This window comes from Pongo pygmaeus, chromosome 10 (assembly GCF_028885625.2).
Source record: "Pongo pygmaeus isolate AG05252 chromosome 10, NHGRI_mPonPyg2-v2.0_pri, whole genome shotgun sequence".
Lineage (NCBI taxonomy): Eukaryota > Metazoa > Chordata > Mammalia > Primates > Hominidae > Pongo > Pongo pygmaeus.
This window is the reverse complement of record NC_072383.2, coordinates 98,960,170-99,179,963: the sequence shown is the minus strand read 5'-3', so window position 1 is coordinate 99,179,963 and position 219,794 is coordinate 98,960,170. Positions and strand designations below refer to the sequence as shown.

Here is a 219,794-nt window from a genome sequence, read left to right as displayed (position 1 = left end):
TGGGGAAAGGACAGTCTCTTCAATAAATGGTGCTGGGAAAACTGGATATCCATATGCGAGAGAATGAAACTAGACTCCTATCTCTCACCATATACAAAAATCAAACCAAAATGGATTAAAGACTTAAATCTAAGACCGCAAACTATGAAACTACTACAAGAAAACATTGTAGAAATTCTCCAGGATGCTGGACTAGGCAAAAATTTCTTGAATAATACCCCACAAGCACAGGCAACTGTATTAGGCCATTCTTGCATTTCTATGAAGAAATACCTGAGACAGGGTAGTTTATAAAAAAAAGAGGCTTAATTGGCTCATGATTCTGCAGGCTGTACAGGAAGCATAGGACCGGCATCTGCTTCTAGGGAGGCCTCAGGAAGTTTTCAACCATGGCAGAAAGCAAAGTGGGAACAGGCACTTCACATGGAGAAAACGAGCAAGAAAGAGGGGGGTGGATGGGGAGGTTCCACACACTTGTAAATGACCAGATCTGGCAAGAACTCGCTATCACCAAGGACAGCACCAAACCATGAGGAATCTGCCTCCATGATCCAAACATCTCCCACCAGACCTCAGCTCCAGCACTGGGGATTACAATTCAGCATGAGATTTGGGTGGTGTTTTAGTTTGTTCTCACATTGCTATAAAGAACTACCTGAGACTAGGTAATTTATTTACAAAAGAGGTTTAATTGATTCATAATTCCACAGGCTATACAGGAAGCACGGCTGGGAAGGAGGCCTCAAGAAACTTACAATTATGGCAGAAGGCGAAGTGGAAGCAGGTAAGTCTTACATGGCCAGCAGGAGGCAGAGAGAGAAGGTGGGGTGCTACACACTTTCATACATCCAGATCTCATGAGAACTCTATCTTGAGAACAGCATGGGGGAAGTCTGCCCAAATGATTCAATCACCTCCCACCAAGCCCCTCCTCCAACACTGTCAATTACAATTTGACGTGAAATTTGGATGGGAACACAGAGACAAACCACATCAGGTGGGGACAAATTTCCAAACTATATCAGTAACCAAAAAAAAAAAAAAAATGGACAAACGAGATCAAATCAAGTTAAAAAGTTTCTGCACTAAAAAGTTTCTGCACAGCAAAGGAAACAACCAACAAAGTGAAGAGACAACCCAAAGAATGTGAGAAAATATTTTCAAAGTACCTATCTGACAAGAGATTCATAACTAGATTGTGTAAGGAGCTCAAATAATTCTATAGGAAAAAAATCTAAGAATCTGATTAAAAGTGGGCAAAAGACCTGAATAGACACATCTCAAAAGAAGGCATACAAATGGCAAATGGGTGTGTGAAAAGGTGATCAACATAATTGATCATCAGAGAAATGCAAATCAAAACTACAATGAGGTATTATCTTATCCCAGTTAAAATGGCTTTTATCCAAAAGACAGGTAATAACAAATGCTGGTGAGAATGTGAAGAAGAGGGAACCCTCATACACTGTTGGTGGGAATGTAAATTAGTACAACCACTATGGAGAACAGTTTGGAGTTTCCTTAAAACACTAAAAATTGAGCTACCATATGATCCAACAATCCCACTGCTGGGTATATACCAAAAGAAAGCAAATTAGTACATCAAAGAGATATCTGCACTTCTATGTCTATTGCAGCACTATTTACAATAGCCAAGATTTGGAAGCAATCTAAGTGTCCATCAGCAGATGAATAGATAAAGAAAATGTGGGTCATATACCCAATGGAGTAATATTCAGCCATAAAAAAGAATGAGATCCAGTCATTTGCAACAACATGGATGGAACTGACGATCATTATGTTAAATGAAATAAGCTAGGCACAGAAAACAAAGTTCACATGTTCTCACTTATTTGTGGGAGCTAAAAATCAAAACAATTGTACTCATGGAGATAGAGAGTAGAAGGATGGTTACCAGATGCTGGGAAAGGTAGTAGGAAGGTGAGGGGTGGGGGAAGTGGTAACGGTTAATGGGTACAAAAACTAGAAAGAATGAATAAGGCCTAGTACTTGCTAGCAAAACAGGGGGACTATAGTGAATAATAATTTAATCATACACTTAAAAATAGAGTATAAATGGATCATTTGTAACACAAGATAAATGCTTGAAGGGATGGACACCAGTTTTCCATCATGTGATTATTTGAATATATACACTTACTATGTACCCACAAAAATTAGAAATAAAAAAATTTTAATAATTAATTCTACATTTTAAATAAGAGTGTAACTGGATTGTTTGTAACACAAATGATAAATGCTTGACATGATGAATACCCCATTTACCCTGATATGATTATTACACATCGTGTGCCTATATCAAAATATCTCATGTAACCCATAAACATATACACCTATTATGTGCCCACAAACATTTTTATAAAAAGAAAGTACCCATCGATCTGTTTAGAGAAATGGCACAAATGTGGCAAAATGCTGACAATTGGTGAATTTAATGTTTACTACTTATTTTCATGTGATTTAGAAAATATTTATCTGTATAGAGTAAGAGTGCAAGTGTGCCAGAGTGCTAATTGGTGAATTTAGATAAAGGATATGTGTGTGCTCAACTTTTTTGTAGTTTAAAGTATTTCAAAATAAATTGTTAGCAAGTTAAAAAATCCTGCCTGCTACAGAATCCATACCCTCACAGTCTAAGTTTACAAAAGGAAAGGGGATCCTCTTTAAATGCAGAAGTACTTCTCATCTAAGGCAGTGGTTAAATGCTTGAGCTTTCGAGTCGAATCCAGGCTGGAGATCTATGCAAGTTACTCATACTCTCTAAGCTTCCATTTCCTCAACTATAAAATGACGTTAATAATAGTACCTACCTCAAAGGATTGTCATATGGATTAGTGAGATTATCCACACCAGGTGTGTAACCTGATTTCCAGCATATAGTCACCACTCACACATACTGGCTCTGATTTTCAGAGTGTGATGTTTTGGCACAGCCTTGCATTTGCATGGGGGAAATAGAGGACAGCAGTGCTTCTCAAACTTGGGTTACATACAAATCACCTGGAATTCATCTTGCTAAAATGCAGATTCTGATTCCACAGGTCTGGGGTGGGGCCCAAGACTCTGCATTTCCAACATGTTCCCAGATGATGTCTGATCCATGGACACTCTTTCAGTGGCCAGGAATTAGAGGAGCTTTCTTGTTCCATTGCTGTTCTCTAATTTATCCTTAAGCACATTATATGCCTTCTCTGCTAAAAATGACTCTCTCCTATCTACATATTGATTTTTTGGATTCACTCATTTCATATATTTTTACTAATAAAATTCATTTTGGTAGTTTCTCATTAACACTTAAATATTTTTCCATGAAATGCCTTAGACCCAGATTAGAAATATTAGTTTTGGCTGGGCGCGGTGGCTCACACCTGTAATCCCAGCACTTTGGGAGGCTGAGGTGGGTGGATCACAAGGTCAGGAGATCGAGACCATCCTGGCTAACACGGTGAAACTCCATCTCTACTAAAAATACAAAAAAATTAGCCGGGCGTGGTGGCAGGCTTCTGTGGTCCCAGCTACTTGGGAGGCTGAGGCAGGAGAACGGTGTGAACCTGGGAAGTGGAGTTTGCAGTGAGTCGAGATTGCACCACTGCACTCCAGCCTGGGTGACAGAGCAAGACTCCGTTTCAAAAAAAGAAGAAAGAAATATTAGTTTCAACACTACCCATTTATCCATTTACCTATTTTCCAAAGTTTTCTCTCAACAATACAGAATTTAAAAAATAATAATAATGATAAATGATAAGAAGATCATGTTGAGAGAATATGGAAGAAAAGATGTCACATCCACATTTCCAAGTGTAAGTTGGCAATGGGGGCAGGATGACAAAATAAGGGCATAGTTTGAAGTCAAATGCTTAAAATTTCCAAAAGATAGGGACAATTTCAGCAGATCTTAATATTCAGGTGGTGATGGGGGGTGGGGGTGTCACAGAGTCCATTTAGAATCCAATAGGCCCACTATCCAGAAAACTGAACACAGTGACATGATCCACTCAAGCTAGGAGTTTATGAACCCTTAGAAGCTTGTCCATGAACTAAGAGGTGAATATTACACTTTCATCCCCCAATACTTCCAAGTAAGACATCTACAGCTCTGCCCTTGGAGAAGAACTGTGCTACTACAAGGAAAAAACAAAAGAATCTCCACAGAATGTGTGTTTTGCAAACAAATTCAAAGAAAAGTGAGCTGGATCAAAAACACTAGGACCTTGGAACTGATTCTCTTAGGTAACAGAGACATGTAAAGGAGAACAGAAAGCAAGGTAAAAATGTCCTGCTTACATAATGCAGACAGACAGGATTAGGCCTCAGGTGAGACCAAATTCTGGGCTGGGGCTGATGGTCCTGTATTGCTAACATGGAGAACCTTGACTCTTATCCTCTCACAGGGTCCTCCAGATTGAGAATCTGTATTCAACAAATCTGAAGAGCTTCTTTAGCTCAAGAATGCTTGTAGTCAACAAGATGACTTATTGAGAGAAACTGAACCTAATATGTCAGGAGAACTATTTATAGTTCTGGCACATACCCACCATCCGCACTATGCAATGGATGCACAGTGGGTTCCATTAAGAGTTTCTACCCTTCTTCCTAAGGATGTGGTAAGAGAGCTTTCTCAAGGCAGGTTTTGTCCATATCCTCATCTGTGCCTCCCACATTGCCCTCGTTACCACAGACCCCTTATTAAAGGACTTAATTGTTCCTCCAGCACTTGCTCAAATTACAGTTCTCATTGAATTGGGTCTTTATCCATTGATTCCTATAGGAAGCACTGAGTTCCTTCAACGTGCCTGTAAAGTGTTGACCGTGGATTTGTGACAACAGCACTTTCTCTTTATGCTCCAGCCCTAATTCTCTTGGCAGAATGGTATTTCCTCAGCTCCAGTGATGGCATTCTCTGCGTTTTGTCAGCAGGAGGAGCATTTTATACTCTTTTTGGCCAGAAGAGTTATTTGCTGCTTGTGGTCTCTCCAAAAATGGATCGCCCATTAAAAAGGAACAGGAAAGTGATGACACTTCCTATGTAGCTGCATTAAGTTTCCTCAGAAGCCATTGGTCAAGCTGTTACTCTTTAATCACTTCATGACCAACATCATGTGGGTGCACTAGGTGTTCTGCTTGCTCTGACATGGCGTCATCCTAAGTGGAGCCAAATCCATAAAATCTGGGTGATAGGAAAGACAGTCCAAGACATCCTGCAGCTTGCCTGGAATGTCTCTTAGGCTCAGCCAAGTATATTTCACAGGTGTCCTGGAGCTAGCTCATATAATCTCACAAGAAGAGATTGCTAAATGTTCAGGAGTTTTGCAAGCCTATTGCTGAATTGTTGGTAGCTTGAAATCAGACTGGTGGAAATATTTACATTGAGGAAATTGGCAAACACTAAAATTCAGAGCTTTTCCTCCAAACACCTGCCAGCTAAATATTCACCAGCACACTATTATTAGTAATGGGAACTTAGTGCACTATAGCGTGGTGATTACACACATGATTTTACAGGTTGATTTGAACTAAAGTCCTAGCTGTATGCTTATTATATTACTCAACTTTAGTTTCCAAAAGTAAAAGTGATATTTAAAAAAATAAACTTTACCAGTCATATTAAATTAGAGAAAAAATTCCTATTACTGGATAACTGATTTCCCATTCCTCATGTTTCCATTTGCAGAACTTCCATTATGGTAGAACTCAGGGATTTTCTGTGATTCCCAAAGAAGAAGGAGTGCCTTACATGACTGATGAATTTAGAAGAGCTCAGCATGGGCGACTGCCATCCCGGCATATGGCATCACACCTCATGGCAAGATAGTTGCTTTAGCATCCCTGTCATGTATACAGGACAACCAGCAGGAAGGAGGAAGGCACAAAGAAGTGCATGCCACTTTTCTTTAAGTACACTTCCCAAACATTACACATGACACTTGTGTTTCTATCCCACTGGCCAGAACTTAAGCATATGGCCACTCAAACTGAAAGGGAAGCTGGAAATATTTTTATTCCAGCGAGCCACATGCCCAACTAAAAACCAGGATTTCTTTTAATATCAAAGAAATGCGTTGAATAATGGAAAATTGGGAAAATTAATAATCTCTGCCACATCATGTAAACATTAGACACAGAGCTTTGCTCATAGTAAGCTTTCAGTGAATATCACCCATAGTTATTTTCTTATCAAAAGCATCCAAGTTATTCTGTACCTATGTGCCTATAATTATATGGAATGTTCAAAGCCAAAATCTTCCTTTGGCTAAAGATTTTTGTTACTATTTTCTAGAGACTGGTGTTTAAAATTCAAACACCCCTTAGAAGGGCCAGTACACTGAAAGAGAGAAGTGTTTAATGTATTAGCATTTCATATGGTTTTGCTATGTCACCACCCAAATCTCATCTTGAATTATAGTTCCCATAATCCCCATGTGTCATGGGAGGGGCCTGGTGAGAGGTGATTGAATCATGGGGTGGTTATCCCTTTGCTGTTCTTGTGATAGTGAGTGAGTTCTCATGAGATCTGATCATTTTATAAAGGGTTTTCTCCCTTTTTGTGGCACTTCTTTTTCCTGCCGCCATGTAAGAAGGACATATTTGCTTCCCCTTCCACCAGGATTGTAAGTTTCCTGAGGCCTCCCCAGACATGCAGAACTGTGAATCAATGAAACCTCTTTCCTTTATAAATTACCCAGTCTCAGGCAATTCTTGATATCAGCATGGGAACAGACTAATACAGTAAACTGATAGTGCAGAGAGTGTGGTGCTGCTATGAGGATACCTGAAAATGTGGAAGCAACTTTGGAACTGGGTAACAGACAGAGGTTGGAACAGTATGGAGGGCTCAGAAGAAGACAGAAGAAATGTGAAAAAGTTTGGAACTTCCTAGAGACTTGGAGGGCTCAGAAGACAGAAAGATGTGGGAAAGTTTGGAACTTCCTAGAGACTTGTTGAATGGCTTTGATCAAATTGCTGATAGTGATATGGACAACGAAGTCCAGGCTGAGGTGGTCTCAGATGGAGATGAGGAACTTGTAGGGAACTGGAATAAAGGTTATTCTTGCTTTAGCAAAGAGACTGGCAGCGTTTTGCTCCTGCCCTAGAGATCTGTGGAACTTTGAACTTGAGATAATTTAGGGTATCTTGTGGAAGAAATTTCTAAGTGGAAAAGTGTTGAAGAGGAAGCAGAGCATAAAGGTTTGGGAAATTCGCAGCCTGACAATGCAATAAAAAAGAAACCCATTTTCTGGGAAGAAATTCAAGCCTGCTGCAGAAATTTGCATAAGTAACAAGGAGCAAAATGTTAGTCACCAAGACAATGGGGGAAATGTCTCCAGGGCAGGTCAGAGAACTTTGCAGCAGCCCCTCCCATCACAGGCCAGGAGGCCTAGGAGGGAAAAATGGGTTTTGTGGGCCAGCCCCAGGGCCCCCCCTGATCTACGCAGCCTCGGGACATGGTGCCCTGCATCTAAGCTGCTTCGGATTCAGCCATAGCTAAAAGGGGCCAAGGTACAGCTCAGGGTGTAAACCCCAAATCCCTGGCAGCTCCCACGTGGTGTTGAGCCTGCAGGTAGACAGAAGTCAAGAATTGAGGTTTGAGAACCTCCGCCCAGATTTCAGAGGATGTATGGAAATGCCTGGATGTCCAGGCAGAAGTGTGCCACAGGGGTGGAGCCCTCATGGAGAACCTCTGCTAGGGCAGTGAGGAAGGGAAATGTGGGGTTTGAGCCCAAACACAGAGTCCTCACTGGGACACTGCCTAATGGAGCTGTGAGAAGAGAGCCACCATCCTCCAGACCCCACAATGGTAGACTCACAGACAGTTTGTACTTGGAAAAGTCACAGACACTCAATGTCAGCCTGTGAAAGCAACCAGGAGGAGAGCTGTGCCCTGCAAAGCCATAGGGGTGGAGATGCCCAAGGCCGTGGGAGCCCACCTCTTGCATCAGCTTGACCTGGATGTGAGACATGGAGCCAAAGGGGATCATTTTGGAACTTTAAGGTTTAATGACTGCCCTATTGGATTTCAGACTTGCAAAACTTTGTTTTGGCCAATTTATCCCATTTGGAATGGGTGTATTTACCCAATGTCTGTACCCCCATTATATCTAGAAAGTAACTAAACTTGCTTTTGATGTTACAGGTTCATAGACAGAAGGGACTCAAAGGCAAAGTCTCAGCTGAGGCAGAGGATTGGGACTTTTGGATTAATGCTGAAATGAGTTAAGACTTTGGGGAACTGGTTGAAAGGCATGATCGTATTTTGAAATTTGAGGACATGAGAGTTGGGAGGGGCTGGGGTGGAATGATACAGTTTGGCTATGTCCCCACCCAAATCTCATCTTGAATGGTAGTTTCCATAATCCCCACATATCGTGGGAGGAACCCAGTGGGAGATAATTGAATCATGGGGGTGGTTACACCCATGCTGTTCTCGTGATAGTGAATGAGTCCTCATGTGATCTGATGGTTTTATAAGGGGCTTTTCCCCCTTTGCTTGCCACTTCTTTCTCTTGCCACCATGTGAAGAAGGATGTGTTTGCTTCCCCTTCCACCATGGTTGTAAGTTTCCTGAGGCCTCCTCAACGATGCTGAACTGTGAGTCAATTAAACCTCTTTCCTTTATAAATTACTCAGTCTCAGGCAGTTCTTTATAGCAATGTGAGAACAAACTAATTACCCTTGTGTGTAAAAGTCTCCATAGGAAGCAGGGAAGGAATTTAGGCATTTTAATCAAGTGGGAGATTAGAGTTGTGGACTTGGGGTAGACATTGTCCAAAGCATGCATTCATAGAGGGTGAAGGGGAGGGATGAGAGTACCTGGGAGGGCAAAGACCACAGAGGCTGGATATTGAAAGGGGCAAATACATGCTAATTACAAACTCCTTCTAATTTCTTAGTTTGCATAAAGCTGGCCCTGAACTTTTAAATCTGGACCTTTGCTTTCTATTCTATAAAATGAGGTTTTCCCTTATTTTCTTCTCCTTTTATTTAGCTAAGACATGATTTAAAAGCCTTTCTTGACTTAGCCTCCACCATCCTAGACTGTATCTTTTATTGAAGGGAGGGCTTGCCATGTGCTACCTGTGTGAACTTGAGCAAATGGTAAAACTCTCTGTGTCTCTTTTCCTGGATAAAAATGGAGGTAACAATAGTATCTAGCTCATAAAGCTGTTGTGAGGATTAAATGAGTGAATACATGCAAAGCACTTGAAACAGAGCCTGGCACTAGTAAGTGCACATGGATTTTGTTGTTATTAGGATTAATTCTGGCCCATATCACATAGTACCATACTTTTCTAAAGGTAGAGATTTTTATGTCTTATAAACAGAATGGTGTCAAAATGATAGGTGTAATCATCCTAATATTTTCTCCTAGGAGGTTATGAAGGTTAATCCCGTAAATTCCATCATCATCAATATGACATAAATGCATTAAGTATGGCTTGGAAAGTTCCTGGGATTATCTAAGTTCATTTCAGGTACTATATGTCCTTATGTAGAGAAAGGAATGACTCATCCTTTTGCTAATTCAACAAGCACTTTGCTAGGTACTAAAGAGATATTGAAGCACAGGACATGTTCCTTCCTTGAGAACCTCACAATTTTGTGGGAGAGAGGACATCCAGTATAGTGAAAATAGTGCTGATTATTGTTTATAACATCTATCTCTCTATATCTATCTCTATCTATCATCTATCTATCTATCTCACAGTGAGGAAGGGTATATTTAACAGAATGCGCCCTATTGCAAATGATTGAAATCCAACTTAGACTCGTTTAAAGGAAATAGAGAATTTATTGGCTCATTCACTGATTCAAAAAGAAATAAGCTGTCTCCAGGTAAACTTTTCAAGAATTTCAAAGCTGGATCCACATCTTTAGAAACCTGCCTCTCTTTCTCTCTCCCTCTTTGCTCTGCCTTCTTCTGTGTTGGTTTATTCTCAGATAGGTTCTCTGCATGTGGACCAAAGGTGACCACTAGATTGGTCTGCTGGTCTACCAACCTCATCTGAAACGGGGAGCTCCTTTCTCAACAGCTGTAGTAAATGTCCTGGAGCTGCTCTTCATTGGTCTAGATGAGTCTTGTGTCCATCCCTGAGCCACACACTGGGACTCTGAACTCGGACTTTAAAATCAAGCACCCACTTTGTGAAGCTGGAGGCAGGATCAGTCTCACCCAAAACTTATGAACTAAAAGTGGGATAAGTGATTTCATCAATGAAAAGTAGGGCACTATTACCAAAAGAAGGGTAATTAGACACTGGAAAGGCAAAAACAAAAAAAGTCCACAACTGTAGATCAGCTCATCAGTCCTAGGGGATGAAGTGGGGAATGGGGTTTCAAGGAAGACCCCATGGAGGAGTTGATATTTGGAATAAGTTTTAAAGGGCATTTGGAATTCAGCTGACAGATCAGAGAATTCAAGCAAAGGGAAGAACATGAATAAAGACCACAAGCTGTAAGAACATGTGGCTTATTTAGAGAAATGTGTAGGGTTAGGATATGATTTGTGGAGAAAACAGGCAACAAGACAGGGAAGATGAGCAAGTATGAAGCCAGCATGAACCGAGTATGAAGGCCTTTTTGTGCCCAGATGAAGATAATGAGGGCATACATCTTCAAACCTGATGGAGATTTTTGCATGTTATTTCATTCATATTTCAATAAAAGAAATTAACACAAAAAAGTTGAAGACATGAATTGTGATTTATTTATCCTTGCATATTCATTGCCTAGCACAAGGGCCTGATAAATGTTTATGGATCTGAAGCTGAAATGTAAGTTTGTGTAAATGTATGTAAATTTGTGTTGAACATACCCACGTGGCATAGTGCCTGGTACATTTTAAGTGCTCGAGAAATGTTAGCTATTATATCTTAGTGGTCATTAAGTCAATTTTTAATGCATATTTATCTTTTATTATGTCTCAAACTTCGGCTAATTCATGTTACTTAATCTCAGAAAATTAGAGCAAGACTTTGTAATGTATTTAATTCAAAAACATTGTTTTGCAACTTGTACCCAAATCAGCAGACCCAAAAAAAAAAAAAGCTCAATACTACTGCCTGATGACTTGCAAAATAAAATATATAAATTAAACTGTATTTTGAAACTCTAAGAGAAAAATGGCTCACAAAAATCACACAGGAAGTGGATCTTTAAGCTTGGTGAGGATTATTTTTCATTTGAGTAAGACTGAGGTCAGTTCATTCTTCCATGAGTTTCTCAGTTAATTAATTTTATGCTCTTGCTGGCCTACTCTTTTCACTCTCCTAGAACCCCTAGGACTATATGAAATAATAGATAATCATGCTAACCACTCCTCTTGGATTATTATTCTATATTATTTTATATAAATATTGTTATTACCATAAGCACATGGTTATGAAACTAAACTTTAACTTACAGAAAACATGGAGCCAGGAAATGGCATATAGACACTGGAATGCCATTCCTAGTGGGAATCCCTATCTGCCTGTGGCTTGAAACCTCATGTCCAAAGCCTTAATATAATAGAAAAAAGAGGGGAAAAACCACATATTGTTTATTCAACAAATGTTTATCAAGCACCTCCTGTGTGTCAGGAATGATTCTAGAAACTGCAGTTACAGAATCTCTGCCTGGAGATAAGGCAGAGAAGCAAGTAGGAAATGGAGGGACTGGGCCATCAGGAAAGGGATCTCTTGGGAAGGTGAAAGGGAGTTGAAGAAAGACCAGAAGGAGATAAGCGAGCAGTTTTGCTGACATCAGAGGGGAGACTACTCCAGAAATGGGAACAGCAAGTGCAAATGTTCTGAGGCCCTTATGTACCTGGTGGGATAGGGGATGACAAGGAAACCAGTGAGTCTGGAGCAGAATGGACAAAAGGGAGGGCAGTAGGGGATTAAGTCAGAAGGTGGCAGACTGCATGGTCCCTGAAGGCAGCTGGGAAGATCCATCATTCTTTTTCTTTGCAGAATGCCCTGTCTCCTCTGTGTGCTGCTGTTTTCTCTTTCCCTTGCCTTTTCCTTACTCAGCAGACATTTTTCTTTCTCTTTCTCAGTACCATTTATTACTTTTAACTGCCCAGAATCCCATCTCTTATAGAAGCAGCAAGGTGATTTGGTTTTGGGAAAAGTATCTCCTCTGGTGTTTGTGTCCATCTAAGTTTTCCTCATTCCTGCATTGCAGCTCAGCCAATCAGATTATCTCTGTCCCTGGAATGAGACTCACCAGGATGGAGAAGGATTGAAGCTGAATCAACCTGACTATAGAACCCTGAAAAGATTGCGTGTTTGTTTCTGGTCTGCAAAGCTGCTGTGGTTTCTGTTCTTTCTGGGACTTGCCTGTCCAACTTTTCTCTCAATTTCATAATCTGACAAAGGCCTTCCAGTAAATTCATTTTTAACTTAACAGAGAGCCCCTAACATTGTAAATCCACCCTGGCCCCTCTTCCTGTCATGACCTATATGCTGTCCCCATTAATGCTAGTCCATAGACTTATGGGAACATGTCCTTGCACAACTATAATAAATTTTTCATTATAAACTTAACTTTCAGTCTGAAGAAATTGCTAGAGTTATGTATTGGGTTGTCAGGATAGTTTTTGTTTTAAATTTTTAAGCAAAGTAACTATTTTTTTCTATGATTTGACACATTAGGAAAAAGTTGGTCACTACTACAAGAGACAGAATAAAGAAAAAAATAAATTACTAAAGAGAAGGAAAGAATTAGAAAGTCATGATGAAGTACACAGGTTCTGGAATCAGGCAGTTTGCATCTGTAGCTCAGCTCTGCCACCTGGTAGCTATACAGTCTTAGGCAAAGACTTATCTTAGTGTGGTCAGCATCTAGAAGCAGGTGCTGACATGAGGATTCTACTGCAATAGAAGGTTCATTATCAAGAACCTTGTTATGTGGACCACTGAAGCATAATCCTACTAGGAACTTCCAGAAGCCAGTGTGGACAATGGATCTCAGTACTCTCTCACCCAAGTAGCAAGGGAGCTGGGGTATTTATACACCAACTCCCATTAGTCATTAGCTAAAGTCTGCTGAGGTATGTGCCAGGGTGGGAAGTGGGCATTAATTTCCCAGAACTTCTAGCCTGCTCTGGTGGCCAGGGAAGGCCTTTAGGCAGAGAGACACAGATCCTGGCAGCAGGAAGTCAGCCAGTGTCCCATTGAAATAGGGAGGCCTTGAGGGACTTGGGAGAGGCACTGACAGTATCCACTATGCTACTTAGCTCTGAAAGCATCAGTTTCCCCATTTTGTAAAATGGGAATAATAATAGCACCACACAGGGTAGTTATGAAGATTAAATGAGACACATGTACTGTATAGCACAGAGTTCAGTAAATATGAGCATTATGAAAGACACAAAAAGAGAAGCACGTAGAAAGCCCTGGAGGGGTGAGCAGGGAGAAGTGGGAGGTGGTAAGCTGGAAAAAAAAAGTAACTTTTTTTTTGAGACAGGGTCTCACTCTGTCCCCTAGGCTGGACTGCAGTGGTGCAATCACAGCTCACAGCAGCCTCAACCTCCTGGACTCAAGTGATCCTCTCACCTCAGCCTCCGAGTAGCTGGGACTACAGGTGCACCACCATGCCCAGCTAATTTTGTTTTTTTGTTGTTGTTGTTGTCTTTTTTTACGTTTTTTAAGAGACAGGGTCTTGCTATGTTGTCCTGGCTGGCCTTGAACTCCGGGCCTCAAGTGACCCTCCTGCCTCCGCCTTCCAAAGTTCTGGGATTACAGACATGAGTCACCACACCCAGCCAGAAAAAAAGATAACTTTTATGAGTTAAAAATACAAAACAGGCCTCAAGAAAGGAGAAATGCCCTTCATCACATTCCAGCAGCAAACAGTCTGTCTATAAACAACTTAAGCAAAGGAATTTTTTTTTTTTTTTTTTTGAGACAGAGTCTCTGTCTGTCACCCAGGCTGGAGTGCAGTGGCGCAATCTCTGCTTGCTGCAAGCTCCACCCCCTGGTTTCACACCATTCTCCTGCCTCAGCCTCCCGAGTAGCTGGGACTACAGATGCCCGCCACCACGCCCAGCTAAGCAACTATTTTTTTACTATGGAGTCAGGAAGAAGGTTTGAGCAGCAAAATTCTCCATGCCCTGAAGGTTGGTAAATACAGTGGGAGGAAAGGGGAGAGAGGAGAAAGGACTGCTTTTCTGAGCTGTTTGTTGCTCTTCCTCGCTGTCTCTACTAATGAGGAGGATAATCAGCTCTTTCAATACAGCAGCCTCACAGGCTTCTGACGTTTCTAAAGATGAGGGAAGGGAATTTGGGTCATAAGGCATTCGTTCTATTTTAAATAAAAGAAATGAAATGAAAGCTCTTTTATTAATTTTAAATTAATTTATTTTGTTAATTTACTTTTGATGGGCCTGAGCTCTGCTTTCTTTTGTTTCCAACAAGCTCTGCAGCTCATACCTCCTTAGATGGTCTTACACCTGCTCCCTCCTTAGTTCAGATCCTCCTCGCTCCTGGCATAGACACTTCATTCAACATTTATCCACTTCACTAATATTTATTGCAGACCTCTATTGTGCCAGCTGCTGTTCTTGGCACTGAGGGTCATCCCCAACAAAGTCCCTGCTCTGATGGAGTTTACACCCAAGAACGTTGTGGGTGTGGGTGGGAGAGAGGGCTGGATGGGGAGAGGAGAAGAAAGATGATAGACAATTCACTATGCGTGACTCAGGAGGTGTCAAGCGCTAGAGAGCAAACCGGGGGCGATCAGCAGTGTGAAGGTGGGTCTCACCTTTGGGAAAGAAGGTTCTCTGATACGGAGACATTTGAGACCTGCAGGAAGTGAGGGAGGCAATCGTGCAGGTACCTGGAGAAGAGTATTACAGGCAGAGGGAAACGGCAAGCACAAAAGCCCGGGGCAGGAAAGCGTCTGGTGTATTTGAAGCTCAAGAGGAAAGCCTGCGCAGCTGGAGCAGAGAGAGCAAGCGGGAGCCTGGAGGCAGCTGAAGATGACCGCGGAGAGGCCGAGGTGAACGTCTGGGGCAGAGAGGGAAGGGCAGAGGGCAGACCAGGAGCAACTTGTAAAGATGTGGCGCTTTTACTGCGCATGAGATAGGAAGTCAGGAGCACGATAACCAGCAGAAGAGTGACGTGATCTGACTTTTACACTTAGTAGGATCCCCCTAGCTGTTTTGAGAACAGACTGACAGGAAGCAAAGGTGGAAGCAGGATGCCCAGGTAGGGATGCTCTTACTGTAATTCAGGTGAGTGATGACGTGGTTTGCACCAGGGTGGAAACGGTGGAGGTGGTAGGAACCAGATGTGTTCTGGATCTATTTTGAACATACATCCAACAGAATTTGCTGATGAATTGTCTCTGGGGTGTATGAGAATTGACAGGAATCAAGAATGACTTAATGTGGCCGGGCGCGGTGGCTCACGCCTGTAATCCCAGCACTTTGGGAGGCCGAGGTGGGCGGATCACGAGGTCAGGAGATCGAGACCATCCTGGCTAACACGGTGAAACTCCGTCTCTACTAAAAATACAAAAAAATTAGCCGAGTGTGGTGGCTGGTGCCTGTAGTCCCAGTTACTTGGGGAGGCTGATGCAGGAGAATGGCATGAACCCGGGAGGCAGAGCTTGCAGTGAGCTGAGATCTCACCACTGCACTCCAGCCTGGGCGACAGAGGAAGACTCCATCTCAAAAAAAAAAAAAAAAAAAAAAAAAAAAAGACTTAATGTATTCAATAAAATGATGTGTACCACATGCCAGGCACTGTCCCAGACACAGTGAATGAAACAAACAAAAATCCTGCCCTCACGAACTTTCCCTCTAGTGGGGAAAACGGAACACACAGAAATAACAAATTTAAAGTAGGCTGGATGGTGGTAAGTGCTAAGAAAAAAACCAAAGCAGGGATAAGGTTAGGAAACATCCCAGGTAGGGGTTGTGATTATAAAGAGGATTTCAAACAAGCCCTCACCAAGGAGGTAGGATTGAAGTAAAGACCTGAAGGAGGTGAAGGGGTGAACCACGTAGCTATCCTGGGGAACAGCATTTCCAGCAGAGAGAACAGCATGTGCTAAGGTCCTGAGGTTTTAAACACATTGACTTTGAGATATCAATTAGACATCATAATGGAGCTGTCACATGGGTAATTGTTGACATACAGTCTGGAGTTCAGGGGAGATCACTGAGACGATCTCCAAAGTAGTCCTCTTGGCATTGGGCCCACCCTACTCCAGGTAGTTGTGAGCAACTATCAAAGTTTCCCTGGGACTGATGGGTTTGCCAGGATACAGAACTTTCAGGGCTAAAACCAAGACAGTCCTGGGTAAGCCAGAGAGTTGGTCACCCTAATTGCAGGTAGTCCTCCATCCTGCTGCCAGAAAGGTGCTTCTCAAATGTAATCCTAAAAAACAATGGCTCCTGAAAATCTTTCAGTGGTTCCTTCTAGCATGCAGGATAAAAGTCAACATACTGAAGAGCTCAGTGCAAATATCCCTTCCTATTCTGGCTCCAGCATCTCTCCCGCCCCTTCCTCACTGCACCATCCCTTTCCCCCTGCCCCTGCCAGCCAGCAAACCTTTCTCAACAACAATCCAGCTCTCTGGCATTCGCGCTTCCTGAATGCATGGTGTATTAGTTTGTTCCCTGCTAATAAAGACATACCTGAGACTGGGTAATTTATAAAGGAAAGAAGTTTAGTTGACTCACAGTTCCACAGGGCTGGGGAGGCCTCAGGAAACTTACAATCTTGGTGGAAGAGGAAGCAAACAAGTCCTTCTTCACATGGCAGCTACAAGGAGAAGTGCCAAGCAAAAGTGGGGAAAGCCCTTTATGAAATCATCAGATCTCGTGAGAACTCACTCACCATCATGAAAACAGCATGAGGGTAAGCACCTCCATGATTCCATTGCCTCCCACTGGGTCCCTCCCATAACGTGGGGATTGTGGGAACTACAATTCAAGATGAGATTTGGGTGGGGACACAGCCAACCCATATCACATGGGGATGTTTTAAACCACCTCAACCCCGGTCTTCTCATAGCCTAATTTCTTTGTCCACCCTTCCCCTGGCCTTCCACTTCTGTGTGTAGTAAAAATTCTTCTCTTGCTTAAATCTCATTTTGAACACACCTCCTGGAAGCCTTCTAGCTCCACGACCAGGGTACTCTCTCTGTCCTGCTGAGGGCTGAATCCCAGCTTGGTGGGTCCAGAAGCTTGTACAATTTGGGGGCAACTTTAAGAAAAAATAATAAGTTACAAATTTAGGTATAAAATGAGTACTTATTTAGAAGGGACACATGTAAATGAGGAGTCCTGAGGCGGAAGAATGACAGTAAATTGGCCTCTGATCCTACCTTTTCCATTCCATGCAGTAATTGTAGTTTCTGGAGATTAAAAGACATGAGGTGACCCACTTGTGTGAAATGACCAGGTAGGCCTCCTGGCCAGAGTAAGTGCTTAATAAATATTTGTTTCTCCTCTTTTCCCACCGTGGGGTTCTGCCTGCCTTTCATCAGTCACATCCTCCTAAGGCTGGGCAACAAGCCAGGAAATGATGCTGTTTTCTATGAATACAAGAACTGATTTAGCTCAGCTGTCTTACATTTCAGAATCAAGATCCATGTTTTAGCTGAAATATTTTCCCTGCCACGGATGAGTTAAGATGACTTAATTGATCCTTTGACCCTCATATTTTGTCAGCAGGTCAGAATGTACGTCTCTAATGTGCCATTGTGTGTTTGAACTGAGTCCAGGGTCTGTAAATAAGGATGAGAGAGTGCTGTTTCTGCTATTTAAGCAAATCAATGTTACTGTTTTAAAGGGACCAACTTCCTTCCTTGTAAATATAAGTATATAATAAATTAATAATTTATATTCCCTGAAATAGTTATTATAGGCATTCTGCTGTCTGAGAAAAACAAGTTGTCTAAGAATTGGATGCTTGTGGGTAACACCACCAACCATCAATCATAGCGACTCTGTCTGTTGCTTTCAGTCATTTGTCTAATGCCCACAACAACCTTGGGAGGTGGTAGAGTGTCTCCATTTTAAATGTGAAGAAACACAGAAGATATCAAATAACTTATGCAAGGTTACAGAGCCAGTAACTTCTAGAGGCAGTATTTTTTTTTTTTTTTTTTTGAGATGGAGTCTCACTCTGTCACCCAGGCTGGAGTGCAGTGGCACGATCTTGGCTCACTGCCACCTCCACCTCCTGGGTTCAAGCAATTCTCCTGCCTCAGCCTCCCAAGTAGCTGGGATTACAGGTAGCTGGGATACCACCACGCCCAGCTAATTTTTTTATTTTTATTTTTAGTAGAGATGGGGTTTCACTACATTGGCCAGGCTGGTCTCGAACTCCTGACCTCAAATGATCCACCTGCCTCGGCCTCCCAAAGTGCTGGAATTACAGACATGAGCCACCACGCCCAACCTAGAGACAGCATTCTAACTCGTCTCTTGTGGGCATGCCATCACTCTCTCTGTAGGGGAAACATTACAGTCTGCAGTGTCGGCTTTTACCAAGGACAGCAACCCCTTGAACTTCCTTCTAGATGAACCATTCTGCTTCTTTGTATTGCCTGGATAAAGCCCAATTCTCTGTGCCACTTCAGAAGCCAACATTCCCAACCAGTCCCTGGTCTCACAGGCTGATGCATGTGTTTGAACCAATAAAGATCTTCAGATGATGCCCCGTGCCCTCAGCTTTTGAGTTTACCTAGCTCACCTTGGTGTTTGTTAAATGTTGTTCAAGTGGCTGTAACATTCAGTCACTGCTTTTTTTTGGATAGAAATCGCCTGCTGATGATGATGGATGACGGTTAAAGCTACACGGACTTACTTACATGCCAAGGATGTGCTAAGAGCTTTACAAATTTTTGTTTAATTCTTGCAACAACGCTATGAGCTAAATATTAATGTCCTCATTTTTATTTAACTGAAATACCTAAGGACTAAAAAGTTACAGGAAGAAAACTAGTTTTAGATCACCTAGGTAACTACTAACCAGAAGAGCTAGGATACACACCAGGATCTAGCCAATCCACAGTACAATGCCTGCCCTTAGCCACTGTGCTATTTCTAGTGGGAGAAGGGTCAGTATTATTCATTAACTAGCATAAACTCTAGCCAGATTTAGGAGATACATTTATTTCTAGGCAAAGAGTATTTATCTATCTATCTATCTATCTATCTATCTATCTACCTATTCATTCATTGACACAGACTGTTCCTTTTTCCTGGAATGTTATACTGCTCTCTCTTTATTTATGGAGCTAACCTCCTTATCATCCATCAAGTCTCATTTTTAAGTTTCACCTCCTAGCCTGACCTAGTGTCTTATCTCTGCACCCTCATGGTACACTGCCTATCCTAGCCAGGGGTGGCTCTATGTTTTGTGGGCCTGACGCATGAAGTACAGTCATTGAGAATGACTTAAAGGGTAAGCAAAGGTAGAAACTCGGGGTAACTAGAACTTAACGTGCATTTCCTCTTCAGGTTTTGGTTTTTCTGAAATGCTCGATGAAGCATCATCACAGCCCTATATTGTTTTGTGCTTAATCCAAGTATTTGGGTTTTATTTCTCTAGGATATGATACCATCTCACCTTGGTAGATAGATCAAAGTTCAAACAATTTAAAACTCTAATTGCTGTAATTCAGATTTGAGTTGCTGAGCTTTATATTCAGCATCCCCAAAAGTTGTATCCCCAATAGAAAAGTGGGAGCAAACAGTGCTGACCCAACCTGAGGCTCTAATTGCCAGCACCTGCCATTATAGTTTCAGTGGTCAGCTTAATTTGCAATGTGTAATTATTCGAGCTATTTTTGCTTATACGGACTTTGTTAAAATCAGGTCATGACAAATATTGTACTGTATTAACCCATACTGAAACTTAGAGATGCTTTTTTCTTGCACACAATAACAGGAACTCGACAAGATGTTATTCGCCACATTTTACCTGTAAGAGAACTGAAGCTGAGAGGTATGATCTCCTAAGGCCATGCAAGCTAGTGAAAAGCAGAGCGAATCAGGTTATGATTACAAAGCAAGTGTCTTTTGTAGTGTGCCACCCCATAATCAAATCAGAAAGAAAACTGAAACTTATGGCTTCAGCAATCACATTAGAGATTTACATTTCTGTGTACAAATTAGTCTTACTAGAGTAGAATACATTTAACATGGACAATAAGTATAATCAATATTTCTGCATGTGGTATTTCCAAAAAGCCTGCATTGGAGCTACCTGGGTATTAATGCCTCCCATTTACTTCACCTTGTTGCCAATCTTGGAATTGACCTGATATTGATACAAGTGAGCAGATGAATACCTTGAAACCTTTTGTGAATTTAGGTGTGGTCATTCCTCTTGTTAATATTTCAGCTCAAACCAGAATCTTTGCTTACAAATCCCAAGACATTTCTAAAGCTAACTCTAGATTCTTGGTCCTCAGGGGGATTTAAGTATAGCTAAGAGTTGACCTTCAGAAGTCCCTTTATGATTCCTGGATGCTGGTCGAGGGCACCATGGCATTAAACCAGGCTTCCTCCAAATTCTCCTTCTCCGTCAATTAAGCGAAACAGCCCTGTGTCATTTCTCATTTCCCCTCTTCTGTGGTACAAGCCGTTTATCATCTGAATAAGTGGACTTGAAATTACAGATGGCACCTATATCCCCTTTCTCCCTCTAGCCCAGGGCACACTTCTTGGGAATAAAACAGCGACAATGGGCTTACACTGACAGTAGAAAGACATATTTCCTTTACATCTCTCCCATCATCCCCTCATTGCTACATGGTCATGAGTCCATCTTAACATTTCTCCCAATTATTTCTGGAAAATCGGGGTTGGGGAGCTCATGGGCTCACCAGTTCAAGCTCCTATACTATCATCCGATAGCCGCCATGGAGGTCTTTGGGGAGGTCTCAGGCTCACCAAGCTACACCAGCACAGTACTCCCGCTGGTGTCCACCAGAGGGCACTGGCTCCCATGGAGGCTATGGGTCCCACCAGAGCTGCACCCAGGGCCCTCCCTGTGGCCCACCACGGCGGCCACCTCCCTACTGCACCCTCTAGAGTCCCACCCTGCAGCTGCTCTGTTAGGAGGAGGAAAGGTTCTTTCTGTGCCTTTTAGCCCCCGCCCCACACCGAGTGTAGCCCAAAGGAAAGCTGACTTGTGTTCAGATACTCACAGATGTGAGATGTGTGAGAGCAGCTGTTAGTTTTTACTCGTAGCGCCTCCTCTAGGCTTCGGATGGGAGTGCCTGGGAGCTGGGCTGCACTACACGCAAACCACTCCTCCTGCCTGGACATTGTTGTTGAACTGAATTGTGTGCCTTGATATCTGTCCTTAGGATGAACTCTTCCAGGAGAATCTAATAGCTCCTTAAGCAAAGAGACTCCTGCTAGGCCCACCCACCAGTCCCTGCCCTGTGCAAGTGAATCCTAGCAGGGGAAGAGATTACTCTGCAACTAAGACCTTTGGAATTGCAGTACAGTGAAATCACCTGCTTCCAGCCCTCAACTCCAAAACATCTAGGATGACTGACCTCCACAAAGCAAGCCCAGCACTTTCTCCCGACTTGAGGCAGATTTTTCAGGCATGAGAGGTCACAGCTGCACCCTCACTCCCATTCCAACCCCACCAAGGAGCTGGTAGAAAGTCCAGGCCAGCTGAAAACCCAGCCGTGGGATAGCCTGCTCCAGCCAGCAACTGTGTGTCACCTCCACTGATCTCCTGGGCCTGAGCAAGTCAGGATATATGTCAGCTCCCACCTGGGGTGGCTACTTCTTAATGTTGCTGAGGTCCTTAGAGCAGGAGCCAAGAAAAATGCAGCAATTGTGAGACTCTGTAATTCTGGAATCTCTGTTAAATGCTTGAGTTGTGAAGGTGCAAACATAAACCTCATTATCTCTTTTCTGGGAATTTTGCTTTTCCAAAAGAGTATTTGCCACTAGCCCCTTTGACAGCAGCAAACATAAGAATATTGTGGGTTCTAACAGAACAAATTTCCTTCTGGAAATCGTTGCAGAAAGAGGACAAAGGAGGCCACAATGAGTGCAAGTGGGAAGCAAAAAATCAACATACCAACCCGTGTTGTTCCCTGCCACCTCCTCCCCCTGCTTGCATTTCAGCTTGGGTTGGGAATGCCTGCTGCCAAAAGTGCCAGTGCAGTTAAATTCTGTTTAGCCTCACCAGTGGCTTCTCTCTCATCTGGAGAAATAATAACTAGTCAAATGCTGAAGACCCTCCAGGCATATTAATGCTCTGTTCATGTTGTTTATAGGACAAATGGAATGACTATAACCAAGATGTTGACAGTGAGTGATGATTACTATCTTACAAAGCACTATTCTCAGTAAAGTCTGGTTTTCATCTGGGGAGACTGAGGGAAAATTCAAGGGTGCAAAGCAAATGGCAGAAGCCTGGCAGATTTTTGTACCTGTTTCTAACATTCATGGATTCCCTAGTATACTCCAGGCACTGTGAAGTGGTTGCTTAGTTATCTCCTTAATCTACACAACAGGTACCTCTGAAGTGAGTACTGTGATCCTTACCTATAGCCAAAGAACCCTGGTAACTTATCTAGGCTTCCACAATGGCAAAGAAAAATATCCCTAAGGGATTCTGACCAAGTCCTTAAATCATTAGCACCATTGGTCAAGACTCAGTTGCAAGAGACAGAAACCCAGCTCAATGTATGCACCATCTAACTAACTTCAGGCATGGCTAGATCCATGGATCTAACCATGTCACATGCACTAACTCCATCTCTCCTCATTGATCTTTTTATCTCAGTTTGCCACAGCTTCATTCTGTGTGTGTCGTAAACTTTATTCTCTTCTGCAGCAGAGCTTCCCCCTATACAATCGGGAAGCTGAACACAAATAGTTCCAGCCAACATTATCATTTATCTCATGATCCCAGAGGAAGAGAGAGCCTTTCTTTTTCAGAATCCATGTGTAATCTCTCAGGGGAGATGCTGGCTCCATTCAGGTCACATTGCATCTATCCTTAAACCAGTCACCACAGTGGGGAGTTGAGTCCCATGACTGACAGCCCACCGAGATCACATGAAGAGCGAAGCGGTGTCGCTGTGAAAGGAAGGTTACTGGACAAAACCCAGATGCCTATCAGAAGCAATTTAATACAACTAATTGGGACTTAACTTAGATGGAGTCCCTTATGAACTTGGGTCTGCCAGTTTTCATGGTATTAATTTCTTTTTGTTTTATAATCTCTCATATGTGGGATATACTTGTTAAAATGGGATCAGAAGAACAAACCAGGAAACCCCAACCAGGTTTGTGTGTGTGTTAGAATTAAATTTAAAGCGAGCAGCTAGCAGTTTTCTTTCTAGAATAAAACTGGCCTGGCCACTCCAAAAATGGTCATTTCATAAAAGGCAAAAAAAAAAAAAAGGCTGAGGAACCACACCAGATTAAGGAGACTCAAGAATCATGACAACTAAATACAGTCTGTGAACTATTTTATTAGATCCGGGATTTAAAACTGTATATTAAAATGGCATTATTGTGACACTGTTTCAATCTTAGTATCTCTAGGTTAGATAATGATATTTCATTAATGTCACATGTCCTGAGTGAGACTGTGGTTATGTGGAAGAATGTCCTTATTCTTAAGGGGCACATGCTGCAGTATTGACAGATGAAGAGTCGATTACGCAACTAATTCTCAGATGGCTCAGAAAAAGATATATACACACAGATATAAGGAGAGAAAAAATAGAAACTATAGCAAAATATTAAGAATTGATGAATCCAGGTGAAAGGTAGATGGGTGTTCATTATAATACTGTACTATTCTTGTAACACTTCTCTAGATTTCAAACTTTTCCAAATACGACATTGATGAGAAAAGAAAAAATTAAGGTACAGCCTCATAACAATCTAAAATTTAACTCCGCAACCCATAACACAGAAAGTAAAGTTCAAAAAATTCAATCCTGTAAATGCGAGGTCATTTAGTGCCAGGCTAATTACATGACTGAGGATTTAACAGCCAGGGCTGCAGTAGCCCAAACTGTCCAGGTCCGGGGCTGTTGGCGCCACCTGGTGGCAGTTATCCGCTGAAGGCTGGGGATTTGTTCTGGGTCCTATTGGTAGTGATGCCAGGAATCTGCAGGTGGTAGCACCCCTTTCCTCAGTCAGATCCAGGAGCTTGCCCAGGATTATTCCGACAACAAGGAGACCCACCCTCTTGTTTCCTGCTTTCCAAGCAGGGTTGCAGGTCGTGGGCAGGGGTCGAGGTGAAACACTCTGGGTCTAATCCACGTGGGAAGCACTGGCATCCAGCGCCTGCTGCGACAGCAGGCGGCAGGCTCTGCCACTCTGCCTGCAACAAAGTCTCTGGCTATGGAAACCTAATGACCACTAGTTCAATGAGGAAGTACTTGGAAGAGTTTGATGCAGTTGCCGGTATCAAATCATGGCTGAGAGGAGAACATCACTTAGTCAGTGCAGCAAGGTCAGAAGAAAGATCACACTACTAATTTCTAAAAGTCAACAACATTTGAGAGACTATTAAAATTATTTGATACATTATTTGCACTCCAACTTACATCATTTAAAGCAGTTTTATTACAGAATAAAAGGGAATGTATTTTAAATTTTTATTTATACTTTTTTACAAATTTTTTGTTGTTGTTGTTTTGTTTTCTGTTTGAGATGGAGTCTCACTCTGTCGCTCTGTTGCCCAGGCTGGAGTGCAGCAGCATGATCTCGACTAACTGCAACCTCCGCCTCCTGGGTTCAAGTGATTCTCCTGCTTCAGCCTCCTGAGTAGCGAGTAGCTGGGACTACAGGTGCACATCACCACACCTGGCTAATTTTTGTATTTTTTTCTAGTAGAGATGGGGTTTCGCCATGTTGGCCAGGCTGGTCTCAAACTCCTGACCTCAGGTGATCTGCCTGCCCTCAGCCTCCCAAAGTGGTGGCCATAGATTAATTTTAATTTCAATACATCACACCCGACCCATAGATTAATTTCAATTACCATATTGTTTTAAAATATTTTATTATCACCTGTGCATGAAGGTATGTTTTGTTTTTGTTTTTGTTTGAGATGAAGTCTTGCTCTGTTGCCCAGCCTGGAGTGCAATGGCAGGATCTCACTGCAACCTCCGCCTCCCAGGGCCAAAGGATTCTCGTGCCTCAGCCTCCTGAGTAGCTGGGACTACAGGCATGCATCACCATGCTCGGATAATTTTTTGTATTTTTAGTAGAGACTGGGTTTCATCATGTTGGCCAGGCTGGTCTAAAACTCCTGACCTCAAGTGATCTGCCGGCCCCGGCCTCCCAAAGTGCTGGTATTACAGGCATGAGCCACCAAGCCCAGCCAAGTATGTTTTGAATACCAACCTGTACACACACCACTATATATACTTACATACATATATACACATATATACATACGTGTATAAACACCAAAAGTTATTCTAGCCTGTTTTCTGAATGGAAAATTGGTCATACGGTACCACTTTTAGGTGTCCTTTCCCTACTGTTTTATTCTTTTTTAAAATCTGGTTAATCCAGATAGTGTTTATGGTATGATTTATTTAATAGTACCATTTTGCTTATGGTATGTCTTACGACTTATATCTTGCCTATTTTAAGAAAAGATTTGAGGTGTTTTATGATACTCAATCGTATATAAAACAAGGCAATAGGGCCGGGCATGGTGGCTCGCGCCTGTAATCCAGCACTTTGGGAGGCCGAAGTGGGTGGATCATGAGGTCAAGAGTTCGAGACCAAACTGTACAATATGGTGAAGCCCTGTCTCTACTAAAAACACAAAAATTAGCCGGGTGTGGTGGTGCTTGCGTTTAGTCCCAGCTACTCCGGAGGCTGAGGCAGAAGAATCGCTTGAACCTGGGAGGCAGAGGTTAATCGCCTGAACCCAGGAGGTGTAGGTTGCAGTGAGCCGAGATCTTGCCACTGCACTCCAGCCTGGGTGAGACTCTGTCTCAAAAAAATAAAAAATAAATAAATAAATAAATAAATAAAACAAGGCAATGAAAAAAAATTAAGATGAAAAACCATAAAAAAGGGATGAACATGAGCTAAGCCAAATAGTCACAATTTGAGCTTTAAATTTCAGGGGGAAACAAAAAAGAAACAAAATGAGCTCTTGCTTCTAGATCCTCACCTCCAAAGGACAGCCAGAGTTTATTCTGGCTAGAAGGACACCCAGGAGAGCAGGACAATTGGAGCCAAGGAGTCTCTCAGTAGCAGCATCCGGTGACACCAGAACCAGAGAGTGGCTTCATGAAGACTAAGAGACCAAGAGGCCAAAACTCCATAGGCCATGAATGGCTCTCAGAATGGGTTGGCCAAGCCCAGGGCCAAAGGCAGGAACTGGACCACTAAGGGCACAAGCAAGAAGCAGCAGCAGGAGTCAGGAAAGAGCATTCCTGAGTGACAGCTGTGGGCAGCAGCTGGAACTGCAGGGCAGGCCTTGAGGTGGGAAGGAAAGCAGGGCTTCAAGGATCAGGGATACAGAGGACACTGAGATAACTCTTTGCATCATTAAAGAAACCTGTGTTTATTTTTCATCAAAGGGCATCGTAACATGGCAACGAAGAATTTTGCAAATGATATGGAAACATTCTTCTCATGAATGCTTCTCGTTGACAAAAGATAGGACACAGTAAAAAAAAATAAAAATTTAAATTAAAAGGCTGAATACGAGCTAAATGCATTTTGTGCAAATCAGTAGCATTTCTACATACCACTGAGAAGCAATTAGGAAATATAATGAGAAGGAGATTTCAGCTGCAGCAGCAAGAAAAAGATAAAGTAGCGAAGTACCTGGGAGTAATTTTTTACAAGAAATGTGCGTGACCTCTATAAAGAAAACCCAAAACTTTACTGAGAGAGTTAAAATTGAGTTCCATTAATCAATCCTTTGATTAACGGGAGGGCATGCCAGACTGGAAAACTTAAGAAATGTCTTAAGATGTCAGTTCTTCACAAACTTACTTATGTATTAATGGCTCCCAAATGAAATTCCAATGGGGGGAAAAAGAAAAGGAAAATGTTTTAAAGTTTACATGAACAAAGATGAATAGCAATTAACTTTAAAAAGTCAGTATATGTGTTCTTGGTAGGGTGGACAAGCGATGGTGAAGAGTCCCACATTGTAGAAAATTCCAAAGCAATAACTGAAATAGTCTTCCGAGAAAGATCACAGTAGGGTCTATAAGAGATATAGACTGGATTATATATAATAATTTCATGTCTATTTTTTCAAAAAGGCACCACGAAATAATGTGGAAGAGAAGAATAATTCAATCAATGGTGTTAGAATACTTGGTTAGACATTTGGCAGAAAAGTCATTATTTGGGTCTTTATGTCACACATTCATCCCAATGCATTTCAAATGGATGAAGACTTCATATTTAAAAATCAAACCCTAAAAGAACAAGAGAAAATAAAATAAATTTTGTCAAATTTCTAGGGGCAGTGTAACTTTTCAAACTTGGGAGTAACTGAAGAAGTCGTAAGAGTTAAGAGATTTCACTGCACACAATTTAAAACACCTTCATATAAAAATACATAACCAAACAAAAGATAGGCAGGCATGGTGGCTCACGCCTGTAATCCTAGCACTTTCGGAGGCCGAGGTGGGAGCGTCGCTTGAGCTCAGGAGTTCAAGACTAGCCTGGACAACATGGAGAAACCCCGTCTCTACAAAAAATACAAAAGTCAGCGGGGCATGATGCCCTGTACTCCCAGTTAGTTAGTCAGGAGGCTGAGGTAGGAGGATCACATAAGCCCAGGATGTTGAGGCTGCAATGAGCTATGATGGCACTGCAGTCCAGCCTAGGTGACAGAGTGAGACTCTGTCTCAAAATAAACAAACAAAACACACACACACACACACACACACGATAGACTGGGAAATATATACTCAACAAGGACAAAGGCAAGGGTTAATATATTTTACCTTTGTGTAATAACGAGTATGCCGATTAGCAAAAGGACCACTAAGACGGGTAGGAATAAAAACGAGCAAAGGACATGAATAGAACTTGTCAGCCACAGTAGTCATCGTCAAGGAAATGAGAATAAAAAGAACAACAAAATAGCATGTTTTATTTTTTAGTTAAATATGTATATTTTACTACACAGAGACTACCCAGAGTTGAAGAAGGGGAGAGGTACTAGGAAAGACAGGTTCTTAACTCTACCGGTGGCATTGGAAATCAAGAAAAGACATTCAAGGCCAGGCATGGAGGCTCACTCTTATAATCCCAGCACTTTGGGAGGCCGAGGCAGGCAGATCACTTGGGGCCAGGAGTTCGAGACCCACCTGGCCAACATGGTGAAATCCTGTCTCTACTAAAAAAAAAAAAAAAAAAAAATACAAAAATTAGCTGGGCAGCTGGGCGCAGTGGCTCACACCTATAATCCCAGCACTTTGGGAGGCTGAGGCAGGCGGATCACCTGAGGTCAGGAGTTCAAGACCAGCCTGGCCAACATGGTGGAAAATACAAAAATACTAAAAATACAAAAATTAGCCAGATGCGGTGGTGCGTGCCTGTAATCCTAGCTACTCGGGAGGCTGAGGCAGGAGAATCGCTTGAACCTGGGAGGCGGAGGTTGCAGTGAGCCAAGATCTCACGACTGCACTCCAGCCTGGGCGACAAAACGAGACTCCATCTCAAAATAATAATAATAATAATAAGCTGGGCATGGTGGCACATGCCTATAATCCCAGCTACTCTGGAGGCTGAGGCACTGAGTTTGCAGTGAGCCAAGATCACACCATTACACTCCAGCCTGGGCAAGAGTGAGACCCTGTCTCAAAAAAAAAAAAAGAAAGAGAGAGAGAGAGACCGAGAGAGAAAGAGCGAGTGAGAGACAGAGAAAAGGAAAAGAAGAAAAAGAAAGAAAGAACGAAAGAGAAAGAGAGATAAGAAAGAAAGAAGGAAAGAAAGAAAGAAAGAGAGAAAAGACGTTTAATAGCAGTTAGTGATATTTACCGAGGACTATAAAAACATTCTTTAACATTGACCAGTAATCCTAATAAAATTAAGGTATTTCTGACAAATAGAAATATTTTTAGATTAGTTGCACTAAAGGATTCTTTTGTTTACAGCCAAAAGGACATGCTTTAAAGTTGACCTGCAAACTTCTAACATCCCTATTGCTGAAAGTATTTTTCCCTCCAGGACACCATCTTTCTTCTGCCTATGAATGCATTTGTGGATGATTATAAGCCTGATGATAAATTAGACTAACTGGTAAATCTCAGGGTGGCTTAGAGTTCTTTCTTCTCTTAATAATGTGACCAGTCTTTCATCTAATAAGTATTTTTTGAGCACAATCTGTATGCATACCACTGGAAGAGGTACATAGGTTTATAAGATACAACTCCTGCCTCCAGGAAGCTTAGACCCTGGTAGAAGAGTTTATATGTCATGCTGAGGAGCATCCAAGCAAAAATCCAAAGTAGAAAACAAAAGTCACTCTTCAAAGTACCAGATGCATTGTGACATTTCTATTTTGAAATAGGTACTGTATGTACATCACACCATCTTCCATGCAAGTTTCTAGAATGAGATACATTGCTAGTCTCAAGTTACTTCATTAGTAGATGAAAAAAGTGACAGAAACTCAGTAGAGATTCTTTGCAAATAAGCATCCCCAAGGTGAACATCCTTGTCAGAGGCTCAGACACTGTGAGCAAGGGATAAACCATTAACCACACACATCGACAGTTCTAGGGGAGAAGCGGGAGAGCTAGAAAGATCCAGAAAGATAGCAAGCTGCTTCTCTACCTCTGGGATTCATTACGTGGTAGCTATTCTGACCTGAACAAGAGTGAGTCTGGCATGCTAACATTTGAACCAACCATCCCCAAGATCTAGGATCTGCAGATACACCTTCCTGGGCTCTCTAGCCCTGGTCCAAAGTGAAGGGTCTGACTGCAAAATCATCTTTATTCTCAGTTGAGAAATTTGTTAAACTTTTTTCTTCCATGAGGAACCACATTCTGTTTTCACATGTTTGTTTGTGTAGGTTTTTATGTATAAAGTCTGGCATAAAGTAAGCACACACAAAAAAAGTTGGATAAAGTTAATCCAGGCAGCTGCATCTTAAGATGCTTTTTTTTTTCTTTTGAAACGGAGTCTCGCTCTGTTGCCCAGGTTGGAGTGCAGTGGCATGATCTCGGCCTACTGCAAGCTACGCCTCCTGGGCTCACGCCATTCTTCCGCCTCAGCCTCCTGAGTAGCTGGGACTACAGGTGCCCGGCTAATTTTGTTTTTGTATTTTTAGTAGAGACAGGGTTTCACCGTGTTAGCCAGGATGGTCTCAATCTCTCCCGACCTCGTGATCCGCCCGCCTCGGCCTCCCAAAGTGCTGGGATTACAGGTGTGAGCCACCGTGCCCGGTCAAGATGCTTTTTTAAGGAAAGAAGCTCATGTCTAAGATTATTCCATAGAAACTGGTTTTTCCCCAAAACTTATGCTTCATCTTAGCTTTCATTTATGATGCTATTTCTTTTTTTTTTCTTTTCCTTTTTTTTTTTTTCTTTGAGACAGTCTTGCTCTGTCACCCAGGCTGGTGCAGTGGCGCGATCTCGGCTTATTGCAACCACTGCCTCCTGGGTTCAAGCAATTCTCCTGCCTCAGCCTCCCAAGTAGCTGGATTACAGGTGTGTGCCACCACGCCCAGCTAATTTTTTTGTATTTTTAGTAGAGATGGGTTTCACCATGTTGATCAGGCTGGTTGCGAACTCCTGACCTCGTGATTCGCCACCTCGGCCTCCCAAAGTGCTGAGATTACAGGCGTGAGACACCGCATCCAGCCTTATGATGCTGTTTCTTACAACTACTGCATACTTGGTTTATGTTGATTTTATTTTTCTCCTAGAGACCTAAGCAGTGAATAGAGGTTAATTTGTTATCTAGTCCATTGATTTTTCTCCTAAGAGAATGGGTTTCTTTTTCGGCATTTTCATCTATTAATTGCTACTTATACCATAAGTGGCTTCTCGAAGCTAACTTATGGTAATGTCTGTGGACCCAGAAAATCTGAGAAAGGTCTCAGGTTAATTTAGAAAGTTTATTTTGCCAAGGTTGAGGACGTGCACCCACCACATGGCCTCCAGAAGTCCTGGCGACATGTGCCTAAGGTGTTTGGGGCACAGCTTGGTTTTATACATTTTAGGGAGACCTGAGATATCAATCAGTATATGTAAGAAATACATTGGTTCGGTCTGGAAAAGTGGGAAAACTGAAAGCAAAGGCAGGAAACGTGGAGGAAGCTAGGAGGGGACTTCCATGTCACAGATAGGTGAGAGACAAACCGTTGCATTCTTTTGAGTTTCTAATTAGCCTTTCCAAAGGAGGCAATCAGATGTGCATTTATCTCAGTGAGCACAGGGAAAACTTTCAATAGAATGGGAGGCAGGCGCCCTAAGCCGTTCCCAGCTTGAATTCTCTCTTTAGCTTAGTGATTTGGAGGGCCCAATATATTTTCCTTTCCCATGTCTAACATATTTTCTGAGTCATGTAACATTTCCTGTGGTTATTGTCGTATCTGGCCATGATTGTTTGAACTCATACTTCATTCTTATTTCTAAACTCTCTAGAGTATTGCAGATATGTAGGAGGTCTCCAAGGGAACCCCCAATGAATAGGACCCTTCTCTGTCCAGGTTCTGAGCAAGCTGGGAAATAAACTAATGACTAAAGATAGAAACCAAAATAACAACATTATTCATTACAGAAGCTAGGTAGAAGGGCAAAGTTTAGGGCACTAACCAAATGAGCCTGCTGACAAGATTAGGAGATTTAAGCACCAAATTCCAGGCAGAAATGAGTCAGAAAAGCTGTCCTATCCCCTTACCTTTTAGAATTGAAGAGCAGAGTAGAATTTCTCTCTGGTCAGACAGTCTCCTTCCATAAGAGAAAAAAGTGTGAAATTCTTCCCAAGTTTACCAATCAAAGAAGTTACTACCTCCCTGGGGTGGGCTGAGAAAAGGGAAAGGGGCCAGGAATTAAACTGACTGAGTGTTCTTCATAGGAAAGAGACATCAAGAGATGGGAAGAAGGGTTCCCCATGAATAAGATGCACATCAAGAAGCAATAACAAGAAAGGGAAAGAGAAAGGAACTGGAAATCAAAATATTTGTCACTCGTCCTGATTCTGCCATATTTTCTGGCTATGAGGACTTGAGCAAATAATATCTCCCTGAGCCTCAGTTTTCTCATCCGTAAAATGGAGATAATAATATATCTTCTTGACCATCGAGAATAATAATACAAGATAATAATTTTTGTATTATTAATTCATTAATTCTTGTATTAATAATAATACAAGGCTGTATTATTTCACTACAGGGTGACATGAAATAATATGGCCTAAAAAACTGTTGAACATGAGGACATGATATTAGCAAATGGAAACTTACACAAATCCTCAATGAAAACCATAAGATAACGAGTTTGATTCTTTAGTGGATGGTTTCTTCCTCTCAGCTTCCAAACAGAGCATAGCTATTTTTAGTCTTGCTTCCTAAAATGTTCCTATTTTTTTTTCAGCCGCCTTCAGTGGAGTTCTCATTATAGCTGTAAGGTGACCAGAGATTCCCCAAGGACTTCCTGGACATTTCCGTCTTAGGCCCTACATTTTGCTCCCTGGATTGTGTATTCTGCTTGCCCACAGCCACGGTACAGATGAAAGCTCTGAACTGGTTTGTCTAAGGAAGGAGATGCCTAGCTCCTTGGAGGCTTGTTTCAGCCGACCCTTAACAATAGCTTGATTCTTCCTAATTGATAGGGAGGAGCTCGGAGGCAAACCTGTTCCTCCTGTGAGGTCCCTGTCTCCATGAGTAGCAGCAGCAGCCACCTCTCAGTTGCTAAGCTAGAAATCTGGGCTTCATCACTGGCTCCTCCAGCACCCTCCACATCCCACATAGTTATTTATTGAAACTTTCTATGAGTTAGGTGATTGTAAAAATGCTATACAGATCTTGTTTTTCTTAATCATTAATACAACCCCATGAAGTAGGTCCCATTTTTATTTCCAGTTTACAGTTGAGGAAGCAAATGCCCAGAGAGGTTAAGTAACTTGCCCAAGTCCGACAGCTGTGGTTTTATTGGCATTCGAACTTCCACATTCTATCATTGTCAAGTACTGTATATTTTATCTCCCAACTGTTCTGAAGTCTTCTCCCAACTCTTCAATCCTACAATCTTTGTTGACTTGCATCCCTCATCATCTCTCCTCCAAACTGTTGCAGCATCTAACTGAAATGCCCCTCTCTCTTTTCTTGGACTCTGCCTACCCTCTTCAAACACATTTTCCCTGCTTCTGCTCACCCCACATCTTCCACACATCCTGAGTATTTTCAATTCCCGGAATACAATACAATTTCAACTCCCGGAATACAATACAAGTGTCAAGTGTCCATGTCTTTGAATGTGGTTTTCCACTTTCCCTAAACTTTCCATTTAGCAAACTCCTACTCAATCTTCAGGACCCAGTTCAAGCGTCTTCTACTATACAAAGACTTCCCAGCCATCACAAGCACGGTTGATCAGTCCCTTCTTTGTGTCTTAAAAGTGTTTGTGTGTGTCTTAAAAGTGTTTGTGTGTTTGAATATCTGTTTACCTGTTTGTGTTCAAAACTCACACAATCTCCATGATGACAAAGAGAATAACTATTGCATTTATTAGATGCCTACAATGTGCCAGGAAGTCTGCTAGGCAATTTATAGTCTTCATTTCTGCTCTTTACAACCACCTTGCATGGAATATCCTAATACTTCCATTTTACAGATGAAAAAACTAGGGCCTGCTGGTCTTTGTATAACTATACTTAGTACAGTTCCATGGAGAGGCATTGAATAAATGTTTGTTGAATTTAAAAAAAACAAGTGAGTGATTTCATAATTCACAATTAATTATCTTCAGAGAAACAATGCATTTAAATACGTCTCATCCAACCAAAGAAACTCAAGTTTAGATAAAAATGTCCTAGAGCTATAATCTATATGTGAATTTTTTTCATTGTGTCCTATTTTTTATCCAAACATATTTGATATATTTTTTCTGCTTTATTTTTTTCTTTCAGACTTTTACTTTTTTTAATCAAATAAGCTAATTTCCAGTCACAGTGAAGAAGTAAGAGGACATGGAACTTTTTTTCCAACCCAGATACATCAAAATAATAGCTTATATACTTTTTGCATTTAAAAATCTATAGTCATGATTTTAAAAAGAGTCCTCCGAGTAATAAAAGAGGACTGAGGCCACAAGCTTACCAATTCATGAGTTAATCCAAATCCGTGAAAGGGATCCAACAAACCCAACAAATAGGACATTTTATAGCCAAAGAAATAGAAATACAGCAATCCCCAAAGGACTTTGAACTATGTTTAAAATCTTGAAAGAGATAAAAAAGAGAATATCCAACAATGGTGGTTATAATGGAGAACAATGAGTTATAAAAAAGTACCAATACAAAAAATCCTGGAAAGTCTGAATGCAGTTGACTGGATTCAGTTAAAGAAAGCATTAATGATTGAAAGTCAGGGCATCACCCAAAACAGCCGGAGACATAAAGTGGCAGAAAATATGAAAGTGAAGTTTAGAGACATGAAAGACAGATTGTTATAATCTGACCTGAGTCTTCAGGGTAAAAAGGTACATCAAGTGCCATGCAGGACAACTTTTTAAAAAATTTCCATTCTAAGCACCTTGTAGAAGCACAATAACCAGAACATTAAGAAGAATGAGAAAATCCTTAAAAGCCACCAGAGAGAAACTACAGTGAGTGACAATCAGAATGATGGAAAATTTCTAATCAGTAAAAGTGGATGCCAGAACAAATAGAGTGATATCGATGCCTCAGGAAAGCAATATTCAATCTAGAATTCTATATCCAACTGAGACAACATTTAGCTTACTTGAATTTTGTATCATGTGATGAGATTTCCTATTCACAAAGGTAAGCATAATTTTTTTAAAGTGAGGATGAAATGGACATATTCATGCAAAGACTTACTTAGTTTATTATCCAAAGATCTTCTCCCACAGAATTACTAAAGGAGGATAAATAAATCCTTGAAAAAGGGGACGGATACAATTACTGACTAAAAAATAGAAATAATTATGGGCTGCAAAAAATAGGAATAATTATTTTTTCTTATTTAAAGACAAGAGGGACCTGACATTCTAGATAATAATAATATGAAAAGATGGTGGTGGGTGGGGTTGAAAGAGAAGACAAGCATGCTAAGTTCCTTGTTTCATTTAAGAGTTGCATTTTGTATGTGTATTAACATTTTTAATGTAACCTCGAAATGATAGAAATGGAAAGTTTGCAAACTGTTGAAAAGAAAAAGGAGAAAGAAGAAAACAGAAGGCAAGAAAAAAGAAGCAAAAGACAAAATAGAAACAGAGTAATTGGCAGATAGTTCAAATACATCAGTAATCACAATAAATGTAGATGGGTTAAATTCACATAATAAAAAAGACTTATAGATGGGGTTAAACAAGCAAAATAGATAGTTGTATATGACACACCCAAGTGGAATCATTCCATTTCCTCTGAGCTGAATGTGCTTGTGCATGTGTGTGTGTTGTGGGGGAGGAGGGGCACTAATCTGGTTCACATGCTCCTTTGTAAAAGATTATGGTGATGCTTAAAAGTTTTGTGGACTCAGTAGCACAATTTTAACCTTTGCATTTGTTCTTTTACAAGTTGTAATTCAATTAATTTTTTTTCATTGAAAGTTCTTCATCTGAAAAGTGCAGAATGTTGAATATGAAGCAGATCATGGTGACTATTCAAGAGGATGATATCTATGAGAGTGACTGACAGACAGTCCCAAAATATCAGCTGGTTTATACACTGCATGAGTAATAGGTCAGCATTACCAGTTTATTCTAGATGCAGCCAATAAAATCCCAAGGAAGGAAAATTTCACATATCATTAATTATTCATTTGACAATTTTAGTCAGGAGATCTTCATTCTTTCCTGGGGCCTGTATAAATCAATTGTAACAAACTGTGCAATTATCATTCTTGCAACTGATTGCTTGTGGCAGATTTAAATTCCATTTTGCAAGAGAGCCAAAAAAACTCTTCTTTGCTTCCTAAGCTCAAAAGCCAGAAAGCAGCTGAAAGATGGTCACTGCTTTGTTCTTGAATGGAGCTAATTACAGAGTTGTCTGCTGCAGGATGGGCACTCTGCAGTCAGTGTGTAAATAGGGACAATTAGAGCTCATTTTAAGCAGACATGGCTTCCAAAAAAAGAGACAGAGCTTCAGACTTTAATTAGTCTCATAGGAATCGTTACATTAAACAGAACCTGACCATTTTTTTTCACAATTCAGTTCAACGAACACGACAATTCTCTGTCATAAAAATGTTCTAATTTTAATATTTCTACAGATGGTTGGGTAAGAATGTGAAGCTCATTCCTCCTGTCTTTCCTCACTAGATTTATTTTAATCCTATATCACAGTTTAAAATAATTTGCATGGTATTGAAATATGTATGCAATATATTTTGTTCCTATACCTTAGAATTACTGTTTTTAATTTTTTTAAATTTTACCAATCAACCATATTAAGCTCAGCATATTTCCCAAGCATCACACTCAATGTTTTAGAAGTATTTTCTTACTTGGTCCTCATATCTGCCTTATAAAGAGTGCTATCCTCATGTTATAGTTGAGGACATTGAGGTGTGGTTAGTTTCCCAAGGTCGCAGAGTTAGTGAGTGGTAAAATCATGACGTAAAGTATTTTCAGGGCCCTGGCTCTGAAGCACTCCCCTTCCTGCCAGCAGAATGTGAAGGTAGTGTCAAGCAGACCCTGCCCTCAGGGAACTTGGCTAAGAGAGACAAGGGACATTTACAAGTAGTTCAGGAAACTACTGTATTAATGTTGGCTCTGAGTGCCTAGTAGCTGTGTGTGTGTCTGTGTGTGTGTGTGTGTCTGTGTCTGTGTGTGTGTGTGTGTGTGTGTGTGTGTATTTCCAGAAGAAGCTCTGCAATCATTGTACAGGTGAAAGGACTGGGAGGGGATGGTGGTGAGAGTGGAGGGAGAAATACTCAAAGAAACATCTCAGATGAGGTGGCTCTTGCTCTTGGCAGTTTTTAGGTTATGGTCAAAGATGAAATGATCGCCCTTTCTCCATAACCTGTTAAGTTCATGGATAAATAACTGCTTTGAGATACCCTTTTTTTTTCTAATTTATTTTTACTGTATTGGATCTGTGTTCCCAATCGGAATGCATTGAATTGTCTCACTCACATACTCATAAGCCAGCTTAAGAAATAGAACACCACAAATTCAGCTGAATTATACCCAGTATAACCTTGTCCAGTCCCATTTCCTTCACTTCCTCAAGAAGTAACCACCATTCTAGGCTTAGTGTTTATCTTTTTCAGGTACGGTGACCAACTGTCCTGGTTTGTCTGGGACTGAGGAGTTTCCCGAGATACAGGACTTTCTGAGCTAAAACAGGGAAAGTCCTAGGCAACCCGGGATGGTTAGTCACCCTATCAGGCATATTTTTTACTTTTATTACATATATATCAAGCCACAAATAACACATCGTATTATTTTCTATGTTTACACTTTGCAGAAATAGGATCTTGCTGAATTATCATTCTACAACTTGTTTTTTTCATTCAATATATTTATGAGATTGAGTTATGTGAATAATTATAGCTCAAGTTTATTTATTTTCAATTCCAGAAGATTCCATTGTTTGGATACAATCATAATTTACTTATCCCTTTTGCTATTGATGGGACATTTCGGTTGTTTTCTAGCTGTTCATTTTAAACAGTGCTGTAATTAGCATGATTGTACATGTCTCCATGTGCACACATCTGAGAGTTTCTCTATGTAGGACTGAAATTGCTGGATTGTCTTGTACACACATCTTCACCTTTACTAAATAACTGAGAAAGCACTCCAAAATTAGAAAGCGTCTAATTTTCCTTCCCACTAGCCATGTTTGAGGGTTGCTGTTGCTACCCATCTTCAGCAAGTTTTGGTATTATCAGACTTTTAAAATGTTGAAATCTAAAGGACATAAAATTCTTGTTTTCTTTTTAACAAAAATGTACTGGTTATATTGTTCCCTACGGATTTTTAATGTGTGTGAAAATGTAAACATTCACCAGAATTTGATTCTGTAAGACAATGATTTTGTTCTCACTGTGAACTTTTCAAGGATGAACTCCAAATCTAATTATTTTTTGAATACCCGGAAGCTATCACAATGCTTGTCACATAGCATTCAGTCAGTACATGCTTGTTGATTCAATGCATGATCAGATTCATTAAGTGTTTTATTCTTGATAGTGTTTTTTTTGTTAAATTTTTATAGAGGACTTCATAGTCATTCATTCATTCATTCAACAAATGTTTGTCAAATACCTACTATCTTCCAAGCACTATTCTTAGTGTGTGAATATAGCAGAGGACAAAATAGACAAAAATTCTTTGCCTGGAGAAGCTTATTATAGTCTAGTGTTATGCACTTAGCTCCAAACTACAGTAGATGAGGATACAGTGGATCAGGTAGGCGTGAAGTGGTCAGAAGGCTGCATGAAGGCGATGAGGCTTAAACTAGTCTTGGAAGTTGGTGCACTTAGGATACCTAGCAAGAAGATAGCAAGGGCACTGAGATGGAAGAGGATAGAATGCTTGTTTAACAGTGAGAAGAGGAGTGTTCAGATGAGTAGGGGATTTTAAAACTCAATGAAGATCTTTCAAAGGAAGTTCAAAAATTCACATTTGTGGTGTAAGAAACACTCAAAATTGGCCAAGTGCAGTGGCTCATACCTGTAATTCCAGCACTTTGAGAGGCTGAGGAGGGTGGATCACGAGGACAGGAGATCAAGACCATCCTAGCCAACATGGTGAAACCCTGTCTCTACTAAAAATACAAAAATTAGCTGGGTGTGGTGTCGGGCGCCTGTAGTCCCAGCTACTCAAGAGGCTGAGGCAGGAGAATCGCTTGAACCAGAGATGGGGAGGTTGCAGTGAGCCGAGATTGTGCCATTGCACTCCAGCCTGGATGACAGAGTGAGACTCCATCTCGGAAAAAAAAAAAAAAACCACTCAAAATTTTGGAGTGAAGATGCTACATGGCAAAAGATATGTTCAAAGAAGATAGACCTGGTTGTGGCCTGCATAATGTGTTTAGTATGAAAAGTCTGGAGTCTGGAGGTCAAATAGAGGCTGCTGCAAACAGACAGAAGTGTGAGAGCCTCCTAGACTCCTCCTTCATACACACACCCCCACCCACCCCCACCCACCCCCACCCACCCCCACCCAGAGAATGGCCAAGTTACATTGATCGTAGTTCCTGGAGTCTCAGTGCTGGTAGCTGGTTTCTTAAAGGGCACACCCATTCATGTCATTCCTCTGTTTCACATTCATCAGCCACCTCCATATGCCTCCCACTAAACCCAAACTCCATCACGTGGCCCACAAGGCTCCCCATGACTTGGCTTTGACCACTGTTCCCACACCCTCAAAGCACCACATTCCAAACTGTGAATGCTGTTTCCCATTTCCATATCTCAGCATCCTGTCATTCCTTCAACTTAAAATGCATTTCTTCAAATGTCCAGAAGCTCCTTCTCTTCTTTCAAGGTCCAGCTATTGCATTCACTTCTTGGAAAAGCCTTGCCTGGGCACTCAGAGAGATCACCGCTCATTCCCAAAGCACACTTTCATGCACTCATCACATTGTGTTTGCAGCTGTGCTGACTATAAGTCTATCTTCCCTGATAAAGAATGAGGTTTTTCACAGCACAATCTGCACCAAACCACAGGTGTAGATGCCACTTCCATTAGAGTGTAAGCTCCATGAGGGGTCAACCCATCTTTATTTTGTTCACCATTAGGCATAGCTGAACACATATAGGCAATTAATAAATCTTTGTTGAATTTATGGAAGATAGCAGGTGCTAAATAAATGTTCAATGAATAAATAAATAAATAAATGGGTTAGATAAGTTTTAGGTTATGGGGGAGGTTGGACTAAATTTTTCAACTACCTAGGGATACATGTATGTGAACTCGCTGCTTGTTGATTCAAAATGATGAAGTTAGCCATCTGCAGATGTCCAGTTTATATAATATATAGTGTTCCTTTTTGATATGCCTACTGTATGATTCCAAATCAGGCATTTAGTTAAAGCATCTGTATTGTAGAAGATGTGAATGATATACTTATGATTAAGTGGCAAGTATTATCAGTTTGTGATTTTAAAAATAGAAGCATCAAGGAGCTTAATAACTAATCAGTCTTACCCCAAGAAACATGCAAAAATCTCCCAGTTTACTGCCCTCACCCAGAGACATTTTCTGTCTTTGTGGTCACTTCTTTTTTTGTGCACATTCCATCAATATTATTTGCAAATCAGGCCATTTAACTTCAGACAAAGCCAGCCAGAGCATATAACCTTGAGATTTAAAACCACACATACAGTACAAAGTGAACAACCTTTCAACATACTTTCTGTATGCCTCAGATTTCTTTTCAGACAAAAGGTCATGACATGGGGCGCCACCTGCACTTCAAAAGACAAGGGAAATATTAGAAAAGCCCAACAAATGGTTCATGTTGCCATCCTCTAAAACTCCAGCACAGTCCCCAGCTAATAGTAGGTTTTCACTTGAAGGAATAAAGGAATGTTCATTCCTAATTCCTGTTATCAGTATCCAGGATGGCAACCATACAAAAATTAGGAAACAAATCAACTCTTTATGGTATTGTAATTTTTGCTCTTTAGAATTATTTCATTTTGTATCTTGATTTTATTTGAGGTGAGTCCAAGTATTTTTTTTCCTGTTTCTGACATTGTTACAGCTATAACTTACCTTAACTTTTCCTTTTCTTTTGGTAACTTTCCTTTTGCATCCTGAATGAAAACCAAACTCCAGCCCAGTCCTCTAGGCTTTATGCAACATGTACTCCTATTTGCCACTCTTCTTCTGTAAGCACCTTAACACTGCAGCCCAAAGAAATTCTCTGCTACTTCCATACACCTTCCAGAGTTTCCCAGCTGGCCTTGGCTCACTCAGATGCCTCAGACTGAAATGCACTTTTATGCCTCCTTGCTGCGTGGAGGGGCAGGATTCAAAGCCCCAGCTATGGGTTCAAGGCCAGGCTCCACCACTCACTGTTGTGGGACTTTGAGAAAGGTATTTATGCTGGTGGTTGCTCATTTGCCCTCATACCCACTCCTTTCGTTCCCCTGATCTGCTGTGCTCTGAGCTGCGCAGCTGCATGTCCCAGACTGCAGGGTCAGCCAGTGGAAGGCACCAGTGGGCCGCTGGAGGAGAGGAAAAGGGGAAAGTGACAGCGTGTTCCTTCTGCTCTCATTATTGTAGCATCCTTGGCTCCAGCTGCCCCAGACAGGCCTGTTGTGGTTTCAGCTTCCTCAAATGGAAAGATAGGGAGAGAATCCTGAGGATCTGGGGTAAGTCCACATCCAGCTATGCCTCAAGCAGTAGGATGTACTCTCTGCAAGGCTCATTGATGTGAGCCAATGCATTATCTTTTTAAACGTAAGCCATTTGTCTTGGGTTTTCCTATCATTTGCAACAAATGAATCTTTATTAATTTAACTCCTCAAGTAAATAAATTTTCACACATCGAGGAGGTAAGAGTATTCTTAAATCATTAAAATACAGGATAGAAAGTGCTACTTGCTATAGGAGAGATGTGGAATTTCAGAAGAGGGAGGGTGACTTCCATCATGACCTGTAGGGGACAGAGCCAAGGCATCTGGCCTTCATTCAGGTTGGAATGGGAAACCAAGGAAGTTTTTGAGCAGTGGAGTGTCAAGATTCAACTTGAGCTATGTAAGGTCAGTTGGGTGGGGTCTGCAGAGCTATTCCACTGCACAATTCCAGGGGGCGCCATTCCCCTAGAATACATTGTGAATGGTGCTTCCTAGAGTTGTACAGTGTGCAGCCTTGAACCATTTAGAAAAGTTGAAAGTATGGTCAGAGGGCTATTAGGAAGCTATTGTCTTCCAGGAGAGAGGTGAGGCCATGAACATGGTCAGTAACAGAGAAGGGGATGGATTTGAGACACATTCTAAAATAGTTTGAGTTTCAGTGTTGGGAGAGGAGAGGAGTTAACAGAAATAGGAGAGCCAGGAGGAAATGTAGATTTGGTAGAGATGGAAATTCCTTTTTAGATAGATTTGAAGACTGATGGCTGTTGACAATGGAATTGGGGCTCAGGGAAATAGAGCTGAAAATAAAGATCTGGAAATTATTCACACACAAATGGTACTGGAAACCACAGTTTGGAAGAAATGCCAAGAGAGGATATCTATTAGGAGAGAAGAGGGCCAAGAGATAGTTCTTAGGAAACAGATACGTGGAAAGGGCAGAGGAAGAAGAAAAGTCAGAAAACAGGAGTGAGGGATCACAGAATCATGAGAAGAATTGGAACATCTATGGCGGGAGGAGCAAGAAAGGAGTTTCAAAGAGAAGGGGTTGACTGTTCCCATTCCCCCTTCTCCCTGCCATGGTAATCAATTGCCAAAGCATTTGTCAAGACAAAGTTTCCATCAGCCTGGGTCTCTGAGCAACTACGATGAGCAGAGCCCCAGGTGGCCCTGATGGACATCTAGCATGAGCCAGACATAACCTTTATTGCCCAAGGAACAAAGATGGTTTATTGTTTCTGCAACAAAGCCTAGCCCAGCCTGACCAATACATGGCAGTAACTTGGGCGTGAGGGAGCAGGGAGAAAAAGAAGAAAGAAAGCAATTGAAGACTTCAGCATGTTTTTAGGACTGAGGAAAAGCTGGGAAAAGAGAGAAATTGAAGATGTGAGAGCGGGTATAATTTGTTGGTCTTGCTCTGGGAGAGGCGAAGTGCTGTGTGTATCCCTGTGTACACGGGCATGCCACAAACCAGGCACCCTGGGGACATGGCCAACACACCTGAATCATTCGTGACCAGCATCACCAGCATATTTTTCTGCCCAGTGGCATCACTTCTAGAGAAAGCTAAATAGCTCATTATCAAGTATTTGTTTGAGATGACTTGTTAGAGTCAGACCTTCCTCAAAAAGCAGAGGAATGGAAAAAGTTTCTCAATGTCTCAGTTTCCTCATCCATAAAATGGGGATTATAACAATAGAATCTTATAGAATGGTAAACATTAAATCAGTTACTATATGCAAAGCACTCAGCACGGTGTCTGGCACAAAGTAGGTTCTAATTAAGTGCAATCTCAGAATCCCTTCAGGGTTTAGAAAGAAGCTCTAAATATGGTGGTAAAATCTGCGAATGGCTTCTTTTTGCAATTATTTAAACAAGGAAGAATTGCAAGGAAAAGCAAAGTCCTGCTGTACTAGGAAGCAAATGGGCATGGTAAGCAGTGAATATATTTAACATCTCTACCAGCTGCAAAGCTTGGGGGTTAAATAAAAATCATCTTTAACTTATGCAGTTGTGCCCTTTAATCTAACAGAAATTTCTTAGGAGGGAAAAACAGAGTCAAGACAGGTAAAAGCCATTTCAAGGAGTCATTGGAAGTCATGCTGAGACAGAATTTCATGGATAGGAATAATTGCGTCTCATAAAATAAACCATGAGCACCTCAGACCATGTCTAAAAAATACTAAAACCACCAACAGAAGAAGTTAACCAATCCATTGTTTTATTTACATGATTCCCAAGCACTGGTTTGACTGCTAGTATTAAGGAACTGATTACATTGTTGTAGCTTGTTTTGACAATGTAGTGTAAGGGTTGAGATAGCACCTCTTGAAATTGAGAAGTGAACTTCTAGAACATTTTCTCTCTCATTCAGAAAAGGGCTTTGGAAAGTCCCATTGTGAGTCCATTTAGGGAGGCGATTCTCAAGAATCCAGGAAAAAAACACAATTTTGCTGATTAGGACATTATAGATGCTCATCCTCAGAAAAATTCATATATGTAAACATTTCTGGCCACCAAAATACAGGTTTGAACTTGTGAGGGTCCAGGGAACACATCTCCATCACAGTGGTCTCAATGACCTAAAAGGTCAATGCTGGAAATTGATGGTTCCTTAATACAAATGACCTCCCTAGGTAGCTCAGACAAAATTCAACTAAATTCTAGACTTGTTTTCCAAGAGCACTGCACAAATCAATCATGCCCAGATTTTTAGGGAAAACTGCCAGGCTGCAGCTTCTGCTAAGACAAGTAAGCCAAGCTATTCTCACCCTCGTGCTAAGGTAGCCATGCTCTGGACCATATGACCCATTCACACACTAATTGGTCAAAGTCTGTGATCTAAAGGTAGCCAGTTCATTGGTTGACTGGTGACCTAGGCAGTGGCTAGAGCAAAATGCTCTCCCCAAAAGACACAATGGTGATTAAGACAATCAGATTCTCTCTTAAGACCTTAGACTGGCAAATGGTATTGGTAGGGTTTTTTTTGTTTTGTTTTGTTTTTGTGTGAAAATACAAGAAAACACAGAAAGCAGAGCAGAAACTTTGACATTGGCAAGAGTATATTCATGGCAGAGCACCAGAGCAAAGAGTTGGGAACTCAGGCTACAGGAAGGGAGATGAGATCAAGGGAGGAGACCACCCCTCATATTGTCTTATGCCCAATTTCTGCCTCCAAAGAAAGAAGTAAAAACTAAAAGGCAGAAATGAAATCCACAAGCAGACAGCCTGGCGCCACACCCTGGGCCTGGTAGTTAAAGATCGACCCCTGACCTAATTGGTTATTTGCATAAGAAAAGCACTGTGAAGATCCCTGTCCTGTTCTGTTCCGTTCTAATTACTGGTGCATGCAGCCCCCAGTCACGTACCTCCTGCTTGCTCAATCGATCACGACCCTCTCATGTGGACCCCCTTAGAGTTGTGAGCCCTTAAAAGGGACAGGAATTGCTCACTCAGAGAGCTCAGTTGTTGGAGACGTGAGTCTTGCTGAAGCTCCCAGCTGAATAAAGCCCTTCCTTCTTTAACTTGGTGTCTGAGGGGTTTTGTCTATGGCTTGTCCTGCTACATTTCTTGGTTTCCTGACCGGGAAGTGAAGCAATTAATGGATGGTTGAGGCAGCCGTTAGGCGGCTTAGGCCTGCCCTGTGGAGCATCCCTGCAGGGGACTCCAGCCAGCTTGAGCAACACAGATCCTGAGAGCACTCCCTGGTAGGCAATTGCCCTGGTGGAATGCCTCCCCAGAGCAGTGCATGGCAGGCCCCCATGGAGGATCAATGCAGTGGCTGAACTCTGGGAAGGAACTGGCACTTGGAGACCGGACATCTGAAACTTGGTAAGACTAGTCTTTGGAACTTGCCTACTCCATTTGAGTGGAAGTGTGGCCTGACCACCCACTGCATGCCCATACTGGCACTTTGGTTTTTTTTTTTTTTTGACTTGACTTGGATTGCTTGATACTTTGGTTTTGGTTTTGACCTGGCTTGGATTTCTTGACACTCTGATTTTTGTTCTGATTCTGGTTTGGTGTAAACTGAAAAAGTGTGTGTGTGCCCTTTTTACCCGTTCTTTGTTTTGTGGTGTGCGTGCGGTGTGAGCGTGGTGTTTTGTCTCGAGGAAACATGGGTCAGGCACAAAATAAGCCCACCCCCCTAGGAACTATGTTGAAAATTTTCAAAAAGGGATTTAAGGGAGACTATGGAGTTACTATGACACCAGGAAAACTTAAAACTTTGTGCTAGATAGACTGGCCAGCATTAAAGGTGGGTTGGCCATCAGAAGGAAGCCTGGACAGGTCCCTTGTCTCAAAGGTATGGCACAGGGTAACCTGTAAGCCAGGGCACCCAGATCAGTTCCTGTATATAGATTCTTGGTTACGGCTAGTTTTGGACCGCTCCTCTGCCCCAACAGTGGTTAAGAGGACAGGCAGCAGCAGTACTAGTAGCAAAGGGACAGTTAGTTAAGGAAGGTTCTCTCTCCACCCACCAAGGGAAGTTGGCACCAAAAGTCCTGTCAGACCCAACACCAGAAGAATCGTGGCAGGAATTGGTACCAGCAGTACCTCACTCCTTATCAAGAGGAAAGGCTCCCCACTCCTGAGCCCACAGCACCTACACCTCTACCAGATAGCCACACTCCTAGACCACCCAGAGTAGACAAAAGAGGAAGTGAAGCCGCGGGAGAAACTCCTCCCTTGGCAGCTCGCTTATGGCCCAAGACTGGAATACAAGTGCCCCTGAGAGAGCAGCAATGTACTGGGGTAGATGAGGATGGACAGATGGAAAGGCGTGCCTTTGTGTATCAACTTTTCGCCTCTGCTGACCTCCTCAATTGGAAAAATAAACTCCATCTTACACTGAAAAGCCTCAAGCTTTAATTGACTTGCTCCAAATTATTATACAGACTCATAATCCTACTTGGGCTGATTGCCACCAGCTGCTCATGTACCTCTTTAATACAGATGAAAGGCGAAGGGTGCTCTGGGTGGCAACTAAGTGGCTAGAGGAGCACATCCCAGCCGATTACCAAAACCCCCAAGAATATATAAGAATTCAGCTGCCAGGAACAGACCCCCAATGGGACTCGAACGAGGGACCAGACATGGAGAGGCTAAGACGGCACCGTGAGGCATTAATAGAAGGCCTAAAGAAAGGGGCTCAAAAGGCTACAAATGTAAATAAGGTTTCTGAGGTCATCCAAGGAAAAGAGGAGAGTCCAGCGCAATTCTATGAAAGACTGTGTGAGGCTTACCACATGTACACTCCTTTTGATCCAGATAGCCCTGAAAATCAGTGCATGATTAACATGGACTTAGTTAGTCAAAGCGCGGAAGATATCAGGAGAAAATTGCAGAAACAGGCTGGGTTTGCGGGCATGAATACCTCACAGTTACTGGAAATAGCCAGTCAAGTGTTTGTGAATAGAGATGCAACAAGCCACAGAGAAAGCCATAAGGAATGCCAATGCCAGGCTAGGTGAAATGCTGACTTACCGGCCGCGGCCATTAGGGGAATTCCTCTGAAAGGACAGGGAAAGGGGGGTTCCGGGAAGAATACCCAGTCTAATTGTCCATGCTTGCAACATAACCAATGCGCCTATTGTAAGGAAATAGGACATTGGAAAGATAAGTGTCCCCAACTGAAGGAAAAGCAAGGTGATTTGGAACAAAAGACCTCAGATAAAGATGAGGGAGCTTTGTTCAATCTGGCTGAAGGGCTACTGGACTGAAAGGAACCGGGCTCAAGCACCCCCAAGGAGCCCATGGTCAGGATTACAACTGGGGGTAAGGACATTAAGTTTTTGGTCAATACTGGTGCTGAACATTCAGTAGTGACCACCCTGGTTGCCCCCTTATCCAAGAAAACCATTGATATAATCAGAGCAACAGGAGTTTCCACTAAGCAGGCTTTCTGTCTACCACAGACCTGCTCGGTGCCGGGATATGAAATAGTTCAACAGTTCTTGTACACGCCTGACTGTCCCTTGCCCCTGCTGGGAAGAGACTTGCTTAGCAAGCTAAGAGCCACCATCTCCTTTACAAAACAGGGCTCTTTACAGCTAAAGTTACTGGGAACAGGAGTTATCATGGCCCTTACGGTCCCCTGGGAAGAAGAGACTTTTTCTAACTGAGCCAGGACAAGAGATAAAACCAGCTGTAGCTAAGCGATGGCCTCGAGTATGGGCATCCTCTGGGACTGACAGTCAACCAAGCCCCCGTACTCATAGAAGTTAAGCCTGGGGCCCAACCAATTAGACAAAAGCAGTATCCAGTTCCCAGGGAAGCTCTCGAAGGAATCCAGGTTCATCTCAGGCTCTTGAAAGCCTATGGAATTATAGTTCCTTGCCAGTCTCCATGGAACACCCCTCCTGCCTGTCCCTAAGCCAGGGACCAAGGACTACTGACCAGTACAGGACTTGCACTTGGTCAACCAAGCTGCAGTGACTCGGCACCCAATAGTTCCTAACCCTTACACATTGTTAGGGCTGCTGCCGGCTGAGGACAGCTGGTTTACCTGTCTGGACTTAAAAGATGCCTTCTTTAGCATCAGAATAGCTCCTGAGAGCCAGAAGCTGTATGCCTTTCAGTGGGAAGATCCGGAGTCAGGTATCACTACTCAGTACACTTGGACCCGACTTCCCCAAGGGTTCAAGAACTCTCCTACTATCTTCAGGGAGGCTCTGGCTGGAGACCTGCAAAAGTTTCCTGCTAAAGACCTAGGCTGCATCTAGCTCCTGTATGTGGACGACCTTCTGCTGGAACACTCCATGGCAGTCGGGTGCGCAAAAGGGATGGATGCCCTGCTTCGGCACCTGGTGGACAAGAAGAAAGCTCAGATCTGCAGACAGCAGGTATGCTACCTGGGATTCACTATTCGGAAAGGGGAGCACAGCCTGGGGTCAGAAAGAATGCAGGTCATCTGCAGCCTACCAGCACCTAAAACCAGAAGGCAAGTAAGGGAATTCCTAGGAGCTGTGAGGTTTTGCAGATTATGGATTCCAAACTTTGCAGTGCTAGCCAAACCTTTGTACGGGGTTACAAAGGGGGCTGACTGGGCGCCCTGTGAATGGGGGCCTCTACAACAGCAAGCCTTTTGTAAGTTAAAGGAAAAATTTATGTCAGCCCCAGCCCTAGGACTACCAGATTTGACAAAGCCCTTTACATTCTATGTGTCAGAAAAAGAAAAAATGGCAGTTGGAGTTTTAACTCAGACTGTGGGGTACTGGCCAAGGCCAGTGGCCTATCTCTCAAAACAAATAGATAGGGTTTCCAAAGGCTGGCCACCATGTCTAAGGGCCCTGGCAGCAACAGCCCTGTTAGCACAAGAAGCAGATAAACTAACCCTTGGGCAAAACCTGAATATAAAGGCCCCCCATGCTGTGGTAACTTTGGTGAATACTAAAGGACATCATTGGCTAACAAATGCAAGATTAACCAAGTACCAAAGCTTGCTATGTGAAAATCCCCGCATAACCATTGAAGTCTGTAACACCCTAAATCCCACCACCCTGCTTCCAATATCAGAGAGCCCGGTTGAGCATAACTGTGTAGAGGTGTTGGACTCAGTTTATTCTAGCAGACCTGACCTTCAGGACCAGCCATAGGCATCAGTAGACTAGGATTTATATGTGGACAGGAGCAGCTTCATCAACCCACAAGGAGAAAGATGTGCAGGATATGCGGTGGTAACTTTGGATGCTGTCATTGAAGCCAAACCATTGCCACAGGGCAATTCAGCCCAGAAGCCTGAGCTCATTGCTTTAACTTGGGTGCTAGAACTCAGTGAAGGCAGGACTGTAAACATCTACACTGACTCTCAATATGCCTTTCTAACCCTCCAAGTTCATGGAGCATTATATAAGGAAAAAGTCCTGTTAAACTCTGGGGGAAAGGACATAAAATATCAACAAGAAACTCTACAATTACTAGAGGCAATGTGGAAACCTCAGAAGGTGGCAGTCATGCACTGCAGGGGACACCAGTGAGCCTCCACCTCAGTGGCCTTAGGAAACTCTCGAGCTAATTCAGAAGCTCCAAAGGCAGCATCTACCCGTTATCGGGCATCAGTAGCAGCCCCCTTACTCCCTCAAACACCTGAACTGGTACCTACCTATTCTAGGGAAGAAAAAGACTTCTTCCACGCAGAAGGGGGCAAGTAATAAAAGGAGGATGGATCAGACTGCCAGATGGGAAAGTAGCTGTGCCGCAGTTGCTGGGAGCCACAATCGTATTGGCCACGCACAAAACCACTCAAGTAGGTCAAGAGTCACCTAAAAAATTATTAGGCCCGTACTTCTACATCTCACACTTGCCAGCCCTTGCCAAAGCAGTAGCATAATGGTGCGTTACTTGCTGACAGCACAATGCGAAGCAAGGCCCCGCTGTTCTGCCTGGCATACAAGCTTACAGAGTGGCTTCTTTTGAGGATCTTCAGGTAAATTTCACAGAAATGCCGAAATGTGGAGATAACAAGTATTTGCTGGTTCTTGTGTCTACTTACTCTGGGTAGGTGGAGGCTTATCCAACACGAACTGAAAAGGCCTATGAGGTAATCTGTGTGCTTCTCTGAGATCTTATTCCTAGGTTTGGACTGCCCTTACGAATTGGCTCAGATAATGGGCTGGCATTTGTGGCTGACTTGGTACAGAAGACAGCAAAGGCATTAGGAATCACTTGGAAGCTACATGCCACCTACTGACTGACCTCAGAGTTCCGGAAAAGTGGAGTGAATGAATCGGACTATCAAAAATAGTTTAGGGAAAGTATGTTAGGAAACAGGATTAAAGTGGATGGGGGGGGGGGTGGAGCCAAGATGGCCGAATAGGAACAGCTCCAGTCTACAGCTCCCAGCGTGAGTGACGCAGAAGACGGGTGATTTCTGCATTTCCAACTGAGGTACCAGGTTCATCTCACTGGGGAGTGTTGGACAGTGGGTGCAGGACAGTGGGTGTAGTGCACCAAGCATGAGTCAAAGCAGGGCGAGGCATTGCCTCGCCTGGGAAGCGCAAGGGGTCAGGGAATACCCTTTCCTAGTCAAAGAAAGGGGTGACAGAGGGCACCTTGAAAATCTGGTCACTCCCCCCCAATACTGCACTTTTCCAACGGTCTTAGTAAATGGCACACCCAGGAGATTATATCCCATGCCTGGCTTGGAGGGTCCTATGCCCATGGAGCCTTGCTCATTGCTAGCACAGCAGTCTGAGATCAAACTGCAAGGCGGCAGCGAGGCTGGGGGAGGGGCGCCCACCATTGCCAAAGCTTGAGTAGGTAAACAAAGCATGGGGGAAGCTCGAACTGGGTGGAGCCCACCGTAGCTCAAGGAGGCCTGCCTGCCTCTGTAGACTCCACCTCTGGGGGCAGGGCATAGCCAAACAAAAGGCAGCAGAAACCTCTGTGGACTTAAATGTCCCTGTCTGACAGTTTTGAAGAGAGTAGTGGTTCTCCCAGCACACAGCTTGAGATCTGAGAACGAGCAGACTGCCTCCTCAAGTGGGTCCCTGACTCCCGAGTAGCCTAACTGGGAGGCACCCCCCAGTAGGGGCAGACTGACACCTCACACGGCCAGATACTCCTCTGAGACAAAACTTCCAGAGGAACAATCAGGCAGCAACATTTGCTGTTCACCAATATACACTGTTCTGCAGCCTCTGCTGCTGATACCCAGGCAAACAGGGTCTGGAGTGGACCTCCAGCAAACTCCAACAGACCTGCAGCTGAGGGTTCTGACTGTTAGAAGGAAAACTAACAAACAGAAAGGACATCCACACCAAAACCCCATCTGCACATCACCCTCATCAAAGACCAAAGGTAGATAAAACCACAAAGATGGGGGAAAAACGGAGCAGAAACACTGGAAACTCTAAAAAGCAGAGCACCTCTCCTCCTCCAAAGGAACGCAGCTCCTCACCAGCAACGGAACAAAGCTGGATAGAGAACGACTCTGATGAGTTGAGAGAAGGCTTCAGATGATCAAACTACTCCGAGCTAAAGGAGGAAGTTCGAACCCATGGCAAAGAAGTTAAAAACCTTGAAAAAAATTAGATGAATGGCTAACTAGAATAACCAATGTAGAGAAGTCCTTAAAGGACCTGATGGAGCTGAAAACTACAGCACGAGAACTACATGAAGTATGCACAAGCCTCAGTAGCCGATTCAATCAACCAGAAGAAAGGGTATCAGTGATGGAAGATCAAATGAATGAAATGAAGCGAGAAGAGAAGTTTAGAGAAAAAAGAATATAAAGAAACAAACAAAGCCTCCAAGAAATATGGGACTATGTGAAAAGACCAAATCTATGTCTGATTGGTGTACCTGAAAGTGACGGGGAGAAAGGAACCAAGTTGGAAAACACTCTGCAGGATATTATCCAGGAGAACTTCCCCAATCTAGCAAGGCAGGCCAACATTCAAATTCAGGAAATACAGAGAATGCCACAAAGATACTCCTTGAGAAGAGCAACTCCAAGACACATAACTGTCAGATTCACCAAAGTTGAAACGAAGGAAAAAATGTTAAGGGCAGCCAGAGAGAAAGATCGGGTTATCCACAAAGGGAAGCCCGTCAGACTAACAGCTGATCTCTCGGCAGAAACTCTACAAGCCAGAAGAGAGTAGGGGCCAATATTCAAATTCTTAAAGAATTTTCAACCCAGAATTTCATATCCAGCCAAACTAAGCTTCATAAGTGAAGGAGAAATAAAATCCTTTACAGACAAGCAAATGCTGAGAGAGTTTATCACCACCAGGCTTGCCCTACAAGAGCTCTTGAAGGAAGCACTAAACATGGAAAGGAACAACTGGTACCAGCCACTGCAAAAACATGCCAAATTGTAAAGACCATCGAGGCTAGGAAGAAACTGCATCAACTAACGAGCAAAATAACCAGCTAACATCATAATGACAGGATCAAATTCACACATAACAATATTAACCTTAAATGTAAATGGGCTAAATGCTCCAATTAAAAGACACAGACTGGCAAATTGGATAAAGACTCAAGACCCATCAGTGTGCTGTATTCAGGAAACCCATCTCACGTGCAGAGACACACATAGGCTCAAAATAAAGGGATGGAGGAAGATCTACCAAGCAAATGGAAAACAAAAAAAGGCAGGGGTTGCAATCCTAGTCTCTGATAAAACAGACTTTAAACCGACAAAGATCAAAAGAGACAAAGAAGGCCGTTACATAATGGTAAAGGGATCAATTCAACAAGAAGAGCTAACTATCCTAAATATATATGCACCCAATACAGGAGCACCCAGATTCATAAAGCAAGTCCTTAGAGACCTACAAAGAGACTTAGACTCCCACACAATAATAATGGGAGACTTTAACACCCCACTGTCAACATTAGACAGATCAATGAGACAGAAAGTTAACAAGGATATCCAGGAATTGAACTCAGCTCTGCACCAAGCAGACCTAATAGACATCTACAGAACTCTCCACCCCAAATCAACAGAATATACATTCTTTTCAGCACCACACCACACCTATTCCAAAAGTGACCACATAGTTGGAAGTAAAGCACTCCTCAGCAAATGTAAAAGAACAGAAATTGTAACAAACTGTCTCTCAGACCACAGTGCAATCAAACTAGAACTCAGGATTAAGAAACTCACTAAAAACTGCTCAACTACATGGAAACTGAACAACCTGCTCCTGAATGACTACTGGGTAACTAACGAAATGAAGGCAGAAATAAAGATGTTCTTTGAAACCAATGAGAACAAAGACACAACATACCAGAATCTCTGGGACACATTCAAAGCAGTGTGTAGAGGGAAACTTATAGCACTAAATGCCCACAAGAGAAAGCAGGAAAGATCTAAAATTGACACCCTAACATCACAATTAAAAGAACTAGAGAAGCAAGAGCAAACACATACAAAAGCTAGCAGAAGGCAAGAAATAACTAAGATCAGAGCAGAACTGAAGGAAATAGAGACAGAAAAAAACCCTTCAAAAAAATCAATGAATCCAGGAGCTGGTTTTTTGAAAAGATCAACAAAATTGATAGAACGCTAGCAAGACTAATAAAGAAGAAAAGAGAGAAGAATCAAATAGATGCAATAAAAAATGATAAAGGGGACATCACCACTGATCCCACAGAAATACAAACTACCATCAGAGAATACTATAAACACCTCTATGCAAATAAACTAGAAAATCTAGAAGAAGTGGATAAATTCCTCGACACATACACCCTCCCAAGACTAAACCAGGAAGAAGTTGAATCTCTGAATAGACCAATAACAGGCTCTGAAATTGAGGCAATAATTAATAGCTTGCCAACCAAAAAAAGTCCAGGACCAGATGGATTCACAGCCGAATTCTACCAGAGGTACAAGGAGGAGATGGTACTATTCCTTCTGAAACTATTCCAATCAATAGAAAAAGAGGGAATCCTCCCTAACTCATTTTATGAGGCCAGCATCATCCTGATACCAAAGCCTGGCAGAGACACAACAAAAAAAGAGAATTTTAGACCAATATCCCTGATGAACATCAATGCAAAAATCCTCAATAAAATACTGGCAAGCCGAATCCAGCAGCACATCAAAAAGCTTATCCACCATGATCGAGTGGGCTTCATCCCTGGGATGCAAGGTGGGTTCAACATACGCAAATCAGCATATAAACAGAACCAACGACAAAAACCACATGATTATCTCAATAGATGCAGAAAAGGCCTTTGACAAAATTCAACAACTCTTCATGCTAAAAACTCTCAATAAATTAGGTATTGACGGGACGTAGCTCAAAATAATAAGAGCTATCTATGACAAACCCACAGCCAATATCATACTGAATGGGCAAAAACTGGAAGCATTCCCTTTGAAAACTGGCACAAGACAGGGATGCCGTCTCTTACCACTCCTATTCAACATAGTGTTGGAAGTTCTGGCCAGGGTAATCAGGCAGGAGAAGGAAATAAAGTGTACTCAATTAGGAAAAGAGGAAGTCAATTGTCCCTGTTTGCAGATGACATGATTGTATATCTAGAAAACTCCACTGTCTCAGCCCAGAATCTCCTTAAGCTGATAGGCAACTTCAGCAAAGTCTCAGGATACAAAATCAATGTGCAAAAATCACAAGCATTCTTATACACCAATAACAGACAAACAGAGAGCCAAATCATGAGTGAACTCCCATTCACAATTGCTTCAAAGAGAATAAAATACCTAGGAATCCAACTTAAAAGGGACGTGAAGAACGTCTTCAAGGAGAACTACAAACCACTTTTCAACGAAATGAAAGAGGATATAAACAAATGGAAGAACATTCCATGCTCATGGGTAGGAAGAATCAGTATCGTGAAAATGTCCATACTGCCCAAGGTAATTTATAGATTCAATGCCATCCCCATCAAGTTACCAATGACTTTCTTCACAGAATTGGAAAAAACTACTTTAAAGTTCATATGGAACCAAAAAAGAGCTCGCATTGCCAAGTCAATCCTAAGCCAAAAGAACAAAGCTGGAGGCATCACACTACCTGACTTCAAACTATACTACAAGGCTACAGTAACCAAAACAGCATGGTACTGGTACCAAAACAGAGATATAGATCAATGGAACAGAACAGAGCCCTCAGAAATAATGCCACATATCTACAACTATCTGATCTTCGACAAACCTGAGAAAAACAAGCAATGGGGAAAGAATTCCCTGTTTAATAAATGGTGGTGGGAAAACTGCCTAGCCATATGTAGAAAGCTGAAACTAGATCCCTTCCTTACACCTTATACAAAAATTAATTCAAGATGGATTAAAGACTTAAATGTTAGACTTAAAACCATAAAAACCCTAGAAGAAAACCTAGGCAATACCATTCAGGACATAGGCATGGGCAAGGACTTCATGTCTAAAACACCAAAAGCAATGGCAACAAAAGCCAAAATTGACAAATGGGATCTAATTAAACTAAAGAGCTTCTGCACAGCAAAAGAAACTGCCATCAGAGTGAACGGGCAGCCTACAGAATGGGAGAAAATTTTTGCAACCTACCCATCTGACAAAGGGCTAATATCCAGAATCTACAATGAACTCAAACAAATTTACAAGAAAAAAACAAACAACCCCATCATAAAGTGGGCAAAGGATATGAACAGACACTTCTCAAAACAAGACATTTATGCAGTCAAAAGACACATGAAAAAATGCTCACCATCACTGGCCATCAGAGAAATGCAAATCAAAACCACAATGAGATACCATCTCACACCAGTTAGAATGGCAATCATTAAAAAGTCAGGAAACAACAGGTGCTGGAGAGGATGTGGAGAAATAGGAAAACTTTTATAGTGTTGGTGGGACTGTAAACTAGTTCAACCATTGTGGAAGTCAGTGTGGCGATTCCTCAGGGATCTAGAACTAGAAATACCATTTGACCCAGCCATCCCATTACTGGGTATACACCCAAAGGATTATAAATCATGCTGGTATAAAGACACATGCACACGTATGTTTATTGCAGCACTATTCACAATAGCAAAGACTTGGAACCAACCCAAATGTCCAACAATGATAGACTGGATTAAGAAAATGTGGCACATATACACCATGGAATACTATACATCCATAAAAAATGATGAGTTCATGTCCTTTGTAGGGACATGGATGAAGCTGGAAACCATCATTCTCAGCAAACTATCGCAAGGACAAAAAACCAAACACCACATGTTCTCACTCATAGGTGGGAATTGAACAATGAGAACACATGGACACAGGAAGGGGGAACATCGGACACAGGAAGGGGAACGTCACACACTGGGGCCTGTTGTGGGGTGGGGGGAGGGAGGAGGGATAGCATTAGGAGATATACCTAATGCTAAATGATGAGTTAATGGGTGCAGCACACCAATATGGCACATGTATACATATGTAACAAACCTGCACGTTGTGCACATGTACCTTAAAACTTAAAGTATAATAATAAAAGTGGATAGAGGCCCTTCCTATGGTATTGTTTAAAATTAGATGCACTCCTTATAAGAAAACAGGATACTCCCCTTATGAAATACCATATCATAGGCCTCCTCCCATACTACGGGGGCTTCCAGGCACTCCCTGAGAGTTAGGTGAAATTGAATTACAGTGACAGCTACAGGTTTTAGGAAAAATTACACAAACAGTCTCAACTTGGGTAAATGAGAGGTGTCCCATCAGCTTATTTTCCCCAGTTCACCCTTTGTCTCCAGGTGATCACATGTGGATCAAGGACCAGCCACGGTGGAAAGGACCTCAGATCGTCATCCTGACCACCCTCACGGCTGTAAAGGTAGAAGGAATCCCAGCCTGGATCCACCACAGCTGTGTGAATCCTGCAGCCGCTGAAACCTGGGAGGCAAAACCAAGCCCGGACAACTCCTGCAAAGTGACTCTGAGGAGGACAACAAGCCCTGCTCCAGTCACACCCAGAAGCTGACTGGTCTACACACAGCCGAAGCATGAGGAGGATCATCGTGGGACTCATTTTCCTTATAATTTGGACTTGTATAGTAAAAACTTCCACTGATTTTCCCCGCATGGAGGACTGCTCTCAGTGTATACATCAGGTTACCAAGGTAGGGCAACAAGTTAAAACAATCTTTCTGTTCTATAGTTACTATGAATGCCTAGGAACTTTATAGGGAACATGTTTATATAATGACACTCAGTACGAGGTATGTAGCCCAGGAAACGACCAGCCAGATGTGTGTTATGACCCCTCTGTGCCTCCTATGTCCACAGTTTTTGAAATAAGATTAAGGACTGAAGACCAGTGGGGACTCATAAATGAGTCCAGAACAGAAGAAAAAGGGGTGCCCAAACGCATAATCTTGAAATTTGATGCCTGTGCTGTCATTAATAGCAATAAGTTAGGAAGGGATGTGGCTCTTTTAGTTAGGATAAAGGCTATATGACCGAAAATAAGTACATTTGTCATAAATTAAGACTGTGGAAATGAATGTGGATATTGGTCTTGTGTCATTTAGGCCACTTAAATAAAAAATGAAAAGGATCCAGTCCACCTTCAGAAAGGAAAAAATGGCCCCTCCTGTACTAAGGGACCTTAGAGCTAGTAATAACCAATCCCCTTGATCCTCGCTGGAAAAAAGGGGAGCGTCTGACCTTAGGAATCGATGGGGCCGTACTGTTAGTTCAAGGAGAAGTTTACAAACGCTCTCCTGAGCCAGTGTTTCAAAATTTATACGATGAACTAAATGTGCCAGTACCAGAAATTAGAGGAAAAACAAGAAATTTGTTTTTGCAATTAGCCAAGCATGTAGCCCAGTCTCTCAATGTCACTTCATGTTATGTATGTGGAGGAACTGTAATAGGAGATCAATGGCCATGGTAAGCCTGAGAATTAGTACCTACAAACCCAGTTCCTGATGAATTCCTGGCTCAAAAGAATCACCCTGATCATTTCTGGGTCCTAAAATCCTCAATTATTGGAAAATATTACATAGCTAGAGAAGGAAAAGAATTCACTCACCCTGTAGGACGACTTAGTTGTCTAGGACAGAAACTGTATAATAGTACCACAAAAACACTCACTTAGTGGAGTTCAAATCACACAGAGAGAAATCCATTTAGTAAATTCCCAAAGTTGAAAACTGTGTGGATCCACCCAGAGTCCCACCGGGACTGGACAGCCCCCACTGGATTGTACTGGATATGTGGGCATAGAGCTTATGCCAAAGTACCTGACCAGTGGGCAGGTAGTTGTGTTATTGGCACTATTAAACCATCTTTCTTCCTACTGTCCATAAAGACAGGCGAACTCCTGAGCTTCCCTGTCTATGCTTCCAGTGAAAAAAGAAGCATAGCTATAGGAAATTGGAAAGATGATGAATGGCCCCCTGAGAGAATCATACAATATTATGGGCCTGCTACTTGGACACAAGACGGCTCGTGGGGATACCGGACCCTCATTTACGTGATCGACCAAATCATATGGTTAGAAGCTGTCTTAGAAATAATCATTAATTAAACCGGCAGAGCCTTGACTATTCTGGCCCGGCAAGAAACTCAGATAAGAAATGCTGTCTATCAAAGTAGATTGGCTCTTGACTACTTGCTAGCAGTTGAAGGAGGGGTCTGTGGAAATTTAACCTTACTAATTGCTGTCTACACATAGATGATCAAGGGCAAGTAGTTGAAGACATAGTTAGAGATATGACAAAACTGACACATGTGCCCATGAAGTGTGGCATGGATTTGATCCTGGGGCCATGTTTGGAAAATGGTTCCCAGCGCTAGGAGGATTTAAAACCCTTATAATAGGAGTTATAATAGTAATAGGAACCTGCTTACTGCTCCCTTGTTTGCTACCTGTACTTCTTCAAATGATAAAAAGTTTCATCGCTACCTTAGTTCACCAAAATGATTCAGCACAAGTGTACTATATGAATCACTATCCATCTGTCTTGGAAGAAGACATGGGTAGCGAGAATGAAAGTGAGAACTCCCACTATTGAGTGAGATTCTCAAAGGTGGGGAATAAGGGAGGAGACCACCCCTCATATTGTCTTATGCCCAGTTTCTGCCTCCAAAGAAGTAAAAACCAAAAGGCAGAAATGAAATCCACAAGCAGACAGACTGGTGCCACACCCTGGGCCTGGTAGTTAAAGATCAACCCCTGCCCTGTTCTGTTCCGTTCTAATTACCAGTGCATGCAGCCCCCAGTCACGTACCCCATGCTTGCTCAATCGATCACGACCCTCTCAGGCAGACCCCCTTAGAGTTGTGAGCCCTTAAAAGGGACAGGAATTGCTCACTCAGGGAGCTCAGTTGTTGGAGACGTGAGTCTTGCCGAAGCTCCCGGTCAAATAAAGCACTTCCTTCTTTAACTCGGTGTCTGAGGGGTTTTGTCTGCAGCTTGTCCTGCTACAAGATTACCTGTCTCTAGAGTTTCCTACACTTCTGAATGATTCTAATTCCATCTTCTGTGAGACTCAGTGTACATATATTTCTGGGTTGCTACCAGATTCTTGTTATCCTTTTGGTTGCATGTACTCATAAACCAACACGATTCAAGAAAGCTAAAGTGAATCTGTTCTTGCAACCATAAGAGCTGAAGTAAACACACCAGATCTTTCCAGAATGTCTTTGGGTCTCTTGGGCTACAGTCCAGCCAGGAGGATGCAAAGGTCTGGAAGGTGTTCTGTGATTCATAGCAATGTATTTTACAGAACAAGTTTCCTCTGTCATCTGCTGGAGCAGCGGGACAAGACACAAATGTCGAATCATGGGGAGCACCTGCTCAAAGCTGTGCTCCTCTTACGTAATTGAAACGGCTGTAGGGAGACCAGCCCATCACACAGGAAGCTGGTTTGAGATTTCATCTCTGTTATCATGGTTTACTTATTAAGACTGAGGTAGAGCTTAGTGGAGGGAGCAGGGTGGAATTGATCCCTAGTGTCACAGGAAATATTTTAAAGTTAGAAAAGCATCCTTGTATTACAGATGTGAGTTAATTTTTAAACTAATGGCTTACCCAGAGAAAGCTCAGATTTCGTGTTTTCATTCACTTGTTTAGGACTTGATTCTCACTATTGTATTTTCTGAGTAACAACTCTTAGCAGTAAATGACTCTTGTTCTTGAGGCTGGGACACAAATATCAGTTTTTTTTTTCTTTTTTAATTTTTACGGGCTCCCAATCTGAAGCAATATGGGAAAACTCATGGAGGTATTTTATCCCGTGAGTAAAATATATCACAAAGAAACAAGTGAGTGGGCTACAGTCAAAAAGAACATCACATTAAAAAAAAAAAAAAAAAAAAGACAACCCTGGAATGAAGACTGTAATCGCTTTAAGAGCAATAATTAGGCTTATTGTGATATCCCTAGCACCTAACTTAGTGTCTGAGTAGACACTTGATATCAGAGTAGGTGCTCAGTGAGCTTGTTTGCTAAATGAGCAAATGAATGATGTCTCACTGCATTGTGGCCAAGTAGACTGCTTTAGAACCAATCATAAATAGATAATAAAAGGAATGTACTGTGCTAGACTCAGTACATTGAGGACCCGTTGAAGGGGCTAGCACCTGGGATGATTACCATCACGCCCTGAGACGACTATCTCAATTATTTTGACCTCATTCTGCTGCTGATTGATTTTAAAGAAATAAAACTAACAGACTGAGTTTCCTCCTCTGTTCCCTGTGAGGATTAACTTGGGTGGCAGCAGGACACTTGCTAGTCTATGTCAGTGTTATGCTCTGAGTAGCCTCTCACAACCCTGAAAATAAATATTTTAAAATAAAAAAAAAATAGACAATAAATTCGGACGTTTCCAGCATCTTTCTTCTGTAAAAATACTACAATCTCTAGATGTTAATGCAACAAAACAAATCCGTAACTTTAAGGCCTCTCATAACTGCCCTCTTTTCCCCGCCCTCCTCTCTTCCCTAAAACAGGTTATGTCTGCAGGCTTCTTCAAACTCCACCATGCCATTTTCTCAGGAAAAATCCCTGCACTGTAGGTGAGTCAACAAAATCAAGCTAGAGGTTCTCTTTACACATATTGATGGCTTATTTCTATCAGTAAAAGGGTATTTCCTTCCCTCCTTCCTTTCTTCCACAAACATCTGGGCACTGTGCTAAATACAGGGGGTGCAACTGTGAACAAGTGAGAGTTCCCACTCTAGGTTTGGTGAGAGATTTAGATAAGTAAATGGGAAATTACAGTGTTAGATGCAATGCAATGATCAAAAAAATGTAAGGTTGGAGGGTCTGGAGGCTTCTGAGTAAATGATATTTAAGCTGAGACATGAAGGGTAACTGTGTGCCAGGTGAAGAGTTGGGATGGGGGAAAATAACGGGTAAAGTCAAAGGAACAATGCCTGGCACCTATCTGCTGGTATCTCCTCTTAGGATTCCAAACTATTCTCCCTTAACTTCCCCATTGAGCCTCACAGATTTCAAAGGCTATAATTCTCAGCAGGATTGATTTTTTTTTTCCCTTACCTGTATGGAGTCCTGGGGCTTCATGCACTCACACTTTAAAAGATGCTTTTTCTGTGCTTAGGGTAAACAGAAACTACTGCAAATTGCTGTTTGAAGACACTTGCTTCATTTAATTTCAGTGCTTGAGATTAAAATAAAAATTTTACATGTCACATTCCACTCCCCTTCCAAAACACACCACAGGTTAGCCTATTCTTCAACCATTAATTATTGGATTCTGGCATGTCTAGCATGGTGCAATGAATTATTAAAGAGATCTACATAATACAACTTTGTATCACATCTTCAAGGCTATGTGAGAGAAATTTACATTTTTTTTTCTTTTGGGAGAAGCATATGAAACCTGCTCACTCAGTGGACAATCACTTATTTTTAAATTTTTTTTTTTAAAGGAGGTTCTAGGGTTACTTACAGTAACTTTGATCAATGTCTATTTCTATTGCACTATCAGAAAATTTAATTGCCAATACTGCATAAGCATTTTGTGCTAGATTTAACTTTTTTCTCATTCATTTATCCACCAAATATTTACAGAGCACCTTTATTGTATTGTCCTGGGACTGAATGCAATAATTCATTGTTCCAAGAACAAAGCTTTGTACACAGTGATTTATAAATATTAAACTAGAAAATATAAGAATATGCTAATCTCTAAATCTTCAAGTTCACAATATCTAATAAAGTGTAATTCAAAAACAAAGATTTTTCTAAGAAATAAAGAAAAAGCAAGAGGTGATACTCCAGATGTTTTTTTAAAGATGCTACATAAGTCCTATTTCTGGTTATTAACATGTAGAACAACTCAACATTTTGTGGAAAAGTATAAAAAGCTTTAAAAAATCATCCTTTAAATAAAATCCAGTTAATCTAACCCAGTAGGTATTTTTATATTGACTAACAACTTTCTTGAGTCTTAGTTTCCTCATTTGTAAAAAGGGAGTTCATTCACTTATTAACAAATAGTTACTGAACGCCTACCAAGTGCCAGGGACTGGTTTGGGCTTTGGGAGCAGTGGTAAACAAAACAGATGGAATTCTTACCTTCCTGGTGCCTACATTCTAATGATAATACCCATCTCATGGAATTGTTGGAAAGATTGCCTGTTATGTAATTACAAGTATTTTGTGACTTGCAAAGTGCTATATAAACCCAAGGTTCTTGAATATGATTGTCTTATTCCTCTATCTCCCAGAATAGAAATCAGTAGGTATTAATAAATGATGGTTTGAGTAGATACTAGAGTTTTAACACTGCCACATTTCACTACTAGAAGTCCTCAACAGTCATACACAACTCTAATTCATTCTATTTGTTCATTCCAATATAATTTGTGAAATAATTTACCTAATTTAAGAAAATATTAAATAAATGTATCACATGAAACCCTAAAAGACTATGCACAAGAGGTTAATTATAATAGATAACATTTATTGAGCCCATATACTATGTAACAAGTACTGTGCTATTCCTGGCTGAATGCAGAAGGAATATTACATAATAGTGTTTTATCACTGCAGTCTTTCAAAACAAACCACTTCATCACCACATGTACTAATTTTAAGATAAGTCATTGTCTACCATGTTTTTAATGACTGTTATTTTATGGCTATACCAATATTAATATTCTATAATTAACATCCTTATAACTAAATCTTTGCGTGTATTATTTCCTCAAGTCTTACTGTGTTTTTCTACAAGAACAAAACAGTGTTAAGAAAACAGCTTAAAATTTAATAAAATGTGTGCCTTTATATTTTCAGACTTACTGGCACATTTTAAATATTTTCCCAGGCCGGGCGCAGTGGCTCACACCTATAATCCTAACACTTTGGGAGGCCGAGGTGGGTGGATTGCTTGAGCTCAGGAGTTCAAGACCAGCCTGGGCAACATGGTGAAACCTCGTCTCTACTAAAATACAAAAAATTAGCCGGGCGTGATGGCACACGCCTGTAATCCTAGCTACTAGGGAGGCTAACACAGGAGAATCACTTGAACCTGGGAGGCAGAGGTTGCAGTGAGCTGAGATCGTGTCATTGCACTCCAGCCTGGGCGACAGAGCGAGACTCCATCTCAAAAAATAAATAATAAATAAATAAATAAATAAATAAATGAGTACTTTCCCAATGTTACCCAAAATTTCATAAAATGAATTTTAGGTTATAAAATTTTACATTCACAAAGGGTTAGGAAAATACAATTAAAATTTTGTCCACGTTTTTGTTTCCTTTTTTGGAAACGTCACAGGATATATATATGGAATTAACTGCTTTTTATAATTGCTCTGTCATGAATATAGGAAAAAGATGAGTATGCAAGAATATACTCACTGTATCAAAGTGTGAAATTAAAACAGGATTACAGGAATTGAAAATTGGAAATTCCTGCTATCAGTCATCTTTGGTGAACACAATGCTTGTATGACCTATAGAATCCTACCTTGATAACCAACAAATTATCTCTACTATCTCAAAGATTATTAAATGTGAGTCTGGTCTTTCTGGAAAAACATCCAGCATATACAGCAACTTGAGGAACAAATACTGTTGATTAATGACAAGGCCTTATAATCTCCTGGGTGCAGTGAAATAAATTCCACAAATATAAAGAAGGCATTTTAAATAGCATTCTTCTCAAATTATGAATGCTTCCTATATGCAATTTCCAACATGAATTAAGTGATCAGACTGTATTCAGGATACACCAAAAAAGCAAACTGAGACCTTGGTATATATGTTTAAATTTTAATCCTCAAGAAAACAAACATAAGTTAAAATTGGATACAAATACTGCTGGCATAAGAAAAGAATATACAAATTTGGATTCAAATGGGGTCATTATGTGAACCTGGATGTAAGAATACATCCTAACAACCTGTTGTTGAAGTCTTTTAATAAAGTAACAGATTTTAAATCAGATAGATATAAAAAGACTGAAGAAAAACAGTTAACTTTTCCTTAAATTCTCTTATCCATAAAGAATGGCAAACTCCATATGGACAGTAAAGTTAGAGGTCATCTAATTTACCAAGGCATTTTGAAGACATAAAATTTAATACCTACTTTAAGCCCAAACAAGGTAAAAATAATCGGCATTTCATTGTGCTCCGAAGTTTAATTTTACGTATCAGTCATGTTAACAAGTTATAGCAAATAAAATAGAAGCATTTTCCATTTTTTTGAAAGTACACATCATTACTTCTCCCAGGTACTTCAGTAATTTAAGCTTAATGCTCGTTTCATTAAACATTAAACACAAAAAAGAATTTACAAAATCTTGCACTGTCATTAAGAAGAGATGGAAAGTTCTCCCGACTTCAACAATGTAAAAGCTGTTTTTAAATTGTGAAAATGAGTAGAAACACTAGCTCTTTAGGAGAATTTCAAAATACATCTGAAGAAACTAATTGTCTTTCAGATATTGTTTATTCAAACAAAACTTTTCGCTGGACGTGATGGCTCATGCCTGTAATCCCAGCGCTTTGGGAGGCAGAGGCAGGTGGATCACCTGACGTCAGGAGTTTGAGATCAGCCTGGCCAACATGGTGAAACCCCCCATCTCTACTGAAAATACAAAAAAATTAGCTGGGCCTGGTGGTGGATGCCTGTAATCCCAACCACTCAGGAGGCTGAGGCAGGAGAATCACTTGAACCCAGGAGGCAAAGGTTGCAGTGAGCCGAGATTGTGCCACTGCACTCCAGTCTGGGCAACAAGAGTGAAACTCCGTCTCAAAAAAGAAAACAACAACATTAAAAAAACACTTTTATTTTGGAAGGGTAAGCTATATATACATAAAAATTCATTCAACATGAATGTAATTGAAGAAATTCCCTACTGCTGAAAAATAGTAATGTATAAACTGACTTCCAATTATTCAAATAAACCTTTTTTTTTCCTTTTTTTGAGACGGGGTCTCACTCTGTTGCCCAGGCTGAAGTGCAGTGGCGCCAATCTTGGCTCGCTGCAACCTCCGCCTCCCGGGTTCAAGCAATCCTCCTGCCTCAGCCTCCTGAGTAGCTGAGATTATACACATGTGCCATGATGCCCGGCTAATTTTGTATTTTTAGTAGAGAAGAGGTTTCACCATGTTGGTCAGGCTGATTTCAAACTCCTGACTTCGTGATCCGCCCAACTTGGCTTCCCAAAATGCTGCGATTGCCTGGCCTCAAATAAACAATTCTTTGGCTAATTCTGGAATTTGTGTCAGATGCCTGTGGGATACTTTTATTCCTGATCACACTGAACACAAAACTTAGTGTTTATATACTAAAAACAACATAAATTACATATTGTAAAATCTACTAGGATTTATAGGTTGATTACAATTCCATTTACTTTTTGCTTTAAGTCCTAAAAGTTACTGATAAAGAAGTGTTACTTGGTTTTATAAGGGAATACTTGATGATAGAATTCTTCCTGTCTGAAAAGATGCACTAAATATTTCTGATCACTAAGAAGTAAAGCTTCTATCACCTCTTGAACATTGACTTCACTTTCCAAAGATGTATATATCATCTCTCTCAATGCCCAAGTCAATAGTCGAGTTAAACCAAGTATTTGGTGACTGTCTCTTTAAAGAAGAGAAGCATCAATTCTTCCAAAAACTAGCCTGCACACATCTTTGATTTTATCTGTACTCTTCAGGCAAAAGATCACTTATCTTCATAGAAAGTTTTCTTGCTTTGTAATCTATAGAACACTAGTCGCCAGCTTAAAATGCTTATTCTATGATTGTACATTTGTGTAAACTATTATTTTTTTCTTCAGAAAACACATTTTAGTTTACAACAGAGAAACACAAACCTGAATACTGAATAACCTACGATAATTGGCAATACTGTGAAGTTACTAAAAACACTCTTAAAACTTCTCAAAGTTCATTAATAATTTTTAAATAGTCACCATCCCTTAAAAATAAATTATTTACAAGTATCACCTTAGGTTGATGGCGTTTATGCAGTCATTACATGATCGGGATATGCTTCTTGAGAGAGTGTGCCTACAGTGCAGAAAACCTTGAACATATCCTGTCTACTTGCCATTGGAAAACTGAAGGCAGCATAACTTTATTAAAGAAAAGTAACCTAATTGGAAGAAATTAATTAAAATTGGTATTGTGCTATCTAGAGAAAAATAATTTCATGATAGAATTTTTACATAGCATAACTCTAAAATTATTTTAATATCATCTTAATTTTAAAGTTGTTAAAACATAATTCTGATGTTTCACATTATTTTAATGTAAAATGTCACATCTGCACTCACAGGAAATTATAAAAAATTATTTTTAATATGCTAAAAGCTACTAAATCAGTTTCCCCTGTCACATTGCACAACATGTGAAACATAAGGTGTCTAAGTTTTTATACATAATATAAAAAATTGTTTACAATATTTGTTTATATTTCAGTAAGTTAATTTGTTGGATTTTTTTTTAACCAAAAATATTGGTGACAAAATATTACCAATGTAAATATAAGCCATGTGAAACAATCAGTTCCTTCCGATTTGGAAAGCTTCAAAAAAAATAAATAATAAGAATTCTACCTAACACAGAGTAATGCCAAGCTAGTCAGCAGCAGCCATGACTTAGTATTGTTGGATCAGGCAATCCTGATCAGAAAATTAAATTAGGTGCCTTCTGTAGGACAAGTGCCAAACCATTGCTTTTTTTTTTTTTTTTAACCAAAATGCAATTAACTAATAGTAAGAGCACCACCGTTGATATTAGCAGGTATATGAACTCCATATTTAATACATATTCAAAAATAGAGCAACTATTGTTAAAATTCTTGTAGTGTTAAATAACTTTTACATTTCCTGCAAAAGGCAGATGGTTAACAAAGATGCTATAGACTGAAAATCATACACATGTCTATTATTAATAAAAACCTTGCAGTGATTTTACAACTGTTTGCTTCAGAAGGGCTCCTTCTGGTGAATTCAGATATGTGAATTCTGATGAACCCTTTCCTCATCCCAGCCTCCATCCTCACTATCCTTAGTGTCTGCACCTATTTAGACAGACACAAATAGGAGAAACTTTTAAGACGGGAAGCTAACAAATTCATTCTTCCTTTTCTCTTTTTTTATGACTATGTATTTATTTTCTAGGTTTCTTACTTCCAGTCATGACAAAATAATGGTCATCGTCTTCCTTTTTCTTTGCAGTAGGTTTTTTATCTCCACTATCTGCATCCTTAAGAGATGAAGCTGGTTTCCTGGTTGAAGCTGGGGTTTTGCCACTTTTGGTAGGCCCTTTAGTTGAATGCTGGCTCTTAGCGACAGTCTGTGCTGACTGCGGTGCAGTTTGTGTTTTGGTAGAAGACTGGGGAAGGCTCACGATGGACAGTGGGGTACGGCCAGGAGACTTCGAGGAGCTGGGTCCTGTCTTCTGAAATGTACTTTTATTCTGAGGCTGCTTTTTGGTAACTGAAACTATATTCTTATCTTTTGATTTCTGTGTAGCTTTTACAGGAGAAACTGAGGACACAGAAACTGGCTGATTTAAATTCAAGGCCGATTTAAGTTTCTGTGCTGGGACTGGCCTTGCTTGTGGGGCTCCATCGGATGGTTGAGACTGTGTTCCTAGACCCGTGGGTAAGGTTTTGGAACTGGGTTTTGTCATTTTTGCAGAGGACTGGAAAGAAGGTTTAGGTCTTACAGGTGTATTTGCTTTTGGTAGCTTGGGACACTTTGAGGATGAATTTGAATGTGCAGCTAAGTGAGATACTGCATTATCTCTGGAAGAAATATGATTATGTTTCAAATACTTAGGTTGAGTTTTTCCAGAACACTTATTTGGCAAAAGTGTAGACTCAGGCACATCTGCTGAATTCTGGGCTGGAATAACCTTGGCCTTAGGGGTATTGGGGGATGAAATACATTTTCTTGGTGACTCAGATATACAAGGTGCAGTTCTTGGTAAAGCTGGTGAAGAAGTGTTTTTACCTACTGGATTTAATGAAGCAAGTGAAGATGATGCATTGTTTGAAGGAGCCTGCGGTTTCTTTGTTATGCCTTTTGAAGACTTGAGCTTGGGATGAGAAGATGCTGCGGGAGAATTTGGCAATTTAGAACGGACTGACATAGAGCCCAGATTACCTCCTTTCAGTGAAGATGCTGGCACCAATGCACCTGGTGGACGTCCCTGTTTTTCTTTGCTTTTTGGAATACTAACTGGCACGCTGGGTTTTGAATTTTGTTTCTGAAACATGGTAACTGCTGACAAAGGATTCATTTCAGGAGGCTGAGGTGTTCTGGCAGGCGAATCAGGTACACTTTCATTAGAAACTCCTTTTTGAAATGCTAAAATTTTTTGTTCTAGTGTGGCAAACTGTAATATTCGACAGGGGTCATATTTAAGCAAAAATCCTTGAAGAGTATCCCAGCCTCCACCAACGCGAACCATGACATGTTTTCCATGAAGCATCTGCCCCCAAAGGAAAATAAAAAGTAAAGCTGTAATACTGTGAGGTTTATAGTTACAATTCATTAGCAGTTACAATATGTGATGTCTGTGATCTATAAAATTCAGAGCATTTGCCAACAGCCTCACTACAAATTGACAGTTTCTCTCTTGTATTATTAATATAATAAATTTAACTCACACTGAATTATGCAACTAATGATACAAAACCTTCCAATTTGTAAGGAAGGTATTCACAGGTAACTTGCATCTTAAAAATAAGACATCCTGGCTCTGCCAATATATCTCAAGTTGGGTTTTAGGGCCCTGTCCATTCAGTAAGCAAATCTGCACAACTGTATGAGATTACCCACAAATTTTAACTCTAAGTCCTATGATCTGTGCACTACCACATCATACTGCTTTAAAACAGAAAGCTAATTAAAAGAAAATGCATGCAAATGTTTCTCTATGAGCTAGGTGGGGCTGAGGAGGTAATAATATGTGAAATAGAAGAAAATATGGATGGTGAAATTATATTTTTAAATACTTTTATATTATTTTCCTAAATTGGAAATAAGACAGCTTCTGTATGAGAAGTGGAAAGAATGATGAACAGGTGAAATTTCAATCTCCTTACCAGCAAAAGGAACAATTAATCAACTGTAGATGGGACAAAGGAAGGAAATGAACATCTATATCAGCATACTGGTATACATACTGATTCTGTGTCAATGAGAAAAATATCTTCTGTTTAATGCCCAAGGCTTGTATTATTATAAACTCTACATTTCTTTCTTTCTTTTTTTTTTTACTATGGATACTCAATCTTATTAGATGTTTTGGTTTTTCTTCTTATGATGGAAAATTATTCCTTTTTCTAAGAAAATTTGAGAAATATGTTCCTTGAGGTGTACAAGGATTTTTCCCCATTATACTCACTGTCTAAATAATCTTAGCTATCCTGAAGTTAGTTGTTTGCTGTGTGATGAGTGTTTACCTAAACTCATTATATACTCATGAAAGAAATTACTCCATTTTCCCTGTACAGTGAAATCCTTCCAATTAATAGCATCTTTTACAACGTTTTTAAAAGTAAAAGGAGAGCAAAAGGTTAGTAAAGCAATAAATCCAATTTCAAAACAGTATTTATGTGTAAATAAAGTGCAAATAATGGACTTACTCTTATAAAGAGTATTTTATCCCCTAGTCGGTACCGTCCTTCAGATAAATACTCAATAGAAAATCGATGAGAACAACTACAAGGAGGGTCCTCAGCAATATGTTTAACCTAAGATGACGAACAAATAAAATTTAGTGCTTGTCACAAAAAGCATTTTGTTTAAAGTGTAATATTATTTGACAGCTAAGGAAAACCAAACTCAAAGATAAAAATTCTAGGTTAAATGATTTAATCGCTTCTCCTGTGCTTATTAACAAATATTGAGATTAGACATTGCTAGTCTAACATAAAAAAGCCACAATCTTCCCAAAATGACTTTGTGGTAAAATTCTTATTTTCCCCAATTTTACCAGAGGTTAAACTTGCCTGAGATCATACAGCTAGTAAGTAGCAGAGCCAGGTTTCAGATCCCAACAGCCTAGCTGGTGTCTCTCTGTCTGTCTCTCTCTCAGTGCCTCTCTCTCTCTCTCTCTCTCCTCCACCCTCCCTCCCCACCACCCTTCATCTTCGAACATATAACACAGTGAGGTCAATTAACACATTTGTTGAGTTTTAGGAAACATATGAGTTCGTTATTAAGCTTGAATTTATTTTAAGCCCTGAGTTAATAATACATGTCAAATCAGAGACAGGCCAGTCAGTAAAGGCTAAGTAGGAATTTTCACTTGTCCCTTAACAGTGTACTAAACTAACATTGTGGGGGAAATAGCTAGATTTGCTCAAATTTATTATTAAAATTGGCAGGAACATATTCACATCTATTCTCTCAAGATTGGATAAAATTCTTAAAATTTTCAATTCAAGATGCATTTCTCTAAAAATGCTCTGTTTCAATAGCCTGCCAAGGAAATAGGAGTTTGCATTGGGGAACCCTACTTCAACCAGTCAAGAAGCTTATAGAATTTTCTATTATTATAAATATTTTTTAATGGTAGAACTGCAGTAAATATAAAAACAAATTTAAGAATTCTGTATTCAAAACATGGAAATGGAAATATATTAAGTAAAGATGTTTGTTGAAATACCTATGATTGAAAAAAGTCACACATCAGCCACTGTGGAAAATATTTGGCTTTTCCTCAAATTACATTTTTGAAAAAGGAAGGTCATGAATGTTTTTCTCAATTACTGCCACACAAAATTTATCAAAACAAATTCATATAACTAAACTTAGGCATGATATTAAAGAGAGTCTCTTTAGATAGGCCTAATTTAGTTGAGCACCAATAGAAATTTATATGATTGTCTTAAATATCTACCTAAATCAAATGAACATTTGTGGATTCACTAGGGCCTGATAAGAAAGGTCCAGAATTTATTTTCCTATATCATTTATTTAACAAAATAATGTGCGTATAAACAAATAGAACTGATTTTCATAAGTCACCCAATCAAGTTTATCTTGTTCACATGCACACGTGCACATGTGCATCTACGTTGATACAAACACACACACCATGCGCATAAAATGGTGAAAAATAAACTGAACTCTGGGAAAGGGCTTACAGTTATTAGAACCATGTTGATACATTAGTTAACCAAAATAATCTGAAAGGAGATATATCTTTTAGTCATCACTTTCTATCTGTAAAAATTTCCTAAGTATATAGAATTGCTGTTGTATATTTTGTAACAGGACCCTAAATCATGAATCAGATAATAATTGTTCCTTATTTTCCAAGATATCTGTAGATCACATATTCACAGGTAGACACTGAATGTATTCATATAGCACACATATATTTAGAGAAATGTTTCTTTTTAGTTTTCATAACAAGAACGCAGACATAAGAAGTCGTATCTTTTCCTTATTTAAGATACCTGAATCTCACTTATATTGAGCAGTACAAATCAGCACAAACCCACAATCAGAACAAGGCATGAGCCTAAATGAAATACTAGCTGTAGGTAAGAAATGATTTCTTTTGATTTTATTACATAATTTACATTACAATACTGAAGGAAATAGCTAAGGAAATAAAAATAATCTACCAAGGTACTATATTACTATTATTTTCATTCTCATTTCTATACAGTTTGTCTATATATACATATTTTACACAAAATAAACATTTTTCTTGTTGCTACATTATTCTTCATAATGATCACAATGATTATCCTGTTAAGATTATGAATCCTAATTTGCCAAACCATTGCCCTATTTGAGGGTATTTACTTTTTCACCATTCTAAGTCCTAATGCAATAAACACTTTCATTTATGCCACTTTTTCCCTCTTCAACTACAATAAAAATGAAAAAGTAATATTTTTGTAGCTCTTAATATTTGTCCATTTCTTTTTCAAAAGTTTACATCATTTTCCATTGCCAATAGTAAACCCTAAGTACAGTTTACTAGAATTTAAAAGCACCAGGTTTAATAATTTCAAAAAATCTTGCTAGTGGGGCAAATGGTATTTCATAGCTGTTTTAATCTGATTTCCTTGATTATCAGCAAGTTTCGACACTGCACTTTCTTCTTGTGTGAACACAGACCTTGCCCATTTACTTACTGCAAGTTTTTCTTATCAAATTGTGTAAGGTCTTTGTATAATAGGGAAATGAACACACTGTATTTTCCACTTGATAAAAATATTTTTCCAATGTTTCCTTTTTATTTATCATTCTTTAAGGTTATATGAGATTTAAATTTTATTTTCTACCTACTGCATTCTTTCTGCTTCCCATATTGATATTAACAATCATTATATATATATATACACACACACACACACACACACACACACACACACACACACACATGAATAGCACAATGTAGGTAGATATTTTGGCCAGATAAAAGAGTTATTCATTCTGACATTTTCTTAATCTGTCTTGCAAGGTTATCTGATAGTTTTACTATAGACTTTTATTACATTAAAGAAAACAATCAAAGCAATACTTTTAAAATGTTTATTAGTAATGATTTATTCATTATTTCTTAATTTTGTATATTTAACCCTTTTATAAAATGCTACAGTCCAAACAACAGTCTAAGCAGAAAATGTTCATGCTCAGTTCACCTTCATTGTTCACATTGTAGTTACTGCAGAAGACCCACAACCCAAGGAAGAGCAATTCTATTAACTTCTACCTAATGAACAGATAGAGTTAAGAAGACTGTCCAGTTGTAACCTATCATCTAACAAGTTTGGATATATTCTGGAGGAGAGAATGCTCAAAAAAAAAAAAAACAAAACCCATCTATCTTCCCTCACAACTTTTCCTCCTCCTGTATTCTGCAAGTATCAATATACCACCTACTTAGAGAAACCTTGGAAATCACCCTAGATTCTCTCTCTCACACAAACACTCACTAATTCCTGTCAATTCTCCTAACAATTCCTCCTAAATATGTCTTATATTTGTTCCTGTTGCTCCATCCCCATTACTGCTGCTCAAGTTCAAGCTCTCATCTTATGCCTGGATTATTACCACAAAACCAATATAACCTCTGCAAGACCATGAGAATATTCCTTATAATTTGCAAATCAGATTACAATACTACCAGACTGAAAAAAGAATCAATGAATTCTTGTGGCCTATAGTGCTCTTCATGATGAGTTCCAATCTATTTGCCCCACCACTCCTGAACTACACATTTATTCCTCATCATACACAAGCAATAACAAATCACCTTTAAAATATAATGCCCTGAATTCATCAGAGAATGGAGAATAGTACTGGTTTATATTCTGAATAAGAAACACTTGCTTTTAAAAATGGCATCACCTGTAGCAAACTAGAAGTACTTAAAACCATGAGACTTCAAGGTATCACGGTCAAAAGAAAGTGTGGCAACTACTTACAGCTTCATGTAGCTCTTCATGCCGACAGCACGATTTTGGAATGCTGATGGAATCTTCAGGCCCAGAAGTATTAAGCAAAGTCTCTTCTAACTCAATTTCTTTCTCAAGTTTTACTAACACTGGTGGCTCAACCCCGTATCTGAAAACCAACCAGGAGATCTGATCATTCAAGCAAAGTTGACCCAGGTACTTGCCTGCATAATCAAGATAGATTTTCTTTCTGAAGTAAAGTCTATATGATCCTCTTCTACCAATTGTTTCACTGGGATATTTGAAAATGCTTTTTAATGTCTCATAGATTGTAAAATATCTATATTACAGTCCTCACATCATAGCACATATTTGGGTTGCAGGATGCTCCCAATATTCTACCTGGGATCCTGAAAGGTGGCTTTCAAATCAGCTGCTGAGTAAAGACAGAACTGAAGTAGGTATGGGGGACACCACTCCTTGCCTTCTGCCAGATCCTCTCTGTGTTCAGAGGACTTGCTTTGACTTGAACTGCCTTAGACTACATGCTCTTACCCTATCCTTAATCTAAAAAATTTAAGTAACCACTCCCATAGTTTAACAGTAAAAGAAGACAAGCTATATTGAGAACTCCGATGTTTACATATGCTCATGCAAACAGAACGAAGTTGATAAAGAAACAAAAAGATAAAATAGGAAAATAGTTCATTTAAAGTATTTCTTTATTTATAGAAAATAGTGTTCTAAACTAAAATTCAGTAGATTTAAAATGTTTATAACACTGAAATTCTGAAATATTGTGGAATACATACCTTGACACAATTCGACCAATTTCAAGAAGACAAAGATACACCTGTCTTGGATCTTTGTGCAAAACTGTGGAAAATAAAACCACTTATTTTATACAGCGAAATTAAGTATGGAAACATTTCTGGCATGGAAGAAGACAGTTAAATAAACAATAATGAGGACAGCAGGTTTACTTGTTTAGAAAAAAATGAAGAAAAGACACTTTTACTTTTTCTACTTATTATCTTCGACAAATTAGTTTAAAAAAAAAACAGCTAACAAGAACAGAATGAAAAATTACCATGGACCTTTATTTTTTTTATTTGCACAGCATTTGAAGTCTAAAAAATTGAGGGCTTAGTAACATTGCTTATGTTTCAGATCTTTCAACAAGAGATACCATTAAAAGATATACAGTACCTCAATTTTATTTTAAGCTATCTTTAGCATTGAATTATGTGTTAATACCTTTCTCAAACTCTTACGAAGAGGAGAAAGTACTTTCTAACCCATTCTAGGATGACAGTGTTACCCTGATACCAAAGGTAGCCAAATGAAGACATCATAAGAAAACTAAAACCCAATATGTCTTATGAATATAGATACAAAAATCCTCAATGAAACACTGGCAAACCAAATCTGGCAGCATATAAAAGGATTATATACCATGCAAGTGACATTTATGCCAGAAATAGTTCAATATAAGAAAATCAACCCAATGCAATATACTATTAGCAGAATAAAGGAAAGAAACCCAATTATCTCAAGAGACAAGGAAGTATTTCACAAAATCCAACCATTACATGATTAAAAAAAAAAAAGACAGAACAAACTAGGAAAAAAAAGAAAGTTTCTCAATCTGATAAAAGGGCATCTAGGAAAAACCCACAGCTATTATCATTCTTAAAGGTAAAAGACTGTAAGTCTCCCTCTCAAGACCAGGAAAACACAAGGATGTCCACTCTTATTATTTCTATTCAGCATTGTATTGGAGGATGTAGCCATGGCATTTATGCAAGAAAAATAAATAAATCATATCTAGACTAGAAAGGAAGAAGGAAAACTACCTCTATTAACAGATAACATAGGCCAGACATGGTGGCTCACACCTATAATCCTAGCACTTTGGGAGACTGAGGCGGGAAGATCACTTGAGGCTAGGAGTTTGAGACCAGCCTGGGCAACAAAGTGAGACCCTGTTTCTACAGTTTTTTTTTTTTTTTAAAAATTAGCTAGGCATGGTGGTGCACACTTGTAATCCCAGATACTCAAGAGGCTGAGGCAGGATGAACTGAATCCATGAGTTCAAGACTACAGTGAGCTATTATCGTGCCACTATACTCCAGTCCTGGGTGACAGAGTGAGACCCTGTCTCAAAAAACAAAGCAACAAAAACAAAACAAAAAACAGGTAACAAAATCCTATGTATAGAAGAAAACCCTGAAGAATCTACAAAATAACTGTTAGAGCTAATAAGCAAGTTCAGCAAAGTTGTGGGAGATAACATCAATACACAAAAATTAGTTGCATACACTAGAAATGAACAGTCTGAAAATGAAACGAAAATAATTCCACTTACAATGGCTTCGAAAAGAACAAAGTACTTAGAAGTAAACCTAACCACAGAATTGTAATACTTGTACACTGAAAACTACAAAACACTGTTGAATGAAATTTTAAAAGATTATAAATAAAGACATCTCATGTTCATGGATTGGAAGACAACTTGTTAAGATAGCAACATTCCCCCAATTGACCTACAGATTCAGTATAATCCTTATCAAAATTACAACAGCCCTTTTTTTTTCTCCCAGAAATGGAAAAGCTGATGATCAAATTAATATGGGATTCCAAAGGACACAGAAAGGCCTAACCAATCTAGAAAAAGAACAAAATTGGAGACCCACACCTCCCAATTTCAAAACTTACTATAAGCTACAGTAATTGAGACAGTGTATCACTGGCATAGGGATAGATGTACAGACCAATGGAATGGAAATGAGTGTCCAGAAATAAACCCATACATTTATGTACAATTAATTTCAACAAGATGCTAAGACAATTCAATAAGGAGAGAACAGGCTTTTCAACAAATGGTGTTGGCACAACTGGACATCCACATGCAAATGAATGAATTTGAACCCCTACCTCCCACCATATACAAAAATTAACTTAAAATAGATCAATGACCTAAAAGTAAGAGGCACAAACGGTAACATTTATAGAAAAAAATATAGGTTAAAAATATGTATGACTGTAATTAGGCAATGGATTTTTAGATGACCAAAAGTATGGACAAGCAAAAAAAAAAATAGATAAATTAAACGTCACCAAAATTTAAAACTTTCGTATATCAAAGGACACTATCAAGAAAGTAAAAAAATAACCCAAAGGCTAGGAGAAAATATTTGCAAATCCTATCTAATATGGCCCTAGTATCTAGAATATATAAAGAATTCTTGCAAGTTGACAAAAAGGGTAAATTACTCAATTTTTAAAATAGGCAAAGGATTTGAATAGATAGTCTCCAAAGAAGTTATACAAGTGGTTAACAAGTACATAAAAAGATGTTCAATATCCTTAGGGAAACACGAATCAAAACCACAACAAAATACTACTTCACACCCACTAGGATGGTTATAAAAAAAACAAAAACAGGCAAATAACAAGTATTGACAAAGATGTGGAGAAATTGGAACACTTGGGCACTGCTGGTGGAAATGTAAAATGGTGCAGCCACTTTGAAAACAGCTCCTTAAAAAAGATAAAACAGAATTATTACCATATGACCTAGAAATTCCACTCTTAGGTATATATCTGAGAGAATTAAGAAATATGTTTACTTCAAAATTTGTACACAAATGTTCAGAGCAACATTATTCATAATAGCCAAAGAGTGGAAACAATCCAAATGCCCACTAGCTGATGAATCGCTTAAAAAAATATGGCATGGCATATCTATACGATGGAATATTAGTCTACCATAAAAAGGAATTAAGTACTGTTATATGCTACAACATAAATGAACCACTGTGCTAAGTAAAAGAAACAGACACAAAAGGCCACATACTGTATGATTCCATTTATATGAAACATCCAGAATATGCAAATCCATAGAGACAGAGAACAGAGTTTGCCTTGGCATGGGGTAAGAGAATAACTGGGACTAATTGTTAATAGGTACAGATTTTCCAGAAATGTTCTGAAATCAGATAGTAGTAATGATTGTACAACATAGTGAATATACTAAAAACCACTGAAATGTACATTTTAAAATTATGAATTTTAGATTATATACAGCATATCTCAATTTTTATGCCACTACAAAAGAAACCTAATACACTTAAAAATGGTTACATGGTTAAGATAGTAATTTTTTTTTTTATGAGTCTCACTCTTTCACCCAGTCTGGAGTGTAGTGGCGTGATCTTGGCTCACTGCAACCTCTGCCTCCCAGGTTCAAGTAATTCTCCTGCCTCAGCCTCCTGAGTACCTGGGACTACAGGCGTGCACCACCATGCCCAGCTAATTTTTGTATTTTTGTAGAGATGGGGTTTCGCCATGTTGCCCAGGCTGGTCTCAAACTCCTGACCTCAGGTGATCCACCCGCCTCAGCCTCCCAAAGTGCTGGGATTACAGGTGTGAGCCAATGCGCCCAGCCTAAGATAGTAAATTTTACATGCATTTTAATATAATTTTTAAAATAAAAATAAATGTAAAAAATGCAATATAAAGGTAAACAGAGATCCTTAAACCAATTTTTAAAAAGGCCTGATCATAGAACACATGCTAAATGAAATGATATAGTAGTTGTGGATCATCTACCTTTCTGTTCCAGTCCTTAAAGTTAGAAACTCTAGGAAACTTCTGAATCCTAACCTAATCATGTGCAATATGTACATGAATTGCATGTGCCCTGATTCCCTCAATAGAAATAGTAATTGTTGGCCGGGCGTGGTGGCTCACCCCTGTAATTCCAGCACTTTGGGAGGCTGAGGCTGGCAGATCATGAGGTCAGGAGATTAAGACCACCCTGGCTAACACGGTGAAACCCAGCCTCTACTAAAAATACAAAAAATTAGCCGGGCGTGGTGGCAGGCGCCTGTAGTCCCAGCTACTCTGGAGGCTGAGGTAGGAGAATGGTGGGAACCCAGGAGGTGGAGCTTGCAGTGAGCTGAGATCGCGCTACTGTACTCCAGCCTGGGCGACACAGAGAAACTCCATCTCAAAAAAAAAAAAAAAAAAAAAAGAAATCGTAATTGTTCTTTGATTTATGAATAGCATGTATTATACACCCCAAGCACAAAGTATACTCTTTCAAAGCAATAAAAAGCCTACATTTGAGTTTAAAATTCATACCAACAGAGGAATTTATCCTAAAATTTTTACTAAATTTGTTTTTCTAAATACTTTCTAAGTTCCTTAAAATAGTATATTTGTTTCATAAAATGGCTTTGAGTTGCTAGCAAAGTGTGAAAAATTAAGACACTCATCTTTGAGACCTCTGGAGAGTAAAAATATTAGCTTATCGGTTCAATGCCTCAAAATGAATTACTGGTATTGGCAGTGCTTTACTTAGTCCTATACTGACCTTCAGGAGAGTGAGAAGATGCCTTCTACTGAAAATGAGAAATATACAACAATCTTATGTCCTTTCAGAAATAATAAACTAGAAACTAGAGAATTCAAAGCATTTCCACTTTGTTTTGATCTCTAGAAAGTAGATGTGCCATTACATCAACTACACTGTCAATAATGATCAGCCCATCTGGATCTAAAGCAAGGTGCAAGCAGGGATAAAATGGCATCCCATGCTTGCTCTACACTGGATAGGGGTGCCCAGATGCAGAGCAAACAGGAGGCCGCTTACCCTGTGTGAGGGCAATAAGGGTGTGTACTGTCAGTAGAGAATTTTAAAATAATAATACAACCAACAAAAAGTCAGTTTGCTTTTTACTATCACCACAAACCAGCAATCCTAAACTATGTCAGTGATAAAACTTCTACCAGGGCAGACAACTACCACAGCCCTGCCCTTGGTACACTGCTGCACTTATCACATTATGAATTCAGTGTGTGCGGGGTGGGTGTGGGTGTGTATGTACACATATATAAATGCTTTCAAATATAGTATAAAACTTAAATAGCTACCGCTTTAGTCACTGCACAGATGCTTCTGTTGACTTCAAGGAAATGAGAAAATACGTCAATAATTCTTCAACAGAGCATGACTTCTCAAAATGAATTGTCAAAAATATTAATCCATTAGATAACCAAGTTGGCAGCTGTTGTTTGTAAGGTAAAGCTAAACACCATGATAATACATTATTAGGCCTTCTGTCATTGCCGTAATTATCCGGTTAAAGGGAAGTTACTACTTTTTAGGCTTGGTAGAGTAATTCTTAATGAAAATATTAATTACTAAAGCATTAGTCCAGAACCTTCCTGTAGCAACTCATTTAGGAATTTAGAATTTTAGGACATTCTAGACACATAAAATCTTTAAGTGAAAAGGTTAATATATTTGATTTAGTATCTGATTCTCCAATAGTTCTACATATATTCAAAGTATACATTTTTCTAGGAAAATGAGATGAGGCATTTGAGTCCTTATATGGAAAGAAAAATTAGAGGTGAAGGATATTAAAACATCCTAGTAAGCATTGAAAACAAGAATGACAACAACATCACTTACCTAAACCTTCCGATTCAAAGAGGTAAGTTTCATCAACCCCAATGTCCCTACACCAGTGAAGGAAGTTTGCGGTATTGTCCCGAGCAAAGAATGAACCTGATGCAGCATCTTTCTTACAGGGCACTTTTCTCATTGGAAAATTCTGGAAAAGACAAAAGAATAATTTCAAAAATGTATCAAGGATATTTTCATTAAACATTCATTTTGATATTACTAAATAAATGTTCAATCCATCACCTGTAACCAAAAAGTACACAATTTTAGAGAAAAAAGATAGTTTTGAAAACTATTTTATTTTACTTTAAAGCAGAGGTCCCCAACTCCTGGGCCATAGACTGGTACCGGTCTGTGGCCTGTTAGCAATCAGGCCGCACAGCAGGAGGTGAGTAGTGGGTAAGCAAGCATTACCACCTGAGCTCTGCCTGTCAGATCAGCTATGGTATTAGATTCTCACAGGAGCTCGAACCCTATTGTGAACTGCGCATGCAAGAGATCTAGGTTGCGTGCTCCTTATGAGAATCTAATGGCTGATGATCTGAGGTGGAGCAGTTTCATCCCAAAACCACCCCCGCCCAAATCTGTGGAAAATCTGTCTTCCATGAAACTGGTACCTGGTGCCAAAAAGATTGGGGACTGTTGCTTTAAACTATATTCCAGAAAATAATTCCTAGAAAAACGATTTGGTCAAAATTAGCAGTAAGGTCAAACATCTCTCACCTCTTTCTTTTTAAAATGACACAAGAATCTTAATTAAAATAAAAACTGACAGCCTAATAATTGCAAAGCACATCTCAACGGTATGTCTCTCTACACATAGTTCAATATAAACCTCAAATTCTTGCTATGTTAAAAGTTAAGAGATGAGTATGATGACTCACTTGTAATCCCAGTACTTTGGGAGGCTGAAGCAGAAAGATTGCTTGAGGCTAGGAGTTCAAGACCAGCCTGGGAAACATAGCGTCATCTCATCTCTACAAAATTTTTTTTTAATATTAGCCAGACGTGGTTGCACATAGCTAAAGTCCCAGCTGCTCAGGAGGCTGAGGTGAGAGGATCACTTGAGCCCAGCAGTTCCAGGATGCAGTAAGCTATGATCGTGCCACTGTACTCCAGCCTGGGCAACAGAGCAAGACTCTTTCTCACAAAAAAAAAAAAAAAAAAAAGAAGAATCACAGACACCCATTTTTGCTTACTTCCTTCCATGCAGATTCATAAAGATGGTTCTGAGTTTCTTGAGGAGACTATCAAATAAGGAAGTAGTTGTTCCTTTTTAATTAAAGTTCTTTGAAAACTGATGATCTAAGTTTCACAGAATCTTAATTTTTTTTTACTATCTGCTCCAAGAGTATTTAGATAATTCTGCTGAGACTGAAAGATTTTTTTGTTTTGGTTTGGTTTAAATTTTTACTTGAATAAGCAATTCATGAATATGATCTTTGTTAATGCAGTAGGTACAGTAGGATATTAAGTCTTTCTCTCACCTACCCCCAGTTCCTCTCTCTCCCTAGAGTTAACCACTATTACCAGTTCCTTGTATATCCTTCCTGTTACTATTTATTTCCAAAACTAAAATAACCTTAGGAGTTTTTTTTCCTGATTGAATACAGAATAGACAATCATTGCAAAAAAAAAAAAAAAAAAAACCAATAGCAAAATACAAAGTATCAACTGAAATCCACAACTATACACATATTTGTATCTACAAAATGTCACATAAACCACTCTTCAATTTGATTTGTGTGTGTATGTGTGCATATACATGAAATGATACGTTGTAGACATCATCTGGGGTTCAAAATAACATATTTAAAAAATTGTTTCTAATGAATGTATAATATTCCAATGTGTCTGGTTACCATAATTAATTTTTAACAATTTCTCTATTGATGAACATTTAGGTTGTTCCTAATTTTTGTACTATCACTTTCATAAACTTCTGATTATTTTCTCAGAATAAACTTCTACAAGTAGAACTATGTATCAAAAGATGTGCTTTAGGGGGCAGAGCGAGATAGCCCCATACAAACCTACACCATTTGTCTTACACATAGGAACATCAAATTTTAACAACTAGCTACACACAAAAAGCACCATTAGAAGAATCAAAAATCAAATGAGAATCTGGTTTTAATTTCGTTATCACTGAGAGAGACATTGAAGAGGGCAGGAAAGACAGTCTTAAATTGCCCACCCCTTCCTCCATCTTCCGGCAGCAACCACATGGCTCAGAGTATCTGTGTATTTGGGAGGGGGAGAGCACAGTGATTTTGAGGCTTTACATTGAACTCACTGCTGTTCTGGTTCAGCAGAAGGTAGAACCAGGCTTTAGTAGCTGATGTCTGCCCATAGAGAATGCATTTGGACCAACCCCAGCTAGAGGGGACTCACCCATTATAGTAATCAGAGCTTGAGTTCAGACAATCCTTGCTACCACAAACTGGAGTGCTCTGGGGACCTAAGTGAACTTGAGGGGCAGTCTAGGCCACAAGAATTCCAAGTCCTAGGCAAGCCCAGTGCTGAGCTGGACTCAGAGCCAGTGGACCAGAGGGGAGGAGCATATGACCTACTTAGACATCAACCAGGGTGGCTAAGCGTGTGCTTGTACCACCCCTCCCCCATCCGCTGGCAGCAGCCACAAGGTGCAGAGAAAGCTGTGCACTTGGGAGACAGAGAGCGCAGCAACTGGAAGACTTTACACTGAACTCAGTGCTGCCTTGTCACAGTAGTGACCTGGCAGGATTCATCACCTGCTGAGTAAAGAACCCCTGGGCCCTGAATAACCAGCAGTGATACCCAGGTAATATGCCATGGGTGTTGGGCTCTGAGACATGCTAGCTTCAGGTGGGACTGAATATATTCCCAGTGTTGGTGGCTACAATGAAAGACTCCTCCTGTTTGAGAAAGGCAGGGGGAAAAGTAAAGCAGACTCTGTCTTGTGCCTTAGGGATCAACTCAGCCACAGTGGGGTAGAGCACCAAGCAAGCTCTGAGAGGTCCCCAGCTTCAGGCCAAGGCTCTTGGTCAGCATTTCTGGAACTGGCCTGGGCCAGAGGGGAGGCCACTGCCCTGAAGGGTGAATCCCAGGCCTGGCAGCACTCACCACAAGCTGACTAAAGAGCCCTTGGGTTCTATTAGCAGTGGCCTGGCAGAAACCCACATGGGCCAGTGGTGATAGCAGCCACAGGGAGAGGCTCCTCTGCCCAGAAAAAAGAGGAAGAAAGAGTGGGAAGGATTTTGGCTTGTGGTCTGAGTGCTGGCTTCACTGCAGTAAAACAGAACATCAGGTAAATTTCTAAGGTTTAAGACTTCAGGCCGGGCGCAGTGGCTCAAGCCTGTAATCCCAGCACTTTGGGAGGCCAAGGTGGGCGGATCACGAGGTCAGGAGATTGAGACCACGGTGAAACCCCATCTCTACTAAAAATACAAAAAAATTAGCCAGGCGCGGTGGCAGGCGCCTGTAGTCCCAGCTACTAGGGAGGCTGAGGCAGGAGAATGGCATGAACCCGGGAGGCGGAGCTTGCAGTGAGCTGAGATTGCACCACTGCACTCCAGCCTGGGCGACAGAGCGAGACTCCATCTCAAAAAAAAAAAACTTCAATCTCACTCCCAGACAGCATCTCTGGACCCAACAGGGCCTGGGGGAACATGACTCTGAAGGGAGGGACACAAACCTGGCTAGATGTGCCACCTGCTGATAATAGAGCCCTAGGGCCTTGAGTGAACTTAGGTGGTAGGCAAGTGGTGGTTACAGCAGGTCTTGGGCGAGACCCAGTGCTGTGCTGGCCTCAGGTGTGAAACAGTGCAGTCTCAGTGGTGGTGGCCACAGGGATACTTGTGTCCCCCCATCCCCAGATCCAGGAGGCCCAGCACAAAGGGAGATACCCCATTTGTTTGGGATAAAGTAAGGAAAAAAAACCCACACGCACACACAAGAATCTCTACCTGGTAATCCAGAGAATTCTTCCAGACCTTATCCAAGATCACTAAGGTGGTACCTCTATAAGTCTGAAAGAACCATGGCATTATTGGGTTTGGGGCCCAAGTCCCTTTGAATACCTGAAAAGCCTTCCCAAGAACAATGGACACAACAAGTCCAGACTGCAAAGACTACAATAAATGCCTAACTCTTCAATGCCTAGACACTGGAACATTTATACAAGCATCAAGACCATCCAGGAAAACATGACCTCACCAAATAAATAAGGTACCAGGGACCAATCCTGAAGAAACAGAGATATGCAACCTTTCAGACAGAGAATTTAAAATAGCTGTGTTTTGGAAACTCAAATAAATTCAAGATAACACAGAGAAAGAATACTATCAGACAAATTTAACAAAGAGACTGAAATTATTTAAAAGAATCAAGTAGAAATTCTAGAGTTGAGAAATGCAATTGACATACTGAAGAATGCATCAGGGTCTCTTAATAGCAGAACTGATCAAGCAGAAGAAAGAATTACTGAGCTTCAAGGAAGGACTACTTGAAAATACAGAGTAGACAAAAGAAAAGATAAAAAACAACGAAGCATACCTAAAGGATCTAGAAAATAGCCTCAAAAGGGTAAACCTAAGAGTTTGGCCTTAAAGAGAAGGCAGAGAGAGAGAGAGATGGGGATAGAAAGTTTATTCAAAGGGGTATTATCACACAACTTCCCAAACCTAGAGAAAGATACCAATATTCAAGTACAAGAAGGTTATAAAACACTAGCAGATTTAACCCAAAGAACACTACCTCAAGACATTTAATAAACTCCCAAAGGTCAAGGATAAAGAAAGGATCCTAAAAGCAGCAAGAGAAAAGAAACAAATAATATACAATGGAGCTCCACTATGTCTGGCAGCAAATTTTTCAGTGGAAACCTTACAGGCCAGGAGAGAGTGACACGGCATTTAAAGTGCTGAAAGAAAAAAACTTTTACCCTAGAATAGCACATCCAGTGAAAATATCCTTTAAGCATGAAGGAGAAATAAAGACTTTCCCAGACAACAAAAACAAGGATTTCATCCACACCAGACCATCCTACAAGAAATGCTAAAGTGAGTTCTTCAGTCTGAAAGAAAAGGATGTTAATGAGCAATAAGAATACTCTGGTTTCTCTTCAGATCGTATACATCTTTTGCCTTTTAATGAGCAATAAGAAATCATCTGAAGGTACAAAATTCACTGGTAATTGTACACAGGAAAACACAAAATACTATAACACTGTAATTACGGTATGTGAAATATTATATTAAAGTAGAAAGACTAAGCAATGAACCAATCAAAATTAGTAACTACAACTTTTCAAGACATAGACAGTATAGTAAGACATAAAGAAAAACAACAAAAATTAAAAAGCAAGGGGATGAAGTTAGAGTTTTTATTAGTTTTCTTTTTGCTATTAATAGTTCATTTGCTTATGCAATCAGTTTAAAATAATGGGTTATATTATTTGCAAGCCTCATGGTAACCTCAAATCAAAAAACATACAACAGACACACAAAAAATAAAAAGTAAGAAATTAAAGCATACCACCAGAGAAAATCACCTTCACTAAAAGAAAGACAGCAAGGAAGGAAAGAAGGAGCCAACCAAAAAACAACCAGAAAACAACAAAACGGCAGGAATAAGTCCTTATTTATCAATTATAACACTGAATGTAAATAGACTAAATTCTCCAATCAAAAAACACAGAGTAGCTGAATGGATGAAAAAGCAAGACCCCAATTATCTGTTGCCTCCAAGAAACACTCTTCACCTATAAAGACACATATAGACTGAAAATATAGGGATGGAAAAAGATATTCGATGCCAATGGGAAACCGAAAAAGAACAGTAGTAGCTATATTTATATCAGACAAAATGAATTCTAAGACAAAACCCATAAGAAGAGACAAAGAAGGTCATTGTATAATGATAAAGAGGTCAATTCAGCAAGAAGATATAAAAATTGTAAATATATATGCACCCAATGCTAGAGTGCTCAGATAAATAAAGCAAATATTATTACAGCTAAAGAGAGAGACTCCAATACAGTAACAGCTGGAGACTTTAACACCCCACTTTCAGCATTGGTCAGATCTTCCAGACAGAAAATCAAAAAAGACACATCAGACTTAATCTTCACTATAGAACAAATGGACCTAATAAATATTTACAGAACATCTCATTCAGCAGCTGCTTTATTCTCCTCAGCAGATGGACCATTCTCAAGCATAGATCATATGTTAGGTAACAAAACAAGTTCTAAAACATTTTAAAAAATCCTGAAATAACATAAAGCATTTTCTCTGACCATAATGGAATAAAACTAGAAATCCATAACAAGAGTAATTTCAGAAACAATATAAACATATGGAAATTAAACAATATGCTTCTGAATGACCGACCAGTGGGTCAATGAGGAAATTAAGAAGAAAATTGAAAAATTTTCTTGAAAAAAATAATAATGAAAACACAAATACCAAAATCTATGGGATACAGTGAAAGCAGTATTAAGAGGGAAATTTATAGCTGTAAGTGTCCACATCAAAAAAGAAGAAAAACTTAAAATAAATAACCTAACAATGCATCTTAAAGAACTAAAAAAGCAAGTACAAATCAACTCGAAATTAGTACAAGAAAAGAAATAATGAAAATCAGAAGAAATAAATAAAATTGAAATGACAAAAATACCAAAAGATAAACAAAACTTGAAGTTGGTTTTTTGAAAGGATAAATAAAATTGACAGACCTTAAGTCAGACTAAGAAAAAAAGAGAGAAGACCCAAATAAAATCAGAGATGAAAAAGGAGACATTACAACTGATACCACAGAAATTTAAAGGATCATACTGAGCAACTGTATGACAACAAAACCTGAACAGACCAATAACAAGTAACAAGATCAAAGCCGTAATAAAAAGCCTCCCAGTAAAGAAAAGCCTGGGACCCAAGGGCTTCACTGCTGAATTCTACCAAACATTTAAAGAAGAACTAATAGCAATCCTACTCAAACTATTCTGAAAAACAGAAGAGGAGGGATTACTTCCAAACTCATTCTATGAGGCCAGTATTATACCAAAACCAGACAAAGACATATCAAAAAATGAAGACAACGGACCAATATCTCTGATGAATGTTGATGCAAAAATCCTCAACAAAATACTAGCAAACTGAATTCACCAATACATTTAAAAGATTATTCATCATGACCAATTGGGATTTATCCCAGGGATGCAAAGATGTTTCAACATATGCAAATCAATCAGTGTGATACATCTTATCAACAGAATGAAGTATAAAAACCGTATATATCATTTCAACTAATGTTGAAAAAGCATTTGATAAAATTTAAATCCCTTTGTGATAAAAACCCTAAAGAAACTGGGTATAGAAGGAATACACCTCAGAATAATAAAAGCCATATGATGACAGACCTACAGCTAGTATCATACCAAATGGGGAAAAAATGAAAGCCTTTCCTCTAAGGTCTGGACCACAACAAGGATGCCCACTTTCATCACTGTTATTCAACACAGTTCTGGAAGTCCTAGCTAGAGTAATTAGACAAGAGAAAGAAAGATTTGGCATCCAAACTGGAAAGGAGGATGTCAAATATTCTTGTTTGCAGATGATACAATCTTATAGTTAGAAAAACCTAAAGACCCCCCCCACACAAAAAAACCTATTAGAGCTGATAAACAAATTCAGTAAAGTTTCAGCACACAAAATCAACATACAAAAATCTGTAGCATTTTTGTGCCAACAATCTGAGAAGGAAATAAAAAGTAATCCCATTTACAACAGTCACAAATAAAATTAAATACCTAGGAATTAACTTAAGCTAAGAAGTGAAATATCTCTACAATAAACAAAACACTAATGAAAAATTGAAGAGGACACCAATAAATGGAAAAATATTCCATGTGCATAGATTGGAAGAATCAATATTGTTAAAACGGCCATACTACTCAAAGCAATCTACAGATTCAGTGCAATCCTTATCAAAATACCAATGACGTTCTTCATAGAAATGGAAAAAAGATCCTAAAATTTATACAGAATCACAAAAGACCGAGAATAGTCAAAGCTATCCTGAGCAAAAAGAACAAAATTAGAGGAATCACATTACCTGACTTCAACCAAAACAGTATGGTACTTGCATAAAAAGAGACACAGACCAATGGAACAGAAAAGAAAACCCAGAAATAAATCCAGATAACTACAGTGAACTCACTTATAACAAAGGTGCTAAGAACATAGATTGGAGAAAGGACAGGCTCTTCAATAAAATCTGCTGGGAAAACTGGGTATTCACATGCAGAAGAATGAAACTTGACCCCTATCTCTCACCATATATAAAAATGAAATAAAAATGGATTAAAGACTTAAATCTAAGACCTCATACTATGCAACTGCTACAAGAAAATATTGGGAAAACTCTCCAGGATATTGGTCTGGGCAAAAACTTTGTGAGTAATACCCCACAAGCAGAAGCAACCAAATCAAAAATAAATAGGATCATATCAAGTTAAAAAGCTTGTGCACAGTAAAGGAAACAACACCTTGAAGAGCAACCCAAAGAATGGGAGAAAATATTTGCAAACAATCCATCTGGCAAGGGATTAATAAGTAGAATATATAAGGAGCTCAAACAACTCTGTAGGATAAAATCTAATAATCCAATTTAAAAACGGGCAAAAGATTTGAATAGACATTTCTCAAAAGACACACAAATGGCAAACAGGTATATGAAAAGGTGCTCAACATCACTGATCATCAGAGAAATGCAAATCAAAACTACAATGAGATATCTCATCCCAATTAAAATGGCTTTTATCCAAAAGACAAGCAATAACAAATGCTGGCAAAGATGTGGAGAAAAGGGAACCCTCATACACTGCTGGTGGTAATATAAATTATTACAGCCACTATGGAGAACAGTTTGGAGGTTCCTCAAAAAACTAAAAATAGAGCTACCATATGATCCAACCACTGGGTATATACCCAACAGAAAGGAAATCAGTATATTAAAGAGACTATCTGCACTCCCATGTTTCCTGAAGCACTGTTCTCAATAACCAAGATTTGGAATCAACCTAAAAGTCCATCAACAGATGACTAGGTAAAGCACATACATACAATGGAGTACCACTGAGCTATTAAAAAGACTGAGATCCTGTCATTTGCAACAACATGGATGGAACTGGAGGTCTTTATGTTAAGTGAAATACATCAGGCATGGAAAGACAATCACCACATGTTCTCAATTACTTGTGGGTGCTAAAAATCAAAACAACTGAACTCATGGAGATAGTAGAAGGACCATTAGCAGAGGCTGGGAAGGGTTGTGGGAGGTGGGGGGAAGTGGAGATGGTTAAGGGTGCAAAAAACTATAGTTAGAAAGAATTAATAAGACCTAGTATTTGATAGCACAACAGGGTGACTACAGTCAATAATAATTTAATTGTACATTTAAAAATAACAAAGTGTACAATTGGATGGCTTGTAACACAAAGAATAAATGCTTGAGGGAATGGATATCCTATTTTCCATGATGTGATTATTACTTACTGCATGCCTGTATCAAAGTATCTCATGTACCCCATAAATATATACACCTACTATGTACCCACAAAATATTTTTATAAGATATACTTTATTTTCAGTGATATATATATATATATATACACACACATATCATCCACTATCCCCCAGAATGATGATACTCCTTTATATTTCCACCAACTGTGTGTAAATTTCCAGACTCCAAACTCTTGAGAATACCTACATTTGATGAAAAGACAGGAAACCTTATCTACTTCGAATCATGACCTCAGGGTTAATGCATGAAAACTGTCTAAAAAATGTATTATTTATCCAATAAATATTTATAAAATTTACCACCAATGCAATATATGGAGAATATAGAAAGAAGAAAATAATAATAATAGCAGCTGCTACTTGTGTGCCAGGAACCATCACAAGCTCTTTTCCCATTTAACCCTCACAACAATTCTACAAGGAAGTTATGTTAATGTTCTCAAGAAGAGCTGGATCTACTATGCATCAAGCACTATGTTAGACACCATCTATACAGTCACTCATTTAATTTGATTGAACTCTCACAAATAAATCCTAAGGTAACTGTTAATCTCGTTTTATGAAAGAGAACATTTTTCCAGATCTTGAAAAGGGTTAAGTAAATTATTCAACATCTCATAGCCAGTTGGCATGGAAGTTTACAACCTTCTAGAGGTAAGAAATGTACATAAATTAATATGTACCAAGACATAAAATCAATACTGTCAAACATTTACTTACCCCTGATTCTTCAGAGTTGCATGTTTTCACCATGTTTTGAAGAACATCAATCAGTTGACATAATAGTACTCCATTATCAAGTTCTTCCAATAATTTTTCTGCCTTAACTTTAATACCTAAAAACATATTTCAAAGTTAAGATTCTTCTAGAAACATAAACTCAAACAATATGGTTAAAATTAATTAAATAGAATCAGATTACAGCAAAACACTAGAAAAATATCAGATCAGACTCTAAATACTTACTCTTAGAAGGTACAGTTAAAATAGTAAATAATGGCCAGTTAACGATACTGAAACAAAAATATCTGTAATATAGAAGTACAGAAAAAATAAAGAAAACTGACATAGATTTTATTTCATTTAAAATGAAATAAATTCACTGCATATTAATATTCCTTGCACAAGAAAAACAGTCTCTATAAATAAGATGGACTTGGTTGCAATTTTAAAATTAAAGACAATACCATAACAAATACCCAGGGAATACTAACTTTTTACTTCTAGAACGTCTTCTTTAAAAACATTATTATTACATAATAAACTCTAAACATTATCCATCAAACTGATAATAGGCAACTACAGTGGGTAATTGGTATTTAATTATCTTGGAAGGGCTATATCTTTTAAGATATTCTTTTTCATGAAAACTTTAGAATTCTACATAAAATTATTTAAAGTAAAATTTTTCTGGGGAGAAAGTTTAAAGCATTCATCATATTCTCTAATAGAGTAAAAAATATGATGCCAGACATTCTCCAACCTGACATTTCTTCCTAGGTTTCATATGGCTCTATCCTTCAATGCCTCAGAAATTGTAATCATTTAACCTACAGTATATGTTTCACTCAAAGTTCATGGCTTATACAAGACTAAGGTGGGTCGAGGCGGGAGAAAATCAGCAAAAAAAAAAAATTAGACCAATACATTTTAAAGATAATTTTAATATTAACAGTGAAAATGTTCATTATTCAAAGCTTACTGACCTCTTCGGTTAAATCGCAAATTTCCTACTATTCAAGACCCAAGGTTCAGGGTGAATCAGACTATTTCCCCAGCTGAAATATAACCTTGGTGAGAGCAAGGGCACTGAATATTTCATTCACTAGAGTACCCCCAGCATCTGTAACAATCACTCCTTGACAAAAGAGTAAGGCTCTCAATAAATGCATATTGAGTAAGATAATACAATTTTGGGTATTGTTTCAAGCCTCACCTAATAAACCAGATAACCAGATTGACAGATCTTCTTGCATGGGCAACAAAGTGGCTTCATGCCTCACAGCTATCCACTCATCATACTGACAAACATTAGCCAATCCTGGTCCGTGTCTGGGAGTCAGAGGACTCCGAGGACTTAGAGGCAGATCTTCTCCAAACCATACCTAAAGAAAAAAAAAAATCAGTCAACTGAATGAATAAAACCTTTGCTAAAAGTCATCATAATCCACATCAATATTTAAATGATGAAGCATAAATCATACATAATAGACACATATAAAAAGCTGCTGTAGCTCACAGCAAATATATAAATTAGAAGCAAAGTATTAGTCCTATTCTGCTGCCCAGGCTAGAGTGCAGTGATGCGATTATGGTTCACTGCAGCCTCGACTCCCAGGCTCAAGCAATCCTCCCACCTCAGCCTCCCGAGTAGCTGAGAGCACAGGCACATGCCACCACACCCAGCTACGTTTTTAATTTTATGTATTGCAGAGATGTGGTCACCCTATGTTGCCCAGGTTGGTTTTGAACTCCTGGGCTCAAACGATCCTTCTGCCTCAGACTCCCAAAGTGCTGGGATTATAGGCATGAGCCACTGTGCCCAGCCAAGACGTTTTCAATATTCAGTACTGTGGTCAATGTAAGAAAACCCCTAATTAATGAATGGATTCTACTATTGAGCCAAGAGGGTACAATTCAACAAATAATATTTTCCCTTCACTTGTTAGCTGAGTAAGTTTAACAAGTTACTTGACCAGAGTCTTAACATCTTAGCTGTAAGATGGGTTAGTGATTCCTGCCTTATAAAATACACCTTTGTAGCATCTGGCATTGGGCCTAGCAGATAGCAGAGACTCAATAAACATTTGAATGAATGAATAAATGAATGAATGAAGCATAAATGGCATTTTGTAAACTTCAAATCATTAATAACAGTGTTATCTTTAAAAAAAATTCTAAGTCCTTTAGTTTAAAACAAGTGGGTGGCAAACTATAGTCCATGGGGCAAATCTTGTCTCACCTATTTTGTAAGCCCAGAAGCTAAGAATAGTTTGTACATTTTAAAATGGTTGTTATATAAGTAACTGCATAGTATCTCAATTTTGCCTACTGGTCCACAAAGCATGAAATACTACCTGGCCAACTGACAGTTTAGAATAAAAACTGACACTCTAAATTTTATAATTTTATAGATGTTATAATGGACACTTCCAAAATTTTGAAATATGATTATTCTTTAATGTAAGATTATTTATAGAAAAGGCTGTGTCAATTCTTCAGATTGTAAAAGAAGTAATCATGTCATTATGAAGTCACTTTGTAAAACAGATATAAATATCTCTTGTCTTTCTCCTTACTGAACAACTTAGAAAGGAATATTAGAGCCTAAGTGAAATGCATAGGAGATTCCAAGACTGGGGTGGCTTGGAATGGAGAGTCACAGCATGAGTGAGGTGAGTGGGCATCCGGGTATGGGGACAGCCCTGTGCAAGATGTCAGACCCTGAGTAGGATAAAGAGGGCATCTAACAGGTGCAAAGGGGGAATGTCCCAACATAGAGTGTCAGAGTCCAAGTGAGCTGAGCATCCACCCAGGGTGTGGGTGGCAGCAACAATGAGAGAATGGTAACACACGAGAGGATTTATCAAATGGGAGCCAATCTTCTCACTGAAGACAGGTACAAATATGGAATGAGAGGAGCAAGAATGAATCCTTTGATGTTGAATTCAAATATCTCTTATCTGAAAGTAAAGAAACTCTCAAAGAATGCCAAAAGGACACATAAGCCAGCATGAAGGGACTTCTACTGGCTGAACTGAGGGCAATTTGAGCATTGAGATAAATGATAGAAATGGATTATACCACACTGAAAAAAATAGGAAACTATGAGTTAACACAGATATAAATGAATACACTGAAATTTTGACAAGAATGGGATTTTTACATAGTTTCAAAGTACCTGCATACAAAATACTACAAAGGGAAAAGGAGTAATTTTACGGTTCAGAAACCTGACAGACAGCATCGGAACCAAATAATGGAGGTGAACTCTATCAATAATGGAACAAATCAAAATCGTATGCCACCTGATAGGATGCAATGCAAAAAATTCCTGCCCAAAATGCATAACCTGAGTTTAGTCATGAAAAAACATCAAGCAAATCCCAATTGAGGGACATTCTACAAAATAAGTGGTCTGGAATATTCAAAAGTATCAAGGTAATTAACCTACAAAATGGGAGAAAATTTTTGCAACCTACTCATCTGACAAAGGGCTAATATCCAGAATCTACAATGAACTCAAACGAATTTACAAGAAAAAAACAAACAACCCCATTAAAAAATGGGCAAAGGACATGAACAGACACTTCTCAAAAGAAGACATTTATACAGCCAAAAAATACATGAAAAAATGCTCACCATCACTGGCCATCAGAGAAATGCAAATCAAAACCACAATGAGATACCATCTCACACCAGTTAGAATGGCGATCATTAAAAAGTCAGGATAACAACAGGTGCTGGAGAGGATGTGGAGAAATAGGAATACTTTTATAGTGTTGGTGGGACTGTAAACTAGTTCAACCCTTGTGGAAGTCAGTGTGGCGATTCCTCAGGGATCTAGAACTAGAAATACCATTTGACCCAGCCATCCCATTACTGGGTATATACCCAAAGGACTGTAAATCATGCTGCTATAAAGACACATGCACACATATGTTTATTGCGGCACTATTCACAATAGCGAAGACTTGGAACCAACCCAAATGTCCAACAATGACAGACTGGATTAAGAAAATGTGGCACATATACACCATGGAATACTATGCAGCCATAGAAAATGATGAGTTCATGTCCTTTGTAGGGACATGGATGAAATTGGAAATCATCATTCTCAGTAAACTATCGCAAGGACAAAAAACCAAACACCGCACGTTCTCACTCATAGATGGGAATTGAACAATGAGAACACATGGACACAGGAAGGGGAACATCACACTCTGGGGACTGTTGTGGGGTGGGGGGAGGAGGAAGGGATAGCATTAGGAGATATACCTAATGCTAAATGATGAGTTAATGGGTGCAGCACACCAGCACGGCACATGTACACATATGTAACTAACCTGCACACTGTGCACATGTACCCTAAAACTTAAAGTATAATAAAAAAAAATAAAAAAAAAAAGACAAGCAAAGACTGAGATACTGTTCCAGCCTAATGAAGACTAAAGAGACATGAAAACTAAATGCAACACATAATTCTGAGCTGGTCATTATTGAGACAACTGGCAACACTTGAAAGTGGCCTGCATATTAAATGGTAGTACTGCAGCAGCATTAATATCCTGATTCTGATTATTTCATTGTGGTTGTGTAGGAAGATGTCCTTGTTTTTGAGAAATACACACTAAAATATTCAGAGGTAATAGTGCATTAGAGTCGCCACTTCCTCTCAAACGGCTCAGGCAAACAAATTTCTCTGTACTACACTTAACCACTCTGTAGTCTGTGATGGCTTTAAAATTTTTTTTTAAAAAACCAAATTTTTAAAAAAGAACTGTAAGTAAAAGGAATACCAAGTGAATCTAGTCCTTTCTTGATTTTTAAATATAGACCATTTTCCCCTTAAAATATACTAAGCTTATTGAGGTTAATTTGAGGCAACTCTTACTATACCAGATCAAAAGCTATAGCAATACCATAGGTAATGCAACAAACTGGTGGTGGGGAGTGGGGGAAACTACTTCCAATCTCCCATGATGAGAAATAAACAAGTTTTTTTTGTTTTTAACCCCAAGGCAAACAAAGAAAATGAATAAACTCAAGAGGCATGCAGGGGTAGGGAAATCTATTAAAAAATAAAAAAATAAAAGTAAATTTAAAAACCTTGTCAAAGACAAAAAAGAAACGTGAGTTATTTAAGGGACATTTACTTCAGGAATTAAGGTAGGGATTGGGAAATGAATTCCTAAATATTTGAGGATCCTATGAATAGGAAAATGATGTTATTTATTTCCCTGAATTCTCTTAAAATTATCTCCAAGGAAGTACAGTAACGCTTTACTAATTCTTCCCTTTATAAGCATATCTTATTTCTATTATAATCCTGGGACTCAGTGTAATGCTTACCACATAGTATTCAAACATATTTGTTCAATAATTGAGGAACAGATACTAGTAAATGACTCTTTGTACCATCAAAATCAAAATGTATCTTACAATCAATTGTATTTGACAGTCAATGGAATATGTTATTTGTCCATTAACCAACTGGTTGAGCTGAAAAAAAGCAGAGCAGATGTAAATGTTTGTCAAGGAAAAAAGGGCATAAATTAAGAGGGTGGTTTTTTTTTTAACTGTGTATGAAAATGGAGATGCTAACATTTTTTAAAAAGTCATTTTTACTTCTTGTCACATTAGAGAGAAGAGTACATGTTGGATTTTCCTATTATTGCAAGCAGACGACTTTAGTAATAACCTGGGCTAGTCAGTAGAAATTAGTATTAAAAGTTAGATATTAACAAAAACTGCATGTATGAAGATTGTTCTCAAACATGCTGAAAGCTGTCATATTGTCATTAAGAGATATTTAATTCATGGGTACTCTACAGATTAACTTAGGTACTTGCACTTGCTTACGTTCAGGCAAAATTTTATGCCTATGTACAAATGGGCCTTTTCACAGAGAGTGACTTCATAGCCTTTGTCAGATTTTCAAATGGGACTATGACCCCAGAAAGGTTAAGAACTATTGTCCATTGGCTTTTATACTATATGTTTATTTATTCATCAGAATGAAGGACACAGATGAATGGCAAGAAATATCTTATTAAAGTATTAAATTAGTAAGACATCAATTAATAACAGCTATTCACTGGATGTCTCCTCTCTGCAAGGCACTTAATAACCAAGTAACTGTCTAATATAATTGGCAGAGAAAGAGGTGGAAATCCTGGGAAGTCCTCACATTCAGCAGCAAAAACCTCCATGAGACATGTGAAGGGAGGATAGTCTTGGAAAAAAAAAATCAATAAAGACAGATCTTGGAATCTGGATCAGAGAAGATTTTATAAAATCATTAGACAAACTGTGAAAGAATCTACCATGTTAAGAAAATATAAATGGCCATTAGTGTAGAAATAAAAAAAATGGGCAATGTGGCAACAATAGAAAACACTCTATAAGGAATCAAGAAAATATAATTGATAAGAAACTATGACATTCCTGAGACTGGATAAAAAGGGGATGAATAGAAGTAATCAGGTCAAAAATGATTTTGAGTAATAACAGAGTTCTGAGCATATGCAAGTGGATGTGAGAGGACCCAAAGGGGAAGAATAAGACCTTCTGGGAGACAGTCATGGACTCCCCAGTCCCAAAAGGAAAAGTATGATGGAACTGCATTAGTAGAGTAGGAGATTATAGCTGCAGAGTATAGGAAGGTGGACAACAGGGTCACATGCAGGGCTGTTCTTAACCATTTGATAAATTCTCTTCTCTAGGCTGTCATCCACTGTTATATTGATAAGGGAAAGGAAAGGAAAGAAGAGAAGGAGGAGGAGGGGAAGGAAAGACTAACTGACTTTTACGACGCAGGTACTATCTCTAGGTTTATATCTGGAAAATTGTATCATACCAAGGATACAACCAAACTTCTGACGTGCTTACAGGCAATATATATTCTAGCAGTCCATTTGCACATGTTATCTCATTGATTCCTCACAACTACCCTGCAAGTTAATCACTATTATCCTCACCATAGAGGTAAGGAAGCAGAGACTCAGAAGTAAGATAACTTGCCAGAATCTCGGAATCAAAGGGGCAGAACTAGGATCAGAACTGAAATCTAATTGATGCAAGTTTTTACTTCCCAAGGCAAATTTTATTATCAGTTGCTTGCTTCTTTCCAGGCAGACCTTCAATGTGACTTTTATTTTTAAGTTAATATTCCATCATGTTCTATTTATACAAAAGAAAGAAAACTTAAAAAATAAGAATAATATAGCAAACACCAACTCTGGAAATCATTCAGATATAAGGCTATTCTGATTGTCTCATTACACCCAGCTTGCATAATGGCCAGTCATATACAGGCATTTATAGAGCACATGAACAACTATCTGAAATTTAAAAACATATATTTGTTTTCACTGAAAGCTCTTTTAACTGTAAATACATACTAAATTGTAATGAGGGGAAAACCACAAAATATTCCACCTCTTTTCCCACAGTGGTATAAATAAGACAGACCTACCAACCCTAAGGTATTTTTACACTTGATCTTAGCCAAAAGGCCGAGAAGAGATAACCCTAAGGTATTTTTGAATTTTACAAATACTCAGTATAAACAAAAGCTTAGAATTGAAAGTTTTTGAGAACTAGAAAGTCAAAATATAGTATTTGTTCTTAAAATGTGATGCTTAAAAAAACTAGCACAATAAGAACACTTTGTGATAATTTTATCTTTGCTAATTATTACAGTTCAGTTATATTAATCTCATAATTTAAATATTGTTTCCAAGAAAAAAACTTACTTGAATTGCAGGCTGCATAGTCACCTATATTGAAATGAAATTTCTTTTCTGAAAAAAGAACAAAATATTAACATACAGTTAACAGTGACAGATTTGCTACTCCCCCAAACCCCCAAATTACAAGATTTAGGAATGTGTTTACTCAACTGCAAACGCAAAACTTTTTCTTCTAGTTAGAATAGTCTAAGAGAATTCGTATCACTCCTTGCTTTTTACTTCATAAAGGACTACTCATTTGAAAAAGGAAAACCTGAAACAGACTTTAATATAATATGTATTTTCTGGCATTAGCATCAAAGTAATTCTTGAACCATCTGGACAGTTTTGAAAAAAAATCAACAACAAAACTTAGCTCATATAAAAGTCTCCCAGAATTTTATTTTCCCCTGTGAATATAACTTAAATATAAATACTACAACAATTGATATTGAAAGTCAAGTATCTTTTATCTGATTGTCATCAAAGTCCTAACAGGTCATATGGACTTTGCATAAATTCACAAACTCGACTATAAGCTTATTCTGCTAATAAAGATAAACATCAATTTTAACTGTGAATCAAAATGCTCAATGTCTCCCCATAATAATTTTCCAAAGACAAAAAAGAAACAGCAATTTTAGCTCCAAAGTAGTATTCTTGAAATCTACATGGAAAAAAATACTTTAATTCATTGAATTAGGTAAATGCAATTCTTTCCTTTCCTGTATTTTCAAAGGGATAAAAGTGAAGAGTTTAAAAACATTCAACAGTATAGACTATAAAAACCTAGGATTTTTTATTGCTCATAGCAGCATAATAAGCTATTTTTATTATAAACCACGTTTAAAATATTTTAAGAGAAAATATATAATAATTACAAAGCTATAATGCTATTACTTTCCAAGAAAAAGTTATTTTTTCCTCTAAGTTATATCAGACATACCTCATGCATAGTGTCAACTATACATACCACTTTCCTTTCAGGAACATTTCTTCTAGTACCAAAGTTGAACCTGAGCTAAACCATACTGAAAAGCCTAATATTATAACACATTTTCTTTGCAGGAAGGCAAAAGACAACAGAATGTCCTTTTTGATGTCATTTTCCCTTCTCTCCACCACAGCAAAAGGCCAAAGTACAAGTGAGCATTCCTAATGAGCTTGTTATGCTTCCCACGAGCTAATTCAGTGGGGAATACATTTTCCTTTAGCATAAATAATCCTTTGTCCGCAACAAAGATCCACTTCTCGGAAGTAAAAAGCTTCCAAGACCATTTTTTAAAAATGCAGCAAAGAAGCTGCTCCTATTAAAATGGAGTTCCACATAATCAGACAAGAGCTTTAACAGTTGGAGCTGCCAGCCCAAAACAAAAGAAAGCCTAAATTATAAGGCGTGTGCCAATCAAGAACAGTGACACATTCACAAAGAAGCTATCACAAGAATGTTTAGTCGTTGCACTTTTTATGGAAAATTCAACAAAATTAGTTTTATGAAAGAAATAAAAGAATTTATGTACAATATTTGGTCACTTGAACTTTAGCAAGAGTCTTCACATACATTTTTAAAATCATTCTTCTTGTATAACAGAAAAAACTACTTTTAAGATGACAAAAATATAACCATCTGGATTAACTTTAAAAAAGAAATTCTTTAATAAAATGGTACGCAGATAAGTTATTATGTATCTTCATACGTGAAAAGCTGTAATATACATGAACATGTGCTTTTTATTGATGAGATTTTATCAGTCAATCATCAATTAAGTAATGAGTACTCACTACATAACAGATACTAAGAGCCAGTCTTTGGTATTTTCTAGTCATTCACTATCATCCTTCCAAGATATTTTTGTGTCTCAGGCATTTATTCCCTAGAGTAGCTTTTTAGCCCCAGTCCTCGAAATGTATCACAATCACAATTCTTGCTTCTCCTTCATTTTATTACCTATTTTCCTCTTTTCTATCATTCCCTAAAAATCTCTATTTGTTTTCACAAAAATCAGTTACACTGAACCAGTAACATTTCATTTTGCATCTTAATTAGCAACATATTGTCCTTATTTTTTGTTTTTGTCTTTCTGTCTTTTTGAAGAAGTCTATTTCAATTCTTTGCCAACCTGAGGAAGTCTCTTCCCTTAGATTTGGCGAGGGTGAGGGAAGACCTCTCATGTAACCAAGTCTAAACTACACTCTAAACCTGTTGGGAATCTTTCACAAGACACTCTTATGCACAGATCATACAAAGTTAGGAATACTATACTTAACTTTTAAAATCTGAGGAAAATGTTGGAAACACAGAATGTGCTCATCCACCTGAAATTTGACCAGAATTTGAGCCCAACCCACTCACCTTTAAAAATTTTTAAAAAGTCATGAGGTACTCAAGATTATTTGCATTAAGGCTCTTCATTCTAATTTGACTTCAGATCATAATGGGATTAAAAACACCAACTACTGAACCGATCCTTCGTCCCAAAGATACAGGCTCTGAAACTTACACATTTTCAATCCTTTCTCATGTTATATGGTATGATGGGGAGAATTCAAAATGTCATGGCTCCATCTGTTACAAATCTGAGGTCAACCAGCAAGAGTAGCAAACAAAAAAAAGCAAAGAAATAAGGTAAGTTTCTTCAGGAAAAAGAATAACATTAATTGCCATTGTGCCACCCATCCATTCAGCACTCAGCCACCAGATTATCGCCAAGATACACAAGCTGCAAGGATAGGATCAAGTTGAGATCGCGGTTACTACTGAGGAAGAGAGAGGAAAATGACCCTGGGGAGGAATGCACAAGGGCCTTTCAACTGTACCAGTAAGATTTTATTTCAAGATAAGTGGTAATAACAAAGGTGTTATTATACTAGTCTGTATGCCTTTCTGTATGTCAAAATATTTCATCCTTTTTTAATGCTTCATGTAGAAAAATAGTTGAAGAAAACATCCTTTCTGATTTACTCAGAAAAAAAAAGTTTCTTAGTTTTAAAATTTTGAGTTAAATGTTTCCTAACTGCCTAATAAAGAAAATAGAAATACTTTATCTATACCAATCATATTTCATGTATTTCTTAATGTGTACTAAAATAACTCACCATAAAGACAGCAATGGGGTAGTAGAAGGTATTGAACACATCTGATTTGAATTCCAGCTCCAGAAAATACTGGCTATATGACTTCGGAGTAGTTAACTTCTCTGAGCCTCAGTGTTCTGATCTGTAAAATGAGATATGACCATTTCCTTCTTATGGCTGCTGTAAAAATTGAATGAGACGATACCTATAAAATACCAGATACACAGTTAGCATTTAACAAATGAATTATGAATATGGTGATGAGACATAATTGTAGTTCATTTGATATAATTTATCTAATTAAAAAGAGATAAGAAAACAAAGCTAGTAATACTCAGATATCATCAGGCATAATTTGGAAAGCTGCTTTTACTAACACAAAAATAAATATAGTTATAAATGAGAGTAAAAGCTTTAAAATACCCACATCATAATTGGCAGGACACTCAGATAAAAATTTGTGATTGACAACTCACTTTGCTAGAATAAATATTTAGGAATTTATTTAACACAGACCCTTCTTTCCCTTCAACCTCTCTCCTCAATGCCCTCTCTAAAAGTTATATTTATTTCTGGGGCTATTTAACTGTTTGCGCTGTAATCTTTTTTCATGTGGTATACATTTATTTATTTATTCACCTCCTTTATTGAACTAGACGCCACAGGCAAGAGACACAGTGATGAACATAAAAGACATGTTTCTGCCCTTATGGAGCTAATATACCAGTTGAGAAAACTGAAAATAGCAAATACCTAAATGAATACATAATTTTATTTTTTACTTTTATTTTTTATTTTTCTATAAGTTATTGGGGTACAGGTGGTATTTGGTTACATGAGTAAGTTCTTTAGTGGTGATTTGTGAGATTTTGGTGCATCCATCACCCGAGCAGTATACACTGCACCATATTTGTAGTCTTCTATCCCTCGCCCCCCTCCCACTCTTCCCCCCAAGTCCCCAAAGACCATTGCATCATTATTATGCATTTGTGTCCTCATAGCATAGCTCCCACCTATCAGTGAGAACACACAATGTCTGGTTTTCCATTCCTGAGTTACTTCACTTAGAATAATAGTCTTCAATCTCATCCAGGTCACTGCAAATGCTGTTAATTCATTCTTCTTTATGGCTGCATAATATCCCATCATATATATATATATATATATATAGATATAGATATAGATAGATAGATAGATAGATACAAAATCTATATGGGGGGGAGGGCACACACAGTTTCTGTACTCATTTATTCATGGGTATTTGGGTTGTTTCCATGATTTTGCAATTGTGAATCTTGCTGCTATAAACATGCATGTGCAAGTATCTTTTTCGAATGACTTCTTTTCCTCTGGGTAGATATCCAGCAGTGGGATTGCTGGATCAAAAGGTAGTTCTACTTTTAGTTCTTTAAGGAATCTCCACACTGTTTTCCACAGCATCTGTACTAGTTTACATTTCCACCAGCAATGTAGAAGTGTTCCTTGTTCACTGCATCCATGCCAACATCTATTGTTTTTTGATTTTTTGATTATGGCTATTCTTGCAGGAGTGAGGTGGTATCACATTGTGGTTTTCATTTGCATTTCCCTGATCATTAGTGATGTTGAGCATTTTTCTTATCTTTATTGGCCATTTGTATATCTTCTTTTGAGAACTGTCTATTCATGTCCTTAGCCCAGTTTTTGGTGAGATTGTTTGGGGTTTTCTTACTGATTTGAGTTTGTTGTAGATTCTGGATATTAGTCCTTTTTCAGATGTATAGCTTATGGAAATTTTCTCCCACTCTGTGGGTTGTCTGTTTACTCTGCTGACTGTTCCTTTTGCCATACAAACTAAAAGCACCTTAGTTTAATTAGGTTACAGCTATTTATCTTTGTTTTATTGCATTTGGTTTTGGGTTCTTGGTCATTAAATCCTTGCTTAGCCCATGTCTAGAAGAGTTTTTCCAATGTCATCTTCTAGAATTTTTATAGTTTCAGGTCTTAGGTTTAAATCCTTAATCCATCTTGAGTTCATTTTTGTGTAAGGTGAGAGATGAGGATCCTACATGTGGCTAGCCAATTATCCCAGCACCATTTGTTGAAAAGGGTGTCCTTTCCCCCACTTTATGTTTTTGTTTGTTTTGTCAAAGATCATTTGGCTGTAAGTATTTGGGTTTATTTCTGGGTTCTCTATTCTGTTCCATTTCCTATGTGCCTATTTTTGTAGCTGTACCACGTTGTTTTGGTGACTATGGCCTTATAGTATAGTTTGAAATCAGGTAGTGTGAAGCCTCCAGATTTGTTCTTTTTTGCTTAGTCTTGCTTTGGCTATGTGGGCTCTTTTTTGGTTCCATATGAATTTTAGAATTGTTTTTTCTAATTCTGTGAAGAATGATGGTGGTATTTCGATGGGGATCATGTTGAATTCGTAGATTGCTTTTGGCAGTATGGTTATTTTCACAATATTGATTCTACCCATCCATGAGCATGGGATGTATTTCCATTTGTTCATGTTGTCTATGATTTGTTTCAGCAGTGTTTTGTAGTTTTCCTTGTAGAGGTCTTTGACTCCTTGGTTAGGTATATTCATTTTTTTTTTTTGCAGCTATTATAAAAGGGGTTGAGTTCTTGATTTGATTCTCTGTTTGGTTGCTGTTGGTGTATAGAAGAGCTACTGATTTGTGTACATTAAGATTGTATCCAGAAACCTTGCTGAATTCTTTTATTGTTGCTGGAAGTCAGGGACCCCAAACGGAGGGACCAGCTGGAGCCACAGCAGATGAATATAAATTGTGAAGATTTCATATTAATATGGACATTTATCAGTTCCCAAATAATACTTTTATAATTCCTTATGCCTGTCTTTACTTAATCTTTTAATCCTGTTATCTTCATAAGCTGAGGATGTACATCACCTCAGGACCACTGTGATAATTGTGTTAACTGTACAAATTGATTATAAAACGTGTTTTTGAACAATATGAAATCAGTGCACCTTGAAAAAGAACAGAATAACAGCGATTTTATGGAACAAGGGAAGACAACCATAAGGTCTGACTGCTCACGGGGTCAGGCAAAAAGAGCCATATTTTTCTTCTTGCAGAGAGCCTATAAATGGATGTGCAAGTAGGAAAGATATGTGCCAGTAGGAAAGATATTGCTAAGTTCTTTTTCTAGCAAGGAATATTAATATTAATACCCTGGGAAAGGAATACGTTCCTGGGGGGAGGTCTATAAATGGCTGCTCTGGGAATGTCTGTCTTACGCGGTTGAGATAAGGACTGAGATATGCCCTGGTCTCCTGCAGAACCCTCATGCTTACCAGGGTGGGAAAAAACTCCGCCCTGGTAAATTTGTGGTCAGACTGGCTCTCTGCTCTCAAACCCTGTTTTCTGTTAAGACGTTTATCAAGACAATACCTGCACTGCTGAACAAAGACCCTTAGTAGTAGTTCTGCTTTTCCCCTTTGTCCTGTTCCCTCAGAAGCATGTGATCTTTGTTAGACCCTTATTAGTAGTTCTGCTTTTTGCCCTTTGAAGCATGTGATCTTTGTACCTACTCCTTGTTCTTACACTCCCTCCCCTTTTGAAACCCTTAATAAAAACTTGCTGGTGTGAAACTCAGGCAGGCATCACAGTCCTACTGATATGTGATGTCACCCCTGGCGGCCCAACTGTAAAATTCTTCTCTTTGTACCGTCTCTCTTTATTTCTCAGCCGGCTGACACTTATGGAAAATAGAACCTACGTTGAAATATCGGGGGTGGGTTCCCCCAATATTTTATCTAAGAGCTTTCTGGAGGAGTCCTTAGAGTTTTCAAGGTAAACAATCATATCGTCAGCAATCAGTAACAGTTTGACTTCCTTTTTATCGATTTGGATGCCCTTTATTTTTTATTTTTTTTGAGACAGAGTCTCACTTTGTCACCCAAGCTGGAGTGCAGTAGCACAATCTCAGCTCACTGCAAGCTCCGCCTCCCAGGTTCACACCATTCTCCTGCCTCAGTCTCCTGAGTAGCTGAGACTAGACTACAGGCGCCCGCCACCACACCTGGCTAATTTTTTGTATTTTTAGTAGAGACGGGGTTTCACCATGTTAGCCAGGATGGTCTCGATCTCCTGACCCTGTGATCCACCCGCCTCAGCCTCCCAAAGTGCTGGGATTACAGGCGTGAGCCACCGCGCCCGGCCTGGATGCCCTTTATTTCTTTCTCTTGTCTCACTGCTCTGGCTAGGACTTCCAGTACTAGGTTGAAGAGGAGTGGTCAGAGTGGGCATCCTTGTCTTATTCCAGTTCCCAGAGGGAATGCTTTCAACTTTTCCCCATTCAGCATTACGTTGGATGTGGGTTTGTCCATAGATGGCTTTTATTATATTCAGGTATGCCCCTTGTATGCCGATTTTGCTGAGAGTTTTAATCAGAAAGGGATGCCTTTCAGATTGTGTCTGATGCTTTTTCTCCATCTACTGAAATGATCATGTGATTTTTGCTTTTAATTCTGTTTATGTGCTGTATCACATTTACTGACTTGCATATGTTAAACCATCCCTGCATCCCTGGTATGAAACCCACTTAATCATGGTAGTTTATCTTTTTGATATGTTGTTGGATTCAGTTAGCTAGTATTTTGTCAGTTACAAAGATTTCAGCGTCTATGTTCATCAAGGATATTGGTCTGTAGTTTTCTTTTTTGGTTATGTCCTTTCCTGGATTTGGTATTAGGGTGATGCTGGCTTCATAAAATGAGTTGGGGAGGGTTCCTTCTTTCTCTATCTTGTGGAATTGTGTCAAAAGGATTGGTACCAATTCTTCTTTGAATGTCTGGTAGAGTTCTGCTGTGAATCTATCTGGTCCTGGACTTCTTTTTTGTTGGTAATTTCTTAATTACCATTTCAATCTCACTGTTTGTTACTGGTCTGTTCAGGGTATCTAATTCTTCCTGTTTTAAGCTAGGAGGGTTGTATTTTTCCAGTAATGTATCCATCTCTTCTAGGTTTTCTAGTTTATGTGCATAGAGGTGTTCATAGTAGCCTTGAATGATCTTTTATATTTCAGTGTTGTCAGTTGTAATATCTCCTGTTTTGTTTCTTAGTGAGGTTATTTGGATTTTTTCTCTTCTTTTCTTCATTAGTCTTGCCAATGGTCTATCAGTTTTATTTATCTTTTCAAAGAACCAGCTTTTTGTTTCATTTATCTTTTGTATTTTTTTGTTTCAATTTCATTTAGTTCTGCTACAATCTTGGTTATTTCCTTCTGCTGGGTTTGGGTTTGGTTTGTTCTTGTTTCTCTTTTTCCTTGAGGTGTGACCTTAGAGTATTAGTTTGTGCTCTTTCAGTCTTTTTCATATACACGTTTAGGGCAATGAACTTTCCTCTTAGCACCACCTTTGCTGTATCCTAGAGGTTTTGATAGGTTGTGTCACTACTGTCGTTCAGTTCAAATGACATTTAAATTTTCATCTTGATTTCGTTTTTGACCCAATACTCATTCAGGAGCAGGCTATTGAGTTTCCATGTGTTTGCATAGTTTTGAAGGTTCCTTTTGGAGTTGATTTCTAGTTTTATTCCACTGTGGTCTGAGAGAGTGCTTGATATAATTTCAATTTTCTTAAATTTATTGAGGCTCGTTTTATGCTCTATTACATGGTCTATCTTGGAGAAAGTTCCATGCGCTGTCGAACAGAATGTGTATTCTGTCTGCTGTTGTTGGATGAAATGTTCTGTATATATCTGTTAAGTCCATTTGTCCCAAGGTATAGTTTAAATCCATTGTTTCTTGGTTGATTTTCTGTCTTGATGACCTGTCTAGTGCTGTCAGTGGTTTATTGAAGTCCCCCACCAGATATTATCCTAAATGCAATGGAAGCCCCTAATGAATTTTAACTAAGAGAGCAGTGACATGATCTAATTGACAGTTTTAAAGGAAATCCGAGGAAGAGAGAGAAATAGTGGAGTGAAACAGTGACGTGTTTAACAGAGAAAAGGGGGGAAAAGTGGATGAAGATGTAGGAAAAAGAACTAGGGAAACAGTGAGAGAAGGAGAAACAAGTAGGGGTACAAAAGGTGAGAGCCAAAGAAACACTGTATAAGAAATGAGATGGGAGAGTAGTGTGGAAGAGGGAAGAGTCCACTGCAGTAGTTCAGTGACAAACAATGGTGACTGAGTTAGAATCTAACGGTCTCCACTGGAAAGGAGATGGATCTGACATATATATCCATTAAGAACAAATGGATTTGGCAACTGTCAGAGATGATGGGGTAAAGGAGAGGAACGTAAGAGCAGAGTGTCAAGAACTACTGTTTCAGGCTTAGGGAATCTGAACAGAGACAGAGGCAGCATTTACTGAGATGAGGGTGATGAACAAACTGAAGCTGGACACACAGCATACATGGGTCAAGAGTGCTGTGTTGGCTGGGCGTGGTGGCTCACACCTGTAATCTCAGCACTTTGGGAGGCCAAGGTGGGTGGATCATGAGGTCAGGAGTTCAAGACCAGCCTAGCCAACATGGTGAAACCCCATCTCTACTAAAAATACAAAAATTAGCCAGGTGTGGTGGTGGGCACCTGTAATCCCAGCTACTTGGGAGGCTGAGGCAGGAGAATTGCTTGAACCCAGGAGGCACAGGTTGCAGTGAGCCAAGATTGCTACACTGCACTCCAACCTGGGTGACAGAGCAAGACTCAAGACTCCATCTTGGGGTAAAAAAAAAAAAAGAGTGCTGTGTTTTGGTTTGTTTCAGGAAGCCTTTAAAAACATTCAAGTAGGACCAGGCGCGGTGGCTCATGCCTGTAATCCCAGCACTTTGGGAGGCCAAGGCGGGCAGATCATGAGTTCAGGAGATCGAGACCATCCTGGCTAACACTGTGAAACCCCGTCTCTACTAAAAATACCAAAAAAAAAAAAAAAAAAAAAAGCCAGGTGTGGTGGTGGGTGCCTGTAGTCCCAGCTACTTGGGAGGCTCAGGCAGGAGAATGGGTGAACCTGGGAGGCGGAGCTTGCAGTGAGCCAAGATTGTGCCACTGCACTCCAGCCTAGGCGACAGAGCGAGATTCCGTCTCAAAAAAAAAAAAAAAAAAACCATTCAAGTAGGGCCCGGGCACAGTGGCTTAGGCCTGTAATCCCAGCACTTTGGGAGGCCAAGGCAGGCGGTTCACGAAGTCAAGAAAACAAGACCATCCTGGCCAACATGATGAAATCCTGTCTCTACTAAAAATACAAAATTTAGCTGGGCATGGCAGCAGCACCCATAGTCCCAGCTACTCGGGAGGCTGAGGCAGAAGAATTGCTTGAACCTGGGAGGCGGAGGTTGCAGTGAACCTAGATTGTACCACTGCACTCCAGCCTGAGTGACAGAACGAGACTTCGTCTCAAAAAAAAAAGACATTCAAGTAGGAATGTCAGGTAGGCAGTTGGAAATATGAATCTAGAACTAAGAAAAAAATTCAGGAGGAGATAAAAATTGTCAGCAAATACTTGGGAATTAAAGCTATTGGAAAGAATGAAATCATCTGAGGGAAATGGAAAAGGAAGTGACAAGGGTCTAAGAACAAGGTCTGTGAAAATCCAACATTTATACTTCGAAGGAGTCAGCAAACGTGTCAGAGAAGAAACAGTTGGAGAGTTGCTTCATGATCTTAACTAATCTAGGCTTGTAACTTTTTTGATTCATCTCTTTCTAGTAGCCCTTCCTGATTGGCCTGAATTAATTCTGATTATATCTTTAGCCCTTGAATTCACATTTCTCCCTATTACTTGCCTGTATGGTGCCTTTTACTATTTTGAGCTATTCCTGTACACTGCTTAGCCAAGCATAAGTTTTCCTGGATTACTATTGGAAATAGAGTTGATAGAAGTATTCAAGCCTGGAGTTTAGGAAACAGTTTTTGTAGGAGAAATGTGAAAACCCCTAGGAAAAACTGATTGTCTCCCTTCTCCACAATGTTTCTGCTATCAATGAAATGTGACAGTAAAGTTTAGAAGCAGCCACATAGTGAATGGCGTCTGCCGGCGGACCTTTTTTGATATCATTTATTATTTCTTATTATTATTTACGTGACCTGAATTGATACATAATTTTGCCTCTCACCCAACATGTTCCAGGTAAAATATGTAGAGTGATTACGGTCAAGGTGCTAGCAGGTCAAGTGAGCTGCCTGATATACCAGAGGAATTACTAGGAAAAAAAATGACGGCCGGGCACGGTGGCTCATGCCTGTAATCCCAGCACTTTGAGAGGCCAAGGCAGATGGATTATGAGATCAGGAGATCAAGACCATCCTGGCTAACACGGTGAAGCCCCGTCTCTACTAAAAATACAAAAAAAATTAGTCGGCATGGTGGCACACACCTGTAGTCCCAGCTACTAGTGAGGCTGAGACAGGAGAATCGCTTGAACCCAGGAGGCGGAGGTTGCAGTGAGCCGAGGTCGCACCACTGCACCCCAGCCTGGGTGATAGAGCGAGACTCTGTTTCAAAAGAAAGAAAGAAAGAAAAAAATGACTAAGGTTGCTGTGTAGGTAGAGCTTCCAAGTTAATAGGACAACAGCTCTGCCAAGGGGCAAAGATTCTGATAAATGAGCTACTCAGGAATTCATATGACTGCCCCAGCGGACATAAACATTTTTACATCTTAAATAAATTCCATGTGTGGTAGACAGAATGATGGCTCTCAAAGTTGTCTACATCCTAATCCTCAGAACCTGTGAATATGTGACCTTACAAAGCAAATGGGACCTTTCAGATTAATTAAGGATCTTGAGGTGGGAGATTTTCCTAGTGGACCCAATGCAGTCCCAGGAGTTCCTATAAGAGGGATGCAGAGCTGCTCTGCCTATGGAGTAGCCATTCTTTATTCCTTTACTTTCTTAATAAATTTTCTTTTGCTTTACTCTATGGACTTGTCCCAAATTCTTTCTTGCATGAGATCCAAGAACCCTCTCTTGCGGGTAAAGAAAAACAAGAGGGATGCAGAAAGGTCAGAGTCACCGAAGGTGATGTGAGGACAGCTGCAAAGAGACAGGAGGAGAAGTCATGATGGAAGAGCATCAAAGAGAGATCTGAGGTGCTACGCTGCAGGCTGTGAAGACGGAAGAGGGAGCCAAGGAATATGCAGGTGTCAGCGGAAACTGCGAAAGGAAAAGAACTCTCCCTTGGAGGCTCCAAACACAGCACAACCCTGTCAGCACCTTTTAGCACTCAAAGACCCTGAGTTCTGATTGCTAAACCGTAAGATAATGAATTCGTGTCGTCTTAAACCACTAAATTTGTGGTAATTTGTTACAGCCGTTAACTAGAAGCTAATACACCTCTGGGTTTTTTCGTCATTCTGGTCTTTATTTTTGAACATGTAGCATGTTTTAACAAATCAGTTTGTCATGGGCAACCTTTTGAAACATCAAAAGAAATATATTTTTCATATATTCCTCATCACTGTAAATTAACTTTCAAATCAATATAAGTAGCGGGGTAGAACAATGTGTTTCCAAATACTGACCAGTGCAACAGACAGTTACAATTAAGGTATCTGTCAGGCCTCTGAGCCCAAGCTAAGCCATCATATATCCCCTGTGACCTGCACATATACATCCAGAAGGCCTGAAGCAACTGAAGAACCACAAAATAAGTGAAAATAGCCAGTTCCTGCCTTAACTGATGACATTCCACCACTGTGATTTGCTCCTGCCCCACTCTAATTGATCAACTGACCTTGTGACATTCCTTCTCCTGGACAATGAGTCTCAGAAGTTGCCCACCAAGCACCTTGTAACCCCAGCCCCCGCCCCGCAAGGGAAAAACCACCTTTGACTGTAATTTTCCACTACCTACCCAAATCCTATAAAACTGCCCCACCCTTATCTCCCTTTGCTGACTCCTTTTTCAAACTCAGTCCGCCTGCACCCAGGTGATTGAAAAGCTTTCTTGCTCACACAAAGCCTGTTTGGTGGTCTCTTCACATGGGCACGCATGACAGTATCTAGGAAAGTTGAAAATTAAGATTTATGTAAAACAAATTTACTTCCACTTGTTTCTTTTAAAAAAAAGAGAAATATTTTAATTTGCAAGTTATATATTTTACATGCAAAGGCAACTAACTTTAAATCTCATTTCCATCTCAAATAAATGACAATTTAAGAATTACATGACAATTTTTAAAAATTAAGCAAAAAAATAAGGAAAAAATGGTGGTGCGCCTTTAAAACCTGTTAAGCAAAATAATGTTATAGTTTCTCACTTTACTGTGAATATTGGCAGTGGTTATTTCATGTTTATATGTGAGTTCCTACACATAAAAATCTCAGCAAGAATGAATGGTTTAGATCAGTCAATTTTTCTCCAACAAAAGAACTCCCTAACTTCTAGATATTAAAAATCGGACTTTTGCTTCTGCATTTTAGTGCAAACAAAACACAAATATATTTCTTTTTATATCAGTACAACCAGTTAACAGACATGTTACTTTTTAGAAAGTAGTAAGTTTTGTGAATTTTGTCATTTTTTTAAATCCTGTACAGAATCACAATACTGACGGAATCTATCTAGTGCACCCACAAGTGCCTCCTTGTTTTGATTTCACAGTCCTTTTCTCACAAAAACCTTAAAAGTTAAAAGAATAATACACACCATTTGGATAATATGGGGTTAAAAAACCCATGGCTCTAGGCAACAACAATTACGGTTAATAACATCCACCCACAAAGACTGTGTTCTTAAAACTTTCAGACTTGGTTTGCTATAAATAAAACATTCTGAAATAAAGCCTTTTGCACACTGACAATACTTATCAGACATCAGCGAGGCCACAGCAAAGGAGAGTGACTTACATTAAAAGCACAGGGTAGTAGCTGGTTTTGGGATGGCACACCTCGTACATCCTGCTCACGAAGGCTTTTACAGAAAACTTAATTATGGAGGGTTTCTCTGCACTATCAACAGTGATATCAGTCCCTAATATTTAAAAAGCAAAAAATATCTTTATCAACACAACTGAAGATGAAGGCTCTACCTAGGAGAATGCATAGAACAGGATCAAAGAAGTACTAGTAGTGTGTCAGTGATTTTTTTCCTGGCATTAACTGGCATGAGCATTTTTGGCATGTAGGCTATATATCTTATAACAACTATGACTATGATGAAATAAGCCATTTGAATGATAAAGAGTGAATGCGTTTCTGGTCCTTAACGGCAGGAAGCATCTAGTTCAACATTCCACATATAGCAGGTGCTCAAAATGTGCTGGTAACTGATGGACTATCTTACTCAAGGAACCTGTTAATTGTATGTTAACACCTACTGAGTGAACCTAATAAATGTTTAAAGGTATGACTTAGATTTCTAAAAAATGTATATAAACATGACTTAAAATAGTTAATATAGTTTTTGTACTTCCCTAAAGAAAACTTGTAAACATCTAGTGAGTGTCTAACTAATGGTATAACATTAAAAACTGGCCAAAAAAATGCCCAGAAAACGTTTGGCCCTTCAACACCCAAAGCTCTCAAAATATAATGTTAAAACATCTCTGCTACAGGGATTTCAGTAATCTGAAAAATTTCATACCTGAATGGTTTAAATGTTCTCTTCCAAATTTTAAATAAGTGCAAGGTTTCTACACTGAGGAATTGCCTAAGTTTTTATCTTTCCTCAAAATAAAACATTGAATGATATAGAAGTAGCATAACTTACTAAATTAACTTATAAAAAACTAATAAAAAACACAGGCTCCCAAAAAGCAAGGTTATTTTCCATAGTCTTAATACAACTATTACAAATGTTTAAAATCTTACAATGTAGGCTTTTTTCTACCTGGTTTTAGATATCTTAATATTCTCACCCCCTCTTTTACTGTGAGAACATTTATGAGTCCAGGCACCCCTTGGCCCAGTGGCATCTATTCCAGTATCAATGATAGAATCTGGAGTCATCCATCTCCAGAAAATGAGGACGAGGAAATTGAAAACACCCAACAAAGCAAAGATGTAGCCTGTTACTGGTCCAAAGTGAGAAACAAGTCTGTCCAGTTGTTTGTCCATTGACAACACAGATTCCACTGATACTTGGTCATACACTTTTTCAGTTCTCTCCACAACATTCCTTCAGGTGTAGAAAGTCTTTACTATGTTATGGATATTTTCTGGAGCCAGCAATGCCCCTGACTTCAGTTGGAAAATAGCTTTTTCCAATCCCTCACACAAAGATTTTACTGAAGTTTCTCATAAAATAATAAGATTTTCTGGAAGCACCTCAGGAATCCCACCAACTCTGGTACTTACAACCTGTAAACTACAGCTGGCTGCTTCCACAATCGCCACGCAGAATGCTTCAGTAAGGGAGGTATTAAGAAAAATATGTCCTTGAACTAAGACATTTCTAACATTCTTGTGTTCTAAAGCTCCCAAAAGATGCACCCTGTCGTGCAACTGGTATCTTTCCGGAACTTCTTGCAAAATGATTCTCTTTGGTCCCTCTCCTCCAATTATGAAATTTAAATCTGAATATTTCTGACAAGAGTTTGGGTATAATACCACTAAGCAAATTGGTTCCCTTTCTGTAAACAAGTCTGCTGACAACAATAGTTACACTATCATGCCTTCTAAATGGGTCTGGAGCGAAGTCAGTAGGATCTACAGCATTAGGAATGACAGACACTATTTCAGTAGTCAGTGCTGCTCGTACTACGGTATTTTCCTTACTAGTATAAGAAACACAAATGATATGGCTTGTGTCACAAAGAGACACAGTTAGAAGTTTGTTTGTAAGCACCGAGTGGACCTTAGCAAATCCAGAAAGGGAATGGTCTGTTAAGACTGTTTGAAGCCCCATTGTCTTGGCATGGAAGAGAACATCATGGGCCATGGCAGAAAATGAACTATGTGAATGGATTATTGTGATTCTCTCCTGAACAAATATGTACTTGAGCAATGGCAGACTGTGAAAGAGGGTCATGGCCATAGACTGGTTATACATGACTTTCAGAGGCAAGTAATAGACTTTGAGGTCATTAGTGAGGTAACGGATGCCTTTTCGATTTCCGTAAGCATGAATGACAATTATAACCTTATGCCGTCTTCCAATCAGGCACTGAGGGAGCTGGTAAATGTGGCTTTCCACACCTCCCATATTTGGGTAGAAAAAGTCAGATGCCATACATATATTATGGGTACGGGTTCTACGTGTGTAAAGACTTCCAGGGCTAACCTGAGAGAGTGTAGCTGAGGGAGGCTGGCCATGCCCACCTTCTCCTTTATACGCCATGCTGAGATGGTTTAGGCATCAGTTCTTAGAGCAACCCACTTAAGAGATGTGTCCTCTATTACCAGCGAGTTCCATGGCCACCTGTGTCTGGACCTCCCACGGCTGCCGCCAATACACATCTTACGTGAAGAAAGGAAGATTTGCCAAGACACTTGACCTAGAGAAAGTAATATGTATCCAAAATATGATATACAATTAGAAGATGCAGCAAACCTAATCTGTTGAAATAATGAAGAAAAGAGCAACAGCTATATAAAGCAAGCAAAAGAAGAAAAAAACTGATAGGTTAAACCTACTGCAAGTGCTATGTATTTACTGTCATCCTCCTCCTCATCAAATGGTCCTGCCTTTGTACATCTATCATTCATCCATCCATTCATTAATTTATATGTTTACAGAGGCTACCTGTGTTTACCATCTCAGGGAACACCATTAAAATTCACTAAGTTACCAGGACATTCTTAATTCCTTCCTCTCTCACACCTCCACCTGCCCCATCTTTCCTCAGCCAGAACAGTGACCATATCTTGTTGCTTCTACCTCTAAATTTTCTCAATATCTACAGCCACTCCTCTAGTTCAAGCCACCATCATCTTTCTCCAGGTTTACTGAAACAGTCACCTTTTCTCCAGCCTTGCAACCCTGTTCTTCATGAACCACAGCCAGAACGAATTTTCACAACTCTGATCCAAGGACATTTTACTACTACCCTGCTTAAAACCCTTAATGGTTGCCCAGTGTTTTCAGGATGAAGCCCAAACTCCTTAACCAAGATAACAAAGGTTTGTAGGATCCCCACCAGCCCTGTCTCTTGACTCTTACACTTCAGCCTTAGTGAATTTGTTAAAGATCCTTCTGAGCGCCATGCTTTCACCTCTAGGTCTTCGCACTTGCTGATCCATCTACGCACTTGCTGATCCATCTATGCTCTTCTTACACCTCTTTTCCAGACTCACCCTTACCTGTCTAGATTCTATTCCTCCAAAGTCTTCCCTGAATCATCTCCCCAATTTAGGGATATAGCAATATTATATGCTTCTATTTTGCTGCACTCTATACTTTTAAAAATAAGATCCTTAAGGTGGTTAACAGTCTTCATTTTTTCTATGTCACTATAGAAATCAGAGTTAAAATTAGTATTAGAATTACTCCTAAATGCAACAGATGCTTCTATTGCAGATAAAGAGTTTTAAGAGAAAAATAAAATGTTCACAGTTTAATAAAACATTACATGTTATTTGAAAAATATAGAGACTTTGTTGAGAATCTTTTTTTATTTGAAATTTTCCTTTTGAAATGTTTGGCAGAGATCCAACCTGAATAACTTAATTTTATATTAGATATAATTTTTAGTTTGTCAAAAATTTTGTGGCATACAATTTTTTTAATGAACTTAAGATCAGTTTGCCTTTACACATGATAGATTAGAAGAATGTACGGGAACATACATAAACACTAACGTAAAAAAATAAGAACAATATCTAACTATCCATTAACAGTGAACTGCTCAAATAACTAATGGGACATTCATACAGTAGACTCATTTAACCACTTCAAAGAATAACATAGAGCTATATGCACTAATATGAAAAGATGTCTATTTTGTTATGTGAACAAAAGCAACCTGTAGAACAGTATATGTAATGTTACTGGGATCACAGTGCTTTTCTAAATTCTGTGTGTGTGTAACAAAGACATGCTGAACATAAAACATTTTTTTCAACAGCTAACTATCTACATAAAGTGAGCCCTTCACCATAGCTAATATTATACTTAGAGAAACGTTTATGTTGTATGACAGTAGGCAGAAGTCTCTATGAGTCACCACTTCAGCAATATCCAGCACATGACTGATGGTCATAATACTATAAATTCTAGGATGCTTACAGAGGCAAAGATGACATTACATTTAGTAAGCTGCTATATTTTATTACATTCTAGTTCTTTGGAAATTTGTAACACGCTTATGAAATACATGGTGGCTTTCTGTTAACCAAAACACCCTACCTGCTCTGTAACAATGTAATCAAATGAAAACATTTTATGAGTTTTTAGGAGAAACACTAAAGAAATACAGTTATAATTATGGTCTGTATCTCATAAACATTACTTCTGAAGCATTTCTCTATGACAACTAAACTCTAATTAAAAATTAAGAAACTCAGTGTGAGACAAATTGGCCAACAGACTCAAGTTTCCTATTCTCTCAGATTCTATGTCCATTGCATGACTCATTAGATCTGTAAAGGTATATCTAATATCATTCTATGTCCATTGCATGACTCATTAGATATGCAGTGGTATATCTAATATCAATGTATGAAAAGCAATAATAAGAAGTAAAATACACACACGTTGCTGTGAGAAAGTAAAACATAAGAATACATATTAAGTTTAATCTCTTACTTTCCTCATCATCAACAGCAAGCTCTTTAGTAATCTATCCAAATAACTGAACCTTTCCTATTATCTCCAAACTTAAATTGATAGGAAAAAAAAAGGAAGAGTAGCTTAGTAAAAACATAGTGAATAAACGAAAATTAAATGAGAAAACATAAATGAGGAGATACTACTTTTGAAATAACCAATTCTCCAAACATCGTTTCTATTTATCAAAATATAAATTAGGAACATCATTTCTGAAGTGGCCATTCTCCAAACATCAAAACTCCAAAATATCACTGGTTTTTAACTAATAGCATGCATTTTGTTGACACCATTCTTTTATCACACATTTTGATTTACCAGCACAAGTTATTTCTCATTATTTTAAAATTCATAATGTATTCAAAATAAACCCATACCCACAGCAGAAATTAATCTGGGTCACACTGACAATCCACTGCAGGAAAGTTACTTAATGTTAGAAATATAAAGGTGTGTAACACAGAAAAAAGCCTGCACTGAATTCCAGGTGAACCCTAGTAAGTGATTTCCCTTCTTTGAGCTTCAGTTTTGTCCCCTATAAAATAGAGATAACGGCCGGGCGCGGTGACTCATGCCTGTAATCCCAGAGCTTTGGGAGGCCGAGTCGGGCGGAACACGACGTCGAGATCAAGACCATCCTGGCCAACATGGTGAAACCCCGTGTCTACCAAAATACAAAAATTAGCTGGGCGTAGTGGCACACGCCTGGAGTCCAACTACTCGGAAGGCTGAGGCAGGAGAATCGCTTGAACCCGGGAGGCAGAGGTTGCAGTGAGCCGAGATCGCGCCACTGCACTCCAGCCTGGGCAACAGAGCGAGACTCTGTCTCAAAAAAAAAAAATAGAGATAACATGAACTACATTTTAGGATTACTAAGAAGTTTAACAATAATATAAGTAAAGAACACAATACCTGATATATAATGATGTGTTTGATAAATAGTAATCCACGTGTTTATGATGTGTCAGATACTGTTTTAAATGCTTTACATGTACAATTTAGTCAATAAACAATAATTATCCCTATCTCTGGTACTGCCTTCACCTTCTACCTCTCCCCATCCTTTGGGGACGGCTCAAAACTTTTTGTCCAAGTTAAACAGCAAAGAAATAATAATAGCTATGTATCAGGCACTGTGCTAAATTAGTTACGTGGAATTTCATTTAATCTTTACAACAATCCTCTCATTAATAAAGTAGGAACTATTATTAACCTTCTTTCACAGACTAGGAAATTTAGGCTTAGAAGGATTAAATAATGTGTCTAAAGTCAGATATCCAATAAAGTCTGATTTCAGAGCCCCCATGCTTAGCAACTCTGTCACGCTAAAAAAAAAAAAAAGAAAAAAAAATGACTACTTCTAATTCAATGTCAGATAGCAAACACCTACTGTTCAGTGACAGTTGGTTTCTAATGAGATTTTCAAACAGATGAGTCAGACAACAGGTATCAGGATCTACACCAGATCACTAGTTTCCACTTCTCTCATTTGAAACAATTCCAATCTGTTCCCAAAGGGAATCTGAGGTAGTGAGAATTTCAATTTCTAATCATTTAAGTGCCAAGACAGGTGATCAGATAGCAACTCACAAAGCGGTTTTGTTGTTCTTGTTGTTTTTGTTTGTTTGTTTTTTGCTCTCCACACAAGCGAAGTAAATAAAACCCAGGCTCTGACCTAAAATCATCTCTTTGTAACGACTGGGGATCAGCTATTCCACCATGCCATGCTACAAAGCACTCTAAATTTACAACATTCGATCCCTCTGTGTGAAAAGATTAGGAGAGGAACCAGGGGTGACTGCATAGAGGAGCACGCCCTCCAAAACTTTCCTCTGACTTCCAAGGCACTCTACAAGCCTTCCCTTTCTTTCGCCAGCCTCTCCCCGGGCAGTCCTCCAAACTGAGGGTTGTGGGCGGAAGGCATCGCGCAGGGTCTCCAGCTCTATTCCCCAGTTATGCACATGTGGGCGTTCTAGATCCTGCATGGACTGGGAGAAACAACAGGGAAGAGCCTATAAACCTTGCTAGAGGGCAAGAATTACTGTCTTTCTCTTTGCAGGGCCAGAGACTTCATCAACTCTTTCCGTGAATTATGAACAGAAAAAAACGGACCCTCTAAGTGCTAGGCGCCTAGGGATGAAGGGGCCCCTGGAGACCCCACAGTAGCTTCGGGCTCTGATACCGCTCTGGATTTAAAGCAGGGCGAGTAGCGGCTGGATCCCTCCTCCCCAGCTGAGCTCGCCCACACCAGCAGCCCCAATCGCCCCGCACACCTGTCGCCCCTCTCTCCGCACTTGGGTGGACAGGTGAAGGCAGGCGCAACGTCACCTTGACGGCCCCAGGAGCCAATCAGAGCACGCGACTGCCGCAGCCAGGCAAACGCAGAGCGTTCCTGCTCCCGCAGCCGGGGGACCCAACAAACCTCCGCTTCGGAGCCTCAGAACGCTGGGGCCTCCCGGAGCTCTCAGGCTGAGGCGCGGAGGCCCCGAGACAGCGAGTAAAAGTTCGCCAGGAAAAGAGAAGGCAAACAGGGAAGTACTCACCAGGCGCAGGAGGGTCACTTCTCCCAGCGGGGCGACAACTCGGCTCAATCTGTGCGGGGCCAACACGCCCCTGACCAACCGCCGCCGCCGCCGCCGCCTGGGCCTCAGAGTCAGTAGCCGCTCGCCGCCGCCTGTTTCGAAGGGACCAATCATAAGGCGGGGGCGTGGTCTGAGGCCCCGCCCCCGGGCTGCCGGGAAGCACGCGACCCGTGAGCGCTAGCCTGTCAGCGGGTCTAGCGCTGCGCCTCCGGGCGTCTCGGAGCTTCGGTGGCCAAGTCCCTCTGTTCACTGAAAGGCGAAGTGGTTCAGTCAGAGCAGGTCCTCCGATCTGGCCTCTCAGCGACAGCCAGTTCGAAAGCCACAGCCCGTCCTGTTGCTCCCACAGGCCTGAGAGGTGAATGAACCTCGCCTGTAATAATTGCTTCTGAGCGTCCTGGAATGTTGCGGTGCAGCTGAAGGCGCTTCCCTGAGTTTTATCCTGGTCTGTTAAGAGCCGCTCCCAACCCCACATCCACTCGGGAGCTGGCTGACCTGAGGGCGCCACGGTTTCCAGAGACAGCCTGGAACCCAGCTGGTCCTCAGCAGAAATCTTTCATAGAGGCCCCTCTTCTCAGGTGTGGAGGGATGAGGAGGAATCCTGTAGTCCCAAGTCACAAAAGGAGGATGTTGACTCTTCAGCAAACACCGGAGCCTGAAAAAAAAAAATGATGAACTTCAACGTAAGGGATGCTTACTGGCTCCCAGGGTTGAAATAAAGCCGAGACTAGAGATCAATGTAACAATCCCAAATCGGTTATATCCGTAAATGTGGCTTGTTTCATAGCATAAATAAATAAGTAAATAAATAAATAAATAAATAAGTTTTTTTAAAAAATCACTGGCTTTGTCCCCGAGGCCTGTGTTGCAGCCCCCAAGCCCTTCTTTTTTTTTTTTTTTGAGACAGGGTCTTGCCCTGTCACCCGGCTGGAGTGCGGTGGCACGATCTCGGCTCACTGCAGCCTTGATCTCACGGACTCAAGCGATCCTCCCACCTCAGCCTCCAGAGTAGCCAGGATTACAGGCACGTGCCACCACACCGTGCTAATTTTTGTGTTTTTTATAGAAATGGGTTTTTGCCATGTTGCCCAGGCTGGTCTTGAACTCCTGGGCTCCAGCGATCCTCCCACCTCGGCCTCCCAAAGTGCTGGGATTACAGGCATGAACCACCTCACCCGGCCCTATTCACTCTTGTAACCTTCCTCAAATCATGTCTCCTGTCTGGGCCTCAGGTCCCCATCTGTGAAGGGTGGGCACTGAACTGGAATGACATCTCTCTCTAGCATTTATTCCTTCCTTTACTCAACAGAAACAATGAGATGTACTGTTGCTTGCTAAAGAAACTGAAATGAAAACAGCCTTAGGCTTCAGAGTGCTCAGCAGCGTGGTAAAGGCCAAATGGAAGTCTGTGGAGGTCCGTGAAAGAAGGAACCCCTCAGAGTCTTGGAGGGTGATGGTAGAGGTTTGAAAGGAACTGAATTTTTAAAGATGAATTAAGACTCTGCCGGGAGGGATAACTGGGAATAAGAATTAATTTCCAGGCAGAGAGAGCAACAAAGAAAAGGTTCCAGAGATGTGAGAGTACATGAAATGTCTCTGAGAATACTCATTTTGAATGACTGAAGTCTGCAGACTGGGAGACAGATCAGATGGGAGAAGTAGGCACAGATGAAAGGCCTGGTAGATGCTGAGGAATTTAATTTCTTTCCCACAGGCAATTGGGATGATTATAAGGAAGGGCTGGTAGGAACAGATTTGTGTTTTAGGGGAAAAACAATATTTTCAAAGATGTTTGAAGATGGTAGTAACACAAATGGCAATCCCTTAAATTAAAAGATGACGGTTACCTAAATTTTCTCAGAAGGGATGGTGAGGAAGAGGTATCTCGTGATACCTAAGAAGCTGACTCATCTGGACTTAGTTATTATGTGATTGATGATGGTACCAATCTAAAGAATACAAGGAAAACAGACTGTGGGGGAAAATAATGCATTTTGGTTTGGAGTGTGTTCAGTTTGAAGTGTGAGAGGAGTGTGCAAGTGGAGATGTTCAGAAGATAAAGTTAGACCTGAAGCTGTTTAAATTGGTCTGTGTAGGAGATATAGATTTGAGAAGTAAATTCAACAAATATTATTTTACACATCTTCTGTGTCAGGCTCCATTCTAAGCACAAGGAATCCCACTGTCATGGAGCTTACATTCTGGGGTAGGTGGGTGAGTGAAGATGGTAACTAGGAGTTGATATTTAAGTGGTAAATGAACCTGAAACCAGATAGTGGTTGCCGCTTTTGAAATTGACTCAATAGTCCCAACCACAGAAATTGACCCTTCTGGTCTTAAAACCTAAAACTTACATTTGTTTTATCCGAGTTCCTTCCTTAGGAAAGGATCCCTAGACCTCTCAAAAAGTATCAAAGAACTGAAACTCACCAGATCATCTCAGCCAGACAATGAAAGCCTGGCCCTTCATTCATCCTGATTGCTTCCTTGCCCCTCTCTAGTTCCTTTTTTCTTACACATTGCTACATTTCTTCCCTGCTGTATAACCCCCTAATTTTAGTGGTCAGGAAGATGGATTTGAGACTGATCTCTCATCTTTTCAGCTGCAGCACCTGATTAAAACCTTCTTCCTTGGCAGTACTTGTCATATCAGTCATTGGCTTTCTGTGCTGCAAGCAGCAGGACCTAGACCAAACCCCTGGTGTTTCAGTAACACTTTTAATATTAAAATCAATCCCACAACACTTTGCTGCTCACATCACCACAATAGATAGATATTCACAGGACCTATTTTTCAAATCTATGTTTCATAGTGTTTCTGTTTAAAACTAAAGGGCAGTTTGTATACCACCTCATTTGGCCAAATTTTGAGTTGAATTAAAGTATTACATTGGAGTTCTTGAACCCTAACATCAAAATATGTGCACTGCTCTACAGAAACTTAAGAAAAAAATGTGTTATACAGATCTTCTTTAATGAGTCATTAGCTGTCAACTTTTTATTTTTATTATGTGCGTACTATGTATCTAAACATTTGAATACCATTTATTAAAACTTGAAACTATCCTATATGAGATATGTACACAAAAATTCTCTGCCTCATACACACACACATAAACACACACTACTTAATATTTCTAAACCCTTTACTAAATCTTGTCAGCAGTGCAGTTTTATGATAACTTGCTTTTTGTTCTATTTTATTTGTCTTTGTAACTTCTATACCTTATAAAGATATAAGGACAGTGTAGTGGCAAGTGAATCCTGAGTCAGGAAATCTGTGCAAAACACTTTTCTCTAAGGCCACATCCTTCACTGGTTAAATGTGGGGATTAGATGAGGAGTTTGCCTCTAAATTATTATTATTATTATTATTATTATTTTTTTTTTTTTTTTTTATTTATTTTGAGACAGTCTCACTCTGTCGCCCAGGCTGGAGTGCAGTGGCAGCGATCTTGGCTCACTGCAACCTCCGCCTCCTGGGTTCACGCCATTTTCCTGCCTCAGCCTCCAGAGTAGCTGGGACTACAGGTGCCCCGCCATCATGCCAGGCTAATTTTTTTTTTTTTTTTTAATAGAGGCAGGGTTTCACCATGTTGGCCAGGATGGTCTGGATCTCCTGATGTAGTGATCCACCCACCTCGGCTTCCCAAAGTGTTGGGATTACAGGCGTGAGCCACCGCGCCCGGCCTTGCCTCTAAATTATTTTAATTCTTGTTGCTTTTCTCCTCTGTAGTGTGTGTGTGTGTGTGTGTGTGTGTGTGTGTGTGTGTGTATCTCCTAGTGTGTGTGTGTGTGTGTGTGTGTGTATCTCCTTACTTTTACATTAATTCCCAGCTGGTACCCAACTATCTAAGCACACTTACCATTTACCTATCTTGATTTTAAAACTATAATTAGTAATTGAGGGTTTCATCTAATAAGCTGCAATCTACTTTCAAGTGTAGGCTTTCTAATAGGTGGTAAGGTTAATAGCCATGTTTTAGAGGTTGTATCTTTACACGAAATTGGCATAATTGTAGAATGCAAAACAAGACTCACCAGTTTGACTTTCCAGTTGTGGAGATGTGCTGCACTTTTAAAGAAAGCACCATGTTTGGAAATCTAAATTTTAAAAGGTTTTACATTAGGAATAATCATTTATCTGCCATAAAGGTGTACAGAATACAGAAGGGTCTGTGATAATCAAATAACCATTGGGTATTGAACTATGATTTGGCCTTTTCACAGCCATGCAAAGAATGCTTCTATTGTTTAAAATACACTGTAATTTAAAAACATTGAAGACTTTTTAAAATTTTGATTAGTTTATTAGTTGTTTTGTTCTGCATTTTGTTGTTTTAGAAATGTTTTTATTTCTGACTTGTTGAATGTCAATGTATGGATTGTGCCTTGTGTAAAGAACTGGATGAAATATTTGGGCAATAGAGGTATTGATTCATTCACAATTAATTAAACTATCTGTTCAGCAGATAATCTGTTGAGAGCCAACTATTCTAAAAATAATACTAAGGTCTGTCTTAGAAGAATGATACTGATTTGTGTTAACAAATAATATGTATAAATAATTCAATGATATGAAATTTTATAACAAGTTATGGTTAATACTAAAATGGTGTGTTAAATTTATATAGTGGATTGAATAATGCCCACCCAAAATTCATGTTCGTCCAGAACCCTCAGAATGTGACCTTATTTGGAAATAGAGTCTTTGCAGGTATAATTAAGGTAAGGATTGAAATGAGATCATATTGGAGTAGAGTGGACCCCAAATCCAATGGGAGTGTTTTTACAAGAGACAGAAAAGGGACAGAGAGAGAGAGAAAGTCCATGTGAAGACAGAGACAGAGCTTAGGGCTTTGCTGCCACAAGTCAAGCAATGCTAGGAGCCATCAGAAGCCAGAAGAAGCAAGGAAAGATTCTCTCCTAGAGCCTTTGGAGGGAGTTTGGTCTGCTGACACCTTGATTTTGGACTTCTAGCCTCCAGAAATGTGAAATAATATAAATCTCTATTGTTTTCAGCTGCCAAATTTGTAGTAATTTGTTAGAGTACCCCTAAGAAACTAATACAGTCTATATCTGGAGAGAGATGTAAAAATCTAACAGCCTAGCAAGAATGATTACATTGAGCTATACTCCCTACTCCCCCAGTTCATCTATAAGACGTCTTCACAAATATTAGCATTGTAGCCACGACAGGCTCTTACAGAGCACAGTTTATTTCTAAATGGCTTGCTGTTCAAGTATGATCAAGTTTCTATCACATTTAGTTATATTTGATAGCAAAAAAAAAATCCTCAAACTCACTTAAGAATAAAAAGGCAGGTATTGGCTCATGTAATTAAAATCTCAGGAAAGAACTCTCTAACTTTAGGCACAGCTTGATCTAAGATTTCAGATAATGTCACCAAACTCCAGTCTCTATTGGCTCTGATTTTCATGTTGACTTTATTCTCAGGTTCCTCCTGGTTATATGATGGTTTCCAGAAGTTCTAGTTCTTCATCCTCTTAGGTTTGAGTCTAACCAAAAAAAAAGTGAGTCATTCTATATAGTTCTCAAGTCAGAAAACACAAACCACTATAGGTGCATCAAAAAGCAGGAACTTAACACAGACTTGGTTTTGCAAGAGTTGAGAAGGTAAACAGGAGCAGGTAAGACAACTCAGAGATTAGCAACAGTAGGAAGCCACTACAATTCTAGGGCTTAGGGTTCAAAAGAGGAGTTTAGAAACCAGGGCCATCAGCACTGGGGCGGGGAGGGGGGAGTTTCCCAGTGGGACTGGGAGCCATGTAGGAGATGCAGTCTTTACCAGAGATGCAATCTGAGGCAGAAAGAGTGAGGGAGAAATATCCTCGCTTTTCCCTTCTTCTCATCCTCCAGTCTCCCATCAATACCTTCCATTGATTGAACCTGGCCAAAGCCAGTTAACAGAGAAACCTATAAAATGCAGCCTGTCAGGGGTTAGCCCTCCCTCCTTAGATGAACAGAGAAGGGAAGGAAGGGAACAGATCTGAACACAAATAGGATATATTAGCTAGACTGTTGCTGTGATAATGCTGTATCACAAACAACTCCTAACTTTCAGTGGCTTACAGTAATAAACATTGATTTTTCTTGTTTGTCGATCTGCATGTTAGCTCATGGTGGAGAGGAGGGATGCTGCTTCAAGCTTAAGTTGGGTTTAGGTGTGCTCCTTCTGTCTCTCATTCTGAGACTTGCAACTATCCAGGGCATTCCCTTCTCGTGGCAGATAGCAGAAGTACAAGAGCAGCAGCAGAAACATGTGATGTCTCTTAAGGCCATAGCTTGGAACTGACACTCTCACTTCCACCCACGTGCCATTGCCGAAAGCAAGCCACAAGGACAAGCTCAACATCAGTGGGTGGGGAAGTATGTTCTGCCTACTCCTGTGAGAGGCACTGCAAATTCACGAGTCAAATAACCTGGCCATATAATTCTACTACAGGGAGAGAGTGAAGAATTTGGAACAATTAATACACACACACACACACACACACACACACAGAGGCATGTAACTGACACTGCCTTCCTCCTAAAAATTCTTCCAGCAGTATATCTAATTTTCTTTAAATAAGTCACCTGCCCAATTCTAAACCAATGACTGTGAGCTAAGATATGTGATATTCTGATTAGCTGTGCCTGAATCACACTTCCAACTCTGGAGCTGGGGGTGGAATCAACTCCACTTAAAACATATGGACTAAGAGATGGGAAGAGGGTGGTTCCCCTGAGGAAATCAGCGTACTCTTACAGAAGTAAAGGCAGTGGATTCTGAGTGTCCAAAACATAAATCAGCTAACACCCAAATGTGATATGTGATAGTGTACTGAATTTATTATTTCATGTAAGGAACAAAGAATAAATTGTAATCTTGTAAAAATCTGGGGAAAAGTAAAATTCTGCTGCTATAGGATCAATGAGTGAAATCAGTTTCTCACTCTGAACAACAAAGAAAGAAAACAAAATTTCAAAAACAGTTGCTCATATCCAGTATTTGGATTCACTAATAAAATGACTGTCCACAATGTTGTTATGAACTAGAAAACCACCACCATGAGAATTATGTTGAAGCTAGATGCTAGATCAGGTCAAGAGAGAGTACAGCGTAGGAGTCATATTTTCTTGGGATATGCTATGGTCTGAATATTTGTGTCCCCCCAAAATTCGTATGTTGAAATCCTAACCCCTAAATTGATAGTATTAGGAGGGAGGGCCTTTGAGAGGTGATTAGGCCATGAAGGTGAAGCCTCGTGACTGGGATTAGTGCTCTTATAAAAGAGACCCAAGAGAGCTAGCTAATGCCTTCCACCATGTCAGGGCACATCTAGAAGATGCCATCTAGGAACCAGGAAGTCCTCACCAGACATTGAATCTTCCAGTGCCTTCATCTTGGACTTCCCAGAACTGTAAGGAATCAATTCCTGTTGTCTATAAGCTACCCAGTTGATGGTATTTACAGCAGCCTGAATGAACTAAGACAGGATGGGAGAGAGCAGGGTTTCTAAACCTCAGCACTGTTAACATTTCGGGCCAGATAATTGCTGAGGGAGGCCATCCTGTGCATTGTAGGAAGCTTAGCATCATCACTAGCTCCTACCCACTAGAGGCCAGCAGCACCTCTACCTCCAAGTTATGAAAACCAAAAGTGTCTCCAGACATTGCCAAATGTCCCCCTGAGACACAAAATCACCCCTACTTGAGACCTGAGGTGGAAGGGAAAAGGGAGAAAACAAGAAAACCCCTTTCTTTTCCCCCGTCTCTATACTTTCTTTCTCATTTGGTGTAAGAGAAGGTAGACCTCTGGGGAATGCATTTTATTTGGAAGCCTAGAATATAGGTAGGGCAGGAGACAAAACCGGTAGGATCATATAGTGGGGCGGGGGGGAGGTCTCAATAGCCAACTGCTCTCCCAAGGAGCTCTGGGTCTCTGCTGAAGTCAATGGGAAATCAAGTAGCACAGGGAACATGTAACCAGATTTTCATTTTAGAAAAAAAACTCACTCTGCTAGTGTGGAAAATGACCCATAAAAGTGCATATCAGAGCAAGGGAAATACTTCTCTTTCATAGCACTTATAATTTGTATTTTATTTTCACCCAGAGATGCTCCTATTACCCCTATCACTCAGGAATTCCCAAGGCTTTTAGAAGCTGTGTCAGAAACCAGGAACGAAAACACAATATGTATTTCTTATAGTATCACAATTAATTTTCCATGTGATGAGCATTATTGTTTGCTATTACAAGGTCTTAACCACTTGAATAAATCCAGACCTAGAGGATTAAGCTTCTTGCTCTGTCTCCAGTGCCCCACCAGTTCCAGGCTCATTTCTCACTGCTGTCTGCGCAGATGGCATGAGATCCGGAGACACCAAACTGAAATTTACTCCTTTCTTCAATGTCCTTTCCTCACCAACCCTCTTCCTGGTGGGCCTGCTACTTCCCACTTACTTTTCATTAATAAGCTAAATCCCCGTATGCAATAAGTGCTGATCTCTGCATTTTACAATGGTGAAACTGAAATTTAGAAAGAGACTGTGCATCCTCCCTCCCTCCCCAGATTACGTATGGTCTTTTAACATCTGTACAACTCACCACCTTCCTCCTTTTGCTCCTGCCACCCCTTTCACCTTGAACCCCTTCCCTCCTACCTGGACCCACTGAATTCGGGGCTATCCCTTGAAGCCCAGCAGAGGTACCATTTCCTCTATGAAACTTTCCCAAGTTCCAGGGTAAACCTACAGCAAGTTCCGCTGCAGCCTTTATAACTCCCTCCAGGCAGTTACTGGGTTTTTTCTTTTTCTTTTTTTGAAGACAGGGTGTCGCTCTGTTGCCCAGGCTGGAGCGCAGTGGTGCAATCATGACTCAATGCAGCCTCCAACTCTGAGGCTCAAGCAATCCTCTTGCTTCAGCCTCCCAAGTTGCGGGGACCACCACAGGTGCAAGCCACAGCCCCTGGCTGATTTTATTGTTTTTTATTTTTTGTGGAGACAGGGTTTCCCCTATGTTGCCCAGGCTGGTCTCAAACTCCTGGGCTTAAGCTATCCTCCAGCCTCAGACTCCCAAAGTGCTGGGATTACAGGTGTGAATTGGGCTCAGCTCTGTTACTGGATCTTAATCATTTTTGTATCCTCCATGGAGTTTAGCAAATGAATCTTGTACTTACTGGGAACTCAAGACATTTTTGTTGTATCAGAATCCAACTGATGCTAGCCTCAACACAGTTTTCCATTGACTGGTTATTTTGAGAATTCCAGGGTTGTGCTAGTATTTTGATACAAAAAAACTGCTTGCTAATCATGTTCCACTTTGGCTAATTTTAGGAGAAAGGGAGATATACGCCCATTACTTATAGAAGGTGTTTTATTGTATTCACCAAAGGATAATAGGGAGAAGAATGCAACAGTGTAACAATGAAGGAAGGAAATGAACTAAATTCCTGCTTTAGGGGAAGTATACAGCAGCTGTGCTCCCAGCTGTAGGGATGTTTTCAAAAGCAAAACAAAACAGAAAGATGATTGGATACAATGAAGCCAATCATTTCCTCACTTTTAAGAGAGGACAGGGAAGGTCCCATCACTGCAGTTAGCTGAGTACTCTGAATTTGTGAATCCTGCCTCAAGACTAACTGGGGGAAAGGGTTGCTTGAGGGAATATTTTATGTGAAAATTGCTAACTTTTCTGTTTGCTATTCTCTTTGAACTTCAAAGAAAAGGAAATGATCAGAGGGCTATTACAGATGAATGACTATTCACCAGGACTTTTCCAGGGATGACAAAAGTGCCATTGATGTAATGAGAGACAGTATCTTTCTGTAAATTACCCCCTCAGATTCAATAGGATGTCTTTCAACATTTAAAGAAATGAGTTTGTATATTTATCAAATTTTGTTCCCAAAGAAAAGCCTGTTGCCATTATGTTTGCTTTATTGCCAAGATTGAATACAACTCTTTAATAAAATATATGCAATATGGTAAGATGAGGAGCAAAATGAGATTTTCCCTAGTTCAACAGATATAATTGAAGTAACAATCAATTTAATTAGGCAAACAGGGCTTGCCAATTAGAATGCAGGATTCCCTGGAGCCTTTTAAAACACAATGTAGAGAAAGTTGTTCCATCTAGCCCAATATTTACAGTTGTGGAAGTTACAGATGTAATTACAACATAAATATTCATCAAGATTTCTTGAGTGAAACTGGGTACAAGTGAAATAAAGGAAAGTTATACATCAGATTAATATGAGAGAGAAAAAGGAGCTAGACCCCTCCCCTGTAATCCCCATCACTGCACATCCCAGATTTCACAGAGAAGCGGGGTAAACTTGTGGTCATTTACTCTCCATGACATCAGCATCTCAGCGTGGTGATGATTGAATGTCCGTAATTCAGTCAGGCGACCCAGGAGACAGGCAAAATGTTGAGGATTTTCAGGCTGGTGAATCTTACACAACTTTTGTAGCACATCAAGAAGTGGCTCCTGAAGCTTCTCTACTGCCTCTCTATCCTTTATGTATTGTCTATCTGTTTTGAAGTTTAAAATAAAATGACAAAATTAAAAAGTGGAAAAGCATTAATTCGGCATAATTATAGCAACGTTAACTATTTTGAAGTGTAAGTTAAATGTTGTACACAAAATGTAAAAATTAAGTGTTCAACCTGATGAGTTTTTATGCACACACACACATGTAATTATAACGAGATCAAGATACAACACATGTAATGCTTCCCAGAAGCCTCCTAATTCCCCTTCCAATCAAAACCCCTAAAGATAACCTGTAGGGTGGATGTGAGCATCCTTTCTGTTGAGTATATTCTCAGAAGTGAAATGACTGGGTCATAGGACATATCCATGCATAACTTTAGTAGGTTCTGCTGAATAGTTTTTTAGTCACAAGTCATAATTTTTATGGTAAAGCAAAGTAACAACTAGCTTCTGCCTCAATATAATGTATAAAAATGGTCTAAGGCTAACATTGTTATTATGCTCTACAAATCATGAACATGGCATCATTCGACTCCCAAATTATTAAAGTAACCCAAAAATATAGAAAAAATTATGGAAAGAGATATTCATTTCAACAAAAAAACTGTTGAAAAAACATTTTCAGCAACAAAAAAACTGGAAATATCTTGAATATACAAACGTGGTAAAGATTAAGTAAATGATTGTATATTCATACAATGGAATATGTAGCACATATTACAACTTTACCAATGTAATTTTTTAATGACTTGGGAAATGACTTTTGAAGAAATATAAACTCAGAAAAAAGTTCCTTGTTATGTTAAAAAGCATGTAATTTCATTTAGGTCCCTGCTCCAATGCCACCCACTTAGAAAAGCCTCCCGTGACCACGAATTAAAATACCGTTTTTGTGCCACTCTCTTTCTTTATATTCTCATTATATTTTTTGTAGAATTTACCACCATCTGGAAAAATATTCTTGTTTCTTCATTTATTATCTTTCTCATCCTACCCGAATGCAAGCTGCATGGGAGCTGTGTCTTGTTGCATCCCCGGTGCTTAGCACCATGGTTAGTACATAGTAGGTGTTCAATATACATTTATTAAATGAATAAGCGTGATATTTTTTAAAAAGACTGAAAAGAAGTGCACTGAAAAGTTAATAATGGTTCTATTTGGATGGTAGAATTATAGGCCACTTTACTTTTTCTTTATATTTCTGTTTTTCAGATTTTTTTCAATAAACGTTATTACTAGTATACTGAAAAAAATTGCATAAAAATTAAAATATAACATTGAAATTACCTGGAGAGAGGATAACAATTGCTGTAAGCAGAGCATACTCCTCTTGAGTCATCTTCAGTTCCCCAATACTTTTATAAAAACTAAACATAGGTGTTATATATTCATCAGAGATGCCTGTGGGGGAAAGTTGCAATCATAATACAATTTTTGAGTGACTAAACAGTGTAAAACTAGAAACACATTATACATATAAACACAGGGTAATTTTGCAACTATATGCACACATTCAAATAATGACTGTATATTTATTATTTTTATTATATGTCCAAAGGAAGGACATTGTGAAGACAATCAGTTGACAAAATTCTCAAAATATGGCCAAAGCAATGAGTGTATGTCTAATTTTGTCAGTGTCTTTGTTTCAGTCACTACTAATAATCAATGATAATGCTCTTGAATTGCCAAAAGAATCTCAAAAACGTCTCCATTTTCCAGATGGGATTTAGTGAATCTTTTGAATATGACTATTGATAATTAAGGCAGAGATCACATCTTAAACAACTAACAAAAAGTGGTTGTTATTCAGTCTGGAAATATAGACAGCTTCATTTCTAAATGGGCCAGGGTTCTTTATTTTTTTATTTTTTTAATTTTTTTTTGAGATGGAGTCTCGCTCTGTTGCCCAGGCTGGAGTGCAGTGGCGCGATCTCTGCTTAAAGCAAGCTCCGCCTCCCGGGTTCCCGCCATTCTCCTGCCTCAGCTTCCCCAGTAGCTGGGACTACAGGTGCCCGCCACCGCGCCCAGCTAAATTTTTTTGTATTTTTTAGTAGAGACTGGGTTTCACCGTGTTAGCCAGGATGGTCTCGATCTCCTGACCTCGTGATCCGCCCGCCTCGGCCTCTCAAAGTGCTGGGATTACAGGCATGAGCCACCACGCCCGGCCAGGCCAGGGTTCTTATCAAAGGGTTCTGATCTCTTCCTGAAGCACCAAGCCATTACCTGCTAAGCATCAGTACTTGGCTGTTCTCTTCAAACTCAGTGTGTCCAAAATCAAAGACACCATGTACTACAGAACTAAGCTCCCCCATGTTTCTCCAAATCCACTTCCTTCCTGGCGTTCCCATTCTCGGTGAGTGGTATCCACATCACTCAACTGCCCAGGCCTGACAACTGAGATTCAGGCACCCAGGCCTGTGGCTTCTCCTGCTCACTCTCACCTGGTGCTCCCTCTCCTCTTTATTGCACCTGGCATTTACTTAATTTAAGCGTCCATCTCTCTTCATCTGGATTACTGCAGTTGCCTCTTTACTGGCCTTCCTGTCTTTAGTTTGATTCCCTTTGATCTATCTTCTATCCACGTATTGGAATCACCTTTCTAAAAATCAGATCACATACTTTCTCTCTACTTCTTACAAAAACCTTCTAAACCTCCCCCATGGCTTTCGGCATATAGTTTTAATTTTCTTCCTTTTAACGTAGGAGCCTCTAGGACCTGTCCCCTGCCTATCTCACTATTCACAATAACAATAGTAATAGTAGGAGTACTCATTATGTATTATGCAATATTTTAAGCATTTAATATACCATAATTCATTTAATAGTTTTAAACCCTGTGAGGTAGATATAGAGAGGTTATATAACTAGCCCAAAGGCACTCAGCTGAGAGAGGTGGAACTAGGATTCAAACCAAAGCTGGCAGGCTCCAAAGTCCTGACAGTGGCTATGGCTAAGCTGCACTCTATCACTCTATCACACTGCCTTTCCTCTAGCCACCTCGGCCACTTGTAGTTCCCTAAACAATTCACATTGCCCAGTTTTTGTACATGTTGTGCTCTCTACTTGAAATATCCCTTTTGTCTTTTATCTAGCTCATTCCTCTTTGTCATTTAAGACTTCTAACCAGGTGCAGTGGCTTACGCCTATAATCCCAACACTTAAGGAGGCCAAGGCTGGAAGATTGCTTGAGCTCAGGAGTTTGAGACTAGCCTGGGCAACATGGCAAAACCCCATCTCTACAAAAACTACAAAAGTTAGCTGGGTGCAGTGGGCACATGCCTGTGGTCCCAGCTACTCAGGAGGCTGAGGTGGGAGGATCGCTTGAGCCTGGAAGTTGAGGCTGCAGTAAGCTGTGATTGTGCTACTGCACTCCAGTCTGTGTGACAGAGTGAGATGCTGTCTCTTTTTTTTTTTTTTTTTTTTTTGAGATGGAATCTCACTCTTGTCGCCCAGGCTGGGGTGCAGTGGCGTGATCTCAGCTCACTGCAACCTCCGCCCCTTGGGTTCAAGTGATTCTCCTGCCTTAGCCTCCCAAGTAGCTGGGACTACAGGCGTGTGCCACCACACCTGGCTATTTTTTTTTTTTTTTGTATTTTTAGTAGGGACAGGGTTTCACTATATTAGCCAAGCTGATCTTGAACCCCTGACCTTGTGATCCACCCACCTCGGCCTCCCAAAGTGCTGGGATTACAGGCGTGAGCCACCACACCCGGGCCAAGATGCTAGCTCTAAAAAAAAAAAAAAAAAAGACTTATTAGTGCCACTTCCTGCATTCAATAAATATTACCTTGGTGCCTGTTGTGTGCATTGCTTTATTCCACAAGAGCCATTGGATGGAGAATCGTGGTGACAGAAAAACAAAACAAAACAAACAATAAAACCTGTGATGCGACTTATGGATTAATTGAGATGAGGATGTTTCCCGGGATTGGTCCAGATGAGAATAGACTGCTCCATTTCTTCCAAAACAGATCCAGAGTTAAAGAGCTTTGGCTGAGCAAACCAGAATAAACTTTGATTCCAGACGCTAAAGAGTACAATTATCATCTAAGGTATACTTACCAGAAAGCCTAAATTCTCACTGTTAGAAGAGTATCATAAGTGAAATAACTCAGAAGCAGAAAATCAAATACCGCATTCCCTCACTGAACAACGGATACACATGGACATACAAATAGAAATAATAGACACTGGCAACTCCAAAAGGCGGGAGGGTGGAAGGAAGGTGAGGGTTGAAAGATTACCTATTGGGTACAATGTTCACTATTTGGATGAGGGATGCGTTCACCAGAAGTCCAAATCACGTCATTACACAATATATCCATGTGAAATAGTCTGGATGTTTGTTGCCTCTAAATCTCATGTTGAAATGTAATCCTCAGTGTTGGAGGTGAGGCCTGGTGGAAGATGTTTGGGTCATTGGGGTAGACCCCTCATGAATGGCTTGGTGCCTTCCCCATGGTAATGAATGAGTTCTTACTTTATTAGTTACTGTGAAATATGTATGTTTAAAAGAGCCTAGCATCTCTCTCCCTGTCTCACCATGTGACATGCCTGCTCCCCCTTCACCTTCCACCATGAATAAAAGCTCCCTGGGGCCTCCCCAGAAGCTGAGCAGATGCTGGTGTCATTCTTGCACAGCCTGCAGAACCATGAACCAAATAAACCTCTTTCCTTTATAAATTACCCAGTCTCAGGTATTCCTTTATAGCAATGCAAAACAGACTAACGCACCATGTAACAAACCTGCACATGTACCTCCAGAATCGAAAATAAAATTTTAAAAAATTGAAATAAAATGAATACAAAAAGGAAAAAAATTACTTCTATCATGCATGGACACAGCTCTCATTTTTCTCTATCTTACAGTGATGCAAATGGTAGTAAAAGATCCCGAAGTACGCTAGGATTTCTTCTTTTCAATAATTAACCCATCCTTTCCATGGATACAGTATTTCATATTTTTCAAACACATAAACGAATTTGATTCTGTACAAGAATCCTGTGCAGGAAGTACTGATAAGCCAGTATTACTATCCCCATTTCAGACTTGAGAAAGTAAGGCTCAGAGAGGGTAAGCTGAGCTGACTAAGTTTACTAGCATAATAAATGGAAAACCCAAGTCTACATTATCTGAATCTTGATCCAACACACATTCCCAAATTGCCTTTGGTGAAACACATATATATGCCACGAGACAGGTCTCTCAGGCAGCTGTAATCATGGGTAACCTGCTTTAAGAAAATCTTAGCTACAAACGTTCAGATGAAATAATGGGTAAATAATAAAGGAAGGTGATGAATTATTTTGTACTTTAAAAGATAGTTGTTTTTTGTTTTTTGTTTTTTTTTGAGATGGAGTTTCACTCTTGTTGCCCAGGCTGGAGAGCAATGGCACGATCTAGGCTCACTGCAAACTCCGCCTCCCAGGTTCAAGCGATTCTTTTGCCTCAGCCTCCCGAGTAGCTGGGATTACAGGCATGCACCACCACGCCCAGCTAATTTTGTATTTTTATAGAGACGGGGTTTCTCCATGTTAGTCAGGCTGGTCTCAAACTCCCGACCTCAGGTGATCCACCCGCCTCAGCCTCTCAAAGTGCTGGGATTACAGACATGAGCCACAGCACCCAGCCTATAAAGAGAATTATATGATTTATTTAATTTTTTGGATTTATTTAAATTTTGAGCACAATAAATGTTTAAATATGTTTTAAAAAACAGTCTTCCCAAATTAAATCCCTGCTATTTTCCTCTCTGGTCAAAATACCACCCTCTTCTCCCCTTTGACTTTGATTTTTTAATTGACCCCAGTGGACTCTATTAACAACAATGTCTTTGTTGAGCAATTTGGGGATTACATCATGTGGAAGATTGCCCTTTATCCAGCTGTTACAGAATGAACTAAATACCCATGACTCAACTAGATACAACTTAAAGTGCAGAGGATTGGAGAATGTGAGCCTGGAGAATACCAGTCCTGGCTTCCAGCAAACCTAGTGGTTAAGAGGTCATAAGCCAGCTCTGAGTTTGAAACCAAACTCCACGACTTGCTCTTGAGACATTACTTAAACTCTTTAAGCCTTCATTTTCTCATCTGTGAAATGTTGTCACGTGTAATATAATGGGTACTGCATATAACAGTAGTGTTATATGAGATATAGAGAGAGCGCTTAGCACAATTCCAGGTTCATAGTAAATCCTCAATAAATGTCAGAGTAGATAATTATAATAGTAGCTATTATTATCATTATTCAGGAGAACTGAATCAACACATTAGGCCATCTTAATCTCAGTTCATCTTAAGTCTTAGATTAAACGTGTGAACTTTTGTCTTTACAAAGCCGTGTAGGTTTTTAAAAACCAACAAATTCTGCAGATTACTGGGGATAAATACAAACTGGCTGATCAGTGATTTGCCTCAGTATTTTTCCAGGTATTAAAGCTAAACCAAGTTCTCTATTTTCTTGGTAAGGTTGTTCTTTTTCATCTTCAAAAAAATATCAATCTTTATGCTTTCTTCAGCATTCAGAGACTACACTCCTCAGGTTACCTAAAATAATAATTTATGGCCATGCCATTAAATTAAATAGTACATGAAGATTTAGGGATGATATTCAAGACAGCTGATTTGAAAATACTAAAATTTTAAAAAATTTCTTTGATTGCCAAATTTCCTATTTCATTTGCCTTTCTAAATCCCTACACACCTTCCAGAGATGTTGCCTCCATTAGCTATCTAATTACAATTGATAACATTTGGGGAAAATAAGGTTAAACTTTTAAAATGATTATTTCATCTTGTGCATGTTGTAAAAGCTAAGAGTGAATATAGAGAAAATGTAGAAAAGAAATAATGGGAGAGTTAAAAAATAATTTTCCTACAAGATAGATAAACATAAATCTACTTTTGGAATTAGAGTCAACAATCAGAGTTAACCATGCCAACATAAACGAAGGGCTTGTGAACCAGCAATTTCTAACATTGGAGATGTAACACTAACATCATCCTGAAGGGGACAGCCTTTTCCTGTTTTCCTGCTTCCTTCTTCCTGGAGAATTGCTTAAAATTTGCTTCATTTTTGCTTGAATGATGAATTACCTGATTTTTGGTCACAAGGGGGGGCTATTTTCTAACTTAACTACCAAAGATTTTGCCATGGAAAAGTCTGAAAATGCAAAAATAATTTTATGTTTCTGCTCCTGTTTCCTATTTGTTTCCCCTTTTTTAAAAAGAGGTATGTGATTAATAAATTATGTTCAATGATCAGAAATATTCTTTGAGAGAATAACCATTTGATAGAATTAACACTACACTGCTTTAGGTGTTTTAAATGTTAAAAGTCTTTTATTTCCTAATTAGCTTTCTAGTCATAATTGGGAACAAAAACGAAGCAGGTGTGTGTGTGTGTGTGTGTGTGTGTGTGTGTGTGTGATTTACAAGTATGCATATTACACAAGACATATATCCTGGTATCTTAAATACCTCTATATGATTTATTCTGATGACGTCCTCAAGATGGACTGAGCATCTGGTTAAAAATGATACTATTTCCTTAAAACCATGTAACTTGAAACTTTTCTAGAAATGACATCACCCCATAGCACAGAGGTCAAGGTACAAATCCCTGACATGGCACACAAGGCTACATCTGCCTTCTGCTTTCCTTTCAAACTAATCTCTCAGAAGCTCAATAGTTTCCCTAGGAACTAATGACACTGATTCATCTAAGGCTCCTAAAGCTGATTCATCTTGTTGCCTGTGCAGGCTCCCTTCCCCCTCTCTGCCCCATGGCCATACACTATGGTAGAGGCAAATCCGAGCTCCAGCCCAAGGTCCAGCCACTGTTGGTCTCATTTCCCACATCAGAGGTTGGTGTAGTTAGGGACAGCAGTGAAATTTGGGCCCATGAGACTAAAGGAGAGTCTACTGGGAAGTTCCTAAGAAAGATTTCCATGCTGAGGAAGACAGCATTTCTTTTTCCTTTGACCAGTGTTGTGCCCGGACATAGTGCCTGGCACTGGTGTGGCCATTAGATGACCAGGAGGAGAACCAGCCCGCGGGGACGGCCAATACGCCAAGGATAGCGAAGCAGAAAGATGAGATGGATCTGTGTTTCCGATGGTGGGTTCTGCCCCTAAATTAACCAATTCTGCTGTCACCCTTCCTCTGGGTTTCTTGTTTGAGCTAATATATTTTCTTACTTTTTTAGGCCATAATGAGTTTATTTTCTGTAGCTATCAGCCAAGAGCATTCTGACAGCTCCCCTAACAAGTGGGATACACTTTTTATGTCTTCATGCTTTTTCCTGAAATACAAGGCAGGATCCTTGTTAGACTAAGGCACCCCATCCATGGTTCAAGGCCAAGTTCAAATTTTGCTTCCTCTATGGAGCTTTCCCTGTCACAGAGAAGCAGAATTAGTTACTTCCTTTTCTAGGTTCAATTCTATTGCAACTTATCACAATTCATATCTCTCCTTCTCACTGGAGTGTGAAATACCATATACATTTTATAAGAGTGGGAATCGGCCGGGCGCAGTGACTCACACCTGTAATCCCAGCACTTTGGGAGGCCAAGGCGGGCGGATCACAAGGTCAAGAGATCAAGACCATCCTGGCTAACATGGTGAAACCCTGTCTCTACTAAAAATACAACAAATTAGCTAGGTGTGGTGGCACGCGCCTGTAGTCCCAGCTACTCAAGAGGCTGAGGCAGGAGAATTGCTTGAACCCGAGAGGCGGAGGTTGCAGCGAGCCTAGATTGCACCACTGCACTCCAGCCTGGGTGACAGAGCGAGACTCTGTCTCAAAAAAAAAAAAAAAAAAAAAAAAAAAAAAGAGTGGGAATCAGTTACTGTTATCTCCAGTGCCTGCCATGCTGCCTGACCCATAAAGGGTGCTCCATAGATTTTTTTTAAGACAGAATCTGGCTCTGTCACCCAGGCTGGAGTGCAGTGGCACAATCATAGCCCACTGCAGCCTTGGCCTCCTGGGGGCTCAAGCAGTTCTCCTGCCTCAGTCTCTTGAGTAGCTAGGACTACAGGTATGCACCACCACATCCAGACATTTTATTTTTTGTAGAGACAGGGACTTGCTATGTATTCTAGGCTGGTCTCGAACTCCTGGTCTCAAGCAGTCCTCCCACCTCGGCCTCCTTACATGTTGGGATTATGGGAGTGAGCCACTGTGACTGGCCAGATATTTCTTATTCACTTCTGCATCTCTAATAACTAGCATCCTTCTGAAGACATAATAGGAGATTAACAAATGCATGTTAAATCAGGCAGTAGTATGTTTTCGTAGTTCTTTATGATGAAAGTGACACAGTTGTGAGATGTGATGGGGACAAGGGATGCCATTAAGGCAATGGACATATTCTTGTGGTGCTAAGAGATTGGACTATGTCCTCTATTTCAACTGCTAAACTTTCCCCAGGGAGTCATTTGTGCCATACTCTTGGTCCTAAGTAAACAGCTGCCATCAAACTAGCAATTCAAAAAAGAACTACTTTAAATATAAAATATTTAATTTAAAATATATAGTAAATGATGTGCTTCCCATTAGTCCGAGTGGCTAAAAACTATCCGGCCTAATTAGGTCTCACCAGGGCTTAGGAGTTACCAGAGTTTGGACTGTCAAGTTCCAGATTCAACTCAACAAAATTCACCAATATTTGTATTCCTGCTATGTGTCAGGCACTATATTAGTGCTGGGAATCTGGGAATATGAAGTCCTCAGGCAATTAACAGGTTAATGGAAGAAGCGGATACAATCAACTCTCTGTGGGTTCTGTATCCATGGATTCAACCAACCACAGATCAAAAATATTTGGGAAAAGTATTGCAACTGTAATGAACATGTACAGACTTTTTTCCTGTCATTATTCCCTGAACAATACAGTGAAACAATTATTTACATACCATTTACATTGTATTAGGTATTGTAAGTCATCTAGAGGTGATTCAGAGTATACAACAGGATGTACATAGGTTATATACAAAGGCTGTACCATTTTATATCAGGGACTTGAGCAGCCGTTAACTGGTATCCAAGAGAGATCTTGGAACCAATCCTCTATGGATACCAAGGGGCGACATGACATAAATAAATAAATAATATCTAAAACTGAGCAAGTACAAAAAGCTTGGGAAGTACAGCTGAGGAACAATGGATTCTGCCTAGGGGCAATGGAAATATCCTCACTTGTATTTCTTTAATGTTTCCTCTTAATCCAAGGAAGGTTTCTTCCTATAATTTGAGTCCTAAATTTGCCCATGCAAAAGTTATCCTGTGACCACTTTCAGAAGCAAAAGTAGAGGTGTTAAGATTTCCAAATTTTAACTAAAGCATTTACCCTTCTTATAAATATTCTATCATTTGTTTCTTTACATTTCTAACCCCTCTCAAAGACAGTATCTGAACTGATAATCAGCTTAGATTTGCATCTTTGGAAAACATAGTTCTGGTAACTGTTTTCATTTTGTGCAAGCCGAAAAGGCTAAAGCAGTGAAATAATATAACAAAAATAAGCACAGTATATTTTAGTATGGTACTATTAAGGGCTACAACTTCATCACCCTAACAAGATTATCTCCTTTCTCTGACTTCATTGTCTATTCATTTGATCATTGACTTGAGGTAATTTGAAATTGCTAACAGCTGCTTATACTTTATCTCTCAGCCGAAGGGCAGAAACCATGTTTTACTTTATATTCCCTGCTAGCAGATAGTTGGGCAAATATTAGAACTTGGTGAGTGACAGATGCCACATATAGAACGAGTGCTGGGCTCTGAGTTAGAATACCCACCTTCATGTCCTCGCGCTCTTTTGATTAGCTATATGAACTTGGGCAGGTCATCTTGCCTCTCTAAGCCCGTTTCTACATCTATAAAATAGGATATTTTATAAATAACACTCACCTAGTGAGGGCCATTGGGAGCAGCACTAACAGGATGATGCATGTGAAAACATAACATTGCAAAACATGAGATATATTGTCATACTGGTAAATTCTTACTGAATTGAACATTTTATTTATGTCTCTTGTGGGGATGGAAAAAGGCCCAAAACTACTATAAATGTCACGGGTTATTTATATTTGAAATGGACAGAACAAGTTGCTTTGATCTCTGAGAGGTTATTGCTAATTTCCTTAATGTTAAAATGTAAACTTGGGCCAGGCGCGGTGGCTCACACCTGTAATCCCAGCACTTTGGGAGGCTGAGGTGGAAAGATCACCTGATCTTAGGAGTTTAAGACCAGCCTGGCCAACATGGTGAAACTCCATCTCTACTAAAAACACAAAAAATTAACCGGACATGTTGGCCGTCGCCTGTAATCCCAGCTTCTCAGGAGGCTGAGGCTGGAGAATTGCCTGAACCCAGGAGGCGGAGGTTGCAGTAAGCCCAGATCGTGCCAATGCACTCTAGCCTGGGCGATAAGAATGAAACTTTGTCTCAAAAAAAATCAAAACAAAACAAAATATAAACTCATTCAGTGTTAGCAAACCTATTTCAGTCTATAATATTTTATATACTATGACTATTCCTATTTTTATTGACAATTCCAACTTAAACCCCTAGTTTGTAAGTAATGGTACATTAGGAATAAAATCAATGACGCACTAGAATTGTATAGAAACAACTCAAGCACAAATTATATCAGATATAAGTTCTAAAGCCTCAATTAACATAAATACTCTAATTCTCATTAAAAGCATCTCAGAGACAGTTATCTTTGTGTATGTGATTGGGATTTAATAATAGCAAACAAAAGAGTACGAATTTGAAGAACAAGAAAAGAAATTTCACATCATATTATTTAAAGAGTTGCACAGGCATAAACAGAGTAACTTTGAGCATTATGTTACTCTGGAATTAAATGTACAATAGAAATAAGAATGAATTGTATTAGCATAAGAATAAAAAGTTAGTCTGAAAGGTCATCTTGCAAGATCAGGTTTTTATGTGTTGTGTGGAAGAGGCAATGTTCTGAAAACCCACTGGGAGAAGGAAATTCATAAATATTAATAAATGAAAACATTATAGATAATAAAATATGCAGCACCATGTGAGTTTGGATGGTTTTTATTGTCACAATATATGGTTGATATTTGGAGAAAGTAGCTTATTATAAACTAGAAACATGCATATTTATTTACACAGATCATATTCTGGAAAACTTCATTCTTGAGCTTTTCTGAAACTTGAGGTATCACAAATTCTGAAACTTATGAAATTACATGGAAGATTTTTTTCTTTTTGATTATATGTATTCTAACCAACAAGACCCTCATCATTTCTCACCTAGTTATTGCATTAGTAGTTCTCTTTACAGGTCTCTTGTCTCAAGGTGTGATGAAGAAGTTAAGTTCTTGCCAATGGAATGCCAGTAGAAGTTATATGTAACACTTAAGGATTATTCACTTACAGGGAGGGTGAGCCATTCTTTTTCCCCTTTGCCCTCCCTACTTGCTGGAATGTGTTTTTGTTTGTTTGCTTGTTTTTGAGACGGAGTCTCACTCTGTTGCCCAGGCTGGAGTGCAGTGGCACTATCTCTGCTCATTACAACCTCTGCCTCCCAGGTTCAAGCAATTCTCCTGCCTCAGCCTTTGGAGTACCTGGGACTACAGGCACATGCCACCATGCCCGGCTAATTTTTTGTATTTTTAGTAGGGATGGGGTTTCGCTGTGTTAGCCAGGATGGTCTCAATCTCATGATCTTGTGATTCGCCCACCTTGGCCTCCCAAAGTGCTGGGATTACAGGCATGAGCCACCGTGCCCGGCCTGGAATGTGTTTTTACCAAAATGATGGGGAGCCATACTGGACCATGAGGAGGAAGTCAACTCTCTGTGGATGGATGAGCATGACATCCATCTGTATGGATAGAACTATGGCACAGAGGGACACTATGAAGATTCTCTATCAGTCCCATTCTCCTCATGCCCAGACTATTATAAGATAGAAATACATTTCCATCTTGTTTAAGCACTCTTTATTTTTTGTCTCTGTTACAGCAGCCAAACCTCTAACTTAAATTATGCATGAAATCTATTGTGATTAATTCTTTTCATATATATTTCTCCTAGAAGATGAAGTACTTGAGGATTATGACTTTATCTTATTCATCTTTGTACCACCAGTGTACTTATCCCATAGAAGTACTCAATAAAAGCTTGTTAAAAAAAAAGTAAACAAATAAACAAATACACGTCCTAATGGAAATGATCTTCCATTGCTACTGGATAGTTGCCCTACAGGCAGAGTCAAATGAAAATGATAAGATTCAAAGCTGACTAAGTGTCTCATCAAGTGAGAGGAGGGGGGCTAATGAGCCACCACCCTGAGAAATATGAGGAGATATTCTGATGAGAGATGATATGAGTCAGAAAGGCTTGCCTGTTCTGAAGGTTTAGGGGATGCAAATCATCTCTACTCTACAACTGATCATCAGAGGTATTCTTTTTTTTTTTTTAATTGAGATGGAGTCTTGCTCTGTTGCCCAGGCTGGAGTGCAGTGGTGCAATCTTGGCTCACTGAAACCTCCGCCTTCTGGGTTCAAGCAATTCTCCAGCCTCAGCCTCCCGACTAGCTGGGACTACAGGTGCATGCCACCATGCCCGGCTAATTTTTTATATTTTTAGTAGAGACGGGATTTCACCGTGTTAGCCAGGATGGTCTCAATCTCCTGACCTCGTGATCCACCTGCCTCGGCCTCCCAAAGGGCTGGGATTACAGGTGTGAGCCACCGCGCTCGGCCCATAAGTATTCTTCAGGCAAAAAACAAGTGTTTATAAAGTGCTTAATATAATAAAAAAAGGAACAGGGCCAGGTGCGGTGGCTCACGCCTGTAATCCCAGCACTTTGGGAGGCCAAGGCGGGCGAATCATGAGGTCAGGAGATCGAGACCATCCTGGCTAACATGGTAAAACCCCATCTCTACTAAAAATACAAAAAATTAGCCAAGCATGGGGGCACGCCCCTGTAGTCCCAGCTACTTGGGAGGCTGAGGCAGGAGAATCGCTTGAACCCAGGAGGTGGAGGTTGCAGTGAGCCAAGATCACGGTCACTGCACTCCAGCCTGGGCGACAGAGTGAGACTCTGTCTCAAAATAAATAAATAAATAAATGAAACAGAAAGAGGAATAAGACAATTGTTTCTGTTGGAGGTGGCTGATTTGTGGCAGAGAGGCTCCAGCAATATGTGGTAGCCAGAAATCATGGGAACCCCAAGGTGTAACTGCCTGACTTTGGTTTTTGAAGCTTTTGTGTCTTCGTGGCTAGAACCACATCACTTGCCTCAACAGGTTTCAATTCTGGCCCAGACTCAGAAAACTCTGGGGAACTCTGTGAAGTTGTGCATACCACTTCAGGATTATTCCTTTAAAGAGAGGGTGTGCCACTCTTTTTCCCCTTTGCCCTCCCCACTTGCTGGAATGTTACCAAAATGGTAGGGAGCCATAGTGGATCATGTGGATGAAGTCAACTCTCCGAAAACCCTGGGGAGCTCTGTGCGCATCTAATTCTAGGAACTTGGCTCCAGCTTTGTTTCTTGTGACAATCTCTGTCTTGACATATTGACTAAGCTTGGGGAGTTCATCTTTCTCTAAGCCTGATCGCATTTCCTTGAAGCTGGGGTTTCACCACATATCCTTGAGCTCCAACTCCTATGGCATGCTCTTGAAAGATACCTTTTCTCAACAAAGTTATAGTTGAGAATGAGTGGGAAGAGATGTTGGAAATGTGAAGAGAGAGAAGGTACAAGACAATTTTCCATAAGAATAAGAGTGAATTGGCTAGGGAAAAGGGATACATGGAAAGTACTGAGGTCCACCTGAAGTGTTTGATCACTAACTTTGGGTAAGCCAGTCATACTGTTTCAGTTCTCAGGCTCAAGCACAGAGTAGGTTAAGAGTCGTACTCAGTCAGGCAGAGGGTTTTCTTAGGTGAAAGAAAGACAAAGAGTTGAGAATATCTGGTGAATGATCCAAGGAAATGATCATATTGATGAACCATGAACCCTAAGCCAAGTACTGAGGAAAGTGTGGTCAGGCAAAAGGGAGTAGAGTCAATGGCTGGAGGGTTAGTGGATGGAGGGTCAACAAATGGATTTTTGTTTTTTGTTTGTTTGTTTGTTTTTTGAGACAGAGTCTCACTCTGTCACCCAGGCTGGAGTGCAGTGGCGTGATCTCGGCTTACTGCTGCCTCTACCTCCTGGGTTCAAGCAATTCTCCTCCCTCAGCCTCCCAAGTAGCTAGGATTACAGGTACCTGCCACCACGCTGGGCTAATTTTTTGTATTTTTAATAGAGACAGGGTTTCACTATGTTGGCCAAGCTGGTCTCGAACTCCTGACCTCGTGATCCACCCACCTCAGCCTCCCAAAGTGCTGGGATTACAAGCATGAGCCACCGCACCCGGCAATGGACGTTGTTTTGGAACAAAGAATCCCTAGAGTCAGGGTACTAGAAGGTGGCAAGCCGGAAAGTTAGAGGGTAATATCAGAGGGAACAGATACTTGGGATGGATATTTTGTTATTGGGATTAACAGGGTCTAGATCTGGCATAGAATTGATAATATCTACCTCAAAGTGCTACAAAGAGCAAACAATATTTTTTGTGAAGCAAAATGTTAGCCATGGAGATGACCCACTCAGATCACCCTTAAAGACAGCCCACAGTAGGGAGTATGGCTGGCTGATAGCCTCCAGCTGCTGCCCTGTGAGTGCTGAGGACACACTTTCACCAGTCTTGCCTCAACTGGTGAATGAGCCTAGTAGGTGTGTTAGTGCTGGTCCATTCAGTGGGCAGCTCGGACTAGGTGTCTCTCCAATGGCCTAGCTGAAACTTTCTCAGGACTGTGCTGTGATCTGATGCTCTTCATGCCCAATCATGCCTTCCTGCTCCCCTTTCACAGGTGTCAGATCAGCATAGTGGTGTAGAGTCTCCTGGACTCCACCTGCTTCCTCCTCCTTTATTCTTCAGAGGCATTTCCCCCAATTAACTTCTGACACATTTAGTCCCATGTTGATATCTGCTTCTTGTAGGACCCAAAGCTCACACAAACACTGAGAATACAGCCTGACACACAGTGGTGCTGAATAATTATCTTTCTGGTGCTATAATTAATAGATCCAGCCATTACGCATATATGCCCCCTGTTTTTTTTTTGTTTTTGAGACAAGGTCTCACTCTGTCACCCAGGCTGGAGTACAGTGGCACAATCTCAGCTCACTGCAACCTCCACCTCTTGGGCTCTAGAGACCCTCCCACCTCAGCCTCTCAGCTAGCTGGGATTACAGACCCATGCCACCATGCCCAGCTAATTTTTTTAACTTTTTTGTAAAGATGGGGTCTCGCTCTGTGGCCCAGGCTGGTCTCAAATTCCTGGGCTCAAGCAATCTTCCTGCCTTGGCCTCCAAAGTGCTGGGATTATAGGTGTGAGCCAGCATGATCAGCCTTATATATGCCTTTCTATAAACATAATTTTCCTCTTAGTAGCCTTGTAAAGTTTTTTGGAAGACTATTTTTCCCCTTTTAGCTGAACCACGGTGGAAGGGATTTTCCCCACCTCAGCCAGGCTGGGGAAGGAATCTGGTACTAACCCAGTGCTCATCATGGAAATGGCAGCAATCTGACTTGGCTCAGGACCCAGGAGATCTGATGGAGCCAGGCAAAGATTTTTTTTTTTTAAAGGAAGCTGAGCATCCAGGAGAGAAAAAGAGACAGAGAAAGAAAGATAGAACAACCACTGGATAATTCTCCTGCAGATGCCCTCTCATCAAAACATTTCAATTCATATGGCAGACATTGTACCCCTCTTTTTCATTGTCTGGCACCTGAATCAACTTTAAATGACTCATCTTTGAGGAGGAGGCGGAGAGAGAACACAACAGAACTTCCATATCCAAACTGTCTTTTTCCTTTTCTTACACTCAAATGCAAAAGAGATATCTGTTCCCCAAATTAACTACTATAGGCAATGTCTAGAAGAATGTTTAACCAACTTTTTGTTGGTTACTTGTCAGCTTTGGACATTAACAACTCTGATATTCAGGGAAACAACCATCTGAAAAGTAAATAAACAGACCAGTTTTATAGCTCCGGACAAACCTTCATTCATTTTTTTCATTTGTTCCACAGAATTTTTTTGAGCACCCAATCCAAGCCAGGCATGTGCTAGGTGCTTGGGATAAAATACTGACTCAAAAAGAAGAAAACCCGTCTTATTAAGTTTTTATTATCAAACTTCAGGCAAGACTGCAGAATAAATATTAAAGTTAAACATGATTTCAAAGAGATCAAATTGGTTATGAGGTCTGTTTCAACAGCTTTAAAAAAAACGGGACATGCAGCTAATAAGTAGTGGAGCCTATATTCAATCCAGATTCCACAGTCATATCCTTAATCACCACTGTCTCTTGATGAATAAACCAAACATACATTCGCTAGAGTAGAGACCTGTCAGTAAAATGAATAAATTTTGTCATGAGTCATCATTCCTTTTTATTTTATTAGTTTTGTAAGAATTAGATTTGACTGATGGATTTTTTTTTTTTTTTTTTAGATGGAGTCTCGCTGTGTCCCCCCAGGCTGGAGAGCAGTGGCGCGATCTCAGCTTACTGTAAGCTCCACCTCTCGGGTTCACACCATTCTCCTGCCTCAGCCTCCCGAGTAGCTGGGACTACAGGCACCCGCCACCACTCCTGACTAATTTTTTGTATTTTTAGGAGAGATGGGGTTTCACCATGTTACCAGGATGGTCTCGATCTCCTGACCTTGTGATCTGCCCGCCTTGGCCTCCCAAAGTGCTGGGATTACAGGTGTGAGCCACCACAACCAGCCAACTGGGATTCTGTTAAAGGGAGCACCACCACAGTCTATGGAAGCCAGAATCAAATAAATGACAAAGCTAAGCTGCTGAGGCCTTGCCCATCACAGGTTGAAGCCACTATAATTGTCTGCATAAAGAGAGAACCACCAGTGTATGTTCAATAGTCTAAAACAACAATTATATCCATACATGTGAAAATTCAGCCTGTCCTTTAATTCTTTCCTAAGTTAAACTGTCAATTATTGATTGTGGCTTTCAAATCAGGATAATTCAGTAGCTGGCGTAGTGACTAGCTAAAACACCCATCAGGAAAATTGAATTAGTTAAGAGAAGAAAAGCAGTAAGACTTGTAGAACTGAATGGTGCCTTGGAGGTTACCTGATTCAACCTTTTCCCCTTAACCTGGACATACACACACACACACACACACACACACACACACACACACATACACACACACATACACACACACAATCTGCCCAGAACCAAAATCCGTATTTCTTGACAACATAATGTCTTTTGAAAGTTGATAAGCTGCAAAGATATATCTCCCAGATCCTTTCTCTTCTCTCCATTTCTCCTGGTAGCAAGCGTCACATCTTTGAGACTTCTTGCCTCCTAAGAGGTGACTTCTGTCCTGGCTTACCCTAACACTGCTAGAAAATTTGTAAAGCTTGATTTTGACATTTTCCCTCCTCTGCTCAAAAATCTTCCATGTCTCCTATTACTTGGGAAATAACAAAATAATTAACCCAGCATCCAAGGCCCTCAATAATCTGATTCTGTCTTTTACTCCTTTCCATTTCCCTTTAATGTAACCCTTAATTCAGTCAGCTCAGCTACTCACCCTTCTTTGTGTGCATTCCCTGAGCTTTCTTGCCTCTTTCTCTTTGCCCCTGCTGGTCCTTCTCTCTTGCACCCTGGGTATTCAAATCAAATCTCATTCAAGTCCCAGCTCAAATACCAATAAAACTTTTTCGGAGCTCTCTCAACTAGGAGTCATCATCTCTCATTTTTCTCTTCCATATTTTATCATAATCATGGACAGTTAATCTCTTCCCATTAGACTGTAAGCTTCTTAGGGGAAAGAATATGCTTGATTTCTCTCTTCACTGCCACCACAGTACCTTGCCCTTAAATATTTGTTAGACTAGTAAATTAATGAATATATTAAGAATAATGCATCTTTTTAAAGTGTGTGGTTTTTAAATCTACCAATGATGCTAATTATGCTTTTTGTTTTTAACTAGGAAATAACATAATGACTATGGAAGGACTGCCTTTAAAAATAATTTTCCATTTAAAAAATTATTTCACTTCTATCACAGATGCAGAACTACCTGAAAACTTTCCCTCTAATCTCTATCTTAAAATATTGGTTTTAAAAGTCTTTAAATTTGCTTTGGTTAATGATAAGACTTTAGAAAGAAAACATCCTGAGAAGTCATCTCATTCATTCCCCACTCCCAACCCATATATGAAATCTCTCGGGAAAATAAGAACTCATCCTATCTTAAGGATCTCCTAAGATAAATTGCACAGAATTCCTGGTAATTCATCTCAATGTCTCTTGGGCTTCCCTGTCACAATGTTATTCCACAATAAGTTAAACACTGAGTAACTTGTGCTATTATCTCATCTTTTGAGAGGTAGTATAGCATAGTGGTTAAAAACGCACAAAGCCTCTTTTTTTTTTAAGACCGAGTCTCACTCTGTTGCCCAGGCTGGAGTGTGGTGGCACGATCTTGACTCACTGCAACCTCTATCTCCCGGGTTCAAGCAATTCTCCTGCCTCAGCCTCCTGAGTAACTGGAATTATAGGCACGTACTACCATGCCCAGCTAATTTTTTGTATTTTTAGTAGAGATGGAGTTTCACTATGTTGGCCAGGCTGGTCTTGAACTCCTGATCTCAAGTGATCCACCCCCTTCTGCCTCCCAAAGTTCTGGGATTATAGGCGTGAGCCACTGCACTCAGCTGACACAAAGCTTCTGAAGTCAGACTTCCTCTCTGTCATTGGGAAAGTTATTTAACCTTTCTCTGTCTCAGCTTTTCATCTGCAAAATGGGAATGATAATAGCAATTATTCATAGAATACTTGAGAAGATTAGATGAAATCATATATTTAGAAAAGTGTCTGAAACTGGCTGGGTGTAGTGGCTTATGTCTTTAATCCTAGCACTTTGGGAGGCTGAGGTAGGTGGATCACTTGAGGCCAGGAGTCCAAGACCAGCCTGGCCAACATGGTGAAACCCTGTCTCTACTAAAAATACAAAAATTAGCTGGGTGTGATGGCATGCGCCTGTAGTCCCAGCTACTTGGGAAGCTGAAGCACAAAAAAAAATCACTTGAACCCAGGAAGGGGAAACTGCTGAGCCAAGATCACGCCACTGCACTCTAGCCTAAGCAACAGAGCAAGATTCTGTCTCAAAAAATAAAAGTTAACTTTGGTCGGGCATGGTGGTTCACACCTGTAATCCCAGCACTTTCGAAGGCCAAGTCAGGCTGATCGCTTGAGACCAAGAGTTTGAGACCAGCTTGGGAAACATGGAGAAACCCTGTCTCTACTAAAAATACCAAAATTAGCTGGGTGTGGTGGTACATGCCTATAATCGCGGCTACTCAGGAGGCTGAGGCACAAGAATTGCTTGAACCTGGGAAACAGAGGCTGCAGTGAGCCGAGATCACACCACTACACTCCAGCCTGGGCAAAGAGCAAGACTCTGTCTAAAAAAAAAAAGAAAGAAAGAAAGAAAGAAAAAGTGTCTGAGACCTAGTAAATGACTTATAAATGTTGCTATTAAAATGTCTTCTTATTTTATTTTGATACAGATATATGATAGCTGGATACTTAGTCTTACATACCAGAAGATTTTAAATAAATAATCTTTTTCTTGGCTGAAGAATCCTAGCTCCTTTGTGCTAGTTTTTAAAAATCAGATGAATTTTCCAATCTTTTTTTTATTTTTATTTTATTTATTTATTTATTTATTTTTTATTATTATTATACTTTAAGTTTTAGGGTACATGTGCACAATGTGCAGGTTAGTTACATATGTATACATGTGCCATGCTGGTGTGCTGCACCCATTAACTCGCCATTTGGCATTAGGTATATTTCCTAATGCTATCCCTCCCCCCTCCCCCACCCCACAACAGTCCCCAGAGTGTGATGTTCCCCTTCCTGTGTCCATGTGTTCTCATTGTTCAATTCCCATCTATGAGTGAGAATATGCGGTGTTTGGTTTTTTGTCCTTGCGATAGTTTACTGAGAATAATGATTTCCAATTTCATCCATGTCCCTACAAAGGACATGAACTCATCATTTTTTATGGCTGCATAGTATAAAGTCTTCCTTTGGCTCTTCATCTTAGTGCAGTAAAGGGGTAGTTTTGCTACTTTGCTATTACAATAGAGATATTTGAACCAGGACTCTAGAAGTCTTATCGATTTAACACATATCTTTTTAGAGCCATTCTTCATGCTAGGCACAACAGGCATATAACATTGCATAAGATTGGCAAGAGCCCCGCCTTCATGGAGCACACCAATTTTACTCATAGAAACAAACTCTTTTACCATTAGCCAAATCACTTACCACTATTTCGAATTCTTTCTTCCAATAGGTCAGAATGCCCAGACGGAAGTTTCTTATTGAAAATCTCAGCTGAACGAAGGAACATAGCTTCAACCGCAGACCCTTTCAGCAAAGCAATCTGGTCTTCATGGTCCAAAGTTTGAAATCCTAGGTAATGATGATAATCAAATTGGTATCAAGGAGTAACAATGTTTCATGATCACCATCATTGCCATTGATAAAACATTTTCATCAAGTGATTTTGTAGTTGTTTTACAATTGGGTAGTCTAGTTGAGTCCGTTTGTACTTGCCAATAAAATAGAGGCTCTTATCTTCATTGAGCAGAATTTATTAAACAAGCTGGGCAAAGGGAGATGTCAAGTCCAAGCAGATACATATATTATGGCATAGATACACTGATTCAGATGAAGAAACCCTCAGAAACTAGACACAGGCAGATTTTCTTTGAGCCATTATGTTAGTCACACCTGATGTGACAGGGTCAACTTTGCATATTGGAAGCATCTACAAGCCAGAAAAAAACTTTATATGCACCCAGAATATTTGGCTAACTCATGAGTCTTTAGTCAAGCTAAAGAATGGGTAGTATTTCCCAAAAACAGCCAACTAAAGTTATGTTGATGTATCTGCTCTGAACTCAGTACTGCAACACACAGGGTGGGGGAAAATCAGAAAAATATGGTAAGAATTGCCAACCTGATGGAATATAACACTACCTGGAAAATTCAAAGTCGTTCTCCAGGCTTACATGGTACAGTCCCAACAGCTTCTCTGAACTCATTTTCTACTCCTCATTGCCCCTACTCTTTGTGTTCCAGCCACACTGACCCCTTGGCCCTGCTGTGAGCACACAAGCCTCTTTTTGCCTCAGAGATGAATGTTCTTCCCAGATATCCCCATGCCCCATGCCCTGCTCCTTCCTGCAATCAAGCCTCTGCTCCAGCATTCCCCAATCTAAAATACACTCCGCACCACTACTGGTCTCTACCTGCTTTATTTTAGTTTATAGAACTTATCACCACCCGACATGATATTATAGATTTATTTGCTTATTTGTTAATTATCTGCCACCTCTACTGGAGTGTACATTTCTTGGGGGCAGAGGCCTTGTTTTTGTTTACTTTTGTATCCCCAGTTCCTGGCACATAATAGGTACCTAAGAATTATTTGTTGGATAATTGACAGATTGAATGAATGAATGGGAAACAAAACACAAGCTCATGTGCATGCTGGCACATACACTCACATGAATAGAGATAACACCATCAGGGCCTAAATGGCTTAGGAAGAACTAAATAGCAAAGGGAGTATAGACAAGAGAGCAACGCTAAAGATTGAGCCACCATCCTAGAGAATCTAAGAGCTTCTTTGAGGAAAGGGGCCGTGTCTTATTGCCCTCAGGGACTCCATCACCTTGGACAGTGCCTGGCATAGGTTGTGCTCAATGAATACTGAATGGAATGATTCAATTCAGTTTTTCACAAAATATCCCTTCAGTACTGGTATTATATCCCTATTGCTACTACGTGTAATAATGCTATCTCTGTCATTATTGTCAATTTTTTTCCTTCTCAAGGGTTTTTGCCTTTTATTTCCTTCCATATTTTAAATTTTTTTTCCTTCTGCTTTACTCATTGAACACACACTAATTGTACTCGCTCCCTCAGGAACTAGGCTAGGCACTGGGAATTAAGAGATGTCAAGATATTGCTATTGCTTTCAGATAAGCTACCTTCTTATGAATAAGGTTTTTATTTGTCTTCAATTATTTCTTGATTCAAAACCAACTGACCATTTGAACTTAAAAAATCTCTTCCCATAAATAACCAAAAACATCTCCCTTTTCCAGTTCTTTCCCCCACAGTTTTTACTCTCATGTAATCCAGTTTTTTATTGAGATTGCCTTTGGTTTAATTAGCATATAGTAAATTAAGTTCCTCTTTCATTGTTAATAAAGAAATGAGAGCATATTAGTGTTTCAATGATAGTGAGAAATTTCTCCTCACACTTTATGAGTTTTATGTAGGCTTATGTCTATCCGTGACACATTTAATAAAATAATAGCATAATGCTGGCAAAAAGAAGGCAAATTAACATGTTTAATTAAAATCCTATGTCAGAAGTTATCTTCTATAATTTAATATTATAGTATTATGCTGCTATACAAGGTATTTATTATACTCTTCTAGACTATGGGATTTCAATACACCAATATTTTAATAAACACTGAAACAACTAAAACCCATTAGCTTAGATAGCATTAATAATGTGGCAAAAAGAATTTGAGGCTGGGATATAAGAAGACTCCCACATTCTAGTTTCTATACTGGCACCATCAGAATGAGTGTGGATAAGTAAGTCCCTCTCCCTCACCTTACACATACAACTGTTTCTCAAGCCCTATCAGTTTTTGAATCTCTCTTTTTTTGTTTCTTCTTCTCTTCCCCACTGCTATTGCTTTATTTCAAGCCCTGTTGCCTGGACTTGTGCAGTGGCATACTACTTGATCTTCCCTGCCCCCAGGCCCTTTCCATTCAAATTCATCTTACATGAACCTGATTAAGTCATTTCTGTATAACAAAAACTTCATCATTTCCCTCTGTTACAAAAACCACCAAAATCTCTTTGCTGTCCAGGGGACACAGATTAAATTCCTTAGTTAGGCCTTCATCAGTCTGGTACCAACTTACCTTATTGTCTAACCTAGGAGCCCACCACAGACACTATGCTATAACCACACTGAATTTTCTCTCCTATCTTGAATAATCCTATTCTTGTTCATGCCTCAGTGCCTTATAACAAGCAGATCTCTCGGCCAGACATGGTGGCTTGCGCCTGTAATCCCAGCACTTTGGCCAAGTCGGGCAGGTCACTTGAGGTCAGGAGTTTGAATCCAGCCTGTCCGATATGGTGAAACCCCATCTCTACTAAAAATACAAAAATTAGCTGGGCATGGTGGCGTGTGCCTGTAGTCCCAGCTACTCAGGAGACTGAGGCAGGAGAATTGCTTGAACTCGGGAAGCAAAGGTTGCAGTGAGCCAAGATCATGTCATTGCACTCCAGCCTGGGCAACAGAGCGAGACTCCATCTCAAACAAAACAAAACAAAAACAAAAAAAACAAGCAGATCTCTCAACTTGGAATGCTGCTGCTTCTCCACGCCAACTGGAAAACTTCTTTTTCTTTTAGACTCAACTCAAATATGATCCTCCCTGAAGTCTCTCCATCTTTCCTAGACACAATTAGCAACCAGTTCCTCTGTATTCAAATAGCACTTCATGTGTATGTGTATGTATGTGTAATTATTATTATTATTATCACCTTTGATCACTCTCCCTGAAGGTAATAGCCAGGCACTTAGTATAGAGTAGGTATCAACAACTGCTTATTGAAGGAGTAAATGGGTGAATGACAACTTTGCAAAGTTTCCATTTTTAATCTATTGATTTGAAAGAATTATTATACCTTATTTTAAATATCCTTTCTAGTTCTAACATCTTATGTCTATAGTAGTTCGACAGTTAATTTAAATCAGATATTAAATGATTTTCATTTTACAAAGAACAGACCTGCCTTTCTCAATGTCACAAGACTATTGTAGAGAATAGCAGCGAATTAAGTACATGTGAAAATACTTGGCAAAGTAATACTGAAAATAGAGCTGATCTCACAGGAATGTTTTGAAAATTAAAACGCCGTATGTAAAATAGGTAATCTAATCTGTGGGCACATATTCCTCTCAATAAATATTAACTTTGATTATCTAAAAAATACCTGGTAGCTTTTTTGTGAATTCTACAAGAACCTGTACATGATTGGTTGCCATTTCCGTCAAAATGAGAAAATTTTCTTCTGCACTGAATTCTTCTTTTAACTAAATTTTAAGAAAAAAAACAAATGATTAATAAGTAGATAAGAAAATGATAATATAAAACCATTAGACTAAAGAAAAACTAGGTTTAGATGATAAAATTTGAAAACCCATCTTACTATTTCTCAGATCTTTGGAGGGCAATTACCATTATCAAGATAGGTGGGAGACTTCATACTCTTCAATTGTTTAATGTTGCTAAGAGTTTAAAAGTCTAACTTGAATTCTCAGCTCTAATCATTTCAAAGTAACATATTCACATATAAATTATACCTCCAAGGCAATAAAAACTCCAGAAAATATTAACTTTAAACCCACATATTTTCAGATTTTATACATACAATTTTATTTGTTATTTCCTGAGGCATCCTCTGTTTGCTATATGAATCCATAATAAAACGTAGAAGAGTCTGTTGATCTGGGGTGAGTTCAGTTTTCTCCTACACTGGCAAGAAAATAAAATGTGTTAGGGAAGGTGTGTATAAAGCCTTCTTTCTATATGTGCATTCATCTGGAGGGACCTAATGGCAGAAATCATAAAAAAAAAAGCCATAAATACAGCAGGAACTATGAGTTCTAATAGAGTGTATAATTTCTTTCTCTGGATCCTCAGGCAGGCCATATCACATTTCACTGAATTTTCCTATCTGTAAAATATGAATAACAAAATATTCCACTTGTGTATTTCTTAAGAATAAATGGTAGTCTGGATATGAAGACTATTGAGCCCATTCATATTGAGGGTCACTGAAAGTTCAAGCTTTAATTATAACTAATGAAAGGTTCTCATATAGTATGACTACTATGAATACTATATTCGTATAGTATTCTACACGAATTCCACCTGGTGAAGTCATCTAAGAGTATTCATGTGGAGGAGGGATCAACAAACTGTGGCCCATGGATCAAATCCATTGGATTTTATAAAGTTTTATTGGAACACAGTCACACTCATTTGTTTATGTATTGTCTATGCTACTTTTGCACTAAAATGGCAGAGTTGAGTAATTGTTGTAGATACCATGTGGCCAAAGCCCTTTAAAGAAAAAAAGTTTGTCAACCCCTAAAATAGAGAGTCAACAATCTGGACAATTCAGACCCCAAACATCTCTTTCTCCCACTATAGCATCTTTTGAAGAGTGTGAATAATTATGTCAACTCTTCGCTTTCTTATACGAAAGTGTTACTGATGAAGCACTATGGCAAAATAATGCTTTCATATAAAATACTTCTTCTTAAATAAATACAAAAATACGTATTTGTAAAATTAAATGTGGGTAAAGTTTTCTTTGTCAATAATGTAATAAATGTTGAGAAGGGTGTGGTTTGGACAATCGTAGCTTATTGGTTTTTCAGCTAATGGCAAAATAAAATTCCATCAAATGTCCTGTGCATTATCACAATGTGTTTGTCTAAACACCTTGGATGCTGTTCCCCTATTTTGTCCTAAGTTGCTCAATGGATTTCTTGAGAAATTTGTAACCTCAGTGGGTAGGACTTTTCTCTATTGGTCCACATATGTGTATTCACCCTGTTTTACTCATTTATAAGGATTAATCCACAGCCTCTATTGAGACCACGTTCTTCCCAGTTTGAGACTTTCTTCTCAAAAAGATGGAAAAAATGGTCATCAATACTCAGTTGGAAAAAATCCATTTTATACACCAAATCATTCCTGCTGGCAAACACTAGGTAGTAGGACTGGAATGGAGTCAGAGAGAAGGAAAACTTTCACTTTTTAGTTTATGCATTGCTATTATTTGAACGTTTACAACAAAGCATGTATTAGGAATCCATTTTAATGAACAATTGGACTAGAAATTCAGCTGTGCCTGTGGCTTTAATTTGAAAGCCTCCTGGCCAGCTCACTATGTACCTAGAAACTCAGTTCCTGCCAGTCTTGGCAGACACCGTTGCATATTATTACCCTGCATGACTTTGTTGTCGAGGTCACTTGTCGCAAGTCACGACCTTCACTGTCTTCATTCATGGTCTGATCTGCATGCTGCTTCACATTTTTTCTCAGTCGCTTAGATTTACACTGAATTTCAGTTAACAAGCCTAAAACAAATAAGCATAGAGACTTCACCAATCACAGAAACTACTGTTGGGTGTGTGGTCATAAAACCACTGATATGTACCTGGCCCAGAAGATCCCCTATGCAATGGCACAGAACTAACGCTAGCCTTTTATGCATTTTAGAAAGGGAAGGCCAAGGTTTGAGACTTAACCTTGAACAAGTAGTTTAACCTCTGTGAGTCTCAGTTTCCTCATTTGTAAAATGGGAATAATATCTACCTCATAGAGTTTTGCGTAGGTTAAAAGCAATAGATCATATTTAAATGGGCTTTATATAAAGAACTTGTGATATGAAAGCATTGTACAAATGCAAGGGATTCAGTCAATGAAAAGGTGAATGACACTATCCCTGTTCCTGCTCTAGGGGACTGTGAAAATTGGTGTTTTAAAACATGCCATTAATATTATTTTCAGCCATGTTTACATACTCTACCAGAAGAAGGATATTGAATTTCACATTAAACACATATAAACTTATTGAGAAAAACAAACGTTAACATCCTTTAGGGAAATTTTTAAAATCCTATTAATTTTGAGAACAGTGCCAATTCCTGAGAATACAGTTAAAAATAAAAATAATACAAGGTGACATTAAAAATGTCTTTGAATGATCATACAATCAACCTCATTGATTTACACTTAAAGAGAGCTATTAAAAGTAATGTAAAACAATCTTCCCTTCATCCCATTTAACGTCCTTACTCTTTTCTCAATGCCAATAAAACAAAGTTCCAGGAATTTCTTTGTACAGGGAATTTATTTTATAGAACCATGAAATATCCGCATCTGTTACTGGACGAGTTTGTGTTCATAAATATTATAGACTGCTATATGTGGCTTCATGCAAAATGTCCTCAGCGCTCCAGCTGGAACAAGTTCATATTTAAGTGATGAGCTATATGAGCTGTGCAGTGTCAGAGTAAGTGTTTCCATTGCAAGATTGGATTCCAGCAGCAGCCCCTATTGCAGGCTCTCATTTCATGTATGCTAAGATGAGATTGTGATCAGCTACTATAAAATTTTCATCCACCCAGAGCTGGATTATTTACACAGACCTATTTTCCCCCAACCTGCATGCATTATTTCCCTGGGTCCATCCCAGTTGCCTGTACAGTTTGGTAACAATAGAACTGGAGTCACCTTCTGAAGGCTTTTATTTCATTTGGCATTCCCTGCCTGAATGCTGTCACCCCCTTGGTGACATTTGTTTGTCTATTTGTGTTTTGAGGAGAAACAGGACATATCTCAGAATCTGAGTGGTCTGTAGAATTTGCAGAATGAAAAATTAATTATGTTATATACTAGCATGCATTCCAATTTTTGATGAAGATTACAGTTTCTCACAAAGCCAGCAGTTAATACAGTGTCTCTTTATCAGATAGAAAGACAAAATTATATTAAAACTGGGAGTAGTTAATTTCCTGTGTAAACCTATACAAATTGGTTCAAAGCTGCACTAAGAGAAGACAGATTCTTAATAAAATGACTTGGTTTAGAACTCTATTTAGACAATTCAGAGGCAGTTATACCTTATAAAGCATTCTTATTTTTTTCCGCAATAGTGAATTTGTATGCTAATTAAGCAATAAATAATAAGTATATTAAAATCAAATTTAGAGGAAACTTTTAGATTGTCATTCATAGCTCATTGAAGCACGTTATTTGAATGGTATGTTAATGCCACTGGGCTCCATGTATAGTTCACTGCGACAAAGAAAAACAAAAACAAAAAAAAACGCATTTCTTTTGGGTGACTAAAATGCTCTTTAGTTGACAGTTTGGACAATTTCAGTGGTTCATTACCCTTTTCAAGAACTTAGATGGCTTAGTAGGTTCCTTCTTTAATGTGTGAAGTAGCACTCTCGTGATGAGTTACCTGACATCTGCCTCCTTAAGAGATTTTTAGTGAAATGTAATTGCTTGAAGTGAATACCTGTATACATACATTCAGCCAACATTCCCATCTCTTTGCATTTCCTTAGTCGACACTCTTGACACTTTCTTCGCATGTACATATCCATCACACAGTTGCCCCCGTTTTTACACTTGTACACAGCGTTTTTGGTAATGCTTCTCCTGAAGAAACCTGTGGGAGAAACACTGAAAAGTGTAAAAAGTCCTCTCACAGCTTCTCAGGAAAAAAACAAGTTTGGATTGAGAGATGCCAGGACATTTTCTCACCAACTGCTGGAGAGCACCCAGGCCATCCTTGAGCACACCAGTGACAAATACTTTATATGACATTGTGTTGTTGAGAAGCCTGTTGTTTTTCATTTATCTCTCAGAAATAAAGACAAGTTTGAATTATAGCCTCTCTTAGGAAAAATGTGAATTTGTTTTCTAAGACAAATTACTTTCATAGATCTTTATTGGGGGACAATTCTATGCCAGTGAGCACTGAGTGCAGAGGGTACAAAGGCAAACAATTCACCCCTGGGCTCCAAGAGTTTAAAGGCTGGCTGAGGACAAAGACGCACAAACAACGAAACAAGTGAAATTACATGTTGCCTGGGCTCTAAAAGCTGCACTGCGGCAGAGCAAACACACAGATTCCTCAGTTTGGGATGAAGAGGTCAGGATAGGAAGTGAGCGTTGAGCGAAGTTTTGGAAAGTGAGTTGCTGTTAACCAGGCATTCAGAGAGAAAATTGCATTCAAGGTTTCAATTCAGTACTTTATATGCCAGCCTGGCATAATAATAAAAATGCCAACCTTGAGCTAAAAGCAAACATCTCCCCTGAGAAGGTATAGCACAGCTGCAGCCTGTTAACAGGTAAGATGCCTAGAGTGAAGAAGGGAGGTAACCGGCTTCAAATCTGCTTCGCCATTTCCCCACTTTCTGCTTTCTCCTCCATCTGACTAATCACAGTTCCTGACACTTTCAGAGTCAAGGAGGCAGTGTTGAATAGGGAGAGGATTGTGAGAGGTAAGAGAAGAAACGACCGGAAGGCGGTTACTTGCCTAGTATTGCTGTAAGCTGGTTTGTGCATAGCAAGTTTTCAAAGTTGTCCCTTTCTCCATTGGGTTGGGTTGTTTAGAGACTTCTCATCTTCGGGATACTTTCATCTGAACTTTGTTTTTTCTTTTTTTGAGACAGAGTCTTGCTCTGTCACCCAGGCTGGAGTGCAGTGGCACAATCTCGGCTCATGCAGTCTCCGCCTCCCAGGTTCAATGGATTCTCCTGCCTCACCCTCTGGAACAGCTAGGATGACAGGCGCCGCCCACCATGGCCGACTAATTTTTATGTTTTTAGTAGAGATGGGGTTTCACCATGTTGGCCAGGCTGGTCTCAAACTCCTGACCTCAGATGATCTGCCCGCCTCAGCCTCCCAAAGTGCTGCGATTACAGGCATGAGCCACCACGCCCAGCCTCATCTGAACTTTTTTGATGAGGGCAAATACATCTCTATTCTAGCCCATGGTATGTGTCTCCTTCAACATCTAGGAATTTGGCGATTCACTCCACAATTTTTACACTGAGGTCACTCTATGTGGTTCTCTTCACATGGATCTAAGATAACCCCATAATGGCTTTCTCTGATCTAACAATCTCTGTGGAGCAGAGAAATCTCTCCCATTTATCCATGAGCAGTCAGCCACCTGGCTTCCTGCCTTTCAACTTCTCAGGTGAAAGTGAGACACAAAGTCCCCATGTCTGTCAGCTTCAGGGGATACATGTCAACCTACTCAAGTGATCGTCTTGAAGACTCTTTCATCGGGCTTGGGGCAATAGGACCTCTTTAGTATACATTTTGGGGGCACGAGGGGACACCATTTTCCAATCCTCACAAAGTTACTACACATTCCAGTGGTGGCCCAAGGGACAGACACTCCCACTTCCAACATTCTCCTTTGCAGTAGGGATGTAAGATTCACACAGCACACTAGTCACATGCTCCAAAATCTTTATAAGACCTCTGTATAATTTCCAACTCCTGATCTCTTCATTCCCTCAAAATAAGTGAGATGTTTAACTGGTTCTTGAATATCCACTGTGAAATTTCTGCCAGATGGGCTCACCTTGGAATGTAGCATCTAGTGTCTTCATGTCTCTGTTAAAATTGAGAGGAGTCCTTCCTATTTTAACAGACTGTTGGAATAATATCTAACATTTATTAAACACTTAGTAGCTATTGTTTGAACTACTTTACCTCCATTTACTGATTTAATTCTCATATCTTTTATGATGAAGACCGTATTATTTGTCCCCATATTATAGATGAAGAAAAAAAGGTACAGAGAGCTTAAGTACCTTGGCCATGATCACATGGTTAGTAGTTGGCTAGGAAGGTTCAAACCCAGGCAGTCATGCACTAAAGCCTGTACTCTTTACTATCTTGCAATTGCCACCTTTGGGTCACAAGAGAGCAAAATAATTTACCGTTAAGTACCAACTATCTGAAAGCTGCACTCTCTGACCTGGGAAATACCAAGATGAATAAGACATTCCTTGTCTTCAGAGTTGCATACTTAGTTGGAATAAACAGAAGTAAATTTACAGCATAATATGAAATATGAGTGATAAGATAGCTAAACAAGGAATAAATTATTGAAATGTAGAAGCAGGTCCACACCATATGCTTGTAAAGATTGTTCCACATTTAAGGAGGAGAGGCAGCAATTACATTGCACCCATGTAGAGCTGCATATTTCTTATGACAATTTTTCAGCAGAAGGCACTTAAAAATTGTTCTAGTAAGATAAGTATAATATGACGATTTCCCAACTGCTAGAAGTCAAGCGCCCCGAAGAAAAGGCGTTGTATAGACTGGGAGTGATCCTGATTAATTAAGAGTAGCCAGAATCAGGGAAGGGTCCATGAAGGAAATAGAATTTGATCTGGGCTTTGAAGAACAAGTGAGGTTTTAGAAACATGGACCATGAGAGAGGAAAGACATTCGGAAAAATGAGCAAACACAGGGTGTTATGAAAATTCCAAGAAAGGGTAGATATTCCATCTTGGTGGCGGTAGGGTAGAGTACGGAGAGAATTAGTGGGAGATGGGTAAGCAGTTGTAATAGGAACACAATGTGATTAAGTGTCCTTGAATGCCAAGCAAAGGAGTTGAGCCTTTACCATGTTGAAAGAGGGAAGCCATTAAAGGCTTTGACAGGGGACAGTATGACCTAACCTGTATGTTGGGAAGCTTCTCGGAGCAAGGTAAAGGTGGAACGGGTATTGGAGACTAGAGAGAGGAGACTATTGCCATAATACATCTGAGAGGCTACCAACGCCTGAACTAAAGTGGGACAGAATAGAAAGGAGGAAACAGGGAGAACATCAGGTTTTGGTAACTCATGAAATATGAAAACAGAGGCTGAAGGAAAAGTTAGAGATGTCAAGGTTAAGAAAGTCATGGACTTGCTTGTGAATTTTTCAGCTGGTGTAAATTTCAGTAGGAAAGATCTTAACATTTTTCTAAATGTCAAATCCAACCAAATAAAGTCTAAAAAAAGACTTTGTGCTGCAGATCAGTGTTGATATTGAGAGTGCAAATACCAAAGCATGCATTTTAAGAGACTAAAAGCAAAAAGAGGGCTTTTTCTTTCCTGGTACCAAATCATGACCTCAATGTCCACTTGAGCCTACATGAATCAGCCTTCCTACTAATAATCTTCTGCCCCTCCCAGGAACGATTTCCTTTAAAACTGTCATAGATACTGATAGACAGCTTAATAGTTAACAGAATAAAGCTCTTTCTTCCAAGATGAGTCAAAGGAACAGTGCGTAGAACCATTCTGCAGGGTTTTTTGACTCTGGTATTAACTGAAAAAGAAATCATTATCATCTGAATAGCTGAATTAATTAGCTTTCACTCTGAGATAGCAACACAATATTATCATTATATCATTTAAATATGGGTACATATACTGTATTTATACTTATGCAAATCTATCCATACACATACCTCTGCCTCTTTCTTGTGCATATTCAACAATGCTCATATCAGAAAAGTCATTTGAAAATGAATGGAAAGGAAATTCACTGAGGAACAGAGCCTTGCTGGTAATACAGGATGAGTAGACAGGATTGTCATTGCCATCTGGGGAATGTGTAGCACCAATGGGATCCCTGGGGTAGCAAGCAAATAGCTATAGGATGGTACTTTTACGTGGATTCCTCAATTCTGCAGAACAGTGCACACTGCTTTTCTGCCTCTTTTTTTTTTCCCCCAGATGGAGCCTCACTCTGTTGCCCAGGTTGAAGTGCAGTGGTGTGATCTCAGCTCACTGCAACCTCTGCTTCCTGAGTTCAGGCAATTCTCTTGCTTCTTTATACTGGTGGAAGCCACATACCACACCCTATTCTCAAGCCATACACATATATGTGTGCATACACATGCACGTGCCAGACTCCAGTGACTGATACTGATAGCCACTGGTAGTAGGCCACCCATTACTTTGCAATCAATAAAATATTGGTTGATGTTGTAAAACTTTAAGGGTCTACAAGCTTTTAAAATAGCAGCAAACACATAGAGGTGAGTAACTAGAGATCTTTCCATTCAAGATGACCTAAATAGAGACAGCTTCTAGGTCTGTCTCCGCTTATACAGCACTTATTTTGTGCCAGGCACTGTTCTAAAATAGTAAATGGCAATTCATTTCCTATTGATAACAATCCAATGGGGCAGATACTACTATTATCTCTTTCTTTTTATTATTATTATTATTATACTTTAAGTTTTAGGAATACTATACAGCCATAAAAAATGAGGAGTTCATGTCCTTTATAGGGACATGAATGAAGCTGGAAACCATCATTCTCAGTAAACGATCGCAAGGACAAACAACCAAACACCACGTGTTCTCACTCATAGGTGGGAATTGAACAATGAGAACACATGGACACAGGAAGGGGAACATCACATACTATCATCTCTTTCTTACCAAAGAGGAGACTGAGTTACAAAGAGGTTAATTTCCTCAAGGTCCTGCAGAGAGCAAATGGTAGAGTTCAGATGTGTGAACCTTGATAAATTAACACCCTACACTCTTTTTATTCTTTATTTTTTAGACAAGGTCTTTCTCTGTCGCCCAGGGTGGATTGCATGGTGCAATCATAGCTCACTGCAGCCTCAAACTCCTGGGCTCAAGCGATCCTCTCACCTCAGCCTCCTGAGTACTGGGACTATGGGTGTATCCCACTATGCCCAGCTATTAATAATTTTTAATTTTTTAATAGAGACTGAGTCTAGCTATGTTGTCCAGGCAGGTCTCAGACTCCTGGGCTCAAGCAATCCTCCTGCCTCAACCTCCCAAAGTGTTGGGATTACAGGCATGAGCCACTGTGCCCACCTGACTCTGTGCTCTTAACCACTGCCTTATGCTGTCCTTTTAGTAGGAAGTTTACATTTTTAAAAATCATCCTGAGACATGAATCTACCCAGGTTTTACACAGCATGGCAAGTGCCCAGCCCATAACAAACTTGTTACCGTCCCCAGTTTGAGTTCATAAATGATTGTTTTGCAATAATTGTAGGAACATTAAGATGAAAGGATGACTGATTAAGGTGTTTATGTGTGCTTTTTTCTTGCTTCTATTGCTTTTTCATTTTCTTTTCCATCCCAAGAGGGTGGAAACTCTTGTTCACTTGCTGGGACAAAAGCTGCAATTTTTCTGTCTCTAAATAAAGATAACTCTCACATAGGATTTTTGTTTTCGACCTCTGTTTGAAACGGTTATATTGGATCATCTCAAAGGTGTTGGAGGTGAAGGGCAATGCTTGTAGAATTGGGAATGGGATGAGTCTGGGAGGTTCTGTGAGTATTGAACCAGCACTAATAAAGAGCTTCTAGAGGAGTGACAGATCTCTAATGATGTAGCTCTGAGACAAGGACAGGAAGATACTAAGAACCAAGGCCTTGAAAACCCTGGGGTAAGATGTCCATGCTGGACTGTGGCTAAGTTGTTCACTTTCAAGGGACAAATTCAAAGTTGAACATGATCCTGAGGTTTGCGCACGATCCTGGAGGAAGGAGTATTCTCAAACATAGACCAAATGAATTTCACATCAGCTGGGAGAGTTGTGAGCTTAGAAGAGATTAACTTTGATTTAGAGAAATATAGGAATATAACATATCTTACATCACAAAGCATTTCTAAAAGGTTACACATAAGGCAAATAGAAGACATAGAGGTGACTACGTAAAGAACTAAGTGAAAATGAACTAAAGGGAAATGAAAATACAATTTATCAAAATTTATGGGATGTGGCAAAAGCAGTGTTTACAGAGAAATTTATAGCATTAAAATGCATATATTGATTAAGATCTAAAATCAATAATCTAAGCTTTCACTTTAGGAAACTAGAAAAGAATAAATTAAATCCAAAATAAGCAAAAAAAAAAAAAACTAAAAATTAGAGCAGAGATCAATGAAATTGAAAGTAAGAAAATGATAGAGAAAAACCACTGAAACCAAAAGCTGGTTCTTTAAATACATCAATAAAAATTAATAGTCAATAAAATAGATCTATAAAATTAATAAGGCTAGGCTAACCAAACCCAGCAAGGCTAACCAAGAGAAAAGAGAGAGAGAAGACACAAATTACCAATATCAGAAATGAAGGAGAGGCCCATTGTTACTAATCCCATGGACATTAAAAGGAAAATAGAGAAATATGAACAACTCCAAGCCTGCGAATTTGCTAATTTAGATGAAATTCCTGGAAAGATATACCCTACCAAAACTCAACAAGGAGAAATTGGTCATCAAAATAGGCCTACACAATTAAAGAAATTGAATCAATAATTAATAACCTAAAACAGAAAGCAACAGGCCCAGATGGTTTCACTGGTTTATTCTGTCAAGCATTTAAAGAAGAAATGATACCAATTCTGTACAATCTTTTCCAGAAAATAGAAGCAGAGGGAACACTTTCTAACTTATTTTATGAGGCCAGCATTACCCTAGTACCAAAACTATACAAAGACATTATAAGAATTTTTTCTCCAAGTCTTTGTTATTGTGAACAGTGCCACAATAAACACACGTGTGCATGTGTCTTTATAGTAGAATGATTTATAATCCTTTGGGTATATACCCAGTAATGAGATTGCTGGGTCAAATGGTATTTCTTGTTCTAGATCCTTGAGGAATTGCCACATTGTCTTCTACAATGGTTGAACTAATTTACACTCCCACCAACAATAACAAAGACTTGGAACCAACCCAAATGCCCATCAATGATAGACTGGATAAAGAAAATGTGGCACACATACACCATGGAATACTATGCAGCCATAAAAAAGGATGAGTTCATGTCTTTTGCAGGGACATGGATGAACCTGGAAACCATCATTCTCAGCAAACTAACACAAGAACAGAAAACCAAGCACGGCATGTTCTCACTCGTAAGTTGGAGTTGAACAATGAGAACACATGGACAAAGGGAGGGGAACATCACACACCGGGGTCTGTCAGGGGGTGGGGGGCTAGGGGAGGGATAGTATTAGGAGAAATACCTAATGTTGATAATGGGTTGATGGGTGCAGCAAACCACCATGGCACGTGTATACCTATGTAACAAACCTGTGCGTTCTGCACATGTACCCCAGAACTTAAAGTATAATAATAATAAAAAAATAAAGCACCATGCTAAAAAAAAAAAAAAAAAAAAAAAAAAGAATTTTTTCTCATTTTTCTTTTTAAATTTAGTGTGTTAGCATTTGTTTTTGTTTATTTTTATTTTTCTCTGGCATTGTGTTTTGATTTCATTATAAAGAATAGGTCATCAGGTGGACTTGGTCCATGATTTGGACCAAGCTTTTAATCAGCTTTTCCCAAATTTGAGCCTACCTCGGGACACCTTGACTCCAAACCCTATCATCCAACGTACTGCAGGACCTCTCAGGCATCTCTGCTGAGGATACCCATATTGGCAATTACTGGCTCATCAAGACCATCGACCAGGGTAACTTGGCCACCATGCAGTTGGCCTGACACACCCTAACTAGGAAAGAGGTAGCTGTGCAGATCATTGATAAGACCAAATGGAACTCCTTTAGACTCCAGAGACTGTACAAGAACTGCATGCTGCTGTGCATGCAGCCACAGTGGGGCCGAGAGAACTCAGTACAGTGGAAGATGGAGGTGTGAAAATTGCTTTGGAGATATCTCAACCAGTTTCCATTTAAGCATATATCCCAGACTTCCAAGTCTTTTAAAAGCATCGTCTCCAAAATAACTGATGAGTTTAAGCTTTAAAAGGCTGCCAAGAGCCACCTGGGAGACAAGAGGAGGGGCTGGCCATCTTCCCCATATCCCCAAGCCTTCCACCTCAACACTCCCTCTTCAAAACGCAGAGATTGGAGAGGTGTGTCCCCCAGGGCATTTCTTCCCACCAGCCCCTTCTTTTTTTCTTCCATGTTTGTTGGGAGGGAAGATGGTACTACAGAAATAAATAAAGACTATCCACACAACAAAGAAAGAAACGACAAAATACAAAAAGCAAAGAAAACTGAAGTGATTCTTAGGGGTTGCCTCTAGGAGCAGTTGAAGAGGGTGGGGATGGGGCTTTTTTCTGATGATATGCCCTTCTTACCATCCGACTTTGGAATCACATGCACTCATTGCTTTGACAAAATGCTTATTAAGTGATGAAGGAGTCTAAAGGAGTAGAAAGCAAAAACCCACTGACACCATCAGACCTACTGGGTTTCTGCTGAGAGGATGAGGACGGGGTTATGATGAGGACAGCCAAGCTGTGCTGGAGTTTGGCTTTGGATACCTTCAGTGACCATTTAAAGTGCCAGTTAGGCAAACCCCCAGAAGCTGGTGGCCCACAGTGACTGGCACCTGCTCCCCAGCATCTTCCCTGGGGTTCCTAGGGGTGTTCTGGGTTCCTAATAGGTGAATTCCAGCACTGGGAGGTACCTGATGCTTCTTGTAGCTACCTGAGCCCAAGTGAATTCGTTTGCTCTGTGGGGTTAAACCTTTCACCTTCAAACTGCTGCTTAAATGCCTATTTCCATTTTTTCTTGGGTGTAGATTTGTAACTTTTCTCATTTAGTAATTTATGCTTTAAGATGTTTCTTTTAATCACTACTTATACATATTGCTTACATGTTTGCTTTAAACATTTTTTCTTGTTTAAATTTAGTTTTTATCATCTTAGTTTGTCTTGTCTCATCACCTATATGTTTATGTGAAATGTCAGTTCATATCCCCTGGAAATCATCTTATTACCATTGCATTTTTCTATATATTCTTTTCGATACTCTTTTACTGATTTTATATTTCTTAATCTTTTTGTTTGCTTGACTGTTTTCTCTTTTTTTCTACTTCAGCTGAGTTATGTAGACTGTTTTTCTGCTTTTGCTTTAGAATGGTGACTATGAAGGCAAGAATTTGGTCTGGTTTGCTCACCAAGGCATCTCCTATGCTTAGAATAGAGCCTGGCATACAAATTGGTACTTAATAATATTTGCTGAATAAAGAATTGGGTTAATTAATAGGAAGAGGGAGAGTTTTGAAAACAGTGTATGACCCAAACTGGGGAGGCTGGATGAACAGAGGAATAACAAATAAGAATTCACCAACAAAATCACATCTAATGACTACTGAGCACATAAGAGTGCCAGGTACATCAAGACTAAAACCCCAAAAGCAAATGCAACAAAAACAAACAAATAAATAAATGGGACCTGATTAAACTAAAAAGATTCTACACAGCAAAATAAATAATCATCAGAGTAAACAGACAACCCACAGAATGGGAGAAAATATTTGCAAACTATGCATCCGACAAAGTACTAGTATCCAGAATCTATAAGAAACTCAAATAAATCAGCAAGGAAAAATCAAGTAATCTCATCAACAAGTGGACAAATGACATGAATAGACATTTCTCAAAAGAACACATACAAATGGCCAAAAAACACATGAAAACATGCTCAGTATCACTAATCATCGGGGAAATGCAAATTAAAATGACAATGAGATACTACCTTACTCCTGGAAGAATGCCCATTTTAAAAAAGTCAAAAAATAATAGATTTTGGTGTGGATGTAGTGAAAGGGGAATGCTTTTCACTGTTGGTGGGAATGTAAATTAGTGCAACCTGTATGGAAAATGGTATGGAGATTTCTTAAAGAACTGAAAGTAGATCTACCATTCGATCCAGCAATCCCACTAGTGAGTGTCTACCCAAAGGAAAAAAAGTAATTAGATAAAAAGACACATGCATATGTATGTTTATTGCAACCCAATTCACAATTGCAAAGATATGGAACCAATCTAAGTGCCCATCGACCAATGAGTGGATAAAAAAACTGTGGTATATATACACCATGGAATACCATTCAGCCATAAAAAGGAATAAAATAATGTCTTTTGCAGCAACTTGGGTGGAGCAGAAGGCCATTATTCTAAGTGAAGTAACTCAGGAATGGAAAACCAAATGCCATGTGTTCCCACTTACATGTGGGACCTAAGCTATCAGTAGGCAAAGCTATACAGAGTGTATAATAGACTTCAGAGACTCAGAAGGGAGGAGGGGAGAAAAGTGTGGGATAAAAAACTACATATTGGATAAAATGTATACACTCTGGTGACGGGTACACCGAAATCTCAGAATTCATCAATATACAATTCATTCATGTAACAAAAAACCATTTGTATGACTGTACCCCCAAAAGCTATTGAAATTAAAAAAAAATACTTTTTATAAAGAGTGTCAGGTACAGAGCTAGATATTTTAAAAATAATATCCAATTTTTTTAAATTCACAACAACCCAATGATAATAGTAATAATAGCAGGCAATGATTGAGGATTTTCCATTAGGAAGAACTCTGTTAAGTACTTTACAGGTATCAATTTATTTAATCCTCATGACAATCTATAGATACCTGCTTCAAAAGACTGTCTTGAAGATTAAACGAATTAGTACATATAAAGCCTCCCAGAACAGTGCCTGCATATAGTAATTACTTGATATAGGTTATCAACATGATTATTACTATCATCATCATCACATCACCAACATTACCATCATCACCACCATCATCACCATCACCATCATCATTATCACCACCACCATCACCATCACCATTATCATCATCACCATCATCATCATCATCTCCTCATCTTTATCATCATCTTCATTGTTGTCCTTATCTTACAGGTGGGGAGTCTGAAGCTCAGAAAGGTTAAGTAATTTAGGACACCTGGGAAGAGAATCATCTGGGATTGGAAACCATGTTGTTCGCCTTCAGGGTCCTACTCTTCCCACGATTTTCATAACACTTACTACAAAATGCTTCCAGTGCAGTGAAATAGTTTGGAACCCCATCTTGCATCATACTCCAAGATAATTTGACTTCTAGAATTCACTAGGATCATTATTAAATTGTATAAAATCAGACCTCACTTTATCTTAAATAGGATGTCAATAAGTTTATATATAGGTCAGCACTCCTCAGCTTTCACAAATGTCCATAAACAAAGGATCCCTTGGAAACACTACATCCATTCTATACTGGAATAGTTTCAATACTTTTGGAAGCTTTTTTAAAACTTCAAAGCTAAGTCTAATGCTGGTTCACGATCTTATACAAAAATATATTCAGAAAGGCAGTAGGGTCACTCATTTACTCAGACAGCATCTTTTAGGAATTCTACCATCCTCGGATGTGTGAAGACTCTCCTGGCGTTGAAACAAATGTGACAGACACTGACCTATTTGGAAATGCAGCCATTTGAAATTTTCAGTTAGATGCTGATCGGTTTTGTTGGTTGAGGTTTGAGGTTTGAATCAAAATTCATTCAGACATTAGCACATTTCCATATGCTGCACTGATAACTGAGGGCAAAAGAAAGCTCTTGATTTAATCTAGTGCTGAGAAAGTGGCAGTCATTGTCACTCTGCATGATGCTGGTGTTCCGAAGTTATTACTTACAAAAACTGAAAACCATCATTTCTCTCATTGATGCTATAAATACTTATGACAAATAAAAACACCGAGACAAATTAAAATATTTTTAGTGGAACCAGAAAAAGAGACCAATGTAATGAGGAAATTTAACCCTGATCTTTGTTTTGTTTCTAAGGTTGTTTTTTTTTAATTCTCTTGTGTTTTCTTTGTTTGTTTTAAGTATCACAGGACTGACAAATCTTCAGTGAAATACTAAAGCAAGAGAGCTGGTAAATTCTAATATATAATATAATATAATATAAATCTTGTACAATCCACACAAATGCCCTGCAAAATAGATAATATCCCCATTTTGCAGATCTGAGGCTCAGAGAAATAAGTATTGCATGGTCTTAAGAATTAGCTAGCTTTATATCTACTGCACCTCCCTTCTAGTCTAGTGAACATTCTATTACCAGAGAGGCAGGAAAGTAGAACATAACCTTGCCCGGACTTCCTTCGCAGCTAACATGGTGGATATGATTTAAGCTCTCCCATAGAGATGCCCTTGTAAGACTTTGGAAAGGAGAAGCAAGCTGTTCTTCTGTTGTTTCTACTGGTAAGCGGGATTGTGGAGTTTTGCTGTGGCAGCATCCTGGCTTCCAGTCACTAGCTTTGAGGGTATTGAAAGGCAGGGGACAGGGTATTCATCGTTTGTAGGTGCAGATTTGGCAGGCAAGCCCCGTCTCTGGAACTAGTGATTGCCAGTGAAGGTAACTTCCTGATCCCTAGATGGCAGCTGAGGTGGTGTCTTCCTGGAGCCAACAGTCCTGAGGTGGCTTCCTGAGTCCCCATTTTCTTGATTTTGGCAGAAGAGCAACTGGCGGGCCAGTTCTGCAGTGTGGCTCTGAGCATCTCCTGGAAACTCAGCATAGATCCTGTTACTCTGACTCTTCCAACTTCTGTATTAATTCTTTTCTGCTTGGATTGTTGGTTTCTGTTTTATTTTGCTGAACTCTAACCAGTAAATATTAAGTAACTTATTTATTCAGCCAAGAAGTGCAGAGCCTAGATTCAATGTGAGCTTGTCAGCCCCCAAAGCCCGTGCTCCTTTTGATGGAAAGTTACAGAGTAAAATTCGCTTTGCATCTGCTGAGTGCAGATATCCAAAAGATGTGCATGGGGGAAGTGGGCTATGGGGTTGGCGGGGAAACCAGGTTGGCTGAGCAGCTCTCACAAGATCTGCAGGCATGAGGCATTGGTCCTCTGATGTGCGTTCCACCCTATTCTGTCCTTCTCTGGTTTTCCTCACAGCCCTTCCTCATTCCTCCATTCACTAAGCTAGGATAATTTTTATTTGTTTTCACAGGAGAACACATAAGGAAGATAAAGGAGCCTGTTTTTGGCTTCTCAGACACCAGAGCTTAAGCCCCCAGTCCTGAAGACCAGATAAAACTTATTCAAGTTGGGAGGAAGCAGACAACTAAAGAGGAAGTCAAAGAGCTAAGACATGTTAGGTACCTGAGAAGGTCCTGAGCTCTGTCCTTCCCAACTCCCTATCCCCAGACAGAATTCCAGGATAGGTGGATTGAGAGATGATAGAAACTCCACGTCATTTGGGATCCTGGAAGACGAGGATTCTTATGCCATTTCCTAGGTAGAACTGGAGAAACCCCCAGGGTTCTCTGCACCCAGCATGGCATAGAGCAGATGAAATGGTGGCATGGTTTCTCTGGGCAGCCAGGCATCCCAACACAGCACTGAAGCAACATCAGAACCCACCCACCTGAGCTGAATGAAGGAGACAGCCAGGGCCAGACATGATGGAGGAGTGTGCTCAGGACCCCAGGATGGGGCCACAGAGACCTTTCCCACTGGTGACTGAAGACCAAATAGAACAGCACTCCAACAGATCTCGGACTGTGCCAACAGCTGTGGCACCAAGCCCCACCCAGCCCCACTCCCCAGTGCCCAATCCCTCCACAACCCTCCCTTAATCCTGGTACTTAGATAAACCCCCAGAAGAATTTTGGCGGGGGTAAATGGAATGATCCTGAATAAAATGAAATAAAGTTTCCACCAGAGCTCGAGACTGAATTAAATCCAATTTTAAAAAATAAAGTTACATTTCTCTCACATACGGGCTGTGAGTTGAGTCTTGTGCTCATTCACTACACAGCTTCCAGTTAATTCATACACCAACCCTTAAGAGTCATGGGTCAAGTCCAGGCGTGGTGGCTCATGCCTGCAACCACAGCACTTTGGAAGGCTGAGACGGGTGGATCACTTGAGGTCAGGACTTCAAAACCACCCTGGCCAACATGGTGAAACCCCATCTCTACCAAAAATACAAAAATTAGCTGGGTGTGGTGGCTGGTGCCTGTAATCCCAGCTACTTGGGAGGCTGAGGCAGGAGAATCACTTGAACCCAGGAGGTGGAGGTTGCCGTGGGCCGAGATTGCCACTGCGCTCCAGCCTGGGTGACAGAGCGAGAGTCCATCTCAAAAAAAAAAAAAAAAAAGAGTCATTGGTCAAGAACAGTGTTCAGCAAACTGCAGCCAGCCCACTGTCATTTTTTTTTCCTGCCTATTTTCATAAGTATAGCTTACTGAAATATAGCTATGTTCATTTTCTATGTGGCTGCCTTTGCACTCCCGTAGCAGAGTTGATTAGTTGCAACAGAGGCTGCTGTGGTGTGAAGCCTCAACTTGTTACTGTCTGGATGTTTACAGAAAAAAATGTGCCAGTCCCTGGTGTAGAACATGGGCCCTGCCTGGCTCCAACCCAACCTCTCCCTTGCATGCTTGTCCTTTTCCTGACACCATCGGGGCAAAGTCTCAAAACAAAATCAATGGAAAAATTTTGCCTTTCTCTGCTCTTAAAAATATATTTATGTCCAAATCCAGCTTCTCCTTCCTAAACCTCCCCAAAGGTTGGCTCTCTTCTGACTACTTTCTCCATCTCCTTGCCTTCTGTGATCCTGCACTTCCTTGTAGACGTCTATCTTGATTACTTCTATTCTATATCCTTTGTGGGCTTCTCTTCCCTTGACCACATTTAAGGTAAGTGTTTTCCAGGGTTGTCCTTGGCCCACTGGTCTCACTCTATTTATCCTGCCATGCCCCAGAACTCTTCGCAGGTGGACCAAGTTTCACTTGGTCATAAGCGCAGTTCACAAGACAGAAAGACAAATTCACTTCTAAGGAGGTAAGCCATCCAAGGTTAGTGACTTTAGGGATTCATTCCCTTGGCCTAGACACTACTGATTCTTTAACACCTAAACGGACTGCTTTGTTTTCTTTCTCTCGCCACTGAATTAGTCAGTATTACCCTTGAGCAAACAACTGAAGAGCAGAACAATCACTTAGTGGACTACCAATAAAAGGCATCATAGCCTAGTGGTCAATCATACAGGTTCTGGAGTTCGATTATAAGCTATAGTTTTGAAGCTCTTACTAGCTATGAAAACTTGGGTAAGTAGATTAACATCTTATGCTTCAGCGTCCACTTCCATAAAATGGGCGTAAGGCACTCAACACCACTAATCATCAGGAAAATGCAAATCAAAACTACAATGAGATATCACCTCACTCCATTTAGAATGACTATCAAGAAATCAAAAGATAATAAGTTTTGGCAAGGATGTAGAGAAAAGTCAACCCTTACTGCTGCTAGGAGTATAAATTTGTGCAGTCATAATGGAAAACAGTATGACGTTTCCTCACAAAATTAAAAATGTAACTACCATATGATCCAGGAATCCCACCACAGGGTATATCTCCACAGGAAATGAAATCAGTATGTCAAAGAGATATCTGCACTCCTATGTTTATTGCAGCATTATTCACAATGGCCAAGATAGAGTATCAGCCTAAGTGTTCATCAATGGATGACTGGATCAAGAAAATGTGGTATGTATACATAATGGAATACTATTCAGCCATAAAAAAGAATGAAATCCTGCCATTTGTGATAATATGGATGAGCCCAGAGGATATTACATTAAGTGAAATAAGCCAAGCACAGAAAGACAAATACCATATGATCTCACTTATATGTAGAATCTAAAACGTTGTTCTCATGGAAATAGAGAGTGGAATAGTAGTTATGAGAGGATGAAGAGGATGGAGGGAAAAGGGGACAGTGAAATTAGTCAACGGGTCCAAGAATAGTTAGATAGAAAGAATATGTCTGATGTTCTATTGCATAGCAGCATGACTAGAGTTAACAATAATGTACTGTGTATTTCAAAATAACTAGAAGAGAGGTTTTTTAATATTCTCATAATGAAGAAATGATAAATTAAGCTGTTAGATGTGCTAATTACCCTGATTTGATCATTACACAATTATACATGTATCAAAACATGTTGTAACCCATAAATACGTACAATTATTATGTCAATCATAAATTTAGGAAAATAAAATAAAATGGACATAAGGTATGAGAATTAATAAGTTTATTACTAAAGTATAGTAAACACATCACACAAGCTATTAGCACTGGCATCTCTATATCTTAGCTTGTTTTGGAAATGATATGCTTATTCCTCACTTTAAAATAGACACAATAATTCCTACTTTCCATAGTTGCTGTAAAGATCAGAGAGAATGTTTCCAAAACGCCTACCATAAGAATTAGCATGTCATTGGCCAGGCGCGGTGGCTCACGCCTGTAATCCCAGCACTTTGGCAGGCCGAGGCGGGCGGATCACGAGGTCAGGAGATGGAGACCATCCTGGCTAACACGGTGAAACCCTGTCTCTACTAAAAATACAAAAAATTAGCCGGGCGTGGTGGCGGGCACCTGTAGTCCCAGCTACTCGGGAGGCTGAGGCAGGAGAATGGCGTGAACCCGGGAGATGGAGCTTGCAGTGAGCCGAGATCATGCCACTGCACTCCACCCTGGGCGACAGAGCAATACTCTCTGTATTAGCATGTCGTCATGCTAAAAGAATTAGCATGTCGTCAGCACTGAAATTTGTAGGTTCAAAAGTATGTATATTGGAATTTTTCTTTTGAATCAGATTTTCAGAATAAATTATGCGTGTTCTTTTCTGCTTCTTTCTCTCCTAGCAGGAAACATGACTTAGATTAGACTTTGTGTCTTTCCAGTCCAGGTTTCAAGTCTACATTTTTTTCTACTGAATTGTGCTTTTGATGACCTCATGGAGAGTAGCATTCCTCCTGTTCTCTTTTCCCATCTTTTGGGCCCCTTTCCCAGAAATTCTGATTCAGTAAGTCTGGGGTAAAACCCCACATTCTATAAATTCTCTAGTGATACTGATACTGCTGGTCCAGGTACTATGCTTTGAGTAGCACTGGTCTACACAGACAAGTTGAAGTGGCTTTAGGTAATCTGAATCCATGTCAAATAAATCTTGTTAAACAACTCACGATGATTTGAGCATCAACATTTATCAATATAAGCAGAAAACACTCACATTGCCATTACACGATATGTAAATTAATTCTAGGACCATAACAATAATAACAATAGACATCTATTGAGTTTTGACTATGTGCCACACTTTTTTCTAAGGCCTTTACACATATTAAATTTATTTTTTACATTTTTATTTTATGCCAGTCTTTAAAAAACTAATAATTACATTCTCTGGATCATATCTATGATCATCTTATACTGATATTCAAACTAATCACCCTCAGTTTTTTTTGTGCCCATTAACAGCAAGAAATATGACTTGTTTGTCAAGAACTAAGACAGGCCGGGCACAGTGGCTCATGCCTGTAATCCCAGCACTTTGGGAGGCTGAGATGGGTGGATCACCTGAGGTCAGGGGTTCGAGACCAGCCTGGCCAACATGGTGAAACTCCATCTCTACTAAAAATACCAAAATTAGCTGGGCATAGTGGAGGGTGCCTGTAAGCCCAGCTACTCAGGGAGGCTGAGGCAGGAGAATCACTTGAACCCATGAGGCAGAGGTTGCAGTGAGTGGAGATCATGCCATTGCCCTCCAGCCTGGGCAACAGAGCAAGACTCTGTCTCAAAAAAAAAAAAAAAAAAAAAAGCTTTGACAAAATGGCAAAGGTAAACTTCATATGCCCGAGATGTACCCAGCTCAGGGATGGCCAAATGGAGCTCTGGATGAACAAAGGTTTGGTTGAATCAATTGTTGGAAGAGAGAAAAGCAGTGGAGAATTGAGGCCTCATATGACACGTGGTCTAGGGATACCAAACTCAAAAGAACCTGAGTTTGGTAACATTTTGAGCAACAAAACCATACAATCTAATATACTTCCTTATTTTATTGGTTTTGTAGTTTTGTTTGTATGTAATTTTGTAAATTTGTGTTTGTTCTTTTATGTATAGAAATTTTTCAGTGTATAAAAGATGATACACAATATAATATAGCTATTATAATATAATATAGCTTATGCTATAATTGCTTAATAGCATAAGTAATTCATTAAAAGTAATTTAAGTCAACATTAGAGGCACCCAAGAAATATTATATCTTCCCTCAAGAAATCTCCAGGTGTAGCTCAAGTTTGAGAAGCTCTATATTATACTTTTCACTGAATAGTCTCTCTCAGTGAGTCTCAACTGGGGTAATTGTAACCCCAGAGGACATTTAGCAATGTCTGTAGACACTTTTGGTTGTCACAAGTCGGGGGTTGCTACTGGGATCTAGCGGATAGAAGCCAGGGCTACTACTAAATATCCCACAGTATGTACAAGACATACCCCCACAACAGAGTTTTTCAGCCTAAAATGTCGATAGTGTCAGGGTTTAAAAACTGTGGTCTATCTTTCCCTTTCATCAGTTCATAGCAATAGGAGGGAGTACATGAATTATAGATACTTTTTAACTTATGAAATTTATAAACTTGCTTAGAAGATGAAACAGGTAGATATGAAATAATCAGAATATTATAAATATGGTACTACAGATTCAGAGGATTTAAGGAAGGACTTCTGAAGCCAGCTAATACAGTGTCCCATCTAACATACAAATTTCCTGTACTCAAACCTGTTTGTCTAACCTCTTTTTGAATTCCTATAATAATGAGAAGTTCATTACCACCTAAGGCAAAAATCCAATTTCATTGTTGGGACAATTCATGTTAGTGCTAAAAAAATAATTCTTGAATTAGGCCTCAAAAGATGCCACCCTATAAGCTTCATCTTCTGGTCTTAATTTGCCCTCCAGTGTAAGAGCCCCAGTCACTTTTTGACTAGAGCTACTACAAAGTTCGTTCTTTTTCTTTCATGTGGATCAGCAGTTGGTTTCTCAAACCTAACTGTAGAAGTTTTATTTTTGTTTAATTCCAGTTCCAGGCTTGTCATTTGGAAACTACTTTATTTTACTTCCCTTCCCTTCCCTTCCCTTCCCTTCCCTTCCCTTCCCTTCCCTTCCCTTCCCTTCCCTTCCCTCTCCCTCTCCTTCCCTCCCCTCCCCTCCCCTCCCCTCCCCTCCCCTCCCCTTCTTTCAAGACGGAGTCTCACTCTGTCACCCAGGATGGAGTGCAATGGCGCAGTCTCAGCTCACTGCAACCTCCACCTTCTGGATTCAAGGAATTCTCCTGCCTCAGCCTCCCAAGTAGCTGGGACTACAGGTGCACGCCACTATGCCCAGCTAATTTTTGTACTTTTAGTAGAGATGGGGTTTAACCATGTTGGCCAGGCTGGTCTTGAACTCCTGACCTTAGGTGATCCCCCCACCTCAGACTCCCAAAGTGCTGGGACTTACATAAGTGAACCACAGCGCCCGGCCTATTTTATTTTTCTAACCAATTGGAAATGTTTTCCTCCTTTATTCCACACCATTTTAAAATCTGTAACATAAGCAGATCTCGATATCCACAGCTCCGCCAGCTCAAAAAGATCTGCCACTTCATATAGGAATTGAGGGTAATATTTACTTTTTATCATTCAGAGATGGGGAAGAATTAAGTATCGTAAAAAAAATTTTAATGTGTTTTTGCAAAGTAGAGGCTGATTAATTACATACCAGTGATGAACATGGTTTTTCACTGTGTCATTCAAAAGACATTTATTCCATATATACTATGTACCAGGAACTGTGCTAGGTGCTATGAGTAGCAATATAGGTAGAGAAGACTTAATCTATGCTTCCAACGAATGTATAAGTTCATTTACCTATTCAAATGTGACTCTCCACAAAAAGGTTGACATTCTGAAGGCCATAAATGGGATCTTTTAAGTTTTCTTTATAGATCTGCTTTAGTTTGTAAAGTTGGTGTATAAATGCTTCTTTATTTAAAAAAAATTCTAACAATATCATACCCAGTTTTTAAGAAGTGACTAATATGGCTTTACACAATCTGATCATTTGAACTTTCAAAGGTTTGAAACGTCCTTGAGCCGATCTTATGTGACTGGGTCCTCTGTTTATTTCTGTGGCAACCATCAGCATCTGGGAACCCCAGTGTGTCACACCATCTGAAAGATTCTGCTCAAGAGATAGTTTTTATTCAGTGTTCAATGTTCTAGATGCTAGCAGAGTGCCCGACCCATGGTAGGTGTTCCCGAAATATTTGTTTAATGAATAAATACCACAATTATCTGTGCCTTAGTTGAGACAGTAATCACATGGGACTTTACATTGTCTTTTTTTTTTTTTGGAGACGGAGTCTCTCTCAGTTGCCCAGGCTGGAGTGCAGTGGCGTGATCTCGGCTCACTGCAACCTCCGCCTCCCGGATTCACACCATTCTCCTGCCTCAGCGTCCCGAGTAGCTGGGACTACAGGCACCCGCCACTATGCCCAGCTAATTTTTTTGTATTTTTAGTAGAGACGCGGTTTCACCATGTTAGCCAGGATGGTCTCGTTCTCCTGACCTCATGATCCACCCGTCTTGGCCTCCCAAAGTGCTGGGATTACAGGCGTGAGCCACTATGCCCGGCCTACATTGTCATTTTTATATTTCATTTATTATATTTTATTTATCTTAAATGGATTGCAATTTTGTTATGATTTCCCTATAGCATCCATCACAGAACTATATTACTGCTAAATAAAATATACATTTTTTGAGGCAGGGTCTCTCTCTGTCACTCAGGCTGGAGGGCAGTGGCATGATCATGGCTCACTGCAGCCTCAACCTCCCAGGCTCAGGTGATCCTCCCACTTCTGCCTCCCAAAGTAGCTGGGACAACATGCGTGCTCAACCACACATGATTAATTTTTGTATTTTTTGTAGAGATGGGGTTTTCCCATGTGGCTCTATCTAGTCTCGAACTCCTGGACTCAAGCGATCCACCCACCTCAGCCTCCCAAAGTGCTGGAACTACAGGCGTGAGCCACCATGACTAGGCTAAAAAAAAAAAAAAAATTATTTTTTGAGACGGATTTTCACTCTTGTTGCCCAGGCTGGAGTGCAATTGCTCACCACAACCTCCGCCTCCCAGGTTCAAGTGATTCTCCTGCCTCAGCTTCCTAAGAAGCTAGAATTACAGGCACCTGCCACCACACCCGGCTAATTTTTGTATTTTTAGTAGAGACAGGATTTCACCATGTTGGCCAGGCTGGTCTTGAACTCCTGATCTCAGGTGATCTGCCTGCCTTGGCCTCCCGAAGTGCTGGGATTACAGGCGTGAGCCACCGTGCCCGGCTTAAAATATTTTTTGTAATATAAGCTATTATTACTTGGCTCTTTCTTTCTCTCTCAATTCACTAAAGTACATGAAAAAATATTTTTAAATATTTATTGAATAAAGTTGTATTCTTCCAGATCTTAATTTTAAAAGAGATGAGTTCATCACTTTCTTCTTTCTTTTTTAAAAAAACAACAAAAACAAAACCTACAGCAAATTCAATTTAATCATAAGTTCCCTTTAGCTATGTGTGAGGTTGTGAAAAGGAAAAAAGCTAAATACTCTAAGCTAGATATTCCAACAGTCTTAAACATTAAGCTAAACACTCTAACAGTCTTTTCCTACAGATCTGTGACTGCACAACAAAGGTGAGGAGGTAGGAGGAGGTAGGAGCAGAGGAGGAGAAAATGGGAAGTTGCCTGGGAAAAGGGAAGCAACAAGTTCAAGGGATTTCAACAACCAATATAGTAAAACCTGAAGGAGAAAACTGCCAATCAAAGATGCTTACCTTTGCACCCCTCACAGGTCAGTGCGTTATAGTGGTATCCAGAGGCTCTGTCTCCACAAACAACACACAGCTCATCCCCTTTGATCCTCCCTGCTGACGCGCCCATGCGGGGCTTCTTTGTTACAGGCATCTCTGCTACCTCAGTCTCTCCCTGGTAGAGAGTCTCAGCTGGCATTCGCCTGAGTTCATATATTCCAGGAGAGTACCACTCTTCAGGCTGCTGGGGGTAGAAACCCAGGTTGGAATAATAGGATGACGAGGAAATCTGTGGTTGAACTTGGGGAAACTGAACATTGCTGTATTGCGAGTATGGTTCCACTTCCAGGTTCTGTCCCAGAGGACCTGCCACTTGTTCTGTTAAAACACCTGAACAAAAGTGACAATAAAACTGGAATGAATGTCATCATTCTGGAAATTAGAGAGGCAGTTTGGTGTAATGGTTAGGAGTGTGGGCTCTAAGAAAAGATTGAAACATTTAACTACATAAAAGTTGAGAACTTCTTTAGAGTATATATATAAAATATAATTAAATGGCAAATTAAAAATTCAGAAAAATATCTGCAACATAGAGGACAGACTCATCTCATTAATGTATAAACAGTTCTTGAAAACCAATAAGAAAATATTTGAGAAGCTATGGGAAAAGGGATAAAGGAAAGGAAGAGTCAATGTTAGAAATATAAACATATGTGTTTTGTAAACAGAAAAATGTGCTCACCTTTGCCAATAGTTAAATTTAAACTGAAACTAAAACATTACAGTTTTCATCTTCAAATGTGTGAGGGTTTAAAAAGTTTAATAATCCACACTGTTGGGGAAACAAATATTTTTTGGGGGAAATTTGTCAATATTTTCCGGTTTTTTAAACTTCAATGTCCTTTTAACCCAGTATAAATTTTCCACTGCTTGAAAATTTATTTTAGAAATATGCTTGAACCTCTGTGAAAAAGTATTTTGTAGAAACATTCACTTGCAGCAGATTTGCAAGAGCCATAAATTGGAAACGATCTAAATATTCAGCCATAGGAGTCTGCTTAAATAAATTTGTTACATCCATACACCGAAATATTAAGTAGATGTAAAACAATTATTTAGATTTCTATGTGCTGTTATGGAAATTTTCTACAATATGGTGCTATATGAAAAAGGTAAGCTATAGACCAATGTGTATATTCACATGGGTATTAAACACCAACTGTGTGTGTGTGTGTGTGTGCGCGTGCTCACGCGCAAAGACAAATTTCTGCATGATACAGAAGAAAGTAGGTGGTGGTGACTGTGAGAGGTGATATTTTTACATTATATTCTGGGATAGAAGATTGCATAATTTTTTTTACTGTTTGTAGTTTTTGCCATGTGTATATGTATGTGTTATTTTAATCATTATAAAACAAATGAGGAGCTTTAAAAAAAAGAATACAGTGCCTGCAATCTATCTACTGGATTCAAATTCCTGCTCTGTTACTTACAATCTGTGTGCAGCTGGCAATTCCTTAATGTCTTTAAGTTGCAGTCTTCTCCTAATAAAACAGAGAATAATAACACCTACCTCACTGGGTTGATGTAAGGATTGTATGAGATAATGTGTGCCAAGTGCTTTGCTAAATGTTTGGCACACAGGAAGTGCTCGATAAATTATAGCTGACTTAAAATAGGAATAATAACAATTATTCTTACTACCATCATTATTAAAGGAGTCCCTTATTTAGAAAACCTCTAGGTAATAGAAAATCATCAGGTTATGAAAATGCTTCTACTTCCTGGAAACATCAACTATGGCTCTTTAGAAAATAAAAATATTTAAATTATGCAAATGCTGAAAAAATAGACATAAATAAGAGATAGGAAAGTTTACAAATGTGTCTGACTCTTCAAAGTGTTGTCAGACAATTCTAGACCAAAATTCCAATTCCATCTCTTATGAACAGTGGGACTTTGAGCAAATTATTCAAACTATTGATAAACCTTGGTTTTCATGGCAGCAAGGTTGGGATGATAATATCGATATCAAGAGTTAGTCTGAGGATTGAGTGAGATGATATAGATTCACAGTTCCTTATCTGAAACCCTGGCAGTCATATGTGTTTTAGAAGTCAGAATTTTCAGGATTTCAGAACAGAATACTGTGCTATTTATATATCCCTCCCAGCACAGTCTGGAACAGAACCCAGAATCAAATACAGCAATATTTTCCACAGGGAAACGTATGAATATTCACAGTAAGTGCAATAAGTAAAGACCATAAATAGTTTCACATTCATTCAGGTCAGGTTCTGTCACCAAAAAAGTGTGTGCCAAACTTTTAGAAAAACGTGGTTTTTTGGGGCTTTGGGGATTTCGAATTGGCAATGCTCTTTGTTGTGCTCAAAAGATAGTTGAAACGATTACTATAATTATTATGATTACTATTACCGTATTTTGCAGAAAACTTTTATAGAGTTCTTTGTAGTGGCAGGCACTTGTATGTTCTCATTTATTCCTCACAAAACCCTGTGAGGTAGGTAACATTATTAACCCCCACTTACAAATGAGTACCATGAGGCACATAGTAGTTAAGCAACTTTACTCCTACCTACCTAAGTAGATGAGATTTGAGCTCTAGGAGTCTAATCTCGAAGCCCATGCACTTAATTGCTGCTCTCTGGGGGTAATTTCAGGTGTGTGATACTTAAAAACATGATATTCAAAGCCCCTCTCTGCATCCTCCTACTTGCGTTTGTTACCCCCTTCTCGGTCTCCGCTTGCACATAACCTATAACTGGGCCTGCAAGCTTCTGCATGACTCTACCCTTGCTTTCTTTTCCAGCCGTTTTGCATGTTCGGACATCTCTGTTTCTTGACTGTGCCTTGCCGCTTCCAGACTCAGGACTTCTCCCACCTGCTGCTTCCTGAGCCTGAAATGGTTCTCAACACAGCCAACCCCTCCCAGGGCTTCATCTCACTAATGTCCACTTACCTCTAAATTCCCTGTGGGTATTGCTTCTCTTGAGAAGTTTTCCCAACAGAAGAGGTTTCTAGGTCCCTGGCAGTCATGTTCCTGAATCTAGTTACATGCCATTTAAAAACCATTACTTACCCTACCTGGGCCTCCCTCTGTTCATCTGTAAAGAGAAGACTCCACCCTAGATAATCTTCTAGTTCTTCTTTATATCTAAAAGTCTCCATAAGTATATGACTAATAGTTTATGGACATTAGAATTCAGGGCTTTTCTACACTGCCAAATTTCAGAATATACATATTACATGTTGAAAACAATGCTTTCTGCATTAACCCAGGAAACGATTGACAGAACACGTGGTATACAGTATCTGTACAAAAATCAGTTTCCTTTCCTTCTGTCTGACTTATCCATATAGAAACAGCATAGGCCAGGTGCGGTGGCTCATGCCTGTAATCCCAGCACTTTGGGAGGCCGAGGCGGGTGGTTCACGAGGTCAAGAGATTGAAACCATCCTAGCCAACATGGTGAAACCCCGTCTCTACTAAAAATACAAAAAAATTAGCTGGGCTTGGTGGTGCACGCCTGTAGTCCCAGCTACTTGGGAAGCTGAGGCAGGAGAATCACTTGAACCTGGGATGTGGCAGTTGTAGTGAGCCGAGATCGCACCATGGCACTCCAGCCTGGAGACAGAGCAAGACTCCGTCTCAAAAACAAAAACAAAAACAAAAACAAAACAAGATAAAACAAACAAAAAACGAGTATGTCTGATGGACAAAATATTTTAGAAATGGTGCCTTGTCTTAGATCACAAAATGGAAGGAGAAAAATATGGAATTATTACACAGAAAGAAAAGATAAAATATAAGCAAAATCCTGATCTATTTCGTCACCAAATAAGATGAAAATTTCTGGAGTGAACAGAATTGAAAAAAACTAAAAAGTATTAAAAGCATTAGTTTCACTTACACTTAGATTTTATCCTCTAACCTATCTTATTCCCTTAACTCCCCTTCCTCCCTTAGCCCAATTTCTCTCTGCCACAGGTCTAGTAAGGTTAAGTAATTTGCCCAAGATCAAAAACCAATAGAATCTGGATTCTGTAGCATCCAAGGAAATGTGTACTTTTTTTCTCCTCATATGACAATTCTAAAATCTTTAAGCATTATTTCAACAAAACAATTATTTTCATAATCAAGAAATACAAAAGAGTCCCATGTCAAGTCAGATAATATCATTGTCACATCAATCTCTGGAATAACCTAGATCAAAATGGAAAGTTTCACAAAGATATAGATAATATCATGCTAAAACAGTAGAACATCAGTAAAAATATGAGAACAGTACACAATAATATTAAATAATACTTCTATCTTGGCCAAGTGCAGTGGCTCATGCCTGTAATCCCAGCACTTTGGGAGGCCAAGGTGAGTGGATCACCTGAGGTAAGGAGTTCGAGACCAGCCTGACCAACATGGTGAAACCCCGTCTCTACTAAAGATACAAAAATTAGCTGGACGTGGTGGCAGGCATGTGTAACCTAGCCACTCGGGAGGCTGAGGCAGGAGAATCACTTGAACCTGGGAGGCGGAGCCTGCAGTGATGAGCCAAGATCGCGCCATTGCACTCCAGCCTGGGTGACAGAGTGAGACTCCATCTCAAAAAAACAAAAAAAAACCTTCTATTCTCAAAGCACATTCACTTCTAGCATTTCACAGTGTGTCTCCTAAATCTCCACAAATAGAGAAGTAATTACAGAGGAACTTTACAACCAAAGAACCAGCATGGCCAACATATTCCAAAATGGTTGGACTAGAACAACTTCCACCGTTAACTGACCATGAGATCTTAACTGGCTAAGCTTTTCGTATTTCAATCTTGCCTGTAAAAATGGGACTGTTGCTATCTCAGAAGGTAGTTCTGAGTGTAAAATACGGTTGCTGAGAAGCAGTTTTGGTAAGTCTAGTGTCATTAAAAGACATGTTTCCTAAAGAACCTAACAAAATCCTGATTTTAACCATAGTTAATTGATAGTTAATAAGTAATTATAACACAGTCTGTCTTGGTGATATAAGTATTAGGATAGTTCTTTCATTACAAATATATATTTATAAACATGCTCATGTTCTCTCTCTCTCTCTCTGTGTGTGTGTGTGTGTGTGTGTTATAAACACTTGCTATTTAGCAGTCACTGTGTTAGGGTCTGAAGATATGAAAGTGAAAAGACACATAACGAAGGCCCAGCCTTTCTCTTGTTTGTGTGTTTTGGGAAGTGGGGATGTCAAGGGTTGGGACGAAAATAAGTAAACAAGTAAACAAATACAACATTGTCTGGCAGAAAATAAGATGTGGAGGGAGTAGAGGTAGTTCGACTTTAATTTAGAGTATGCTTTCTGAAAAGGTAAATTTATTTCTATTTTGATACAATTTAAAAGGGAAAATACATATTAAAATTTAGATTTAGGAAACTTTATTTTGGAATTAGCCTATCAAAGAGTATGAGAATTAGGATTCCTTTGTGACGGTTCTCCATGGAAGTTCAGGGAAGAGTTCTTAAATGAGAACACATGGATGGACTCCAGGGGAGTCTGAGAAGCCCTGAAAAGAAAGTAAAATTCTTCTGGATCGACAGTCTCCAGGTTTCAACACCTTCTCTAAAGGAGTGTCATCTGAGGGAACTTTCTGAGGTGATAGAAGGGTACCATACCTACCAATATGGTAGCCACTAACCACATAGGGATACTGAACCCTTGGAATGTGGCTAGTGATACTTGGAGTCTGAATGTTAAATTTTATTTAATTCTAAGTTAAAATTTAAAGTTGAATAGCCACATGTGGCATATTAGCCAGTGCAGCTCTAAGGAGTTTGGGACCAGAACCACTCTACCCCCAAATGGGAAATCAGGTTTGCATAAAAACAATGGCACTCCCCCATAATCTCACAGTGAGTTTCTGATGCTCCTGAGAAAGGGTCCAATTTATATCCAGTTTTTCATTCCTGGCACAATGCTGACCATAGTAAATGTTTAATGAATGTCTGTTGAATTGCAGTGCCTAGAAAAGTCACTTTTTTTTTTTGCCTTCCTTTATTTCTTAATCCATGGTTTCTTCACTAAATGGCAGGGCTTTACTGCGAAGTTGTTTGCTGTTCCTGGCATCAGGCCTTTGTGATGTTAGTGCCTCTCCCTGCCTTGTCAGCTGATCACCTACTTCTGGTCACCTACTCTGGGAGGCCTGCCCCAGTTCCCCCAGGTGGAATTCACCTCTCCTACCTCTGTACACACTTCTATTATGGCACATATTGGAAGCATATACAATCATTTCTTTTGTTTACAGGCTTATCTTCCACACTGAACTTGAGATGGTATGAGATACTACCTAAGAGTGCCCTCTGAGCAGACAAATCTGGATTCAATTCACTCACAACTTGTTAGGTATATGAACCTGGGAAAGACATGGAACTTCTTTAAGCTTCTGTTCCTTCCTTTACAAAGCTGAAATAATGTAGTGCCTGCATGAGAGGCTGTAATAAAGATGAACTAAGACAAAGAATGTAAACTGCATAGTGCCTGACACCACATACACATGCATACTTTTGTGATTGTTGTGATTAGTCTGTGAACTCTTTGAGGGAAAACATTAAATTACATTCTCTTCTTTATATCCCTGGCATCTAACTCAATGCCTGACACGTAGTAAATGTTTATTAAATGTTGGTCAAATTGAAGTAAATGGAAAATTTGCTTCCCCAGTCTTCCAACTCATTTCCATTTCTAAATACGGTGTCGGTCACTTTTAAACATCGCATTTAAACAAAATGGTATGCTACCAAGTCTATGACCAAAAACATGTTCACAATTATCATTATTATAAAAATGACTCGAGTTTTTTCTTGCTGGAAATTTAAAAGATGAATTTCTGTTTCAAAAAAATATTAAAATATGATTTACATTATACTGTTTTAATTATAATCTATGTTTTAATTCAGAGAAAACCAAGAGCCTGGGCCTAAAGCTCAACTCTGTGCTTATCTGATTTTTCACGGATTGTTGGGAGAAACCTGCTGTGAAACTACTTCATTAATTCGTGTTTCCCAAACTGTTTTCATTTTTTTTTACCACAACACACAGTTTTAGATACATTTTATCTCATATCCCCTGTACATACTTATACATATGTAACTGAAACAAAATTTCATGAAATACCACTTGTGTTTACTCCTTGAGGGACACTGATATTTCTATTATATTATGTTCTAATCCAGTTTTTAATGCTGGTCACAAGACACTAAATAAATTTTGTGATCCCCTGGGAACTGAGACTTGACATTTTAGGAACACTGCATTAAATAATGTATGTTAAAATGTTTTTTCAAATGTCCATTGATATTAATGTTAGAACTGTCTAATGTTTGGTTTGGAAGAATAGTGATAATTTGACATAATAGTCTATGAAGAATATTAGGGGAAACATCCTTGGATTTCATCCCCATAAGATATTCGTCTGTTTAGAACCCTATAAAAATCATCCCAACCCAAACTCCCACCCCAGTGTTCTGAGTCTGACTGAGCTACCATCTTTGACAGACATCTGTTACTGTCATCTCCAACCAAAGTCCCCAGATTTCCACAGTCCAGTTGCAAGAGCTCGACCTGAGAGCACCTGTGAACAGTGTCCTACCTTTCACGGGCTTCATACTCATCACTTCCATGAAAAATCCTGGCGGCGTACAGCTGCAGTGAGGACTAATTTGAATTGGATTTTCTAACCCTTGAAACTGCATTACCATTCTTAGCTTATTCACAGCAACTGAAAATGAGACTAGGTAAGGAGTGAGAGAGGACAGAGGTTGTGTGGTTTACTGATTAACTTCATTACGGAGCAGAATATTTGTAAATGTTTATGAGAAAAGTCCTTAATGCCAAATTGCCTAGTAAGCTGGAAACCAGTCTCTTAGATAAACATTTTGGGGGAGTACTTTTCCAGTTTAAGAACTTTTAGGGGGTGAGTTTCTGTTCACTGGCTCTAAAACTGGATTTGGAAGCCATGCTCTGGGTCCTGACATTTGTCCCCATCAAAAGGTGGCAGAATGGTATGATTTAAAATTGAAGCATTTTAAAGCATAATGCTTGATATGGTTTGGCTGTGTTCCAATCCAAATCTCATCTTGAATTGTAGCTCCCATAATCCCCATGTGTTGTGGGAGGGATCCGGTAGGAGATAATTGAATCATGGGGTTGGTTTCTCCCACACTGTTTTCGTGGTAGTGAGTAAGTCTCACAAGATCTGATGGTTTTATAAGGGGTTTCCCCTTTTGCTTGGCTCTCATTCCTTCTTGCCTACCACCATGTAAGACATGCCGCCTGTAGTCCCAGCTACTCGGCAAGCTGAGGCAGGAGAATGGCATGAACCCAGGAGGTGGAGCTTGCAGTGAGCCGAGACTGCACCACTGCACTCCAGCCTACCTACCGAACCTACTAAACAGCATAGCTTAGCCTAACCTACCTTACATGTGCTCAGAACACTTACATTAGCCTACAGTGGACAAAATCATCTAGCACAAAGCCTTTTTTATAATAAAGAACTGAATATCTCATGTAATTTATTGAAAACTATGCTGAAAGTGTCTATTTCACACCATTGTAAAGTCTAAACATAGTAGGTTGAGCCATTGTAAGATGAGGATGTATACATGTTGAAGCCTTAAACCCCAGTACCTCAGAATGTGACCTTAATTGTTGATAGGGTCATTACAGAGAAAATCAAATTAAAATGAAGATCCAATATGACTTGTATCCTTATAAAAATTGGAAATTTGGTTACAGATACAGAAACACAGAGAGGAAAGTTGACGTGAACACACAGAGAGGAGACGGAGACGGCCATCTGTGGGCCAAGGAGAGAGCCCTGGAGCACATCCTCCACCCACAGCCTTCAGGAGGAGCTAACCCTGCTGACACCTTGATTTTGGACTTCCAGCCTCCAGAACTATGGGATAATTTCTGTGGTTTAAGCTACCCGTCTATGTTACTTTGTTACAGCAGCCCCAGCAAACTAATACATCCAGGCTGTCTTGGCACTTATTAGCTCTGTGGACAATGGACAAATTCCTGAACCATTTTCTGCCTTTATTTCCTTGGTTGTAAAATGGGGTTGATAACTATACAACCTCAAAGAATTATATGTGATTATTAACTAAAAGAGTATTTATAAAATGCTTAGCACAACAGGTGGCTACCCATCATCACTATGTTGATGTTATGATTGCTCAGCTTTGGACTCATGTTGTACCTTGGGTTGCTTATTGAATAGGAACAATTCTATATTTTATCCTTCAGCATAACTTTTGGACATCAAGCTTAAGTCTATTGGTTGTTTTTCAGAAATGAGGGCTTTAGAAGGGGACTCAGTTGATCCAGGGTGGAGCCCAGACATAATGTAGCGAGATTCACTGTGTAACCTTAGGTGAGTCTCTCAGCTTCAGTGGGCCCCATTTGTCCACATCAACAGATGGTAAAAGATAGATAATAATTCCTGCCCTACTTAGGCCTGTTCTGAAGATAAAATAAGATAGTAAATATGAAAGCAGTTTTAAAAGGCAAAGGTGAGCTATGCAAGTGGAATAATCATTGCTAAGATATTTCTATAGCCTTCACAAGTTTCCAAAGTGGTTCCATATGCATTATCTCATCAGATCCTCACTTGCACCCTTTGAGGGAGGGATTATTTCTAATTTCCACTATCTTTAAGCCTATTTTTAAACTCAGTGAGTTTCAGTGATTTGTCTATAGTCACACCATTAGTAAGGAATGACGCTGGGACTTTAACCCAGGTCTTCTGACTCAAAATCCCGTGGTGGAAAAACTAAGGTACACTCGCCCTAATTGCCAAGAAAGAGGAAAAGAGTGGTGGTCTACGGGTATATTTCAGTTTGAATTGCTTGATCAAGGGTCACCATCTGCAAAGCCATTTTCAGTCCTCGGTTTACTTCTGACCTCATTCTCCCCTCCTCACAATCCCAGAGCTATCCTTGTCCTGAGAGGGTCATAGGTGAAAAAGCTACCCAAACGATATGAAGCTAGATGAATGATTCAGAATTTTCCATTTCAAGAATTCTCCACTGAGTTTTTCACTGGCCAAAATAAATGGACCTGTCGGTTGCCCTCAGAAACATCTATACTAGATAAGAAATAAGCAGGATTATTTAGCTGACCTAGGAAACCCTTGTTGCTGAGTGAAATTCACACAGAATGTTCTCATAACAAGACTGATTGGATCCCTTTGCATTTCTCTTAGAGATGATCAACGGTCTCATATTATTTTTTCCCTAAAAGAAGATTTTTTCCTGAACATCTCTGCTGTCTAAAACACTAGCCACTAGCTATGTATGGCTATTTATTAGTCTCTTTTCACACTGCTATAAGGAACTATCCAAAACTGGGTAATTTATGAAGAAAAATGGTTTAATTGACTCACAGTTCTTCATGGCTGGGGAAGCCTCAGGAAACTTACAATCATGGTAGAAGGTGAAGGGGCAGCAAAGCATGTCCTCAAAAGGCGGCAGGAGAAAGAGTAGGAAAGGGGAAGCACCAGACACTTATCAAACAACCAGATCTCATGAGAACTCACTCACTATCATGAGAACAGCATGGGGAAACCACCCCCATGATCCAGTCACCTGTCACCAGGTCTCTCCCTCAACATGTGGGGATTATAATTTGAGATGAGATTTGGGTGGGGACACAGAGACAAACCATATCAGGCTATTTAAATTAAATTGAATTAAATTAGAGTCAGTTCCTCAGTCACACCAGTCACATTTTAAGTGTTCAATAACCATATGCGAATAGTGGCTACTGTATTGGACGAAGTAGATCTAGAACATTTCCTTCATCATAGAAAGTTCTATCTGATGGCACTGTTCGGCACAGTACTCGGGAGCACTGTGAATGTTGTACCTCTCATGCTGAGTGGGGCATCAGCTATGAAGTCATGAAAAAAGGGAGGTCCTAGAGTAAATGTTGGCAATGCTTTTTTTCTGAGAACTATCCTTGAGAACAGACATGGTCAGCAGACTTTAAAGGTAGATAATCTTATTGAAAGACCTTCCCAGTTGACAAGGTGAATAGAAGTATTCTCTAAGCCTGGAGACTTAAACATTGGATTTTGTTTCCTTGTCCTGATTATATTTCAGTTGCCTACTTACTAATTATGGAATGTTTAGCAGATTATTTAACATCACTAAATATTCATTTTCTCACCATAAAAGGGGAATAGTAATGATACCTACCTTATAGGTGTGTTGTGAGAGTGAATTTTAGTGGCAAATAGAGTACTTGTGATGTGCCAGGCATTCTTCTTATCACCTTATTAAATAAGGCAAGTAACTTGCACAAAGTTAAGGAATTTGTCCAAGACCACAGGGTAGTAGATGGCAGAGATTGGAATCGGCCCAGGAAATCTGTTAACAAATCTAAAATGTACTTAGCTTGCTATCTGACACATGAGTTTCTATAAAGCACTCAAGAAATACTAGCTGTTATCATTACAATTATTTTTATTGTTGTAAGTTAATATATTTGCAAAATGATTTTATAGTCAATCTTTTTCAACTTGGCATCCCTAATAATCTGTTTCTTAGCCTGCAGGGTTGAGAGCTAAGGCCTAGACTGCAGTGGAATCACCTACCAGCTGGCCAACTCTCTGACTCATTGCACACCTTTTCCAAACTCTGCAAGCCCTTGCTGAAAGAAGCAGTAATCTATTTTGTAATAAGAAAAGGCTCATTCAATATTTTTTTCCTTCTCCCATTTCTGTACTCCACTATCAAGAGAACCAGAACTGAGATTCCTTGAGAAAGAAAAAACCAAAGTAACAGTAAATTAAATGCCTTAGAGACTGCTTACAGCTATGGAAGAGCTGTGGAGAAGAAACAGCAGTGACAAAATATTTCAAGTATGCTGAAACAAAGCTTCATTTTATCTGAGACAATGGTATCTCTCTATCTTTTGGAAACATTGAACTTTAATTCACCCAAAAAGTCAGAACTACGTTCACTTGAGTTGCACTCAGTGAGATGGAAAAATGTCAGAAGTATTCTACAAACTGCATCTCAAAACCTTTAATTGCATTTTAAAACATCTGACTGATTCTGTAACATCTGGAAGATTCTTTCAATTTAAGCATAAGTCATAGGGAAGAAGCAGATTTCATACTGAGTGTATTCTGATACAAATAAAGCATGAGGAGGCTGAGGAGGGAGGATTGCTTGGGCCCAGTAGTTCAAGGCTGCAGTGAGCTCTGATTGTGCCACTGCACTCCAGCCTGGGTGACAGAGCAAGGCCCTTTCTCTATAAAAATAAAAATAAAGAAATAAAGTGCACCCTGAGAAAACGGGCATACACAGCTGAGTGAAGCATAAGGCAATGAGAAATAGCCAAAGGAAATGAAAGATAAGTGAATGGGATTGTATAGGATCTACCTCCTGACACTTGCTAGGCCTCAATCAGAATGGGGCTCCGGAAACACTGTTAGATACAGTAATAAACGCAATACAAGATGTGGATTCCAAAGCTGTTGTTAGCAATGTAATAATGCAAAGGTGAGGTAACCAGAAATTTATTTACATATTGTTTGTTTTTGTTTTTTGGTGGTTTTTTCTTGTTTTTTTGTTTTTTTGTTTTTTTTGAGACTGAGTCTCACTCTGTCGCCCATCTCATTGCAACCTCCACCTCCCGGGTTCAAGCAATTCTCCTGCCTCAGCCTCCCGAGTAGCTGGGCTTACAGGCACGTGCCACCATGCCCAGCTAATTTTGTATATTTAGTAGAGACGAGGTTTCACCATGTTAGCCAGTCTGGTCTTAAACTCCTGACCTCTGGTGATCCGCCTGCCTTGGCCTTCCAAAGTGCTGGGATTACAGGCATGAGCCCCCCGCCCAGCCTTATTTACATATTGTTGATTCTCTCTGGCCCCTTGAAAGTTCTTTGCACTCCACAATGTTGAAATAAACAGTACTTCCTTCTTTTAATGAGTGGAATGGTGTTTATCATTTCAACAATTTAAAATGTGACAACTACATTTCAAACTCTGGATTAATTGTAACATTTTAGGATGCCTTGCAGCTTACAGAGCACTTTCCCACACAGCCCATTCCTTCCTCCCAACAACCTGTGAAGTGTGACATTATTATCCACATTTTACGTGGGTGAAAACTGAAGTTCAGAGAATCTCACTTGCCTCTGAGATTTCATTTCCCACTATTTTATTCCTTATTTCCATTCCCAGTGTCACTGTGCTAAGTGAATCAGGAATCACTGTACCCAGGAACATTGGGTGTGGGAGGATAAGACTGTACTTTCTCTTGCTTCTTCTCTTGTTGTTGGAATGCTTTGTCTCTTAATTTAGTCTTTAAATTTTTGTAATTTTTGAGTTTTTAAACCATAATTTGCTAAAAGTAAATATAGACTTTAGTTAATATACCATCTCCTATCTTATTCACTATGTCAGATGGTGGGGAGCTGTGGACTTTGTCATTATTACTTTTTATTATGCGCTAATTGCATAAAACCTTGCCTTATTCATTCATCAGAGACGTCCTTTTTAATCCACTAAATTAATCTTTGACCAAGCTTCCTGGCTTGCAGGATCTCCCAGAGGAAAGGAGCCGAATCTCCCAGAGGAAAGGTAACTGTGTCCTTCCACCCCCAGGCCTCTATGTGGGTTCAGTTACCGAGGGGCTAGATTCCCATCTGGATTTGTCAGGGATGTCTGGCAACAGAATAAATTAAAGGACTTCAGGGAGGTGATTCCAACCCCCATCTCTCTGATTCCATTCTGTCCAAGTTTCTTTTCTTCTTTTTCTGGTGGAGCTGTCACATCCCTTCAGCCCGTCTCTGATCTCGGCCATATCTGTGGCAGCTGATCACACGAGAGCTCAGATGATGACCGCAGGCTGACTGCCTGTCATTTCAAGAGCATGCCGCACATCCCTATGCTTTCTGCCCAGAATTTCTCCAATCCCACAGAAGACAGCTTGGCCTGAGCTCAAAAACAGTCCAGAAGTGCGGGGAGTTAATGCCCCCTGGGGTGATGCTCAACCAACGGGAGCCAAGGGGCAGTTAATATTAATATATACTCCAGTCCCTGACCCCTCTGCTGACAGTTCTCTGTGCTGCGCCCAGTGGCATCAAGCTGGCCTCACCCACACCAGGGATCTTGACAACTGACCTCTTTTTTTTCCCTCCTTCCCTGTCGCATCGCCCACTCCCTCGCCTCCGCTCCCCCATCATCTCTCACATAAACTGCCTTCACACAAGTCCTCATTTGGGCTCCGCTTTTTGGAATAAACATTACAGGGGTGAAGACATTTCCCCTTCACCTTAAGCAAAGCCTTTGAAGAGTGAGGGGCCCATGGTCACCTCTAGAAGAAGCTGCAAGTTATCACTGAAAAGGTCATTAGTGTCTCCAGCACCCAATAGTGAGTGCTTGTTAATATTTGTCTTCAGGTCACCTTCTAAATGCCTTAAAGTTGTCACTGAATTATGACCTTTATAATAACCTGCAGTGAAGGGGACCATGCCCAGGACCACCTTAAAAGGACTTGAGCCGTGTACCAAGTGAGTACCATTGAGTCACCACTTCCTGACATGGACAACAGTAGCATTTTTGTGGACTCAAATGTTTAATTTGAGTAAATGTCCTAGAATTCCCAGCCTGATAATCTAATTTTACCAATTGAACTTCAGTGAGCTGTTCAAGGCTGCACAGTTGGTTAATGGGAAAGCAGTTGTCTACCCCTAAATAAAAACGAGTAGAAGACAAGGTCTTTCTGAGTCCATTCCAGACTTTGGGCCTTTGCACTTGTTATTGCCTCCTCCTGGAATGTTCTCTTTGGCTTCTTGTCTTTCAGGATGAGCTCAATTGTGGACTCCTCAGGGGCCTTTCCTGACTATACCACTTAGAGCAGCCCATCCCTCCAGACTATAGGGCATCACCCTATTTTGTTGCTTTCATAGCATGTATCACTACCTTGGGCATCTTTAGGTCCAAATAAGGTATAAAAATGATATTATTTTGTTTATTGATTTATTTACAAGTTTATTGTGAGTTTTTTCTCTACTAGGATCTTGCCTGTCCTATTCTCTGCTTTATTCCAAGGCCCAGCATATTGTCAGTGTCCGATATTTGAAGAGAAGTGACAGCTATCCATAGACTATTCCATTAACCTTGTTTGCCCTTATTATAACAACATGACTGCTGTTTTCAATACACAGTTAACCACTGGAAAAGAGTCCAGCTTTCTGGGCAGTTGAACCCACGGATTAACCCTTCTGAACCCCTGGCATAGCTCAGACCCAGGAGTGCTGAGTTAGGCCTGTGGGCTACTCATTCATGGGCCAGTCTTTTCCCTTGTGCCTTCCACCCTATGCACATGAAGGGGCCATAAAAGCCATCAATGTCATCATGACACACAAGAAGACGAGGACGAGGAATAAAGGAATCAAAATTTTCTTCGTCCTCCCCTTTGGCATACCTTTAGCTCAGGTATGTTTTTTTTGTTTGTTTGTTTTTTCTTGAGATGGAGTCTCACTCTGTCACCAGGCTGGAGTGCAGTGGCGCAATCTCGACTCACTGCAACCTCCAACTCCCTGGTTCAAGCGATTCTCCTGCCTCAGTTCTCTTGAGTAGCTGGGATTACAGGCACGCGCCACCACGCCCAGCTAATTTTTGTATTTTTAGTAGAGACAGGGTTTCACCATGTTGGCCAGGATGATCTCTATCTCCTGACCTCGTGATCCACCGGCCTCAGCCTCCCAAAGTGCTGAAATTACAGGTGTGAGCCATCATGCCCAGCCTAGCTCAGATATGTTAAGTGAAGTGAGACTGAGGGCCTAGGGGAAAGATATTTGAAAATAATGCTTAGACGTGGCTCTACAGCTTAGTGGAGAAAAGGAAAAGGAGTCCTAATGGTCACACATGATCAGATTGGCTTACCAGAAGAGGGGACCAGATAAAGAGTTGAGGAAACTGCTCCAGCAAAGAATTACAGCTATGCATTGCAGCTCATGCAGCTTGTGCTACGTATTCTCAGAAACCTTAAACGCAGTGTTAGGAAATGGAATAAGAAAGTGGTCCAGCAAAAGAGAGAGAGGAGAGAACCACAACATAAAAGCAGAAGGCACAGTGCTTCCTTAGCAATCATTTTTAGATGCTTCTAACCTGACGGCATCTTCATGGCTTTTTCTGTATTTACTGGCATCTTTTTCACCTTATGGCTGCTGAAATCACCTTGAAATCTTCTGTGCTGGCTGAAAATTGGGCTAGCTTGTAAGGAAAACCCTACAATTTTCTCTCTGTATGCAAATTGGAGCTGAATAGATTGGTTTAGTAATGATGAAGCCTAAGCTCAGAGATCTCAACCTACAATCATAACATTTTACAGCAGGAAATGGAAGTTTTTGTTTGAAAAAAAATCTTGAGTGCAATTTTTCTTTATCTGTGGTATGTGCCAATAGTCCTAATTATTCTGTGAGTTCTGATTGCTAGAAGAAAAAATCATTAAGATGTCTGGACATTGACTCTGTTCTGAGGAACCATAGAAGGGCAAGCAGGCCAGAAGCAAATGGTCAAGTGGCTAGACATGGAGGCAGGGCCTCCCACTGCCCTTGACTGCATCTACAGGATGAAGATAAGCCAACTGGAAGAAATAAGATGCAGCAAGTACTTGGGAGAACTGGCATTTAATAAATAATTACTGCTGCCTTTGGTCTTTCTGAGAGTTACAGGTCAACATCTGTTTTTTCCACAAACTTCTTTTTCCTTTCCCTTCTATTATTTATTACTGGATTCTTATTTATCAAGTGCCTACTAAATATGCACTGGATAATAAAAGATTAATGAAATGTGGTCACTGCCCTTAAATGCATTTGTACTGTATGGAGGCAGGTACACATGTAAATAATTATTATAAATAATGACCCCTTTTTGGAAATGGCCTAATCAACTATCACACACTAAAGTGCTAATGACTAATAGGTAACAGCACAAATTATTAATTAACAGGTCCTAGGAATATCAGCAACCAAATAAGCGGTCATGCCTTCATACATTGAACTTTGAGGAACTTCTAGTGTTTGCATTTTCACTATTATGGTATATCATGGCCCATATATTAACGGAGGGTGAAAACTGGGAGCATCCCAGGCTCCTAGCAGGGCTATTATGCAGAAGGGAATTATTTTAACACTGGCAGAAAGGCTCCCTGTCCCACCCAAAATATTGCCTTGGCTGAATCTTTGTTAATGTTCACAGTTGAAACTCTTTATAATGAGATGTTTTTCATAAATGCATAAAGTGGAGCAATATATCATTTTATGGTATCATCTAGTTACAGATCTACTGAAAACTGCTTAGTACGATTTGTCCTCAATCCTGCTTAAATGACTAATCCTGACACTGTGCCATAGATCCCCCAGCACCGCAGGAACTGCAAAAGGAAATCTGCCCAGCTATAACCTAAGTAAACTCAGCTTTTAATAGGTATCATATTAAGCCATAAGAATCATGATTTCATAGTTTAGTACCTGCTATAATAATATTGGAATTAGCCTTAGAGGAGGAATCGCTTTCTACTCCCTGCTCTGTTAATTATCTAGCCTCTTGGCCTTGAGCAATTCACAAAGCTTTTGCAGTCCTCATCTATAAAAATGAAGACCATTAGGTTCCATGAATCCAAGGTCCGATCTACCTCTAACCTTGCAGAGTAGCTAACATTGATTGAGTACTTAGAAGGAACAAAAACATGTTCTTGACCCTGGGTTGGACTCATCATCTAGGCATTTCCTCATGTATTTCCAAATTGTAGTTTGTTCTTATTGATATTCAAATGAACTTGACAACTTACCAAATAAATTTTCAGAAAAAGAAAATTCATCTGTGGTAGGTAAATGGGAGTGTTCAATGAGATTCATTTTTGATCCCATCCAAATTTTTCAATTGAAATGCACTTTCTTTATGGTGGTCTTCAAAAAAAACTCCTGAAAGGAAAATAAATAAATAGAGAGTTTGTGACTGTGGGGATGGGGGAAGGGTTGGTTAGGAGAGCTAGGGAAGGAGACAGCAAGATAGTTTACAAAAGTACAAATGGCTCCCTTTGAATGCATTTTACTATAGACTTTCTGTATGTATCTTTTCTCAATATTTATCATTTTTATACCTCATTTGGACCTAAAAATGCCCAAGATATGTGCTTGCATAAAAGATACTAATTTATCTGAAAAAAACACCGTATGTTTTCATTCAAATTTCAACCCTTGGGAGATTTGGGCAAGATATGATGACATTTTGACCATGTCTTTATTAGAAAAAAGAAACAAATATAAAAGGCCTTGATTTAAAATGAGATGAATCCGTGATTTATTATCTTAAACTTTATTCTAAAGTTGAATAGGTTTTTATAAACATTAATAGTGATTTAAAGCCAGTTCCTACTGGAATTTTTTTTGACTATTTAGGCATTATGTCAGCAGATCGGAAAATCAGAGATCTTCCTTATATCTGCCTTTTAGAGGAAATTTCAGGGGCTTTCATTTTCACTGTCATGATCTACCTTGGTCATGTATTGATCCAGGGCTTTTTAAAAAGATATCGTAAAAAGAAAAATAATGGTAAATCTCACCAAAGTGTCTGAAGTTTCATCTTGAGGAAATGTCCAGAAGAAATCCAGGAACCCAAGAGAAGCAGTGTTCACTTTGAGCTATGTTTCTAAGTCTTCTTTTCTTCTTTCTCTCCTTCTACGATGTCTTCTACCTCCCTAAAGAAGTAATTTGAAAGGTTAAATAATGAAAAGTGATAATGTGTGCTGTCAGAATCTCCTTTCCCAAGCTGTTTTCTGAGGATGATTTTCAAACCTTTTTTTTCTGTCTCCACCAAGAAATGACTTTATTTACAAATAAATAGCTATCATATTTGCTGCCCAGGAAGAGGATATAGTGGGTTTTTTGGATAAGTATGTATTTCACTAGTATTTCCCCACTATTCATGTCTCTCTCTCTCTCACTCACCAAATGTCCTAGCTCAAACAGAAGTAAGTTTCAGATGCACTTGGCTGCTGGGAAGGTAGTCCACCAGAAACCTGTTTCCTTCATTTATTCATTTATTCATGCTTGCAACAAATATTCAGTGAGCACATATTCTGCACTAAACTCTGTGCTAGATATTTGAAGATAAAATGGCAAAAGGAAAATAAACATTCATGATCCATGATATCAAGCTTAATTAGGAATAAATATTAAACAAATAATCACACAAATACATAGATGATTATATATTGTTATGAAAGCTGTTTATGAAGGCAAATAACAGGATGCTGTAATAGAGAGGTTTGGATGTGAAGAGATAGGGAGTCAAGAGATAGCTGAAGGAGGATGTAGATTCAAGGGCAAGTTTTAAAGATGGGCTATACTAGAGCAATCTGCATTGATGGGAAAACACCAGAGAGGAACCAGATGAAGAAGCAAGAATGAGGGAGAGTCTTCTGAGAAGAGACACAAACTGTGTCCACTGTGGGTTCCAGACATATCTGGGTCCATCTGGTAAACCCATGGCATAGCCCATCAAATTCCACCAAGCCCTACTGCCAAACTCTACTATCCATTAATATAAGGGTCTTGGTGGGAGAAAATCCATTCTAAACTCATGGGGAGCTAGGGACCATGAACTTCACCCCAAAGGAAAGCCTTAGCCATTACAGACATGTGTAATTTTCAGTGTAGCTGTGTTTGACCAACCCATACTAGATTCAGGAGACCTTCCTACCACCCAGAGGTGAGAAGAAAAGGGTTGTAAATAAAATGAAGTCTGGAAACATTGAGGTATAAGGCAGATCCGTCCAATGCAACAAGCAGAAGAGAGAGAGAACTCACTTCAACCTCACCCTCATCCTCAAACAACTATGCCATATATCACAGTGGAACTTTGAACCCAAGAGGGCTGGGCAGCAGAGGTGCCCAGCAGAGGAATCATGACTACTGGTTGGGCACTGCTCTGCCCCATGGAAACAAAATGGAGTGGAAGGAACAGTCAGAGCAGACTTAGTTATAAACATGAAGAGACCCCAAGGCACTCCTGAAATAACTGGGGAGTTGTGGGGGAGGGAGGCTCTGATAGGAGCTGGAGGTCATGAAGAGTAAGCCAGTAAAAGTTGAGTTTCTGGCTAGGCACAGTGGCTACTGCCTGTAATCCCATCACTTTGGAAGGCCAAGGCAGGAGAATCACTCAAGCCCAAGAGTTCAAGACCAGCCTGGGCAACATGACAAAACTCACCTCTACTAAAAATTAAAAAATTAGCTGGGCATGGTGATGCACACCTGTAGTCCCAGCCAAGCTACTTGGGAGGTCGAAGCAGGAGGATCACTTGAGCCTGGGAGGTCGAGGCTGCAGTGAACTCTGATCATGCCACTGCATTCCAGCCTGGACGACAGAGCTAAAGTCTCAAAAAAAAGTGTTGAGTTGTTGTTATTAACAGGACCTCATTCATACTCATAAGCTAGTTGAGGACTAGGGAAATTCAAATTTCAGCATGTACATATCAATTGTATAAGAATATATATAATGTGTATATATGAATACATATATGAATCATGATACTAAATGTGTATATGTGTCTGTATATTGTATAATAAATGGGCTTAAATACCCCACTCCCCATCAAAATTTAGGCAATTATTGTTCTAGAGTTTCTCCTATCTTGGGAATAGGAAATTCCACAATTTCCCATAATAATATTCCAGGAACCCACAATGTGAACTGTCAGAAAGTTTTCCTAATATTCAACCCAAGCTTACACTCTGTAACTTAAGGCCCATTTCCTCTGGTCTTTAAAAATAGGATATTACAGCTCTGTGACTCTGACTTCAGGTTTCCCTCTGTGCTCTCCTTGTCTCACATCTGTCTTTTTTAACCTTGAGCCATGTTCAGCAGGCTCCCCCATACTTCCACTGCACATTACAGTTTTTTAATATTTTCCAGGCATACTCATCTTCATTTTGGATTCCTGTGATATATTTTCTTCAATACATTCATATAAACTTGGCACCTTCAAATTAAGGTCCTGGCATACAGTCAGCCCTCAAGAAATGTTGGCTCTATTAAATTATCTGCATTTATTGTTTTTCTTGCTTAGTTCTGCCAAATTCTATGACATTTGACTTGCTCTTCCTGGAGAAATGGTATAAGCCCTATTGGCACAAAAGCTTAGGACATAATTTATCACTTGCTCTCCCAAATGAAAAGTCCAATTCCCCTAATTCTGCATCATTTAAGTTATTATCCCTGATTAGAGACCTACCATGTGAATGCCCCTGATTAGCTAACAGCAGAACTCTTTAGAATTCAGATAGTTAGCAGGGTCCACTCAAGTCAGATTCATTGGGTTTACAATTCCCGAGTGGGCTTTAAAAAAAAGGAAACTTTCGAGTGGGCTTTAAAAAAAAGGAAACTTTAAATTTTCTGAAATGGTAACACAAGCACATGGTAAACAATTTAAACAGTATACTGAAAAAAAGTCTTCCCAGCTCAGACACCCATTTCCCTTACCTAAATACAATTACAATTGCCAGTTCTTTGTGTATCCTTCCAGAAGATTGTTCTCACTCTTCAGTATAAAAGGGCCTTCAAATACTGTATCTAAAAACAGAGTTCATAAACTATTGCCTGCAGGCCAAATCCGGTCGGCTGCCTGTTTTTGTGTAGCCTGTGAGCTTACAATGGTTTTACATTTTCAGATGGTTAAAAAAAACAAAAGAAGAATATTTCATGACACATGGAAATTATATGAAATTCATATTCAGTGCCTATAAATAGTTTAATGGTACACATCCACACCCACTTGTTTATGGAATATCTATGGCTCTTTCCTCCCTGCAGTAGCAGAGTTGAGTACAGTAGTTGCAACACAAGACTGCACAGTTCAGAAACCCAAAAATATTTACTATCTAGCCTTTTACAGAAAAAGTATGTTAATCCCTGCCTGAAACAAATAACAGAAGGGATTCAAACAATCAAAGTAGTGTTAGAGGTAAACTATGAATAAATGTAAAGATTACCTTGGGGATATAAACCCACTTAATTAAATACATCTCATAATAGTCAGATTTTCTTTACCTCTTAACAGCTTCTTACTGGAATTAGCAACTTTAGCCTATTTGCCAAGAGTTTCCCTATACATTTGTCTAATTATGGTTACTTCGGTGCCCTTCTTTCTCTAACACTCTTCACTTTCATGTTGGGGAAGGAACTGCAAAAGAAGAACTCCCAGGAGACCCTTGACTTTAGCTCTAAAGTCTTTTTTCCTTCAAATCCTCCCTTCCATAAAAGGAGTCATGTTATAGGTTGGGAATTTTACCCTTTAAAAGACTCTTGAAAAACAATATGCTCCTTCAACACACTTTTTGGGTTGACATCTAATGTCTTTCACTAAAAAATAAAAGTTGCAAGAAATATAATTTCTGACATATTATAAAAATTGACATTTTTACATGTTGTTACATTACTTTTAAATAATTCGATTAAATCTGAATATCACAGCAACTTCATACCGTCCCTTATCCTTTTAAGAAATAGATGAAGTTATTCTTTAACAGCTGGAAACTTTTTAATCATTCCTGTTCTTCCTCAAGTTTACATTTCATTCCATTCCACTTCACGGCAGAATTTTATCCTAAGGTATCATATGTCTACACGTGAGAGTCTGTTATTGGTCATTTTATCATATTTTCTGCCACTAAAAAATGTATATAAATTTGAATTATTTTTAATTTCTAGTGACTTTAAGATTTTAAACTTTTTTTAAAATTTCAGGATTTACTTTATGACTAGCTATTATGAGTACCCATTTAATCAAAACTATGCCTTGTCCATGAGACTCTCTCTACAAATGGGGCAGCTCATTTTCCATGCCAAAAGGCACAAGTAGAGAAAGCAGTCTATTGTGGAAGAGAGAACACCAGTTCAGAAAGAAAAACAACATTATGGCTGGGCGCAGTGGCTCACACCTGTAATCCCAGCACTTTGGGAGGCTGAGGTGGGCGGATTACTTGAGTTCAAGACCAGCCTGGCCAACATGAGGAATCTCATCTCTAATAAAAATACAAAAATTAACCAGGCATGGTGGCACAGGCCTGTAATCCCAGCTACTCGAGAGGCTGAGGCAGGAGAATCACTTGAACTCGGGAGGCAGAGGTTGCAGTGACCCAAGATTGCACCACTGCACTCCAACCTGGGCAACAGAGTGAGACTCCATCTCAAAAAGAAAAGAAAGGCAAACAACATTGTCAGGTGATAGCCATGGTCAACAGCTGGCAGAACACATGAAGCAGAGGAAGCAAATCTCCTTAGAAATGCAGCTAAAGGCCAGACATAGTGGTTCACGCCTGTAATCCCAACACTTTGGGAGGCTGAGACAGGTGGATCACTTGAGGTCAGGAGTTTGAGACCAGCCTGGTCAACATGGTGAAACCCCGTCTTTACTAAAAATACAAAAATCAGCCGGGCGTGGTGGCAGGTGCCTGTAATCCAAGCTACTCAGGAGGCTGAGGCAGGAGAATCATTTGAACCTGGGAGGCAGAGGTTTCAGTGACTTGAGATTGCGCCACTTCACTCCAGCACTCCAGCCTGGGCAACAGAGTGAGACTCGTCTCAAAAAAAAAAAAAAAAAGAAGAAGAAGAAGAAGAATCAAAGCAGGTAAAGAAAAGAAAAAGATCTGATTTGAGCATGATCACTTCCCTGCCTTCCCCCTGACTCCCCCATTCCCCACCCCTGTCCTGGAAGAGGGATAGGGTGGATGCAGGATAGATTAGCCAGCTGCCCCCTCTGTTAGCCTAATCAGTCTCAATTAATAGTTTGTTAACTTAATAAAACCTCAACTTTAAGAATTCCTTCATCCACTGTTTTCCTGAAAAGTTATTAAAATTTTTTTTAAGCTAAAGTATTTTTTAAATAAAAGGGTCATTGCAGAAAATTGAGGCAATACAGCAAAGCATAAAAAATGTCAAATTGTGTTCTATCATTTTTTTCCATTTACACTCCCACCAGCAGTAAGAGTGCCTTTCTCATCATACGTTTATTAGCATCAACCACTCTCACTTTGAACAATTTTCTCTAATTTACTAGGTGACAAATCCTATCTTGTATTAAATTACTCTGATTAGCAGTAAGTTTCAAAAAAATTTCTTTACATCTATATTGGCTATGTGTGACAGTTTCCATTTTGGGTTTACTTCCTTTGCCATTTTTCTATTGAAGTGTTCTTTTTTTTATTGACTTGGCAGAGTTCTTCATACGTTGAATGTATTAGCATTCTATTATATTTACTACATGCCTTTAAATTACCTTTACCTAAAAAGTTTTGCATTGTATGTAGTTAAATATATCTGATTTTTTAAAGGTTACTTTTATTGCTCCTTATTTTTAGTTTATGGTACAAGGTGGATTTTTTTTTTCAGAATTGCTTCCTGAGTACATTTTCCCTTACCCATTGGTTCATAATGCTTCTTTAAGACTTTAGTTTTCCATTGATTGTGCAATTACTTCTTGTATCAATATCATCCTTTCTTATTATCGATCATTCTCTTTCAACATTTCCTAAGATACCCTTGCTTGTTTTCTATGATAAAATTATCACATCTTTTATCACATTCTTAAAAAGAAAAGTTTCTTTGGGAGTTTAAGATGGTGCCAAATGTAGATATTTAGGGAGAAAATCTGCTCATTTCTGATATTTAATTTTGCCTTTCAAGGGCACAGCATGTCTCCATTTGCTCAAATGTGCTCTTACACCTCTCAGTCTTATAGATTTTTCCCCTATATGTTCCAGTTTGTTGATTGATGCTTCCTTGTCATTTTTCTGTCCCTCCTCCTTGTACAGTAATTAATGCTTTGATTTCATCTGTTTTCTCTCTACTATATCACCAGACTGTAAACTTCTAGAAGAGAGGAATCATTGCTTATATTTATTTCATACTCCCTTTGCATAGCTAGCAATGTTTTACATATGCAGAAATAATAGCTTTGGTCTAGTATAAATATCACTGGGGATGAGACATGAGGAGATTAAGGGTGGAGTGCCAGTTCTGACATTCCATAGCTTCACGCATGACCTGGAACTATTTACTCAGCACCTCCTCCCGACACTACCACCCGGAGGCTCCCCTGATTGAGGATTTAAATCGAAATAATAGGGTTGCCGTAAAGATTAAAAAGTGAATCTTTCACAGGTTTTCAAATATATGTATACAGTGACATGTACAAAAAAAGTTCACCACATTGTTTCCAATGGTAAGAAATTGGAAACAGCATAATGTCCATCAAAAAGAGAATGGATACAATAAATAAATTGCACATTCACAGGTGAATACTATACAGCAATTAAAATAATTACAATCTGAACTAAAATAAATGACTATAAAATGAACTAGCGGCTGGGCATAGTGGCTCACACCTGTAATCCTAGCACTTTGGGAGGCCGAGGTGGGCGGATCAGCTGAGGTCAGGAGTTTGAGACCAGCCTGGCCAACATGGTGAAATCCCATCTCTACTACAAGCACAAAAACTTAGCCGGGGGTGGTGGCACACGCCTGTAATCCCAGCTACTCGGGAGGCTGAGGCAGGAGAATCACTTGAACCCACGAAGTGGAGGTTGCAGTGAGCCAAGATCACGCCACTGCACTCCAGCCTGGGCAACAGAGCACTCCATCTCAAAAAAAATTAAAAAATAAAATAAAATAAAATAAAATGAACTAGAACTAGATGCATTCATATGAATAAATGGGAAAACATCATATTGAGCAAAAGAATCAGGTTGCAGAATAATACATACAGTTTGATATAAAGATATGCAAAGCAGTGCTACATATTATTACTGTTACTCTACTGCAGGGGTCAGCAAACTATGACTCTCGGACCCAACCCAGCCTGCCAAGGACCAGATTTGCCCTTTTCTTTACTTGCTCTCTATGGCTCCTTTCTGAACCACAGTGACAGAGTTAAGTACTGTAGTTGCAATACAGTCCATATGGTCTGCAAAGTCTAAAATATTCCGTCTATCCTTTGTAGGAAAACTTGCGATCCTTGCCTTAACTGTAAAGACATGAATGAAAGTAATGAGCCCCATATTCAGAATAGAGCTGCAGAATGTGAGTGGGCAGGTACATAGAGAGTTTCTATAATGTCTGTAATGCTCTCCTTCTAAGTTGAGCAATAAATACAAGGAAGTTGATTATATTACTCTATTTTGTTGCATGTTGAAAATATTTCACAATGAAAAAGATTGAATGAAATTATATATGGAAAGCTTCCTATGTAAAAATACGTAAGTTCATACAGGGCTTCTCTCTTTCTCACACATCCTTGCCCTTGCTACACACCATTCTTAAAGCTTTGAGGAAAAAGTAATTCCTTCCCATAAAATGTTTGGGGAACCTAACTGTGGTCAATGGGGAGCTACTGGAAATTTTGAGTGGCACAATGAAATCACTAGTTATGATTACTGTAGTGAGAAGGTGGGCTGGGGAGGGGAAGCAGTAAAAGAAGGAGAAACATTCAGGAAGTTGTTGTGTGGTGACCAGAGTGCATTGCAGCGTGGGGTCAGTAGAGATGGGAAGGAAGGAACTTGTGTACAGCATACAAAAAGCAGGAGGAAGGAGAAGCAGCAGCCCCATGATACAAAGTTTAAGCCTTGGGTATTGGTGAAAGCAGGGACAAAATGTTTATTTTACTTTCTGTTTATTTCTAAAATGCTGTAACCTAAGTCTTCATTTAAGGACCCAGGAATTATTTCAGAAATGGTATGCACTGTTTGTTTTTATTGTGATAAGACACATAGTTACTGGTAGCTTGGACTCCCACTTTCTGGTTATCAATATTTACTTATTTAGATACCGTGTGTCACGGGAAGTTCATGGCATATGGAGCTCCTCTGATTTAGCATAAACCATTTGCAATCAGAGACCTTGGAAAGACACTTCTGCAATTAAATAACTTTGACTCTGATTTAGAGGAATCTTAGTTCTTGGAGGATGAAGATAAAAACCGATTACATGCGCTAGTTCACTATGAACTCTACATATCAAGACATCATCCTTGGTGACATTGTCTCAAATGAACTCAGTTGTTGATAACAAAGTATACACTTTGTTGGATATCTATGTAATCCATTTTTAAAGGGCAGGAAAAAACATGAAGGTTTTCTAACCATCATCATTTTATGCTCAGAGGAAGCTTTGGATTCTGCCCAAAGGCTGGAAATACATTCTTTTTTTTTTTTTTTTTTTTTCTGAGACAGAGTCTTGCTCTGTTGCCCAGGTCGGAGTGCAGTGTCGTGACCTCAGTTCACTGCAATCTTCATCTCCCGGGTTCAAGTGATTCTCCTGCCTCAGCCTCCTGAGTAGTTGGGATTACAGGCATGTGCCACCACACCCAGCTAATTTTTGTATTTTCAATACAGACAGGGTTTCACCATGTTGGCCAGACTGGTCTCAAACTCCTGACCTCAAGTGATCCAACCGCCTTGGCGTCCCAAAGTCCTGGGATTACAGGCGTGGGCCACTGTGCCTGGCCTGGAAATATATTCTTAAGGAAAAAGAGAAAAGAGCTCTAGGAAAAAAAAAAAACGTTTTATTTTTCCAAGTATTTGGTCTTCAAGCAGCACTCAAACTGAAGTTCTTTCCAGGACAGAAATATAGATTTAGAAAAAATAGATACTTCCGAAAATCCAGAGACACGTCAAGGACAATGTATGGCCAACAAGGATGGCTGTGAGCCAATATGGCCGTTGGACCACATCATTCTGAAGACGGTGCTCTATAAGAACCAAACAATTTTTATTACTATCTTAGTAACCACTACATAGATTTTTTGGTGCTAGATTAAAATAAAATTTAATATTTAAATTAAAATTTTAATTAAATTTTTAAAATTAAAATTAAAATCGCTTTTATGAGTAGGCAGGTTCCAAGTGATGTTATCTGATTTAATCTATCATAAACTAAGTAAGGGCTAATATAAACACTTTACAGATGAGAAAACTGAGGTTCAAAGAGATTAAGCAATCTTTCCCAGGTCATGTTACTACTAAGAAGCAGAGTGGGGATGTAACCCGTGTCTAACTCTAAATCCATGCTCTCATGCAGCTCTCCCACTGAGACTACCACCAGCCACCCACAATCCTTAGTGAAGGTCACTGGGCAGTTCCGTAAGGTCACTTCTGCTAAGGCACTCAGCATTAGCTGTTCACATGCACAAATCAATCAGGTAAGCTGGAACAGGGTTTACCCACGGTATTATTTTGTTTCTTCTCAAACTTCTTTTGCTGTTTCTAAAATCTCCATTGAAAGGCCTACTTCCTTCAGGTGCTATACACATCAAAAATAACTGCATCGACTGGGCGCGGTGGCTCATGCCTGCAATCCCAGCACTTTGGGAGGCCCAGGCAGGCAGATTGTGAGGTCAAGAGATCAAGACCATCCTGGTCAACATGGTGAAACTCCATCTCTACTAAAAATACAAAAATTAGCTGGGCATGGTGGCACGCGCCTGTAGTCCCAGCTACTTGGGAGGCTGAGGCAGGTGAATCGCTTGAACTCGGGAGGCAGAAGTTGCAGTGAGCCGAGATTGCGCCACTACACTCCAGCCTGGTGACAGAGTGACACTCTGTCTCAAATAAATAAATAAATAAATAAATAAATAAATAAATAAATACCTGCATCAACCAGATAACCAGATATCCACAGCTTTCGAAGCGTCTCTGCTCTCTGGAGCTTACACAATGGTGCCCAAACAACAGCTGACCTTTATTTCCAACTAGATGTAGAAGAAGCACCTGGAGTTGAGGCTTCTAGGACCAGGAACCTGAAAGTGAATGTCTTAAATTTTGCACCCTTAGTGCCTCACTTGCCTAGCTCTAGGCCTAGCCCTGCTTCTCAACTCCTTGATTAGCACAAACTCCAGGAGACTTTCATAGCCCGGGGTACCTCTTCTTTGTAGTGGTGTTACCATTGTAATTCAACCTTTGTTTTTGTGGATTTGGTTTTCTGTGTCTCCCATTAAACCAGCAGCTCTGGGAGAGATTACATTGGATCTCCAATGCCTTGCACAACGCCAGCCAGGTACATCTTAGATGCACAATAAATTCTTGTTAATTGAGTAAATGAACAAATGGTTGCATGAACAAATAAAGTAACTAATACATAAATGAGTGAATTAATAATATACCTTACTAGATAACCACCTTTAGAATCAGTCTTGTTTAGGCCATAGGACAGAAATAAGTGAATAGAGGCATACAACATAATACACACAAGAGCCGAAGAAGGATTTTTTTTTTTTGTCACATAAAGAAACCTAACAACTAAGTCTGCTTCCCCACAATGTAGACTAATTAGTGAACGGTAACCATTTTTATTGGAAATCTCTTCAGCATAGGCTTTCCAGTCTCCCCATGGGAACCATTTTATACACGAGTTGACCACCCCAGGAAATTGTTTTGTTTTGTTTCAGGGTTTTGTTGTTGCTCGTTTGTTTGTTTGTTTTGAGACAGGGTCTCTCTCTTTCACCTGGGCTGGAGTGCAGTGGTGCGATCTTAGCTCACTGCAGTCTCAACCTCCCAGGCTCAAGCCATCCTCACACCTCAGCCTCCCGAGTAGCTGGGACTACAGGCATGCACCACTTGCCCAGCTAATTTTATTTATTTATTTATTTATTTATTTATTTTTTTGAGATGGAGTCTCGCTCTGTCACCCAGGCTGGAGTGCAGTGGTGCCATCTCGGCTCACTGCAAGCTCTGCCTCCTGGGTTCACGCCATTCTCCTGCCTCAGCCTCCCGAGTAGCTGGGACTACAGGTACCTGCCACCATGCCCAGCTAATTTTTTGTATTTTTAGTAGAGACGGAGTTTCACCATGTTAGCCAGGATGGTCTCGATCTCCTGACCTCATGATCTGCCAGCTTCGGCCTCCCAAAGTGCTGGGATTACAGGCGTGAGCCACCATGCCCAGCCCCAGCTAATTTTTTAAATTTTTTGTAGAGACAGGATTTCACCATGTTGCCCAGGCTGGTCTAGAACTCCTGAGTTCAAGCAATCTGCCCACCTCAGCCTCCCAAAGTGCTGGGATTACAGGAGTGAGCCACCATGCTGGGCCGGAAATAGTTTTAATTAATCTCATGAATTTCCTGTTGTTCATTCTCTTCCATCAGAACTACCAGGAATAGTTTTGTTGTTGTGGTTGTTTGGTCTTCTCAATGTTCACTCTTCATAATTAGGAAAGTTTGTTTTTTCTTTTTTTGCATTATGTACATTAGTCAAAATGGTCAAGAAGCTATTTGTTTAATGCTTTCTCTGTGACTAACTTGTCATTTTTTTTTTCAAATACTTCATTGGATCTTTGAAACATTATGCCTCTTACTCACGGAAATTGTTTGCAAAGATGGCCACCACAACTGCTTCCTTTCCACACGCTCTTACAATGTGAGTTTGCCACTCCTCTCACCAATGCACAAAGTCTGTTTCGCTAGCCCTTGGACCTGAGCTGGTCTAATAACTTCCTTGACCAACAGAATGTGGTGGAAGTGAGGTTGGAGACTTCTAAGCCAGGACTTAAGAGACCTTGCAGCTTCTGTTTTCCATATCTAAGAAAGAATGCTGCCCTGAGATTGCCATACTGTTTGCAGATATCTCAGATTTAAAAATCTCGTGGAGAAAGAAGTCCAGCTCTTCCAACTATCCCAGCTGACAGCCACATCAAGACCCCAGACATGAGTGAGGCCATCTCAGTCCTTTCATTCCAGTTGATCTCACATCTGAATGAGCAACATGAGTGAACCCAGGCATAACCAGCAAAGAAGCTGCTCAGCCACCCCACAGAACCATGAGAATTAATGGATCATTCCTGTTTTATGCCACTAAGCTTTGGGATGGTTGTTACAAAGACATAAATAACTGGTAGAGAAATCAGTAGCTGGAAGTGAGATGCTGTCTAAAAAAACCCCTAACATATATAGCCTGGGCTTTGCGATTGGGGGATGATCTGAGGCTAGAAGGGAAGTGAGGAGACTGGTTAGTGGAAACTGGAAGAGCAATAAGAAAATTCCCACAGGAGGTGGGAAGATGGGGGTCCTGTTTATAATCATGAAACAATCAGTAAAACTGTCTCCTGTGGTAACTTGGAAGATAGAAATGTTTCTAATAAACTTATAGATCTAAGATTTCCCACTAGAATGGTGGATGTTTCAGTTGGTCTCTTTAGCTATGTGTGATAAGGTACTTACTCTTTAAAAACGGCATCTCAACATCAATTTCCCATTCATTCACTCATTTATTTAGTCAGTGCACATTTATTGACAGGCACTGGACATAGTAAAAAATAATGATTTTTCAGAAAGCTTAGTAGAAAAGTCAGGCAAGAAAAACCCAATTATAGTAGTGTGAGGATTGCTACAACAGAGCTAAGCACAGGTGCCATCAGGAGCACAAGCAGGGACATTCATTCATCCAATATTCATTAATTCTCTACTATATACCAAGTTTTGGTCTAGGTTTTAGAAATACAGTGGTAGGTAAGACAAAGAGCTTACATTCTAGAGGGATAAGTGAATAATACACAAGTCAACAAATAATAGGATTTCTGATGAGGATGATAAGAAAGTAAAAGAGAAGGATAGAGTGTTGTAATTGAACACAATTTTGGAGAGGGCAATCAGAGAAGAGCTCTCTGAAACGAGGACATTCGAACTGAGATGTGAAGGACAAGAATGAGTAAGTCATACAAAGGGAAAATAAGTTCAGGCAGAGTGATCAGCAAAAGCTAAAGGCCTGGGCTTGGAGTGTTGGAAGAACAAAACACAAGCCCAGCGAGGCTGGAAATGAGTGAGCCAAGGAGGGGCTATAGGAGATGAGGTCTGAGAGTAGGCAGCTCTTGTATGGCCTGTTGGTCATGGTAAAGAGTTTGGATTTTCTTCTAAATGGAAGTAATTGATGAGTTTTAAACAAGGGTATAGCGAGGAGAATGAGGGAAATCTTTCTGAGCGTGGAGGGTTGATTCTTGAACTTAGTCTTGAAGGAATAGGCATTAGGCTAGGAAAATGGCATGCAACAGGGATGGCTATAGGAAGGGAAAATAGCATGCTGTGTTCTGAGCAACCCTAAATAGTTGTCTATGCTGTAGCTAGTGGACTCAGCTCAAATCAGTGGAAGAAGGATGACCTGTTCAAGAAATTGTGGCAAGAAAATTGCCTATGCTTTGAGGGTAAAAATAAAGATATCCTTATGCATCATTTTTGGAAAATACATCTCAGATGGATTAAAGACTGAAAATTATAAAATTATTGGGAGAAAATATATTTATGATCTTTATGGATTTGGGGATTGAGAAGGACTTTATTAAATAAGAAGTAAATAGGAAAAGAATACATTTGAGAACGTTGAAATGTAAGACAGAGGTTAAGGCATCATAAACAAACCTAAATATATAAAAATTGATAAAAAATATTTAAAACATAAATAACACCAAAAATATTAGTACAAACGATATATAAATGATTCCTATAAATAAAAACAGAAAGGATAAACAATCCAAGAGAGAAATTGGCAAAGGATACAAAAAGGAAATTCACCAAAGTGGAAACACAAGTGGCCAGTAAACACAGAAAATAGCTGAAACTAATAATAATTAGAAAAATGGAAATTACTATAACTAAATACCATTTTCACCTATCAGATTATCAAAAATTTTTAACTTTGATAATATTCAAAGTGTATGAAAATATGTATTCTCACATATTGCTAGTGGGGGCATAGGTTTTAGTCTTTTTGGAGGGCTCTTTAGCAGTGTATGTTAAAATAAAGTGCAATTTTAATTCCTAGGTATCTTTCCTGGAGAAATCTTTGCTGGTGTGCACCAAGATGTTCATTGTAGCATTGCCTCTAATGCAGAAAGAGGGCAAACCACCTAAAAAACCATCAACAGTGGAATGGCTAAATGAACTGTGCTCTATAGTATCAAATATTAGGAAGTGGTTAAACAAGATTAAAGTGTTTTGATATGTATTAACATTGAAACAGTGAAGTAGAGGAGAATGGGGCTAGGGGAAGGTCAAAAAATATTTTAGACTTAGTCATAATGTTGAAACTTTTAACACAATGACTACATTAAGATATGTCAGTCTCCTAGGGTATCATTTCCTGTCCTCAACTTTGCCAATTACATAATCAGATGCTATAAGCAGGTATATTTAGATTCTCTAGAAAATAAGGGTTTGCTTCATTTTCTTAAAACAATTTTAAGATTGTGCAGCATTTTTGAGCTTCAACAAAAATTATAAACTTCTCTCTAGGAAAGACATACACAAAATACAGATATTTTTCTAAATTAATAAATGTTTAAGAGAAGTTTTATGTTCACTATAAAATTGAAAAAAATATACGGAGAGCCTCCATATACCTCTTCTCCTCCACCCCCCCACACTCATGCACAGCCTCCTCTACTTTCAACAACTAGCACCAGAGTGGCACATTTTTTTATAATCGATGAGCCTACGCTGACACATCTTTATCAGCGAAAGACTTTATCAGCGAAAGATAGTTAGGGCTCATTCTTGGTGTTGTGTATTCTATAGGTTTTGACAAGTGTATAATAACATGTACCCACCATTGGTAATATCATCTAGAATGAGTTCACTGCCCTAAAAATTCTCTGTAAAATGCATAGATTTTTAAATGCAGTCTTAAGCGACCCTGGCCCCCTGAAGCCCAATTATAGCCTCAGATTCAGAGTCGGGACTCCAGGAGAGCAAGAATCTTTTACATGACCACTTTGGAATGACATTTCTTTGTCCTGTCTCTGCCCTGCAAATTCTGGATGGCAATCAGCTTTTGCTCCTTAAGCCCCAGGCTGGTATCAACTTGTTGTCTACACTGGCAGCTTCCATAGCTCTCTAGGACATGGCAGCAAATAGCTCTCTGCTTAGGAACAGTCTCAGCCCAGAGCAGTGTTTTTATTTTCTCTAATCAGCAACATCCCACAGCAGGACTGTCTTCTCCATGCACAACTATATTATTTACCATGTTTTCCAGATAACTGTGTTAAATATATCTACAGGACTTGAAAACGCAAACCCATACCATTTCTCCTTTTCTTTACATTAATAACATTAATTAAAGTGTAAGAGACCCAGGATGTCTCAGGTTCATTGAGACCTGGAAAAGGTCATCTAAATCTCTTTAAAATGGGAAGCAAAATCTCAAAGTTTTGTTAGGATTTTATATTAAAAAATGAAAATTAATAAAAATTTATTTTATATTTATACATATTTATTTTAATCACCAGAACCCTGTTATATTTCTTAATCCTAACAAAGAATAAGTCTTATTTTTTTCCTGTGCAATATTTGCACTTTTATTTTGCAATCAAGTTTCATTATATTGGTGTCATCTTATCACAAATTTACAAAGCAGAGAGAGTAGGAATAGTAGATGTTCTTTTATGGCCAAAATTGGAAATGGGCAAACTGAGGGAGAAAATAATTCACTGTGAAGAGCAAAGGGGTTAGGGGATTCCAGAGCAGGGTGAGAGAAGGAACAGAAAAGATAAAAGGATGGATATTTGTATGTAATAATGATTTTTGCTTCCTCATACAGCTTGGTGACTAAGGACACTCGTATGGTGATGCCTTTTAGCTACATCGTCACTGGTAGAAACTACTGTGACAATAAAAAATACCTGGGAGGAAAATTGTTTCTATTTCTTATTTTTTTAAAAAAAAGTTTGAGGTGGTGTCTCACTATGTTACCCAGGCTAGAGTGCAGTGGCATTATCATAGCTCACTGCAGCCTTGAACTCCTGAGCTCAAGCAATCCTTCCACCTCAGGCGCCCGAGCTGCTGGGATCACAGGCACTCATCACTGTGTCTAGCTTGTTCCTATTTTTTTTTATTCCCCTTTATAATCTGTGTTGCTAGAGACTAAGATAAAAATGAGACTGAGAGCAAAGGGAAGGGAAATCTCTTTCTATGAAGTAAAGAACCTTTTCTGTCCTTTATGCACCCACCTAATGACAATGTGAGCCTTTGAAAATCTATCACATCATGATATGCATTCTCATGGCACTCATAATCCAGAGACTGTGAGCCACAGCAGTTCTGAGCTCCTCTCTAAGATGTCCCTAATCACAGCAGCATGGAGAGTTCACTGTGGTCTTTAATTAAAATGCTGATAATGGAAATATTCAACCAGCTATCTTAGACTGGTCTCTGGGTTAAAACAAATAGTGCTCCAAACTTTCCAGTTTCCATACTGATGGTGCAATCTCTCGAAAATGCCCTAGGCAGGAGGTTTCAGGAAATGTCTAACTAGTTCCTAGGTTTAACAAATCACCCCTGTCAGGCTGGAATGCTTAACGGCTGATCCCCCCTTGCCGCTCCCCCATCATTCCCCATTTCAAGTTTTCCCAGCCTCTGCCAATAGCCAATATCGGAGTAGCCAGGAAGAGGCTTTGGAGTCAGAAAGACCTGCCCTCAAATTCAGGTCCCGCTACTTCCTAACTATCTGCCTGTGGATGGGTCACTTGTCCTTTTTGAGTCTCAGTTTTCTCATCTGTAAAATGAGTATAAGAAAAACTCCTGGCTGGGCGCAGTGGCTCACGCCTATAATCCTAGCGCTCTGGGAAGCCAAGGCGGGCAGATCACCTGAGGTCAAGAGTTCGAGACCAGTCTGGCCAACATAGTGAAACCCCGTCTCTACTAAAAATACAAAAAATAGTGGCATGGTGGTGCACACCTTTAGTGCCAGCTACTCAGGAGGCTGAGGCAGGAGAATCGCTTGAAGCCGGGAGGCGGAGGTTGCAGTGAGCCAAGATAGCGCCACTGCACTCCAGCCTGGGAGACAGAGCGAGACTTTGTCTCAAAAAAAATAATAATAAAAAGTAAAGAAAAACTCCCATACAGGGTTTTTGTGAGAAGGAAACAGGCGAATGAAGTAAAGGCTAGGACATGTTAGTAGACATTGTAGAAAAGTTAGCTCCATCACACACTCATGCATACACACATTTCTTTTCTTTTCCTTGCAGAGTACAAAGGCCTCACAACCATTGGATATTCCATTGCAACTGGCCCGATCTTGGAGAGGTGGAAACAAGAGGAAGGACAAGGATTCCATGACTTTCCCTCTCCAGCTGTGGGGAGAGGGCAGAGGTACGTGGTGGGAAATTGCTGCAAATCTTGAGGAAGGGTCTCAGGACAAGAGAGCTTTGTCCCTGGCCAGTACTTCATCAGTTAACCAGGAGTTGCATCAGTATTTGTTGCAACATCCTCAGAAAACAGAAAAGTCCACGGTACAAATGGCACAGATCCATAATTTGGAGGACTGGGGGTAGGAAGGTAACACAAAGATAAAAGTGTCTATCATTTTATAAAATCACAGCTAGAAACAAAATGGTAGCTCCCTGAACATCTTTTCCTCTCTTCTCCCTTCCTTTTTTTAGGAACAGAAAAAAAAATTTGTATAGATAGATAGATAGATAGATATGTAAACCACTTTATTGAGGTGTGACTGACATATAAAAGCTTTACATATTCCATGTATACACTTTGATGAGTCTGGGGATAGGCATACACTCATTAAATCATCACCACAATCTATACCGTAAACCTATCCATCACCTCCAAAAGTTTCTTCCTGCCTTCTTATTTATCACTAATATTATTTCTAAGGGTCCCTACCCCTCTTGTCAATACTCCTGAAGTGGTTCTAAGACAGCACCAGAAACAGCATCAGATTTCTTTGTAGCTCAAAGCTCAGGTGTGAGTTTCTTAGAGGAAGAATTCAAGGTGAGTCACTTGTCATTCCCTCCTGCCCTTCCCTTCTGAATAAAAACCGAATTAAAAGAAGTAAGTCAGGCTCCACAGTTGCCCCATTCACTTTGTCAATAAGGAGACAAAGAGGTATCTTATCTACAGATTTAGTCCTTGGACAATTTTATTACTAAAGTTCTTCCTCATACTCACATTTCTATCTTTTAAAAATATTTCCATCTGATATTTCCTGTGATCTTAATATTCAAAATGGAAAGCAATAGAAGAGTTTACAACTGAAGTCAAGAAAGAAGACTTTTTCCACCTACTCTTCTTCTAGGGAAAAATTTCATTTCAATTAAGCATAGGTTAAATGTCTTATTCTTAGTTCCCAAGTCATCTGACATTAGCAATACTCCCAAACTCACATCAAGATTTGATAAATCGCCAAAATATAGCACACTATACAGGTCAAATTGTTTATGGAATCAGAACGGAAACACTTCTGAAATTTACTGTCTCCAGTGATTTACTCAGGTGACCACAATGTTAAAAGAATATTTCTAAATAAGTTTTCAATGGGTAAGCAACTGTTAAGACTCATTAACTTCTGCTTCTGCTTCTTTTTGTTTTTGAGTTTCTTTCTTTTTTAATTTTCAGGACTTTACATCAAACTCTACTAACTTAGAATTCATTTATTGACATACATTACTGATGTCAAACAGAAACTTTTAAGTGACTATTTTTTCTCTGTTGCTGTGAGATACACAACCCACTCCCAAAGGAATTAGGTACTTACTTGGATTGTTTTGGGTCAGAGATGGACTTTCAAGGCCCTGGGAGGATTCTGGACTGAGTCTTCCTCTCCAGATCCCAGCGATTTTGCTACAAACGCTCAGAATCCAATTTCGCATTAGGATGAGTCGGGGAGACAATGAGGTGAGGAGGAGGAGAGAGTTCCAGTGTACTGTGCATGATCACAGGCGGCCTTCCGGGCTAGCAGCAGCATCTCTTCCTTGGCTCTGTGCCTCATGGACACAGATTAGTCATTAACAATCCTTCCCTGCTAAATGATATAAACATAGAAAGGAACCTTGGGAGAGCCTCGAGATTCCCAAGACAAAACCGCAGAGCCCCAGAATGAGGAATGTGACAAAACCAAGGAGCCCTGCAGCTTGCCTTTGAAAGCACTTCTCCTCTGGCCATTTTGTGGGCTCCTGGGCACCCGTATTTCTGTACACATCAACTAAAACCAAACTGTCATCTTCCCTCTCTCTCACTACAACTTCTTTGAATAGCTCTATCACTTCCCAGGGACTGAACTAGAATCTGGGAGACTTTTTGACCCTTCCCTCTGCCCAGCCGCCCATATCAAATAATAACAGATTTTGGTTGATTGCATCTTTGGAATGTCTCTTATTTCCAACCCACATTGTTCTTCTCCTACTTTGGGCCTATCATAGCTTCCTTTCTGGATGACATTGGTCCCACAACCCCTTTTTCTTCTCTCCCCTTCTTCTGTTTTCCAAATTGCACAGCAGTGTGGAAGCACGGGCTCTGGTTAGATGCCCACTCTTTAGTCACAGCCTTGA

The 219,794-nt window shown here is 39.6% G+C and overlaps 2 protein-coding genes and 1 pseudogene across 18 annotated transcripts; all 3 read right to left on the bottom strand.

The window, feature by feature from the left end:
* Positions 1–65,479: 65,479 nt before the first annotated feature.
* GAS2L3 (growth arrest specific 2 like 3) lies at positions 65,480–119,706 on the bottom strand. Of its 13 annotated transcripts, XM_063646623.1 has the most exons (13): positions 119,560–119,663; positions 114,533–114,746; positions 112,159–112,282; positions 101,377–101,497; positions 100,634–100,857; positions 98,305–98,352; positions 91,764–91,932; positions 90,548–90,663; positions 80,265–80,406; positions 74,593–74,656; positions 73,811–73,949; positions 70,004–70,111; positions 65,480–68,844 (listed from the first exon to the last, which is right to left on the bottom strand). In XM_063646623.1, the coding sequence occupies exons 6-13, from the start codon at positions 98,320–98,322 to the stop codon at positions 67,516–67,518; spliced, it is 2,085 nt and encodes a 694-aa protein (XP_063502693.1). In that variant the 5' UTR covers positions 98,323–98,352; positions 100,634–100,857; positions 101,377–101,497; positions 112,159–112,282; positions 114,533–114,746; positions 119,560–119,663; the 3' UTR covers positions 65,480–67,515. The 13 variants fall into 13 exon arrangements, with proteins under 13 accessions (XP_063502693.1, XP_054300176.1, XP_054300178.1 ...); XM_054444201.2 differs by lacking the exons at positions 100,634–100,857; positions 112,159–112,282; positions 119,560–119,663 and adding exons at positions 111,265–111,311; positions 118,607–119,004 and having other exon boundaries at positions 101,377–101,560; XM_054444203.2 differs by lacking the exons at positions 100,634–100,857; positions 119,560–119,663 and adding an exon at positions 111,265–111,311 and having other exon boundaries at positions 101,377–101,560; positions 114,533–114,650.
* Positions 112,816–114,627, bottom strand: LOC129010226 (phosphatidylinositol N-acetylglucosaminyltransferase subunit A-like; annotated as a pseudogene).
* A 9,254-nt stretch (positions 119,707–128,960) lies between the features above and the next one.
* NR1H4 (nuclear receptor subfamily 1 group H member 4) lies at positions 128,961–219,194 on the bottom strand. Of its 5 annotated transcripts, none has more exons than XM_054444196.1 (11): positions 219,002–219,194; positions 200,045–200,179; positions 199,271–199,403; positions 181,429–181,794; positions 159,417–159,569; positions 157,331–157,464; positions 155,745–155,843; positions 155,307–155,406; positions 151,533–151,679; positions 131,388–131,501; positions 128,961–130,138 (listed from the first exon to the last, which is right to left on the bottom strand). In XM_054444196.1, the coding sequence occupies exons 3-11, from the start codon at positions 199,347–199,349 to the stop codon at positions 129,900–129,902; spliced, it is 1,431 nt and encodes a 476-aa protein (XP_054300171.1). In that variant the 5' UTR covers positions 199,350–199,403; positions 200,045–200,179; positions 219,002–219,194; the 3' UTR covers positions 128,961–129,899. The 5 variants fall into 5 exon arrangements, with proteins under 5 accessions (XP_054300171.1, XP_054300172.1, XP_054300167.1 ...); XM_054444197.1 differs by having other exon boundaries at positions 159,429–159,569; XM_054444194.2 differs by lacking the exon at positions 219,002–219,194 and adding an exon at positions 210,123–210,164 and having other exon boundaries at positions 129,022–130,138.
* Between the last annotated feature and the right edge of the window lie 600 nt (positions 219,195–219,794).

Bases quoted from the DNA above. Each gene is read 5' to 3' on its own strand.
- GAS2L3 (XM_054444206.2), bottom strand. The intron at 90,664-91,763 runs GTGAGGCTTGAA...ATATGTTTTTAG, and splicing joins CTGGTTATCTGGTTTATTAG to GTATTAAAGTTAAGGCAGAA. The intron at 74,657-80,264 runs GTAAGTGATGTT...TATTTTCCACAG, and splicing joins CTTTGAATCGGAAGGTTTAG to TTTTGCACAAAGATCCAAGA.
- NR1H4 (XM_054444192.1), bottom strand. From the start codon at position 189,156: ATGGTAATGCAGTTTCAAGGGTTAGAAAATCCAATTCAAATTAGTCCT. The intron at 181,795-189,047 runs GTAGGACACTGT...ACTTTTGTTCAG, and splicing joins GAGTATGAAGCCCGTGAAAG to GTGTTTTAACAGAACAAGTG. The intron at 131,502-151,532 runs GTAAGTGATTTG...TTTCCCCCACAG, and splicing joins AGAAAGAATTCGAAATAGTG to GCATCTCTGATGAATATATA.